The 265,203-nt window shown below is 39.7% G+C and overlaps 5 protein-coding genes across 11 annotated transcripts; 2 read left to right on the top strand and 3 right to left on the bottom strand.

Annotated features, from left to right (window-relative positions):
• Positions 1-81,484: 81,484 nt before the first annotated feature.
• Positions 81,485-150,444, top strand: Topaz1 (testis and ovary specific TOPAZ 1). Its single transcript, XM_076869526.1, is given in 21 exon segments — positions 81,485-81,815; positions 82,235-82,720; positions 82,823-84,743; positions 91,927-91,988; positions 92,617-92,741; positions 97,690-97,754; positions 101,070-101,206; positions 102,609-102,694; positions 103,351-103,476; positions 105,117-105,180; positions 109,592-109,743; positions 109,931-110,023; positions 111,925-112,040; positions 121,181-121,247; positions 124,387-124,561; positions 125,178-125,278; positions 127,290-127,455; positions 141,869-142,033; positions 143,752-143,955; positions 147,124-147,307; positions 150,225-150,444. Coding segments are annotated over 21 exon segments (5,046 nt in total).
• Positions 150,445-151,284: 840 nt separating this feature from the next.
• Tcaim (T cell activation inhibitor, mitochondrial) lies at positions 151,285-182,593 on the top strand. 4 transcript variants are annotated; one of them, XM_076844355.2, is made up of 11 exons: positions 151,285-151,429; positions 154,506-154,578; positions 156,855-156,990; positions 160,177-160,330; positions 165,151-165,403; positions 171,920-172,042; positions 173,934-174,031; positions 174,286-174,377; positions 177,065-177,297; positions 177,815-177,946; positions 180,597-182,593. In XM_076844355.2, the coding sequence occupies exons 2-11, from the start codon at positions 154,550-154,552 to the stop codon at positions 180,835-180,837; spliced, it is 1,491 nt and encodes a 496-aa protein (XP_076700470.1). In that variant the 5' UTR covers positions 151,285-151,429; positions 154,506-154,549; the 3' UTR covers positions 180,838-182,593. The 4 variants fall into 4 exon arrangements, with proteins under 4 accessions (XP_076700470.1, XP_076700478.1, XP_076700486.1 ...); XM_076844363.2 differs by having other exon boundaries at positions 154,509-154,578; XM_076844371.2 differs by lacking the exon at positions 151,285-151,429 and adding an exon at positions 152,184-152,217 and having other exon boundaries at positions 154,509-154,578.
• A 7,244-nt stretch (positions 182,594-189,837) lies between these two features.
• Positions 189,838-190,417, bottom strand: LOC143399705 (uncharacterized protein C3orf86-like). The gene is made up of 2 exons (XM_076856586.2): positions 190,011-190,417; positions 189,838-189,910 (listed from the first exon to the last, which is right to left on the bottom strand). The coding sequence occupies exons 1-2, from the start codon at positions 190,415-190,417 to the stop codon at positions 189,838-189,840; spliced, it is 480 nt and encodes a 159-aa protein (XP_076712701.1).
• A 7,016-nt stretch (positions 190,418-197,433) lies between these two features.
• Positions 197,434-218,055, bottom strand: Znf445 (zinc finger protein 445). Of its 4 annotated transcripts, none has more exons than XM_076844410.2 (8): positions 217,770-218,027; positions 212,828-212,925; positions 208,194-208,737; positions 206,156-206,324; positions 205,724-205,827; positions 205,322-205,448; positions 204,612-204,722; positions 197,434-203,937 (listed from the first exon to the last, which is right to left on the bottom strand). In XM_076844410.2, the coding sequence occupies exons 3-8, from the start codon at positions 208,620-208,622 to the stop codon at positions 201,746-201,748; spliced, it is 3,132 nt and encodes a 1,043-aa protein (XP_076700525.1). In that variant the 5' UTR covers positions 208,623-208,737; positions 212,828-212,925; positions 217,770-218,027; the 3' UTR covers positions 197,434-201,745. The 4 variants fall into 4 exon arrangements, with proteins under 4 accessions (XP_076700525.1, XP_076700513.1, XP_076700505.1 ...); XM_076844398.2 differs by having other exon boundaries at positions 208,194-208,755; XM_076844390.2 differs by lacking the exon at positions 212,828-212,925 and having other exon boundaries at positions 208,194-208,976; positions 218,011-218,055.
• Positions 218,056-233,857: 15,802 nt separating this feature from the next.
• Positions 233,858-240,387, bottom strand: LOC143409359 (uncharacterized). The gene is made up of 3 exons (XM_076869539.2): positions 240,371-240,387; positions 234,589-234,778; positions 233,858-234,504 (listed from the first exon to the last, which is right to left on the bottom strand). The coding sequence occupies exons 1-3, from the start codon at positions 240,385-240,387 to the stop codon at positions 233,866-233,868; spliced, it is 846 nt and encodes a 281-aa protein (XP_076725654.1). The 3' UTR covers positions 233,858-233,865.
• Positions 240,388-265,203: the final 24,816 nt, after the last annotated feature.

Raw genomic sequence — 265,203 nt, forward strand, 5'->3', positions numbered from 1 at the left:
TAAGGTTCATTAGTTCTCTGTATTACATTAGATAGCTGACCTTGTAAATCTCCATGTCCTTGTAAAGTCTTCCATGCCCTAACTGCGTCTGCAGCAATTTGTGCATATATAGCAGGATCATATTCAATTTGTTGCCGTTGACCCTCATAAGGTCCTTTTCCTAACAACATATCTAGGTTTCTTTGAGGGTAACCGGTTGCTGCATTTCGCCTGTCTCTGTGCAAAATTCCTCATTGGCAACCTTCCATAACAAATATTGTCCTCCATTTAGTACAGATTTACACATGCTAGCCCAATCTGCTGGCGTCATATCCAAGTTGGTAATGGATTCGACCATGCTTACCGTGAAGGGTGCTTGGGGACCATAGGTTGTTACAGCCTCCTTTAACTGCTTCACTGTTTTGAAATCTAAAGCACAGTGAATTCGCTGCCCTCCTACCTGTTCAAGTACAGGGCATGCTAATCTTTGAGGTCCTGTCTCAGGATCCCATCTATCAACTACGGGGGTTGAGGGCCACTCAGCTATCTCCATAGGTGGAGCTGTTGGTTGAATTATGCCCTCTGGTGATAAAACGAAGTTAGTAGCTGCCTCCTGTTGTAGCCTTTTTCCTAATAGCCCCTTTTCCTTTAAATTTTCTTCCTCTGTCTGACTAGCTCCAGAGACCTTCTCTTTTGCTTGATCTAAAATGTCTTTCTCCATGGTCTGAACCTCTAACAATTTACTTAACACTCTTTCGGTTTGTTTTTTACTAATTTCTAATCTACTATAAAGATAACCCAACCCAATAAGATAACACAAAACAAAACCAAAACTGAATGAAACAAAAACGGAATAAAAAGTCATTGTATCAATTTTCTCTTCCTCAGGGCCGACAAACTTCAGACCTTGAGCCAACCATTTTTCCCAGTTTGCCTGAGAAATTTCTAGGGATAGGCAGCTTGAAACAAAAACAAAATAAATCAAAACAAGAACACATTGTTTTTTGAAATGGTCACCCATTCTCTCGCCTTCCCTCGGGGACGAGCAATTTCACTTACCTCCAAGCTTCAGACGTTCCCCGCACGGACCACCAAATGCAACAGTCTGGCTGGGCACAAAATCACAAACCACTCACAGCCTTGTAGATTCCAACAGCAACTCTTTATTCTCAAACTCTCACCGGCACTCTACACGCACGTTCTAGGAAAATCTACACCTCCACCAGGCTCTGCATCCCAAATACTCTGAATCCCACGAGAACTCAAGGAGTGGGCGGGCGCCAAAGAGCGAGCAGGCGCCTGAGGCAGCAGGATACGCCCTATTCCCAGCAGGGTCCACCTTAAACCTGGAACCGCCCTAAACCCAAGGAGTGGGCGCCTGAGGCAGGATACTCCCTATTCCCAGCAGGATACACCCTAAACCTGGACCCACCCTAATCCAGCAGGATCCTCCCTAAACCCGGATCCACCCTGGTCCTTGAGCAGGGTCACCTTTCTCAAACATTCATGCAATGTCACTGCAAATGACCTGGGTCCAAGGCAAGCCCATTTCCACAATGGAGAGTCCTCCCTCTAAGCAACATTGGGTAGGCTGACAAAGAAATTGTCATGCGTCATTCCTACTTGGCTATGGCTCTCAGCACTGGGGACAGTACATGCAGTACAGGTCAGGCCCAAGTTGTTGCAATCACAGCCAGGGAGCTACAGAATTTACACCCTACACTCACATCATTAGTGAAGCTATGCCCCCAGAAGAACATAAATCCCTGGGGCCTTCCAGACATCCAAGGACACCAGCAGAGCAGGGTCCAGTAGCCTGCAGCAACCCTCCAACAGAAAAACCCAGCGCCGACTATTTGGAAGGAAAGGACTCTGGGAGCCCACATGCACAAAACTGGTGACTGGGGGCTGGTGTTGTGGCTCTGTGGTGGAGTGGTTGCCTAGCATTCATGAGGCACTAGGTTCGATCCCCAGCACCACATTTAGGAAAAAAAAAACCTAAACAATAAAGGTATTGTGTTCATCTACAACTAAAAATAGTACCAAAAAAAAGTGAATCAAGGGGATGTAGATGAAGGTCTCATCACCTGCTGACAGAGGTCCTTTCTGAAATTTTTGCTTGGAGGTCCATGGCATTTTTCTTGTGACTCTGCATAGAGAACAATTTTGTCTCTCACTTTCACCTGGAACTTTCTATTGGTTGTAGCTTATGTTTTCAACCATTGGCATTCTTGGGGCAACTATGTGATAGACAATTACATTTCAGGGGTCTCTGTTAAGTCCTAAGAGAAATAACAAATTCTTTTTAGGAGTTACTGATTTCATAAGAGTTCTTTGCTCCTTGCTCAGATATTTTTAAAAAATCCAACATGGAAATTATCTACCTTGTTTCTGAATACAGAATGACCTGACTGCCAAATGTATTCCATCGCTACTTAACAAGCACAGTCGTTTCATAATATAAAAAGACATTCGAGGATATAGCCCAAGATGGATTCATGCAAATGCAAATAAACTAGGCTTGGATATTGATTGTTGTGCCTACACATAGTCTTTTTTAAACACTCACTTAACATTTACACCTATTACACTGGGGCAGGGGGTGGGGAAGTAATAAAGGACAACAAATGCCAGGCAGGTGAGCGAGGGTAATGGAGCACAGGTATTCTTAGGTGCTTCTCATGGGAGAGTAAATTATTGCAATCCTCCTAAAGGTCAAAATGAAAATATGCTTCAAAAGACTTAAATATGTGCATATATTTTGACACCCCCCAAAGTCCATGTTTAGAAAATTTTGGGGGGTGAATAATTCAATGACTTTTAATATCATGTATAGATTAATATAATCAAACACTACACGGATATACCAAAACACTGTTCTGTGCTTTTTTAAAAAAAAAAAAAAAACAGTTACCTTCTCTCCCATTCCCAAGCCCCTGGCAACCACTGATTTATTCTTCTCTAGTTTTGCGTTTTCAAAAATATCATCTAAATTAAAGGGTATGTAACTTGCATTCAGCTTAATGTGTTGAGAGATTCACCTAAGTTATTGTACTTTTAAATTAGTCATTGAGAATTGTATAGATTTCCTACAGTTTATCCATTTACTAATTGAATGAATTTGGGGGTTATTTATTATTTGGGGCAATTATGAACAGAGCTGCTATTCACATATGTTTTGTGCAAATATAAATCTTTTGTGTAACTATCACTGGGGTAGAAAAACAGGCATAGGATTGCTGGATTGTAAAATACAGTCAACCATCCATATTTGTGGATGTTGAATCCATAGTTTCACAAATCTTGGTTGGAAAATGTTTGAAAAATCCCCCATGCTCAATATGTACAGGTTTTATTATTCCCTAAACATTATAATAATTATTTATATAGAATTTACATGTTAGATGGTATAAATAATCTGGGTATAATTTAAAGCATTCAGGAAAGTGTACTTAGGGTATATATGCAGATACTGTGCCATTGTATAAGGGACTTGAGCAGATTTTGGTATATGCTGGAATTGGGTGGGGGGTCCCTGTAATCCCTGCAGACAGCGAGAACTTTTTTTTCTTCCTCCTTGGTACCAGGGATTGAACCCAGAGGTACTCAATCACTGAGCCACATCCCCAGCCTCCTTTATTTTCTATTTTGAGATAGTGAGACCCTAAGTGGCTCAGAGTCTCACCAAGTTGCTGATGCTGGCCTGGAACCTGCGATTCTCCTGCCTCAGCCAGCCAAGTCACTGGAATAACAGGTATGCTTCACCATACTCCACCTATGTTGAAATTTTATAAGCTGTATTACAAATAGCCAAGCTGTTTTCAAGATCTATATTCCCACCAACAAGGGAAGGGTGCCATTTGCTCCATATCTTCATCAACTGTATCAACATCATCAACTGTCAATATTCTATTCCTCATTTTTGCCATTCTAATAAGCATAGAGCTGATAGTTCGTCATGGTATCAATTTGCATCTCTCTCAGGGTCAGTGATGTTGAACACATCTTCAGTGCTTATTTCCTACCTGTCAGTGATGAGATCTTTTCAGGGTGTTTGCCCATTTGTTTTAATTTTGTTGGTTGGTTTTCTCATTAGAGCTTGAGAGTTCTTCGAATATTTTGGATTCAAGTCCTTTGTCAGAGAAGTCTCTTAACAGTGTTCTTTACAGATCAGGAGTTCTACATTAAGTCCAACTCACCATGTTTTATGGCTCATGCTTTTGGTGTCATACCGAAGGACGCTTCACCTAACTTCAAGTCAGAAAGATTTTTTCCTATGTTCTGAGTTTTATTGTCTAGTTTCATAGCCTTATCTATGATCACTTTCAGTTAATTTTTTAAGAAAGAGAATTTTTTTAATATTTATTTTTTAGTTTGACAGACACAACATCTTTGTTTGTATGTGGTGCTGAGGATTGAACACAGGCCACACGCATGTCAGGCAAGCGCGCTACCGCTTGAGCCACATCCCCAGCCCTCAGTTAACTTTTGTATAAGGTATGACATTAAGGTCTAATTTTTACTATTTTTATTTTTGACTATGGATATCCAATTGTTCCAGCACCATTTATTGAAAAGGCTACCCCCCCCCGCCCCCATGGACCCGATACTTTGTCAAAAATAAATTGTGCATATTTGTGTGTATGTATTTTTCCACTCTCCAATCTACATTCCATTGTTATGTCTATCACTTTATCATACTTTCAATTCCTAAAAGTCTTAGTATAATTCCTCCATCTATATTATGCTTCTTCCAAATTGTTTTAACTATTCCATTTTTTTCCCATAGTTAGCTTTTTCTTTATCTACTATAAACACTGCTGGTATTTTGATTGATATTGTAATAAGTTTACTGATCAATTTGAGCAAAATTGACATTTTTATCATGTTGAGTCTTTTAACCATGAACAAGCCCTCTCCATTACCTAGGCTATCTTTGATCTCTTTCATTAATATTTTGTGGTTTTTGGCACACCAGCCCATTACATTTTTTTTTTCAGTTGCACACAAAAGTACTTTACTTGGGGAAAAGCTATTGAAAATTATTTAAATTTTGAACACTGCTAGTATGTAGAAATGAAGCCGATTTTTGTATGATGCCCTTATATCCTGAAAACTTGCTTAACTCATGATTTTTTTTGTTTTGTTTTGTTTGTTGTTTTTTTTTTTTTTTGAGATTCCTTAGGATTTTTTATATAGAAAAAAAAAAAATCAAGTGGTCTGTGAAAGGAGATTATTTTTTCTTTCGAAATCTATATGGTTTTGTCTTGTAGTTTTGGTTTGTTACTTTCTTCTCCCCCCCCACCCCATCATACTAGCTAAGTCCTCCAGTGATGAGACTGGACATTCTTGCTTTATTTCCAATATTAGGAAAAATCATTCAGTCTTACAAGTATGTTATTAGGTAGAGTTTGGGTTTTTTTGTTTTGGTTTGGTTTTGGTTTTGTGGGTGTGTGTGGTGCTGGGGGTTGAACCCAGGGTCTTGTGCATCCTAGGCAAATACTATATGTTATGATTTAGAGGTAATGACCCCCAAAGGTTTACATGTGAGACAATGCAAGAAGGTTTGGAAGAAAGATGATTGTGTTTTAAGAGTCTTAACCCATCAATGAATTAATCCCCTAAAACTGAGTGCTTGGGTATGACACTACCACCCTAAAGTAGAAGGGTGTGGCTGGAGGAGGTAGGAATTGGGGCATGGCTTCTTTGGGGTATATATTTGTATCTGGCAAGGGGAGATCCCTCTCTGCTTCCCAATCATTGTGTTCTTTCTATAATTGCCCTTCTGCATGCAAGTTAAAATTTTTGTGACTCTTAATATGTTGAATAATTCTGGATTGTACCCTAGACACCTTAAATATTATGAGACTTGTTTAAATTCTTCATAGAATTTAAACAAAAATATTTTTTGTTTCAGCAGACAATGGACCTGATTGGGTTCAGGTGGGTTCAACATTAATTCAGTCATCAAAACTTTAGCAATGTTTTCATATCTGTCATGAATGTATACCACTCACTCTAGAACCCATGGGATAATCTATCCATTATTTTAGTTCTCAGCATCTTTGGTATACCAACTGTAATCAGATGCACACATCATGTCTCAGGAGTGGGACTTGGGAGCTCAGACAACTGTTCACAATTTAGCTCTCTCACAGTCACTTTCCTGAGTTCTTTATAGTCTCCCTGATATTTTCTGGGTTTCTTAGGTCTCCCCATTTCAGTCTTCTAGGCAGAAGCTTGAGAGTGTAGTTGTCCCACTCTGCCTCACACTTCCATAGTTGATTATCTATTTGGGTTAAGTGGTAGGAAGACAGATTAGAAAAAGCAACAACAGGGGCTGGGGTTGTGGCTCAGTGGTAAAGCACTTGCCTAGCACATGTGAGGCCCTGGGTTCAATCCTCAGCACCACCTAAAAATAAAATAAAGGTTATTGTGTCCACCTACAACTAAAATATTTTTTTTTTAAAAAAAGCAACAACTAGCCATACCCTCTTAGTACAGAAGATCCACCCACCACTGCCCCTGTACTATAGGATCACCTTGGGACTGGGGTATGAGAGAATAAAAATTAAATCCAGGAGGGTTTCTACACACAGTCTCAAACATTCTCCAATTCCTCAGTCCAAAAGAACTGAAGGATTTCTCCTAGAGCAATTCTGAGCTCATTTTTTTTTTTTTTTTAAGTTTCTAGCAGCAGTAAATTCCACTGAGAAACTGGAGGGGAAAAATTGGTCAAGTGTAAGGTTGGTGGTACTTCAATCTACCCATTGCTATTTACTTTCAAAAGTCCTAAAATAGCTTCTCCGTGCACATTCCATCTATTCAATGGGAGTGGGAGTGATGGACAGAGTGTTTACTCCATTTTACTCTGCCGCTGTCTGGCTGGGCACAAATAACTGAGCCGCCACAAAGCCTTGTAGGTTCAAACAGCAACTCTTTATTCCCCAACTCTCACCGGCACTGCACACATACTACTGGGGAACACACTCCTTCCACCGAGCTCCAAGCACCCAATCTCTCCGAACCTCCAAGAGAACTCCACGGGAACTCCAAAGTAGCAGGGCCCCAGGCAGATTCCCGGAACAGGGTCCATATACAACTCAATCAATCCAGCATCATAGCAATTATATACAGCTTAACTCAAATCATTATCTCAATGCTTCGCTGGCGTCACCTTTCAACATTCCCTCTGGCAATATACCAGGCGTCATTCTGACTGGCTGTGGCTCTCAACATTACTCAGAACTTAAAATCCAGCTTTAAGAATTTATCATAAAGTTTTGGGCTGGGGATGTGGCTCAAGTGGTAGCGTGCTCTCCTGGCATTGGCCGGACGCTGGGTTCGATCCTCAGCACCACATAAAAATAAAATAAAGATGTTGTGTCCACCAAAAACTAAAAAATAAATTTAAAAAAGAATTTCATAAAATTTTAATTATATTTTTATGAATTAAAATTAAAATTAAATTTTAAGAATTAATTTGATTTTAAGATTAAAAGGTGTGTGTGTGCTGAGAAAATCCTTTGTGTAACTATATAGGTTGTTATTCTTTGGAGGGAACAAAATCTGGTTATTTAACTTTAATCAGGCTGATTTAAGTTTTTAAAAGAATATTGATTATAGAATGTCAAGGAGGGTTAGAATCTAACCTGAGAAACTATATGCATGAACAATGCCCAAATTCATGTTCTACATTTGACTTAGTGGCTACTTAATAGCACTATTGTTTAGTTGTGGGCTCTAGGAATTGTAGTGGACTCCAATTATCACTAATCAAATTGTTATCATTGCCACCGCCAAAAAATTGACCTTTCTGCCTCTGACACTACCTACCACCAAGGTCAATTCTGTTGTTCCCACTTGTTTGCACCCTTCTGACACATTCACATTATCTCTTCTCTGTTACCCTCCTGTGAAGCTACTGAAGACTTACATTTTTAAATTTCTTCTAACATTAACTCTAAGCACTAAATTATGTACTGCCACAGTCTGGCTGGGCACAATTCAGGAACCACTTGTCAAAAGAAACTAACTTTATTTTTAGAACCACACATGCCAAACAAAACAGCTCCTCAGGAAAAAGCCCTCAGAGCCCAACTGCCACCACCGGCTTCCCACCAGCCACCAGCCTCCACACCTCCCACAATCCTCTTCCTCTTGAGGCCTATTGGCTGGGTCACATGGGCGGAGCCAAAAAGTCCCCCAATGAGCAGCTCCGTGGCCTGAAAGGGCAGGGAAACAGCCCAATGAGCTTCATCGCAGAGGAGCCAATCAGCTAGATATTGCTGGGGCCCGCTGTGAGCCAATCATCAGCTGGCAGTCTGAAAGTTTGCTGGGGCCCCTTCGGCTATGGCTCTCAACAATGTACCAAAGTTTAAAAAGGCAGAAGAATTTTCGAGAAGGAGGACACTATTGAGAAAACGCTCTCGAGACAGATCATAGTAGAAAGACAGCTGAGTTGTGAACTCACTAAAAGGGCTGTATCAGTCAGCTATTGCTGCACAACTGAGGTACAAGTCACCCCTGGATATTTCTCACTCATGGATTTGGGACCAACTGAGGCAGCTGTATTTCTGATTTTAATATTGTCGTTCCCAAAGCTTCTGTGGCTTATGTCCTCTTATCTCCCAAAGCTTTCAACTGACAGTGTAGGTTGTCCCATGTTTGTGCAGTCCATATCTGACCTCACCAGTTCCCACTAGAATCTACTCACTTCAAGTAGTTTGTGATTGAACCACACTGCACCAGGGATTTCAGGGGTCATGCACAAGGTCACATCTTAGAACATGGCCTTCTGCCATCTTGCTGGTTATTCCCTCTTTCTCCCTCAGCCTCTTCCATACTGTCAGATCAGGCTGGGCAGGCAGCAACCAAAGTTGGCAGATTTAAAAGGGCCGCTGAACAGGCTTTATTGAGATATCACTCCCAGGCTGAACTCCATCAGACCCACAGAGGGGACAGGGGAAGGGTCTGAGGAGAAACCGCGGGGAAGCTCGACCAGACTGGACTTTTATGGGGCTTACAGCAGGAAGGGAAGGGCTTGGGACAGGAAAATGTGTCTCTAGGGTCCCTTGCCCCCTTGGAGTTGGTCAGGGGAGTTGGCTGAACTCCAGGATTGGCCAAGGGGTCCTGCTGATTGACAGGCGTTTCCACCGGCATCTGATTGATGTTCAAAGCAGCACAGGCTGCTTTGTTCTAAGTTGCCACTAAGTCGCCACCAAGTCGCTGCCACCGACTTACACATACCTATTCACTCCCTGCTTCTCCAAAACTCAAATCCATCTGCACACACTCTCCCTCTTCTTTCACAGACTATTCTATTCTCATTCATGTTCCCCCCAGTTTCACCTGCTTCTTAACAGCTTAACAAAGCATTTCTTTCAAACTCATCAAGTGCTCCTGTGAAAAAATATCTGACAAATAATGCATTCTCTCAAAGTAACCATCCTTATTTTTTCTTCTTATGCCCGCTACCGGTTATTTAACTTATTCTTATTCATGGACTAGACAAGCAACAAGCAAATTATCTGTGGAAGATTTAACCTACTTAAAAGGGGCAGAAATGAGATGTGGCTACCTGTGTGTTATCCCTTGAAGAATCTTATAAAAGTATAACCCCAGTAGTCAGGACGCACTGAGGAGAACCCCATTGGGGAGAACAATGGCTAAAAATAGAACTTGACCCTGGGCATCTGAAAGGAAAATGATGAAAATGTTGACCAAAGAGTTTAAAGTGTCTTTGAAGAAAAAAGAAAAATAAAAGTACACCCAACTTTTTTAAACTGCACGGAAGTCACCTTCTGCACTTTCTGGAAGGGAAAAAGTGTTCAGTCAAGGTGTGGTCTTTCAGGCATGACTTCCAACAGGCAAGGGGCAGCCACTCTGTGTATCAAGTGGATGGTGGAGGTGACAGAGTGGCAAAGGAGATGCCCCCAAACATTGGAGAGAACACAAAAGGAAACAGCTAGATCAGGAAGCAGAGCCATTACCATAGGGTCCAAAGCTTCTTTCACTGTCAAAGATTCAGTTCAGATGGGCTGCAGGCTCTGGGATGGATGCCACTCATGGGAACTGAATGCTTCCATGAAGGAATAGGGGAGGAACAATCTGATTCTAGCATCTTACTATAAATGTGTTCATGGTGCCAGCACTCTAACCCCTTTGCAATGAGATTCTTCTCCAGTGAGAAGAAATGGAAGGTTCTGGGGGTAGGAGGGGCCTCCCTTGATTCTCACACTCCCAAGTGCTGTCTTGCTGTGACCTTCCTCTTGAACCTCCCTTAAATAAGTGTTAAGGCTTCACCCCAAGCCAGGAGCTCAGAAGAATTCAGATATGAGAGAGGGGCCATGTTTGTGCCCTTAGAAGTGTGGAGTCTCCCAGGAAGAAGTGGCTTAAGCAGTGTTCCCAAGGTTGGATAGGTTGGAATGGGCTGGAAAGAAGGGTCATTGGTGGGACAAGAATATATGTATATGCTAAGCACCAGTGTTTTCCTTGGGTTATTTTAGTTAAACTTCTTAAAAAAAAAAATTGAGTGATACTGGATGTCAGATTCCAGGAATTCAATATGAACAGAGGAGTCGCTTTCCTCATGGAATTTCACATCTGATAGCATGATAGACAGATATGTTCTTATCTGAATCCACAGAAGTTGTAAGCATGTTCTGTTACATGGCAAAGGAGAATTAAGGTGAATTTCAGCTGATCTTGAAACAGGGAGATTATCCTGGACAATGTAATCATGACAATCCCTAAATGTGGAAGAAGGAGACAGAAAAGTGTCACAGTGATGGATGAGAGAAAGACTTGACCAGCCATTGTTGACCTGGAAGATGGAAGGGAGTTATGAGCCAGGAACCCTGACAGTTTCTAGAAAAGGCAAGAATGTGGATTGAGTCCCTGCCCCAGAGTCTTGAAAAAAAGAACATTCTGCTGAGGCCTGGATTTTAGCCCAGTGACATCCATTTCAGAGTTCTGACCTCCACAACTGTAAAATAATAGATCTCTGTTGTTTAAAGCCACTTAAACCCTGCAGCCTTGCAGAAATGACAAAAATGTTATGTTTTTACCTGGCAAGGAGTGAGCTTCAGGGACTGCTCAAGTTGTGTAGCAGTAACAGATAGGGGGGGTCAGGGTCTCGCCTGACTCTGCCATTAATTCATGGATTTACTCATTCAGTTGGAACAATGTGCTGGGCAAAGTACTAGATGCTAGAGTACCACCAAAAATAAGCTCCTTAAGAGTCAAGTCTTACAGTCTAGATGATCAGGTAAGATGTAAACAAGCAATAACCCAAGGCTGGTAGTGTAGCTCAGTGGTAGAGAACATGCTTAGCATATGAGAGGCTAGAGTTCACTCCCCAGCATCAAAACAAGGAAGAAATGATGATAATGAGCACTATAAATGAAATTAATATCATGGTGCATGAGAAATAGCATAGTCAGGGAAGGTATCTCTGAGGAGGTGACATTTAAGTTACAATATTGAAAGGGATATAACCATGTGAAGGAAGCATGCAAAGAGGGGAGGAAAAGTCAAGTTCTTGAGGCTGGAAGAGTGTATTGGTATGGACTAGGATTTGACACATGGCCTAAGGGACAGAATAGTGAGCAAGGGGAGAGATGGGGTAGGGGGCAGATCACAAAGGCCTTGTAATTTGTAATGAGAAATTATTCTTGATAGCAATGAAAAAATATTGAAAGATTATAAGAAAAAAATCTATTTCAAATTGTTAATCTGATTACTTCAAAATAAAGTCATCATGAAGCTGAAAAAATATACAGCAACCTTCACTCAGTTTCCCCTAACCCTAATGGAAACATCTGGCATAACTATAGCATAATATCTAAACCAGGAAACTGACATTGTGAGATCTGCAGGACTTTTTTTTTCCAGTTTTACATGTACTTGTGTATGCAACATATATAGTTCTATCTTGATTTTTATCACAGATTCATATATAACCACCAAATTGTGATACAGAACTGTTCTATTACCACAGAGTTCCCTTGGACTTACTCTTTTATAGCCACATGCATCCCCTTTCCCACATATCCTTCGGCAACCTATAACCTGTTTTCCATCATAATATTATTTCAAGATTGTTATATAAAAGGAACCACATGGTATGCAACTATTTGATACTGGCTTCTTTTGCTCAGCATAATGCCTTTGTAAGCCATCAAGTTGTGGCAAATATCAATAATATGGCCCTTTTAATTGTCAAATATTACATGATATAAATGTACTCTAATTTTATTAGCTATTCACTTACTGAAGAACACTTGGGTCATTCCTCCTTTTTAACTATCACAAGTAAAGTTACATTTAAATAAACTTGTATACAAATGTTCATAGTAAGTTCTCATTTCTCTGAGACAACATTTTACCAAGAGTGCAATGGCTGGGCCATATGGTAGTTGCACATTTTCCGAGTTCCCTAGTCTGTCAGTCAATCTTTGTGTCTAATGCCCTATAATACAACATTAGCTTGATTACTATATTCATACAATAAGTTTTGAAGTTGGGTGGATGGATTCTCCCAACTTTATTCTTTTCATAATTTTTCTAGCTATTCTCTTTTGTCTTCTAAGTTTTTAGGTTAAGTTCATGTATTGCTATAAAAAACAAACAAAAGGGGCACACACCTGTAATCCCAGTGGCTCGGGAGGCTGAGGCAGGAGGATTGTGAGTTTAAAGCCAGCCTCAGCAATTTAGCAAGGCTCTAAGTAACTCAAGAAGACCCTGTGTCTCTAAATAAAATATAAAAAGGGCTGGGGGTGTGGCTCAGTGATTAAGTACCCCTGGTTTTAATCCCCAGTATCCAAAAACAAAGCCTTGTTGTGGCTTTGGTAGAACCTGCATTAAACCTATAGATCAGTTTAGACAGAACTGACATCTCTACAATGCTAAGTCCATGAATACATTATGCTTTCCATTTACTTCGGTGTTCAGTTTCTTGCTCCAGCACTGTGTAATTTTCAGTATACAGTTTCTGCACATGTTCTGTCAGATTTATACCCAAGTATTTCATTTTGTTTGGCATTATTGTAAATGGTATTATGTTTTTAATTTTAGTTTCCACATGTTTGTTGTTAGTATTTAGAAATGCAATTGATTTTGGAGGTTATATATACCCTTATACCCTGCAGCCTTGCTGAAACCACTTATTAGTTCCAGAATGTTTTTGTAGACACCTTGGGATTTCACACACACACACCCCCATAGAAAAACATGTCATCTGTAAATAGGGGTAGTTTCATTTCTTCATATCCAAACTGATTGACTTTAAGTTTTTTTAAAAAAGGTTTTCTGTTTCTTAATAAATGGATTACAGGTCAACCGTTTCTGGATGTAGATAATGGAGTAAGAATGGAGCCATTTGTTGATATTGCAAAGACTAGAGAAGGAGAAAAATCAGTTTTACCTGTGGGACTTCTAAGTGGAAATTTTGAGCGGGTAATTGGAGGTTTGAGGCCAAGGTCTCAGAAAAGTCAAAGGCAGAGATAAAATTCAGGAAGAGTCAACAATTAGACAGTCCAGGGAAGAATGAAAATGTTGGCCAGGAGAGAAACCAGAATTGAATCCTGAGGACCACAGGTATTTAGAGGTTGGCTCAAGCCAGGGACTTAAGGAATAAACAGGTTTTTTTTCCTCTAAACAATTGAGTTTACCACTGAAAAGATGGGAGTTTGGGTAAGAGCACAGAGTTCTTAGCTCTTCAGCAGAATATTCTTCAGATTGGGGGCTCCCATCAGCAAAGTACCAAGTGGAAGAGGATCAGATGCCAGGGCATTCCCTCATTGACTCATTTTGTGGGAATGGGAGAGATAAGATTTCCTTGGAAAGACGACATCTATCATGAGGTAAGAAGACAACCATCCACCACCTCTTTTGCCAGGCTTTCTTGCCATTATAAATAAGTGAATCTAAGACAATGCCAAGCCTTCTTCATTCATCATAGTTTAGGTCTTCGATGCTCCCAAAGGCCCATGTGTTGAAGCCTAGGTCCCAGCCTGTAGTACAGTTGGGAAGAAGTAGAAACGTTAGGAGGTGGGGCCTAGTGGGAGAAGTTAGGTCATTGGGGGTGAACCCTCAAAAGGGATGATGGGACCTTGATCTCTCACATAATTTCTTTGTTTCATAGCCACCATAAAGTGAGCAGCTTTCTCCACCATACACTCCTACCATGATATATTGTAGTGCCACAGGCCTAAAACAACAGGGCCAAGCTACCATGGACTGAAATCCCTGAAATTGTGAACTAAAACAAATCTTTTCTGGCTGGTAATGTAGTTCACTGATCAAGTGCTTACCTAGCATATACTAGGCCTTGGGTTTAATCCCCAATACTGAAAAAAAAATTCAAATTTAAAAGCATAAAAGGAGGAGGAGGAGGAAAAGGAAGAGAAGAGGGAGGAGAAGGAGGAGGAAGAACATTAAGTAAAACATGCTTTTGTTTAAAATAAATAAACAAATAAAACTTTCCTCCTTACAAGTTGTCTATCTCAGGTTTTGTAACAGTGATGGAGTGCTGACAGTCACATAAATCATAAATCAGAAATATCTCAATGCTCTGTGAGCCCAACCACATCCAAAAACCATACCACTGCTCAGATGCTGGCAGGAGAGATCTCTAGTTGGGAGGCCTAGGTAGCTCCCCACAAACTTCCCCAATGTTCTCTGGATCACTCTTTTAGCAAGAGATGAGACTCCTGGTAACTACCATTAGCCTTGTGATCCCAGGAACTGAGGTGCTGGAATTTGCAATGGTCCCAGAAGAGAAACTCAAGCCCTCAGATGACCAGGGCCTTGCTGTATCACTCTATCAGTGCTATCAGACACAACGCAAGTGACTTTTCCAGGCAACCCTTGCCCCTCCCCATGTTCCACACGTTCACACCTCTGAGCACAACACCTGGATTTGCTGTGATAACAAAATCTTTGCAGCCTCTCGGTAACTCAAAACAAAACTTCTTATTTATGCTGCATGTACACTGGGTCAGCAGGGAGGTTCTAGTTTGGCACTGTAGTTCAGGATTTTAGGAGGATCAAAGACCTATGTCAAAAAAAGGTTTCCAAGATCATCAAAGCAGGAAAGAGAATGGAGGCTACACACACACTGGCTCCTAAGGCATCTACCTAATGGGGGAAAAAAATCCCTTTCACCCACAATCCCTCTGCCAAAGCAGTCATGAGCTCACTCCAGATTTCAAAAGGAACAAGGAATTATCCTAATCCTGTCATAGCAAATAATGTTGGCACCCCACCCAGATGTCCTTATGTTCCTTTGGCTGGCATCCCATCCTCTGCCACCACATGTCCTTCAGTTCTTGACTGACCCTGCCTGTCTTCTGCAGAACTGATCATCCCTGGGCAATTGCACGTATCTTGCCACAAGTGTGTAGAGCTACACTGACATATCCCAGGGGACCCATAGGTAGTGGCTGAGGCAGGCTAGAATAAATCCGTCTGCTTGCCTCAGGTCAAACAGATTCTGTGGTGCAATTAACGCTCCAGAGCTCACCACAGGATCACTTTGAAACTAGATTTCACCCAAAAATGTTTTTGCATTTTTCCTTTATCTTTTCCTTGTGCTATATCCCTGACTCCATTCCTGGTTTCTGTAGAAACTCTAATAAACTACATGCACACAAATCTCCACCTCAGGGACTAAGGGAACCTGACAAATCATTTGGCATGGAAGAAGAAATAAAATATTTGGGGTCAGTCCTTATGGCTATTTTATACCAGTATGAATTAACCCTTTCTGAAGATTAACATGACTGGAACATCTTGCCCTGAGCTCCTCCGAAGCAAGACTTGAGACAAAATCTTAGAGAGTTTATTTGGGAAGTGATGAGGAAGCAGGAGTGACAGAGAGGGAAGTGAAGCCTAGAAGAAGGGATGGTGTTATGGTATGATGAGGTGTCCCCTAAAGGCTCATGTGTGAGACAATGCAAGAAGTTTCAGAGGAGAACTAATTGGATTCTGAGCCTTAACCCAAACAGTGAATGAATCCCCTGATGGGATTAACTGGGTGGTAAATGAAGTGTGGCTGGAGGAGGTGGGCACTGAAGGCATGCCTTTGGGGTATATATTTTGTATCTGGCGAGTGGAGTCTCTCTGCTTCCTGATCATATGAGCCACTTTGCCATATTCTTCCGCCATGATGTTCTGCCTCACCTCAAGCCCAGGGGAATGGAGCCAGATGTCTATGGACAGAGACTTCAGAAACCATGAGCCCTCAGATAAACTTTTCCTCCTCCTCCTCTAAAATTGTTCTTGTCAGGTCTTTAAGTCATAGCAGCAGAGAACTGACTAAAACAGACAGCACCAGGATTTACTATTGTCAACCAGGGTTCAATTCCAAAACAACTTCTGAGGAATCCATCCCAATCCACCAAGGAGAGAAAAATCGCAGGAATCCATCCCTAGCTCCTCTACCCATTGGCCACATGGGCATTCACTCCTTCATATTTCCTGGTTCCTATGTATTCCCCTCAGGTGCTTCACATCAATATCAGAGAAGTGCTAGGGAAAGAAATAAGGGGTATACTGAATGGCCATGGCAAGTGGAAGGCTGTTGTTGAAGGTTGCCCATCACAGTTGCTATAGCAGTGGTAGAATAAGAGGTAGGACCGGATGGATTTGGAGAGTTTATATAAAATATCCCACATAGTCAGATAGTGTGGTTCTTCCACTTGAAACACCTTGCCACAGGCCCCCTGGATTACTGATAGAGTGCTATGATAACAAGTAATTTTGTTTTGTAGACTTTTTGTTCTTTACCCATAACATGAAAAAATTGTGCAACCAGAAAACCCAAATTACCAATACATGGGGAGTGCTTAGAAAATAATATTTTCTAAGAACTAAAGTATTTTTTAGGACCATGAGTGTTATGGTTTAGATAGATACAAGGTATCCCCCAAAAGCTCATGTGTGAGACAAGAAAGTTTAGAGGTGCAATAATTGGATTATGAGAACTTTAATCTACTGATAAATCTATTCTGTTAGGAATTAACTGGGTGGAGGAGATAGGTCAGTGAACCTTTGGGGTTTATATTTTGTCCCTGGGGAGTGGAGCTCTGCTTCCTGATTGCCATATCCTGAGCTTTCGTCCACCATGATGTTCTCCCTCACCTTGGGCCCAGAGCTATAGAGTCGGCCATCTATGGGCCGAGATCTCTCAAACCATAAGCTAAATAAACTTTTTCTCTTCTATGTTATTCTTGATAGATCTTTTGGTCACAGCAACCCCAAAAACAAAACTAAAACCATGAGAGACGGCACCACTAAACTGACCTGAAAGGTCCCAAGAAGGCATTTTGGTGGCGAGCTCTGGAATGAGGGAAGAACCAGATACCATTAAGAACGGACTCATTTGTTCCAGGAGTATTTTTTGGCTGAATTTGACCCTCTTCATTTTAAACTTTTGAAGTTTTTCCCCCAAAGTCCATCTAAAACACCAGGAATTCCCTCATCCACCATCACAGGTACAACACCTCCACCCACAGGCAACAGAAAACTCAAGTGGCTTTAACTGCAAGAAACTCTTCTTACATAAAAGAAGCCCAAAGGGAGCAGGGCAGCTCCAAGATAGATCACAACCCATCACTACAGCCTACCTTTTCCAAAGGCTACAACGTGATTAAGACAACTCTAACTCTGCAGTTGCAAAAGCCATTCAGCACCACCATGCAGGCAAGGCAAGAGGCAGAAGGGGGTCCACCTGAAGGATATGAAAAATAACATTCCCCAGGAACAGGGGAATGACAGCCCCCAGGGAAGAGGTAGAATAAGGGGTCCCAGGAGAGAGAAAGTAAACATTAGGCCCTGGGCTCCATCTTTCATCCTTTCCCAGTAAGCATGAGTCCTGGAGGGGAAGGCAAATAAATGAGCTCTGGGCTCTACACGTTTTTTTTTTCCTTCATTGTACACAATTGCAGCACAACTTTTCGTTTCATTGTACAACCACACCTGTAGCATCACATCATGTGTAGGTATATGTGTACCTAGGGTAATGATGTCCATCATTCCACCATCTTTCCTCTCCCTGTGCTCCCTCCCCTCCCCTTTGCCCCAAAGTTCCTCCATGTTTCCCATGCCCCCCCCCCTCACCCACCACCACATTATGAATCAGCATCCACTCAGAGAACATTTGGCCTTTGATTTGGGGGAATTGGCTTATTTTGCTTAGCATGATATTCTCCAACTCCATCCATGCAAGTCTTTAGGTCTTTTGTCCTAGTAAAGAATGAGTTTCAAGTTTTTACAGACTTTTCCTGAGTTAGATGTTTAACCTGAACAACTAGTTTCCCAACTGCCCAGTTATGTCCCAAGTCTCAGATGATTAAGTCACACTACACATTCTGCTAAGATTAACTCTCATTAAGACTCATTAAAAAACAGACCCCCCTCTTATAACTAGTCACCATTTTCTCCCTGAAAAAGTGCCATTCCACCACTGCTAAACAAAAAAACGGTGTGCCAGGATCTGCTCCCCTTTTATAGTTATTTTTGCTTATAGTGCCTCTTTTGCAATTTAAAGAATGAGGATGCCTTTCAGGAAAGGCTGCATAATTGCCTATTCCTCCCATTCACTGTATCTTCTGGCATGTAGCTTTCCTGAATACACTAATCAAACTCACCCCTCAGGACAAGGTGAATCGGCCACCCTTGAAATGTAGATTTATGAAAATTAGGTTGGGAGAACACAGGAAGATTGTGTGGGAGGTGACAGGGATGGATGTCAGGCTGGCAGCCAGCAGCATGTCTGTAGGTGCCGGGCTTTCCCAACTGATCACCAGGTGTTATGGTTTGGATATGAGGTGTCCCCACAAAGAAGTTCCTGTAAAGGCAGCAATCTTCAGAGGTGAAATTGAAGTGGGAGGAAAGAGGCTGGACACCTGAGGAATTTTCAGAAAACAAATTTATTGACTGCAAGATTCAGAGGTGGCTCTTGCCTAAGAATTCTTCCTCTGAATAATGAGTATAAAAATTCTTTGTACTTTATACCCACTGGGGGTGGGGGGCTAGGGGGTTCATATGATAAGCGCATCTCATTTCATCCTCTAGAGAGGGGTTTCATAAACTTTTTTCTGCAAACCTGGCATTTACAAACAAAGAGGAAGCTATAAACCACAATGCTTTCTATAGATTTTTGCTGCTGATAGCTGATGTCCTGGGCAAAAAGCTGTCTGATAAGAGGAACTTACATGCCACATGTGTAAGTGTGTTGGGGCGGGGGTTCTCCTTAATTATGGTAAGGGTCTTCTGAGGGGGGGGGTCTCTGGCCTGCTTCAGAGGAAGCAGCAAGCAGGCTCTCCCTGGCTTAGTCTTTGAGGCTTTCCCAGATATTCATTCCAACTCCTTCAAAGCACACTGGGAAACAAGATTCACACTATGGAAGACTTGCGTCTCTGTCCAATGATGTCTGGTTAGCCTCCTTTCCCAATTCATACAATATGTTTTAGTTAAGTTATGGATTGTCAAGTTTGTCCTTTGTTCAAAGTTAAACCACAGCACTATCTGCCCAGAAATCAAAACCTGTCTCTCTACTCTGATAGGCAGAAGTATCCCTACCTCAAAAGTGTACCACAATCAAGGACCTAGAAATCAGACCAGAGACCCTGTGCCTAACAGGGGAAAAAATAGGCCCAAATCTCCATCACATTCGTTTAGGCCTGAATTTCCTTAAAAGACCCCTAAAGCACAAGAAATAAAATAAAAAATTAAGAAATGGGATGGACCCCAACTAAAAAAGCTTCTTTCTCAGCAAAAGAAACAGTCAATGAGGTTAACAGAGAGCCTACAGTTGGGGAGCAAATTTTTGCCACATATCAGAGCACTAATCTCCAGGATATATGAAGAACTCAAAAAACTTAACACCAAAACAAACAATCCAATCAATAAATGGGCTAAGGAGCTGAACAGAGATTTCTCAGAAGATATACATTCAATCAACAAATATGAAGAAATTTTCAATATCTCTAGTAATTAGAGAAATGCTAATCAACACTACCGATTTCATCTCATGCCAGTCAGAATGGCAGTTATCAAGAATACAGACAACAATGAATGTTGGCAAGGATGTGGGGGGGAAATTGCTGGACTGCAAATTGGTGCAACTAATCTGGAAAGCAGTATTTCTTGCGCTTTGGGAGTCTTGTTAAAGAAATTGGGGCCTAAACGAATTCGATGAAGATTTGGGCCTACTTTTTCCTCGATTAGGCACAGGGTCTCTGGTCCGATTCCTAGGTCCTTCTAAGATTCCTTAGAAGGAACCACCATGTGACTCACCTATCCCATTCCTCAGTTTATACCCAAAGGACTTAAAATCAGCATACTATAGTAACACAGCCACATCAATGTTTATAGCAGCTCAATTCATAATAGCTAAACTGTGGAAGCAACCTAGATGCCCTTCAATAGATGAATGGATAAAGAAACTGGTAATATACAATGGAATATTACTTAGCATTGAGAGAGAATAAAATTATGGTATTTTCAGGTAAGTGGATGAAGTTGGAAAATATCATGCTAAGTGAAGTAAGCCAATCCCAAAAATCCAAATGTCGAATGTTCTGTTCAGTGGATGCTGATCTAAAATTGGAGGGGACATGGGAAAAATGGAGGAACTTTGATGGGGCAAAGGGGTGAGAGGGGAGGGGACCTGGGGGTAAGAAACATGGTGAAATGAGATGGACATCATTACCCTAGGTATATGTATGACTGCACATATGGTGCAACACTACATTGTGTACAACCATAGAAGTGTAAAGTTGTGTTGCCATTGTGCACATCAAATCAAAATGCATTCTGCTGTCATATATCTAAAATATAAAATAAATAAATAAGTGTATCACAGTGAGGCAGCACAGGTGTGGAGTCAAAGACCTGGTTTGGAATTCTGCCTTTGATAGTTAATTGCTGGGTGGTTTTTAGGCAACATATTTAACCTCTCAGAAATGATTGCCTCATCACAAAATGGAAATACTACTACCCATTCAGGGGGTCATTTTTCTTCTAATAAATGAATACAATCTTCTCTCTCCATTTTCCTGGAGGATTCTGCATAGTGAATAATCAGAACATATTCATGTCAACTAGTATATAGACCAAGCTTTCTCTTTGCAGTTTTCAAGATTGGATTAAATTCCATTTGGACTGAACCAGAACACCAAAAAACAAGTGGATTGAATTTGAGTAATTATACTGTGGTGAATGGGGCTTCACTACACACATGGCTGGAGTCAAAGAAAATCTGTAATTCAAAGAAGCAATAAAATGCTTCCTTGGCATTTTGATTTTCCTGTGTATGAGAAGCCATAACTTTTTTCAATATATTTTGGATACTGCCACCTCCCAACCTGAAGATGTCCCATCTGTTGGGGAGGGTTCCTTGCATGCAAGTACTGTAGACCTGCCAGGGGAGAGAGCGAGAGCAAGAGACGGCAAGAGAGACTTCTTTCCACTCCAAACAGGCTGGGAGACATCTGTTAACACAGTCGGGACACTTGATCAAATTTGGTCGGAGACTCAGGAAGCAGTGAAGCTGCCAATTGTGATATTGTGTGTGAGAGACACACAGAGACCTTCACTAATCAATGAGCGGATCAGGTTGGTGGTTGACATTGGCACTTGGCTCACTGCCCTTTAAATGCCTCCTCCCCTCACCCCCATAACATGCCCTTATCCAGTGGCTTTGTTCAACCGGGTCCCTGTTCAGTGTGATGGCACTGCTCTCCCATTTCCTACTTTGTCTGCCTCAGTCTGTTAACTAAATCCACATCTACAAAGGAGAAACTGATTGGCTCTGCTGATCCTTTCAAATCTGGCCACTTAGGCCTTTGACTAGTGTAGAGTTGGACTTCACAAAGTCCAGACAACAATGGCCAGAGATGTGGGGTCAGAAAGAACATGACAGGTGCCCAACTGCCCCCTGCAGGTGATTGATAGCAGCCTTCCCCTTAACAGGAAGCAGAGAGAGAGAGCAGAGAGAGAGAGAGCAAGGAGGGAGGGAGGGGGAGAGGGGGGGAGAGAGAGAGAGAGAGAGAGAGAGAGAGAGAGAGAGAGAGAGAGACACCCAAAACCCAACCTGGACACAAATCTCACTGCACATACTCAGCACACGCCCTAAAGAAAGGACAGATCAGCTTGGTTCATTTTTACGGGCAGGTTATAAACTCCAGGTTCAGGGTAATGAAAAATAATTTACTTGCTTCCATCTTAAAAGTGAATGCTTTTTACACATTTTCTCTTTTTGAAGGGATGCCAATGTGATGTGAAAGGTGTGTGGTGCTGAAATGACCTTCGGTATCCAAGAGTGATCAAGTCACCTTTACTAGCTCACAATTAAATCAAAGGTAGAGCCAGGATTGAACCTGCAGACACCTGAACCCACAACTCCAAGTATCAACCAAAATATCCCAAACCTTGGCCAACAACTACTCTAATCAAACCAAGAAAACCTTCGCTGCTTTGCTCCTCCACAAACTACATGTCGCATCCCTATTTTAAACTCCCCGCCCCCCCAAGTAATTGTGAGCATCTCTCAAGGAACACGAAATGAAAAACGAACTATACAGGAACATTTTGAAGATAAAGAGAATCCACACCATCTCACCAGAAACCTGGTTCTCTCTCTGCTCAGTCACCCTATGTGTTGGGGGCCTTTCTGATTTAATGTATTTCCTCAGGCTTGCCCATCAATAAATACTTCCCAAGGGACCCCAGCCATCCAATGCTTGGCTAGATTCTCTGTGGCCTCTTTATCCAGCCCTTCCCCATGCTCTATCCATGTTTGACCAATGAGTTAGCAAAACACCCAAAATGGAACCAGGCACCATGAAAGATGCAGGGGAGCCCACCACACTCAATAAGGGCAGCTTCCAAAGAAATTAAATCTTTCTGTCACTAGGGAAGATCTGTCAGTTTCCCTCTAGAGATCCATCCTGTAGCTATCACCCCCATAGGCTTCATCTGCCCATGCTTCCTAAACAACCACCAGTCTTCTCTCTGTAAACTCTGGACATTTCACAGGATGGAATCCCACAATATTTGGTCTTTGGTGACTGGCTTCTTTCTCTTAGCATCATGTTTACAAAGTTCATCCAGGCTACCATATGCATCAGAACTTTCTAAGCTAAATAACATTCCAGTGTTATATACCATGGTGGTATGACTATACCATCTTTTGTTCACCTGCTCATCTATCAATAGACATATGGGTTATTTCCACCTTTTGGCTATTATAAATACTACTGCTCTAACATACAATAACAACACTTGTACGTTATTTGTGTACAACTTTGTGTGGACTCTTGCTTTCATTTTCTCTTCAATTGATGAAACTACTAGTGGAACTGCTGGGTCAAATGGTCACTCCGTTTAATACATTACTGCTATATAATCGTCTTAAGTTTTGTTTTTGTTTTTTTTTTTTTTTTAACACCAGTACTTATCCCCACACACCTCTTTCCCATTTTTCATTGAATTAAATCTCCCTAGTTCCCATTTTTTTCCTTCTACTAGTTAGAAAGCTACACATTCTACGTTTGTTCTTTTAATGATTTGAACAAAAAATATTGTTTTTAACTCAAACATTCAAAAATGTTTTTTTTGAATACTGGGGATTGAACCCAGAGCTGCTTAACCACTGAACCACATCACCAGCCCTTTTTATTTTAGAGACAGGGTCTTAATAAGTTGCTTAGGGCCTCCCTAAGTTGCTGAAGCTGGCCTTAAACTCTCAATCCTCCTGCCTCAGCCTCCTGAGCTGCAGGAATTACAGGTGTGCATCACCATGCCCAGCTGACTCTTAAATTTTTAACCTTTAAATTTTATTATTTGAATGCTTAGGCCGCCTGCATTTTGGGGGAGGTGGTTGTCAATGGACTTTTATTTTCATTTATTTATATGTGGTGCTGAGAATCGAACCCAGTGCCTCACACATGCTAGGCAAGCGCTCTACCTCTGAGCCACAACCCCAGCCCCTGCATTTTTCTAATAAGATCTCAATATATCTTCCGAGTCAAGAAGCATAATGCCCCTCTACTCCCCCCGGCACCAGCTGCCTGACCACCATACTGAAATTCTAATTCCAGTTTGTTCTTTAAAATTTGTTCTTAGATATTTAAACAACTCCAGATTTTATTCACCATTGGATCTACTTCCTCCTGTACTCATTTTTCTTCTGGCTGAACTACAGCCTTTAGTATTTTTTTTCCCCCTCTTCCCAGAAAGAATCTGAGAGTGCTTAAAATCCTCACATATAAAAAATAGTAACTTTAAACCACTTATTCAAATATCCCTCCTTTAACATCATGAGAGGTGAAATGGATCATCTTCCCACCCAGGTCCACTTAACTCTCATCGCACTCTGACCATAACTTCTACTGGCAGCTCATTGGCTTTGCTGACCCTCTAGTATGGGCAATGACACTTCATGCCTTTGTTCTCCCTCTTTTCTCTGGAACACCGCATCTCACCCTAATCATTGGCCAACTCCCTCACCTGGTTCCGCTCAATCGACACCTTCCCTGTAAGGTCTCCCCTAACTTTCCTATCCCCCCTCTACCCTACCATCTCCAGTTCCCTTTACTTGGTTCCTTTCCATAGTACTAACCACTTTCTAATGTTCTATATTATTCATGGATGGTTGGCCTCAGATCCATATGCCTCCTTCCCTTGCCTTATTCTGTAGCACAGGGAACTATAATTTCCAGGCTGTCTTCCCTTTGACTTCTGGGAGGTTCCACCAAGGAGAGGCATTGGCAGGAGATTGAAAGGTGGTATCAAGGAAAAGCAAAGGCCGGGGACTTTCTCAGCTTCCTGTGGTACCTCCCAAAGAACGTCTCCCTATGGCTCCATCTCCCCCACTTCCTGTGGGGTCCCCACCGAGTCCCCTCCAATGACCTCAACTGTTAAGAGGCAGGCTTACCAGACCCTTAGTCTCTCTAGCCCTTTAGGTAGAAGTTTCCTGTCATTGCTAACTCTGGGTACATACCTCCTATTCCAGTGAGCTGTCCCACTTTCCAACACTGATATTGATTCCCTATATAAAACTCCTTCTATTTGAAAAATTCTAAATGGATTTTATTTCTTGGCCAGACACTGATTGACACTCAACCGTATAATTTACTTATTTGTGAAAAGTGCTGCTGGCAGACATATCCCAGCTCCCAGCCTTCCCAGAAATTGAACTTGGCTAAAGGGAGCTCTTCCTGGAGCATCCAGTGACTAGTCCACAGGGGAGTACAAACACCCAGTCCTCCCTGCAGGGTGGAGCAGCTCACCTCAGGGCTCCACTTGGTGGCAGAAGCCCTTGCTAGGATTCCACTGTAGCCCAACTTTTCCTTTTATATAGTCCTGCTGCCTTCCCTTCCTCCAAGGGGGCCAATTCCCATAAACTCCCATTTGCTAATCTTGATGTCTGTTTCCTTACAATCCCTGAACAGTTTTATTGGGTATAAAAGCTCTGGGTTAAAGTTCTTATCCTTCACCACTTTGAAGCAGTCGTTCTATTATCATATTCTAGAAAAACTGACCAGAATTTTAATGAAATCTGATTCTCCTTTATAGGTGTGACATACATATAGATGTGACCTCTTCCTCCCACTCGTGGATGATACAACCAGATTATTCAGGTTTCCGTCAGCCAGTGTTTTTCTCTCTTCTCTCTAGCCCTGGGAGTGCCCATGTGAACTACTGGTAGCCATTGCTTCCCATCAAGGCCACACCGAACAGGCTTCTAAATGTGCCACCTTCTAAAGGCTTCCATTTATCCTGATAAGGATAACTAGCCTGGGAGGCTCCAGACACACCATGTCCCCCAGGTTTGACCAAAAGGATCAAACTCTCGAACTATAGTCATTTCAAATACTGGCCTGCCAAGCTGAGACTCTTGGTCAAGTCCAGAATTTCATCATGCTAACCCCCAACTCCCTTGTCAGAATTACTTTTGGTGCAAAATAGTTGCCTTTTCTAGCCTTTAGTCATTGTTTTGAGAATTGATGATACTTGTGGTTTGACCATCTTGTGACTGAGGTGATAGTCTAGGAACAAAATTCAAATACTCTTGGGGAGACAAAGACAAATATTCTAGATATCTGATGACACCGAGTCACTCAACACCAGAATCTTCCTACCTCAGGACTTATGTGTAAAGAGATTTCTTCATTCTTTATGTCGAGTTCTCTGTTCAGACCAAAAAGCACCTTCTCTGATACAGATGATTTTGCTTATTTCTAGGAGTGCTCTGTGGGTGTTGTTTTGGTTTTTGTTTTAATAGGATAGAAATAGAAATCATTGGCTAGGACTTTCGGCAGAACAATTTTTTGCCCTTTTCTTGCGCTTCAGGAAGCGAAGAATGTGCATACTTTGTGTGGTGCTCTTGCAGCCTAGGTAATATGAGGAAAGGCCAAGTGAATGCAACACCTCAGCCCTGAACCCATGCCAGCAACTTCCTCCCTTTGCACCTATTATGAAAGCAAACAAACCCTCAAGTCTTGAGGCCACCACAGGTATCTGTCACCAACAAACACTGATTCAATGTCTTTGCTTATTTTCCAGAAGATTGTCTATTGTCAGTTTTTGAGCTTTTTATATATTACAGAGATTTCTCTATCTCATTGCAAATATTTTAAGCTATTAACTATGTATTTGGGCACATAAATGTTTAAGTTTTTTCATACAAATTTTCCTTTTGTTGTTTCCTAGATTCTCCTCTTGGTCCGCAATGATGAGACCAAGCATTTATCACTTTCTAGTGTTCTGTGGGTCAGATGCCTTAAATATACAGTTGGAAAACTCTGCATCTTAAACACTTATTTAAATGTCCCTCCTTCAATTAAGACCATGTGATCTCTCTGATCTTACTCAGTAAAAGTTGAACTCAAAGTGCCTTAAATCTACACATTTGAAGTGTACCCACAATTCTTTCAGACCCCTCCCCATCAGGAGGTGAAGCTTAATTCCTCTCCCCATACCTGAACTTAGTAATTTGTTTATAATGAATATGGCAAAAATAATGAGATGTTACAATTATGTTTTTGGATGTGGTTGTTTATGTTCATATGCTGAAGGCTTGTTCCTCAGTGCAGAAGTAGAGCCTGCAGAAACATCTGTAGATTACTGGGGATGTACCTACCCTAGGAAGGGATTATGGGACCTTACATAGCCATTCTCAAGCTAGTCTCTCTAGCTTCCCGATTTGAGATGTGACCTCTTCCTCCTACCATTGCTATCCTTCATGAGATGATGGTCAAGGGAAGGAAGGCTTTGCGGGAAACTGCATAATCTTATTTGTATTTTCAACCTCCAAAACTGGGAGGTAAATAAACCTATTTTCTTTATAAAGTTGGCCTGCCTCAGGTATTTCATTATAGTAATGAAAAAAAACAAACCAATATAGTTTAGGATTAGAAAAAGACTGAGGCGTCCATCTTGGGTACATTCTCATTTTGTTCTCCTTCCAAGTTTACTTTCTCCTTCTCACCCTACCCACCTTCTCAGATCTGTCACTGAGGGAAGCAAGCTGCCATGATGTGAGCAGACTTGTAGAGAGGCCCACATGCTGAGAAATGGAAGCTTCCTGCTAGTAGCCAGTGAAGAACTGAAAATTTCCAAGAACCACAGAGCAGGCCCTTCTAGCCCCAGCTGATCCTTTTGATGACTCCAGTCTTACCCCACAACTTGCTGCAACCTTATGAAAGACTAAACCAGAGTCTGCTAGCTTAAGCTGTTCCCAGATTTCTAATTCTTAGAAATTGAGATCATTGGGTTTGATACTTTAAGCTGTTAATTCTCAACAGTTATTATAGAGTAATATGTAAGTAATATAGTTACAAACCAATCCCATTATTCCAGATTGCATCTGTACTACCCCCCATTTTAAAGTTTAAACTTAAATTAAAAAATGCAGCATAGACAAACCAGGACAACAGAAAAAAAAAAAAACATACATTTCAAAGATGGTAATTGAGGGAGAGCTCTGGAAATCAGCAAAGAAGTGATCGATCTAGAGAAGAAAGCAAATTGCAGCTTTAAGAGGTGAGGGTACAGTCCCAAATTGCAAGAGGTAAGCAGGAAAATTTCAGCAACCCCAATTACAGCAACAAACCAGAAGTCCAACTGCAAGAGAATCCCACGTTCCTTAACCAGCTTTAAACCCAGTTTGGGGAGCTGCCCGACTTAAGAGTGCTCTACTCCAAAGATGGAGCTCACCTTGAGCCTCCCCCTAACCCCCAAAACTCAAGTTACAACCACAGCCAGTTGCTAGATGCCATCTTGACTTAGGGGATGGTAGGCAGCACCCTGACACTGCCAGAAGCCTTGGACCAGCCCCTCAGAGTCCTGCAGCTTTAGGACCAATGGCTGCCACAGCCACAAGCCCGAGTCCCACATGCACTTGCAGAACAGGAATTTGGAGGGGTCTCTCCCCCAGTCCACAGTGCTGGCAGTGTAACGACTGGCACCAAGTACAGCCTTCACCCACACCTATCATGAGGAGCTGGGAAAGATTCCAGCTACCACCCACAGCTCTAGGAATGTGACTAGAAGTGGCCTCAATCCCCACCCTCACTTGCACTCCCCCAGCAGGCACTTGAGAAGGTCTCCTGGCCAACCCACAACCTCGGGTTTAGCCCGCAACCAGTACCGGCTTCATGAATGAAGGTTCGTGAGAAATCTCTAGGGAGTTTTGATTTAAAGAGGCAAGACTCTAATTACCTTTAAACCAGCTCCAGGATGGCTCCTCCTAGCTCCAGGCTCCAGCCACCTATTATGGTAGCGAGGTTTACTGAAAAGGCTAGCGAGAGAGAGAACACGCCACAGAGTGGACTTTTTTGGGGAACAAAAATTTCTGGGGAAAACCTCATCTGATGAAGATTAAGGGAGGCAGCATCCCAAGGTCAGATTGGGTCTTCAGGGTAGTGGCCAGACACGCCTCCACACAGACAAGCCCTCAGATCCAAGAAGGGTGGGGGAAAGTTCTGGACACAGTATGTGCCTAACTAAGTGCCTCTTGCCCAGCCAGGGAGGTAACTCAAATCACGTGTGAGGATGGCCTCCCACACTTGGGACTATAGGTGCAAAAATCTCAGCTTCACCTGCATCTATCCACAGGAGCTGGGGAAGGTCCCAACCACTTCCAAGAACTTCAGCAGCCCTAAGTCCCAGCTTTGCCTGCACTCATCCAGCTGAGACTAGGTAAGGTTTCCCTCTTAGCCAATGATCTGGACCTGCAGCTGCTGGTGCCAAAAGACTCACCCACTCTTATCCCTGGGCAACAGGAAAGGGTCTCAGTGTCCTGTAGCTCCAGAATTGTGGCTACCATTGCCACAAAATATACCCCATGTGACCTAGGGATATCCTCTGCAACTCCAGGACCATAGATACTAAAGCCACAAGCCCTATCACCAACTGTGCTCAACTAGTGGGATCTACACATCCTATACCTCTAGAAGCATGTACACCAGTACCACAAGTCAACATGTTACCTTCACATGCCCCAGAGGACCTAGGGAAGTTCTCCACAGCCCATGGACTTGAGACCTTAGCTGCTAGATCCAAATAACCTTGGATAGCTTGTGCTTGGCCTTTAGGACCTGGAGAAGGTATCATCTGGGTCCCACAGTGGGAAGGTGGCAAAGAGCACTACAAGCCCCAGCACCAACCACAGTCGCCCCCATGGAATCTAGAGAATGTCCCCTTCGTGTTCCACAACATCAATCCATGATTACTGGTGCCACAGACCCTAGGATTGCCTGTGATTATCATACAGGACCTGGGGAAAGTCTTCCTCACATCCCCTGGTTCAAGAATCATAGTTGTCAGTGTAGGCATTGGCGTCACCTGTGTTTGCCCTGAAGAAATCAGGTATAATCCTCGTCAGATCCCACACTATCAAGAAGGTGGCAGCTGCCACTCCAAGCCACAATATCAGTGCTCAATTTCATGGATCCTCAGGACACACATCTTTAGAATTTTATGTCTACTCTTTAGAATCCTATATCCTTTATGAACTGCTACAGTCTAGACTACTTGGGCACTCTTAGTACTGACAAAGTAAAAGAAATTACACAAACTACTTTTGAGCTCCCCTAAAACCAAACCCAAAGCACTTATCCAATGGAAATCTCATCCAAATGAGAAATTTTCCTGCAATATCTACTTCATCAAATTGATAGGAAAATGTTACGCCAGATGTGCAGACATCAATATAGAGACACAAGAAACAGGATACCTCCAAAAGGAGAACAATACTTCTCCAGATATAGATCCCAATTTGAAGTAGATCTATGAAATGTTTAAAGAATTCAAAATAATGACCTTAAGGAAACTCAGATGCAATACAAATAAACGATACAAAGAAATAAGAAAAAAAACAATTCATAATAAGAAATGTATCAGAAATTCATATTGTTTACATATGAAGTATCCCCCAAAAGCTTATGTGTGAGACAATGCAAGAATGTTCAGTGGTGAAAGGATTAGGTTATGAGAACTGTAACCTAATCAGTGGACTAATCCACTTGTATGGATTAGCTGGGTGGTAAATATAAGGGTAGGCTGTGAATGGAGGAAGTAGGTCACTGGTGGTATGACTTTGGCTTTATACTTTATCCCTGGCCACTACTCCGGTTGAGTTCTGCTCCCTCAAATGTTGAGGTTTGAACATTAGAGAAGCACACCGAGACAAGCATATAAAGCAGGGTTTATTTTAAGAAGGGTAACATACTTCTCCCAGGAGGAAAAAGGAGGCTATAGCTGGTATCCTGGTATCCCCAGAAGCAAGGTGCTCCCCCTTTTTATATGTCCTAAGATTCCTTTGTTCTGCCCTCCTCCCCTTACCTCTCCCTTCCTACCTATGTGACTAGGCCCAGGAATGCTCGGTGGGATGGCCAAAAGGTGGGAAACAGGTGGGCTGAAGGGGGAAGGGCAGGATGGTGCAGCCAAGGACACATTAAAAACCTTATAGCTCCCTGTAGGGAGGGGCAATTCCTGGGACAGATTACCTTGGCAACAGGTTGGAGCAGGGGCAGGTTCTTGATAAGGGTGGAAGAAGGGCTCTGAAGGAATTAACATTTCAATCTTTCCAAATCTTCAATAAAAAAATATACATCCAGACGAGAGAAACTCAAAGGGCCTCAACTAGATTTAGCCAAAATAGATTTCCACCAAAGCATAGCATAGTCAAAAGTACAAGAGAATCCTCAAAGCATCAAGAGAGAAAAGCATCAGGTCACATCTCAGGGAATACTCATGAGATTTATAGCAGATTTCTTAGAAGAAATCTTACAAGCCAGAAGACAATGCTATTCTATATTTAAATTACTTTTTAAAAAGTTATCAACCAAGAGTATTTTATCCAGCAGAATTATCCTTTGAAAGTGTAGAAATAAAGCCTTTAACAGAGAAGCAGAAACAAATTCATCATCACCAGACAAGCCCCTAAGAAATACTTAAGGGAGTCCTCTCATAGAAACCCAAGGGTAACTAACATCATGAAAACACGTGACAAAACTCAATAGAAGAACAGATACACAGGGGCTGGGGTTGTAGCTTAGTGGTAGAGCGCTCACCTAGCACTTGCAAGGCCCTAGGTTTAATCCTCAGCACCACATAGAAATAAATAAAAGGTATAAAAAATTTAAAAATCAGATATACAGAAGAATCAAACCTTATGCCCTGAGCACAGCAGCCTCTGTCCTCATGAACTTGAGTTGAGCATCCTCTTGACATGTGGATACATTCACCAACCTGGAAAACTCATCAAACCCTGTCATTTAGGGGCTTTAGGAAGATCATCTTACACAGACATGACTGATGAAATCACTGGACCCAAGTCTCTGCGATGGGGCAGAGTTCTAACCCTCTAATCATGTGGTTGGTCTCTCTGGTACCTAGCACTCATCCTGAAGCTATCTAAAAAGCCACTAGGCAAAGTGTTGTCTCATTAGCATACCAGAGACACTTATCACTTAGGGCAATGCCACCAGATTTTGGTCTTGTGTTCCTGGTACACAGCTGCTAAGTACATATTTTTGGGAACAAAGACAAAAATACATTTATTCCCACCACCATGATTTTTGTTAAATGACAAGATTAGGGAGAAAGTTTCAGGATGCTATTTGCAGACATTTCTCTACAAATAACACATTACAGATGTGGATAGTATTTATTTCCAATAAAAAGAAAGCCAATTTGGAGTAATTTTTCACCATATTTTCTCTTTAGCACTGGTTGCTTTAGAGAGAAATGTTGATCTGCTGTATAAAGATCTTGATCAGATAAATGCAACTTCTGAATCCAAAAGTGTCTCGAAGCTAACTTGAGAAATTGCCATTTCTTACATACATTTCAACAGCAATATTTCTTGTACGAACTACTTTCCACCAGTGCTTCATTATGGCTATGAATTAAACACCGTGACTAAGAATAAATAATGTTAAGATAATGGCAATAACACTATGCTTTACAAGCCACATCGATTTGAGTTCAGGTAGACAAACTCATGAAACACAATAGACCTCTCCCAGGACCAAATTTTTGCTAAAGGACAGAGGACAGTAAATATCCTAGCACACCACTGTAATGGCAAAGCAGAGATCCTGCGACTCCCAGCACAGCTTCTAGAGTCCTAGACATCCTGAATTTGGAAAACATGTGCTCACTAGAGACAGAACGAGTGAGTCCATATAACTTCAGCTCGGGTAAGCCATCACCCCTAGTACCCTACAGCTTTATGCCAAGTAGCCTCTCAAGTATATATAACCAACCTGATTCTGCAGGGTGCCTGCACACCATTGCCAATTCTCATTACTTAATCACCAGTTTTGGATGACATGCATGTATAGAACAGCGTATAATCCTCATTGGCCAGGCACAACAGGACAATATATCCATCCCAGCTAAAAGGAAAGGGCTTCAAAAAAGGAACCACTGTTTACAATAAAAAATAAAATAAAATAAAATAAAATAATGATAATCCAGCCTATTATTCAAATTGTTCAAAGAGGTACTGATGGGTGGTAACTTTTTATATTCTCTCTTTTTTCCTCCCAAAAATCAACCTGGTAGAATTTTATTCTGGTTTCAGCTCAAGTCTCTTTATAAAGAGAAAGCAGATCCAGGGGTTTCTCTCAGCATCTGCCATGGCACCACATTTATCTAAGCATTCTTCTCTTGCTCCAAGATGCTATCTTGAGAAAACAGGGACATTATATCCTTCCCAGTATTGCTGTCCATTTGTGTGCTCCACTCCCATTTGTCACAATTTCTCCTTTGTCCCTTCATTATCTCAAACCAGACAATAAACCTGAATCTCTGGATTTGGCCATCCTGGCCCCCCATAGTTCGGATCTGCCTCACCCATCTTCCCCTTTGTGCATTCTCTGGGAGGAGGAAGAGGAATACTAGCCAAAGAAGGGGAATCCATACAAAGGGGCCGCTGGGCAGCATTCAGTCAGTTTAGACCCATAAGGTGAGTCACTATCCAGCAAGTGTCGCCTTTGAGGGAGGAAAAAGTATATTTAAATTCCAAGTAACTGAAATAGCACCCCGAGTGATAATTTCTGCAAAGTCTTGGCCTAAGTTATTCCAACCCCAAATTTAAACTGATTGAACCTTGCATTTTAGCCAAGTTAATTAACTATCTTCTGATCATGTACACTATTGGAAGTTCATTCTTCCTTATTTCTTCTGATGAAGGTCATCAGAATGTCAATGTGGAAAAAAAAAATTACTTTTGATGGTACTCAAATCCAAATCTCTTCTCACAGGTTAGGAGCAGATATTGGAGAATTCAGGCACCCTTGGCAAAAAGCAGCAAATGCATACTACATTCCTTTCTGTCAGAAAAGGAATTGTGTCTGGCTTCCTTTCAAAATTCATATAGGAAAGCAAGCTAATGCTTTCTCAGTCTGTTGGACTTCCTAAATAGTTTCCCTGTGTCTAGCTTGGTGAGAAGCCATGGACAGCCAACATCTCCAGGAGCCACCCACTTTACACATAAGCCAAATAGGAACTTTATCAGAATTTATCACTCCTGCTTCTCCCATTTATCTCACTAAAGCTAAAATTTCTTAATGCAGTGCTGCTTAATGCTCAGTTGAAAGTGAGTACTGAGGGAAAGGGGGGAGGGGGAAACTATGGTACATTAGGAATTGCCAGATCTGTTCAATAGTGATGTGTTCAATGAGCAACCAAGCACATTTGATCCCCTAGGAGGTGGAAGTAGATAGTATCGATAATGAAGGTTGAGATGTTATCCTACTTGCAAGCTAATAAATTAACCTGCCACTCTTTCTTGGGCAAAGAAATAAGACCCTAGATCAAAGAACTTTCTCATGGAACAAGAAACATGAACTTCACATCTGCCTGGCTGCTGACACCAGGTGGACACTGTGCTGCAAGCATCCAGTCCCAAGGTGGGAGAAGAGTTAGCATGTGTAACAGCAGGAAGAATACAAGTGTGTCTAGAGTCAGGCATCAAGGGAGATGTAGAAAGAAGAGATCGGCAAGGTAGCAGGGCCTTGGATCATAAGGTGTCCTGAGTTTTATGCTAGAAGGTCCAAGAAAGCCATTGAGACTCTTCAGAGGTCAGAAATGCCATAACTGACTTGGGCCTAAATATGCAACATGGCTGTACTGTGAAGAAGAGATAGATGTCAAGTAAAATGTTTAGTTAATGAGAAATGAAGACCAATTGACTAGGAGATGGGAAAAATGGAAAGATGTAGATAGATTTAGGACAATGTGAAGATTAAATATGTACTACTATCAATTCAATGGTGATGAGAGGCTCTGTTCTGGGAGAAAGAAAGAACAAGGGTGATGTACGATTCCGGCTTAAAAGAAAAGCAAATGTAGGGGAGGAGAATAGATAGAAAAGGAGGTTGGGGCAGCCAGAAGGACACCGTTAACAGCTTCTCTTGCAAAAGCTATTTGAAATGTGCATAAATTTTAGAGTGTTAGCACTTACAATGTTAAAGTCATGAGACAAGAAGACCCAAGACTACAGAGAAAAGATCAGACCAATTCCATGCATGTGGGCAAAGATTTAGCTACAAGAATGGACATCATGTTTTTTTTTTTTAATTTGTTCTAATTAGTTACATATGACAGTGGAATGCATTTTGACATATTGTATGCAAATCGAGTACAACTTCTCATTCCTCTGGCTGTTCAAGGTACAGGGTCACTCCAGTAGTGTAGTCATTCATGTATATGGGATAATGATGTCGGTTCAATGTACCGTCCTTCCCATCCCCACAGTCCTACCCCTCCCTCCACTCCCTTCCATCATGGTGTTTACCATAACAAAAAAACGGTAGCCCAAAAATCCATTGATAGACTGATTAAACAAAACCATTGATTAAAGTTATGTCATATAGCATACTCACAAAAAGGGATTTGTGATATTAAAAGTATTACTATGTATAGTTGATTCCATTTTTACTTAATTTGTCCATGTACATTAAAATAAAAAGAAATATACATTAAAACCTACACCAAAATAGAAAAATCTACAGCCACTCAGAATTGGGTTACTATCTCCAAAATCATCTTCGATAAACTTCTATCATTTGTATAATAGAAAAAAAGCCAAGAAAAAATAATTTGATGCCTCACTACTCATCTCTGGGACCAAATCCCACTTCTAGAGACATGCAGGTAAGGCATCAAGCTGACCTCTGTTGATCAGAACAGTCAAACTTTTAGCATCACTTCCATATATATGGCTAATGGCTCTGAACCTTGGCTGCATGTTAGAATCTGCTGGGTAACTTGCCTTCCTCAGCCAGGGCGTTGCCCCTAGAAATTGAGTTAAGTGGTCTGGGAACTGCTCCAGCCCCTTATGTGCCCTGGATGATTCAGCTGGGCAGGAGGAACTGGAAACCACCGTTAAAGCCCTAGTTCGGTCTGCAAATTCTGAAAATTTAGAGGAAAAGAAGCTAGAGCAGGGGGAGGAATTGTGGAAGGAACCTAGAAATAAAGGCTTAAAGAGAAATTAATCAAGACACAAAACTCAAAAGAGGAAAGGTTGAGAACTCCTCCCACCTCAAAATAGCTTTGATTTCACACCAGGCACTAGTTAGCTGCAAAAAAATCTGATCCCAGCACAGAAGTTGACAATAAGAGGCCGTTCTGGAGCTGCTGGAGCAGGTGTTTCCTCCCGAAAGGGGGCGGGCCAGAACTGTAAATCTCATTTTGGAAGTTTCGAGCCCTGGGGATACTATTCTGTGGCGCTGCCACTCTCGCTGCCATCTGGACCGAATCTCAGCTCCCGTTTCTGGGGCAGCCCTCCATCCAACTGGCAGCCACGCGGTTTGCATTCTTGCACAGCGTGTGAATGGAGGGGGAGAGCCTTTGGCGAGGCAGCCCTGGGGTCTCCTTCCCTCAAAAGATTCGCCAGTGATCCTTGCCCTGCTGGCTTCCTCTCTAATTGGCCCACGCTGTGGGGAGCAATTGAGATTAAATGGCCTCTTGCTGGGTGGCTGGGAGGAAAGGCCCGCGATGCTGGGCATGTGTGGCTCTATTTGGAGCATGTGTTGTATCCTGGGATTGAATGAAGCAACTGCTGCTGTTGAAGCTCGCTCACGGGTGTTCCTTTCAGCCATGTCAAAGCAGGCTCTTCATTTTGGTTTGCAAAACAGCCTCCCAAAGTCAAACCGGCTCAGACTGGAGCCATTCTAGACAGAGGGATGTCACAAACAGAAGCCAGAAGGCACAGAAAGAACAGGGTAGGAGGAAATTGAGGGCTGTGAATCAAGAAAATGGGTTACTAGACCATTGCCAGGTCGCTCTGAGTAACCAGGGGGATGGGGAAAGAGCCCCCTCCACTGGATAAGTCCCAGAACTCTTGCATCTTCCTGAGGGTGCTGGGCACAAAGGCCATCCCAATTCTGCACTGTGGGTGTCAAGGCCTACACCTGGGTTTTGCTAACGGAATGACAGGTAAGCAGGTAGTTTCCATGTTCCCCTGGGAATGTTCTTAAAGTAAACTTCCAGAGCCTCTATACCACTCCATCGTACAGAATGGATAGAGGAACCTCATTCAGACAGGGCCCAGGCAGATGCCAATCCCGTGGCAAATTCAGAATATAACCACTTTCTGTCACCTGCACGATCACCCCTCTCTTAATGAGCACATCGACCTCATCTCCTGCTACTTTCTCCCTCCTCTACTCTTGCCCCAGTACCTTTGCACTTGCTTCCCTTATCAGATCCATACTGGAGAGTACAGTGAACTTCTAATGGAAGCTTTCCACCTCATGCAAACAAGTTACAATATGTACGTATCAAGACAAATAAGGAAAAGTATTGCTTGTGATTAGCTATAAGCCAGTGATAAATTGAACATTTTCCATCACACAGACTTGCTTACTTATCCCTTGGATTCTGGATGAAACTTGCTGACTATTACAATTTTCCATATGTAGGTGACAGTTTTCATTTTCTTCTTTTCTATCCACTTCAGCCCACTGGGCTAAGCAATCATTAAATTGAAAAGAAGGGCATGCAGGGCAATTGGGCTTTGAGAGATGAGTTAACTACACAGGAAACTAGAGCAGGAGTCACACACAGGTCTAGCACGTGATGAAGAGCAAAGCAGGCAGAGGCAGGACCCATTAAAGAGGGCAGCTGGTGCTCAGCACCAGCCAGTTCCTGTTCCAAAGGGATATAGGTCTGCGATGACCAGATTCAAATTTTTCAGTACAAACCAGAAGTGATGTTTTATGTGAAGTTACCATTTTTTTTAATTGACACCTAATATAGGTGGGAAAAAAGGACATGAATTCTATCTTTAGGCAAATTCAACAAACAAGCCAGCAATCTGTGACCTCTAAGTTGACACTGAGCAATTTAGAGACCAAGGGAGCGCTGTAAAGTGCATAATGAGGAATTGTAGCCTCCCAAGCCTGAGGTCAGGAAAGGGATCAGAAAAGATGGGTCTTAAGACAATGCATAAGATGAGACTCAGTTATAGGTAGGTGTGTGTTCACCTGCCAGACGTGGGGACAGCAAAACAAATTCACGAAGTGGGTCAACAGGCAGCTTGGAGTCAAGTCAGCTAGATCACAGGAAGCATGCTGGTGTGACAGGATGCTTCATCTGCTTTTTTTGCTTCATTTATGTTCACCTTTCAGGAATACAGGCACTAGGCATGGGGGTGCACACCTATAAACCCAGCAGCTTGGGAGGCCGAGACAGGAGGCATGTGAGTTCAAAGCCAGCCTCAGCAAAAGCCAGGGACTAGGCAACTCAGTGAGACCCTGTGTCTAAATAAAATACAAAATAAGGCTGGGGATGTGGCTCAATGGTTTAGTGCCCCTAAGTTCAATCCCCAATACCAAAAAAAAAAAAAGAAAAGAAAAAGAAAGAAATACAGGCAACCCTGTGCTCCTTGCTCTGAAGTTGAAGTCACAAGAAACCTGGGACTCCGCAGGGCTTGAGCCTTAACTCTAAACCCATGAAGATAAGGGTAGAATCCTCAAGAAAGGTATTCTGGTCAAAAAATTGGAGTCCCTAGCCAGACATGGTGGTGCACACCTATAATCCCAGCGGCTCAGGAGGCTGAAGCAGGGGGATCATGAGTACAAAGCCAGTCTCAGCAACTTAGCAAGGCCAGTAAGCAACTCTGAGACACTGTCTTTAATTAAAACAAAAAACAAAACAAAAAAAAACCCTAGGAATATGTTCAGTGGTTAAGCACCCCTGGGTTCATCCTGGTACAAAAAAAAAAAAGCAGGGGATGGGGGTCCCCCAAGAAAGCATGAAACTCAAGTTTCCTAAAACTCAGTAGAATGGAGACTCAAAATGAAAGTTTATTTTTCATACACTTGGGTTTATGGACTGAGGTTGAATCTGGCTTTTCTAGAGATGCTGAAGGTGAAGATGAATAGCAATTCAAAAGCAATAACTGAGACTACCCTAGGAAGAGCTTTTTCCAGACGATGAAAGTAAAACAATCATAAAAGTCTGAAGGCCCAAGGCAGGAGAAACTTGCTCCTTATATCCTCACAGGAAGAGCAACCTAGAAAGTAGCCCAATCCCAGAGAGGACCCATCTGCCATGGTGCATCCAAGCACTTGAGATTCTCTATGGCTGCCCAGATACTTCCCCACTGCAGCCTGGAAGCAGAGGCCACAGGATGCCATAGTGGGAAAATGAGGAAGACAAGTTCTTCAAACTCGGGGACATCCTTCCCAATACCTTAGCTCCCCAAGAAAGTGTAAATTTCCTAAGACTCAGAAGAATGGAGGCTCAAAATAAATTATTTTTCATGAACCTGGGTGGACTGAGGTTGAACCTGGATTCTCTAGAGAAGGATTAAAGATGAAGATCTGAGCCTAACTCCTCTTGAATGGTCACTATGATAGGCAGTCCCTAAGACAATTCTCCCCTTCCTGGTATTTGTGCCCTAGTGTAGACACTCCACAGTGTAACAGTATTGGTCGCTGTGTGTGACCAATATCATGGCAAAAGTGATGCCAGTTACTTTTAGGACCAGGTTATTAAAACACACACACACAAAAAAAAAAAAAAAAAAACCCAACCCACAGCTCTTTGATAGCTCACTCTGGGAGAAGCCAGTCTCCATGTGTGAACAATTTTTAGCAGCGACAGAGACCCCAGCAGTGAGGTAGTAAAGGTTCCTGACAACCATCAGCACACGGCTGAGACCCTCAGACCAACAACCACATGGGTGATCGTGGAAACAGATTCTTCATCCTCCATAGAGGCTTGAGATAGGTCTAGGTGACAGCTTGAATGCAATCTCAAGGGGAATTCTGAACCACAGCCCGTAAGCCACTCCCAGGTTCCTGGCCCTTAGAAACGAAGATAAAAAGTGAAGTTTCAAACTGTTGCATTTTGGGTAATTTGTAACAGTAACAGAAAACCAATTCACACCCCACATCAACAGATGAAGTAGATGCTGAACCTGGCAAATTAGGAAATACATGACTGGCCAACAGCAAAGTACACAAGTACTGTCCTCTTTCTGCCAAGTGATGTTGCCAGCCCTCTGCTGGAAGAGCTGCCTCAGGAAAGAAGAGTCAGGTGGGCAGTTGACTATAGACACTGAGCCACACTCTGTACTAGGCACAAATCCTATATAGAAGTGATCCATCAGTAGGGGGACGTTTGCCACCATGGCTTACAGCAGTCGGGAAGCTAAGCATTTTCTCAGGTGTCCAGGCAGCTTCAAGCCAAAGCCCCACAGGCTGGGCAGCACAGGAATCAAGTTGGGTGATTTAAGGTAAAAACCAAATTTTCAAGAGCAGCAAATCTTTGCAAGTCACTTCTCCATCCTCCTACTCTTTTTAAACACAGAAGGGGAACATTTGCTGTTTTTTTAGTGCCTAGAGCCTTAGCATCTGCCCCCTTGTCATTTGGGAACTGAGTATTATGCTGCGTGCCGATTTTCAAAGTAGCCATTAATCAGTTCTATAACTCACTCTGATGACAAGCTGGAAGTCATTACATGCCGGAGCACTGAAGTGGGTTCACCCAGCACTTCACCCCGACATGCCTAACATTGTCCCCGATTGCCTATGCAGCTAGCGAGTTCAACCCAGAGCCCTAGAAGATAGAAGCTGGAGTGGAAAAACCTGTCATTCAGGCCTCCTGGGAGAGATCTTCAATGGTCTTTAGTACCTAAGTTCTTGTCCCCACCTACCCTTCTGTCCTGGGAGCATCCCATGGGGATTACTTCCTGACCCAACTGTCTTCTACCAAACCATGGGTTCCAGGTAGCCCCATCACTGTTCTCTATTTCCATTTTTAAAGTTTTCAGTCCTAAACAAGTTCACTTTGAATCCTGAGACTTCAAAGAATTCTAAATTAGCACAGGGCTTCCTCTCAAGAATTCACATCACCTCTACTCTGATGACTCTTCATGTTAAGCTTGCGAAAAAGCATCTTTCACAAAGGACTAAGTTTGATTTTTTTAATTTTTTTTTTTTTTTTTTTTTTAAGTTTTCAGTGGACACAACATCTTTGTATGTGGTGCTGAGGATTGAACCCAGGTCGCACGCATGCTAGGTGAGAGCACTACCGCTTGTGCCACATTCCCAGCCCCCTAAGTTTGATTTTGATCTCTTATCTGGAAGCTGGAAAGCATTGATGTGGGCTTGTGGTATCAGGAGAAGGTCACCTTGTGATGAGTGACCTCTGTCAAGTGTTAACAAAGGGTCAAAGTGAAGAACCTTCTGCATCTTTGGTCTTTCTTTGCACCTAAAGGATACAGATAGAGGGGATTTGCTTCCTAAATGAAAGGAAAGGAAGATTTTTAGGAAGGCAAAGGATAACGCAGAGAAAGCAGACCAAGGTAAGGACTGGGAATGGTGTGGAGACAGCTCTTACTGGCTCCGTCAACTGGTCTAAGCATCTGTGGGTAAGGCCAGAAGATCTACTTCAATGAAAGTAGGTCATTGCTAGAGCTCAAATAATGGTGTGGTGGGACATGGCTACTGGAGAAACCTTTCTAACAGAATCGACATAGTTCCGCATCCCTCAGGAAGGTGAATTCTTGAAACCGTTTAAATCTACAACTCAGTCTGTTCCCCTATAGAATCCAGCCTACCACTGTGCACCTTGGGCTTGTTGGAGCCTTGACCTGCTCAGATTTAGAATCATTGCAAGAAATCAAAAAACCTTTGTTTATCTGACCATCAAGAACAAATGCAAAGTCTCCACATCACTAGGCCTAGGGCCATAAAGTTTTGGAAGTTTGAGACTCTAAAATAGCTCATCTATTACCTTTAGTCCTCTTGTGTGGCATTTGGAACCATTTGTTTAGAGCTACTATGGGGACAAGGGAGAAGGCACCAGGTTAGCATCAAAGCTTGGCCATGCTGTCAGAGATCATGGCTGCTCCAGATCTTAGTTTTGGTAATGTACCAGGGGCCTCTTCCTGCCATGATTGGGCCACACATGGACAAATGGGAGTCTGTTAGTAGGTACCAATTCCATGGTCTCAACACTTGACGATGCTTATTTCCATAAGGCAAAGGTTTCTAAACTTATCCTAAAAGGGAAATTACAAAATCATCATTGTATAGAACAGATAAAAGTGGAACTTTTGATTAAGTGAGGGGATATGACATCTGGAGTCCCACAGAACCTAGTCAGGATTCACATGGAAACGCTAAATGGTGTTTCTGAATGTGGCCAAAGAGGTCTCTTGTTTGCTGCCCATGCCAATGCCCGTTTTATATTTGTGGAACGATTGTCCACTCTAGGGGTTCTGTGGCCCAGGGAGGCGATTTCTCTGGGAGCAGCCAAAATACCATGGAAATGCCAGCAGGGACCTGGCAGTTGTATTCTATGGCTAATGACAGCTGCAGTAGGCTAAATGACTGCAAAACCCAGATCTGGCACAACAGTTGGGACACGTGGCCACTTCCTTTAGGACAACTAGTTCTATGATGTCATTTGGAATATTGTTTCTACCTGGATAGCCATCAGACCCGTCTTCATCTGTCCTGCACTTTTTGTTATTGTTGTTGTTTTTAAGTCCTACTTAATGTAGCCAGAGTCAGCACTTGCAACCCAAAAATCTGACTTTCACCAGCCTCCAGGGACAGATAAAAGTTATTTCACAAAGGGGGGGTGGTACTTAAATGTCTCCCAAAACAGAATTACACCCCTCATTCCATGCATCCTTTGCCCATTTGGTACCCTCCATTTGTGGTGGCCTTGAATACATGTTTGAAGTATTGTTCCTCCACCATGGGCCATGATAACTCTCTCAAGGATGTGGCCTATGCCTGGAAGTATCCTTTGGCAGGTATGGAAGGTAGAGAGTGAGCCACCATCTCTGATTAATAACAAAGAACACACAAAATAGCCACTTTCCCAGCCAGAAACACATGCTTCTCTACTTTAGATATTTCAGATGACCCCCTACTTGAGTTTATCCCTCTGAAAGCAGTACTTATCTATACACAGTTGACTGGACAAGGCCTCCCAGGGATCAGAGTGAGAGAAAGGAGAGTGTGATATGGGCGAGAGGGAAAGCCATCATAAGTGTTATGGTTTGGATGTGTGGCATCCCCCAAAAGCTCACCTGTGAGACATACAAGAAGGTTTGGAGGATAGATGATTGTATTATGGGAGCCTTAACCCACTCAGTGAATTAATCACTGGATAGGATTGAGTGGTGATGGAAACATGTAGGGTGTAGCTGGAAGAGGTGGAGCATTGAGCTGTGGTTTGGGGGTATATATTTATATTTGGCAAGTGGAGATCTCCCTCTCTTTTTCCTGATCATTATCTGAGCTGCTTCCCTCCGCCTCACTCTTCTGCTGGGATGTTCTGCATCACCTCAAACCCCGAGGAATGGAGCCAGCGGTCAATGGATTGAGACCTCTGTAACCATGGGCCCCTAAATAAGCTTTTCCTCCTCTATAATTGTTCTTGTCAAGCCTTTGTTGTTACAGCAGCAAAAAAGCCGACTAAAACAAAGATACATTATTTTCATCAGGTTAGTCATCAGCATGAGCATGAGGATCAGCCCTACTTGGACCTAGAAAAATCAGGTGAACTGCACCCCAGAATCATGTGCTTAAGAAACAAAAGGGAGAAGCATTAACAATGGGCTTCTATTGTCCACCGGCTGAGTGGCCTGCATTCTCTACATCCAGGTTGCACATGAACCCTGTGAAGCAAGTTCCCACAGACACCCCTGGGAGGCAAGAGCAGCCCCTGGGCAGGCATGGTGCTCTAGGCAGGAAGTGCCAGCACCTGCAAACTGCACACTAGAGCTGTGCCTGGAGTGAGGGGGAGGCCAGAGGGATTTCATGATATCGTTCCTGGTACTGCTTTCAAAGCACTTCAAGCATCTCAGAAGGTTAGTATTATGGAATGCAGGATAGTCATTAAAATTAGAAATTATTGCCCAAGCTTGATCACTTTCAAGTTATTTCTAAAACATGCATCACACCCCCAGGGGATGCTAGACCCAGATCCCACCAGCTCTTGGTCTCTTCCTATATATAACACAATGTCATTGTTTGGAATTAGTTACCCTGAGGTTGGGCAGAGAAAATGGAGCCTTGAGATTTGTGTTTGGGGCAAGAAGAGGCTTTATTTAAGGTTTGACCCTTTTATGCCTCATGGTCCAGTCGGACCTTTTCAGACTTTGTATTGGGGGGCTGGAGAGTGTATGTTACAGACTCAATTGAAGTGGCATGCCATTGTCCCTCATCCTGCGATTCCTTGAGTGTAGGGCTCCCTCAAGAACCTCCCAGGAGAGGTGTGATGGAGCCATGATATGATGCAGGGTCCCTCACCTTATCATATCTAGGGAGCATGTGCCAGGTATAAGGGGGCCTCTGAAAGGACACTTGCAGAGTCCACGCAAAGTCCAAGGACCACATCACACACCAGAATCCCACTCGAGAGATTTATCATCAGAGCAGGGAGCAAACTGACCAGGCTGTCCCTCCGAAGAGGGCAGCAGCCTGTGGGCACTCACAGGGCAGCTTTAGAACCCGCAAGAGGAATTTCACAAGCACGCTTAGGGGTTATGTCATGGGCTGGGGTGGGGTCGACCCTTTGGCAGGCACAGGTTCTTGTGGGAGACCAAGCAGCATTGCCTCAGGATCTCTAGATAAAATGGCTCCTAAATCAGAACTTAGGAGTCCCTAGATAAGATGGCCCCCGACCTAAAATGGCAGATCTGATGCCAATAACCTCCACACAGGCACTGACAAATCATTTTGTTAATTCAAGAAACAGCTCAATCCAGTGCTTGAATCAAAGCTGTCCATCATGGTCACCCTGAATGAGAGATTTTTAAGCAGCCACGCTATGATCCATCAGAGCATCTTGCCTCCAACTTCAGCTTTGATGCGAGTATTAGGAAACACCCTAAACATCCCTCATCTCTGTGCCAGGTTCTGTTTGCAATGCTTAAAATCTGGTCAGAATAAAATTTAGTGTGTGTCGGGGGGAGGCAGTTAAATTGAACCCATGACAGAATTTAAAGGACACAAGCACACTCTACATCATCATCCAAACACGTGACATAAAAGTACCATGGGAAACACAGGTGGACCAGTGGACATGGCAGCTGTCAGGGAAGAAGCTATGGGTGTGTATTAATATTTTTGTCACAAGTGGTCGCCTCTCTCCTTTTGGAAAGTTGCTCCCCTACCCTCTCCAGCCATGTAGTTCTAATCTACTTGCCAATCACAGAAACTTTTTGCATGTACAAGTGATGCCCCTAACTATTGTAGAAAGCTTTGAGTGCCAAATTAAGGCATGTGAACTTTATTTGATTGGCAGGAAGAAGCCACTGCCTTTTTTTTTTAAGGCATAAGTTACATGCAATGTAGTGAAATATACACAATAAATTCTTGCACAAAACACTGACATAACCAAATCTTCCCAACACACTACTCTCAGTATCAGAACGGTTTCAAATTTCATTGGATAGGCTTAAAATCCAATTTGAAGTGAAAAACCTTGAGGAAAAATATCAAAATGTCTAAAACAGGTGTAATTGGGGGTCCCACAAAGAGGTGGGATAGAGAAAGCACAAAATATTTGAAGAAATAACCTAAGCTTTCCAAATGTGGTAAAGAAATGCAGATTTGCAGACCAAAGAAGTTTAGTGAGTCCTAGGCAAGATAAATACAAGTGAACTACAACTAGGCATATCAGCAGCAGCTACTAAAAACCCAAGATAAATAGACAAAAACAACCTTTACATTTTAGGAAAGAAAGTCTAGGAATTATTGTTGGCTTATCAAAAAACAGTGGAAGCAAGAAGTTAGTGTAATAACAACTTTGAGGTACTGGAGAGAGAAAACAACCCAAAATTATATAGGCTATGTTGTATATGTGTATACACACAGAGCTACCCCATAAGTATGGGGTAGGAATCAAAATAGGTGGCTGTAAAATACATTTCAGGTGAGAAAGTATGTTTATTCAAAGTTGACTATAAAAACACTAAAGCTATATTTTGTAGTCTCCAGAGCAACCCCTACAACAAAAAGCCAGCAAATAAACTAAAATGGAATTCAAAATATTTAACACAAAGGAGAGGAACAATTAAGAAAAATAGTGCAAATAGCAGAACAGTGGACCTAAATCCAAGTTAAACAATCCAAATGAAATGTACAAATTTAGTTCAAAATACAACTTACTGAAATTATAACAAGGGGAAATAAATTTAGAATAAAACCTATATAAGAGTGTTTTCAAAATGCTTCCCATAATAAGAACTAGGCCCAGATAGTTTCATTAGTATATAATATCAAACTTTGGAAGAATTTGTATAACAATTTTCAAGAAAATTTATGACACTGACTTATTGTAAGGCCAGCATTTCCCTAATCAACACCAAACAATGACATTACCTTAACTGACAGTGACCTTCCCATGGGATCAGATAAACAGGTGCAGCTGATGAATACCTTACAGCTTATTACCATAGTTAAATGCCATGAATAAAGCTGAAGCAAGCACTGAATGGAAAGAATAAAAGTCATGATGTGGAAACGCCTATCAAATTGGAACACAATCCACGATACATTGAAGACATCATACATATATATCCCAAGGACCCCTTATTAAATGTATTGGAATAGCTGTGGTTGAATGGGACTAGGGTTTAGGGGCAAGAAAGACATGGGATCATGAGATGATCCTCAACTCAGTGATCACAGATGACAACAGGTTGAAATATGGGAGTTTGAATGTAGATGCCATTCTGAGTGTAAGTGTAACCAGCATACCGTGCCAATGTTAAGGATTCTAGACATTGCTTTAGTAGGAAGTCCAATGGCCTGTTTGCTTCTCAGAAATAGCAAGTAAAAGTGTATGTAGTTACGGAAAGCACTTTGCTATTCATCATGGTATTTGCAAAATTGGTTGGCACATGTTTTCTGGTAGATGCAAAATGTAAGTCATAGTAGTGCTTATTACATGTTTCAATAGGAAAGAATAGCTGGAAAGAGTCATCTGATTACCTGGGCACTATGAATAAGCACCTCAAAGTAGGAACATACAGATTCATTAGAATTGAGATTGCTTTTTGACTCCAAACTCTGTAAAGGAATGGTAGTGAGCCCTGAACATACATCGAAAGGAATGATTCACACCTGGCCTTTCCTTCTCTTCTGGAAGCAAGCAGCTCAGGACTAGAGAATGTTTCCCTTAGGCATAATGAGAAGGAAGAGAATCTGATCACTCAACCTTTTTACATTTTAAATTCCTATGAAAGAGGCACAGTTCCAGTTTAGCCACTTAGTATGTGAATTATATATGGTTTCATAGATGCTCTTTAGATAAGAGACTCATCTTTGTAAGTACTGGAAAGGGTGCAATAAAAATACATTTGAAGCCCTACAGAAATAGCAACAGCCATTAAAGTAGTACTACTGATTAAAGAAAAACTAAGTTGAGTGAAAGAACTTTGGTCTCATTGTAGTACAATAGTTCCCCTTATCTCTGAGGGGTTACATTCCAAGATGCCTCCTGGATGTCAGAAACCTCAAGTAACACCAGGCTCTACAGATGGTATGCTTTTTCCTACATACTATGATAAAATTTCATTTATAAATTAGGCAAAAAAATAGGAAAAAATAAAGACAATAATATTCAGTAATAAAAGTTATTTAAACCTTATGATTTCTGAAATTTTCCATCTCATGGTCAACTGCAAGTAACTAAAATCATGGAAAACAAGTTGTGCATAAGAGTGAACTACTATTGGGCAGGGGATGTGGCTCAAGCAGTAGTGTGCTCACCTGGCATGCGAGCGGCCCGGGTTCAATCTTCAACACCACATACAAATAAAGATGTTGTGTCCGCCGAAAACTAAGAAATAAATATTAAAAAAGATTCTCTCTCCCCCTCTCCTCTTAAAAAGTGAACTACTATAATCCCAGCAGCTCAGGAGGCTGAAACGGGAGGTTCAATCCTCAGCACCACATAAAAATATGTTGCATCCACCTATAACTAAAAAATATTTTTTAAAAAAGACAAAGTATTTAATAGAGCAAAAAGACAAGTAATAACGTTCTTAACTCCTGATTTCACTAATAAAATGTTTCTATGCCTGCTTGTGAACTCTGCACTCTCGAGATTTCAATGCAATAGAATCTGAGGGTCACAGAAAAACTTTATAAAAAGACATTGTTAGGGTGAAATGGCTTACCTTCACTGCAAAACGGTAACACAGCACACTGAGGATGCAGTTATCTCATCTTTGCAGATGCTCTGCAAATGAAAACCCAGAATTACTTCAGGGCATAGGAGCAGGTAGTGTGCTTCATTTAAGAGATTCACTAACAAAAAAAGAAAAAAAAAAAAAAACGAAACATTTAGTTTGAATCATTATGGGGCAACATGGAGTGGGAAGGGGGGTTAGTTGAGGGAGATTCTCAGCTCAATCCTAGAACTCTTCTTCCAAACTTAGGCAAAAGTTTTACACTGCAAGCAAACCTAAGGTGCAGTCCTTGGCTGGCAGCATCCTGGAAGGAAATAGCCTTTGGTACACCGCCATCTAGTGGTGTCTCGGGAGAACCAAAAAGCTCCCTCCTTTTTTTTTTTTTTCGACCCCTTGGAGAGAAGGGACAGCTTGTGCATTCTAGAATCTGGGCACTTCTCACCCCCTCAGGTGAGGAGAACATCATCTATCCCTAAAGATAATTCACATTCACAAGACTGCTCTATCTAGTGCAGAGGTAGAACTTGGGCATCTATGCCAATCAAGTGCCTCCATTTAAAAACCTCACTTGCACCAGGCAGGTGGGTACACAGTTGTAATCCCAGCGGCTCAGGAGGCAGAGGTAGGAGGATCTCGAATTCCAACCCAGCCTCAGCAAAAGGAAGGCACTAAGCAACATGGTAAGACCTTATCTCTAAATACAAAATAGGGCTGGGGATGTGGTTCAGGGGTTCAGTGCCACCGAGTTCAATCCCTGGTACTATTCTCACCAAAATAAAAAATAATAAAACTTCACTCACCCTTGCCAGGGTTAAGCCACCCCACCTAGGCTTTCAAGGTGGCTCTCCACAAGGACCCCCAAATACACATGGCTGAAAGCCTGGGCAGAGAAAGCAGTACTTCCATTGAGCAAGGGCAAGAGTCAATGAAGTTAAAGACTTCCATTCTCTCCTTCCACGTTTAAAGCCATTAGAACACAGAATTGTAGTTTTAACCATTTGGGGTTCACCTACATCCCTAGGAATCTGATAGAACATATGAGCCCAACAGAGGAGTGCACACAAAATCTTGCTTCCGATTTGGAGACAGTCCACCAACCCCACGGTTCACATGGTCTCCTATAGAGGCTGAGGAGCCTCTGGAGACAGGTGAGCAGGGACTTTCCTTCCAGCCTGGGGAAGCGTGGTGGGCGAGTGCTGGGTCTACTCACGCTCTCGTTCTCATCTTTGTCCTAGGGCACGTGCTCTTGCTTGGAATCATTCAGTGTTTCAGGAGCAACCATAAAGAAAAGCATCTTGTGCAACAAGTGTCCAAAGATCTGACAGGGAAGACCCCAATGCAGACCATTTTGTTTTGTTTATGAGAATCCCAGATTTTCTAAGGAAGACACCTAGAGTTCATAAATGGTGGAGAGGTGTGTTCACACTTGAGCTGCAAACTGACCTGCTTAGCAAACCTTTGGTTTGCCCTGGTGCAGTCACAGTAATTGTAGTTTACCCTTAGAGGGGGACAGGGGCCCTTAGGTGGAATTTTTTTTTTTTTGGTGCTGTTTTACTTTTCTTTCTAGATGGTTTTTCAAGCTTTTCTGCCTCCCTCCTCCTAGTGGGCAGGTGGCTAGGAGGGTAGGTGGGGAGTGAGCTGGGGGCGGGGCTAGCCTTGGGCAGTATGACAGCTATAAGCTGAGATTGAAAGGCCTGTGAAATACAGACCCCGCCCCCCCCCCAAAAAAAAAGTCACCACGGCATTTGACAGGCGATTTAAGATTTTAAACAAAAAGTTATCCAGTATTGCCAGCAAGCTTGGCTACCCATATTAAAAAAAAAAAAAAAAAAAACACAAATTCACCCAGGTACCCCAGTTAGGAGGTGACCTAACTTCACTGGAAAACTAGGTTTCTCCCAACCCTATTTCCAATTACTCTTGAATCAACACTTGGCTTGCAGGATCCTGATACACATTCTCCAAACTCAGAAGTTATACATGGTTCACTGTGATTTTTATTTTTTTTTAATTAATTTTTATTGTAGGTTGTTCAAAACATTACATAGTTCTTGATATATCATATTTCACACTTTGATTCAAGTGGGATATGAACTCCCATTTTTACCCCGTATACAGATTGCAGAATCACATCAGTTGCACAACCATTGATTTACATATTGCCATTCTGGTGTCTGTTGTATTCTGCTGCCTTTCCTATCCTCTATTATTCACTGTGATTTTTAAAGTATCACTTAATATATTTTATAGGTCAGTAATTTTAAAGACTGGATCTGGGTAAAGAAATGATCATCAGAAATGCTGTCCATCCAACATCAAATATCATATACCCATATGGAAGGGTGGGAAAAAATTGCTATAATAGAGGTATTTCAGTATACTCTAAGAGAAGTTTCATGTTATAATTTTGGTTTCAATTTCTCTAAATTCAGTGCAAGCCAATCAGCACCTCTATGGGTTGTCATACCACACAAAGCCTTTTATTAGCCACAGTTCCCACCTTTCCCTTCTGTCTCTCAGACATTAGGGCCATGTTCCACGTCTTGAGGAATTCTTTTACGCTTGCTTTACTTCTGTTCCTTTATCTGAACTTGTGCCTCACCAGCTCATTCTTCTGTTGCGTCTGCTACTTTGTTTTGTTCTCATTTCTACTTGTTTTTATATTTTATGTATTTTTTTTGAGGGGGGTGGGCTCTTGCTCCATGATGCAAACACATTTTTGGTGGGAAGCAGGTATAGTGCTGGAAATTGAACCCAGGACAAACTACCACTGAGCTATACCCCTAGCCCACACGCCATTTTTTATCTCATTTATTGATCATCCCTATTTAAGTCCTTGATCCATCTTTCCCACCGGTTCTTTTTCAGAGTGTTTGTTGTTCATGGAACTGCGCTCTTCAAGCATCTAGTTGAGCCTCCTCCCACGGTGGCCACTTATTCCCATAGACTTTGCTCCAGATGGCAAGGCACAGCTGGTGAGTGAAAGGCCTCAGTGAGAATTTAGAACAGGGACCATTATTTGCTAAAGGCAATGAAAGTAAGATTTTTTAGTCTAGAAAAAAATGAGACCTATGCCATCCCACCACAACCCAAGCAAGTCAGCCTCCTAGAATTAGGGACCAAAGGAGACTAGAGACAGGGATGCTCATTTCTAATCCACATTTCTTCACGCTGGAGACATTGAAGGTCTCCACAGGCAACATGTGCAGAAAACAAATAAATATGTTTACTTGAAGAGGCCATTCATATTTGGACTTAATATCAAAAAGATCCAAAAAAAATCTCATATGTGGGAATAATCTGTGTAAAATAAAGGTCAATAGATGCTTAGACACCTTTTGGATTCTCCTGACATTTAACCTCATTTTTCAAAATTCTGATTAAATGTAAGGGACTCACCGGAAACAAGCTGGTAAAATAACTGATTGCTAGGAGAGCGACTTCTTGTCAGTTGGCGTCAGCTTCTGGCTCTCGTGGAGGGCAACCAGTAAGCACTAGCATTTGAACACACCTGCATAGCAAATGTCCTTATCCTGGAGGCTTTCTGTGATACCAAAGGTGTGGTGTGGGTGCTACTGACAGAGGGGAAAAGGGACAGAGAGAACCAATCTACTTCTGGAGTGCGGTTGGTTACAAGTTCGTCTTCCTTCAGACCATGAGCATCTCAGGAGCAAGATGGTCAAAATTTTCTTGCTGTAGGCCGTAACAAAATATGTGCTCAGTAAATAAGCCAGCCAGGGCTTAAGGGATTGGATAAGTAACTCAACAGTTCACTGCAAGACCTATAGTCTCTGCTCCCTAGATGGAGCATTCTCATTTTGACAAAGTCAACAAAGCTCAAAGTTCACTCAACCTACAATTTTGACCTAAATGGAACACGGTCCCTGAAATGCCTTCTCAGGACCAACATAGTCATGGCAAGCATTTAAGCCTACTTCTTGGTAGACAGATGTCCAATAATCTAAAACTAGTAATGCCAATAATGTACCTCTTGAGCAACAGATGAATGCAAAAAAAAATTGGTTACCATTTTACATGCTATAATAATCATCTAACACTTCCTATCATTTTTAGAACTACAGTAATTTGTATACAAATATAGTGATCACTATATTTGTGATGCAATAAAAAAATAACTGGATAATTCAAACCTCCCCGTGTCTTTTTTGTGAAGGCCCTTCAGACACTTTGTAAGGATTGAAGAAAACGTGTTCAGCAGAGACCTAGCAGAGCAGGAAGTCAACAAAGAGCTCCTTTCCACAACCTGCCACAGAGGCTGGTCATAACCGCTACCCAGAAAAGAAAAAAGAACTACCAAGGAGTCAACTCAGTAGTAGAGGGAAGGTTAGAAACCCCTATTGTTAGCAGTTCCCTGTCACAGAAAAAGCAGGTGGAGAAAAAGCATACATCTCACACATAGTGATCCACCATCTTCAAGAATGCATAATTCATAAGGTTATAATTAAGAGGTGACAGAGGTAAGACTGAAGCTCCCCATAGAGGTGCCACTCAAAAGCTTTAAGTGTGCCAACTGGTTCTTAAGGGGACCAACGCCAGCCAAGAACATGGTCTAGTGTTTTCTGCCAAGAGCAATAATTCAACGATTGTGGAAGAGTGGACCAACCTGGTCTCTTCCACCATTAAAGGGTCCATTAGGGTTTTCTGAACCTGTGCCAGGTGTCGACAAGTAAGGTAGATGGAGGCACAGCTGGAGGGTGGCCAGAAGGAAACGACTACCTCTGAAAGAGGAAAGGACGTGGCGAAATCCACCAGCCAGTGGGGCCCTTACCATCTAACTCTGCAGGAGTTGTCCGATTGTTAACACAGGAGCATCTACACCAAGAACTGCAAGTCCAAATCCAGAGAGGACCACGGCTCCTACAGCGCAAGTTCACAACCTTATGAAGGAAGGTGTGCAGTAGATTGCCAGACCAGGGCCATGACCTTGCCACAGAGGAGTGGAGGAGATAGAATATGCAATATGATCAGATAAGTACCCCATGGCAGCCTGTCATTAATTATGGAAAGTTCTGACATCAATTGAAGCATGTATTAGGAAAAATTTACTTATTTTGTGGGGAAAATAGGGTTATCACTAAACCTCTTTTATCTCAGTTTCTCTGGCCTTTCAAGCACTTATCTTGGGCTCAACTCAAGTTTTAGGTAATATTTTTCTCAGTAAAGGATTTTTTTTGAGAGAGAGTTTTTTAATATTTTCTAGTTTTTGGACACAACATCTTTATTTGTATGTGGTGCTGAGGATCGAACCGGGGCCGCACGCATGCCAGGCGAGCGCGCTACCGCTTGAGCCACATCCCCAGCCCCAGTAAAGGATTCTTAAGCATATTTTGATTTCTTTTCAACCAATCACACATGGTCTACATATTTGCTGTGGTATCCAGAGATGAGAGTTCTGTCAAGAGTACCTGGAATTTTCTGAACACCTCCAAATACCAGAATCTTTTCTTTTTTCCCCTTTGCACTGGAGCTTAAACCAGGCTCCGTGCATGCAAGGCACATGTCTCCCACTGAGCTACGCCACCCCCAGCATCTCATTCCTCACCAATACTTGCCAAGTACCTACTTCAACACTGAACTTCAAGGTAACACACTCCAATCATGGGAACCGAGGCCTGCTCCTTAAAGTCACAGTGAGAATCCACTGTGGCTCAGAAACTAGTTAAAAATAAAATCCTTTGTAAAGGTCAGACTTGGCATTAAAGAGTTCAGACCCACCTTCCAAGGACAGAGGAAAACCTATGCAGAATTCATTTCATTCCCTGGGTTGGGTACTGTCTCACAAGCCACCTGACACTGGGCAAGAAGCCCAGGACGTCTCCAGTTAGATGTCAAGGTGGGGTTTTCATGAAACATTTCCTTCAGAGCAGTAGAGACCTCCCATGAAAGGGAGGGGAAAGAGCCAGTGAACTTTTGCCGTGTACATAGCTGGCCAGGTAGACTTGGAGAAGCACAGGGCTGTTGTGGCTTTGGCAGGCTGCATGGACAGCTAAGGTGGAGAGGGGTATTCCATGCTAATAAGTTTTCTTGAAAAAAGAGTTAACCAACCAGACCAGGTACCTGAAGCAGCATGATCTTTGTTGGAATACTCAAAATTTGGCAGGACCCAATCCTGGCTGCCCCCAGATAATTTATAGCCATGAGACAGAGTCAAGACCCAACACCTGAACTGAAAACAAACCTTCGAGAATATTACCAACTAAAATAGCTTCCATCTGCCCTCTTCATAGGACACAACTAAAATTTAAGTGACTAGGTGACGTTGCCATAGTGATTCAATTGCCGATGAGCCGGTCCTTGGAGGAGGGCAACGAGGGTAGTCCCTGAGAGCCCTACATGTTCCACATATTTTGTTTTTTGGTGTCAGACTGAACCCAGCAGCACTGAGCCACATCCCCAGCCTTTTTTTGTTTTACTTTCAGACAGTCTTGCTAACTTGCTTAGGCCAATTTTCAACGTGGCAACCCCTGCCTCAGCCTCCTGAACCACTGGGTTTACAGGTATGTCCCACCACACTCAGCACTGTATTCCATTTTTCAATGACTGTTAGTTCAAATTTCTGTATCTAAACCCAAAACAAGCATCCGTAAAATATGTTAACAGCCCAGTCTCCTTTCAAGTGCCATTATCCTGGGCAGGCTACATAGGTCAAGTTGTCCCAGGCCCTACAGCTTTCCAGAAACGGCCTCATGTTAGATATGAGGGTTTATCTCACTTAGAGGTGGAAAACAACATAACAGTAGTTTTAGAACAGCCCAGAAGCTAAATGTAGAATAGCTTGAAACCAAAAGTTACTCCACTGAGGCAGCTGCAGAATTACTGGTCCCCAAGGTGTGGCTCCTCAGACACCCCCACCAACCTACATTAATTGACTCAGAACCCTGCTGTCTCCCCTGCTACATAGGAGACCGTGGTTCTTCAGCACAGTGTGGATTGGCAGCACAGTAGCTTAGAGAATTTACTTTCAGGAGAGCAAGCCAAAGACACAGGGGACTCAGCTGTCGACAAAGACAGACACACAGCTGACCTTAGCTCTTCTGTCCTTGAGACCTAGCTTTTCCTACAGGCCTAACGGTCCACCGTGAGCTCAATTCCCAGACTCCTAAAGCTCTCCTCTCAGCTCCCCAAGCAGCAGGCTTGCACAGAGGTCCCCCAAAACAGGCAGCTTCCCCACGGTCTAACGGAGCAGAGGCTCCTGGTCCAGGGCTTTTTTTTTTTTTTTTTTTTTTTGAAAGAGTGAGAGAGAGTGAGAAAGAGGGGGAGAGAGAGAGAATTTTTTAATATTTATTCTTTTTTAGTATTTGGCGGACACAACATCTTTGTCTGTATGTGGTGCTGAGGATCGAACCCCGGCCGCACGCATGCCAGGCGAGCGCGCTACCGCTTGAGCCACATCCCCAGCCCTGGTCCAGGGCTTTTGAAGCCTTGACCACGCAGCCTGATCAGCTGAAACCTGCAATTCCCCTCAGCTGCCGCACACGAGGGAGGCTTCAGGTGACAGCAGTGCATCGTCTTCCAACCAGCAATTAGTACTTATGACCACCAAGAATATGTAAAGGGGGGTCGTCAGAAAACTTAGGACGGTTGTATTTTTCTGGAAGTACAGAGCCATTCTCCACAGTCTGATAGGCCCCTGGGTAAAGCTTCTGCCCAAACGGTAGTAGAATTTCGAAGCGAGGGTTAGGCATTAGAGGAAAGGGAGTGGGAGAGATGGAAAGGAGGGAAGAAGAAATACTGGGGACTGAAATGGAGCAAATTACATTCCATGCATGCATGATTATGCCAAGCAAACCATACTATTATGGATGACTATAATGCACTAATAACATTTAAAAAAAAAAAAAGTAAGGCTTAGGTACGTGGTCTTTTTATGCTATAGGAGTCTCACCTGAGAAATTATAAGGGCGCTAATTCTGGGCCTACCCACCAAGAAGCCGAGATTTGTTTATGAATCTATTAACACCAGCTGGTAAGAATGTAAGTGTCCCGGGCCCCATACCAGGGGAGCATCACATAAACCCTCAATCCATATAACTGTGTGTTATTCATCTTATTTCCCCAGCAGAGCCTTCCACGGAGTAGATGCTCCATCGTGAGTTGTTAAAATTAGTTACTGCAACTGCACATCCCTCAAAGATGGCCCTCATGCCCTTAGACAAGTCTGAGATCCCGTGAAGCCCAAGTCGAACCTCACATCTCCAGGAGTATGTCCTGTGACCAGACAGCAGGCTGACTCCTGTACGATTTCTCTTGGATGCCACTGTATACCCAAACTGACTCCAGGCCAGTGTCTGTGCTGCGAACCTGGTGATTCCAGAGCCACAGGGACCAGGAGGGTACTACTTGAGCTTAGATCATGTGTTCATTGGGGACACCTGGGGAAGAAGGTGATGCTGATTGTTCAGCAAAGGATCCTGACTTTATCATTGAAATGGAAGTCAGCCCACAAAGATGGCTGAATTATACACTAAGGTGTCAGTATGTCCATCTTGCCTCCAAAGCCCATTGAGGACAAGGACTGTGTGTTATTCATCTCCATGCCCCCAGCAGAACCTTTCATGCAGTAGATGCTCAATCGTGAGTTGTTAAAATTAATTACTGCAATTGCACATCCCTCAAAGATGACCCCTTAGACAAGTGCAGTGACTTGCACTTTAAAAGGTGCACTACAAGTATCTAAAGATCTGATCTAGGCCAGGCACAGTGACACATACCTATAATCCCAGTGGCTTGGGAGGCTGAGGCAGGAGGATCATGAATTCAAAGCCAGCCTCAGCAATTTAGCAAGGCACTGAGCAACTCAGTGAGACCCTGTCTCTTAATAAAATACAAAATAGGGCTGGGGATATAGCTCCAGGCCATCAGTTTGAGTGCCTGTGAGTTCAAACCCTGGTACCCCCATCCAAATAAAAAGATTCAATTTGATACTAAGTTCTCCTAAGGCATACAGGGTGTCACAGAATGTGCACTGCACAGAGATATAACATGAAGAGGTTGTCATTCACACTGCAATCATCTAACAGCTAAGAGTAAGGGCTAAAACCATGAAACTCTTGGAAGAAGACAGGTGTAAGTCGTTATGATGTGGATTGAAGCAATGATCTCTTAGATATGCCTCCCAAAGTACAAATGACACAAGAAAAAATAGAAATTTTTGACTTATTCAAAGTTTAAAACTCTTGGGCTTCAAAGAATACCATCAGAAACTTAAAAGACAACCCACAGAATGGAAGAAAATTTGTGCAAATCTTATATATGATAAGAGACATATCTAGAATATGTAAAGAGCTTCTAGATCAACAGTAAAGAGACAGATAACCCAATTTTTTTTTTAATGGGCAAAGTGTCTGAGTGGACATTTCTCCAAGGGAGATATATTTGCAAATAGACTATACACCCACAAAGACACCCAACATGATTCATCACTAGGGAAATAAAATCAAAACTAGGATTAGCCAGGCATGGTGATACATGCCTGTAATCCCAGCAGCTTTGGAATCTGAGGCAGGAGGATCTTGAGTTCAAAGCTAGCCTCAGCAACTTAGTGAGGCCCTAAGCAACTCAGAAAAACTACAATATATATATTCAGAGTGGTACAACCATCTCCACAATCAATTCTAGAATATTTCATCATACCTAAAAGAAACCCTTACTCTTGGCAATTACTCCCCACTTCCCCCAACCACCCAGCTGAAGGTAACCCCCAATCTACTTTGTATGGATTTGCCTATTCTGGACATTTTAATATACATTAAAATCCATTGACTATACATTTTAAATGAGTTAGTGGTACTGTATATGAATTATCTTAAAGCCATTATTTTTAATGATGCAATAAAACTGACAAAAGGCCAAGGGAGCAAAGTTGTTCTGTATTTTGAAGATTTTTTTTTTTTTTGGTGGATTTGTTTCATAATTAGATCTACTCAATAAGGAATTCTTTCAAGTGCATTTCATACAAGCGGGGCCACCATGTATAGTTGGTCATGTTGTACATTCAACAATGTACTCAGCAATACATAGCAGCCCCGCCCAATGAGAACTGCATCTCAGATCCAGTGTTGTCCAGCCTGGGAAGGAGAGATGAGCCATGCTCTTGACCCTTCCTTGGGTCAAAAACATCAAATGCAGTTGTCTTTCATTTCCCCACTTTGAGTCCCTGAAGCCCCTCGATAATTCCTTTGAAATGCACAGCACATGGAGGGCCAGAGCCAGGAGCACGTGTGGCCATGGATATGGAGCGCTGGCTCTCCTCCCCGTTGGGTTGGAAGCATTTCTATTTACTTCCTGAGCTTGTCCTGACCATCTGGGGGCTCCATATGTTCCCTCCCAAGCCCTGCAACCCTGGATTTCGATGCTTGCTAACAGTTGACTACCGTGACTCCTTTTTGGAGTTTCATCTCAAGAGCTGAGGTATTCTTAGTTGTCTCCTAATGGTCTAAAATAGAAAACATACCTTTGTGCTCAAGGAAATTGAGCCCTGACATACTGAACAGTTTGCTGTACTATTAAGAATAAAATGAGATGATATGTGAGTGGAAAAAAAAAACTTTGAATCTTTATAGGGAACAAATGGTTTGGTGGTTAGGAGTAATTACTGAGTCACTAGTAAGCAATTTAAGCTGTGTATCCTTAAACTAATTACTCCACTTCTCTGGGCTCAGTTTATCCATTTGTAAAGCAAGGATAATGGTGGTTCCTTTTATATATACTTGTTGTGAGGATTAGAAGAACTTGTGTTAAGATCTTTAAAACAATATCTAGTTTAGGAGCTGGGGTTGTGGCTCAGTGGTAGAGTGCTCGCCTAGCATGCATGAGGCACTGAGTTCAATCCTCAGCACCACATAAAAATAAAATGAAGATATTGTGTTTACCTAAAACTAAAAAAATTCTAGTTCATATTTTGTGTTACGGTCATTTCATAATACAGTCCAGATTTTACTTTGGACTGATTTCATAGGGATTCACTCTAATATCTTGGCCATCACCGTATAGGCCTCCTCTTATTCTGACGAAAGTCAGACTCCAATGCTTCTAAATAAATAGCAGTTGCACAGCACAATTTAGTGGTTATAAACCTGGTTGTGGCACTGATCATCTAGATCTCAAACCTGGTCTGTTACCCTATAGTCTCTCTGTACTTCAGTACCAACCTTCAAGGGCTTTCTTGAGAACTAAATGAGTTCTTGCATGTAAAGACTTAGTGACAGCAGATGCTTATGCAGCACTTTCTGTATCCTAAGTTCTGCTCTAAGTTAGATTTACAATGTTATCCCTAGTTTTATGATTAAAATTCTTTACCCCTCTGGCTTTGCTCCAAAGAAAAACAAAAATTGAGCTCCAGTGGAAAGTAATAATCAGGTACAAAACAGGCCCACTCTCCCACACCAAGGTAAACCTGGCTGCTGGAGAACAAGTCCCAGGTGTATCTCCCAAGGTCCAAGACCAGCATTTGTAGCAGGCCCAATGCTGAGACGAGCAATAAAGGAAAACAACAGAAACCTTTCGATGAACAAAGGAAAAGAAGACAATCTGTGTCCTCCTGGCAGTAAGGTTGTTGGGAATGTGTAGGCAGGGCTACAGTTGATGATAAAATCAATCATGGCTTTAGAAGAGCTCAGTGACTACTGATTTGTGGTTAAGGTAAACATCATTAAGAAGCCAGGTCATAAGGACCAGAGATGTGAACTCAGTACTATCAAGCTATCCTGAACCAGAGTGCCCTATCAATAAATCAGGGCTCAGCCAGGCACAGTGACACACGCCTGTAATCCCAGCAGCTCTGGAGGCTGAGGCAGGAGGATCTAGAATTCAAAGCCAGCCTCAGCAACAGCAAGGTGCTAAGCAACTCAGTGAGACCCTGTCTCTAAATAAAATACAAAATAGGGCTGAGGATGTGGCTCTGTGGTTGAGTGCCCCTGAGTTCAATTCCCGATATCAAAAAAAAAAAAAAAAAAAAAAAGTCAGGGCTCAATTTCCTTTAGCATGAAGGTATGTTTTCTACTTTAGATCATTAGACAACAACTAAGTATACCTGAGCACTTGAGATGACATGTAAACCTTTCTGTGGAAATAAAGTCAGGGTAGTCAACTGTAAATAAGAACCACAATCAAGTACCTTTGGGCTATTCTAAACTGAAATATACTTGACAGCAGACTCTTTTTAAAAACCTTGGTGGTGCTGGGCACATGCCTGTAATCCCAGCAGCTCTAGAGACTGAAGCAGAAGGATCAAGAGTTCAAAGTTACCCTCAGCAATTTAGCAAGTCCCTAAGCAACTCAGTAAGACCCTGTCTCTAAAATACAAAAAAAAAAAAAAAAAAAAAATGGGGCTGGGGATGTGACTCAGTAGTTGAATGCCCCTGAGTTCAATCCCCATTACCAAAAAAAAAAAAAAAAAAAAATTCGTCTGTTACCCTACCCTATAATCTCTCTGCACCTAAGTTTCACCAGCTATTAAATGGGATAATGTTGGAGTTGTAACGTTGACAGGTCCTGAGAACAATGATTTCTGCCTGTAAAAACTGAATGACAAGAGTCCAAATCAAAGACAAAGCTAATGTAGCCCCCCCCACACTGCTACTGGAATGTGGTCATGAATCCTAAAAATAGGTTGTATTAATCACAATGATTAATTAGTTTGGTTAAATTGGAAGTTGAAGGAGTAGAAGGAATTTGATAGAATATACTCCCTTAAGGCGTCACTTTTTAAAAAGATCTGATTCAGATTTAAATTATTAAACTATCTAAAAATTCAGCAAATCACAAAAGCATGTGATGCATGCTAAACTCAATCGATAAAAAAATGCACATGGAAACAAACATACAAAATATTAACCTTGACATGTTATGCTTCTGTTCTATATGTGAGAGTTTGGGCTTCAAAATTAAAATAAGAGAAAGATTAACCTCCAACCTACTTGTCTCTTTATTAGCTATGAAATTATTATCTCTTAGAAAGGAGATCTTGTTCCTTCTTGTAGAATAGAGGTTTTTATTTAACCCAAATGTGGAAAAGGAAACAGAACAAAATAAATATCCAAGTTCTTTATTTCATGAATAATATCATAGGCAGAATTAAAGGACATGCTTCCTATGGGAGAAAATAGTAGTAATATGTATATTCAGGAAGACAGAAATCATAATATGGACATAGTACTTAGGCACCCATAGAAAAAAGACAAAACGACCTCAAAATTGGCAAAGGCTATGAACACAAATTCACTAAAGAAGAAATAATATATAAAAAATCCTGAACCTCAGTAATATCCAACAAATTACAAGTTGGGTCTAAAGTATGCCATTTTTGCCTCTCAGAAGATTTTTTTTAAACTAAAATAAGCAACACACTAAGAATATAGTTTTATGATTTTCATCTCCATTAAAGTTTTAAAAGAATATAGTTTTATGATTTTCATCTCCAACAAAATTTTTAAAACTTGAGGGCCAGGGATGTAGCATGCACAAAGCCTTGGGTTCAATTTGGCCCCACGGAAGAAAAAGAAAATTCAATATTAAACTGTGGAAGACAATTTAACTTAGGGCATTAATATTGAGGGAAGGAGTAGGAGACAGGGGAGCTCAGCGTTCATCTAGCTGATTGCTGATTGGGAACACGTGGCTGCTCACTCAGCTGAACCGATTTGGCTAACCAGCTGGAATGTGATATAAGAGGAGGACTCAGCAGACGCCTGCGAGTCCTAAGGTGTTTAGGTGTGTTGGGGAGAGCTGCTAGAGAGACGTTCTTTGAACAGATTCTAGAGGGAACTTAGGTCTGGGGAGCGGGGATGTTGAAGCTCGAGTACATAAAATTACAGAAAGATTGGGGTGTATGGGAGGCAAAGGGGCTGCAACCTTCCAAGGGCTTTTAACGTGGTGGATGAGGTGGAATCTATTAAGCTGTGTATCAAGGCTGCTTACGTGCTGGGAGTTTGGGTACGGCAGCACCACCCTGTTCTCTTAATTCTTGGTCACTCTAATCAAAGCTGACAATGTTCACCTGTTGTCTCGGTTGGGCTACTCTAATTCAACACTTTTTTTCTTCAATGGACTTTTGCTCTTTGAGGTATTCTCAGATTTCTCTCACTCCTTAAAGGGTGGTCGGTTACCAATAGAAAGGGCATGAAAAAGCCTGGAAAGTGGTTAAAAGTAAGTGAATTCCAACTTTTTTGGTGGGAGTGGGTGGGGGTGGGGGTGGAGGTGGGGGGGTGCTGGAGATTGAGCCCTGGACCTCACACAAGCTAAGTGCATGATCTACCACTGAACGGCGTCCCCATCCCAGTCAATCCCAGTTTAACCTGAGCATTGGCAACCTAATCTGTTTAAGATCATACTTATTCCCTAGGCGCTAAGGAGAATCGTCTCTCTATCCTGACTTTTTGGTCCTAACTTTTTCCTCTTGCTCTACCTGGGCAGATTCTTTCCTCTGACTTAAGGATTCCCAGCTTCCTTCAAAGGGGTGCCTGACCAGTGACAGGTGAAGAGTCTCATTACCCTACTACACCCACCACCTTCCAGTTGGTGCCTCTCTTTAATGGGGATTTGAGGTGGGTGTGGTCCATCTCAAAAGTAGTGTAAGATTTGAGAGCCTCATCAGATTTTTGGATAGTTAAGAATTTTTCCCAGTTTATAAAAATCATGTCATCCAGTATTTTGTTGAAAGCCATATTTCTAAGAAGTTCTCCTTCCCGAAATCTTGCTCAAAATGGCCAGAGGGCAAAATTCTTATTTTCCTTTTTCTGGGAAGGATAAAGCAAGTTTTAAGAGAAATCTGTCTTGAAGATTTCCACCAACTCTGAGCTCTCCTGAATTAAAGGTTAAGGAATGTAACACTTAGGGATGTGGAGGCAAGAGGCGAAGATGATGAGGCAGAATTAACAGGTGGGAGCAGTGAATTAGAAATTTTCCTCCTTAAACAACTGGTAGTGTCTCCAGCAACACGATATGTGACCTAGCCCAGCACACCAAAGGGCAAAATCCAGCAAAGAGCTGAGTGCAGTGGGGCATGCCTGTAAACTCAGTGACTCAGGAGGCTGCTGCAGGAGGATCACAAGTTCAAATCTAGCCTCAGCAATTTAGCAAGACCCTCTAAGTAAAACATTAAAAACAGATGGGGAGGTAGCTCAATAGTTGAGTGCCCCTAGGTTCAATCCCTGGTACAAAAATAAAATCTGGCAAAAAAGAAACCCCTCCTCGGGTAATGAAGGGGGTGGGTGGTGTTGTAGGTCAGTGGCAGAGCATTTGCCTAACGTGTGAGGCACTGGATTTGATTCTTAGCACTGCATATAAATGAAAGTCCACCTATGACCAAAAAACTTTTTTTCTTAAATGAAGAGCAAATGTCAAGTGAACACTGCAAATTCATTCCCACTTGAACCCGAGCCCTCATTCTTTAGAGGATGTTAATCATAAGGAAAGACTCGGGTGGAGGAAATAGAGATAGGTGAGGAAGCTTCACACAATAGGTTTATTCCAACAAACCTGCAGATGGGGGTCCAGTGGAAACTGGAACCTGTCTTCTGCTCACAGCCTAAGAAAGTTTTGGGGAAATGAAGGAATTTTTGCAGTTTGGCTGGTGCTAGGGGGTTGAAAGGGTTTTTGTGGTCGTCACCATCCTTTATGAAGATCACTGTTCCACATCAAAGTGTTTCTCAATATTTCAGTCCCAGGTAACAATTCTCTTTACAAGTTACTGTCGGGATTAGGTCCCTGACTGTTGTTCTGGGTCAGTGACTGAGGTGACAGTAGTTCAAGATGGAGGATATGTTTCAAAATTGCGTTGCCTAGGTCACGTTGTTAGAGTTGGGGCCCTGCAAGAAATTGAGGCAGTGTGAAGACCTGCCTTTCAACCCCTGATTCTTGTGATCAAAGATTCCAGATCTGTTGCTCCAAATAACAGGCATGAGTTTATTGAAGGGAAGGGGGATGGGAAAAGTGTACACATCTAAGAGGTAAAAATGGGTCCTCAGAGGAGGGGGACAGTATGACTCTCCTGCACTCCAGGTTTATTGGGGATCCCAGAGGAGTTTCCAGAGTCCTGCCCAGATCCACCTCTCAATTTTTGACAGCAAAATGACAGAATTTCAAGTCCCCACTGCAGGATAATGCAAAGTCACCTTGGCCCTTGCTGACTGGTTCTAATTTGTACTGGTTTTTTTTTGGGGGGGGGGGCAGTTAACCACTGAGCCACATTCCAGCCTTCTGTATTTTGAGATAGGGGTCTCACTGAGTTGCTTAGTGCCTCGCTAAATTGCTGAGGCTGGCTTTGAACTCACAATCTTCCGGCCTCAGCCTCCTGAGCCACTGGGATTATAGTCATGAACACCACACCCAGCTGTAATTTGGATTCTTAACTATGAATTTTTAAGACTTTTGTTAAAATGAACTATTCTCAACTGAATGTCAGGATCTGTCACCAAAGTCTACTGGGTTCCTCCCATCAACATTATCTTGGGCCTGTATTTCTCCTGCAGTTAAGTTTGCCAAGGAATGTGATCTATCCTGTCTACTTGGGCCAGGCAGGGCTGCGGGTAAATTTCTTAGAAAAGAAAGCATGTAGGGGTCAACAGAGTGGGTCCACTTCATAGAATTCTCTCAACCTCATGTTCCCACCATCCTCTTCTGTCCCCTAACAAGGTTCTCCCCAATACTAATGAAGAGTGAGGAGAGGGTGAGTGTAGGCTGGGAAGCTGGGGTATTGAAAGGTTGGCCTTAGCCTAAGCAACTCCATTTTAAAACTCTACCTTAAACCTGCAGTCTCGCCAAGCAAGCCACAGAGCCCTCCAATATGTTATCTGACATAGCCTGATAAAACAAGTCACTTTCTACAACCCTGATAACAAGTTAGGTGAAGTCACATGTCATTTGCCCACCCTGAAAAAAGAGGGTACTATCAGGATGGAAATCACCAGACCATATGTCCTCTCTAAGATGTAAAATGTCACTAAGAAACCTGGTAACAGCTGATAGGGACCAAAGGGGTGTGCAGAAGCCCAAAAATTTAGTATAAAGAATGGAACAAATGAATAGACATTCAAGCCAGCCAATACTAATGCACACATGCCTGAGGGCCTGATGAGGACCTAGACTGACATCTCAGCTCTTCTCATCTGCCTGACATCTCAGCTCTTCTCATCTGCCTGATCCTCTGCATCGTCCTCACTGCTCTCAAACTCTACAGCAGCCTCTTGATCCTGGTGAGAAAGGCAACTTCTCCTTATGACCCAGTCTCTTCAGCCAGCTGTCAACTCCACACCTGGAGAAGCTGATAGGAACCATCCGTTCCTGACCAGATTGCTGTGGTCTGAGTGAGTGTGCATCTGCTGAACTTAAGATCTTAGACTTAAGATTTTAAACCTAGCACTTAAGCTTAGCATGCAGAGGGAATGTCTTTAATAGGTCTGCCATGATTAAGAGTGTTTGCAGTGCTTAGAAGTTAACTTAGAATTGTTTGCTTTGAATTGATTACATCTATTGCAGTGTCCAGCATTAAGGATTGTCATTTTCTTAAGAACCTATAGAGTGAAATTGTATTGAGTGATTTTTTTTTTTTTATTTTGAATGAATAAAGCATTGAAAAGGGTATAATTGTGGACATTATTTATTTCTCCCCTCAACTGCAGATGTCGCACATTTGCCCATTACAACAGGTACAGAAGTAGATGTGTTCATGTCATTAATCATCCCTGTTGACGGTGCATCTCTGCTCACCAATAAACGTTTACCTTTCTCTTTTGGTAAGATAAAGGTCAATAAGTCATCTCAACCTAACTCCTTAGGAATTACAGGAGATTGGGAGGAAAGTGCGTGTGTTACGTTGAACCCTTTAGAGTAGCTTTCCTGCTGCCGAGTCTGCTTCCTACCCAAAGAGTAGTCGGAGAATGTGCAGCTGGTGAGCTCAGACAGTACCTAATGTACTTCAAGGGGCTTGAAGAAGAATTGGAACAGATGTCCCATGCTGCTTTCTCAAATTTAGAAAGCTTCCTTTTCTCGCTACTGGTAAACGGATTACTTGGACATATTATTCTGGGTCCTTTGGAGGAAGCTGCATCAGATGACAAAGTCACTGAGGGATGTGACTGGTTGCAGTGGCTGTAAGAAAACTGGGCTAGGAGGGCTCTCCTACCCCTGTGGATGAGCTAAGGAGAGTAGAACCTACTAAATGACTTAGGATTTCACAGTTGTGCTGCAGCTGACTTTAAGGTAAATCATAGGGCAGAAAGTGGCAGTGACTAGGATCCAAGCCAATCTGGGGAAAGGAAAAAAACCCACAGACCTACAAATAACTTATCCCAATGCAGTTGATTTAAAACTGGATTCTGCTCAGAGGTGAGCTAAATGCTTCTGAAATATTTTATGGCAACATCACAAAGAATATTTAATCTCATGAAGCAGGCAGGCAGTGCTTTGTCACTTAGATCTCACACTCTCACACTTGAGCTTGCCTCAGAATCCCTGTTACAAAACCCTCTGCTGGCCCCACACCCACTTCTCATTTAAGAGGTCTGGGGCCAAAGTCCCCAAATTGGTATTTCTAAACAAGTTCTCTTGTTGAAGTGGCACCCGCTTTCTCCACAGAAAAGCCCTCTTCACCATGGCTGACTTTAGGACTGACAGCAAAAGAGTCCATTGTAGATAAACTTCCTATTTTTGTGTCACCCTGTTTACTTGGCCACTGGCCGAGAAGATCCTAGCACTCCAGGTGCTGGACACCCCCTTACTAGTTTTCACAAAGTATCCAGTATAGTACTTTGAAGAAATGTGCAAACAAGGACTCTGGCCTTGAACTGGACTTCACAGAGATGTCTACATTTTTAAGATAAATTACAAATGGGCCCATGGTAACAGCTGGCAGGGGGAGGAAAGAAAGGGGAGATGAAGCTCTCCCCTTCTCAGGTGTTGACCTTGAAGAGTTAACTTGCCCAGAACAGTGAAAGCAAAAGCTGCTTTTATGTGAACTTCTGCAGACTGAGAACTTCTGAGCCCCTCCCCTTACACACTGGGTATAAAACTCTAAAACTCCCTGAACTCGGGGTTCAGGGGATTGATTGATTACAGCAAAGGCTGTACCCTCTGAACCTGGCTGCAGCCAAATAAAACTGTTTCCTGCTATCTTCGGTGCCTTGCCTCGTTTGTCCCTACAACATTATTAGGGATGTTTCTCACTGAAAATGGTGTACATAGGAAGGGGGACAGTAGTTTAGGGACCTAGGTAAGGCTGCAAGCAGAGATAATCAATTTTTAGTGCCTATAATAATCCAAAAAATTTTCTGAATCCACTGACTTCACAATAAGTGGGTGACTTGGGATTTACTAAAAACCTAGTTCTCTGGGACAAACCATTGTGTTGTAACCTCACTGTGAATGCATCAAATGAAAGATGGGGTTGCCTGTCAATACTTGCTGAGCTTTTAGATAAACAGTTGTCTGGGACAATGGAAGCATATACCTAAGAGACTTTAGCTAGTGTTTAAAAACTAGAATCTGGACGGCATTAAAGCAGATTATGCTAAGTGAAGTTAGCCAATCCCTAAAAAATAAATGCCGAATGTCTTCTCTGATATAAGGGGGGTGACTCAAAATGGGATAGGGAGGAAGAGCATGAGAAGATTACCACTAAATAGGGAAGAGAGGTGGGAGGGAAAAGGAGGGAGAAGGGAAATTGCACGGAAGATGGAAGGAGACCCTCATCGTTATACAGAATACATGTATGATGTTGTGAGGAGAAAAAAAAGTCACATTAGATTGGGTAGAGAGAAATGATGGGAGGGGAGGGGAGGGGTAGTGGGGATAGAAGGGCAGCAGAATAAAATAGACATTATTATTACTGTATGTAGATACATGGCCATATAACCAATGTGATTCTGCAACCTGTACAATCATAAAAGTGAAATTATACCTTTTGATTCAAAAGTATGAAATGTCAAGATCATTGTACTGTCATGTGTAACTAATTAAAAATAAACTTTAAAAAAAGAAATAAAACTAGAACCACCACGCTGAGACTTGCTTTGTCTCATTAGCATGTTAATGAAGCACCTGTATAGGCACCACATACCTGAATACATCTTAGATAAAGATATTTGCATAAATTCCCTTCTTCAGCCTGATTACCTGTTTTTCTGCCACTTACACCTGCATGGTCAAGTATATTGTGGGGAAATTGCTGCTTTGCTTTTCTATAGGTAGTTTGCATTTAATGGCCACATTGTATACCTTACAATATCAATGATGGGCTGACAGCTTTAACTTACGAGATATTACTATGTGGTTTTATTTTTTTTCAAATTTAGTTGCATTTTTATGACTAAGTATAGCTTTTTCTTTATCCCAAGTAACTTCAAGGATGTTGAAAGTTCTGGCAGAACGATGTGATTCTGCAATCTGTATAAGGAGCAAAAATAGGAGTTCATAACCCACTTGAATCAAATGTATGAAATATGATATGTCAAGAGCTTTGTAATGTTTTGAACAACCAATAAAAAAAAATAAAATAAAACACTCACAGGTTAAAAATTAGGAAATAAAAAAAAAAGTTCTGGTAGAAGTTACAAAAAAGTAACTATCAGAACTGGAGTTTTCATTGACCATGCAGAATTCCAACTTCTCAAAGTCCCTCTGGGTGAAATGAATTTCAATTTTTAAAAGGTGGTTTTAAAAAGTGTTTCTAATACCTGTAATCCCAGCAGCTCCTGAGGCTGAGGCAGGAGGATCACAAGTTCAAAGCCAGCCTCAGCAAGGGCGAGACACTAAGCAACTCAGTGAGACCCTGTCTATAAAACATTAAATAGGGGAGGGGACATGGCTCAGTTGTCAAGTGCCTGAGTTCAATCCCCAGTACCACCCTCCCAAAAAAAGTGTTTCTAAACTGACATTGAATTTTTAACAAAGCGCACATTTTTTTTTCCCCCCAGAAAGGGATACTAATCAAAGTCTTAAAAATAATAGTCTGCATTCCCAAGAACTCCTTTGTAATTCCCAACTCCAAAAGCCTTCTCCGTGTTATTTCTATGACTAGTTTCCTGGAAACAGCCACGACTGTTAAAAGGACTGGGCCAGATGCAAACTTCACAGACCAACAAAAGCCTTTATTCAGGAACAGAGTCATGCCTGTGATGGACCCACTTTCCTGGTGGAAAACGAGCCCCTGGCCAAAGCGGGAGTCTGTGCTTATATAGGTTACACTGAGAGGAGACTTAAGCAATGAGTGTCACTTTAGGCACTCGGGAATCTGGGGTCTGAGGTCAGCAGTCAGTATCTGGAAAAGGATTTGTTTGGGGAAGGATCAGTGCTTTGGCCTCTTCCCAGAGAATGTCATTGCAGACTTGATGGATATCTCCTCCCCCGGGGCCTGTCTTGTCGATTGGAAAGAATGTATTGGGAAAGGATCAATGTATTGCCTTCTCCCTCATTCCATCTCCCCAGGCCATACTATGTTGGGGTTTGTCATTTTCCATATCCAATAACTGTGACCTTACTTTCTCATTCTTCATACTAATAAATCATCTTGATTGCTAGAATTGAGTAACACAAGATATCCAGCAAAAAGAAAGGTTTTCAAATGAAGATTCACACGTTACTTTAGTTGAGCATATCTTAATTTGAAATCTGCACTTCTAAATACGTAAAGATGCATTGGACATAAGAGATGCTGAAGTATCAGCTAAGTATCTTTGCTCCTGCCTCAGAAATCAGGATTGTAAGGGATCTGTAAGGAGAAGGTTCATCTGCTATTTCTGGAGCTGTAAATAAAGATGAAAGTTGTGAGTTCATAAAGAATTAATTGCAAAGTGGGACAAGGTTTGTATAATGAGAGATTTGAGCAAAGAATAAAAAAGGTTTGGTGGTAGGGAACCTTAGACCACTTGCCATTCTGCAATAAGTAATTTTTTAAATCTTGGAGAATTTCCTGATCAAAGTCCCATACTTGGGCCATTGGTGCCAATTATTTGTCTTGTGGCCAAATTTGAATGCTGAGCTTTTAATGAGCATTTGATTTTTTTTTTTTTTTATGTCATTTTGGGAGTTAAGAGTCTTAAAATTCCCAACAAGATAACCCAAAGGGGAGTTCCATGGAATTGACTGACTCCCGTATTGCGGGGGCAAGACTGGGGTGTTGGTTTGAGACAAGTGTCCCCTGAACTCTTGACACCTGACTGGATAGTCCCACTGGAAAATGGGAGAATGTCTTCACCCCAATTTCAATGGTGGGAGGATCCGCAGGGTCTTGGGGAAGGGTACCTATCTGCTAGAGACTTCTCTAGAGAATTTTAAGGCTGGTGTTGAATGCAGGAACAAAATGGCAAAGAGATCTCTGATCTGGAGGTCTCTGCAGGGGGTTGTAAAGGTGTAGGGATTGGGGAGGGGGCCAAAAAAAGGATGCCTCCAGCATCAATAAAGGACTTAATACAAATCCTTACTCTTTCCACATAGCATAGGCCGTAGAAACCTAGCCTAGGATTGGGGTCAGTTACAAGTCAAGTACCAGCAGCCATTCAGCCAAATGGACTCAGAGTGTGGAGGGTCTCTTTCTGTGGTGGGGTGCACAGTCAGTTTGGGGATTCAGCCTATAGCATGAGCAGTAGCTGGGGAGTACCCCCAACTTCAGAGGACCACGGGGGTGCCAGACTCTCAATGGTCACTCCCCAGGCCTCATCAGCCATTTAATGTAACTGGTGTGAAAGGGAATGGGTTTTGGGGGAGATGGGAAGGGCAAATATTACCATACATCCACTTCTGGGTCAGGGAACCAAAATGTAAGTGCAAAATGACAGATGCAGACCTGAACAGATTCAGTGAAGCCATTTACTCATTCTCAGACTCACTATAAGGGCTCATTTTCTGGATGCAAAAATGGCTGTCAGTTATAGAGGATTTTAGTTCTATAGGGTACAATGAGGGTGGTTTAACCACTGGAAACCATGGACATGCCAGATCAGATCGGACGGTCAGAGAAGTAGTTTTGTAGGTTAAAACTAGTTATAGAAAGTTTGAAACTATTGTTACCAGGAGAGAGAGGAGCTCGGAGGGAATGAATACTCAAATTCCACCCATTGCTTTTTTTACACTGGAATTCATTGTTTCCCTCAGAGTTTTGCTGTTTACAGCGCCTCCATTTGGGACTAATTTGCCACAGGGGAGGATGAAAGTCCAGAGCCCAGCATTCAGTATCCACCCCCTTCCTTGAGGGCCCATTGTTTTGGGAAAAGGATTTATTGGGAGAGGTTTAAAGTTTGGCTAATTTCTCCTCCTTCCTCCAAGCCACACCATCTTTCTATTCTCCATGTCCCCCACCCTTGTATTTTTCCATAACCCTTTTAAGAATAAATGTTTGCTTTCATCTCTTCATCTCTCATCTCTTGAAGAATGGTCACTTGGAAACACAGTTGCCTCAACAGAAACCAAGAGGAAATGCTTAGAAAATGGTTGATTCACAGCACTTTTAAACTACTTAGCTTCTCTTGCCTCTCGGTGGTAGTCTAAATTAGTCTAGATTATTTCTAAGGTTCTGCTCTCACAAATTCCAATTGTGTTCCATCTTGGACTTATTACGTTGAGTTACTGACTATTTCCAACTCAATGACAGGCCAGGAGAGGCTCTTAAGATTAAAAAGTCTGCAGTGCCTGGAGCCTGAGCCATTGTTAGCTGGTTTCTCTGGATCTGGGGCCCTCTAGTGGACAGAAATAGATTTCCAAATCTGGATTTAAATAATCTGAAGTAAAATATTTGGGATAAATAATAGACCCAACCTGATCTTTTCTTAAAATTGGGAGCCATCTTGCCACAAAGCCATGAAAAGATAATTTTGGCTTTATATAAATTACTGCAAATTCTGAACCTGCTTGGAATGCCTGCCCGTGCCTTGAACTCACCCATGCCTGGCTCTCTGACCAGATAGCAGCCCTCTCTGAAACTTTAGACACGCCTCACAAATCTTGGCCTTCCCTGGCCAGATAACAACCCTCTCTGAGACTCTAATGACCTTCATAAATTCTGATGTCGGGGCCAACAAAAATGTAAACTACCATTAGTGTTATGCTCCTCAGAGTTTTGTTATCTGTAACCTCCACTTTGTGTAACTTTCTGGGCTATAAAGCTGGGCTGCAGGAAAGCTGTGGCTGCTGTCTTGTTCCCGTGGTTTTGGGTGGGAGTGGCAGCCCGGCCGGTCGAAATAATAAGCTTGCTTTAATTTGATTTTAATTGGAGTCAGTGGCCTTTCCTTGCGTTCTGGTCTAACATAAATGGCAGGTTTTGAAAAACTTTTTAGGTTTTTTTCCCCCAAGATTTTAACATGCCAATAACATTATTGTATTAGTTCATCTATTTTTTTTTTCTAGAGAATTTTTTAATATTTATTTTTTTAGTTCTCGGCGGACACAACATCTTTCTTTGTATGTGGTGCTGAGAATCGAACCCGGGCCGCACGCATGCCAGGCGAGCGCGCTACCACTTGAGCCACATCCCCAGCCCCAGTTCATCTATTTCTAATAACTCAGTATCACAGACTAAATAAAGACCTGGAGAAAACAGTGGAAAGAATCAGGAGAAAATATGAATTAGCCATGTCTTCAACAGCAAACTTGTGATTGTGTCATATAAACACTAACTTCAAGGTGGGTATAAGAACCTCTATTGCCACTCTAGACAAATTTTTCCTTTCATTCCCTTTGATCCTTTTAACCTCAATTTATATTAGAGGGAGTTATTTTCTTGTTAGGGAACAGACAGACAGATGGTGGGAACATGAAGTTAAGAGAATAATTCTACAAAAGGGTCCACAGTGCTAACCCCACATGCCTTCTCTAAGAAGCAATTTTTACCTGCAACCTTGCCTTGCCTGAACAGGATGTGTCACATTCCTAAGCAAATCATCTTTTAATGGCAAGAGAAACACAGGCCCAAGATAATATCAATGGGAAGAACCCGGGAGACACTTTGACTAGATCCTAAATCTCTTGGGGATGATAGTTCCTCCTAATCATGAATTCTGTAAGAATGTATGATTTAAGAATCTAGTTAGAACAAGGTGACCTAGAGTTGCCATGACAGTCTTGAAAGTCTGATGTCACCCTGCTGTCAGTCAAAAAGTCAAGAGATGGACCTGGGTGGGACTCTGGAAACTTCTCTGGGATCTCCAATAAAACTGGAGTATAGAAGGAAGTACATTGTGCCTCGCCCCTGAGAGGACCCACTCTCTCCCCTGGAGAGTGTCCTATCCCTTCAATTAACTCATTCCTCTGAGCAACACATCTGAAATTTTTGACTTCACAAGAATCGGGGTTTGAAGAGGGGGTCTTTGCACTGCCTCAGTTGCTTGGAAGGCTCCAGCTCTAACACTGCCATTGGCTAAGTCTCACCCAAAGCCAGTTGACTAAGGAGCTTAGAAAAATACAAATTGCAGAGACTGGCCCCTGTACTTCAGTGTGGAGAAAGGGTAGAGGATTGGCTCTCTGCCAGCTGGCCAAGGACTGGCACAATGAGGAATAAAAGTTATGATGCTATGATTGATTAAAAATATCAGCAATGAAGTTTAGTCTCGTAGATATTTATAGAACATGGATCTACAGGGCCCATTTCATGGGCACAAGGCATGTGTCTTTACACAGGGCCCTTGTACATGGTCTCATGTTCTGTCACTATCTTGACATTCTTTTTAATATATAGTAGTTGGACACAATACCTTTATTTACTTATTTTTGTGGTGCTGAAGATCAAACCCAGGGTCTTGCACGTGCAAGGCAAGTGCTCTACTGCTGAGCCCCAGCCCCTTGACATTCTTAATTTTGGAACAGGGGGCCTGGAATTTTCATTTTTACTGGACCCCCCCAACTATATAGTCAATCCTTTGGATCAATAATATACAGCTTGGGGTTATGGAATGCAGAGAATATGGCTGTGCTGTTCCCTTTCCATGAAAGGAGACAGGTTACGCACAGAAACGGGATGAACTTGAAGTTTACTCAAGGGCTGAGTAGTAGTGTCGGTCAGGATCCAGAGGCAAGGGCAGAAGGGGAGAAAAGAAGAGGAAAGGGATTCGAAGAGAAAGGACACCTGTGCATGCATATAAGGTCAGCAACCCACTCAGTATGGGAAAATAATCTCCAGCTTGCTGGACATGGTGGCAAATATTGCAGTGACTCCAGAGGCTAAGGCAGGAGGATCACAAGTTCAAAGCCAGCCTTGGCAATTTAGGAAGACTATCTCAAAAAACATAAAGGACTGGGAATGTAGCTCAGTGGTAATGCCCCTGGGTTCAATCCTCAGTACCAGCAAAAATAAAGAAATCTATCTTCTGGATTCCCAAGTATGAGTTCTGACACTAAAAATCCTGAGTCTATAGCAGAATTGAAAGTTGCTTTTGCAAAAAATCATTGTTCACAGCAATGAAAAGCCGATTAACAGAATATTTGACATAAACAACCGAAAGGAGAAAAATGCTTTTATCCCCTCCCCGTACCACATGAGTCTTCAATAGTCCATGGTCTATGGCTCTGTTGCTGTGGGCGTGAGGGGAGTCAAATACCATGATTAAAGGACATGGCAAAGGAAGGCTGTTCAGCTTATGGCAGCCACGAAGCAGATGAAGAGTAAGGAGGTGGGGGCAAGTTATAGTCCCCAAGGACATACCACAAGAACCCATGCCCTCCAATTAGATTCCACTTTCTATAGGTTCCACCATCTCCCAGTCGCCCATTCAGAGTATCACTTCATCAGATATAAACACATTATCCATTTGTGTCTAGAGAGGCCTGGTGGGTAACTAAAGGCTGGGTGAAATTTGAAATGTCTACCTTTTTAATACCTTGAACTTTTAGTCACCCAGCTCTGCATTATAGGCATGGTAATTCAAGGGTTATTGGCCCTAAAATTACCTTCAAGACTGAAGACACCAAGAGAAGAGTAAGGTATTTTCAAGACTTTCAGGGACATTAAACTACAAGCTTTTACAGCCCTCTTTATAGAGACCATAAATGGCACCTAGAAGTCTCCCATCATTGCCTTTACCTTCCAGAAACCAGTGGAATCTTGCAGAAAGATCACCTCCTGATGAGACTATACTCCCTAAGCAACAGCAATCATCTCATGAAAACTGAATTGTTCCCTTTAAAATCACAGGCTAATACACATTCTAAATAGCTAGTGGAGATACCCCCCCACACACACACACACACAATAAAAGGGACTTCTCCAGAGCCACCTTGCAACCCCAGAACTGAAATAATCAACCAGATCTCAACTTGACCAATGAAGAGATTAACTGTGCATACCTCTCATCCTCTGCCCCAATTCTTCCTCTTCAATCCTAAAGCTCTCTTCAGTACCCCAGAAGATGGGGCTGAGTCACTTGATCTCAGTCATCTTCCAATATGGCCATATTGATTAAAGTTTCTTTCCTGCTTTTAATTGTCGTTTTTCCATTTGTTTTTTGGGGGGGTGAGTTGGCCAAACCTGATTTGTTGAATCCCCAGAAAAGGGGACTTTCAGTAACAAGTTTTTCTAGTAGACGAGGATCCCAGCCTTTTCCAGACATTGCCATGCATAATACATGACAATCCTTTCACAGAGAACAGAAGATGAGGGAAAACTTCTATAACCCTACCTCACTTCAAGTTTTCTGTGAAAAGTAGTCACACATAAGGACTTCTAAATAAGAAAAAAAAATCTATTACAGCTTTTGAACACTCGGTATGCTTTTTTTTTTTCTTCAATTTCCTGTGCCACTTACCTCTACAAATTCCTGTTTTATGAGCCATAACTGTTGAGCAATACATAAAAGCTTCTAGGTTATTGGGCCTATAGCTGACTTTAAGACCATCTGTTCTTATTGAGACCAAAGAAGATGGACTCTCAAATTTTACTTGTACTGAAATCTTAGCAACCATGTTTATTTTGAAGGTAGTAAATATCAGAATTATATCTTTGATATAATCAACACTTATTTAACAAATGTAATGTTACCATCTGCTAGTGTCACAGTGGTCTGTACTTGGAATATGGCTCTTGCCACTCTGCCACTGAGGCTTATCTTAAAAGGGACATGTTTTCTCCTCCCTCTCTTAAATTAACAAATCACAATCCCCTTACAGAGAACATAGCCTGTGAATAGCTTTTTTAAAAGCCCTCTGTTCTCCCTGATGGACAGAATTACAGCCTCTGAAATGGGAATCCTCTGTGCTTACCCTTTGCTAGTAAAGCAAAGGAAACCTATTTTTTTCTTTTTTTTCAAAAACCATGTCATCGGGCTGGGGTTGTGGCTCAGAGGTAGAGCACTTGACTAGCATGCGTGAAGCACTGGGTTCGATCCTCAGCACCACATTAAAAAAAAAGATTGTGTCCACCTATAAATAAAAAATACATATTAAAAAAAGTCATTGTTATTGAATTGGCATCAGGGACAAGTACAGACGTTTAGGTAACACTACAGACCTTTAGGTAACAATAATGATATTGTTCTAACTTACTGATAAAAGTTCTGAGATGTCCTAAATTTAATCCCTCTCATCTTTCTTCCCATCTTCTAACTGGTGATTAATCAGTTAACAAGTTAAGGGAAAAGACGATTTCATATTCCTGAATGTATGCTGAAACCTTAACTTTTATCTCCTCATGGCTGACCATCAGGGTCACAATGCCCTGTTTATTTATAAACTTTCCAGACTGTTAATTCTGACCAATTTAGAAGCAATAAGTACTTCTTGCCGCCTTCCCTCCTCTCACTTGTTAGAAGTACCAAGGTGCCGCAAGAAATCAAACACATGCTCAGGAGTGGGTTGATAAGGCAAATTTGTACTCCTGCTGAAGGGTTCTGCCATACAAAACCTGGATAATCTGTTCTGCCCCATGAGGCTTCTTAAACTTCTGGTGATATTATACCTACCATTCTTTAAGCAGAGCCCACAGTGCTTTCTGGGTGTTTAAAGAGGGTTATGATGAATTCAAATACAAAGATTAACTGAAAAATATCTGTCCTGAAGAAGATACAAAATGGTTAAACTTTATCAGGAAGGAACATCTGACTCCAAGTGCAAGGAAAAGGTGGCTTTGGGATCTGAAATGTGCCATCCAAAAGGCTCATGTTTTGAAGATTTGGTCACCAGTGCAATAATGTTCAGAGATGGGGATTTGAGAAAGTGACTAGAGTATGAGGGCTCTGACCTTATCAATGGATTAATCCATTGGGGGAGTCATAATTTACTGGGAATGTTGTAGGGACAAACCAGGCAAGGCACCAAAGATAGCAGGAAACTGTTTTATTTGGCTGCAGCCAGGTTCAGAGGGCACAGCTTTTGCTATAATCAATCAATCTCCTGAAACCCGAGTTCAGGGAGTTTCAGCATGTAAGGGGAGGGGCTCAGAAGTTCAGTCTGCAGAAGTTCACATAAAAGAGGCTTTTTCTTTCATATTTTGGGCAAGTTAACGCCTCAAGGACAACACCTGATAAGGGGAGAGCTCCTTCTCCCCTTTCTTTACCCCACTGCCAGCTGTTACCATGGAGTCCAGTTGGTAATTTATCTTAAAAATGTAGACATCTTTGTGAAGCCCAGCTCAAGGCCAGAGGCCTTGTTTGCACATTTCTACAAACTACTATACTGGATATGTTTGTGAAAAATTAGTAGGGGGTGTCCAGCACCAGGAGTGCTGATATCTTCCTGGCCAGTGGCCAAGTAAAACAGGGTGACACAAAAATAGGAAGTTTATCTACATTGAACACTTTTGCAGAGACTCTTTTGCTGACAGTCCCAAAATCAGCCATGGTAAATATTTCTGGAGAAGCCCAGTTAAGACTTTCCTGTGAGAAAGGGGGTGTCACTTCAGGAGGTGATGTAAATTATAGGAAGCAGGGCCTAACTGGTACAAGTAGGTCACTAGGGGCATGCCCTGGAAGGGTATGGCTCGTCTCCAGCCCATTTTTTGGCCTCTCTGCTTCCCAAGCACAATGAAGTGAATAGCTCGGCTCAATCACACCCTCTTTGCCATGATGTTCTGCCTTACTGAGATAGGAATTTGGGAAGAAAGGGAGAGATGCTGAGTCTCAAAAGCGCTCTTGATTCATGTGTTACCATCTATGACTGCCAGGTTTATTGTCTCTGTTCAGCAAATGATTGAACAGGACACAGCAAGCAAGCAGCAGACAGAGGCAAACAACACCACTCAAAGCAGACTTCCCCAGAGAGAAGGGACCCCAGAGTCAGGAATCCAGTGGGGTACTCTTGACTTGGTATGGTTTTGTTTTTGTCTTGTTTTGCTTTTAGGGTCTCTGGAATTTCCTTATCTCCTATGTCCTTACTCTCCACACTATTAATTGGGCCTCCTTTGTCCATGCATCTGTTTCAGTTTTACTATTGGATCCCCCACTTAGGAGCTTGAGTCCAGAACTGTCTGTCTGGATCTTCTGCTTCTGTCCACTAGCATTTTTATCAAGCAGGAAGTTAACCTCATTAGAAGACCCTCTTCATGCTTTGTTCTAGCCCTGCCTGCAACCTCCTCACTCACGGTCTTGCCCTGACTGCCTAGGCTCTTCTATATCTCCCTCACATGCCCTTGTAACATGAGAGCAATTTGCAAGCCCAGGGAAAACTGAGGCAAAATTGTATAACTCTGCCCCAGTTCAACCTCTAGTTCAGTTCCTAGCAACAGTCCCTATATAAACCCTAACATCCCACACCAGCGGGTTGCTGTGTCTCCTCTGGTGATACCTCACATTTTCTCCCTAGAATCTGTATTCCTTGCTTTACCTCAAAGCCATCCGTCTTCAGACATCCCCTGATTCTTCCCTGAATATGTATCTACTTTCCCAAATAAACCTGTCTATGCCTTTGCATTCTGAAATTCCTTTCCATCATATGCTAAGAATCCTGCTGGTCTTGAGTCAAGTTCCCCCTTTTCTCTAGGAATTCCTCAGACTCTTCTCCAGTGACACTACTACAGGCTCACAGCAATATAACCAGTCAACTATGAAATGACTTCTGAAACTAACCCCCAAATCTTAAGTTTTTCCTCAGGTATTTTTGTCAGTGACACAAAAGCTAACCACAGATGGGTTAACAGAAGCTTTCTCAAGGGGGTGTCCTTTGCATGAGTATGGAAGGAGGGAATATATACACAGAAAGAATTTTCAGGACTAGCATGTAGAAATGCTCATGCATGATGGAACGTGAAATCTGGGGAATTCAAGTAGTCCAATGTGGCCTAAGTTTGGGTATATTGTGAAAATTACATTCAGCAAGAAATCAAGCACCATAGAAGGATTAGGGAACTCGGGTTTATTACACCAGTGGACCCAGATGAGCTAGTTCTCCGAAATTCTGGGCCCTGAACAGTGGGGTTACAGGGCTTTAACAGGGCAGTGCAGGAGATAAGGTTCCAAGGGCAGCACTGATTGTTCATAGGTGGGTTTGAAATTTGGGGTTCCACAAGGTGGAATAGAGGTTAGGACAGGGTGGGAAGCTTGTGGAGGGAATTCTTTCTATAAACAATTTACCAAAGGGGAACAAAGGCAGAGAAACATCTGCAAGTGATATCAAGAAGTGGCTTTTGTCAAGGCAGCAATTTTTCGAGATAACTGCAAACTTACTCCTAAGAGCTATAATTCAAACCTAGCATAGAAACCTTACAATTTAAAGGGGTATTTAAACAACACTCTTACAGAGACCATTAATTAACACTCTTACAAAGACCAAAGATATAAAGTAATATTTTCCTCTAACGTGGTGTTAAAAAGATTTCAGAAAAGATTAAATCATGGCTTTCATAGATGTATAATTAAAATGTGCTCAAGATCCTATTTCTCTCATCAGGCAGGTTCAGTCCAAAGACTAAACAAGCTTATATACCAAAATTTTGGAATGTGGAAATGAGGTCAAAATATAGAATCTAGGGGTGGGAGGGAAAGGGAAGAGGCAGGGAATTAGCAAGGATGGTGGAATGTGATGGACATCATTATCCAAAGTACATATATGAAGACACAAATTGGGTGTCAACCTATTTTATATACAAACAGATATGAAAAATTGTGGTATATATGTGTAGTAAGAATTGTAATGCAAAAAAAGCACATGTATTGGGGCTGGGGTTGTGGCTCAGAGGTAGAGTGCTCGCCTAGCATGCATGAGGCACTGGGTTCAATCCTCAGCACCCCATAAATGTAAAATAAAGATATTGTGTCCACCTAAAACTTAAGAATAAATACTTCTTAAAAAGTACATGTATAAAGACATGAATTGGCATGAACATACTTTATATTCAAAGATACAAAAAACTGTGCTCTATATGTGTAATAAGAATTGTAATGCATTCCACTGTGGTGTATTTTTTAAAAAATCAATTCAATAAAAAAAATGGAACTTAAATGAATGTGGAAATTGAGGCTTCTGCCACAGTGAAGTAAGTCAATTAAACATCTATTGGACCAAATTAGCATTCAAAATAATGCTCTATAGACATTCAAACACTTACCTACTACCTATAGTTTGTTCAAGTTACTCTCCAAGAATCATTGAAAAGCGTGACTTCTCTGCATAATTTTCCATCCAAATACAAAATTTCCCCTATGTCAGTAAGACAAACCTGGTAAAATTACCTAGGGGGCCACATCAGATAGGATCACAAATAACACTAAGGAGTCTGTACTTCGGTTAGCCCCAGTCTTTGAGCAAAAGGTCTTTGAGCTTGACAAATTGTCAAGCTGGGGAAATGTCATGTTTTCCTCTCATTTGGAGAGGCATGGTTCCTGGCTTAAACGTGGAGCAGCTGGTGGGTACTCACACAAGGAACAACCTCGAGTGGAAAGACAAGTTGTTTTCACATTTGAGTAGGAGGTGCCTCTAGAACATCCAGGTGTATTTATGAAAAGGAGGTTGAAAAGGTCCCAAAGGACAAGGCGTACAGTTCATGTGTTTCTGAAACCAGCCAAGGCACGAGAAGCAGCCTATGAGCCTAGAACTGTCCCAGCTGTCCTGATCCCGTGAAGATTTGGAGCGGCTGGTGGGAGTCCACACAGCCTCCAACGCAGGAACGCCACTGACAAGGCCACAGCCACTCTTCGGCGCCGCGAGGAGTCCCCCTAATAAGAGCTTCTTAAGCAGGATTAGCGCGAGGAAGCCAGTTGAACCTACCCCGTAGGCCAGCTCGGCCCCAGATGCTACTTCCGCTTCCGGCCACAGACCTTTTGGTGCTGCTTCCGCTTCCGACGCGCGGGACAGTGCAGGGAGGCGAGCGGCGAAAGCGACCCTCGCGTGGCGGGTGGGCTCCTGCTAGCGCAGCCGGCCAGCAAGGCCCCGGGCGTGCGGATGCGGCGGCCCCCGCCCCGAGGCTCCACGACGGCCCCAGGACGCGAAGGCGAAGCACGAGGCCTGAGAAAACGAGGCCGTGGGCTCGGCGAGGCAGGAGGCTACGGCCTTGAGACCAGGGGGCGCGAGGAGAGCAGGCAGAGGAGGAGAATGGTGGCCCGGGCCTCTGAGAGAGCAGAGGCGGAAAATGACCAGACGGGGGAGGCTTCCAGGGCTGGTAAGGCCGGGAGGCGGCGAGGAGAGGGACCGCGGTGCCCCGTGGGCCCGTCGGACGGTCAGGACATCGAAGCAGTGAAGGAGGCGGAGCTCCCCTTGCAGTCTGAAAGACCTGGTAAGAAAGTTCTCTGAGGTCACTCTCTCCATCCTGTGTATCTGGGCCTGCTCCATCTTTATTACTAGTCTTCATTTTTCATCCGCGTGGTGTTTTCCAATGCACATGGTTGACCAAGAAGGGTGGTGGGAAAGATTTTTTTTTTTCCTTAAAGACGTTTGCCCTCGATTTAGAATTACTGCTCTGCTAGTGGTCCATTTTTGACTAATGTGAAATGATAGGGGTTTTTCCAACTGCCTTAGAATTATATGTAAATCCTTAACAGAAATTAGGTCTTTTTCATTTTTAAGAGTATATTTCCATATACTATTCATGGAAATAAAAAATGGACGGCTTCACAATTATTTAGGTAAAGTTGTATTACTCTTTCCTCCTCATTATAAAATGTTTTCTGGTATGTTTTTTGTTGTTTTGATCAGCCAAGGAAAAAAGAAAAGTTACCGAAGCCTCAAGTGATGATTCACAGCCAGGGATTGACCTGGTAAGAAAGGAATCATTAACCAGTTCGGAATCTTTCCAAACAGTGGAATGCAGTGAATTTCAAAATATGGCTTTGTTGCAGTCTTTGGCTAAGGAAGGTTTGGTAGAAAGTATTAAAAGAAGAATTCAAATTAAGAAACATAAAAGTTTAGAAAGCCCACCTCTCAAAATAACAGAAAATGAGGCTACACAAAATATTAAGGTTGAATTCCAAGATGAACTGTACAAAAGTACTTCAGAATATTCTTGTAACAGCTTGTCACCTGGAGTAGAAAATAATCTTATTTTAAAATTACATGAGTGCAATTGTTTTCCCCATTCCAAGGATTGTTATAGTGAAAACAACTTTGCACTTAAACCTGATGGTGGATGTATACATGGAGCAGAAAATTCTTCGAAGAAAGAGAACCTTAATTCCAGGGATTGTTGTAGTGAAAACAACTTTGCATGTAAACCTGATGATGGATGTATACATGTAGCAGAAAATTCCTCGAAGTTAAAGAAAGAAAACCTTAGGAATCCTTCAGGAAAAAGTGATGCAAATAGTATTCCTACTCTCTTACAAACTGAAGAAAACTTAATGGGAGTAAATAACTTACTGCTTGAAGAAAGTGATTTATACCAAAGTAAAAATAATGGTTTTCAAAGTGAAAAAAATAAATATTTGTCAGAGGAGAGCAATGGTGGCAGAAAACCCAGAAAAAAGATGAAGTTGTTTGATAAAGAAGAACCAGTTAGTGAGATGGATTTCTCTAATATGTCTAACAAGTCTGAGTTGATATTGCAAGAAAACCAAATGAGAACAGATGGGAAAGAAGCAGAGACATTAGAGGCAAGCAAAAGTCCTTTAAAAGGACTTAATATACTCTCTCCAATGGATCATTTATTAAGTCTGCCAGAAACTGCAGGAAGAAAACCAAGTCCTGGACATCATGTAAATGCTATGTTTCAGAAAACTCTTGAACCATTTTTGAAAGAAGAAACAATGCCTACCTTAGAGACCTTAAATTATAAAAACATGGAACCCAAAGAGTATTTTAAATCAATGACAGGCTCTCTAGTGATATTGCCTAGTGATGGCCATGATACCGAAAAGAGATCTCGGGAAGATTTGAGAGACGAAGGTGAAGAATCAAAGGTAAGCTGTCGCAGAACAACACCAATGACTGGTAAAAGAATTTGGCCTTATTATTCATGTGCTAGAATATCTGCCCAGTATTGGAAAAAGGCTTCCTTGCCAGACTCAAATTACTTATTTCCTGGGTCTCAGGAAAATTTGGAGCAAGGTGATTTTCTTAAACACCAAACAACAAACCAAACTCACTTAACTGACTCCAAATTTTTGTTACAAAATTCCTTACCAGAAAAAAAAATTGAATCCTCAACTAAAGAAAAACTGGATTCTAATTTAAATTGTTTGTCTTCAGTTTTAGAACCTACTTTGGTTATAAAGGAACCTATAATCAAGAATGATAAAAGGATAAAGTCAGAGGAACTGAGCAGAAATGGGTCAGAGGTAGTTTCTAATACTACTGAAGATACTCAGTTAACTAATGTGATTCAGAGCTTAACAGGAAATAAAAAAAGAGGAAATTTAACAAAACCTAATTTGACAATGGCTTCCCAGGATGGCCAGGAAGTAAATAACTCTGTAAGCAAAACTATCCATCGCAGAGCCTGCATTACTAAGCAAACACTTGTGGTTCCAGACTTGGTTAAAATATTAAACACAGGACGGCTGACTAATTTTAAAATTCCTTTACTTAAGAATAAGACAGAAAAAAGAAAAATAAATGCCAAGTCTTCAGAGAGAGAAGCTTACAGTCCCCTAAAAGTTCTTGACAATTTATCTGACTCAGAGGTAAAACAAAATAGGAATAAAAATGTCTCCACAGCAACATCAGAACGTCAGTCTTTGGGTATACAAAATGGTGTGACTCCAGGGCAAGCTAATTCTGACTCATTCTACAATAAGAATCCCTGTAGTATTTCTCCAAGCTTTACGAAGCAAGGTGATGATGATAAACCATCCAATTATATTTCTGAACTAGGCAATATTGTTTCCAATAAGGAACCTGTTTCTTTCATGATTGAAAATAATACTTTTTCTTGTGGTCCTGGGTTTATAGAGGAAAGTTCCTTCTGCTCTAAGGAACAAGAAGTATTTGAACCAATTTCCTCTGAAATTAGTGGTAGAAAAATGACTAAGAGCATTTCAAAAATCAAAGTGGAGTTTCCAGATATTCTTAAGGCTTATGAAGATGATGTTCTCTTAATTGATGTAATTCAAGATGACCCAGACCTCTTTGGAGTCTCCAATGAAGGGGAGCTCTCATCTGCCTCAGAGATCCCTAAGATAAGCCAGGAGCCCAATGTTGCAGAAGAGCACCACTCAGCAGACTCCAAGCACATGGAACTTCCAGAAAAAAACGAATTGGGTGATTTGAGGTATGCATGTTCACATGTGCCTTTTGGTGCAGATCATTGAGGGTTTCAGAGGCGCACTCTGCTTAGATGGCACTGATATTCAGTGATCATTGAATAAATAACAGTTATTAAATAAATGTAATATATCACTGCTGACACCTGGAAATGCCATGTGCTAAAATTTGAGTTCAAGTAATGGATGGTATATTATATATCTTGGAAAACATGGAGCAGATCAGCTTTTAAAATCTAAAATGATGGTTTTTATAAAGTGGCTTTTGAAATTAGAGAGTCTTAAAACATCAGTAGTTTTTGGTTTTGCTCGTCTTTTTGTGGCTGGAGGACTGGACCCATGATGCTCTACCACTGAGCTATGTCCCCAGCCCTTTTTTTTTTTTTTTCAACACAGGGTCTTACTAAGATGTCCATGCTAGCCTCAAACTTGTAATCCTGCTTCAGCCTCCTGAGCAGCTGGGATTACAGGCGTGCCATGCCAGGCTCGTATATTCTTTAAAATTAAAATTTTATCTGCACGTTTTTAATAATCAAATTACTTAAGATTGGTGCTGTGTATCTTAACCCATTATCTTAACCCATTTTCTGTGACTTCCTTGTTAGATTAACAAATTCATTTTTCCAAAGAACAGATGCTGTAGAAATTTGAGGCAATTAGATATTGAAAGTAGAATCAAATTTAATTTTTAGAACATAATTTTTTTTCATGGTTTTACTTTTAAAGTGATAGTTTTAAGTTATCATTTTGCCCCCAAATAGGACAAGTTTGCCTAGGGCAACTTGAATTAAGTAGTAACCTTCATGCTTAAGAACTTAAGTTTTGGCCAACAAAAATAGATAATATAATTTCATTTTACTAATCTATTACCATTGTTCAAGCTCTTATTTATATCTGTATTTTATAGTGCTTGAATATTGGAATGTTTTATGAACAGATTCAGAAGGAAATGAGAACATTTCACTAAAATTTAATGCCACATGACTTAAATTTCTAATTTTTATAAAATTTTAGTTACATTGGAGAAATTGTTCTCAGAACTTGTAGGAGTTGTAACTTAGAGCTGGGATATGACTCGGTGGACCAATGGTAGAGTGCTTGCATAGCATGTACGAAGCCCTGGGTTCAGTCTCCAACAACACACACACACACACACACACACACACACACACACACACACACACACACCTCCAAACAGAATATTTTCTGTGTGCCAAATAGAAGACCGAAAGCTTTGTTTTAAACTGTGAAGTGAAATTGGGATGTAATCTTGCCTACTTTAAAGATTAGGACTTCATTTTTCTAGAGTCACACTGCTAGTAGTAAAACAATCTGGATTTGAGCCAGTGCTTCAGTCTAAAACTAGTGGTTAGGACCTTTACCTTCATAATCTAAGGATTTTAAGTCTTTCCATGCTACAGAAATAGCTATGTTAAGCAAATTACTTAACCTTATCATTTAAAAGAAAATATTTCCCTTAGAGTTTTGAGGATTAAATCGAAGAATGAATGAAAAAGATTTTAACATAGCTTTAAGCAATAAGAGCATAAAGTGTTGTTGTTTTTCCTCATTTGCTTTTTACCTACTAAAGTTTTCATCCTTTGAAGAACTAAAATTCTGCACTTAGGAGCAGGCATCTCTGTCAGCAAAATGCTGACAGAAAACTACATACAGCCAAAGGTAGAGATAATTGTGAACTTCAGTGCAGAAAGTTTCTTTTTTGCTGGGAATGGAACCCAGGACATTGTGAATGCTAGACAAGTAAGTGCCCTCTACTCCTGAGTTTTACCCCCAGCCCTCAATTTTTATTTCAGATAATTTTTTTAAATTTCACTTCCCTTCACTTAAAATACTAATAACAAAAGGAAGAGAGCAAATAATATATCTGCTTCTGAAGATTGTGTTTGTTTTTTTTTAATATTTTGGTTCTGCACAAAAATACCAGTTTTGGTGTCATTCATGGTACTAAAAGCTAAACCTTTAAAGGGAAAGAAGGGCATGATAATCAGAGTATCTGCCAATAGTTGCACAGAAGGTTAACAATTCAAAACTGACACTTAAAATATATCAAATTTCAGCTCTGACCCTCTTACTAGTTACTAGTTCATATTCTCTACTGTGCCCAAACAGAGGTTGAAGGCTTCTAAATAGTTCTTATTTTACAGAAATAAAAACAAATACTTGGAAGCTCTGGGCTGCCTCTTATTGGTTAAAAACAAGTGGACAAACATAAGCTAAGTTGTTGGGGAAAGCATTATCAGACCTAGTTAGAATTCATAAGGTGTTTAGATCATGATAGGATGCTTATACATTGTAACCCTCCACAGTGAGGAATGTTCATGTTAAAATCAAAGCATTAGAAGCACATTAGAACTCGTTCACTAAAACTTTTTAACTGTTGAGCTTGCAAATGAATAATGGTTAAGATTAACAAATCTAGTGACTGCCTTTATCGTTGGAAATGATCAGAGAATGTTCATAGTAGTGCATGGAACAGGTAGTATGTACTAGAATGTGTATTATATGCTGAAATATCAGTTGAATGATACTATAAAGTAGATTTTTTTTTCCTAAGAACCTGCCAAAATTTTGGAGGGAATTACTTTATAGCTGGAGTGGAGTTAATGTGTTTGGAACAAAAAATATATAAACTGAAGTACCAAGAATAGTAGGAATTTGGAAAAGGGGGGGATGAAAAGGCAGTTGGTAAAGCAAAAGTTATATTGATTCTCAAAGTTTGGTTTGATTGAGAATAACAAAGGGAAAGAAGGAAAGAAGTTTGAGAAGAAATAATGAAGAATTCATAGGCAGAAAAAATTTAGATATGAATACAATTTTACAGGGATGGTTATGAAGGCTTTCCTAACTCCTTCAGGCAGAGTAGAAGCCCTTATGTGTTCCTGTAGTACTCATGCTACCTCAGTTATTCTGATTTTCATGATTTTTGTGTATCTAACTTGATAAAACACTTTTCCTACACTCAAGAATTCTAAGTTTCTCTGCAAGTCCAGTTCCTCATATACTGACAGAAAATAATTGATATTTTAAGAACAGTGGTAAACAAGATTTAGAGAAGTAGGTAGCATGGTGCCAAATTAAGGAGATTGGAAATTCGGGGTATAAAAACTTGAACTCTAGTATAGAATCAGTGTGGTAGTGAGTAGGCATATGAATTGTACCACTTTTACAATTTAAGTCCAAGGAACCATTGTAGATTCTAGAGCTGGTAAATAGACTTCAAGAAAGGGAAATGCCTGATGCCATTGCATAGAAAATACAAGCCTACCATTTTTTGCCCAGGTCTTGAGTTCCCTTAGACCCGTCCATCTCCAGCATGGATCCATCCTGGGCAAATTATTTGTCTCAAGTAATCAATCCCACTTTTCATAATTTAATATAATCCCAGTTTAGTCCCTGGGAGATTGGCTTTGTAAAATAGATTACTTTTACCAAACCAGATGGGAAAAAGTTACACCAGAAATAAAGGTCATTTTTTGTTTTTTTTGTATTGAGTCTCCTTGCCTCTATTGTTTCCTTCCGCTCAATAGCTGACGTGTTCTAATACAGATTTTTAGACTTAATTTTAAGAGCTAATGTTTAGTGTCCACCATGTCATATACATATATAGTGGAACGATTCTGAGGTTGAAATTCACCTATTTTTGTAATTGAATCAAAATGGTTAACTTCCCAAACGACACACTTCTAAGGGTCTGAGCTATTATTCCACAAACTTCCACAGAACAATATTTTACTTTTGATCCCTTTTCTCTAATCTTTTTCTCTTAAAAATAGTAGGTAGGATAGTCCAAAGCATTATTCTGGTTTGTTTGTTTGTTTTTTTTTTTCCATTTTTTTCTTTTAGGCCACATAGACCATACTTTGTCTTTGCTGAATAAACTGAATAGTACTTAATAAAGTATTGTTTATGAAATCGGGACACCTATAATTGCACAGCATGGCATCAAGCTAGGGAACCTCTGGTTCAATAAATTGAATACTGTAATATTTCTCTATTTATGACCACTGCTCTCTGCAAAATATTGTTATAATTTGTATCCATCCTACCTAGAAACAGAATATATGAATAGATGAACCCTGATTACAGTTAGCATCTCAAAAAAGAGGCAATGATCTTCTTAGTTTTTTTTTCCTTGGGCAATAGTTTCCAAACTTTTTCGGCTAGTAATCATGCTAAAGCAGTCATCTTCAAACCTGTTTGTCAGTTACCCAGAGTAATTATATATTTTATATTAAATTCAGTACACACTTACAAATATGTGAAATAGTAAGTTTATAAAAAGTTAGTACAAATGACATAATTTCATTGTATTTTTGTTTACTTAAAAATCCGAAAATTACTGAATTTGAATAATGCTATGGTAGAAGATGAATTTGTTACCTGTAGAGATCTTCAAAGTTGATTTAAGCCTCATTCTCTTTTTTTTTTTTTTTTTTTCTTTGCTTGGGTCTTTTACTTCTCTATTTCTATAGCCTCATCCAAGTCTGTTTTCTTTCCTTTTCTGCTTCTACTCTTCCCTTTCCCATTCCACCAATACAAGACTTCTTTTCGCTCCTCTGCTGATGCAGAAGTGTAAAATATTTCTGCATACTACAGTTTTGCTCAGTTTTCAAATTTAGGTGAATCTAACTTTTTGTTTCAGATTCAAAATAGAACTACTTCTTAAGAATGCCATATGTAATTTTTATCTTCAGTATAACTTAGCTATACGTGGTCAAGTTTCTCATACTTATTTAAATGTACGTAACAATATTATTATAAATAGTATCTTAATACAAAATTAAAGCAGTATCCTTGCTATACCTACTTATAAATGGAACTTTCAGGATAATTGGAAACTACCAAAGCATCTCTTAGTTCTGTTTTATGGAGTAACATAATTTTCTTCATTCTATTACTTTATTTTTTTTAATATTTTTTAGTTGCCAATGGATTTTTCACTTTGTTTATATGTGTGGTGCTGAGGATTGAACCCAGGGCCTCACTGTTACTATCTTAATTATCTTTAGATTATTGTAACCTCCTAATCTTCCTAAACTCTTTTAAATTTCATCTGCCATAGTCGCATTCTGAAATTTGTTTGGAGTGCCTCACAGACTTTCAGCCACCTGAAGATAGTCTAAATTGTTTGGCTCTTTTTTTTTTTTCTTTTTTTTTTTTGACAACTCTAATATTGGAGAGAAGGAAGAAGTTGAGGTTTATGAGAAAGACGGCAAGCAGCTCAATGTTTCCACAGTGTGCTATCTATTTATGTACTTTGATCCTTTTGCATGTTTATTTGAAAGTCTTTTAATCTCCAACTAGCCATCAAATCACATCTGAGATGTTATTCCAGGGTTTTGTTCCAATTATTATGTCTGCTTACATGTGAACCTCACTCTATTAGGAATTGCTACAAGGGAAAGGGGTATCTTCATTTGTGTCTCATATCTGGCATTGCCAGGAATGTTAGATGCTGCCTGTACAGAGTGTATAGTATAGATATATAGGGTCTTGCCCTCATAGAGCTTTTAGTCTGTCAAGGGAGGCAAGTATTTAAGTACAATAAAATATAGGAGAACAAGATTTCAAAAAGAGGCAATGCCTTCTTTAGTGACTTAGGTTGAGTGCCAAAAGTAGGAATTAGCTAACTGGTGAAGAAAAGTGAGAAACTGAAAAAATGTCCCATGGTAAGTGTTAGATGTCAAGAAATGTTACAGGATTAATAAACAGTTATGAAGGGCTTTAAAAAGTAAAATGACTATAGACTATCTCTTAATTTCAACTTTTGAGAGGCAAATGGGGAGCTATTAGTATGTCAGGACAACAAGCATGAATGGACCAACCTCGGCGAACTAGAATTTAGGCCAAGTTTGAACTTTAAGTATATAGAAATTCATTGACGGACTTGAGAGAGAGGTTGATCATTTTACACTGGAAGAAAAAAAAAAAAAAAAAAAAACCCATATCCCTGGTATCAATAATAATTGTCAAGGAATTGTTTGTTACCAAGTCCTTTTTTGTCTAATTATTTTAACTTCAAAGTTTAAATGGATTTGAGAGGTTTAATAAGTGAAGACTGATAATCAGGTGGGTGTGAGGCAGAAAAGGAGATAAAGATGATACCTGGCTTTTCTCAGAAAGGCCTCAATCTTTCTGATGCAGAGGGTCAGAATTGGGGAGATTGGATTTAGACGTTTTTAGTCGGGCCTTTGTGATACCTGTCTACTAGAATGATTTCGTTTAATTCGAAGTCTGGAGAGGCCTGAGTTAAAGAGATTTATATGTGTGGTGTTCTGTTTGTATTTTCCCATCCTTTAAACTGTACTTCTGTTTCTAGGATTTATGTTGGGGGGAGAAAACATGTCTTCCAAAGACTTCAAAGAACCATAAATACAGATTGTTTTCAGTTTTTCTTTCCTGGATAAGAAACAATCCTGAACCAGTGAGCTGTATAGACCTGCAGGCTATATTTAACTAAAATTCATCTATTAAATAAACAAATTATGGGTATTTATATTTTATTATTTGTATTTTCATTAATGTAAGTTTTTGTCTTTTTTTAAAAAAACAGAATAGTATTTACTGGTGTTCTGTTTGTAGTTTTTATTTGTTGAGCCCATTAAAACATTTCTCATTTAGTCCTCACAGTAACCCTATAGATAGGTGTTAGTCTCATTTTATAGATATGTTTAGACTCAAAAGAAGTTTAGTACTTTGGGCACAGTTTACACAGAAATGACAGAAGAGTATTGGAACCAGGTTGGTCTATGATTTCTATACCCTTAATTTTTAGGTTGGAAGTTGTCTATAAGAGATAACAACAACAAAAAAACTCAAACTGTCTTCTTTTACACTAGTAATGACATATATGCTTGAGGGTAGAAGTTGAGCATTCTTTCATGGATGTAATAATTTTAAAAATTTTTTTTAAATGCTTGTTTGTCTTATCTGATTCTTAGAAAGTGCTGCTGTCCAACTGTGTTACTAACAATTGAGATGCATGTGGGTAAAGTTCCAAGTGAGGAATCTGTGTAAATGTGCTGGGTCCTGAGTACCAGTATATTATTCTGTCCTGAGAACTTGATGGGTTTCACCAATTGCTAACACTAGTATTATATAGTTTTTAGAGAAGTGGAAAGTTCTGTTTAAAATATGTTCCAATGTTTAAGCTCTGTTTGCTTATAATAGAGAACTACCTGTACTGGACCTTGGAATGACAAAGTCAGAGATCTGTTCTTCCCTGTTGGCAGGTAAAATTTTATCCCCCCCCCCAAAAAAAATAAGCAATATTGAAGTATCTGTATCTCCATTCAGGCCAAATCAAAATGAATTCATTAGAATAGGAAGCTTTTCATTTTAAAATCTGCTAATCATATGTCTTATAGTTCATTGGTTTTTCTCAGTTTAAATTGACTAGTTGGCAGGTTAAATTTTGAGATTTGATTCAGTACATAACTTTGCTATGCTTTATCTACAAAAGATAGGTAATTACCTCATCAATTTTGTAGTCTTATTTTGGAATTATATATTTCATATTACAATGTACATTATAAATCCAAGCCATTAAAAATCTAGCAGCTGATCATAAGTTTAAATACCTGAGTCTTTGCAGAATTATAACTTGATGCAAAAGTTACTTTTACTTTGACTTTCAAGTCTTAAAAATATTTTTGAATAGGTGGACACAATCTTAAATCTCTTACTGTCAGTTCTTTTCTTACCATGCTGTAGAGTTATTTTGGTACAAGAAGGGAATTACATATTTGCTGAAAACTCCATTTTTGTCATTAGACTTTAAGAGCCTCCAAATTCTGTTATTTTTTAGAATGCTGTTTGACTTATTTAAAGTTTCTATAGTTGAATACCATTTCTTTTCAGCAAATGAGATCGAACATGATTCCAAAGGTGCAAGCATTTCCTTAGAAGTTACTAACGAGACCTCCGAAAACAAAAAACTGGAAGATCTCGGTGAACAAATAAAAGTTTCAGACTTGGATGAAAAGGTACTAGGGAATTTTTTGCCTTTTCTTATTTCTTGATCTTAAATACTAATGCAGAATTCATATCAACAGTGCTGTATAACTACTTTTGAGTAAGAGACTTATCATTCTGACAATGGTATATATCCCTTAATGCTTTTTGTAAAACAGCATAGACAGGGTTTCCCTTATCTGGGAAAAACAAGATGTCCTATTAAATTACATATTAAGCTTTTTAGTATGCTGAAGTTCATCACAAACCTATGACTTTGTAAATGTTCTGTATTTTCCTACCTTGTTAAACATAAACTACTGAACATAAAATTTTTCTTAATTTTTGAATATAATAGTTCCTGAAGGCCATGAATGTTGTACAACCACAGATGTAGAAGGCATAAAAATTAGAGCTGAGTCTGTCTTAATGCCATACTACTGATGTATGAAAATTTTGGTATCAAGTTTTCAAATTTTCTGCCAGGGGCTGGGATTGTAGCTCAGTGGTAGAGTGCTCACCTAACATGCATGAGGCGCTGGGTTCCATCCTCAGAATCACATAAATGTAAAATAAAGAGATTGTGTCCATCTAAAACTAAAAAAATGTAAAAAATTTTCTGCCAGATAATGTGTAATTATTTGATCCTCTCTTAATTTAATTGACTCCTAAACAACTGTTTCATACTTTCTTCTTTCCCCTTAAATCTTCATTTTATCCTTATTCATCCTCACTAATAACCTTGTTTTATACTTCACCAAGAAAACTGAATTGGAAAAGAATATCCTAAGTTGTTACTAGTACATTAAATTGCCTACCTGCATTTGCTCCCAGATGCTAGCTTTTCTTAACAGATGAACTAGTCAATTAATTTCCTTCATCTTTACTGCATTCCATTTCTTCCCTAGCTTAAAATACTACTCCAGATTCTTCCTTCACTGCTGAATCATTCTCAACAAATAAACATGCTTCTCTCCCATCTTTTTAATAAAATGAAACAAAACACCCCTTTAATGGTCCATTGCCCCTTTTAACAGTCTCAGAAGGCTTGTCTATGCCCATTATCTTGTTTCTGTACACCAGTTTCCTTGAAAGAACTTACCTGGACTACCCTTCTTAACCTTTCCAGGGACATCCTTGTTACTGAATCTGATGGGCATTTCTCAAGTCTTACTCTTAACCTACCACCAGTATTTGACACAATTGACTACTTTCGTTGAATCTTTTTTTTTCACTTGGTTTCAAGAATAAACACATTTGCCCAGTTTGCTTTCTACTTTGTCTGCCATTTCTCAGTTAGCTTTGCTGGTTATTCCTGATTTCCCTGACATCTGCATGTTGGAGTGACTCAGATCCCAAACCATAAATCTGTTCTTTTTTCTATCTAGATTTACTTCCTAGGTGGCCTCATACATTTTTATTGCATTAAATACTTTCTATGTGCTAAGACTTTTTATAGCCTAAACTTGTAAACTGCAAACCTTTGTTTAGTTGCCTACTTGCTTTTACCACTTGGATATCTAGTTAGGCATTTTACCTTAACACATGAAAAACTGAACTTGGCTTCTCCTGTAACGACCTTCTCTGTTTACAGCATCTCCATTCATAATTGCCCACATCCCAAACCTTGGGTATCCTTACTTTCATTAGTTCTCACTCCATATGCAGAGTATATGGTTTTATATTCTGGTTTTATACTCGCACAGTGTCTAGAAACTGTTCATGTTTTCTTACTCCATCAACACTACACAGATCCAGATCAGATTCTTCTCTTGCCTGAATTATTGCAGTAGCTTCCTAATAGATCTCCTGCTTCTAATCTTGCCCTCTGGTAGTTTATTCTCAGTATAACATGTTTGATCATTTCATTATTATGCTTCAAACCCTCCAAAGGCTTCTATGCCATTGATAGTCAAAATCTTTTCTGTGACCTACAATGCCCTGTATTTGCACTCAGAACTTCTTTCTGACCTTGTCACTTCTCCAGTTTCTTGCTCTCCTTTTATGGCAATACAGCCATAAAAACAAGACACTTATCCACTATCCTTCTTGTTCTTGAAACATTACCAGGCCTCCTCTTACTTCAAGGCCTTTCTCCTTGCCATTTAATCTGCCTGGCATGCTCTTCCCCATAAAATAGTATGGCTGACTATTTTATTCTTTTGGGTCTTTTCTCAGACTTCATAGTCTTAAGGAAACCTTCCCTGGCCATCTAACCTAAAATTCTAATGCTCTACCTTCTTCCGACATTTCATATCCCCCTTTCTTAAATTTATCTTGATCTAACATGCTCGGGCAGAGGTGTTTTCAGATTTCAGAGTTTTTCTGATTAGAATATTTTCATAGACTCTACCAGTTGAGCATGCCTACTTCAGAAATCCAAAATCTGAAATGCACCGAAATCCAAAAGTGGTTTTTTGTTTTGTTTTGTTTTTTTCATATCATATGGGTGCTCAAAGTTTAAATTTCAGGGCATTTTGAATTTTAGATTTTTAAGACCAGGTATGCCCAACTTTGACAAATATTGCGAAATATGGACAGTAAAAAATTTAAGATACAGAACATCTCTATTGGCCAAAAGGATTCCTCATGTTGTCCTTTTTTTAGCCACACCTATTTCCTTCCCTTCTGTCCCCTCTCCCAGCCCCTTGACAATCACTAATCTGTTCTCTATTTCTACTACTGTCATTTCTAGAATGCTGTATAAATGGTATCATACAGTATGTTTACATCCTCAATTTTTTTCAACCAGGGGATTATTCATTCAGGATATTTGCACGTATCAATAGTTTCTTACTACTTAGTACTACACCTATACGACTTTGAGCTATTCTATTCATTGAAGGACATCTAGGTTGTAGCTACTTTGTGTCTATTCCAAATAAAGTTGCTATCTACAAATACTCATTAGTTTTGGTACATAACCAAAGTTTTAATTTCTCTGGGATAAATGGGCTATAATTACTCTATGGTAGTTGCATGCTTAGGTTTTAATTTGGGTGAATTGAACCTGATACTGCCTGTGGTTTGGGGCATTTGAAATCTTTAATTCTTTTAGTCTTAGCTGGGTTCTTTGGAATCTGTATAGCTATAATTTGGGGACCAGCCAGAATGGATCTGTTTATAATTAGATTTGGGGGCTTCATCTTTTAGGCTCTCATATTTTCAGGATTTCCATCCTCACTTTTCAGTTTGTTACTTTGTCCTTAATTCTGTCTCCTGAAATTATTTATTTTTTTGGTCAGTAGGGCTGACCCTACTTAATCTCCTAAAATGGTCCCAATTAGGGCCTGCCTTTGGGAATACAGCCATAAAAACAAGACACTTATCCAGTATACTCCTCTCTTTGAGTATGAACTTTCCTCTAGATTCTGCTTTTCATTTCTTCAGGGTTTTCAGGTATGCTTTAAGATATGTTCTCCATAGATCATAGTTTACTGTAGAATGGTTAATCCAGTAGGAGATACTCTGCCATTTCTCAGTCGATCTGTTGTTCATTCTTTTAAACTTTATGCAGATGCTAGCATATCATTTTTTCTTAATATAAAAATGGAATTTTTTTCCTTTCAATGTAGTGATGCCATGTTTTTCTAGTTACATAACTATCTACTACTTTGTACTCAGAGAAGTCCACCATTGATGGACATTTGGTTTACCTTTTTTTCTATCTAACATATTACACATCCTTAAACATAAGAGTTCTGCATAGTGCAAGCATTTTTAGATTAATTGCTAGAAGTAGAATTGTCAAACTGCCCTACAAAGAGATTGCATTGACTTATACTTCCAACAACATTGAGAATGTCACTTTTCTCCCCTACAACTTACCACCTTATGTATTGGTTGGTTGGTTTTTGTGGTACAGGGTATTGAACCCAGAACCTTAAGCACTGAGCTACATCCGCAGACCTTTCTATTTTAAGACAGTCTTGCTAGGTTGGACCACCATCAAATTGGTGGTTCTCCTACATCAGCTTCCCAAGTAGCTAGAATTACAGGTTTGTACAACCACGAGGGCTTCACAACTCATTGAATTGGTTTTTGTCCACCTTTGTTTTTACAAATGGCCTTGTTTTAATTTTAATATACATTTCTCTTATGAGTCTAGTTAAGTACCTTTTAGGGTATTTAAAAGCCATCTCACTTTTCTGTGAATTTCCTATTTTTTGCTAGCTTTTCTTCTGGAATTTCAATCTTTTTATTTATAGGAACTCTTCATGTGTTGAACTCTTTACCTAGTATTTTCATCCAGGAATGTTGTGTATCTTTTCATTTGTTGTTTTTTCTTTGTTTTTAATCTTGGGTAGTGCTGGGGATCAAACCCTGGGCCTTGTGCATGCTAAACAAGTGCTATATCACTAAGCTACACTCTTGGCCCCTAGCATGTATGACTTTATTATAATTAGAAATTATGTTCTCAAAATATTTCACAAGTAGTTTTTTGTTTTTTTTAAGTATAGCTGTTGAGAATGTCACAGGAGTGGTAGCTCATGCCTATAATCCTAGCAACTGGAGTGGCTAAGACAGGAGGACCACAAGTTCAAGGACGGTCTCAACAACAGAATGAGACCCAAAGCACCTTAGCAGGACTACCTCAAAATAAAAAGGGTTGTAGTACAGTGGTAAAGCACTCCTGGGTTTAATCCTTAGTATCACCAAAAGTTTCAAGAAGCTTTTAAATATTTCTAATGAAAAATTGTTTATAGATGCCACCTGAAAAGTCACTCGAAACTTAATTTGGGGCAGGGAGGCGGGGGAAGGGGAAGAAGCACAACTTTCAATGTTCATAATAACTTGAAATAATGACATATATTTTTCTCTTTGATAGTAGAAATTAAGTAAATATTCAGTAATTCTGTAGAATTGTTTTTATGGTCAGCCATAATCTAATTGTTTAACCTATAATACATTCTAATATGGTAAACATCATAGTTTAATATATAGATACTCACTTCTTGTCTAACCATAATCTCTTCATAGTGTAGAGTTTCAGATAAGGCGACTAACAAAGAAGAAAAAGAAAGTACTTACGAAGCTTGTAAAAGGTCTGTAACAATTCTTTGTTGTTGTTTTTTAATGGTTTCTGGTCCTGGGGATTGAACCCAGGGGTGCTTAACCACTGAGCCACATCCCTAGCTCTTTTTTATATTTTTATTTAGAGACAGTCTTGCTGAGTTGCCCGGGGCCTCGGTAAGTTGCTAAGGCTGGCTTTGAACTCATTATCTTCCTGCCTCGGCCTCCCCAGCCACTGGAATTATAAGCATGTGCCAGCATGCCCGGCTTTACCATTTCTAATATAACTTTAAAATGGTCACCCATCTAATTGGTATTTTGAGTATTTTTATTCTGTTATATATACTTGAGCAATTGTGCCATAAACCATACATAGGTATGATTTAATTAATGAATCTGATGTACCCAGATATAAAGGATGTTGAAAGTTACTTTAAAACTGTCAGTAAATTGTTTTGGGTCATTAAAATATTTTTGAGAAAGATAAGTGTGGTAAAATAAAAGAAGAAAGGATGTATATATGACTTCCATGAACTTAAGAATGGCTGAAATCAAAAGAACATTGTATTTTGCAAATATTTTTATCTGGGTGCAGGGATTAGTACTGAGTTAAAAGCACGCTGACTGGAACACATAAAACTACCAAATTTAGAGTTGGAGGACCCCTCACTTAGCAATCATTTAATCCATTCTGCACCCTCATTTGCTGCTGAGGTAAGGCCCTTCCATGTCAGGATGAACGTATTCAACTCCTTTTATGTTCAGGCAGTGGTTTTCAAAGTGATTCTTGGCGCAGCAGCATCTTGTGGGAACTTGTCAGAAATGGAATTATTGGGATCCACACAAAACAATAAACCAGAAAGAAACTCTAAGGATGGGACCCAACAATCTGTATGCAATAGGCACTCATCTAATGTATGTGTAAGTTTGAGAACTACTGTGTTAAGGGCAAGGGTAGGTAATAATTAGGTGTGTGTTGAAGTCCAACATGGTTTGTGACCATTTGGAAATCTTAAAGGGGAAAAGTAAGAAGGCTAACTTTATTTTCCTGATGGAAGGATTTTGCTTACTAGGTGGTATTATAATCTATAAAGGTTTATCATAAATTTGGCTCTACCATAGTGTTCAGCAGTGTGAGTAACATTGGACAAATCGCATCACCCTGGACTTCAGTTACCCAATCAAAAATAAAAGGGTTTTCTAGATCTCTTCCATGTATAATATTTCATAATTTGTTGTATGTCACCACTTTTTGTTTGGGGTTGGGGAATGTTGATTAACTTATTATTGACATCTGAAGTTCGGGAGAGAAGTGAATCTTTGTTTTGTGAGAAATTTTTAAACTGTCAGTGCTACTACATTTCAAACAAGGATAAACTAGCCTCACTTCTCTTTTTTACACCTCTGTCCCAGAAAATCTCTGCTGTTAAAGCTTATTATAATTGTTTTTAAGGTTAAAATACTATTGTATCTAAATGTTGATGTCTTTCTCCTAAAAAGCTAATTGATCTGTATCTACTAGTCCTCCTAACCTAATTTTATAGATAAGTAGCCTCCAGATTAGTTTTTTTTTAAATATTTTTTTAATTGTAGATGAACACTCAGTATCTTTATTTTTTATGTGGTGCTGAGGAACAAACCCAGTGCCTCACACAGGCGAGGCAGGAGTTTTACTTTTACCTCTGAGCTACAGCCTTAGTCCCCAGATTAAATTTTTTTATAAAATTGGTTGTATAGAATGTCATTCATTAAAGTACATTTAAAGCTTTTAAATTAGCAAACCTGGAACAATAACATCTTTAATGCCTCTTCAGAAGAAGCCCTCAGATGTATCTAGATTTATTATACATACTTATCTTAAAAAATAATTTAGTGCTCACCTCACACGTTCGAGACCCTGGTTTCGATCCTCAGCACCATATAAAAATAAATAAGTGAAATGTATTGTGTCCAACTATAATTAAAAAATAAATACTATTTAAAAAAATAATTTAGAGCAGTCGCCTCAAATAATTTACAGTAGTCCTCCACCTTTGTCCATGGGGATATATTTCAAGACCCCAAACTGCGGTATTACTAAGCCCTTGTATGTAGCATACTTTTTCCTGTAGATACCTATGATAAAGTTTAATTTTAAATTGGGCACAGGAAGAGATTAACAGTAACTAATGATATACCAAGAGTTAAAAGCATGCTATAAATAATAGCAATATATTATTAATAGCAATATTATATAGATAATAGCAATATATTATAAAAAGTGCATGAATGAATATAGCTGCTACACTGTACTTCCCCTTCTTATGATGTGAGATTATACAATGTCTCTAAAGAGATCAAAGGTGAATGGTGGTGGTGTTGTGATACAAATGGCATTAGGTTACTGTGTAAAGGGTACTTGATTACAAGCAGTATTGCCATGGTTGTTCTGATACAAGATGTGACTACTGAGTGACCAATGGGTGAGTAGCATAAGCTCTTTGGACACACTGAACAAAGGGATGAGTTAAATATCAGGCAAGACAGAAAGGGACAGGGCAAGATTTTGTCACACTTGGGAACAGTGTGCAATATAAAATGTGAATTTTTTTTCTGGAATTTTTCATTTAATGTTTTCAGACTGCAGTTGACAGGCAGACGCTTTACCATTGGTGGAGGACTACTGTAAATGTTTTCAGACCACAGTTGACCACAGACAACTGAAACCATGGAGAGCAAAACCTTGAGTACTCAAGCGAGAACTTCTACAGCTCATTTCATTGCATTATCAGTAGAATAATTGGATGGCCTTTCTGGATTAGAGTGCTAACCTAGTTCCTCCTCAAACCTTTTGTCTGGCATGATCAAAAATATTTTGAGCCAACCACAAAGTGATATAGTCCCAGTTAGGAGACTGAAATAAGAGCAACATAGCAAAATTCCCTCTCAAAATTTTTTCCTCTGGTTTTAACCATACCACCCCATTTCTACACCTGCCTCAACAATTTAATAAGTATTGGTTTTCTGTTAGGTCAGAAACATTATATTGAAAATATTGAGGGCTGGGATTGTGGCTCAGAGGTAGAGCGCTTGCATACCATGCAAGAGGCACTGGGTTCAATACTCAGTACCATATAAAAATAAAATAAAGATGTTGTGTCCACCTAGAAAATAAATATTTAAAAAGAAAATATTGAAAATGGCACAAGGCCCTGGTTCAAGCCCTAGCACCACAAAAAAAGGAAAATATTGAAAAATAATATGTAGTGTATATATGCAGCATAATATATAGCATGTACATAGCACAAGGTGTTTGTTTACTGAATTCTCTTTATTTTCAAAATTTTCCGATCTTTCTGCTTATACAGCATAGAGTCTAGAAATGCAGAGATAATGACTGCTGAATGTCAATTAGCAGCACTGGGCACCAAACCTCTGTGCTTATCATTGCCTCCTTTGAATCTGGGTGGTCAAGAAGACATAATACCGAAGCCCTGGATGAACGGTAATATTTATTTTTTAAATAAAATCCGGTTGGCTTTTGATAATAGGAGACATTTCCACTGAAAATAGACATAAAGAGAAAAATAGGAACAAGTATGGAATATGTTAAGATTGAACTTAGGTACCTTTTATTTAGTATTTTGATAAGACAGTTTCTGAAATGTCTGTATTTGATACTGTAGTAAGAGTAAATTCACGAAATACCTAAAATATTCATATTTTAATTGTTAGCATCTGTCAAGTTTTTTTTTCCTGACAATTCATAATGCTAGGAACAAGCTTCCCTGAAGAATGAAACTAGAAACTATAAAATTACTTTGTAGCCCACACCCAACTCTTCTAGACTTTCCCAGTGCTTCCTTCATGCTGCCTAGTTATAGTGGGCTATATAGCATAAAGCTTGCAGCAGTCATGTGTTTTATTTCAAAATCTTTCAGTTTTCATAATACAAATTACTGCAAAACTATGCAGCAAAACTTCATCTCGTTCCAGATTATATCTGGATGCTATTGAAAGTTTTTATTTTATCCTTAGAAAAGAATGTTTTAAAATGTCCTATTTTCCACTTTAAAATACCTCCATTATGGCATATGATGTCTGATATAATGGTCAGCTTGGGAACACCGTAACAAAATACCAGAATGGTAGCTTAAACAATTGAAATGTATTTCTTATAATTCTGGAAGACTGGAAGTCCAAAAGTAGGGTTCTAGCAGGTTCTATACAGAATGATTTAGATCTTGAGTTCTCTTAAGTTTCTAGACTCATATTAAAAACTATAGACTTACTATATGCTGCAGATAAGTTTCTTAAAAGCCTTTATAAATCTTTTTAAAGGAAGAATATTGTCAAACCAGGTGCTGGTTTACTTTCTGATAGAACTTTCTGGTTTGCAGAAGGTTGCTTTCTTGCTAAGACCACATATCCTTCTCTGAGTGTGTGCAAGGAGAGAAAGTGAGAGCTCTTTGTTCTTACAAGGACCCCCACTCTTCTACCTCATGATTTAATTAACTTTAATGGCTTCTATAGAGGCCCTATCTCCAAATGTCTCATGGAAATTAGGGCTTTATAGTATGAAATTTGGCATGGAACCCAGTTGAGCCCACAGCACCTGGTTTGACAGTATTCTCCTTTAGAAAGACTTATAAAGGCTTTTAAGAAACTTATCTGCAGTATATAGTAAGTCTATAATTTAAAATATTGGTCTAGAAATGCTTAAGGGAACTAAGATCTAAATCATTCTGTATTTCATAGTGATACACCTGGCAGCACAGTCTGTAAATTGTACATGAATATTCCAAAGTGAAACTTTAAAGCAAATAGCAGTGGTGATCTACCCCACTGTTATAAAGGGAACTCATAGTAACAAATTAGTGTGTGATGACATTCTAAATCATTTCTAGATTTCAGATTTCCAGGAAAACATTCTGTCCTAAGGCTGCAGAATCCTGACACTTGTGAAATATTTAAAAGGGATAAAAATGCAGGGGTAAGTCTTCCACTTTTGAAAAAACAGTAATTTTCTAAGTTATAACCCATACTTTGAACCTGTCTTTTTTTTTTTTCCCTCCCCCTTTTTTTGAGGAGGGTGTGGAGTGGGAGGAAACTGGGGATTGAACTCGGGGAGGGGGTGGGGATCAACCACAAAGCCACATCCTCAGCCCTATTTTATATCTTAGAAATTAGGTCTCACTGAGTTGCTTAGGCCCTTGCCATTGCTGAGACTGCCTTTATACTCGCAATCCTCCTGTCTCAGCCTCTCGAGCCTCTTCGATACAGGTGTGTGCCACCATGCCTGGTTCCCCTATCATTTTATTTATTTATTTGAGTATTGTACACTAAGAGAAATTGATTTCAATTCATATATAACTCTTAAATTGGTTTTTCAGTGTTCTTAAGAATATAAATTGTTTAGAGTTCTATATTTCCTTAGCAAATTAGCAAACAGCTCATCTTGATACTGTTGTGTGGGGTATATAATATTTCTGTTTTAGGAACTGGGAGTATAAGCTCAGGGTAGCATGTATGAGGGCTTTTGTTCAAGCCCTAGCACACAAAATGTGTGTATTTTTGTTACTTCAAATACTTTTTTACTTTACTTTGTTTTACAGTTAATACAGAAAGGGAATTTTTCTAATTTTCTAGGTGTTCCAGAAGCCCTTAGGGTTGATGATACCCCATAGATATTGCAAGTTTCATTTTAATACATTACGTGGCTGTGAGAGATTGCAATGCAAGTTTGCTCATGTGCCTGAACAAGGGAATGAAAAGGTAATGCATAAAGTCTTTGAAGTAGAAATTGTGTTACTAACTAATGTGTCATATATTTTAGTTTATAGATTTTTATTCTCTTATAGCATAGGTGAGTTTTGCCTATTTTGTTTTTTTTATATAAATAAAACTTGATTTATATTCTTTTGTCTGGCTTTGGTTTTAAAATCTTTTTTGAAGAGATGGGGTCTTGCTATTTTGCCCAGGTATTGACCTTGGAACTCCTGGGCTCAAGCAATTCTGCCTCTGCTTTCTGAGTACTTTGGGTTTACAAGTGTGCACCACTGTGCCTGGATTGCGTCCTTTTGCTTTAAGTTTTTGAGATACCTCTATATTTTTAGTTAACTGTAGGGGTTTCTTTTTCTTTACTATATAGTAAATATTTCGTTGTGTGAACATCAGTTTTGTGGATAGATATCAATGTTGATCGGCAATTGGGTGGTTTCCAGATTTGGGTATTATAGTAGTGATGCTATCAATATTCTGCATGGTTTTTGGTGAACTTATATATACACTGATGGGTTATACGTAAAACTGAAACTGCTGAGTCATAGGTCTTCACATGTTCAGTCTTAGCTGCTGAACAGGTTTCTAAAGTGGTTGTACTAAATTACTGTCACCAGCAATATCAGTTCTGGTTGTATCATATTTTTTCAGTTCTTAGTATGATCAACCTTTAAATCTTAGCCATCTTGGTGAATGGGTAATGACTGATGCCCTCCCTGATGATCAATGAAGTGAGCATCTTTCAAAATGTTTTTGGACATTGGGATATACTCTTTGGAAGTACCCAAATATTTTGCCTATATCCTCTGAAGTTTGTTTCTTATCAATCTACAAGAACTCTGGATATAGGTTCTTTTGTCAAATTGCAGATATCTTTAGTCTAATTTGTCAGTTATTTTCTTTCATAGTGTTAACTTCTTATACCTGTTGAAGACATCTTTGCCAAGATCATAAAGATGTGCTCCTAGCTGGGCGCTGTGGCACTCAACTATAATCCCAGTGTCTTGGGAGGCTGAGGAAGGAGGATTGAGAGTTCAAAGCCAACCTCAGAAACTTAATGAGGCTCTAAGCAACTTGGCAAGACCCTGTCTCTAAATAAAATACAAAAAAAGGGCTGGGGATGTGGCTCAGTGGTTAAGTACCCCAGTAACCCCCCCCCCCAAAAAAAGTGTTCTTACATTGTTGTATTTTTGTTGTTGTTTTTTGTTTTCTTTTTTGTTTTTTGGTTTTTTTTTTTTAACCTTTTGCATTTTTGTTTGGTATAGGAGTTGAGATACTTTTCCCAGGTGCATTTTCAGGTGACGTGGTACCAATTATTAAAGACTGTCCTTTCTCTACTGTACTCCAGTGTTGCCATGTCATAAGTCAGCTGATGATGTATGTATGAATGGGTCTCTTTCTAGGCTTTTTGTTCTAACAATCAGTCACTATATTTATCCTTACACCTGTAAATGGTTATTTTTTACATACTAAATAAGGATTTACATTTCAAACTGTAAGTTGACCAAATAGCACCTTCTTTATTTCAGTGCTTTAAGCTCACTTAAAAATGTTGAAATAAGCAAACAGAATTGAAATTTTATAGTTCTTATGAAATATAGAAAGGTAATTTTACATTTTTGTAACATTTACAGGTTTGCATGGACGTATTTAGGAAATATATAAGTATCAATGAGCTGTGTTTGCTACAACGTGCAGGTAGGAGTCAGATGAAATTTATTAATATGGTCAGAAATTTATTAATATGGGTGTTTCACACATTGTGCTGTTGTATCTTATAGTTTGAAAATAAACTTTTAATACTAAGGTAAAGTATCCAGTTTTCATACTAAGAGTGGCTCTACTGGCCTTATTAGAAAGGATTAAAAGTAAATATGGTATTTTGATTTAAAAAATTATAATCCACCTAACACTAACTCCCCTTATCTACTAATATTTGTTTTCAGTAGTACTGGGGATCGAACCCAGGAGAATTTTACCACTGAGCTACATCTCAAGCTCTTCTTTTTTGTCTTTGGGCAGCATCTTGCTAAGTTGTCCAGGCTGACCTCAAATTTGCGATCCACCTGCTTTAGTGTCCCATGTCACTGGGATTACAGGCATGTGCCACCATGCCCAGATTGTACTAATATTTTCATAACTTTTACTTACAGATGTAAGGTAGAAAAAAAGGTTTAAAGGCTAATTAACAATACCAGTCTAAAGGGATTATTCAGAACCTGAATCTTCCCTCTTTATCCTTCTCTTTTTACACTTCCCTTTCTTATCAGTTCACTATCCCTAGTGAACTTTGTGCAGTTTTCTAAGCATGACAGGCTGTGTTAGAGCAGTGGCAGCACTGAATTACATCTGCTAAGGATGCCTCTCCTTCTATACCCTTTCCCCATGGCAAAGACCTAGTTAGTTAGCTTTCAAACTTAGTCATAATAAATAGGATTACTTCCCCTATTAAGCCCTTGTCTGATTCCACAGTCCCATCCCACCTTGGGCCTCCATCTCCCTGTACTAAACCGTGAGCTCCAAGAGGACAGGGACCATACTCTATTTATATTTGTCACCTGACACAGCAACTAAAGCCACATAGTATGGTGATAATAGTATACTACAGCTTCATATTCATCTACTTGAAATTTCCTACAGCTGAAACAGTCTGATAAGCTTATTTTATTTTGCTGCCATTATCATTTCTCCAGGGTTAGAGAAAGCATTTAACAGACATAGGTAACAAAGACATACATAAAACTCTGTATGAGAATGTAGTCATTATGGGAATATACTTGTCATCTGAGGGATGTAATAGCCAAAGACAAGCTACAAGGGGTTAGATGTGGATGAATTCTGAAATTTCAGAAATAATTCTATGAGAAAGGGAAGAAAAGAGGGTGACATGAAAAAGATGTAAAACTCCCCAAAATGAAGTTTTGTATGAAGATTCACTATGGCCACAGGAGAAATATCTGAAATTAGTTTTAGAACAGTGAATTCAGAAAACTATAAGGGCCTATATAGCAAAGACTAAATTAATATAGGAAGTTGTCAAGAACCTGTGGAGATTCTTTATTATAAGAAGCTTAGATCAATGGAGTAGATAGCTTAGACCTGATGTTATATATAAAGGGGAGAGTTTACTATATAGAAAGACCATAGGATTTCGGAAAAGAATTATTTAATAAATGATAAGATACCTGGATAGCAGCCTAGAAAGAGAAACTCTGAATACTATTCATGTAAGTCATTGACCTAGCTGCTCAGGCTCTCAAGCAAGGCCTCAGAGACCATTTTGATATATAAAGGGAAATAATTTAGTGATGGAACTTCCTCCCGTCATTGAACTATGGGTCCTTGTTTATCAGTTTTGTTTGCATTTCCACACAGAATTCTTCCAGAAATTATTTTTAAATCTTTCAATTTTTATTTAATTTCAAATTTATAGTTACAAAAATAAAAACAGAACAAAGAATATTCATATGAACTTACTTTGTCATTGTACTTGTTCTGTCCCCCAGCCGTGTGTGTGTGTGTGTGTGTGTGTGTGTGTGTGTGTGTGTGATATATAACCCACCATTTGAAGGTAAGTTGCATTTATCGTGGCACTTTACCACTAAGTACTTCAATGCATATTGCCTAAAAATACAATATTCTTTCATATAACCTTGGTACACTTGTCCATGTCCGTAAACTTAACATGGGCACTATAGTTTTATCTAATCTGTTTGACATTTGACTCAACGTCCTTTTTAGCATTTTTTTCCCCAGTCTAGGACACAGAGTTTAGGATGGGTATTCATTTAGTTGTCACATCGTTTTAGCCTTTTAATCTGCAGTATTTTCAGTCTTTGGGTGAGTGTGTGCTTACTCATGGAGAGGGGGGGATGTAGCAGGGCGGGGGATGTAGCAGGGCTGGGGATGTAGCTCAGTGGTAAAGCTTTTGCCTAGCATGCACAAGACCCTGGGTTCCATCCCAGTGCCAAAAACAAATACAAAAATAACAAGCATTTTAAGTATATAGTTACAAGCATTAAGTACATTCACAATGTTGTATAACCTTTACTACTATCAATTTCCAGAACTTTTTCATCATTCCAAACAGAAACTACCTATTAAATAGTAATTTTCTGTTGCTTCTACCCACTGCAATCCCTAGCAACCTCTACTCTGCTTTGTTTCTGTGAATTTACCTATTCTAGGTACTTCATATAAGTGGAGTCATACAATATTCTTTTGTGACTGGCTTATTTCACTTAATGTCTTTAGGGTTCATCCATGTTATACATAACATGTTTCAAATTTTCTTTTAAGGCTGAATATTATTCCACTGTATGAATATCTGCTGCTTATCTGTTCATCTGTTGATGGACACTTGAATTGTTTCTATCTTTTGGCTATGCAGAGTAATGTTGCTATGAGCCTGGATGTACAAATATCTGTTTGAGTCTCTGCTTTTAGTTCTTTGGAGTATTATATACCTAGGAGTGGAGTTAAAGGTTCTCTTTTATGCTTTAAATTTGAATTTCTATATAAAACTTTCTATCCAAAAGTTTTGGACTAAAAACATTTGGAAGATTACAGTTGTTTAGCATAAGCCAAAATGAATCAACATAATAGTAATTAGAAAAATTAAGTTATTTTGATCCATCTTGGGTAATCTCTGTGATTTATAGTAGTCAAAGGAAGTACAAAAGATTCACTTTATCATAAATTTAAACTGAAACTAGATTTATCAATAATATGCAAAAGTATTCTGATTAGAATGAAATTTCAGTCAGCTGTTTACAAAGGCATAAACTCTTTTCTCTTGTGAGGAAACAGCTTTGGAAAGGAATATCCAGTAGTTACTGATTCTATAAATTGTACCCTCAATCAAAAAAGGAGTATAAGTACCCAGTTCTGATAGATCATTGATCAAATAATATACTGAATTGACTAAACATTTTTAAAAGCATTGTAGAAGTTCATATCAAAAGCCATAAAATGTCCAACTTTTCTACCCAATAGTTTCACGGGGATGATCATTTTAAAAGGAGAAATTCTATTAAAACTTCTTTTAAAAAAAAAAAAAAAAGAAATTCTTAATTCAAAACAAAATTCTTGCCAAAAAGGTTAAATGGCAATTAGCAGACAATATAAACACTGTCTAATCTAGATTCTTTCCAATGATACTTTTTTAAAACATCTACAATACCAGTTTATAATTAATGAAATATAGTTAACACTCTGAATTTCCCATATTATCAGTTGATCTATTTTTATAAATGGCAAGAATTTATCTTATATGTGCCCAGGAAAAACAAATGTATGTAAAGCACCTTTAAAACAAAGTTGAGTATTATTGCACATATTAATGGGTTGTTAAAAATTATCTGTGCTACTGAATTTTGTCATTAGCTATACTTTGTAATTCAGCTAATATTATTTCTGCTAGGAATAACACAAATATAAAGCCAAAAGTAATTTTTACTAAAGCACTAATTAACATATACAAATTTTGACCTGGAAATTTTGGAATGGAGGGAAAAGTGAACAATGCAGTCATCCCAGTTAATTTTAGTAAAATTAATGGGAACAAATTAGAAATAGTTTGCATTGTATAGAAAATAGATTATAGAATTGGATGAATGTAAAGGGACTAATTTCTCAAAAGAAATTAATGATTATGATTATGGGCAGTTTACTAAAACTGACAATAAGCTGGAATCAGAAACATCACCAGGGTTAATATTATTGGGATTGAAACAACCAGAATGGGTATGTGTCAAAATAGTCTTCACCCATCACCAAATTATACAATTTCTTATCCAGGCCACATAAAAGCCTTAAGACTCCCTGGAAGCTCAACTCCCCGGGAGTTTATAGTGACACCATGATATATTTGGCAGTTCAGACTTACTTGTGAATAATACATGAGTTAGTGCTCAATCTAATGCTGAACATGCTTGGTTGCCTTCATTACTGAACATGCCATTTTAACTTAATTTTTGTCAGATGTTTCTGATACTAAAACTATGCTTTTCAAAGAAATTGACATACTACTTTAAGTATAGAGATTATCTGATTTAGGAAAACTGGATATCTTAAAAGCAATAGATGACTATATTTTTCTCGCTTTCAGTAAATATATTTATGGAATACTACAGAAAGTTTCCTCCAGGTATACATTTTGATTTACAAGTGCTGAATGATCTTCTAATTTCTTTACTCAAACATTGTTTACTAAAAGAAGTGTTTCAGGTAGTGAACCTCAGCATAATGATTAAAATGCTGGTAAGTAACTTGAAACTATATATTTTAATATTCTAATTGCTTTGTTGTTTGAAATTAGAAGTTAAATGTTTTTTTTAATATTCCCTACAAAAAAAAACTTGTGTTTTTTAGCATAAACGAATTTGAGAAACTGAAGGTGTGCTGAAAGACAATATAAAAATGAGTGTAATTTTTTGTTTTTATCCAGCCTGCTCTGAAAATATTACTAAAAATATTTGAGCATGTGGCAACTATGAAATTAAGGACTGCTGTACCTGCTTTAATTGATATCTTTTGCAAGGTATGATTTTTATTTTCTTTTATTCTCTAATAGTGAATAACCAAGAAAATGCTTACTTCCACACGTACCCTTGATCTGCCTCTTATTCATTTTCTGGATGACAAAGAATTCTGCTTTCAGAAATGTTCTTTTTCTCCTAAAATAGTTTATAAACAGACTCCAGCGGGTGACAAGGGTTCCCCTCAAATATTTCAAGCACACTGAGTGATTGCTGATTTATAAAATCTTCGTTTCTACTCTTTAAGTATAGTTAAAGAAAATTCTTTCTCTGAAACATTTGAGGTCATTTATAACTAAATTGGTATGTAAAATAAAACATTGTGACCAAAATAGAAACACAGTAGCTAAGAATTAAATCTGGCCCTAAACAAAAAGTGAAATAGGAATTTTTATGGTTCTCATAAAAATATAAAAATTTTAACTTTTGACTACGTCCTAACAGTTTTTAGTGCTACTTATCCATCCACTTCAGAATAACTAATAAATATTTGAGTGAATACTTTTTTTTATAAAGACTGGTTGTTGAGTAAATACCTTTTATACCCCATTACAAAATTTGAAAGAATTACTTGAGTAGAGATTTTTCAAATCAAAAATTGCTTATCCTCTATAGTAATTATAGAAAACCTCATTAAGGACCTCACAAACTCTGATACTGAATAACTTGGCTTTCTGCAAAATGTATCCCCATTACTGTCCAAATAAAATTGGCTTTACTGAAAGTATTTAACAAGGACAATGACATTCCATTTTTGCATGTTTAACATGGAGCTATCATTTCTAAAAGTTGTCTAATGCTAGTTCCAACTTCCCTGTTGAGACTTTTGGGGTTCAGTGATAAAGCCATATAATTAATGGAAGAGATGCTTTTCCACGTTATCACTCTAGCAGTGCACAATACCCCTATCTCATTAACATGACTACCATGGAGAAGAGAGAAATGAAGAGCTTTTTTGGTACTGCTTTGGGTTCCTGACTTACCAAGAAACAATTTATGAGCTGGGGTTGTGGTTCAGTGGTAGAACGGTCACCTAGCATATGAGAGGCCCTGGGTTCGATCCTCAGCGCCACATAAAAATAAATAAATAAAGGTACTGGTTCAAACATAACTAAAAAGTAAATGTTTTTTTAAAAAAAAAAATTTATATTCCCACCCTGGTTTTAGAGCAGTATTTTTTTTTTTAAAGTGTATTGATAAGGGCATATTTTTTAAAGTGTATTGGTAACCAGGTAACCAATTTGTTCTTTGCCAGGCTTGTTTGTAATTGGCCCTGTCCATCTTATCAAAAGGTGCTGCATCATCAGTAAACACAGACAGACCATCAGGAGTTCTCCTTTCAGTTCAGTCCATGAGAGCCTGGGGTACATGAGGAAGATGGGAGATGAAGCATATGTGAAAGAAAAAAAATGTTTAAAAAATTTTTTTTAGTCAAATACTATATTACATGTTCCCTGAGTTTTCACCTGATCTTTTTTACTGTTATGTCACCTGAACATTGGAGTCTCGTGGGTTATTTTTATTTTCCTCCTGTGGCTGAGGCCCTAAATGAGGTTCGGGAAGAATATTTCTCAAGAAGGTACAGCTAGGAATGATGTATGAACACCAGTGCTACACTAAAGGATCAAGTAGCAAATAAGAGGTAGAGGTTGATAAATGGCTGAAATGACTTGGAGAACAGGAAGAAAATTCATTTTTTATATTCTCACTTTTGCTTTAAATTCTTAGGGTATCCTTCTGTGGTTCTGAAATGTTTGAAGAAAACCTTTCAGGTTTTTTAAATGACTTTTAATTCCACTTGTCTCCACATTTCACTTCTTCTGTTAGTCTCTTCATTGTTTCACTCATATTGGCTTCCCAGTTCTTTCACAATCTTATGACTACTTCTTTTCCTCTTCTACAGCTTGTTGAAGCTGGAATGATGCTTGACCCAGAGCACTTTAACTATATTGTTAAGCTTTTATATCAAGTTCAGGCTTCCAAACAAGAAATAACTGCAGTTCTGGAAATCAAATCCAGGTGAGAAAAATCATAATTAAAGCTAATACATCTATTTTGGTGGAGACCTATAAAGGATGTAGGCAAAGCACTTCTGACTGTTCATGTGCCTTGATATCTGGATTGTTGCCCATCATAAGCCTTTCTTCCATGTCTTGACCAGTCCTATCTGTCAGTCTGCTTCTGCTCAGCCTTGCCAAATCTTTCTCAGATCCTCATCTTGTTTTATCATTTAATTTTGCTTCATATAGCTCATATAGATTTTCTTAATTTTTTTATTCCTTGTCATATTTAATAAAATGGCTTAATGCCTCTTTATTTTCTTTTTCTATTCAGTTTGAGTTTCCAAAAGGCCTTGTTCTAAAAAAAAACAAATTTCTGATACTTATGAGTAGTACCATGTACCTGATTTGAGAAAAAGGAAAGCTGTGACTTTTCATACTCTTTTCAAATAAAGTATAACATACATAGAAAACATACAAATTACAAGTATTTAAATGAACCATAACTTCAAAGATGAATTTAGCTTTGATATAAGAGCAAATGGCATCAGCCCCTGCGGTTATTCAGAATTCTCAGAAATTGCCAATAGATTCCATGGCTATTTCTGTCTCCATTCTCCTCTAATGCAGAGATTCCCAGATTTTCTGGGTTCACAGCATCTCATGGCCAAAAGAAATGCATTAGTGGTGCCATTTATTAAATAGTTAGGCCCAAAGAAGTTAACAGCATTTGTGCAAAGTCTGACAAAATGTCACTTGAAAATGTCAAAGAGCGTGTGGTACCCCTATGAGTTTTCTGTAGTGCCATCTGTGCCTTGGCGCAATTAGAGAAGTACAGCTCAAAGTAATACTACTTCTCTTCAAGGACCAGTATTGAAGTTAATTTGAGTTCTTTGAATTCTTTAGCTACTGATAGTTGTTACAATTTTCACAGAAACAAATAGTATTAAACACTATTTTGGTTAAATAGATTTTTAGGGATTTTCATGAGGAAAATTACTGTTCGTTTAGCATATACTTCTGGCATACAATTATTTATAAACTGGGTACCTTGATATAGTAACATTAAGGATGTTCTTTCTAAAAACTTTATCCATTTTGGGGCAGCAGTTACTATGGTAAAGAGATCAGGTGGCTAGCAAATTTTAGTCTACCACTAGATTAGCTGCTGGTGTAGGGAAAATGTACACACCAGGGCTCAAGAGTGGCACTATCCTTGTGCCCTGGGCAGCTGCAGAACTCTTTACAAGTAATTGAGAGTAGGATCTGTTGGTATAGGAAGACTCCAGAACAAACCAGCTTTTAACTTTCAAAATAATACAATCATGCAGTTACTCTTACAGTTTCTTTTACATCCTTTTCTTGTTTTCCCACTTTGAAGAGTTATTAACATTGGTAAACTGGGGAGTTCTGAGAAAGCAGAGAAATAATTGTATGCAGTTAAGGGATGTGGAATGTGGTTAGGCCTATGGCCCCAACACAAAGGGAAAAATTATATATTATATATTATACTTGAATTTCCTAATTCTTTTTGAAATGCTTTCTTTCCTGGCTTGGGAAATGACTTTTAATGGAAATTCATTCTTTGTATTTTAATTACAGTTCATTTTAAAGGGTTTCACAGCCTATATGGCTGTCACAAAGAATTTTGGCATTTATATTCAGATTATTAGAATGTAAGTTTGCCTATAATCTAGGAAATTATTATATATATTCAGTGATTTATTTTAAAACACTTAAAGTTAATATTGATTCGATAGATTTATATCTGCCATTTTACAGTTTTGTTTGTTCTTTCTCTTTCCTTCCTATAGGAATCACCTGAGCAATCTTCAGAATTTTATTATTACCTATACTGTTTTTTAAGTCTTTTTATGTAGGTTTTTATTAGTGATTCTAGTGCCCTTACCTTTTGACCCAGTGATCCCAAATCTAGAAACGAACCCTGAAAATTTCAGTATAAAAATAAATACACCAAAGATTATTCATTGCAGCTTTACTTACAATTTCATGATAGTGGGGACATGAGTTAAATAATCTAGATATCCGCACAGTGGAGTATTCTTGGAACTGAATCGGTAATACCCAGGGAATACTGTTGGTGAAAATGTTCTAAATTTGACAGTTATTGGCAGGATGTATATAAAAACATGGCTACATTTCCTCTAAGAAATTCCTTTTCAGTGTAAGGACATAAAGGATGGAAAACAACATGCCATACAAACATTAGTTTTAAAGAGTAAGAGTCACTATATTATCAGACCTTAGAGCAAAGAAAACCACTAGGGACAAAAGGAACACTACATAATTTTAAAATGGCCAGTACACCAAGAAAACATTGATGTGTGCACATACAGGACTCCTAACAGTTTCAAAGTACATGAGGTGAGGTGAGGTGAGGTGATAGAAATGGAGAAATAGGGCTGGGGATGTTGCTCAAGCGGTAGCGCGCTCGCCTGGCATGCGTGCGGCCCAGGTTCAATCCTCAGCACCACGTACAAACAAAGATGTTGTGTCTGCCGAAAACTAAAAAATAAATATTAAAAATTCTCTCTCTCTCTCTCTCTCTCTCTCTCTCTTTAAAAAAAAAAAAAAAAAAAAAGAAATGGAGAAATAGACAAAAGTACCCAACTATAATTATAGTTCATCAATACCTGAGAAAGGGATGTCAAAGTACTAAGAATCGGCAAGGGTCTAAAATAATACCAACAATCAATGATCTATTAGGCATTTATAGACCATTGTACTCCAAAGCAACAGAATGCATATTCTCTTTTTTTTTAAGTACCCTTGGAATATTCACCAAAGTGATTCATATCCTGAATAATAAATCTTAAATTTCTTAGGGTGTATGATCTGTACTTCCAGATTTTTTTTCACCATAATGAAATCAAGTTAGAAATCAAAATGGAAAAATTAACAGGAAAATCTCCCAACAGAAATAACATACTTCTATATAGTCCATAGGTGAAAAGGAAGTCTTAAAACTGAGCTAAATAAAAAATAAAGTATCACAGTTTGGGGGATACAGTTAAAGCAGCACTGAGAGGAAAATCTATAGCAGTAAATATTCTAAGCTCATGGGACGTACTCAAACTGTTTTTTTTTCTCAGCAAGAGAAACAATAAGAGAGGTAAATAGGGAGCCTACATCCTGGGAACAAATTTTTACCCCTCACACTTCAGATAGAGCCCTAATCTCCAGAGTATACAAAGAACTCAAAAAATCAAACAGTAAGAAAACAAATAACCCAATCAACAAATGGGCCAAGGATCTGAACAGACACTTCTCAGAGAAGGATACACAGTCAATCAACAAATACACGAAAAAATGCTCACCATCTCTAGCAATCAGAGAAATGCAAATTAAAACCACTCTAAGATACCATCTCACTCCAGTAAGATTGGTAGCCATTATGAAGTCAAACAACAAATGCTGGTGAGGATGTGGGGAAAAGGGTACACTTGTACATTGCTGGTGGGTCTGCAAATTGGTGTGACCAATTTTGGAAAGCAGTATGTAGATTCCTTGGAAAGCTGGGAATGGAACCACCATTCGACCCAGCTATTCCCCTTCTCGGACTATTCCCAAAAGACCTAAAAAGAGCATACTACAAGGATACAGCTACATCAGTGTTCATAGCAGCACAATTCACAATAGTTAGACTGTGGAACTAACCTAGATGCCCTTAAATAGATGAATGAATTTTAAAAATGTGGCATTTATACACAATGGAATATTACTTAGCACTAAAAAAATAACAAAATCATGGCATTTGCAGGGAAATGGATGGTATTAGAGCAGATTATGCTAAGTGAAGTTAGCCAGTCCCTAAAAAAACAAATGCAGAATGTCGTCTTTGCTATAAGGGGGGGCGACTCAAAACAGAGCAGGAAGGAAGAGCATGAGAATATTACCATTAAATGGGGACGAGAGGTGGGAGGGAATGGGAGGGAGAAGGGGAATTGCTCAGAAGATGGAAGGAGATCCTCATTGTTATACAAAATTACATATAAGAGGATGTGAGGGGGAAGGGAAAAAAAAGAGAAATGAGTTACAGTAGATGAGGTAGAGAGAGATGATGGGAGGGGAGGGGGAATAGGAAAGGGCAGCAGAATACAACAGACACTAGTATGGCAGTATGTATAAATGTGACTAACCAATGTGATCCTGTAATCTGTACATGTGGGAAAAATAAGAATTCATACCCCATTTGAATCAAATGTATGATATATGATATATCAAGATCATTGTAATGTTTTGAGCAACTAACAAAAAAATAAAAGCAAAATAAACTTAAAACATAAGCAAGGACAAAATCTGGAATTGAATCTGAAAGTGATAAAATCAATGAAACAAAGCTGTTTCTTTGAAGATTAAAGAAATTGGTAAACCTCTAACAAGACTAAAAATAGACATTATCAGCATCAGAAATCAGCCTTCCCTTTGTCAGTACAGATCCTGCAGCCATTAAAAGGATGGTATAGGATTGCTTTGAAAACTTCTACATAATAAACGGCAACGTAGATATGTGGAGCAATTTTTCAAAAACCACATGATATTGAAATGTACCCCATCTGAGCTAGATCATCAAGGTAGTTTTATAACTACTGAAGAAATTTATATTTTAAAAGCTGCTGGAGAAGATATCCAAAGAGCCAGAGAATTCTATCAGTTATTTAAAGAAGAATCAACATGAATTTATAACAAAAAAAATACCAGCATATTTTTGAAGCCAGTGTTACCCAGATAACACATCAAGAGTATGAAGGAGAGAGTGAAATGAATCTCTCTCATGAGCTTACATGCAAAAATTCTCAGAAAAAAAATAACATCAAATGCAGAAATACATAAGAATTATACAGTATGATCAAGTAGGTATTCTAACACTGCAAAGATAGTTTAATATATCAACAGCAGCATGAAAAAAGTCATGTTAATACAGAAAAGCATTTGACAAAATTCATCTGTGCTTGACCAAAAATATTAAGCAAAATTAGGAATAAAGGAATTTCTTGATAAAGGACATCTGAAGAGATCTGAAGCAGACATAACTTAGTTGAAAGATTGGATGCTTTTCTTCTAAGACTGGGAACAAGACAAGGATGCCTGCTCATACCACTCTTGCATAGTAAAGCACAAGTTGGAACAAAAGGCATACTGATTGGAAGTGAAGAAATAAAGCTTCATATTTGTAGTTGGCATTATAGTTTCTATATATATATGCCAAGAACTCTTCAAAAACAGTCCTGAGACTTAACAAGGACAGCAAGATTGCAAAATAAAGATCAACTCACAAAATCAGACATGTTACTATATAATAGCAATAAATTGGGGAAATAAAAACTTAAAATGGCATCATTTATTGATGGCTCCTAAAAATGAAATATCTGAAGGTAAGAATCTAATAGAACACATACTGGACTTCTATGCTGGAAATTAGAAAACGTTGATGAAAGAGACCAGAAGAGATTAAACAGACATACTATGCTTATGAAGTGTAAGACTGAACATAATAAAAATGTCATTTTTACAAAATTTGTTTAATGCAATTCCTTTTGGAATCATAGCAGAATTTTTCTAAAGTGTATATGCAAAGCTAAAAGAACTAGAGTAGCTGGAACAACTTTTGGAAGAGAATTCTGAAGTGAGTATTCACTCGACCCGAATAAAAGTTACTGTATGGCTACAATAATGAACACAGTGTGGTGTGAGTAGAATTAGTTTGAAATTTTTCTGTTTATAACTTTGAAGACCATTTTTACACATTTTGTGTGATTTGCCTGCCCTCCCTCCCTTTTTATTGGGTCATTCCTTAAAGAATTTAACGTAAATATTAGGCCCTTGTCTATAGCATACATCGCCATTTTTTTTCCTCCAGTTTGTCAGTTGTCTTTTGACTTTGGTGGTTTTTGCCATGCCATGCAGAAACTTCTATTTGTATACAACCAAATGTATCCTTTTTAAAAATTGCCCCAGTTTTAAGTCAAGATAATTTTTGTTGCTTCTGTATATCAAGTCATAATTTCCCTACCCCAGGGTTTTAGAGGAACTCAACCATGTTTTTTTCTATTGTGATGTCATTTTTAAAGTTAGATTTCTTATCTATTTAGAGTTTGTGTATTTCGAGATACCTTATTTTATCATTTCTAAATGGTCATTCAACTTTTCCAGTAATGTTTATTTTTTAAAAAAATTTTTATTTCCAGTAACTTGGGGTACCACTTTTATCATATGCTAAATTGAACATGTATTTGGGTCTGTTTTTATACTTTATTATATTCCACTGGACTGTTTCTCCATGCCCTAGTAATACACTACTTTAATTACAGAGGATTTAATAGTTTTAGTAGGAATAATTCTTTTATTATTTTACTTTTCCAGTGTTTTCCTGGCTCTTCCTATATTTATATTTTTCTATGTATTTATTTCCTACTTCCTGACTTATAGTAGCTTATTGGTATTTTTATCCTAATTGTATTAAATTTATGAATGAACTTGGGAAAACTAACATCTGTGCAATTATATCATATTCAAGAATAGGGATTGTTTTCAGAACGTTAGTCAGCTTTGCATTACTGTGACAAATACCTGAGAAAAATATTTTAAAGAAGGAAATATTAGTTTGGGCTCATGGTATCAGAGGTTTTCATTTGTGGTCTGCCAGCTCCATTGCTTTGCGTCTAAGGTGAGGCAGAACATTATAGTGGAAGGGAATGGTAAAGGGAAGATGCTCAGTTCATGACATCTGGGAAGAAGAGGGTGGGGGAGGGACTGGATAAAATATAAACCCTTCTAGTGACTGACTTCCTCCAACTCAGTCCATTAGTCTATTCAGCTATGAATGGACTGATCCACTGATGAAGTCAGAGCCCTGATGACCCAGTTACTTATTGAAAGCCCCACCTCTGAACACATGAGCCTTTGGGAAACATTCCAAATCCAAACCATAACATCCAAATTTTGTATCTTTCAGGAGTACTTTATAATTTTCCTCATGTATGTATTTTAATATTTTTTGGTGCTATAAGTGAAGTTTTCTGTAAATCCTTTTTTTTTTTTTTTTTTGGTGGAAAAGGTACTCATTTTTGTTTGCAAATTTTATATTCTGTTTTACTCTGAGGTTAGAGTTGGTTTTATTCTGGAATCTGAGATTTACCAGGTATACAATCGTATCATCTGCAAATAGAGATAATTTGACTTGTTAACCATTAAGCCTTTAAGTGATTCATTTGATTGCATTGGCTCATCCCTTTAGTACAGATTGAATAATAGTGGATAGAGTTGATATCCTTGCATTGTTTCTGATTTTGGTGGAAATGCCTCTAGAATTCTTATTAAATGTGACACTGGCTTCCGGACTAAGGTACATATATTTAATTTTTTTTTTTTTAAGTACCAGAGATTGAACCCAGCTGCACAGCCACTGAGCCACATCCCCAGCCCATTTTTATTTTTTTGAGACAGGGTCTTGATAAGTTGCTGAGGCTGGGTTTGAAATTGTAATTCTCCTGCCTCAGCCTCCAGAGCTGCTGAGATTGTAGGCATACGCCACCATGCCCTGCTATGTTTAATGATTTTGAAGAAGCATTCCTCAATTTCCTGCATTCTTAAGTGTTTTTGTCATAAATTGTCTAATCTTTTTAAAGGCTTTTTCAGTACTTATTGAGTTAATCATGATTTTTCTTTTAGTCTTTTACTATTGTATATGATACTTATGGATTTTCTAAGGTTGCATTTAGAAAATTCCCTTCTTAGTGTATTATTTTCTTAATGTGGGCTTGAAATCTCATCAACATTTTATTTCCTCTCTTATGATCTTTTTTTGTTTTGTTTTGGTATTGGTAATGAACCCAGGAACATTCTAACATTGAACTATATCACTAGCTGTTCTTATTTTACATTTTGAAATAGGGTCTTGCCAAATTCCTGAGTCTACTCTCAAAACTTGTTATCCTCTTGCCTCAGCCTCTCAAGTCACTAAGATTACAGGTGTATGCTTCCATGCTTGGCTATGATTGATACTGTTTTTTAGAATTGTTTGTTTTTCTGTCTGTTGAATTGGTTGACCTTTATTTATTTATTTTAATAAATAAAATATTTATTTATTATATTATACTGAGGATCAAACCCAGTGCCTCACACATGCTAGGCAAGCGCTCTACCACTGAGCCACAACCCCAGCCTTTATCTGTTGAATTTGGATATAAGTGTTATACTTGCTTCCTAACTGGGAAGTTGTTCCTTTTTAACACTCTGGAATAATTCATAGAGCATTAGGACTAATTATGAAAATAAACCCCAAAGTTGAGTATTCTACAGAACTCCTCTTTCTTCTTTTCAGTTGCCAAAGGTTGCTTATTTTTCTTTCCCAAAAACTATGCATTTCAAAAGTTGCTTTCTTTAAGATCACACAGAATTTTAGGTTCTTTCCCTGTGGTCTGTGTTCTCATCTACTCGGGTGCTTTTGTTTTGTTTTCATTTGCATGACTTAGTATGGATTTAGTCTTGGCCTTCATTTTTGGTGGAGGGGGTTGTATCAGTACAGGGAGCACTTTACCACTGAGCTACATCCTCAGCCCTTTGATTGTTGAGATAGGATCACACGAAGTTGCTTAGGGCCTCACTAAATTGCCTATGCTGGCCTCAAACTTGCAATCCTCCTGCCTCAGCCTCCCAAGTCCCTGGGATTACAGGCATGTGCCACTATGATGCTGGTATTTCTTAATCAATATCAAGACCTTCTAGTACATCTTTTCTCATTTCTTCCTCCAGGTTTTGTTTGCTTCCTTTGTTTTTCCTTTGATCTGTCTTTGCTTGCCACAGATCCTTATTGAGCAGTGAGGGCAAGGTAGGAGCAAAAGAGATCATGTGCTGGGAGTTGGTCTTTTTTTTTTTTTTCTTTTCTGTTTTTATTCAGTTATTTTGAATGTGGGCATTCTGGTAGGCTAAAAATACAGTTTCACACGAAATTTATTTTTTCCTTCGTATTGTTGCCTATGGTTTAAGGAGTTGTCCTTTTATTCAACTCTAAATATTTTTATGACAAACTTTATGCATTCATTTTTCTCATCTATCTTAGGCATAAACTATGAATAATTAGCAATAGTGACTTTTTGGGGGGTGAATGTAAGTATAATTAACCTTTTTCTATTAAAGGTTACAGAAGAGGCAATTTAAAAAGAACTGGAAGTATGATTTAGATTCAGCCTTGAATGAAATAGAGGTATGACATTTTTATATCTTCATTTATTTTACTTTTTTTTTTTTTTTTTCAGTACTGGGATTGAACCCAGGGCCTCGCACATGCTAGGCAAATACTGTACCACTGAGCTGCATCCCCACCCCTGTAACATTTATTTTTAAAATAAATTGCTGGGATCTCTGAAAATCAGTAACAACAAGAAATGTTGGAATAAACCCCACTTTAGGAAGTTTTAGAAATGTGGCTATTGGAGAAAATCTTCAAGGAAGAGAACTTTGATTTTGTTTACACAAGTTAATATTTTGAAATTGCAGACATTCTAATTTATTGAGTTGTGAACTATTCTAAAAATATTCAGTTGCAAAATTATGTTAAGGTAAAATAATAATCCAAGTTTAGTCTTTAATTTTTGTGGCTAAGCAGACTCATGCTGTCACAGATGGCTATAGTATACGAAATGACAAGAGCAATTTAGGATCATACTGAGCTCTCCAAGAGTGTGGAAAATAAAAAGTAGAGGACTTTCAGGATGATCTTATAGTTTTCTGTTCCTCTAATAATTATTAGTATACTCTTCATTAGTATCTTTACATCCATAAAGCAACTTTTTTGATTTGGAAAATTATTTCTTATTTTATAACAATAGTAGGAATATAGTAAATTTACTAAAACTTGATTTGTAACCCCTTTTGTAGAATTATATCCCAAAATGATATGTAGGCCCCAAGTTATAAATGGCTAAGTAATAGTAAAATGCAGTCTCCAAAAGTAATAAAATTGCATATTACTGTGGAGATGACTTACATCATGCTAGTCACCATATGCTTTATATAAAATTCATCTCTCCACTGCCCAGTTTAGGTTTGGGAATAATATTATTAAGTTCCTTAAGAACTAGGTGATTAAAACATGCATGGGGCTGGAGATGTGGCTCAAGCAGTAGCACGCTCGCCAGGCATGCGTGCGGCCTGGGTTCGATCCTCGGCACCACATACAAACAAAGATGTTGTGTCTGCCGAATACTAAAAAATAAAAAAATAAAATTCTCTCTCTCCCTCTCTCTCATTCTCTTTTTAAAAAAAAAAAAATATGTATGTTGCTATCTGGAAGGCATGGAGGCTTTTCAGTAGTCAGAAAAGTAAAGGTATGATCAGTTACATTAGAATCTCTGGGGGTGACATCTGGGCATTAGGTTTTGTTTTGTTTTTGTTTTTAATTTGTCCAGATGATATTGATGAGAATTGAAAGTGCCCCTGTAAAGCAAGCACTCAGTAGATAATTTGATAACTGATAGCATAAGACCCTTACTTTTTCTCCATTTCTAAAATGTATGTTTTGGACAGCTTGGAGAATGAGATAGGAAATCGTTAAGATGAAAAACTATGAAGGCTTTTCTCAAAGCTAAAACCATTTCAAGATTTAAACATACTCTAGGCTATGGTCTCCTCAGAATCTAACCCTCCCTCTAAATATCTGGTTTTTTGGAAAAATAATTCTTTGTTGCTATTTGAATTATATTTTCTCAAAAGTCATAAGAAAAAAATGGCTTGACTCTGGATGTATGTTTTTCAAGGAATAGAAATATCCCTTATATAGAAATATCCCTTGATGTGGATTTTGCTCCTATATGAGATTAGATTGATGATTTCTTCAATACCAGGGTGTGTCAAGTCTCCTCAGAGAATAGCCTTTCTCAAAAAAAGGAGTCTAAATGGCCATGCAGATTCGTATTGATTGTTAGATTTCAGTTCTCTTAAAGCCATGTCTCCCTTCAGATGCGTTCTCTGTCACACACCTGCTAGCTTTATCTGTTGTTCCCTTGTTAGTTCTCTCCCCCCTGAATGACTACATCTTTTCTGAGATGTTTTTATCAGGAAGGATCTCTCCCTGGGGACTCTGGCAGTATTAGGCTAACATTCTCCTTAGAGCTAGTCACCAGTCATCATGGCCATTGGATGGAATGCTCTGATTACTTAGGTCTGGATCATGAATCTACCCTAGATGAGAATAGTCAATACATTCAAATCATGGGGATTAAGACCTGCTTGAGGGGAGAGTAATTGAGATATTGTGCTCAAGGAAAGAAACATGTAGAGTAGGTAAAAACAAAAGAGATGAGTAAAATCTCGGAGATTTTCCCCTTTCATTTTCCATTTCCACAAACCTCATCAAGGTCATAATCTTTAGGAATGATTCATGGATTGCTCCTTTTCCCTACTCTCCACATACAGATATGTGCAGAGGCAGAGCTGGGCAGCTTGAGGAAGCCTTGGAGGTTACAAGGGGGTGGAGGTCAAACCTAAAATAAAGGTATATTTGTGCCATTCCTAGCAGGCAGGACCATCTACCTTGTTTCTCATCCCGGTGTGCTCTATTTCTTTCCTTTATTTTACTGACTTTGATAAATAAATAAATGTATGAATAATTGAACATGTGTCTGGGACCACATTATTTATTCCCTACATATTCCATGTAGCCTTCCTCCTCTAAGGAGCAAATTTTTTAAATATAAGAGCTAAAGAACTGAGAACTATCAGCTCAAGATCCCAGAGAAAACAAAACAGAGGTTTTGAAAAATGTGCTTAATGAGTTAATTTACAAAAGCCTGAAACAGTTTTAAAATACTCATTTGAAAAAGTGAAGTTTTGATAGTTCACTCGGGAAGTCATGTAACACTCCTGATCAAGTTTTTGGCAGAGGTTTTATTCACAGGGCTATTCATAACAGCAGAAAATTGTAAATAGCTTAAATTTAAGCCCAACATTGAAGAACAATTAAATAACATGTAAACCTGCTCAAAAGTATATTCTGTACCATTGAAAATAATGTTAACAATAAATTTGTGATATAGAAAACATCAATGTAAATGAAAAGAAAGATGGAACATGAACTTCGGGCATGTAGAAAGTAAATGTTCTTGCTGGAAGAAAAAGAAAAAAAGAAAACCTTATATTTTAAAAGATGGAAAGGATCATTCCAGAATGTGGTTTTTAAAAAGTTAACACAGTTTTATTGATGTGACATTCATTATTAAGTTTATAACATTTGCAGAGATTGTTTTAAATCTTTGTATAAAATCTAATGCCTACGTGTGCCTGGCCCATAATGTTTGCATAGTTTTCATTTTGTTCTTCTGTTTTGTTTTTAATAATTTTGATAGAATTGTAAAGAAAAAGGTGACTGGACCAAATTGGGAAATTTGTACATTAGCATAAAAATGGGCTGTGAAAAATTTTCAGATTTCCAGAAATTTTGTACTTGTATTGCTGAAACACTCACAAAAGACTGTAAAGAAGAAAGACCAGGTGTTCCTTTTTGTGAATTTGCTGAAACAGGTAAAATGTCTCTGTATTGTTCTGAACATTATGAGAAAGGTGCAGTGATATGAGGATAGAGCTTTTTTAATATTTTCCATGTTAAGGATAAATTAATGTTGCAGGTTTCATATAAATTTTTCTATCTGCTTGTTAAGTTATATTATAATGGTATAAAGGCAAGAACTGATGTTTTAGTATCAGATTTTTTTAAATTCTGCTTAGTTGTATCAGATGTTTTATATTCTTATTTTTCTTTAAAGTGGCTAAATTATTGCTAGAAAATCTCACTGGAGCACCTGAATTTTTGAAACACTGAAGTAGTTACCATCTTTACTATTGTAAGGCAACAAAAGTCATAACTGAATTTTGTTCATTTGCGTGTTTGTTTTTTTAGTGTGAACACTTTGCTACTACAGTTTTTATCTGGGGTTAGTAAACTTTGTAAAAGGCCAGAACATAAAGTTTTAGGCTTTTCACACACCATGTATGATATCATACAGTTCTTTTTACTTTTTAAAATAAAAACTATTGTTAGCGCACAAGCTTCAGTAGTATCAGTTTCATGTTAATTTGCCTTTTCCATCATTTTAAATAATTGTTTCATTTTCTTCCATATGCTTACCTTGTATTTCAGTTAGCAAAGATCCACAAAATAGTGAAGTAGATAAAACTTTGCTGGGAAGAATTGGAATCAGTGCTATGTACTTCTATCACAAGCTGTTGCAGTGGTCCAAGGTACTTCATTAAATGTTTGTTTTCATTCTGAATAGTATTAGTTTTAAAAATATGAATAGAATAAAGGTTAACCTTGAAATTAAGAATTCGCTAATAGTCATTACAGGCGACAGAATGGAACCCACCCTAATAAGTTAATTGTTTAATGATAACACTAAGTAAATGTGAAAAGGGGGTGACATGAGACTGAATACTATGTGGAATTTCATTTTATGTAAGACTTAAGAGGCTGTGCTAAATCATTTATATGAAGCAATCTTCTGTTATAATTTTTTTGGCCAACTCAGTGTCAGTAGCATTGTAATTCTGGAAGAGTTCAAGGTACCTTTGTTAACAAAAATTCCTTTAAAATTAACAAAATTCCTTTAAAAAACGCCTCTTAAAATGCTCTAGAACACTGTATACCCTATATCTTGGTGTCGTAACTTTTCAAGGCTTAGCTTACCATGTAAATGGACTAGTGATCAAGACCATATTGTATTTCTCCTCTTTAGATTTCCCTGAGGTGGTGAGCAGAGTTATAGACTCAATAAAGTCCAAGTAGTGGGCAAGAAAATTCAAAATAGAAAGTGCTAAGGAATGGAGTTGATAAAGTAATTGAAAGTGTGGTAACTATTGAATTAATTAACTTTTGTCACCTGTTACTTTTTTAAAAGAGGTCATTTTATAATTGAATATTTGTTCAATAATATTTAAGTATATTGTCACTTGTATACACAAAAAAATTCATGAATTTAGAAAAAATTTAACTCAAAATGGTGGTACAGAATATCTCCAGGAGATTGAACACATATGTGCTAGGCCTAGGGTGGGCAGGATGTACCCTTTCCCTGCTTTCTCAAACTGTCATAGCTTTCACTTAGACCAGAAGAACTACTAAAGAAGACACTTTCTGAAAACTGTTTTTGCCGAAAATTCAAGAGTATATTTTTATTTCTTGGGTTATTATTTCTGAAGACATCAAGATGTCAGTGAATTTTTGTTAATTAAAAATGTTTACCTTATTTAGAAAAATTATCACCTGATTTAGTATGAAGCCTATTTCTTTTAATGAAGCTTATTCCTTTTTTAACATAAAGCAATAAATGGCCTGGAGATGTCACTTAGTGTCAGAGTATACATTTAGTATGCTCAAGGCCCCTTTTCAGTTCCCAGTACCACAGGAAAAATGTTGAAATTAAACTAAAGTTATCATGAAAAAATGTATTAATTTATTCTGTCAAATTGAAGGTACATTGACATCATTAGTAACATCTGAATATAAAAACAAGTATTGCAAAATTGTACCTGCAGCCTACTTTCATGGAGCCCCCAAGCTAAGAATGTTTTTTTTTCATTTTTAAAAGTTAAAAACAACCATCAAAAAGAATGTACAATAGACCAAATGTGTTCTGCAAAGCCTAATGTATTTACTTTGTAGCTGTTTACAGGAAAGTTTTCTAGCTGCTGGTATAAAATAATAATGTGTGTCCACTTCCTGATATCCAAAATGAAGACAGTTTTATTGTAAAATATGTGAATTTTTTATTGAATTGAGGACTTTTTTCTGCTAACAGTTTTATCCTTTTTCCTCCACTATCACTCTTTTTCTAAATTTGATAACAAAATATCTTCCTTTATATTCTCTCTCCCTGTCAGACTGGTCAACAAAACAGAAGTAAAACCGTATAATCAGTAGTTTTCCGAGGAAAGCATGAAATCCTTTCAAATGAGATTTTGAAAGGAAGCGTATATAAAACAGTAGAAAGGAAAACCGCTGATAAAGGGGGGTGCCCAGTGGTAGTAAGAGGGTAGGTAATATATGACAAAGGCCTGCTTATTCCACTTCCCTTTCCATCTTTAGGGCTCAGCAGGAAGGGGCTTCCAGAATTAGTCTCGGAGCAGTTTGGCAACCATCAGTCTAGGATGATAAATCAAAATGGATAACTGCCTTCTGCATGATTACCATTGACTTTGTATCTCTCTAATGCTATAATTGATACTCAATTAGTGTTCTTTATTTTCACTCTAGGGAAGGAAGGTCTTAGATAAACTATATGAATTAAAAATACATTTTACAAGCTTAAAAGGACTTACAGGGCCTGAGAAGTTAGCACCAAGATGTCAGATTGTGAATATTGCAGCAGAAATTTTTCTAAAAAGTGGAAGCCTAGATGGTGCCATTTGGGTATTAAGGGGTAAGTTCTCATATGCCACAAACATAAAATAATTGTTAAATTTGTTAAATTCTTATCTGTCATTGCTTTAAGTTGATACTGAACTTTGGGTGATAGTTTAGTCCAGATACTAGTGAACATATGTATAGAAAAAGAGTGGTTGTGGTACACACTGAAAGGAGAAAGTGGACTTGGTTGTCAAGAGGAAATTTTATGAGCCTTAGTTGATTTACAAGCTAGTACTGGCTGTAGCCTAAGCACCATACTAAATATTTATGTGGATTATCTCAGTTAATCTTCATAGAGTTTAGAACTATTACAGTTTGTATTCTATACATTTAAAATGTTAGCAGAGATATTAAGCAGCTGACCCAAAATGACATAACAAGGAAGGAACAGACAGAAATTCAAACCCAGACAGTCTAGCTTCAGAGTCCAGGCTTCAGCTGCTATGTGAAATGCTGACTGCAGTCAATGTAAACTCTGTCTTCACATGTATAAGCAAAGGTGACTATAAACGAAGATGCTTTTTCCCTAAAAGGCAGTCCACTTAGCAGAAATTACAATTAAATTAAGCCAGCAAAAGCAACTAAAGTTACTTTGGTGTAAGATAAATAAAAATTCAGAGAGCACAATAGTGTCCCTACATGGTAGGCAGTAATGGCTCTGGCTAATTGGACCAACAGGCAGATTTGATAAAGTAGGGTAAAAATAAAGACAATATAAGAGTCTGTTTAGATAGGAAGATAGAATGGATATAAATAAAGCAAATAGATTACTAATATATGCTAACAAACACATATGCTAGCACCCATGCCTAGTATGCTAGTACACACGCACACATGATTTTTTGTATTTGTTCAGTACTGAGAGTTTATAGAATATAGAGGTTGTAAATAGACTACATGATCAGAAGCTTATTGGAAAAGGTTTTCTCCAACTTAACAAACAGCCAGAAAGGTTTCCTAAGTGGGAATAACTGAGATATAGAAACAGAATTAGTGGGCTGGGGATGTGGCTCAAGCGGTAGCGCGCTCACCTGGCATGCGTGCGGCCCGGGTTCGATCCTCAGCACCACATACCAACAAAGATGTTGTGTCTGCCGATAACTAAAAATAAATAAATATTTAAAAAAAAAAAAGAAACAGAATTAGTGAAATGCAAGTCTGCACACAGGTTCTGTATTTCTCTTCATTGATTTGATAATGTGAATATTCACTGTGTATCTAGCATTGTGCTGTCACTGTCATTTAATCAACACTACCTCCTTAAGATAGATAGTGGTATCCCAAGATGAGGACACAGGTTCAGATTAATATCACACAGCAAGTAAGTTTGGAGTAGGAATTCCAGTTCGCTGCCCTACATCTCTTCTTATGATGACATTTTTGCTTACCTCACATGTGTCCCATACCTTTTCAGATTACTGCACCCCCCTCCCCCGTTAATTAACCACTGTTATAAATGTTACCACTTTCATTTTTTTAAGTTATTTAAATTTGTGAGTCTTCCACCTGTGGCAGAACTTGACACAGAATAAATATTTAGTAAACATTAGTTGAGGTGGGTGCATGGATTTTTCTTAAGTATCTTTGCACCTTTCTAAGGAGGAAATAGCTGGAGGTTTTGAAAGTGCATATGTACGTGTTTTTGCTTTTTTTGTTGTTTTTTAGAAGTGTAACTATTTTTTACTACAGAATTTAACATAAAGGTTTGCTCAAATACTTAGACTAGTTACTTTATGACTCCAGTACTAATATAAGCATATAAACATTTCTAATATTTATTAAGAAAAATGTGTTTTCTTCATTTTTAATCTCTGAATGGATCTCTTGGCACAAATCTTGTTAGGCTAAGCCAACTTCAGTCTGTTTTAATACAACGGTCTCTTTTATTTCTCCTGTATTTACTTATTAGACCTACTACCTTCTTTGTACTTTTCTGGTTGGTTGGTTTGTTTATTGGTACTGGGGATTGAACCCAGACGCACTTCACCACACTGAACTACCACATCCCCGGTCCTTTCTTTCTTTCTTATTTATTTATTTATTTATTTTTATACTGGGGATTGAACCCAGGGATGCTGAGACACATCCCCAGACCTTTTTTTATATTTTATTGGAGACGAGGTCTCGCTGAGTTGCTGAGACTAGCATTCAACTTGGAATCCTCCTGCCTCAGCCTCCCAAGTCACTAGGATTATAGGCATGCACCACTGTACCAGCAGCTTTATAAATTATAATACACATAATATTAGTTCTGATAACATGGATAATATGTATGTCATACTTAAGAAATATCATGCTGCATAGTAATGCCCTTTTATATTGCAGTAGCTTACATATTAAAGATATTAGACCTTGATCTGTTTGGTATTTATGCTTTTCTCAGCTTTTTATTTCCCTCCATGAAAACATTTGCTTTTTGCATATTTATTTTCTTTTTTTACCCAGTTTACATTTTTTTATACTTAACAAATTATCTTTTAAATTTTAATTTAAAATTTTGTTCTGTATAATGCTTTGGGCAGTTCTTATTTGTCTGAGAATTCATTCACCCATATGTTCTTCAAAATTTGGGAATTCTCTGTTGGTTTTAAATTTTGAGGTGAGGTAGGAACCTAATTTTGTTTATTTCCCTACAGTGTTGTCCCAGTTCATCCTTTACTCACTTCTTTAAAGTACCACTTTTATCATATTAAAATATGATAAAAATTATTATCCATATTAAAATCTTGGATCTGCTTGGGTCTGTTTCTGTACTTTTCTCCCAGGGATCTTCATTTCTATACTAGCACTGTACACTTATTTATTTATTTATTATTTTTTGACTTTTTGAAATTTTAAACTTTTATTTATCTATTCTAACTTGTTATACAAGACAGAATGCATTTCAATTCATAGTACAAATATAGAGCACAATTTTTCATGTCTCTGTTCACAAAGTAGAGTCATACCATTCGTGTTTTTATACATGTACTTAGGATAATAATGTCCATCTTATTCCACCATCTTTCCTCCCCCATTTCTCCTCTCTTCCCCTCTCCTTTACCCTGTCTTAAGTTCTTCCATTCTTCCTATGCTTCCCCCACACACACCCCCATTATGGATCTGCATCCACATCAGAGAAAACATTCAGCCTTTGGTTTGGGGGGGATTGGCTTCCTTCACTTAGCATAATGTTCTCCAGCTTCATCCATTTACCTACACATGCCATGATTTTATTCTCGTAATGCTCAGTAATATTCCACTGTGTATACAGAACAGTTTCTTTATCCATTCATCTTCTGAAGGGCATCTAGGTTGGTTCCACAATTTAGCTATTGTGAATTGTTCTGCTGTAAACATTGATGTGGCTGCATCCCTATAGTATGCTGTTTTTAAGTCCTTTGGGTATAAACTAAAGAGTGGGATAGCTGGGTCAAATGGTGGTTCCATTCCCAGTTTTCCAAGGAATCTCCATACTGCTTTCCATATTGGCTGCACCACCAGCAATGTATGAGTGTGCCTTTTCCCCATATCTTCGCCAACACCTATTGTTGTTTGTATTCTTAATAGGTGCCATTCTGACTGAAGTGAGATGAAATCTTAGAGTAGTTTTGATTTGCATTTCTCTAATTGCTAGAGATGTTGAACATTTTTTTGTGTATTTGTTGGTTGATAGTATATCATCTTCTGAGAAGTCTGTTCAGTTTCTTAGCCCATTTATTGATTGGGTTATTTGGGGTTTGGGGGTGTTAAGTTTTTTGAGCTCTTATAATATCCTAGAGACTAGTGCTCTATCAGATGTGCGGGTGGTAAAAATTTGCTCCCATTCTGTAGGAGCAATTCTCTTCACCTCACTTGATTGTTTCTTTTGCTTAGAAGAAGCTTTTCAGTTTGAATTTATCCCACTTATTTATTCTTGGTTTTATTTCTTGCACTATAGGAGTCTCGATAGGGAAGTCGGGGCCTAATCTGATAGAATGAAGATTTGGGCCTACTTTTTCTTCTATTAAGCACAGGGTCTCTGGTCTAATTCCTAGGTCCTTGATCCACGTTGAGTTGAGTTTTATGCATGGTGAAAGATAGGGGCTTAATTTCATTTTGCTGCATATGGATTTCCAGTTTTCCCAGCACCATTGTTGAAAAGGCTATCCTTTCTCCAATATATTGAGATGATCATATGATTCTTATCTATAAGCCTATTAATGTGATGAATTACATTTATTGATTTCCATATGTTGAACCAACTTTGCATCCCTGGGATGAACCCCACTTGATTGTAGTGCACCATCTTTTTGATATGTTTTTGTATTCAATTTGCCAGAATTTTATTGAGAAATTTTGCATCTATGTTCATTACAGAGATTGGTCTTAAGTTTTCTTTGATGTGTCTTTGTCTGGTTTTGGAATTGGGGTGATATTGGCCTCATAGAATGAGTCTAGAAGTGTTCCCTCTTCTTCAATTTCATGAAATAATTTGAGGAGTATTGGTAATGGTTCTTATTTGAAGGTCTTATAGAAGTATCCATCTGATCCTGGGCTTTTCTTAATTGGTAGGCTTCTGATGGCATATTCTATTTCATTGCTTGAAAATGATCTGTTTAACTTGTGTATATATATATCATCCTGATTCTGTTTTGGCAAATCATATAATGCTAGAAATTTGTAGGTGCCTTCAATATTTTCTGTTTTATTGGTGTAAAATTTTCAAAATAATTTCTAATTATCTTCTGTATTTCTGTAGTGTCTGTTGTGATTTTTTCTTTTTCATCACGGATGTTAGTAATTTGAAATTTCTCTCTCCTTCTCTTTGTTAGCATGAATAAGGGTTTATCATTTTTATTTTTTCAAAGAACCAACTTTTTGTAAGTTGTTTCTTTTGTTTGAATTTCATTGATTTCAGCTGACTTTAATTATTTACATCATCTACTGCTTTTGGTGTTGATTTGTTCTTTTTCTAGGGCTTTGAGATGTAATGTTAGATCATTTATTTGTGACTTTCTTCTTTTTATGGAATGAGCTCCCATGCACTAAATTTTCCTCTCTTAGCACTACCCTCATAGTATCCCAGAGATTTCAATATGTTGTATCAGTGTTCTCATTTATCTCTAAGAATTTTTTAATCTCCTCTTTAATGTCTTCTGTGATCCATTTGTTCATTCAATAGCATATTATTTAGTCTCCAGGTATTGGAGTAGTTTCCATTTTTTACTTTATCATTTATTTTTAATTTCATTCCATTATGATCTGATAGAATGCAGGGTAATATCTCTGCTTTTTTGTATTTGCTAAGAGATGCTTTGTGGCATAATAGTCTATTTTAGAGAAGGATCCGTGTGCTGCTGAAAAAGTGTATTCACTCATTGATGGGTGAAATATTCTATATGTCTGTTAAGTCTAAGTTGTTGATTGTATTATTGTTCTATAGTTTATTTAGCTTTTGTTTGGAAGATCTATCCAGTGGTTAAAGAGGTGTGTTAAAGTCACCCAGAATTATTGTGTTGTGGTCTATTTGACTCTTGAAATTGAGAGGAGTTTGTTTGAATGTAGATGCTCCATTGTTTGGGGGCACATATTGTTATGTCTTGTTGATGTATGTTTCCCTTGAGCAGTATGAAATGTCCTTTATCCTTTTTGATTAACTTTGGCTTGAAGTCTACCTTATTTGATATGAAGATGGAAACCTCTGCTTGTTTCTGCAGATCACATGAGTGGTATGATTTTTCCCAACTTTTCACCTTCAGTCTGTGGATGTCTTTTCCTGAATGAGATTAGTCTGTTGAAGGCAGCATATTGTTAGGTCCTTTTTTTTTTTTTTTAATTAATTTTTATTGTAGGTTATTCAAAACATTACATAGTTCTTGATATATCATATTTCACACTTTGATTCAAGTGGGATATGCGCTCCCATTTTTACCCCACATACAGATTGCAGAATCACATCAGTTGCACAACCATTGATTTACATATTGCCATTCTGGTGTCTGTTGTATTCTGCTGCCTTTCCTATCCTCTACTATCCCCCCTCCCCTCTCCCCTCCCCTCTTCTCTCTCTACCCCCTCTACTGTAATTCATTTCTCCCCCTTATATTTTTCCTCCTTTCCCCTCACTTCCTCTTGTATGTAATTTTGTATACCCCTGAGGGTCTCCTTCCATTTACATGCAATTTCCCTTCTCTCTCCCTTTCCCTCCCACCTCTCATCCCTGTTTAATGTTAATCTTCTTCTCATGCTCTTTGTCCCTACTCTGTTCTTAGCTACTCTCCTTATATCAAAGAAGACATTTGGCATTTGTTTTTAAGGGATTGGCTAGCTTCACTTAGCATAATCTGCTCTAATGCCATCCATTTCCCTCCAAATTCTATGATTTTGTCATTTCTTAATGCAGAGTAATACTCCATTGTGTATAAATGCCACATTTTTTTTATCCATTCGTCTATTGAAGGGCATCTAGGTTGGTTCCACAGTCTTGCTATTGTGAATTGTGCTGCTATGAACATGGATGTAGCAGTGTCCCTATAGTGTGCTCTTTTTAGGTCTTTAGGGAATAGACCGAGTAGGGGAATAGCTGGATCAAATGGTGGTTCCATTCCGAGCTTTCCAAGAAATCTCCATACTGCTTTCCAAATTGGCCGCACCAATTTGCAGTCCCACCAGCAATGTACAAGAGTACCCTTTTCCCCACATCCTCGCCAGCACTTGTTGCTGTTTGACTTCCTAATGGCTGCCAATCTTACTGGAGTGAGATGGTATCTTAGGGTGGTTTTGATTTGCATTTCTCTGACTGCTAGAGATGGTGAGCATTTTTTCATATACTTGTTGATTGATTGTATGTCCTCCTCTGAGAAATTTCTGTTCAGGTCCTTGGCCCATTTGTTGATTGGGTTATTCATTATCTCATTGTCTAATTTTTTTAGTTCTTTGTATATTCTGGATATTAGGGCTCTGTCTGAAGTGTGAGGAGTAAAGATTTGTTCCCAGGACGTAGGCTCCCTATTTACCTCTCTTATTGTTTCTTTTGCTGAGAAAAAACTTTTTAGTTTGAGTAAGTCCCATTTGTTGATTCTAGTTATTAACTGTTGTGCTATGGGTGTCCTATTGAGGAATTTGGAGCCCGACCCCACAGTATGTAGATCATAGCCAACTTTTTCTTCTATCAGACGCCATGTCTCTGATTTGATATCAAGTTCCTTGATCCACTTTGAGTTAACTTTTGTGCATGGCGAGAGAAAGGGATTCAGTTTCATTTTGTTGCAAATGGATTTCCAGTTTTCCCAACACCATTTGTTGAAGATGCTATCCTTCTTCCATTGCATGCTTTTAGCCCCTTTATCGAATATAAGATAGTTGTAGTTTTGTGGATTGGTTTCTGTGTCCTCTATTCTGTACCATTGGTCCACCCGCCCGTTTTGGTACCAGTACCATGCTGTTTTTGTTACTATTGCTCTGTAGTATAGTTTGAAGTCTGGTATAGCTATACCGCCTGATTCACACTTCCTGCTTAGCATTGTTTTTGCTATTCTGGGTCTTTTATTTTTCCATATGAATTTCATGATTGCTTTCTCTATTTCTACAAGAAATGCCGTTGGGATTTTGATTGGCATTGCATTAAACCTATAGAGAACTTTTGGTAATATCGCCATTTTGATGATGTTACTTCTACCTATCCATGAACAGGGTATATTTTTCCATCTTCTAAGATCTTCTTCTATTTCTCTCTTTAGGGTTCTGTAGTTTTCATTGTATAAGTCTTTCACCTCTTTTGTTAGGTTGATTCCCAAGTATTTTATTTTTTTTGAGGATATTGTGAATGGGGTGGTTGTCCTCATTTCCATTTCAGAGGATTTGTCGCTGATATACAGGAATGCCTTTGATTTATGCGTGTTGATTTTATAGCCTGCCACTTTGCTGAATTCATTTATTAGCTCTAATAGTTTCTTTGTAGACCCTTTTGGGTCTGCTAGGTATAGAATCATGTCATCTGCAAATAGTGATAATTTGAGTTCTTCTTTTCCTATTTTTATGCCTTTAATTTCTTTCGTCTGTCTAATTGCTCTGGCCAGTGATTCGAGAACTATGTTGAACAGAAGTGGTGAGAGAGGGCATCCCTGTCTTGTTCCAGATTTTAGAGGGAATGCCTTCAGTTTTTCTCCATTCAGAATGATGCTAGCCTGAGGCTTAGCATAGATTGCTTTTACAATATTGAGGTATGATCCTGTTATCCCTATTTTTTCTAGAGTTTTGAACATAAAGGGATGCTGTACTTTGTCGAATGCTTTTTCCGCATCTATCGAGATGATCATATGGTTCTTATTTTTAAGCCTATTGATGTGGTGAATAACATTTATTGATTTCCGTATATTGAACCAGCCTTGCATCCCAGGGATAAATCCTACCTGATCATGGTGCACAATTTTTTTGATATGTTTTTGTATCCGGTTCGCCAGAAGTTTATTGAGGATTTTTGCATCTAGGTTCATTAGAGATATTGGTCTGTAGTTTTCTTTCTTTGAAGTGTCTTTGTCTGGTTTAGGAATCAGGGTGATGTTGGCCTCATAGAATGAATTTGGAAGTTCTCCCTCTTTTTCTATTTCCTGAAATAGCTTGAAAAGTATTGGTATTAGTTCCTCTTTAAAGGTTTTGTAAAACTCTGCTGTATACCCATCCGGTCCTGGGCTTTTCTTAGTTGGTAATCTTTTGATGGTATCTTCTATTTCCTCAATTGATATTGGTCTGTTTAGGTTGTCAATATCCTCCTGACTCAATCTGGGCAAATCATATGACTTAAGAAATTTATCGATGCCTTCACTATCTTCTATTTTATTGGAGTATAAGGATTCAAAATAGTTTCTGATAATCTTCTGTATTTCTGAAGTGTCTGTTGTGATATTGCCTTTTTCATCCCGTATGCTGGTAATTTGAGTTCTCTCTCTTCTTCTCTTCGTTAGCGTGGCTAAGGGTCTGTCGATTTTATTTATTTTTTCAAAGAACCAACTTTTAGTTTTGTCAATTTTTTCAATTGTTTCTTTCGTTTTGATTTCATTAATTTCAGCTCTGATTTTAATTATTTCTTGTCTTCTACTTCTTTTGCTGTTGTTTTGCTCTTCTTTTTCTAGGATTTTGAGTTGAAGTATTAGATCATTTATTTGTTGGTTTTTTCTTTTTCTAAGGAATGAACTCCAAGCAATAAATTTTCCTCTTAGAACTGCTTTCAACGTGTCCCATAGATTCCGATATGTTGTGTCTGTGTTTTCATTTATCTCTAAGAATTTTTTAATTTCCTCCTTGATGTCTTCTATAACCCATTGATCATTCAGTAACCTATTGTTCATTCTCCAAGTGATGCATGATTTTTCCTTACTTCTTTTATCGTTAATTTTCAATTTCATTCCATTATGGTCAGATAAGATACATGGTATTATCTCTACTCCTTTGTATTGTCTAAGAGTTGCCCTGTGACATAATATATGATCTATTTTTGAGAAGGATCCATGTGCTGCTGAGAAAAAAGTGTAACTGCTTGATGTTGATTAGTCTGTTGAAGGCAGCATATTGTTAGGTCCTTTTTTTAAAAAAAAAAAAAACTTCCAGTTATGTCTTTTGATTGAGTTTAGGCCATTAACATTCAGGGTTATTATTGAGACATGATTTGTATTCCTAGTCATTTTTGTTTATTTTGGTATTTAACTTGATTTGGTTTCTCCTTGACTGGTTTTTTCTTTAGTGTAATACCTCCCTTTGATGATTTTCATTGTTGTTTTCATTTCCTCCTCATGGAATATTTTGCCAAGGGTGTTCTGTAGTGCAGGATTTCTAGTTGTAAATTCTTATCATGGAAGGTTTTCATTTTGTCATCAAATCTAAAGCTTAATTTTGCTGGAAATAAGATTCTGGGTTGGCATTCATTTTCTTTCAGAGCTTGGTATATGTTAATTCCAGGATCTTCTAGCTTTCAGGGTCTGGGTTGAGAAATCTGCAGAGATCCTAATTGGTTTCCTCATATATAACCTGATTCCTTTCTCTTGTGGCTTTTAAAATTCTCTCATTATTCTAAATACTAGGCAATTTCATTATAATGTGCCTTGGTGTGGATCTGTTGTGATTTTGTACATCTGGTATCCTGTAAGCCTCTTGTATTTGGTTTCCTAATTCATTCTTCATGTTTGGAAAATTTTCTGCTAATATTGAATAGACTGTTCATTTCTTTGGTTTGGAATTTTGTGCCTTCCTATCCCAATAACTCTTAAATTTGGTCTTTTTATGTTATCCCATATTTCTTGAATGTTCTTCTCATGGTCTCTTACCAGTTTGACTGTGTAAGCTACATTCTTTTCAGTATTATATATTTTGTATTCATTGTCTGAAGTCCTATCTTCCAGTGGTCTAATCTGTTGGTGATGCCTTCTATTGAGCTTTTAATTTGGTTTATTATTTCTTTCATTTTGAGGATTTCTGATCTCCTTATTAAAGTTATCTTTTGCTTCCTGTTTGCTTATGTAACTCTTCATCAAAATGATCTTTTGTTGCCTGTATTTGCTCTCTTATATCATCCTTTAACTCACAGAACATTTTAATTATTTACATCGTGAACTACTTCTCTGTCATTTCTTCTGCTGCGCTGGCTATGTATTCTAATAATGTAGTGTCTTTGTTTGGGGCACTTTCTTCCCTTGTTTTTTCATGTTCATGTGTCTTACCTTCTAGCACTACAGATCCAAGGTATTAGTTTTTACCCTATAGGCTTATAGTATCCCTTCAGGATTCCAGTATCTCTGGGGGAGAACAATATTAGTAGATCCCAATACAAATAATATACAGCCTTAAACCACATAGCTGCTATTAAGATGTTTACAGTTTTGTCACAATACACAGAAATGGTAAGTTCAATTATTATCTACAATATAGACAGTAGGTTTTCAAAAGGGTCTGCAGTTTCTGATGGTGGACAAAGAGAACCTGGGGTAAGGTGAGGGATGAGGTGTTAAGGGAGTAGGAGGTGAGGATATAGAGTTATTAGATCTTGGGAAGCTTGAAAGAGTAATCTAAAGATGTTGGTTAGTAGCAAGAGAAAGAGAAAGTGATTTGGGGGAGAAAACTGGGAAGACTATAATAGAGTACAAAAAAACAAACAGAAATATTAAGAAAAATAAAAAATAGGAGCTAAAAGAATATACAACACAACTGTAATATACTACTCAGACATTCTAGTCCTCAGAATGTCTCATGAAAAGTAGTTGGTTTCACAAATGTTGGGGATGTGAGGGCGAGAGAAAAGGCGGGGTGGGGGGGAATCTCAAAGGAAAATACAAGGATTGTTTCTGTTGGAGTTCAGTATCTTTCCTGTTTTCCTTATCCAAGTGGAGTTGTCTATTGTTTGATGTTATCTATCTCCACCCTCAGGATGGGTAGAAGAGTTGGTCTTGGGGGCAGAGTGCCTGGAGCTGGAGTATAGCACTTGCCGGTTCCCTGTGAGAGACTGCACTCCAAGAATCTCCTTTGGGGCCTGCTTGTGTGATGTGGGCGCCTAGTCTTATCTCCTTATATTGCCTATAAACCTCACAATTCCTGGTCTCTAATTTAGTCTCCAAACTGTATCTCACTCACCCCCCCCTTTCTACTTCCCAATCAGGAATCTCGATCTGTAGGTCTTGTGGGCTGTGCTCTATGGGCTGTGCACCTGCCGGGGAGAGCTGTTTTGTATTAGGCGGTTCAAGACAAAGCTTTGTGAGCTAGGGACCGGCTGTGTAGCCACAAGCACTGTGCCTGGGAGGGGTGGGCGGGAGGGGAGTTGGGGACAACAGATACCTTGCTGTTCCTTCTAGGCCCTAGCCAGTATCCCAAGATGGGAGTTGCCCCAACTAAAGATGGCCACAAGGGTGTCCCAAGATGGAGGCAGATGCTTTCAGAGATTTGAGGGGGAGGGTGTCAGGTCAGGTTGGGCCAGTTGGTGGCACTGGGCAGTGTGTTCAGAGATGCAGCTCTGTGGTATGCAGTGTTGTGGCTGGCAGCTGTCCCCAGACCCTGTCCAGTGTCCCCAGGTGCAGGCCACTGCATGTAGGGGACTGTGGCAGTAGTTGCAGTATCCCAAGATGGAGGCAACTGGGGGAGCCCCACATTGCTTGATGGGGGTCCACATGGGAATAGTAGTTGGGATTCCTATGCGGGTGGGCGACCAGGGGTCCTGCGTGGGAGCAGCTATTGTGGGGTCCTCTAGCAACTCACAGAGAAATAGTATTCCCACTACTTAAATCCCAGGTCATGGAGTGCAACAGAATGCAGCTTCCCTCTAACCTGCCATCTTGGATTCCCCTAGTATGATATGCAATTAGAATATGTAACATCTATCTTTTTAGGCAAGACCACCCTCCTTTTTTAAACTATTCTTTATTATCCTCAAGGTTTATTCTTCTTAATTAATTTCAGAATTGCTGGATCAGGTTTTAATATAGTTCTATAGGAAATTTGATTAGGACTATAGTAAGTGTACACATTAAGGTGAGAACAGATATCTTAGATATTCCCTCATCACAGTATTTACCATGGTAAAAGATGGTTATTTGATCACACTGACTAGCCTGGAAATTCATTTAGGGCAGAAATCATCTTAATAGTCTTTTTATATTCCCAGTGCCAGTATTCAAATGTATAAGTAATGACTGAATATGTATATATTGGAAGGTAAGAGGATAAAGAGTGACTATTATAAAAAAAAAAAAATTGAACGCCTTTCACTCTGATTTGCATGTGTGTGTGTTGTTGGGAATCACACAAGATTGCAAATTTCCCAACTGTAGAATAAAGAAAAAACATGAAGATGAATTCAATAAAAACTATTATTGCTATAAAAATATTAAGCATATTAGTGAACTTTTTATTGGGAGTTCTCATAAATGTATCTACAGTGGTAGAGTGATAAACTAGGTGGATTAGTTAAATTAAAAGCTATTAATTTCCTAATTACTTCCAAATTACCAGTTGGTTGGTAGATTCAATATATGAAATAACTACCTTATTTAGAATTTCTAATATAACTATAGAATTTGCTAAGGTTTTAAAATGAACCTAGTAAGATATATTTTCAAACAATGTAACCATTATTATCTTGATAAAGAATAAGTACTAAAGAAAAACATTGCAATTTTAATATTTTTTAGTTGCCGTTGCACACACAACCTTTATTTATATGTGGTGCTGAGGATCGAACCCAGAGCCTCACACGTGCTAGGCGAGCGCTCTACCACTGAGCCACAACTCCAGCCCCAACATTGCAATTTTTTACATACATAGACTACTTTTTTATAAGTGGGATATATCTACCTGATATATGACTAACAAAAACAATTGAACTTGATCAAAATAAATTGTTTTATTTAGCAGTTTTACTTTTAATGGGAATTATGTTTACAGATGATTTATACAGTCTTTGAAGATACCAAGTTCATCTTAATTTTTCTATTAAGTTTATTTAGTTTCTAGCATATTTTGGAGTAAATGGAGATATCTGAATTAATATTCATAAAATATTTAGAATATTATCTATCACAGTATCAGCCTGTTAAGTAAATCAGTAGTCAAAGGGTCTGTAGTATGTTTAAAACAGGCTCCTGTTTGAAAGCTTATGTATGGTGTGTGTGTGTGTGTGTGCGTGCATGCATGCGTTTGTGCGTGCGTGCAGATAGATAGGTAGAGCTTTGTAGAGCTTTCTTTTGGCATTATGTATCAAATATTTCTTCATTCACCTTTTGTAGTCACTGTTCTGGGAAGGCAATGAGTGGGGAGGGGGAAACAGAAAAATGTTACTTACATGTTATGCCCTGTTGCCTCATCATTGAGTCTTTGTAAAACTGAGTGAATTAGGTAAATTATAGCAAATTGTTTTTATCAATCTAAGAATTAGAGCAGAAATTAAGGAACTGTAACATAAGGTAATTTTTTTCATTTTGTAAGCTGTGTGATGGATACATGAGCTCATTAAGCTTTTATATCGTGTTAGATATTCTTTCATATCAAATATTTCACAGTAGAAATTGTTTTAAAAAATAAATCGAGGGAGATGAGCTATTCCAAAAGGATCAAAAACTAATTGAATTAAGTATTCTTTATTGTAAAATTGTTAAACTTGGCCACACAAATGTTGTTAAACCAAATATTCATTATAAATTTAACATTATAAAATAAACATTAACTTAGAATTTATCACTCCCTAATACACTTAGATGAAGTATTAATTTTAAAATAAGCATAACAGAGTGACTTAGTTTGCATACTATTAGGCTGATGACCTCACTTATAACTTGTTTCTAAAATTTGAGCTATATTTATCTTTTCTCAGTATTTATGTCTCAGGTTTTGCCACTTTCTCCAAAAGATACTTTAAAACATTACTTGTGATTAAACTAAGGGTAATTTCCATGGTGTTAAAATATTCTTTTTTTTTTTTCTTTTGGAAGAATCAGAATGGGTAATCAACACACCTCTTTGGCCTTGTGATAGACTGGATGTGCTTAATCGACATAATTTGCTTTGTACAATTGCACATGAAATCTTAGCCAAGAGCCTTTACAGACAGACATTTGAAGTTTTGCAGAATCTACCAGGTTTTCAAAATTCTCAAGGTATGTTTTTGCAAAGTCTGCCTTAATTATTTTTTGCCCATCTGGTGTTTAACTGTTAATAAGAAACAATTCTACACCTGTTTTGGTTGAATTTTTATATTCCAGCATATTTTTTTAATGAAGTTGTTTTCCATAAAAATGTATTCTCTGCAAACTGAATATGCTTTCCTGATGGTCTCAGAAAATCGGAGATGCTTATCTTTGGGTTGTCAGCAGTTCCTAACATAAACATTTTCATCACTCCCTTTTCCCTGCCTCTTGTCATCTGTAAACAGTTTGCTTAAGTACTCCCAGCAAGCCTTGTATCTTAAAAAATTCATGGCAGTGGAATAATGAAGAATACTTTTTCCTTTGACTTTATAAATATAAAGTTTAGTTTACATCACCTTGGAACATAGATAAATTTGAAATGAATGGAGGAAATGAAGCAGATGGCAGGTTTGAAGAAGGAATACCAATGCTGGCAATGGTAGTACTTTTTGTCTTTTTTTTCCCCCCTGCCATTTTAGGGCTTGAACCTAGAGATGCTCTACCACTGAGCTATATCCCATCCCTTTTTATTTATTTTGAAACAGGGTCTTACTAAGTTGCCCCCATGGCCTCAGATGATCCTCCTGCCTCAGCCTCCCAGATACCAGGGATTATAGGCATGTACCACTGCACCTGTCTAGATAGTTCTCTTAAAGGTTAAAGCTCAAGTCATAGATGGATAGGAACGGGGAGTTCATGAGAAATCACTTTTGAGCCATGAGATGGGTTTATAGGATGAGGAAAACATTAATTTAAGGACTCTCCTCAGTGCTTTTAACATATTCTCTTTGAATCTTCATTTTCCCATGCATTCCTCAGAGATCCTATATTACAATTAGCATTCCTATCTGTTGCTCCTTCTAGATAGTGAGCTCCTTCAAGAACCTTTATCTTGGTATCCCTACTAATAGACCTTTAACATGTAGTTGGGTCAGTAATGAAACAAAGTAACCATAAGGAGTTACAGATAGTTGTGCCAGATTTTTAGTAAACCCTAAATGGCAAGCTACAGGAGCTTCCATCTCTGGATAAGGGGTCACTGGAGGTTGAGGTTTAAGAAAGATGTAAAAAAGTTGGTGTTAGGAAAATTCCTGTGGGAGGAATATTTAAGAAGAGGCTAAAGGAAAAGAGATTAATTTTCTGATAAATCCTGGACCACTAAAAATTCATTAAGTGATAAAGACAAAATCTAGCTCTTAGACCCAATAGAAGGGGGAAAATGTTGGGAAGTCTCCACAATGATTTCTCTTTCCTCTATGAATAACTGAAGGAATAGAAATACTAAAGGATTTTTTAAATTTAAGAGTGAATATTTTCTAGTTAATTTTGTGGTTTTAGTCATGGGAGGTACAAGGCTGAGCTATAGTTTATGCAGAGGAATGAAGTCTTTTGAGTCACTGCAGATACACATTCTCCTGTGGGGACCAAATACAGAGATGTTAATGCAACCTCTGAAACCTGTGTGCAACTTCCTTTCATATTCTCCATTACAAAGGAAATGAAGCTTTGTTTCATCAAATGCTTTTTTATTTAAGAGAATATGTAACATTGCATTTTAGTGACTGTGACTTCTGTAGTGGGTAAGAAAGGATCAAGGGGAGTCTGCGGGGGTGGGAGGGGGAAGAAGGGAGTAAGTTTGAGAGACTGAGATAGTTAAATTTCATTGTATCAATTTATTTTTATTTCAGAAAATATGGAGGTCTCACAGTATAGCCTTCTTTTTAATAAACTTCTAGATGCCTGTATAGAAAGCAACAGTCTTGGCATGTCATCCTCTGTAGCAGAATTCATGATTTCAAAGAATATCCCTATTGATTTTTCCTTTCTTAGAAGATTGATTACTTCTTTGGGAAGGAGTTGTTTATGGCTTAAGGCCAGAACCCACTACAAAAGTAAGTTCCATTTAAAAAAAAAAAATTAATTTGATATATTGGTTTTGAATTTTACTTTTTAACAAAGTTCCATCTATAATATTCAATGCTAGACATTTAAATATATTCAAAGATAGTAGTCTGAACAGATGAGTGCTGTCTTTCAAAACCTGTAACTTCTCCTGTTTCCAGTTAACTTCTCCTGTTCCAATTTGTACATTGGCAAGTCCACTAGAGGGTGAGCAAAGGAAATGAATGACAAAATGTGAAATTAGGTTGACATATCTTATAAATAATGTAGGAGTAAAACAATATAGGGTAGAGTGAAAAAATTAAAGAATATCTTCATGGTTTACTTATGCCTGACATATCCCTGGTCGTTATAACTTGGAATGTCCCATAGAAGGTCATATAGGAAGTAAAGAAGCTGCCATGTCAATGGAACATGTTACATAAGTTTTTTATGTGACTTCTAGTAATAAGACTTTGTTAGTCTATTTATAGCTGTTTCTCTCTAATAGGTTAGCCTAGAAAACTAGTACTTTCTCTAGTCTCAGTCACCTCAAAGGTATTTTTACTAGAAAGTAATTTCATTTATGATCTAAATCTGAAATTTTTCCTGCCTTCATGAAGTAATTTGTCTTAAATTTCTATCTCTACCACTGTCATGTGTATGACATTTGTATAATATATATAATCATTTGTGTACCCATGATTTGTCTTCCTGTGCCAGATGTACCAAACATTCTAGCCACACTATCTGGGAATTGGAACTGTTTTTCATTCTACCACTTATGATCATTTTAGCACATGGTAACTTTTTTCTCCAGAGAAATGGTAAAGAAAATATTAGGTGCATTTCAGGTAGTATGATTTTTACTTCAGTTACATACATACACATATGTGTGCTGAGCCATTTTGTAGTATGGCTACAAAAAGTTTGAAAACAGTATATTTTAAAAGGTGATCAGAAATTTAGAGGAGAACTAGAATTGTTTGTTCATAAAATTTCATTGTAATTTTGTGGTCATGTTTCAGCTCTTTATACTGTTTCCTTGAAGATTGCTAGAACCCCACTCCCCTCACACACACATACACATGTACTATAAGCAAAACTTCGTGATTTTAGTTTTTAGAATTGAAGTTACTGGGGTAATTTATTTTTAAATAACTAATTCTGAAACTTGGGAAATGCTGTCAGAAGGTATTTATATGCCATAGAACCAAAATATAAATCTGGAATCATTTAAATGTGACTCCTATAAATCTGTTTTTAGTTGGAAATAAAATTTTGTATTAAAGCAATTAAGCTTGGGCTGGGGATGTGGCTTAAGTGGTAGCGCGCCTGGCTGGCATGCATGCAGCCCGGGTTCAATCCTCAGCACCACATACAAACAAAGATGTTGTGTCTGCCGAAAAATAGAGAATTTTTTTAATATTTATTTTTTATCTCTTAAAAAAAAACAATTGAGGCTGGGGATGTGGCTAAAGTGGTAGCGCGCTCGCCTGGCATGCGTGCGGCCGGGGTTCGATTCTCAGCACCACATACAAACAAAGATGTTGTGTCCGCCGAAAAAACTAAAAAATAAATATTAAAAAATTCTCTCTCTCTCTCTCTCTCTCCATCTCTCACTCTCTCTTTAAAAATAAATAAATAAAAAATAAAAATAAAATAAAATAAAATCGAGTCCTGTTTAAAAAAAAAAAAACAATTAAGCTTAATTATTCTTAAATGTTATTAATAGCTTTATTGAGGTATTATTCAATTAGCATGCAATATACCACTTAAGTATACAATTCAGTGGTTTTTTTAGTGTGGAGCTGTACAACAAATATCACAACCAAGTTTAGAATATTTTCATCACTCCAAAAACAAACTCCATATCCATTAGCAGTTATTCCTTATTCCCCTGCCCTCTGTACTTTCATCCATAATAAGAATTACTTGTAAAGTTTTTTTAGTCATATGTTAAAGCAGTTAGTGTCTATGTATAATTCAATACCTTTCTTATTAGCACTTTTATTTTACCTAATTACACCTATGCCTTATTTCATATGCAGTGTAATTTCCGAGACTTTGGAAGAAAGGTGAGGAAGTATAGAATCTTTTTGGCTTTTCAAAAATATACTTGAAAACCAAGTAAGTAATTTATAGGCATCAATTAGTCCTCCAGACACTTCAGTGTTGATATATTAAACACAATGGGATTATCCTTTGGATTTACCTTCAGACATAGCTTAACATTTGCAAAAAAAAAAAAAAATTTAATGACTTACAGTCATATCAATAAATGGGAGTAATTGTACCTCATGTCAAAGGTAGTAAATTGGCAGATTAAAATGAAACAACACCTATGTATTTAACACAGGTAACAGGCACATGGTAGTTTCACAAAGTTTAGTAATCATCATCCATATTAGCTTGAAAAACTTAAAGCATAAACAACTTTTAATTATTTAAAATTTAATTGTTTAAATTTTAATTTGAATGGATTTTGGTAAAATATAACAATATTGCCTATATAGAGTTTGGAAGTCCTAGGAGTTTTAAAGGGATTTTCCCCCTACTTAACACTTCTAATAAGCCTCTAAAATAAGTTTCAAAGTTCAATCTCCTTGAAAAGTTATTTTAGAACATGAATTGATGAATATAGTAATATCACACCTAGTGCTATAAAATGAAAATATATTTTAATCTAGTGCTTAGCACAATGTAAGACATAGTAAGAAATAGTAATGTATAAACTGTAATGGCTCTGTAAGTTAATTAAAAATATTTGATAGCAAGCAAAAACTTCATGTTATAATTCATGTTTTAGATTCATAATTCAAAATAGGCAATAATTATAAATACATTAAAACCAGATGTCATTGGGAAAAAAATCCTAAGGAGCTATTCTGTTTTTTTTTTTTTTTAATTACGTTGTAATTGGCTTAAAATGATACCTGCCACAAAAATGTCATTTTTCAGTTAGTCTTATATTTCCCACTTTATATCTAATGTTTCAAAAGTATTTTATAAAGAATAATGTCAAGTGTACTAAGAAACTCACTACCAAATAACTTGTGTAGTAAATCTAATGTGAAGAATTATTCTATCATAATGTAATTGTCACCTATGGATATTTCAGATGTCTAGGTCTTTACTTATGGGAGCTTTAGTAAAGTTTGACCTGTTTGATTTTTCAGGTGCTGTTTCATTAGGTTGCTATCCACCACTGGAGGGAAATTTATACCGAAAACTTCTATTGATTCCTTCTTATTTATCTGAGATTGAAATGCTTTTAGCTATTGAAATCTTCCTGGTATCTAATGCTAGTAGTATTCAGAGTCCTGGAACGTCCACACAGATGTTACAGATAGTTTTGAAAAGGTTGGTTGATAAAACTAACTACATTCTGAAAGCACATTATGGTTTCCCATTCGTGTCCTACATTACAAATGTTTTTTGTCCTTGTATTTTTTATATTTACATATACTCTGTAGATAGATTATATAAACATATGTGTATTACAAAATTTGCTAATATTTAAGAAAGCATAGGATTTATTTGAGACTTAAAACTAAACAAGTTAAGGGACTGGGCATGTAACTCAGCAGTAGAGTACATGTTAAGATGCTCAAAGCCCTGGTTTCAATCCCCAGCACCACCAAAATAAAAGTTAGTAGCATTCGAACACTTCAAGTGACTTCGAAGCTATTAGATTTGAAAAAGATAAGATCTTCAGATACCCACTTTTCCTATAATTGTACCTATTTGTTTAGAAATTGTAATTGTTTAGAGATTGGTACCTAAAAGTTCTTGGTAACCCAAAAGATGTAAAAACCAGGTCTAAGCCAGGTGCAATGGCACACACCTATAATCCAGCCCCAGGAACTAAGGACCTTGCTAAGTTATTTATGGCCTTACTATCTCAAAATAAAAAGTTTTAAAAAGGGTTGGGGATGTTGCTCAGTGGTTAAGGCACCCTGGATTCAATCCTGGTACCAAAGGGGAGTGGGGGAACCCAAGGTCTAAAAGGGAAATATGTGATATTTTACTTGGTTCAGTCAAGAATACTACTGAAAATGAAGCCATCAGCCTAGTTTCCATATTTTAAAATGTTTTTATATATGCATAGATATTATAATGTAGGTGTTAGACTAGAGTGACACTTTAACGTCCCCTGAATTTAGACTTATACCACTGATTTCTTGCTAGCCTAACCCAGGAAACCTGAAACATAAGGATCTCACAGGACTCCTATTTTAGAGTTTCTTGACAAGAATTTTGCTTCAGTTTATTGATGTAACGAATCAGATCCTCAGATTGAATACTATTGCATAGTTTTCTATTGCGTAACAAATAACCTAAAATCTAGTACCTAAAATAGCAAATATTATCTTTGTTTTTGTGGGTCAGAAATTTCAGAACAGTTTAGCTGGATGGTTCAAGCTCAGCATCTTTTACGAGACTCAGAATTTTTCATGTAATTGGAGTCAGAATGTCAGGAGCTGTAGTCTTCTACATGATGCCTTGACTGCATCTGGACATTGCCTTTCCTAGTTGAATCTCTTGATTGCCTATTGGAGACAAGAGTACTTTATTAGTTGTGGTGCAGGGAACAGCCTGACTATCTGCATATTTATATTATTCATTCTCATTCCTAAATCCACAAATGGAACCTTTGTGTATTACCTGCAGATGCACTGGATTCTGTTACAGGAGAAGAGTCCCAAGCTTAAGAGAATCCAAATCTTTTATAATGGGAAATAGAATGCCTACTTTTTGTTCTGCAGGGAGATACTATCTCCATCTTCTAAGGCTGTAAATAAACCTGCCTTTTTCTCCTGAAGGAGAAATTATCCTGGCTTTCAATATTGTTCCAAATTTCAAGGATGTTTATATATAATGAACAAAGGATAGTTGGTGCCTTTCAAAAAAAAAACTTCCCAAATTTCAGGATACCATGGAAAATTGTCATCCCAACAACCTAGTAACCAAAGTGACAGTGAACAACTTTGGATTTCTTCTGTTAATTATAGAAGTCATTTAGTCTAGCTCACTAGAAAGAAAAAATTTCAGCTCCACCTTTTTTTTAAAACTCACTAAAATTAGCACCCCCTCACACACACTTTTTTTTTTAATAGCTTTGTTTTCTGAGGATTTCCTTTTTACCACTGTGAACTATAGTGGCCTGAGGCAACTGGGCTTCCCATCATCTTAATGAGGGGTTGATTTTTTTTCTGGTAGACTTCCATTCCTCACACATGCCGGCTATTTACTCACTGTTGGATTTGGGGGGTATTTGTGGCCCTAGAGCATAACTAGTGACATCCATAGAACTTGATTTCTTTTTTACCCAAGCTGAGTATGTTTTCTCTTATTATTATCATGCTGAGCTCTGCCTTATAATATTAACCTTTCTGAGAGAAAATATTACTCATCTTTAGATTTTCAAAACACTACACATATTTGGCATATGCTCAGTCTACCAGAGCACCACTTGCTAAGCTAGAAGCACTTAGCCACTTTTTCCTCTCTTTGACCATTGGCTCCTGTTTCAAGTGCTAATATAACACCTACATCTCCATTTTAAATACTTCCCATCCTATATCCCAGAGGAAAAAGTGCCTTAAAGAATGAATTTTACACAAGCACACACAGTCACAACTGATAGCAGAGAGCTGGTAGAAAATGTATTTATTAGAAAAGTAAATTCTAGCACTTACTTTCTTCAGTCCTGACTTGTTACTTCATTAAGTTAAGATATACAGCAATACAGTTCGATACCAAATATTAGCCACTATTATTTGCTTTCAACTAACAATAGTCAATATCAAGATAAAATTAACATGCAGTTGTCAGTAATGCAAAACTTCATTCCATTTAATATTCTTTCATGCATTATAGTGAATAATTATACAGTCATTAATTTTGCAAATACAAAGTGATAGGTAATTATGTTTTAGATCAGTATTTTACAAGTCATCAGTTACTGCCTAGTTTGTGATGCAATCATTTTTGGGTGTTGCCACCATCGTTAAAATTGAAAGACAGTATAAAGTTACATCATCATCACCAGAGTAACTATTTTATGAGACTTCTCGTTATTTATGAAATTTTTATATTACTGGGTCAAAATTTACAATACCTTTCTTCCCATGCATGGGTCATTGTCTGAAAGATACTTCTAAAACAATAAAGTGAAAGGAGTGTCATGGCTTAGTACCAATATAAATGAAGCTTTTCAAGAAACCATATTGTTGCTTTTTAGAATTTCTGACTTTGTGAGATGTTCACTTTATAGATGTGAAGACAGCAAGCCTCGGAGCAAGGATGATTATCAAGCTGCAGTGGAAAGGTTAATTATGGCTGCTCGAATATCAGATCCAAAGCTTTTCATTAAGCACATGACTGTCAATGTTAATAAGGAACAGGTTTATAGTTTGGAACATTGTTCTGCCCTGAAATGGTTGAAAGAGAATATGAAATGGGCTGGAAAGGTTTGGCTTTTCAGTAACCATTAGTTAATAAAGGTTTTTGTTTTTTGTTTTTGTTTTTGTTTAAGTTCAAGTAATCATTGTTGAAAATAAAAAGCAATAAAAATAAAGTTTTCACTTTTGAGTTTTTGCACTTTTTTAAAATTATAGCAAGTTAACTGTTTTCAAGCAATAAAAGTTTGTATTGATATATGTAATTTGTAATAGTTTTATCCACACTGAAAGGGACCTCTCAGATTAATTTAGAAGAACTTCGGTGTGGTAAATCCCCATTTACTGCAAAATCCAAACAGTGAAAAAAGTCACTGAATACTGTGCACCATTTAATAAAAAGGAACATTGCAAGCAGGTAACAAGTGTTCAGTTTCGGGATTAGTGTGTTCTCGGTTCAGTCTAAGCTAACCTACAACTAATCTTTGCAAATGGTAAAATAATATTAAAGCGACTTGAACACAACTTTCAAAGTACCTTCTGAATTTAAAGGCATGCTTCCTGAAGTTTTCCTTTGGTGCATCTTAGAATACTGCTTTTTGAATATTTGTATTTTGTTACATTAGGAACAAATACAACTATCCAAACCACTTTGGAAGTTAAAACTTCTTTTCTGAAGACAGCTTCAAAATCTGCAGCGTATTCGCCAATATAATAGTCCTCATTTTTAATTTGGTGCTTAAAACCATAAATTCATATCATTTAGAGAGAAAATAATTAAAGAACACGATGTGACCGTGACGCGGGCTGGAGCGCGAAGCCTTCAGGGAGTCCCCAGAGTGCGTTGACTGCGGCATCCCTCGCCAGGCTCCGGGGCGGGGCATAGCGGCGCTGCGCATGCGTGCCCCGCCCCCCAGCGCGCGCCCAGTTTGCCCTTCGTGGTTCCCCGCCCTCCCGCCGGCCCTCCGGCCAGACCGCCTCCGGCCGGCTAGCCACCCGTCTCCCTGCAGCCTAGTCCCGCACATTCCGGAGCGCTCTTCAGCGCCTCCTAAAGCTCTCAGCGGAGCCCCCCGGGCGGCCGGTAAGAAGGCAGGGAAGCAACGGGCTGTGGCGCCGACGTCAGCGTGGCGGGGAGCCCCGAGGCTCGGCCCGCGCGCAGGCGCGTTGGCGTAAGGCTGCTTGACCTGCACCCGGCCGCGTGCGGGCGCTCGGGGATACGGCGGCGCGCGGCCTATCGGTTCCTTGGTTGGCGGGGGCGGTGGCTCCCCACGAGCGCGCGCTCGCCTAACTCGGCCTCCTGGAACGCCCATGCTGTGAGGAGCGCGGGCCGAGTCCCTGATCGTAGGAGAAAGCGGAGGCAGAGCTCGAACCACCTCAGCTTGGGCTTTGAACTTTTAAAGCTCGTCCGGGGCGCGGGTATCTATATGTGCTTCATCTTTCCTTGAAAGGAGACTTTAGGCTTCATTGTTTCCGACTTAAGATTTCCCAAAATGTTTGTCTTACTGCAAATTGTCACGACTTAAATTTCATAGCAAGGGATTTAGAAAAGAGCCAGATGGAGCAACCTGCTTTCAAAAAAAAAAAAACCTTACAAGATGGTTTCTAAGGGAAGTCACAGTTTAAATGAGAGTAACCTAAGGTTAACTGTTAAATAAGTTACTTTAAAATGAAAATTGTCCCAAGAGGTCAAAGCTCAGTCCTGGGACCTCCACTTGGCAAACACTGTTAATTGTTGTTTCTGTATCTGGCGAAAGTAATCTAAGAGTTTTTCTTACACTGCCCCATAATTTGGATTTTTCACCAATTATCTTTCCATGTGAGGCCCTGGCAAATGCTCCAGTGCCAGCATTGCTGCTGAAACCCAAAGAGGTAACTGCTTGGGGGTGGGGCTTCACTTTTTTTCTAAGAACTCTGCCTGTCCACAAAAGCTTTCTTTTTAGTGGAGGAAATCCCCCATGATTTCATAAACTGAGATATCACTCAAGACAGTTAAACCCAGATTGCATTGTTACCATCACAGGCCTAAATGCATCTTTTGAATTGTTCAGTAATTTGGGCTTTTCAAGCAAATTTGGTTCACAGCAGAATTAAGCAGAAAGTAAACAGAATTCCCACTTATCTCCTGTCCCAAGACACGCGTAACCTCCTGCACTGCCCAAGTCCCACATTTGTTATAATCAGTGAACCTACACTGACACATGGTTATTACCCTAAGTCCATACTATCGGGTTCTCTTTTGGTGGTGCACATATTAAGAATTTTGACAAATGTGATGAGTTTTTACCATTGTAGTATCATACAGAAGAGGTTCACAACCCTAAAAGGCCTCTAGGTCTTGTCTATTCATTCCTCCCTAATTCTAGCTCCTGGCAAATCACTGGTCTATTATCTCCATACTTTTGCCTTTTCTGGAATGTCATATATTTTGAACTGTAGCCTTTCTAATTTGGGCCTTTTTTTTTAACTTACATATGCAGTTAGTTAAGTTTCTTCCATGTCTTTACATGGCTCAATACCCTCTTTCTTTTTAGCCTGAATAACATTCCATTGTCTGAAAATACCATAGTTTACCCATTTGCCTATATAAAGGACATATTTGTTGCTTCCAAACATTGGATAAAACTATTATCAACATCTGTGTGGGATTTTGTATAGATATGAGTTTCAGTTCATTTGGATAAATACTAAGGAATGCAATTGTTGGGTGAGATGGTAAGAGTATTTTTAGTTTGTAAGAAACTGTCAAGCTGTACTACTTTGCATTCCCATCAACAGTGAGTGTGCAGCTGTGAATGAGAGCTCCTGTGGCTCAACGTCCCTGCCTGCACTGTTGTAGGTGCAGTACACTGTTGTCAGTGTAGTCAGTGTTGTAGATATAGGTCATTCTAATAGGTATGTGGTAATATCTCATTATTGCTTTAATTTCCAGTTCCCTGATGACGTGTTAAACTTTTTTTCATATGATTTGCCATTGGCAAATCCTCTTGGTAAGGTGTCTGTTCAAGTTTTCGTCCATTTTTTAATTGGGTAGTTTACTTTCTTATTGTTGAGTTTTAAGAGGTTTTTTTGTGTGTGTATTTTGGATACAGTCCAGTATCAGATACATTTTTTATATGTGATACTTTGAATATATGGCTGTCGTCATCTTCTCTTTTCTTTTATATTTATTTTTTAGTTTTCGATGGGCACAACATCTTTATTTTATTTTTATGTGGTGCTGAGGATCGAACCCAGCACCCCGCGCATGCCAGGCAAGCGCGCTACCGCTTGAGCCACATCCCCAGCCTTCGTCATCTTCTCTTGACTTTCATGGAGCAGAAGTTTTCCATTTTAATGATGTCTACCTTGTCAGTTATACTTTCTTTCATGGGTGATGCCTTTGGTAGTCTATCTAAAAAATCATCTTCTTACTCAAGGTCATCTAGATTTCCTCCTGTGTTATCTTCTGGGAATTTCATAGTTTTGCATTTTATATTTGGGTCCATGATATATTTTGAGTTAATTTTTATCAGGGGTATAAGTTCTGTGTCTAGTTTACTTTTTTTTTTTTTTGCATGTGGATATCCAATTGTTCCAATGTCTTTTATTTAAAAGACTATCTTTGCTCCATTGTATTGCCTTTTTTCCTTTGAGAAATCAGTTGACTATATTTACATAGACCTATTTTGGGGTTCTCTTTTCTGTCCAAGGATCAGTTTGTTCTTTTGCCAGTACCACACTGTCTTGATTATTGTACCTTTAGAGTAAGTCTTGAAGTCGAGTAGTGTCAGTCTTTCCGACTGTATTCTCCTTCAACGTTGAGTTGGCTATTCTGAATCTTTTGCTCTTCACATAAACTTTAGGTTCCATTTCTCTATATCCATAAGATAATTGTGATATATTGATTGGGATTTCACTGAATCTATAGACAAAATTGAAAAGAATTGATATCTTGACAATATTGAGTCCTCTTATTCATAAACCTGGGATGTCTCTCCATTTACTTATATCTTTGATTTTTTTTTCAGAGTTTTATAGTTTTATAGTATAATTTTGTCCATATTTTATTAGACTAACCTAAATATTTCCTTTTGGGGGGGGTTGGTAACATAACTGGCAATGTGGTTTTAATTGCAAATTCTACTTGTTCATTTGTGGCTTCTGCTTAACTTTTTAAGCAGTTGATGGATGCCTGGAAGTTGACATACATATATATTCAGAAATGTTCTGCCACCTGAGACCTTGGAGGAGGTAAGCTTCATGGTCCAATTTATAGTTAACATTGGGGAAGAGGGGGGAATCTGTTATGCATTTGGTTAATTTCAAATTCTAAGGCTATTTTATGTTATAGTGGAAGGCAGGAACAAAAAAGGAAAACAAAGTTCACATGAACAGCCAAGTCCTCCAAGAGTCCACTCAGAGCAGAAAGTGAAAAAGAATACTGTCTTTCAGAATATTACTGGGTGTAAAATTTTTTAAGAGAAAAAAAAAGATCACCTTTCCCTTTAGCACAGTCACTTCATGATATTATATTTCAAATATGCAGAACATAGTGTTTTTTTTCTTATTTTAGAGTTTAGAAGAGGAAATTCCTATTTATTTTTTGGTAATGGGAATTGACCCCAGGGCTGCCCTACCACTGAGCTACATCCTGAGCCCTTTTAATTTTTTATTTTGAGACAGGGTAAAAAGTTGCCTAGGCTGGCCTCAAACTTGCAATCCTCCTGCCTCCCAAGTAGCTAGGATCAGAGACATGTACCCTGAAGAAATGACTATTTGTAATGAGAATATAAAAGGGAAGGTTCTAGGGGGAATGGGTACCATACCTCCTGGTACACAGTAGTATGTGGTAATTGTTAAATAAGCAAATACAACTTGGAAAGGTGAAAGTGGGTGGCAGGTAAGATTATTAGGGCTCTATGATCATGTAGAAGAAAGGGGAAAAAAATGAGGAAGATCACTGGGGACCTGACAGGGGGTTTCTGTAAGAATTGGAGATCACATTGGAAAGATAGATTGGACAGCTTCAAATACCGGACTAAGTAGTAGATTTTATTCTACAGAAATTGTGGGAGCCATCACAGGTGTTTGTGTCAGGACTACAGTGAGTGGGTTTTAGGAAAGTTAACCTATTGGTGGCAGGCAGTGTGGTTAGGGAAAGAAACAGGAAAGTAGACTAATTGTGGTACTGTACAGTCTGTTTCTGTGGTGATGCTAATTGGCCAGAGAAAGTGGAAAGAAGAAATGATTTCAAGGAACTATAAAGTGACAAGTTTCAAAGTAATTGAACATGGGTACGAGCAATGAGGTAGCTTGGATTTTAGGCTTTGACAACATTAGGAAAGGAAAAAATAACTCCTCCTTATTTAGATATGTAAAATTTAAGAGATTGGCAGAACCAAGTGTCTGTCATATACTTGGAAATGAGAACTACAGCTCAGAGGGGGAATAAGAAGAGTTGTCACTGTCGTCTACTTAGACAAACTTTTCCTTTACTTACTGTTCAAAGGCCTGTTGAAATACTTAATGTGGAACTTATACATTGACTTTATGAAAGGTTCAAATACATGCAAAAAACAGAAGGTAATCTGAAAATATATTGGTAGTCTCCAGATTGTTGAAAAATCTCCAGAAAAGATTCTTTTCTTATTAAATAAGAATTTTAATAATTATTATACATTAAAATAATGTCTTATTTTAAAAAGTAAAACCTTAAAAAAAAAAAAAGATATAAAACCTTTCCAAAGACTCAGCACACCTACCATATCAGAAAGAATGTGTGCATAAAAGCTAGATCTTCTTTTTAGAACTTTTGGAATAGTAAAGGTAAATTATAACATTTAAAAATAGGTGTAACAAGCTAATCAGGAGGCTAAGGCAAAGGATCATTTGAGCTCAGCAATTGAAGGCCAGCCTGAGCAACATAGCAAGACCATGTCTCAAAAATGTTAACTAAAAACAAAACAGGTTTCCTGGCATGCTTTCCAAAATTGCAGATAATTTCATTTGGACTTAAAAACTATACTATTCTTTTAGTTGGGGAAAAACTATTGTAAAAACATTCCAGGTGGATTATGCCAAGATTTCACAATTAGAATATTATCCAGCTAAAATAATGTTATTAACATACTAGTAATTTTAAAATAAAAAGACGTCTTCCATCTCTTTATAAACATCGTAATTATCAAACTATTTTCATTATGGAGAAATTACACTATTGAATATTGAAATTTTTTTTTCTTCTGAGGAAGAAAATTTACAAAGAAAATTATCATTTGCCATGAAACCAGTTAATATTTCAAAATGGACTAGGGAAGGGAAATTTTATTATTATTTAGTATTTCTCATATTGAATCAGAGGAATTTATTATAACCACTATTTCAGAACCCTAATAGATTTCAGAAAACCACAGGTTTCTATCTTGGTTCTCTGATATTTCCCATGTATAGTACTAACTTGACTATAACTGCACATGTTGGGGATATGAGTCTGTGCTCAGAGTAATCAGGCCACGTCTCTTTGAAAGGTTCTGTCTAGAAAAGATTCTCCCTCACTGGTTCCACTACTCAAGAGCTTTATCAGGAGCAGAAGCAGTCAATGCCTTGAGGCCTTTCTATTTTGCAGTCCACCCAGATTTCTTTGGACAGCATCCCCGAGAAAGGGTAAATCTTTATTTATTTTTTAACCTGTTGTCTCTATTTGTTTACCTCTGACATTATATAATATAGAGAGTTCTGTAAATTTGGATTATTCTGTCATGGTGATATAATTAGTGCTTTGATCAAATTTGAAATATAGAAACTTGAAAATTAGTAAATTTTCAAATAAAATTAATAAAAAGTAAATACTGGAAATTGAAATATAATGATTGTTTTTTATGAAAATTGTCATTGTTCTTATACAGGCCATAAAGTTTCCATGTAAACTTTGGAGTATTAGTAGTCATATTTTCTTTTTTAAAATTTTTATTTATTTATTTTATTTTATTATTATTATTAGTAGTAGTAGTAGTACCAAGGATTGAACTCAGAGGCACTAGACCCCTGAGCCACATCCTCAGCTCTAAATATTTTATTTAGAGACAGGGTCTCACTGAGTTGCTTACAGCCTTGCTTTTGCTGAGGCTGGCTTTGAACTCATGATCCTCCTGCCTCAGCCTCCCAAGCCACAGGGATTACAGGCATGCGCCACCACGCCGGCATAGTAGTCATATTTTCTGTACCAGTTCTTGGATTAAAATTGAGGATCTGAAATTAAACTTAAACCTCTATCATCATAGTCAGTCCTGTTTTTAAGGATGTTTCAAGGGATATTTTGCAGTGCGCTAGTAATTTTGCTTTAGGATTGCCTTCTTACAATTTCAGTTACCGTGTACAAATGGATAAGGAAAAAAACATGATAAACTTAGGACAGTCAATATTTTTAACATTAGATAATAATAGAATTACAAACCAAATGCTTTGGAATTATTTTATTGGTTCCTTTCATCTTCATCAATATCAGTACCTGATTTAACTTGAAAAGGAACTTAAACTCTTGAAAATTAGTACTTTTTTTTTTTGTCCTTTGCTATCTACAGTCAAAAATATACCAATATTACTTATTTGCTCTAGGAAGATAATCCTTATTGATATTTCCAACATATGTTGACTACACAAAGTCACAATCTTTCAAAGTAATTATTAAATTGATTCAATAGAAAGTTATCTGTTACCTTGGGGAATTGTTAATAATTTAAAGTTTTTACCTGGAAGAAAAAAAATGAACCTATTAATGTTTGAGTGTTTTCCCTTACCTACAATGTCTTTAAATCACAGCCTCTGTGTGCTGTAAAGGATTAACTAGGTGAACTTGGGTTGCTTAAGCCCTGCACACTGCAAAGACCTGGCTTCAGTGCTGGGAGATGAACCTTGAGCCTTTGGAATGTCCTGCCTGATGAGAATGAACTATAGGATAAGACCATGTAACAGGAACTGTCAGCCATGCCACATAGTTTATGCTAACAGTGTGATTCATGGTAAATACATCTTTTCCTCATTATCAATTTGAGGAAAAGATGTATTTACCTTGGGTCACATTATCAATTTGACCGCTGGGGTCTGCTAAAGACTGAAAAACTAAAGTTAGTAACATGGATACTACATAACTATATGACTGGCCCCCAGTTAAACCCTGGATACCAAGGCTTGAATGAGATTCCCTAATGCGCAGCACTCTCATTTTTCCTGTGCATCACTGCTGGGGGACTTAGCATTGTTCGTAAATCTCCACTGAGAAAAAACATCTGGGAACTTGTCCTTGGTCTCTCCTGGACTATGCTCTATGTGCCTTTTCCCTGGCTGATTTTAATTTGCCATCCTTCTGCTGTAATAACCGTAGTTGTGAACATAACTGCTAGAACTTCTGAGTTCTGCAAATCCTTCTAGCAAATCACTGAATCTCAGTCTGATCTAGGGTACCCTGACAATGTGCCTGGAGTTTAATTGCTTTTCTGACTTTACATTCTTACTCTTTTGCCTTGTATTTTTGAGTGCCTTCCCTGTGCAATCCTTTGCATAAGCTGCTCCCTCTGCCTGGGACATCCTTCCCCAGGGTATCCCTGATATGCTTGCCCTCTACGTTCTCACTGAAACATCACCTTTCAGTAAGGCTCTCCCAGACTATTTAAAATTGCTACCCCACATTGCCTCCTGCAGTCCTTTTCCTCCTTACACTGCAGTGCTTTTTCTGTTTCTAATTTTTTCTTTTCTAGGTATCCTATGTCCTTATTTATGAAGTTTATTATTGTTGTTTTTTTTTTCCCCTACCCTTACTGAAATGCAGGCTTGATGCAGGAACTTGTTCTTACACACTCACCCAGTCTTCCCTTTTACAGGAAGCAGTCCCAAGTCCCATTTTGTCATAGCATCAGGCTCAAGGTCCAGGATCTCACACTGATGCAGAGTTGTTGTTTTAAATCCTCGTTAACTAATCTTAAAATATGTAAAACATTTATAAATTTGAAAGGTCAAAATTAAATATAAAGCTCACTGAGAAGTCTCGTTTCCATTCTTATCTACTTTATTCCATTTCTCTTCACTTCCTATAGATAATCATTTTTGTTAATTTTAGTGTTATTCTTCCTTTGTTTCTTTTTTTAATATCTTTTAGTTGTTGATAGACTTTTATTTTATTTATTTATATGTGGTGCTGAGAATTGAACCTAGTGCCTCACACATGCCAAGCAAGTGCGCTACCACTGAGCCACAGCCCCAGCCCCTATTCTTCCTTTGTTTCTTGACAAAAATAGAAACATGTATCAAAAATAATTTGGAAGATTTCATTACACTAGCAAAAAATGTACCTGACTTATGGATTCTCATAGTTAAGAAACATCATATTATAATAAATTCAACATATGAAAATAAACAATGATTTCTTCTAATTTCCAATCACACTGTGTGCCTGAGAAGAAGCTTAGAGTAAGAAGAAGCATGATTATTGATGTCATTCTTCTATAGAGCTGTTCCTTCACTAAAGTGCATTTTTTCTTTTCACATGACAGTATATGCTGGAAATCACTCCATAGCAGTTCATTGATATCTTCTACATCAATTTTGTCTTGTCTTGATTCCCTAGGACTTCATTGATAAGAGCTCTATAGAGCTGGGAATGTGTCTTAGTGGTAGAGCACTTGCCCAGCATGTTCAAGTGTCTGGGTTCAATCCCCATTGCACGAAGAAAAAGGAAAATCCCAATTTTTTAAACTAGATTATTAAATACCCTCAATAGTGTTTAAAAGGTTAGATACAGTTTCTCTTGTGTCCTTTTTCTATTTTGTCTTAAATGCTATTCATACTTTTTTCCAGGAAGTCAATGAAAATTCTCTTAAGAGATTAAGTGTCTATTTAGAAAACCTCCAGAAACCAGGCTTCAAGTCTTTGAAACCAACTCCACTTACATTTTATGTAAGAGAAACAGACCAGAACCCCTCTGATGGCCAGGAACCCTTTAGTTCTCCCGGTACGTGGTCTTATTTCTAGTGTGTCCCTTGCAAACTGCATGCTACATATATTCATTAATTTTGACCTTGCTAAGGAATACCTTTGGATTGAAGCCTTGGTCATTGAAAAAATAGTATTACTTAATTCATTGTTTTTCTAGAGTTAGATTCTGTTCCTAACTGCATGTCTTTGGATAAGCCATTTTTTGTGTGTGTTTTGTTTTTTTTTTTAACTGTCTTGTCTGTAAAACTGAAGTACCTGTTTGTCTCCTTATTTCAGTGTTTTCTTAAGTGTTAAGCATGTCTATAACAATTTATACTTCTAAAAACTATAGTTTGCATTCTCTCATTTAGTGCCAACAGTACCTAAGAGGTTGATAGTATTTGCCCAGTTGTAACAGTAATGTTCAGTGACTTTCCCAAGACCCTAGAGATAGACTGTGACCTTGAATCCAGGTCTCTGAACTCCCACCTCATGCTGTTTTGAAAATCTAACCAACTGTAACACAGCCTTTTTCCCAGTACTTTTTGTCAAGGTTTTAGTTATAATCAGTAATTCTTCATTGGGGACAAATGTTTTGGTAGGTAAAAAGCTTTGAAGGACTATCTTTTATCCGTGTGTGTGTGTGTGTGTGTGTGTGTGTGTGTGTGGAGAGAGAGAGAGAGAGAGAGAGAGAGAGAGAGATATCAATCTCCTTTGGCAATCCTTGAGGGAATAACCTTATTTTTAGAATAAACTTAAAACCATTTGAAGATTTACTAAGAGCTTTTTGTGAGTAAAGGCTAAAACAATTAGAAAATGCATTATAATTTTTTAAACAAACTATTATTTGTTTTGGGAACAGAATTTGGGAAGTCTTTTGAGACCTAGAATCTGTGTCTAACTCTACCAGTGATGAGCTGTGTGACTTTAACTTAACTTTGGGGTCTTCATTGATCAAGGTGAAGATCTCAGAGTGCTGTGTAGAGACCACTGGAGATCCCTCACTTCTGCCTAATGTTCAGGAGGCGCTCAGGACCTAGGGTGTAAAGGGAAGGGCTCCATCTAAAGATTGCCTGAGGAGAGTCTCAATGCTGATGATGGCTTCACACCTGGCCTTTTCAGGGACCAGAATTTCATGCTATATTTTCTCCAGTCTTTTCCTCTCCTATGGGAGATCAAGAATCACAAATTCCTTTTCTTGACAGTTCTCCATCTACCTCTGATTTAGAGTTTTACTTAAAATCACCCCTTGTTTGTCATTATCCAGAGAGAAAAAGTCAACTCATAGCCCTTTTTTAAAGAAACAGCTGTGTTGAAGAATGCTGTAAATAATAATAAATAGTAACTGTGTCATTTTAAGTGATACAATTCTGTTTGAAAGTGTAAATAATCATTATTTGTTTAAACCATTGTAAATATGCCCTTCTCTCATAGCTGAGAGTCACGTGAGACATATTGTTTGCTAGTTTCAGACCAAGTATTCATAGTGTTACTTAATGGATAGTGTTTCTATTATTAAACTTCAAGATTCGTCTGGGAATTTTCCAGGCTCAATAGCACAAACCTTTAATCCCAGCTGCTTGGGAGGCTGAGGCAGGAGAATCAACAGTGTGAGGCAAGCCTCAGCAACTTAGCAATACCCTATTTCAAAATGAAAAAAAAGGGCTGAGGTATAACTCAGCAGTAGATCACCCTAGGTTCAGTCCCCAGTACCTAAAAAAAAAGGCTAGGAATTGAAGAAACATCATACTAATAACATCAGTATTCTTAGGTTTCTCCAAGAAAACAGATGAAATTAATAGAGGCAAATTATACCTTTTACAGTTCTTAAAATAGTATCTCCAGTCTATTTGTATGTATCTAGGAGAGTCACTCTGAGGTCTACAACTACTACTTGCCACTACCACCACTAGCTTAAATATTGAATATATATGTAGTTAAAGAATAAGCTGAATTTGAAAGCTTAGAATGAAACTTAGCTCCACACAGCAAATTAAGGGCAAAGCTGATACTAGAGCTAATGTTCCCTTATTCCTAGCCCAGTGGTTTGATTTATAAACCATACTTGCCGCAGTCTCTGGCTGGGCACAAATCACGAGCCACTCACAGCTTTGTAGATTCAAAAAGCAATTCTTTATTCCTGATCTTGCACCGGCCTTCTACAAACACGTTCTGGGGAAATCCACGTTCTCTGCCCAAATCCATCACTCCACTGGGCTTCTGTCTCCCAAAATATACTCTCTGACCCTAAGAACTCTAGAGGAACTCGGGCAGCAGGATATGCCCTATTCTAAACGGGGAACACCCTAATCTCATATTATGCTAAACCGGGAACACCCTAAACACGGATCCGCCCTGGTCCTTGAGCAAGGTCACCTTACATGCAATGTAGCTGCAAAATGTCCTATTTCCATGAGTCCTTCCACTAAAGAAACATGGGGGTACGCTGGCAAGGAAATTGTCATACCTACTTGGCTGATGGCTCCCAGCACATACTGTCTATTGATGATTCTTTAAAATATTGCTAGTACTCATTTTTTGCCTTTGCCTTTATGACACAGATTGGCACTTTAACAAAGCCTTTAAACACATTTTTCTTTAACATTTTTATCCAATTGTAAAATTAAAATCAATTTTTTTTCTTAGATTACTAAAAATCATTAATCAGCCTTTCATTGGTAATTAAGATGTTAGTAAGATAAAACATTTACTCTTGTTTTTTATCACAGAAATTTTAAGAACCATTTTATATTATTAAGACATTGAAATTTTTAAAGGCCTAGTCATTTCTTAAGTTTCATATTTTCTTGACTGCCCATGAGAAAATAAGGTTTATTGTTAAAATAAGTTTTATTTTAAGAACTTTCTGTGAATTAATGCTAAAACAAATCACTGTGGCCAGCTCTGACTATATAAAGATAAAAAATCTTCTACTTTCAGATAAAGGTTGTTTTCAACTATTTATTAAACAAAACTAAGTTATTGAAAAACATTAAGAATGAGAGAAAACATAACATACATGACCAAAAGACAAAGTTAATATATAAAAAGAGTTCTTACAAATCAAAAAGAGAACACAGCAGATCATCATTAAAAAAAAAAAAAAAAAAAATGGGCAAAGTCAATGAAGAACAGCTCAGGAAATAATCCATATATGTAGACAATAAAAATGGTTAGCCTCCCATGTACATATACTATAAAGAACAGATAAAAATTTTAAAAATGCTTAGCCTCAGTATTCAGGTACAAATTGAAATAATTAGGTACTATTTGCTACACAAAGACATGTGCACTCTGATATAGGCAATCCTCAGTATATAGCAGTCCTTTCATTGGGTTAAATAATAAATTGATAAATTAAGAGAGAAACAAATTTCTTCCTTGACTTAGCTATTTTAAGGAAAAACTATTTCTTCCTCACCTACAATGCAGGGTATGGATTTTCTTATCCTCCTTCACTAACTGGAGAAACTCTCTTTCCTGTAGCATTCACTTCATCATCAAATGAATCAGGTTAAAAATCTCTCAGTTTGCATATTCTGTATTTTATAAGTCTGTGGCAAACAGAAGATGTATCTCTGAGAATGATTTCAATTTTGGTATCATCAGTTGCAAAGACAAGAAAACACATTTCAGTCTAGTATGGAATGGTGAAAAACTGAAATCAACTTATAAGTCCATCACTATTGGAAATCATTAAATAAATTATACTATAGTCATGAAGTGGACTAGTATGTAGCTGCTAAAAAGAATGAAGCTGATTTATACATACAGATGTAAAAGAGTCACCAACATTAAGTGGCAAAGGCAATTTCAAAATAACATCCAGATTGACACCATTTATATATTAAAAAATGAACTATGCAAACCATGTAAGCACATGTGCATATGTGTGTGTGTGTATGTGTGTGTAATACACAAGCACATAGAAAAGGTTTAGACCAACACTGTCCAAGAAAACTCTGCAATGAGGGAAATAATCTGTGTAGCTCTTGAGCACTTCCGAGGTAGCGAGTTTTGATCAAGGAAGAAAACAGAGCAATGGATTTCCTGTTGACGATTTAACAATTTAGGTTTCCAAACTTTGCCCAACATCAAAATCAGACTGTAGAAGCACTAATTGTTTTTTAAAATATATTTATTTATTAGGTGTAGATGGACACAACATAATGCCTTTATTTTTATGTGGTGCTGAGGATTGAACCCGGGTCCCACCCAAAGCACTAACTTTTAAGCAATTAGATCTTTTTTTTTTTTTTTTTTTTTTTTCTGCAATACTGGGGCTGGAACCCAGGGCTTTGCACATGGTTAGGCAAATGCTGTATAACTAAACTGCATACCTAGCCCAACAATTAGGTAATTTTTAATCACTACTAAAAGTATTATGTTACTAGCTAGTTGGGTGGGCAAGTAAATGGACAAGAAAATTCAAAATGGGTTTCTGTAACCACAGACTAAGACAACCTACCCTCCTCATCTGAGCCACTGTAACACTGCAGGAGCTCACATGCTCACTCTCTGTACTGGACTTTGGGGAGACCTGCTCATAGAGCAGCTTTCCTATCTGTTCAGAGACCACATTCATGGGCAGCATTGACAATAATTTGAACCCCTTCTTGGGTGGGAATGGGGTTAGTCACTGAACTAGGACGCAGCTGATGTTAAAGCAATTCGTGAAGGTAAAAATAGCATTGTATAGTTTTGGAGAGAGGCAGCAATTTCCCATTTACAGATGAATTTTAATCAGTAATGGAATGTTTTGAAAGATTTTGATTTTATAAATGTTGCATGAAAAGATTTTTAAGCTACAGCAAATAATCATCTGTATTAATTGTTTGGGGGAATTATATTCTCTAGGATTTCGAGCAGTCAAATTTACTTTGCACACCAGAGATCTTCTAAGCACAGTATTATATATTCTCAACTCCTGCAGTTTATCTGTTGAACATATCCAAAGCATGAACACTAATGTGCATTCCCAGCCTCTCAAAGAAACTAAAAGGATGTCTGACAGGCCCATCAAATGGGACAAGTCTTACTACTCCTTTACTGGATTCAAGGACCCTGATGAAGACCTTGAACAAGTCTCGAGAATAGAAACAACCCTAACGTATGTAAAAGTTTGTATTTAACTAAACTGCATTTGTAGTTCATGTTTAAAATTCAAGTCTAATTTTCCAGGAAAACTAATCCTATCAATATCATTACTCCAGTAACCCATTATGAAAAAGATATATTTATTTCTTAACATTGCCAAAATATTTCCAACTGTTTGTTTTTTTAAGTCTTTTGATTCTAAATGTATGTAAGAGATTATTTTAAGTTTTTGAAATTCTGTTCCAAGTTGCACCTAGTATATGGAATAGGACTATATCTAAGACTGTGGAAGATTTTCAAGCTTCTTTACATATTGAGCAGCATTTCTTTTTTCTTTTTCTTTTTTTTTTTTTTTTTTTTTTTTTTGAGAGTTCACTAGTAGTGTACTTTAGTATAATAATCCATAACACTGAAAAAATACAGGGAGGGGCCAAGGTTGTGGCTTAGTGGTAGAGCGCTTACTTAGCATACATGAAGCACTGGGTTCGATCCCTGGCACCACATAAAAATAAAAACAAATAAAATAAAGTATTGTGTCCATCTACAACTAAGAAGTATATTAAAAAAATACAGTGAAGCATTATAAAATGTCATCTTGAATAGATTACTTGCCAAACTAATGTTTTTAATTATGAAAATCAGATACAAAATATTTCTCTGTCTTTTGGCATGTCTTGTTTGCTAAACCACCATTGATGTTTTTTGAGAAAGTCATTTTTAGACTCCATAAGGACCCATCACATTCCTTTTTTATGGCTGTATCTAAAGCATCCAGTCCTTTACCAAGGGATTCTGACTTGCTGCAGTTTAGGAAATGAGCCTTAACTATCCAGTGGCTTATTATCTGCTTCATGGGAATTATCTATACTAACTCTAGAACTCCTCACTTGTTCTCTATCTAGATTCCAAAATCCTGTCCAGAAAGGGGGAAAAATGTGCATCTGAGGGCACATGTTTATGTACCTGTGTAAGAGTCCAGCCATGGTATTTGTTCATATGTGTAACTAATGGATAAATCACCTCCCTAAACCTAGAGTTTTTAAAATATAATTTTTTTTGTTATAGATAAACACAATACCTTTATTTATTTTATGTGGTGCTGAGGATCAAACCCTGTACCTCAAACATTTGAGGCAAGTGCTCTACCACAACTCCAGCCCTAAACCTAGATTTTAATTGTTCAAATTCTATTCTGTAAACAAAACCGAAATGAAAACATGAGATTGGGGATGATAATTTTAGTCCAGAATTAATGAGATAGTAAGAAGGGTAAAAGTGAAGAGCATCAGGGTGGGATAAAAGTTGATATACTGGAAATTTGATTTGGAAAAACAGAGGGAAGGATAAAGGGCAGCTGCCCTAGAGACTGTATTGGGAATTGAAATGATTGCCATGAGCAGGGGATGACAGGGATCTGCTTAGCCTTGGATGCCTGAGATACAAGTCCAACTTCTTAGACTCTGAGGATGTTGCTCTGGTTACCTATGTGCTGAGCCAAAAAAAAGGGAGGGGGGGCGCCTGGGAAATGTCTGGCCTAAAGGGTATAGAAAGGAAATGAGATTGGATAAGACACAAATGACAGTTGAAGGGGCTTAAGGAAAAAGTGTAAAAGAACTTCAAAGAAGCAGTTAGTCTGTGGCTCAGTTGAGTGAGCTAGATATTATGCAGCCATTATGAAAAGACTGTCCCCAAGTGCCCAGAACCAAGAGCTAGTCAGCTGGCAAAACATTGGAGAAAAAGATTAAAATGGAAGTTCAACAAGATAAGTGGCATTCATCAGACTTTTTTGTCTACTCAGAGTCTTTATCATTTCTCTTTTTAAACATTCCTGTAATAAAAATCTTCAGTCTTCAATAAATGCAGTAGACTTTGTTTTATTATACTGATAGGCTCTTAAGAGTAATGTTTTCAGGCTGGGGTTATGGCTCAGTGGTAGAGCGCTCGCCTCACATGTGCAAGGCCCTGGGTTCGATCCTCAGCACCACATAAAAATAAATAAAATAAAGTTATCGTGTACAATTACAAAAATATATATATTTTTTTTTTAAAAAAGAGTAAGAAACATGTTTTAATCATCTCTTTGTGTACTTATTTACTCATACATCCATAGTACCCACCCAGTAGTTTTATTGACCTGCATTAAAGAATTTAAAGAGCCAGGTGTGGTGGTGTACTCCTGTAATCCCAGCAGCTCAGGAGGCTGAGACTAGGAGGATCAAGAGTTCAAAGCCAGCCTTAGCAACAGCAAGGCACTAACAACTCAGTGAGACCCTGTCTCTAAATAAAATACAAAATAAGGCTGGGGATGTGGCTTAGTGTTTCAGTGTCCCTGAGTTCAATTCCTGGTACCAACAAAAAAAAGAACTTAAAGAATTAATATGAATGTGTTGGAGGACTCACAGTTTAATAATATGGAAACATAAAGTAGCTTAATAAAGATGGGAGCAATGGAAGCATCTTATTAATGAATGTACATGGTCATTTTTCTTATAGTGCCCTGTTAATTTCATTAATATTCACTAAAAGATAACTGCTGATTTTAGCAAGAGATAGGTGTCATAGGTCTGAGTTTAGGTGAATTAGTTGTGATACTGTGATCTCCTCCAAGGTATACTTGGTTTTAAATTCAAGGTCTTATTTTGGCAATTATCAACACAGACTCAAAAAATTCATTTTTGTCTCCTCATCTACCCTTAAAAAGGACAGCAACATTGTTTTAGAAATTAGCCAGGGAAAATTTAACTCTTCAATTTATTGATCATTATTTTTCAATCCAGTTGTCAATAGCTGATTATCTTGACAGACATTGATGTAAATATATTATTAGCCAGATAGAATCTTTGTTTTCTTAGCTTCAAAAGTGAAATTAATAATGACATAGAATTATAATGGATAGTTGTATTCAGTTTTTAATGCTTATTTTAGGGGCCTTAGATTATATTTCTTGAGCATTATTATTTTTGTAACCTGAACTAGATCATCACACCTCACGTGGTTTGAATTTAGCTTTTAAAAAGTGTAATTTTAGAGTAGAATATCCTAGCAGGGTACAATGAGAGAGAACAGAACTGTGCGGAACAAAGGCAAGAAAAGGAATTCTCTCTTGGGGCCCTCAAAGTGAACTGTAGTGTAGAATTAAATGCCTTCACCATCATGCCTTAGAGTGCTGATGGTGAAGTTACACCTGTATTAATTTTAAGGATTTCATATCTCTTATTTCCCTAACTCTGTTAGTTATGTTTGCATCACTATGACAAAATACCTGAGATAAACAACGTATAAGGAGGAAAGGTTTATTTTGGGTCATAGTGTCAGAGATTTTGGTACACGGCTGATTGGCCCTCTTGCTTTAGGCCTGTGGCAGCCCAGTATGTCATGAAGGAACATGTAATAAGGAGGTCTGGTTCACCTTCTCGCAACCAGAAGCCAAAGAATAGAAAAGGAAGGGACTGGCATACCAATGTCCCCTTCAAGGGCACATCCCCAATGATTTAACTTCTTCCTAGTTGGCTTTACCTCCAGAAAGTTTCATTACCTCCTGATAGCACCATAGGCTGGACACCAAGCCTTCAACATGTGAGCAGTTGGGGGCATTCAAGATCCAAAGTACAACACCCATTTTTTTTCCACAGAAAAGTTATTGTTTTCCCCTTTAATTAGGTTTTTTTGTTTGTTTGTTTGTTTGTTTTTTGAGGAGATACTTAGGACTATGTAAATATCCTTTTATTTATCAGATATTTATTTACCCCCTAACTCTAATTCACCGACGATTCTTGCCTGAATCACATTGCTTTCCTGGTTGCCAAATGTTTCCTTTTAACTGATTCCTGTGTTCCCAGCATTCCTTGAGTACTCCATTTCATTCCAGTTCATCAAGATGTTCCAAGCTCATCTGAACTGTCTCTGCCCCACTGTTTGGTTCAGCCATTTTTCTAAGAAGCTTTGGTTCTTTTTAGTAGGGAGTGTTTATTAGAAACCAGCATCTGTGTGCTCCACATACTTAATTGCTATTGACCTTCTGTGGCCAGAGCTAGGAAACACATATCTTCATCTTTGTGAATTAAAAAACATATTTATCTCCAAAATAGTTAAAATTTGTTAATAAAAATTGTTAACTAGACCAGTTAATTTTTATATATTAATAGTAAAAAGTCTAGAGTCATGAATGCATAATTAAAAGATTATATTTCAATATACTTTTTTTTTTTTTTTTTTTTTTTTGGCGGAACTGGGGATGGAACCCAGGGCCTCGTGCATACTAGGTGAGCGCTCTTCCAATGAGCTACACCCCCAGCCCTTCAACCTACATTTTAAGACATTTTGATCCCCAAACCAAACATGGTATGTCATTTGATACTTCATTCATTATGCTTTCTCTTACATGATTTAAAGTAAACTGAATAACATGTATTAATAAGTGAAGAAAGGTTGAAAAATGTAATGCAATACCTAATAATAGTGATATAAATTAAGATATTTTTATTAAATTTCTTATATATCACATACCATTCAAAAGTAACAAAATGTTTGCTAATATTCTTAAAGGAATGATCATTGACTGCTGTTCCAAATTCATGAATCAATTTTAAACACCTTTTCCTAGAGGATGAGGTCCCAGTTCTTAATCCTGGCATGCAAGAGCCTCTGTGGTCTGCTTCCTCCTGCCCTACCTCTTCAGTCTCATCTCCTGACCCTATTCAGGTGTCGTATAATCTGAGCACATTGATTTATCTTATAGGTCCTATGTACTTGCATGATTGGCATGCCCTCCCCTCTTAGTTATCTACCTAGGAAAATCAAGATACATCTCTTAGGTTCCAGATCACACATCACCTGTTCTACAGAACCTTTCAGGGAGAATTAATTGTTGCTTCCTCTCTTCTGATAGTATTCTATTTTCTCCTATTCTTTTTGTTTGTTTGTTTGTTTCTCTCTTTTTCCTTATTAGGTATGCCTTTCTTTACAGCAGGGACTTTATTTCTTTTTATCCACAACTCAATGCAATATATATATTGAGAATAAATGTTTGATGAATACATAATGATTTGTTTGATTCTAAACTGAATACTTTTCTAAATGATTTAGATCACAACATCTTAAACCTTTAAAGTGACTATGAAGGAAAGTTTAAAGGTTTTTGCCCGTGTTTTTGAGATGGACATGTGAATTCTGCAACATGATTTTATTATGTGACCTTCACTGACATATTCCACAAGGGTTTCAGGTGCCCCCTTGATGATGAGCTCCATGACACGTCTGTTTGTTCTTTAGATATATTTCCCCCCACTCTTCTGGAGTTTTCTCTTGCACACCTATGCCTAGATCCCAACCCACCACTATATCTAGGACTCTGAAACCTTCCTTGAGCATGTAGTCACCTTGCCATTCTACCCCCGCCCACACATCTGTAGCAGCTCCTCAGCCCATAGGGCTCTACCCAGGTCTTTTCATTTCTCCAGACTTCCCTTGGGGAGCCAGAGTTCCTGAGCACCAACAAAAACACCCATGTCATGATGCTCAGAGCACCCAGTAAGAGACAGTCTCCATTAGGCAGTGCTGCTTTCTGGAAAGCCACATAGCCTCCCTTTCCACTCCTTTCTGAAAGCTGTCCCCTGCTAATCCTTAAAGTATTTTTTTATATTTTTTTTCTTATAAGACTATCGAGGGAAATATTCTAAGAAATAAGAATTGGAGAACATCTTTCTACTGAGCCTATTGTATTATATAGCTGATGTAGTTGAAATGAGACTTAGTTGGATGAAAAGAAATGGAGGTGCAAATGAGCACCAGGTTAGTGAAGAGACCCACCTGGAATGAGCAGGTATTTTGGGAAAACTTGTGGCCAAAGAACTAAATCTGTAAGGCTGACCAGTGGAAGGATTTGGATAGAGGGATAAGGGAAGATGCACTGAGAACTTGGAGTACTGAAATCCAAACTTAAAATAAAGGGAGAAATTGAATTCTACAAAGCTACAGTTCACAAACAATTATTTTCAAGTTCCTTCCTCAAGGTGCGGCCACTTCTTAATGTCATTGGTGTCGAACTCTTTGGGTTTGATTTTAGCAGCTTATGAGCCCTACTATAATATTATTTGCTCACTTGCTGTATAATTATTAGTTCTGCTCTCATGTGTGTGTAGCTGATATAAATGAGGATCTGATATAATACAGTCTCTTGAATCCTGCAGCAAACCTAAATGAAAGATTTAGAATTGTCTTTACTTTCTTAAAAATTATCCCATCTCCAGAAATCTAGTGACAGTTTTGGTATGAATTAAATTTATTTTTTATGATCTATAAAGGAAATTGTCATAACTAGAATGTTACTTGGCAGGTGCTGGCAGTCCTCCAGACAGCCTCTCTTAAAAGTAGATATTTCTTTAGAAGAATAGACTTGTTAGAAGTAAAGGTTTGACTGAAAACTCGGTGTAACATTGGAGCTGCTTTAAGATAACACATATGTCTTTTAACATTATAGTTAGCATTGCAAAGTGTATGACTCTTTTTTTCTTTCTTTCTTTCTTTCTAGATCCTGGTTAGATAACAATGGGAAAAGTGCTGTTAAAAAGCTGAAGAATAGTTTGCCCCTTAGAAAAGAACTGGATCGTTTAAAAGAGGAGCTGTCCCATCTCTTACAACTCTCAGATATTAGGTAATAAAAAAGAGAACCTAATTTAGAGGTTAAAATACACACAAATCACCTACTAGTAAGACTTCCCAGCTGCTAAAATTTGCATCTTTAACTTTAATTATTCTGATAATTAAGTATTCTTCAGTTGACTTCTTAAGAACATAATCAATTATTCATGAATATAAGAAAACTATTATTAATTTCTTAAAGTATTGTTTAATTTCTGACATGTTTAGAATAATGTTTTAAGTTTTTTACATGATGAGTTTGTGGGGAAAAAAATGCCCTTTTCCATATACATGTAATATATAATAAAATATATATATATATGCAATTTTTATCATGTATAATTGGTATTTGAGACTTTAAAAAATGGGCAAAAGAGGAAATGATGGGGCTGGGGTTGTGGCTCAGAGGAAGAGCACTTGCCTAGCATGTGTGAGGCACTAGGTTAGATCCTCAGCACCCCATAAAAATAAAATAAGGGTATTATATACACCTACAACTATAAAATAAATGTTTTTTAAAAAGAGGAAGTGGATGTTGTATTCTTAATTTCATGTCATATATAGCACAACTATTTAAGTTTTCATAAACTTGGAAATCATATATAGTAGAAATTTATTATGAAACCAGACTTAACAGCTGTTAGTAAGGAAGGGGCCAGATGATTTTGTCCTGGGACTTCCATTACTAGAGCCCTGGAAGTGTCACTCACTCTCATGTTCAAACAGTTTATTGTTTTCAACCCTCATCTTCAGTATTTTTGTCTTTTATTGAACCCAGTGACTATTTGGATACCATGATGTCACCTTTTTTTGTAGCTTATAAGAAAATTCAAAGCAAAGCTGTTAGACTCACAACATGTGGGATGTTTGAGTGTGTGTTTATAGCTGCTCTTTTATCGATCCATCCTGATATGGGGATTGTTCTGACTCCATATTCTGTGTATTAGTTTTCTGTCACCATAACAAACACCTGAGATAAATCAGTTTACAAAGAGAAAAGGGTTGTTTTCACTCACAGTTTTGAAGTTTCCAGTCCATGATTGGTTGGTCTGTTGCTTTTTGACCTGTGGCAAAGCAACACACCATGATGGGGAGTGTATAGCAGAGCAGAAGTTCTCGCTTCATGGCCAAGAAGCAAAAAGAGAAAGGAAGATGCAGGAGCAGGTTCCACTATCCATCTTAGTGGCCTCAGAGACCTGAAGACCTCCCACTCGGCCCCACTTCTTAAAGATTCCAACACCTGCCGGGCATAATACACATGCCTATGATCCCAGCAATTTGGGAGGCTGAGGCAGAAGGATTGCAAGTTCAAGACCAGCTTCAGCAACTTAGTGAGGCCCTTAGCAACTTAGTGAGACCCTGTCTCAAAGTAAAATATCAAAAGGACTGGGGATATGGCTCAGTGGTTAAGCACCCCGGGGTTCAATCCCTGGTACCAAAAAAAAAAAAAAAAGATTCTACCACCTCCCTATAGTGCCACAGCTGAGGACTAAGCCTTTAACACATGGGCCTTTTGGGGACATTTAAGTTCAAAACTATAGCAGTCTAGTAACATAGACTTTTTTTCTTAACTTGCACACATTGAGTACATGCTCTATCACAGAGCTCTGCCCTCAGCCCCACCCTGTTATTTTAATACAGAAACAACATAGTGCATTTGCTTATTTTAAATTTATGGATACCTGAAAATGGTTGTAATATTTTTACCTTCTGGCAAACAGTTCATTTTCCATTTGACCACTTCTTTAAAGATCATCTCATTTGGAAATGTGAGATCAATTATAACTTTATCCCTACTTCAGAAAGAAATTCATGAGCTTTCTCAGGATTGAGTCATTTGGGGTGAGAGTTTGCTCTCCTCAGGGGTTCCAGCTGCTAATGCACCTGTGTCCCTGTTGGCCTAGGTGGCAGAGGAGCTGGGGCATTGCCCACCGCTGCAGCCAGCTGCATAGTTTAGGCCGCCTAGCTCAGCAGAACTTGGAAACGCTGCAGAAAGCAAAAGGTAAACATTTTCTACTTTCTTTTATAGTATAGCTTAACTGCTATACTATAGGTTATAGTGGAAACTAAGTGACTTTATCAGAGCTGAATTTTAATATCTGATCCTTTGAATAAAGCAGAGACCTAAAATTAGTCTTTAGGCTGTTCCTGAATTTTACCCCTAGTTTACAACTAAATTTAAGTAATTATTTGCATAGTGCTAAAAGAATGAAGCATCTCTAGACCATTACCAAAAGATTTGTGTTTTGTCATCAGGATGTACAGTCATATTTACAGACCGTTCTGGCATGAGTGCAGTGGGCCATGTGATGCTGGGAACCATGGATGTCCATCACCATTGGACAAAAGTAAGAAAGAGCTGAAAAGTAAAAAAATCATCACTGGGTTGTCATTCCTGTACTTGCGATTCAAGCAGTACTGTTACATGAATTAACAGAATTTTATTCGTTTTGTCTGTGTTTTTGAAACAGGTTTCATTGTATTGCCCAGGGTGGTCTTGATCTCCTGGGCACAAGTGATCCTCCCACCTTGGTCTCCCAGGTAGCTGGGACTACAGGTGCACACCTCTGCTCTGAACTAACAAAACCTTAAACCATGGCACTAGCTATTTTCCAATGAGATGTTCAGTATTCTGTAGTTCACATACTTAGGAGGATTTTCTGATTTTCAAGGTAGTTTGTGTCTGGTAATATTAAGTGGTCTTTTCTGAAGCCCAGCCCACAAGCCTACATTCTGTTGTTTTATTTTGTTTGTTTTTAACAGATTTATTGAGGTATAACTGACATTCAATAAATTACACATTTAAAGTATATAAGTGGGGCTGGGGTTGTAGCTCAGCAGTAGAGTGCTCGCCTTGCGCACGAGAACCTGGGTTCAATCCTCAGCACCACATAAAAATAAATAAGTGAAATAAAGGTGTTGTGTCCAACTACAACTAAAAATAAATATTAAAAATAAAAAAAATAAAGTATATAAGTGGGCAAGTTTGACAGGTATATATGAGACCAACACCACAAACAAGATGGCCAATGCATCCATTACCTGCAAAGGATGTTTGTTGCCCTCTGTAAACCCTCCCCTCCATCCCACCACTTCCTCCCCATTCAACCATTGAGCTGCCTTCTCTCCTAGAGTTTATATAAGTGCAGAGTACTTTTTCCTCTGATTTCCTTTGCTTACTTATTTTGAGATTCTTCCCCATATTGTCACAAATATTTAGAGCTACTCTTTTTCATTTCTGTGTGCTGTGCCATACTGTAACTGTATCACTATTTGAATCCATTCACCTGTTGCTGGACTTTGGGTTTGGTCTGTTTGGGATTTTACAAATAAAGCTATTATAAGTATAGTGTACAAATATGAGGATATATATATATTTTTTTCTCTTGGGTAAATACCTAGAATGGAATGGCTGGATCATCTCATTAAGTACTTTATTTTTTTAAGAAAATGCCTAAAGATATTCATCTTTTTCATTTTATTTTAAATTTTGAATTTAAATATTCTAATGGAATGTGTTTCTACTTATGAATTTGTTTTGCCTTTCTCTAATGACAAGTGATGGTGAGCATTTTTCATGTGTTTATTTGCCATCTGCATATGTTTTTTGCCCAAGCAGCTGTTCAAACTACATATCTGATAAAACTTTGTATCTAAAATACATAAAGAACTTTCAACACCCAGCAGTAAAAACAAGAAACAGCTTGTTTTTACTAAAGAAATGAAAAGACCAAAAGGATATACAGATGACAAGCACATAGAAGATGTTCATTGTTAGCCATTAGGGAAATACGATCAAAACTTACAGTGATGGGGGGCTGGGGTTGTGGCTCAGTGGTCGAGCACCCACCTATCATGAGTGAGGCACTGGGTTCCATCCTCAGCACCACATAAAAATAAAGGTATTGTGTTCTCCTACAACTAAAAAAATATACATTAAATATATATATATATATATATATATATATATATATATATATATATATACACACACACACACACACACATATATATACATATATACACATATATACATTTAAAAAAAAAAACTTACAGTGAGGATGAGGATGCAGCTCAGTGCAGTGCTAGAGCACTTGCCAGCATGTGGGAGGGTCTGGGTTCAGTCCCCAGCACCACAAAAAAAGCAAAACAAAAACTGCAGTGAGATATCATTGCACACTAGAGTGGCCAAAATGAAAAATAGCATCACCACCAAATGCTAGTGAAGATGTAGAAACCTGGATCATTTAGCCCTGCTGTTGGGAATGCAAAATGATGCAGGCACTCTGGGAAAAGGACATGGCATTTTCTTATGAAAGTAAATGTGCTCAGCATTTGACCTGGTAATTTTACTCTTGGGCAATTATATAAGAGAAAGGAAAAACTATGTTCACAGAAAAACCACATTCATCCACTTTTCCTAAATCCGATTTACCTTTTCAGATTGGTCAAATTAGACTTCCTTGGAAACCATTGCTTGAATGCCTATCAACATGCCCTGATGTGGCACTTAGTTCACTAAATTTGAATCTTTCTTTTGTTTCCTTGCACCCCAATTTTGAGGCCCTGGCAAACGAGCAAACTCATAATCATATGCTGAAAGTGCCCATTCCACTACTTAACACAGTAGATGTTCAATAATATTTATTGCTTTTAATTTAATTTAGTTAAGAGTAAACTTTAAAGAAAGAGGTGTGGAGTTGAAATACATACATATACTTTATTTCTAAAAGCCTTCTTTAGTCACCTAAACTAGTTTAAGATTCCTACCAAGAATGTTTTTATTTGGAACTTATTTCTTTTATTTTTTTTTCCTGCATTCTCTTCAACTCCTATCTAAAATCTCTAGACTTACTTGTTTTTAATATAAATATTTCCAGAATTCCGTTAAATTTTTTTCTTCTACTTGACTTTTCTTTTTTAGAAAAATAATTTTCTTCTTAAACATTCTCAATGCCATTTTTTGGGATGCTGAGGTCGAGTTATTATGGTAACCTAAAACTAAATATATCTTTCCTTTTCCTTAATCCTATAGCTTTTTGAAAGGTTGCCAAGTTATTTTGACCTACAGAGGAAGCTGATGCTTTTAGAAGATCAAATCAGCTGTCTGCTAGGTGGCATACAGGTCATTTATATCGAAGAATTACAGCCAGTGTTGACACTTGAAGAATATTACTCCCTTCTCAACGTGTTCTATAGTAGACTGTTGAAAAGCCGAGCACCTTTCCACCCTCGGAGTCTCCGTGGCTTACAAATGATCCTGAACAGGTAAATTCCTGAACCAGGCCAAATGATTGATTATTTTTTTTAGGTGGATTGTGTATATAAAGACTTTAGATTATTTTGTATTTCAGAGTGTGGATCTTAGTAATTAAAGAAAAGAATGTCACTACTATGTTAGCAACCCTCTTCTGCACACGACACAAGCCAATGTGAGAGTATTGAAGTATTTGGATCTCTAGGACATTCTTTGAATATATCGCCTCATACTGGGGACAGTCAAACTTCATAGGATTAAATCAGTAGCCCACACTGCACATGTGCTCTGCCTGCCCTGCATTGTATACTTAAATGCATTCTTTCTCCATCTCGCACTCTCCATGAGGCAGTTGCTACTGCTGTTTTACAGAGGACAGACCCAGGGCTCAGTAGTACATGATTAGTCATTGGAGGTTTAAGTCAGTGTTTTTTGTTTTTAAGGTAGATTTTCTTGATGATTCCTTTTCGGTTCTTGGCAGGGGGTGGAAGAGTCTGTAATTTTCCCTGTATATATGTTTCATTGCAGTGACAGATATGCTCCAAGTTTGCATGAACTCGGCCATTTTAACATCCCAGTACTCTCTGATCCAGCAAATCTCCAGTGGTTTATTCACACCAGAGTGCAGCAGGCAAGAGAGAACATGAAAAGAAAGGAGGAGTAAGTACTACTAGCTGTCTGTGAAGTCATGGAGTTCCATCTAACTTTTAAAGAATCAGATGTTTGGAATTCACAAATATGGAACATTAGAACTGTACTAAGGGCCTGGGCTCAGTAATAGAGCACTTGCCTAGTGTGTGTGAGGCCCTGTGTTCAATCCCCAATACTGAAAAAAAAAAAAAAAAAGACAGAATTGAACATCAGAAATTAACTAATCTGTGGGTATTCCATATTTTTTATTCCACACACACCTGCAAGAGATTGGATGTGGACTGTTTTATAAGCATAGTAACCTAAATTATATAATACATTTTGAGAAGTAGGGTTACACCTGTAATCCCAGTGGTCATGAGGGTGAGGCAGGAAGATCAAAAGTACAAGACCCTATCTCAAAATAAATTTTTTTAAAAAGGGCTGAGGATATAGCTCAGTGGTAAAGCACCCCTAGGTTCAATCCCCAGTGCCAAAAAAAAAAAAAAAAAAAACGTTTAAAGCTAGCAACAGAATAACAAGAATATCAAATAGAGATTCTACAAAGGGAAAAGGTGGCAACAAAGGGAGAAAGTAGCCATTACTTAACAGGAATCTTTATTGTTCAAAATTTTTTAAACTACCTGATATAAAGAGAAATTTATCTGCATTTTAGTTAAAGTCAGAAGAAATTTTACAATAAAAATTGTTCTAGTTCATAAGCAGGCCTTTTTCTATAGCCAGGAGTTTCCTAATTGAGTGGTAAGATATTGCCCAGTAATGTGTTATGTGTCTGCTGTGAAGAGGTCTGACATTCAAAAGACAGTTGTTTTAAAGTGCTCCCCGAGGAAGTTTGCCAAGTATTTTATTCGTTCAATCATTCAGCCATCATTTATTGTGACTGTTGTGTGCCTGGAACTGACAGGTGCCATGATCAGATGAAGACCTGTCCTTTGTCCTCCCAGAATTCATTTTCTGCAGGAGATTTAACAGCTGAAATATGGAGTGGGAGCCAGACCACAGGGTTGAGCTGAGCAGGAAGAGCCAAAGCTAAGGCTCTAGCAGATGAGAATGAGGCAGAGAGCAGGCAGGAGACTGAGGAGGCCAACTGTGCACATGTTTGGGAGGGGCGGCTCCAGGAGAGACCAGGAGGACAGAGATATGGACCCTGGCAGGGAGAGGAGCAGTGGTGGTTATCTGACGGTGCGGAGGAGAAGCCTTCACACACTCAGTCCCCACAGGATGCCTCTGTCCAAAGCTAGGCTCATGAGATAAAGAGAAAGGATGGCAGCTAAGAACATGAAACTGTCCCTTTAACGGGAGATAAGGGACTCATTTTATGAATAAAATAAATGAAGAAACTGCATCTCTGTTTTGTTTGTGGGATTGGTGACAACTCACTCAGATCTTACATGAATATCCTGCTTCCCAAGTGGTATCGAGCGTTTGTGTTTGTGGTACTGCTCTGCTGAACTGCCCCTCTGCTCAAACGCTGGGAAGCAGGTCTAGCCAGCCTTCCCCAACCACCCATCTTTGTGTTTGCTCCTGAACTGCCAGTTGCTCAGGCAAATGAAAGCCTGGGAGTCCTCAGGCGGAGATTCCTCCCCATCCCTAACTTCCCAGCCCCACTTCAGAGTATATCCGGATTCCTACCAAGTCTCACTCCTTCATCCCACACCTGGACCAGGGCTGCATTATTGTATGGTGACCTCCTACCCAGTCATCAAGCTTCCACATTCTCCTCTCCCACCCCAGTCCATTCTTTTCCTCTAAGTGAACCTGGGGAACAGTCCTCCTGGACTGGTGCCTGCAGCCAAGCTCAGCTCCTAGGACTCTGCCTCACTAATTTCTTATCAGCCCTAGCCTCATTAGCCCTGTCTTCTTCCCTCGCCTTCCCCGGCTCCCCAGGCGCTTCCCTCCCTGGCCCTTGGCCATTCCCAGGAGTCTTCGCCTCCCTCTGCCCCTGCTCACATTCACTTTCTTGGGAGGCCTTTCCTAAGGTCTGCCATACCTTGTCAGGTGGGCTTCCCAAGTGACACATGTATCAGTCTAGGTGTAGCCCGAATGGTGTAGCAAGGTGGAGGTCTCAGCCCCCCAGCGTGGGGGGTGCAGCCCACATGAGCACCAGGTCCCTACGTGTCTGCCACCTTAGGAAAGGACGCCAGTTCTGCTCTGGAGTTGTTTCCTTCCTAGGCTTTACCTGAAGCCCCAACAGAGCCAGAAGGGGGATGGTACAACCTCAGACAAAGGGGAGGCAACCAAAAGGGCTGAGGGAGGTGGGAGGAGAATGAAGAGCACTGGTTCTTGGACTATTGATTTTGTTGTGAGCTAGCCAGTGGCTCCTAAAGTTAGGAATTTTATATTCTTCACTTTCTACTTTCTTCAGTCACTAGCAGCCACTAGGTGAGGAAGAATAAGACCTCTTTAAATTATGCATTAATTTTACCCCATTACTGCTAAAAAGATGAAACAAATATTTTGAGAGATACCTGTGGAAATAATGAGTGCTACATGATAACTGTTGTCATATCTTCTAAATATATAATTTGACATTTATGGATGTCATTTTCAGTGTTGAGTAGAAAGTTACAGCCCCAATATATAAGAATATATTTACATTTTATGTTCTTTCATATAATTATAACTTATGGTCTTATTACTTTTATTTTCAATATAATAGGTTAAAGGTTATTGAAAATGAATTGATACAGGCTTCAACAAAGAAATTTTCTCTGGAGAAGTTATATAAGGAGCCCAGCATTTCTAGTATACAAATGGTGGATTGTTGTAAGAGACTTCTAGAACAGTCACTGCCTTATCTACATGGGATGCACCTCTGCGTTTCACATTTTTACTCTGTTATGCAAGATGGAGACCTTTGTATTCCTTGGAATTGGAAGAATGGAGAAACCATAAAGTAACAGCAATATTTTTTTAAAGAGATAAGAAACTGTTAAACTTAATTTAAATCCATAGTTTGATATGACACTATCACTTATGTATTACAAGAACAAAGTCCCTAACTGCTGCTTTAAAAGTACACTTTTAAAAATTAATTTCTTCAGGGCTGGGGTTGTGGCTCAGTGGTAGCGTGCTCACCTAGCATGCATGAGGCACTGGGTTCGATCCTCAGCACCACATAAAAATAAAGACAATAAAGTCCATCAACAACTAAAAAAATTTTTTTTAATTTTTTAATTAATTTCTTCAAGGAAACCTGTTTTAAAAAGATTTTGTCCCCCATTCTATGATGTTGATTGACAAGACTAGGTAAAATGATATTAGAGTGAAAGAAAATATTTTTAGTGATATATAATGAAGAATTCTCTGAGTCATATATTTTTATATGAGTGAATATTGGTTTGGGGCTAAACAAGTATGTATGTAAGTATAAACAGGTCTCATACCCAGTACATCTCTGAAGTATTGAAACCATTACATTAGCCCAACACTCATCCTCATAGTTCATCTCATGGATATATACACACGTATTTTCTAGTAACAGCCGGTTGCTGTCCAAAATAGATGACTGGTAGGTAGCAGAAATTGGATAACCAAATTTTGCCTAAGATAAAGAATAGAAGGGAAAAAAACAAATACATAGTATTGACATTGTTCTTAAGAGTCTGATATCAGTTTATTAAAAATCTTCATTGACAGAGTTTAGTTGAAACCTAAATTTATCCTACTCATTAAAATGTCATAAACCTTGGAGCTGAGATTATATAGCTCAGCAAGAGAGAATGTGCTTAGCATGCATGAGTCCCTAGGTCCAATCCCCAGAAAAAATGAAATGAATAAAATATTGTAACTCTTGGTAACATGAAACCAAAAAACAATATTTTTGAATGATTTAATAAGGTTCTAACTAGATTTCATGGGCAAAGACTATCCAGGAAAATCCTTGCCAGCTTCCCAGAGGGTTCAAGGAAGCAGTGTCAAGTATAAAGTAGTTCAGACCTTCCAGGTTTTCTCTCAACCCCACCTTTCTGTTCCTGCAGGTGTTGGAAATCCCCTCTTTAGCTCTGGCTGGGTTAAAGCCTCTCTGAGTCACCTCTCATTCTTAGAAATATAGCTTAATTCCAAAGAGGTATGAGTTATGGTGTCTTCAGCAAAGAGACCAGTTCTAGATTCTGTACCCCTCTCTCTGCAGATTTCTCCTGAGATCCCTTAACCAAATCCAAAACCTCTCAGCTCATTTCTCAAGAGAACAAGGTGAATCCTGGTTTGGGATTTATGACCATTTTTATGACTCTTCTGCTGTAGAAATCAGAAGAAATTTATTTTCCATCGTGCATTAGAACAAAAAGATGTTAAAATCAGTTCTTGAAGTATGTTTTAAATTTACATAAAACATCAAATATGGAAGCAGCTTCACATTGCAAATATGTGTTCAAAAGAAGAGTTGGTTTGTAATTACTCATTTGTGCATATCATCCCTTTTAACTTGTGCCTAACAACTTATATTCAGATTTTGTTTTCTAGTAAAGTAAGTGGTGTTGTCTGTAAACATTTTCCAGAGCCAAATAATGGGAGTGAAAAATTCCTCAAAGATTATATAAGATTTATTGGAAAATTAGGATTCAATTGTGCCATTGCTAAAATTAACTAATATAGAATCTTAATATTAATGTTTTGAATTGGATTTTGTCTCAGAACTCATTATTACATAATAAACAATACCTGCATCAACCAGAGAACTGATTTTTCAATTATTAGTAGTTTCAATACTGTCCAATTAGTAGTTTTACAACTTTGGCAGTGTAAGAAATTACGAGAAATTGGTGACCTAACACCAAAGGGAAAACTGTCCTACCACTGAGAAGGGGCACCCAGCCTCTGTCTTTATAAAGCCTCGAGGGAGAAATGATCTCCGGCAGGACCTCGCTCCAGATCACAGCTCAGGCTGTCCTGAGGGAGAGCTGGGTCCTGCCCTCTAGGGGAGCTGCACCCTCTGGCCTGCTGCATCTCCAGGAATCTTCCTCCTCCTCCTCCCTCCGACAAACACTGCTACCTCCAGGCAGCCTCCTTGAGCTACTAAGAGGGTGGCAGGCTTTGTTGAGTGGACAGGCAGGATAAGAAGTTTCAGGGCCAGCTCTCCTTTGAAATTTCTAAAGATTAGTGTCCTTGGGGGTAAACCCATCCAGCTCAGGTCGCTGCAGTGCCCCCACTTCTTCCATACTAACTGCCTGTGTCATGGAGGCTGCCACTTCACCCCCAGCTGCCCCGGGCAGTTCTGACTAGGCTTCCCTTGAGCAAATCAACAGATCAAATCAGTCCAGTAGAGACTGATGGGACCTCAAGGCTCCTCTGTGGACCATGGAAACCTCCCACCCACAGGCCAGGGATGCCAAAGATGTATCAGTGAGGATTAGCTGACCATCCAAAGCTTGGCCTATGTCACCTAACATCAGATGCAATGCAGATCCCAACCTGATCCCCTCTGACACAGTTGGTCACTGCAGGTGACCATCCCATGGCCCAACCCTAGGAGACCCAAAGTTCTAGTCCTAGTAGCTCCACATGCTAGGTGGCCTTGGCAAAGTCCCTCTACTCTTGGCCATCTATAAAAGGAGAGGCAGAGCATGTTCTTGGAGGTTCTGTCCACCCTGAGCAAGTCTATCCCCGGAAGCCCGAATCCTGCCATGGGTGGTCCTTGGCCACCAGTCCATGGATCCCTCCCTCTTAGCAATTGTGAGAACAGAAAAGGAGGTGGAACAGCCTGTGCTCTGGACAGATGAGACAGCTCAGTAGAGTGCCCCCTCTTCCTCCCCTCAAGCCTCTGTAGCCACAGCCTGTTTCCATTGGCCACTCAAAACCCTTGCCCTGCAGTGAGCTTCCTACAATGGAGCGTTTTAGGGATTTTCCCCCAGAGCTGACAGAGGTTAACAAGTGGAAAAACTAAAACCCAAAATAAGGAAAAGGTTTGTCCAAACCCTTCAGACTGTAGCAGGCAGAGTTGGCATTGGAGCCCAGGTGTCCTGTGGCCAGGGAGGGATTTGAGCAAGAGTAACACCCCAGCTCTGGGCAAGCCTGCCCCACCAGGTGTTTGATCTGGAGCCCATCAGTTCTGCACCCTCCAGCTCCAACAGAAGCTGGGCAGCACCCTTGTCCCTCACCTTTTCATTCTGCCCTTGTTCCAACCAGGGCATGGGGTATGCTGCTCAGTACGAAATGTGGTGCAAGCTGGAGGGGCCATCAGATTTTCACCATCCAATCTTCAAGACGTACAGAATTTTGCATTTTCTCTTTTATCGCTACCACAGGCACTGGCCTAGATCTGGTATCTGTGTGCATGAGCCAGAGACTTGGAGGTCAGCAGGACAAGCAGCTAGGCCTTAGAAAGGACAGTGTGACCACAGGAGTAGAGACCAACCCTAGTGCCTCACTTTTATTTTCACTCCAGAACTCGGGATTTTTAAATTTGGAAGTAAAATCATTAATTTTTTTCTTTCCTCCTAGATTCCTAACAAACAGGGAGATCCTAGGCACTGGTGACATGGCAGGGACCAATCAGAAAGCTGTTGTGAGGAGCTGACACTGGAGGACTGAGCATCATTTAGCTTTTTCTTGGTGCATTAGTAGCTGAAATAAATTACAAACTAGCTGGCTTATACAGCAGGAATCAGGTGTTGAAAGGACTGCTGTCCCAGAAAGAGTCCTTCCTTTGCCTCTGCCAACCTCTGTTGGCTATGGGCACTCCTTGACTTGTAGCCCAATCACTCTAATGTCTGCCTGTCATCACAGTACCTGCTCCTCTTCTCTGCGTCCTCTGTGCATCAGTTCAAAACTATCTCTGCCTCTCATAAGAAAACACGTAGGGCACACCAGATAATCCAGGATAGGTCCCTCTTCTCAAGAGTCTTAACTTTGCCATATAATCATAAACCTTGCCATATAAGGTAATGTTACCAGTTCCAGAGATGAGGACATGGGCGTATCATTTTGCAGGCCACCATTCAAGCCCCCCCATACCTGGTAACTTGGGATCACCATTAAAAAACCTTACTTTGTTGTATTCTGCTCTTGCAGGACTTTGCAGAGAGAACCCACTATCATGGGCATCATGAAGTCCATCTTAGATCCCAGCAGGATGCAAACTCCCATAAGTGCCAGCCTCCACTGAGCCAGTCCAATTCTTTGGTTTAGCTCTAGCCTTTTACCTGCCACCCCTGTGGCACTGCATGTAGCAGCTATGGAAACCTTCTCTGACTCTACTGAGCCCCATATTCCTCCCTCCCTTTAAAATATTCAAATCATTATGAGGCTCAGATCTTTGCCTGTTAGACATTTTTAAGTAACTTCCTCTTTTCTAACTGTTGTATATTTTGCATAACATGGGGTCCTGTGAAGCGCCTTAAAATCTAACCTAAGGATGACCCTAAACTGGACAGAACTTAAAAGTCTTAGATTCAGGAATGGGAGCTACATGAATTGCAATCAAGGGCAGGGATACTAATCATGAAATTATAACATATGACTCAAATAGCAAAAACCTTAGTAAAGCTGAAGTTCTCTAAAAAGCTGCCTCCATATTCAAGGTCTTGCAGGCTGTTTGATCTCAGCTGAGTAGAACATTGATATTGTGGAGCGATGGAATGGTGCATGTCTAGAACCCAAATTATCACCAGGCATGGTGGCACATGCCTGTAACCCCAACGACTCAGGAGGCAGAGGCAGGAGGATCTCAACTTTGAGGCCTAAGCAGCTTAGCAAGACCCTGTCTCAAAATAAAAAATAAAAAGGGCTGGAGATGTGGCTCAGCAGTTAAGTGCCCCTGGGTTCAATCCCCAGTACTACCACCACCACCACTACCACCCCCAAAAATAGAGCCAAAATTATCTTGGACTGTCATAGTAACTTTAGGAAAATAGCCATTTGCTTTTAACCTTTGTGTCTGGTTTATGACTAACAGGTAAATATCTCCAAAGGTATTATTAAGCTTAGTTAATGTTTGTTATTTGGTCCCATGAAAATGACACCATTAGCCTCCACCAACCCCAAAAGGTAACAATGCTGTAAGATAATGTCTGAACCCTATAGAAAAGATTTCCCTGCCTCGCTATAACTGCTTACCTAACACAGCCACCAATGAATTTTTTGAATGTTGATAACTTTTTTTGTTCTTTGACTATAAAAGTTGATGTAACCTCTTCCTCTTCGGAGCTCATCATTCAGAGTAACTTGAATCTGTTCTTGGGTTTTAGGCACTCACATTTGGCTCAAACAAACTATTTCTTTTTTCCTTGAAAGCAGAATTTATGGGGCTGGGGATGTGGCTCAAGTGGTAGCACACTCGCCTGGCATGTGCAGGGTGCTGGGTTCGATCCTCAGAGCCACGTAAAAATAAAATAAAGATGTTGTGCCCACTGAAAATTAAAAATATATATATAAAAAAGAAATCAGAATTTATATTTTTCATTAACATTTTGAAAGACACAGAAGCATCCAATCAAGACCCAAGACATCACCAGTCCCTTCAACTTCAAAAAGTCCTCAAAACCCCTCTTCAATGGCCAATGGGAGATGGATTTGAGCATGCCTCCTGTCTCCTTATCAGTTAACCTTCAATAAAATGTTTTCTTTTTGCAAAAACCAGCATGCCACAGTATTTGGCTTATATGCACATGGGGCAGCAAGCCCTTGCTCGGTACCAATTGGCCCCAGATGGATAATACTGACTTATCAGTGTCCCCATTCCTGTGGCCTGGCCCCTGAGCCTTGCTAGCATATTACTCATTTATCAAAAAACAAAACAAATCTTATTGAATATCTACATCCTTGACACCAAGATATAGCAGCCTTGCTCCTGATGACCTGATATTAGCAGCCCACCCCTTCCTCAAAGCAAGGTGCATGGGCTTTGTGATTGACTTGTCTCCACCCAGGGTAGCCCGGATGTGTTCTGGAGGGAAGAACTGTGGTCTAGTGGACAGACCTAGGGATGAGCAGGCACAGAGGCATGCTTAAGATCCCAGGCTGCATAAAGGGGGGGCTTCCCTAGTGTGCAGGTGAGGAGCATGGAGCCCATGGGCTTATAGGATCCAGGTCCTGTACATTCACTACATTGGCCCACTGTCCCTGGAGTGGCCTGTTCTGGTTGTGTATCCCAGTGAGAAACAGCACACGGGCCTCCTCTCAGCCCAGGTGCAGCCTATTTGGCCAGCCCCCAACCCCTACCACATGGAATCTAGGAGAAAAGCCTATATCATATGTGGAGACTGTGTCTTACTAGGCCCCTTGTCTCCACCAGCCAAAATCCAAGATGAGTCCAAGAAGATAAGCTGGCTCCTCGTCCTTTGTGGGCCTATAGCAGGTGATAACACAGACTGGGTCCCAGGGAGGAACTGTCCCTATCCTGTAGTCTCCTTGGGTCATGAAGTGGCACACAGGCTGGGAGCCCGTATCTATAAGGGTCAGAACAGGACCCATTCCCTCCACCTGAAAAGCTCTCTGGCAGAAGGACAGCCAGGGGGATTTGAGGGCTGGACTCAAGGCGCCTCCAGGAAGCATCTTGCCTATCCCCACACTGAGCCTATGAGTCTCAGCAGCTGAGCTAGCGGGGAGTGGCAGGCCCTCTTATACAGGTTTCGCAGTGCAGAAGGACTGTACGGAACAATCCCCCAGCTCTCAGAATCTACCTCCCTCCTCAGCCAGGGCTGGGCTTCCATTGTGTTCATCACACCCCAGAGAGTGCTTGCTGCAACCTCCCTGGTGACCTGGAGCAGGCCCCCTTTCTCACCCCCATTTTGTAGGTAGATGTTGCTTAGCTTGCTAGGAGGTGAAGGAGCTGGGCTTCAAACCCAGACCCGAAGACCCCAGAACTCTATTGACTGATGCTCTGCTCACTGTGGCTGGGTATAGCCCCCCATGGCCCTCAGCAGCAACGTCACACTTCTCACCACAGGAGAGAGGTAAAGCTAGTTCAGGAACATCTGTAGCCACATGTTCATAGACACCAAGCAGAGAAGCCTTTGTACCAGACCAGCAAGTACCATGGGCACTGGGCCACATCAGGATTATAAATGAACTGTGCCAGGGGGTCATAGTACCCAGGAGTCAACCCAGGCCCCTCCCACTGCCTCCATCTGCAAGGCCAGCTGACCAGGTCTGGAGCTCACTGGGGCCCCCTGCTCTGGGTTATCACCCTCAATATCACCTTCTGTTCTGACCAAAAATACTTCCTCAGGTGAAGGGAATGGATGCAGCAGAGAATGTGGGTAACCACGGGACCATTCCCCTGCTCACAGCCTGAGGTTAGCATGTTCTTTGTCCTGGCTGATTAACCAGTTAGCTATCCTGGGACTGGCATTAAGTCAAAGGAGGTGAGGTAATGGTGAGACAGAAGGAAGAATTCTCTAGCCATCAGAGGCCTCGCCAGTGTCAGGATATGGTATGCCCATCATTGGGACGCAAATAGACTACTATAGACCTCCACGGCCATCCAGCTGAGGGCACCAGGTGTCCCTGACCTTACATTTCCTACATATTAACAGGTGTTCAATAAACACACAGACTCAGTTGTTCCAACAGAAGGTGAAAGGCTCCTGAGGTCTACCTGCCCACATCCACAAAACCAGTATCCCAAAAACCTAGGTTCAAAGTTTCCCTTCATCTAACCCTAGAACTTCTACTCATGCAGGTCACCCTTAGGGATGCACAGGCCCAAGGGACACATGGCAGTGGCCTGCCCCGGTATAGGCAGGAATAGGAAAGAGGGCACACCTTCCTGGGGGAGTCATGTACTCAGAAGGCCTTGAAATCCTTGGCTGAGGGTTTCCCATGCTTCCTCTGGGCCAGGCGCTGGACTCCGGCCAACAGGTATTGGAAGCTGCACTGGTGAAGGGTCACAGGGGTGGTCCTGTGTAGCCGGGATCCCCGACATGGAGAGTGGTGCATGGAGAGATACTGCCTGGAGAAGAAGACGCAATTCCAAGCTGAGGGTGCGTCTGCAGCCCTTAGTGGTTCCCACAGGCCTCATGCCCCTCCACGGCCACCTTCTGTGTCCATCCCTGGCCCCACCTGAACAACAACACCCACCTGCCTGCCCTTCACTCCCCTCAGAGCCACACTCCCTACTCCAAGGCCCTCTGTGGTCCTCAGGATTAAAGGAGCTGCTGCATCTCCCCGAAGTCCTCCCCTCCCAGCCTTACCTCCTCCCCAGCTGTGCCCCAACCTGCTCCAGGACCCAGTTTACCTTCCCATCTCCTTATTTTTTTCTAAGGCTGTTCCTTCCTACCAGGATGCCTTCCTCCCTGCTGTATGAGTACACAGGACCCATGTGGCTTGCCCATGCCCCCCCTAGACCCTCACCGAGTCTGTCCACATGAACTCTGGCAGTCCTGCATGGAATTCTGACCTGGAAACTTGTCCTAGGCTCCGAGCTTGAGGAGCAGAGCAGGAGGGAGCGTTTCCCATGAGCAGATGAATGGAGCTGAGGAAAAAGCTAACCTGAGAGCAACAGGGCTCTAGCCCCCTTCCGACCCGAGTGCTGCCTGCAAAAGCCAGGGCAGTCCAGGCTGTGCCCCAGGGACAATAGGCCTATGGGTTCCACTTATCCAGACCTGCTCTCATCCTCATCCAGAGGGTCTCCTTCTGACCCTGGATGGAAACTAAACACATTGCTTTGATTCCAACATCAGAACTGAGCTACTGAACTGCAAAGAGTTCAGAGTAAAATACCAAGACAGCTCAGGAACTAAAGAAAGTTCCAGAAGACATTGGGTGTCAAAATCTAAGTCAAAATTTATATTCAGTTGAAAGCATGTGGCAGATTGCTCAGAGCCCTGGGAGATTCCTGTACTTCCGGAGCAGGTGGTAGATGGGGCCCTCACCGAGGTGAGGTCTAGGAAGGTGGTTACTTTGGCTCTGATGCTCAGAAAGGTACTTAAAGGGTGTAGCCAGACAAATGCTCTCAAGGTTCAAAAGGTAAATGGGTTATTCCCAGTAAGGACATTTTTCAGCTTGCCGGTGAAGGCCAAGGTGGGAGAAGGGCTGGGAGAAAATTTGGCCAGTAGGAGCCGAGGAGCTGGTCCAAGGGGGCCGCGGACTAGCAGAGTCCCCCCTGGGGGTGACATGGTGACAGGGATTGCACGTGGCAGGTAAGGGTAGAGGGGCTGGTCCAAGGGGACCCTGTGCTGGCAGAGCCCCTCCTGGGGGTGAGATGGTGACAGGGATTGCTGCAAACGGCGGGGGGCTCCTTGCTCCAGCTTTGGTCTGGCTGAAGGCTGGCGGAGGTCGGAGGAAGTTTGTAGAGTCCGGGTCTTTCAGCGAAGCATCAAGAGTGGGGGGTGGGGCAGGCCTTTGTGCTGTGGCTGGGCCCAGGGGCCTCTGAACGGCCGCCTGAGTGCCCCCATGCTGGGCGACGGTCCTCTCCTGTTTCTCAGCAGCTGCAGGTGTGTCAGGGTTCTCTGGGGGGTAGGTGATTTCTCCAGTTATCTCATTTACCCAGAAAAATATATCTAGAGGTTTCTTCCCCTGTCCAAACTGACTCCTAGACATATCTAAAAGGGAGAAAAAAGATGCAACACAGGTGCGCCGTTGGAGTGGCAGGTCAGAGGCAGCAGGAGGCACCTGGGCATCCACAAACGCACACCTGCACTAAGGCCTACCTGTCCTGAGGCCTGCTCTTCACCGTGCTCCAGAAATCTTCCCAGGACCAGGAACAGGCCCAGATGGAGGCTCCAGATTTTTTTTTTAAATCATCTCTTCAAAAATTAAAAAGTTAATTTTAAAGTTAAAAATTTAAAGTTAAATTTTAACAATTTTAAAGTACAGTTAGCCCTCCAAATCCTTATCACAGATTCAATCCACCACAGATCGACAATATTCAAAGGAAAAAAAAGTTGGATCTGTATGAACATGCACAGATTTATTTTTCTGTCATTATTCCCTAAATAATATAATGCCTACTTATATAGCACTTACTTCGTGTTAGTAATTTAAAGATGATTTAAAGTATAGGGGAAGATGTGCATAGGCTATATGCAAATATCACATATACCATTTTATCTAAGGAACTTGAGCCTCCTTGAATTGTGTTATCTACTGTGGGTCCTGGTACCAATCCTGTGGAGATACTTAGGGAGGAGTATGTACCAAGGGTACTTTACATTCTGACCTAGTTCAGATATTGTCAGGAGCTGCCCTGGATGCAGGCGCCTTTAAGTCCTGATGCACCGGGGTTCTGAACAATCATTGCCTTCCGTCTGGCAGGGTAGTGCTAGGTCACAGTCACTTGGGCGTTACCCCAGCTCAGATAGCAAGGCATGGCTCCAGGAGTAGGCCTCATGTGCTAGGGATGAGTTACACTCACCTATTCCTTTGTAATCTTACCCCTTTGCCCTTTTTGGGATAGAATGTTCCATGGAACTTCCCCTTGTGGGTCCCCTATATAAGAATAAAGAATTCCAGCGGCCCTCTTTCCTTCCATGGACCCTTAAGGTTGGAGAGCCATTATAGATTTTGAAAAGGTATTTCTGTGTGTTTGTGTGATTTCTTTGCCATTTTCTTAAGTTATTGGAATAGTTAAACTTTGTGAACCCAGTATTAGCTCGCCAGCTAGGATAGATGGCAATAAGACATATGCGAGTGTGTACACTTCACAATTTCATGAGAATTCAGATGGTGAAAGGCACTGATATCTTCTACATGATTAAAGTCTATATTCCTTATGAAAATGCTGGTTGCCACTTCTTGAACTCAGAAAGAAAGCAACAATGAAAAGCTTGAAAACACTTGAAAAACACGTCTTATATCAACAATAGAAAATGCTGGACCATTCACAAAAGAAAACAAAAAATCATCCTTACAATTTTATAAAATCATGACCGTGTGTGGTCAGCAGAATGGTTCTCCCAAAGATAGCTATGCAGTAATCCTGGGAACCTGTGAATATGTTTCATTACATGGTGTTACAGTTTGGGAACTGGGATGTCCCCCAAGGGCTCATAGGTAGAGGCTTGGTGCCCAGCTGGTGGTGTTATTGGGAGGTGGTGGACACTCCAGGGAGTGGGGCCTAGCCTGAGGAAGTGTGTCACTGGAGGTGTGTCCTTGGGGGGTATATTTTGTCCCAACCCTTCTCTTTTGCTTCCTGGCTATGAGAGCGCCTTTGCTCTAACACCACCTACTATGGGCTAACTACCACGGCAGGGGCTAAGTAGGAACCAGGAGACGGAAACCACCAACAAAATGAATAAGCTTGGAAGTGGATTTTCCCCAGAGGCCCTGATAAAAACCCAGGGGAGCCAGATGAAATGGCACTTGCCTGTAATCCCTGCAACCTGGGACGTTGAGGCAGGAGGATCAGGAGACCCAGGACAGCCTGGGTAACTTAGTAAGACTGTCTTAAAGTAAATGGAAAGGGCTGGGGGGGTGAGGTGCAGTGGTAGCTTGCCCAGCATATGCAAGGCCCTGGGTTCAATCCCCAGTACACTTCCCCACTCCACACCCACCCCACTCCCTTGCCCCCCATCAAAATAAAAAAGGGGCTGTTGGTATCGTTCAGTGGTAAAGGACTTGCCCACCATTTCTGAGGCCCTGGGTTCAATCAGGGGAAAGAAATAAAACAAAAACAACAACAACAACAACAACAAAAAAAAGCCAAAATTTTGATGTGGGTTTTGCAAAACCCTAGGCAGTATACCAAGCCAGCTTGCTGGACTCAGGATCAGCAGCACTGTGAGAAAATCAGCTACATCCCAAGCAGCTACGCCTGTGATCATTTGTTACAGCAGCCATAGGAAATTCAGGTGTTCTGGAATGCTGTCCCAGGCAAAGAGTGTTTGCCCATCATCCCCCGGAGGTCCACAGGCCACAGGAATGTCAGCACGTTCTGAGGTAATCCCAGAATCAGGATGGCTGGACCAGGGCAGGAGTTAAACAGGTAAAAAAGGGTTTGAGTCTCACCTGTCAGAAGATTCTGGGGTGGAGGAGTCTATGAAGGGAGCTTCAGAATAGTAAGGTGGCACTAGAAGGCTGGGGGCTCCTAGCAACCTGACCTTTATTATGTAAAGCATCCCACCGTATCCCAGTCTGGATTCCACTGGAGGATCACAGCCCACTCCAGAATGGCCACACACAGAGACACGCACCTCACCCTTGCTCAGTCCTGTCTGTCTGTCATGGTGCCTGATGTTCCCAGCCTGGGGGGTGTCCCCAACATTCTCCTTCCCTTCCTGAAGTTCTTGCCCTTCCTTTCCCACAGTTCTCTGACAGTTCCATCACATGGCCCCACAAATAGCATCAGGGTTGTTGTTGTTGTTTTTCCAGAACATTAATTTATAGAAGTGAGAATATGCTCCTCTGCAGGTTTATGTTCATTATAGAGGAAGCCAAGTGTTTCTTGGAATTTCAGACCAACTCCCTGGATTTCACTCACCCAAGACCTCACACCCTCTTTATGCCCTTGTCTCTCTAAAAATTAGATCTTGTCCCTATGTTGCCAGTGGCTGAGACCCTGCCCCAGCTCAGGCCCATCTTAAACCCTCAGCAAGCTGCCTCTGCTGGAGCATCTCACTCTGCAGACCCAGGGGCTGTCTAGGAAGCTGGTCGATGGGCAGTGCACAGGTGGTAAGAAGAATTCACTAAGACAAAGGGAAGCAATTGAGAGTTTATCAAAGGAAGATTCACAGTAAGGATGCAGCAGAGGCATGCCTGGATATCCCCCCAGGACTGAGATTATCTGTGGATAATCTGGGCTTGTCTGTGCTTTCAGTTCTTTGCCTTTGATGAGAGTTCTGTTAAGCAAGAGGTGATTGACAGATTCCTGTGCCTTGTCCATTATGCTTACTACACATGTGCCAAATGCCCATTCCCAAGTTTGAAATCAGATGCATGGCATACAAGTAATATATGTGAGGTCTTAAATGACATTCCCTTCTTAGGTTACTTTAGGTCAAACTTGGAGGCCTCTGCCCATGTTCCTTGGGATGGTTGGGCAATCTTGAAAAACAGGATCTTGCTATCTATACTTACAGGAAGTTAGCTCTTTGATAACCATAACAGAGCTGGATGAAAGGAGGAATCCTTAGGCTTACATCAGCTCTGCTGATGGAGGTGGGGTGGGGTCTGGATGAGGGTCCCTAAGTGGCTATGTGTCATGATGATGGCCCATCTCACTGGCAGGAGATGGGATGACCATTCTCTTGGACTGGCTGGCCCCCGGTCATCCAACCTGGCTTTTCTCCTCATCAGCCTGGTGGTGCCCACTTGATGTGGGGCAGTCCATGAGCACTCTGGATCTAAGTGGTAGATTAATCTCCTCTATGTCCCCACATGTTCACGACTAGCCAGCCTGCCATGGGCAACTTTCCCCTGTGGTGTCAGCAGCTTTGAGCCTTCCCAGGGACTACTGTGGGCCTATCCCTAAAATGAGGCCATTGCTAAAATGAGGGAGAAGCCCTCTGTCCCCTCCTCCCTCCCCGACTCAATTCATCCCCTCCAACCACCACACTTGGAGGGACCTGGTAAGCCACTTGCCTTCTTACTGCTCCATCCCTGTCCACACAGGACAGGTCTTCCAGGAAATATTAACTCCTCCCATCACCACATCCCCCCAGATCTTGAAAAGGTAGCTTGTTTTGAGTATTACCAGGCTTCAATTTTACTTGTTCCCATCAATTTCCTATGCTTGATAAGTATGCTCTGAGAACTTTGTCTTCCAAGCATTTAAAAACTTCTCTTGGTGAGTGCTGGTCTTTAACAGGTTTTCTTATGCAAATGTACATACACATCAGTCTGTACACATGCTACAGTCCCCGTGGAGTCTTTTCCATCTGAAACTCTGGCACTTCCATGTCACATACCTGCTCCTTTTATGTTTTCTTACTATAGTGCAAATGCATATATTTCTGACTGGCACAAATACACCAAAAATAACTTGGAATTAGAGTGACCACTTTGGGAGAACTGTGATATGGATAAAATGGTTCAACTGCAAGTTGCCCTAAAATAAAAAAACAAAAAGCAAAGGTCTGAGTGCCCAATGGTCTGCTGTGTGAGGATGCTTCCAAATACAACTTGAACAGAACATATGCCTCCCTAAAATATTCTTTAGCCACAGGTCACATAAAATACAAGCATCTTATCCTTCATCAGCACCAATGGACAGTGTTCAGGATTCAGGATTAGCTTTAGATGTTGACACGTCTGGTGCCATTTCCATATCATGCTGATGATTTAAGTCATAGAACATTAGGTAAACAACAATGTTGGCTAGCAATTCATTTCACTGCATAAATGTCAAGATTGGCAAAACATTTTAAGTATACTCTAGTTACCAAAAAGGAGAAAACCCTCATGAGGCTGTATAATTTTTTGTCATTTTTTTGGTGGTGGTACGAGGGATTGGACCCAGGACCCTGCACATGCTAGGCCAGTGCTCCACCACTGAGCTGCATCCCCAGCCCTCATGAGGCTTTATCAGCAACAGTCACTTTATTTCACATGGAAGGTATAATTTTCTTCCTTCCCACAAATAAATTGAGCTTTAAATTTCTCATGGCTTTAGAATAGTCTCCACTATAGTCAGTTTGCTCTCCATTTTTTCCTGCCTGGCTTCCTCTTTTTTTTCCTTCTTTTGAAAACTTGACTTACTCAACAGAGTTCAGTTATAAGGTAAGACCCTGTCTCAAAAATAAAATAAAAAGGCCTGGGAATATAGTTCAGTGGTAGAACATCCATGGGGTCAACTCCCAGTACTACAGAGAGAGAAAGATATATTCTCACTCACCACCAAATACAGTAAGTTTAAGAGTTTTGGTTATGGAAATTCTGTTGAAGAAAGAAAGTCTCAGAGAACTGTTTCCAGAACCCCTATTAGGACATTCCTGAGCCTTCCCTACTGTCCTTCTCTGGGCAGGAATTACATGATAAAGACACTCATTTTTTCCAATTTCCCTAAGCATTGGTACCAATAAAGTTCTGGCATGTCAACTTATTTAGTGTAGGTTAGGTTTGGATCTGAATTTCAACCAACCAATATACAGAGCTATTCTCAGTTTCTCAGAAATGATGAACCCAAGTCTCTGCCTAATGGATCCAAGTCAATAAATTTGGCCTGATCTGATTTCATATTCCTTGTACCATGTTTACACTCTTCACATCCATTCCTACATATACCCAAGGTTTCTCTCGGTAAAAACTAGCAATATCATGCAGATTGGGGAGCATATTGTTATATCCCCAGTTACACTGGCTCTTCACCCTTTGAAGCCTACTGCAACATAAGTCTGGTTGTAGGTTTAAAAGCAAAAAAAGGTAGTGGAAGAAGGCCCTGAGGGGTCAGCCATGTTTTGGAAGGCACATACCTCATTACATGTTCTTCATGCAGAAAGGGGCTAATCAACATTTGCAGTTCAGTCTCATGGTGACCTTCCCTAGACTCCAGTGACAGTGGCTGGTACCATGCCCCAGAAGCAGGTCCAGCCACCAGGGGATCCCCCTCCTGAGCTCTGACACTACCATCACCCACCCACACAGCAGCATTCTCTCCACATGGTTCCACTTTAGCTCCACAGGCCTCTCTGCCAACCTCCAACCATTCTAAGCACTTGTTTGTTCCTGCTTTGGTGGTCTGCCCCTACAAAGGTGGGATTCAAACACTGCCATCCCCCAAATTGGCTCAGATGTTGAGAACAATGACACTGCACACATGGGATCATGAAAAACTTGACCATTCATAACTGAGGCTTTCTGGGCAGAAGCAGGGCAGGCACCTTTCTCTTGGGGGTAGAGAGTGGCTCTGGTTACTGTAGTCACAGGATAGGTCTCAGTGAACTGCCAAAACCCAGGTTTGCATGGTTTGACACTCTGGCATTGAGGGGACGTGCTTGGCCTCAGCCTGCGCCAATGTGGGGCAACATGAGGGGAGTGCTTAAAAATTGTCAGCAGCCACACATCAAAGATGGGGGCAGACTATAGCAGACTCTGCCTCCATGACACTGTGGCATTCTTTTTGCCTCTTTATTTTAAAATACCTAGGCAACAATTCTTAAGTTCTCTTTAAGTAATTGGCATGGTTTCTGACTCCTGAGTAGAACCTGACAGAAAATCCTGCCATTCTATTAGAGTTAGCATTAATTTCAAAGGTGCAGGAGTTGGCATGTGAACATTTATTTACTCTTTCCCTTGTTTCTTTAATAGAGTAGAATGGCTGACAAAGCTGACAATTCCATCCCCAGGGTCCCATTCCTCATCAGAACCATGAGTCGACAGCTTCTGGCTTCACTTCCTATTTTCCAGCAAGGAGAAGAAAATGGAACGTACGATTTCCCATAAGCTGTTTGTCTTAGAGACCATATATCAATACACACAGAACTCCCTCATTTTTCAAATCTGTTGCAAGGTATTTCCCCAGAGGCACAATTGTTTAACCATCTGTCACTGCCATTTGCATTGCTTTCAACTTTGGGAGGTGAGGTCTCTGAAGCCGCCTTAAGAGATTAAGTGACTTACTTACTCTAAGTAACATCATGGAAATGACAGAGCTGATTTCTACACCATCACAACAGAACCCATGCTTTAAAATGTTTTATTTTGACATATTTTAACTAACAGTCAAAAAGAAGCCACCGCGTTATCCCGTTAAATCTTAGCATCCTGATGCATCTGCATCAGTTTTTAGAAAGAACACACAAGTGAAGTCCCCAAGTGCTCTCCTTGATTCCATCAGCATCTCCTGCCCTGGAAAGGCAGGGCAGTGACATGCATCCATCATTACAATTCATGATTTTACACTCTTATTTCATATCATTTGAATCCACAGAAAAGTGGATTGTGCAAAATAATACTATTACATATCAAGAATGTGTACATGCCAGACAACATTTTAAGCATTTTACATGCATTATTTCATTAATTGCCCCCCATCCCAACCATTCTGTGAGGTTGGCACTACTATCCACATCACAGAAAAACACAAACCAATAAAAGTGTGTGCCCATGAACACACAGTGTGACTTTACACAAATGGTACACAGTACATAGCTTCTGCAATTCTTAGCATTTTGTGTACATGTGTGTATGGTACAGGGGATTGTACCCAGGGGCGATCTGCCACTGAGCTATATCCCCAGCCCTTTTTAGGTTCTGAGACAGGGTCTTGCTAAGTTGTCCAGGTTTGGCCTTGAACTTGCGATCTTCCTGCCTCAGCCTCCCAAGTAGCTGGGATTACAGACGTGCACCATCACGCCCAGCTTCAGCCTGGTTTTTATCTGGGTTGAAAGATATAATTGTCTTTTATATTCACTTTCTAAAGTACCAAAAAGCAACCTATTTGTTTACCTGTTCTTCTGTTGATGGCATGCAGGGTTCTGCCAATCCTCTTTCCTAAATAGCTCTGCAACGAAGAGCATAACATTCCTTTCTTCACATGGCACTCTTCTTGGATATATCCAGGAGGGCCACTGCAGTACTCACCACTTTACAAGACTCTGTAAATCATCTGGCACCATAGTTGTCACCAAAAGCAATATGAACTTCAGTTGTAACACACACTTGCCCATATTTTGGCTTTCAATTTGTAATATTTTATATTTCTTGTGCTTTCTTCTTTGCACACACTTGTCTGTCTCAAAGTCTCTGTCATTGAGGGTAAGGCTAACCACCAAACAGTGGCCAAAGGAACTTCTGGCACCCACTCTTCTCTGTGATGGACCCAGCCCATCTGGCTTTCTCCAACCCCAGCTTTAGTTCTTCATGAGGGTAGAGAAGGTGGGCTAGGCTGGAGGAAGCCTGAATGCTGTCCAAGCCAGGCTGTGGCTGAAACCATCAGAAACTGTCAGCTGGAGTCCTGTGGCTCAGAACCATCCACAGCTGGGCTCCTTATCAAGTGCAGAAGTGCACCTGAGCAGTGGCTTCCTGTCAACATTTCACTCAGGGGCCACTTCAAAAGACTGCACCCCTGAGTTGGCTGAACCTGTCAGCTCTAGATTCCTTCAGAGGGACAATTTTGTGGAAAAGTTCCTCTGTGTGGTAAACAAATAAGCATCCAACCCTATCCTCCAGAGTACTTGGCTAGGCTGCAGTGACAGACTGGAAACCAGATGACACCCAACAGAGCAAGACTTGAGCTGCAAGAGTGGCGGGGCTGGGGAGCAGGCCTAAAAAGGATGAGGGCCCCAAAAGCTGAAGATATGAACCAGCATAGAGAAATGTGGCACTCTGGGTAAAGGGAGAAACACAAAGCTGGAGAGACCAGGGTGTGCAGGGAGGGGCACTAGTCAAATCCAACACTGATTATCAAAATGTTTAGTAGTTAGTTCTAAGGAGTCAAGATTTTATTAATATTTCTATAATAATTGATTATTGAAGAATTAAGAAAATTTGCAAGTCCAGGCTACTGAACACACTGCACCAATACAATCCCCAAACAGTAACAGCATACTTGATTATAGAAGGATTCCCGTTAATTTTTTACTTCATCACTTGTATGTTTTAGATTTTGATCAGAATGTTTAAAAATAAGTACATCTCATTCTATAAAAACAGCAGTGGAAACACCTATTGGAATAAGAACTCCAGGTAATACAGAAAAAAACGGGTCTTCCCATGGTTGTACCACCAAGTGACATTTGAGTTGAACCTCCGTGAGGTCTCTAGTCCCAGATTTCAATCACCTATCCAGAGCCTCAGCAACCCAAGCCAGGCCCAGGAAGCAACCCACACAAGCCAAATACCACAAGGGTACACAGGGAAACTGACACTGAGGTACACTTGCCTGCCCAAGATCATCCTGCCAGCAGAAGGTACATGAAGCCTGGCATCTGGAACCCAGGTTTGATGATTCCAAGGCCCTTCCCATGAACTGGCCCCTGCCCAGCCACATCTAGCGCCAGTCTTAGCACCCCATCTGTGCCAGAGGGGCAACACCTGATTTCAGGCCATGGGAAACTGCTGCTGTAGAGGGCCAAGATGGCAACACCGAGTTCCCACCAGAAAACTGAGTGATGCCCTACCTGCCTCTACCCACACACTACCACACAATTTTATTCTTCATTTTCTCCTGGCGACGGCAATCCAGAAGATAGGAAGACTCAGTACTCTAACATAAACAAAAGACATGTACCAGGCTGGTTTCTTCTCATTATGAGAAATGGCCTGCCCAGTCTGTGCCCCAACTCACAGCAGTAAAAGGAGACATCACTGCATAATTGAGACATTTTATCCTCACATTTGTAATCTGAGCTCTTCAATAATTCAAAGAAATTACTTAAATACACTTCAGAAATGTCACTCCTTCACATTTGTGTCATTTAGATGATTCTTGCTTATTGCTTCAACATCAGCGGCTGGGCAAGTGAGGGGGTGCTTCCCCCATCATGCCCCTTTGTCTCCTGAGGGCAACAGGTGCATGCCCAGTTACTCTAGTGTTGCGCCTGATACCAGCAAGGAGCGCACACACAGCGGGCTGTGGAGTGACAACTACCATGCACAGAGGCTGGAGATATAAGCACAGGGGCTTAAGCTTTCATGTGTGCTCAGGACTCAGGTCTTAACAGAAGTCAGAGATGGGTAAAAAGTCCCATCCTGGGAACTGTCAGCAGAAACAACTGCATAAAAACCTTTCAGCTACACTTTACTGAGTCCTCCGATCTGTGGTTAACACTTGCAGAACGCAATTCACATTCAGACCACACTCCATTCCAAACTACCCCAGGCACTCCACCTCCCTGAGGCGGCCCCAGCCCGAAATGACCTGTGAAGCCCACACAGCCTGACCCATCACTCCTCTGGACACTCATCCTCTCCCCCAGCTGGCTCATTCTACTCTGCTCCTGGGGCCTCCCTGCTATCCTCTGAGGACATGGGTCAAGATCCTACCACCTCTGCCGGGAACTCTATCTAGAGATCCACCTGGCTTGCTCTCTGCCTCCTTCGAGAACTCGGATTTCCCTTTCTCTGTAGAGGCCCTCCCTGACCAACCTGTTTCAAATCACAGCCCTCCTCCCAATCTAGCATTTACTTTCACTCTTCTCTGATTTACTTTGTCCTTAACACACACCACCATCCAGGATGCTACATATGTCATTTGTTTATCATCTGTAAAGATCCAAGACAGTAGGATTTTTATCTGTTCCAATCACTGCTGGGTGACTTTTGTCTGTTCTGTCACTGCCTGGCAATAGGGAGGTGCTCAGGACATTTCTGCTGAACTGACGGACGGCTGCTGCTTGCGTAGACCTGTGGGGTGGAGATGGTGATGAGGCACTGGCGGAGCTCCCTTATCCAAGCAATTGAGCCCGCCACCCTGCTCTCGTCTACCTGCTGCTGAGACAATTCTAGGCCCTAGTGGATATCCAGAAACCCAGCTATGAAGCTGAAGTCCCAGCCTGAACTCAGGAGGCAGCTCAGGAGACCAGGAGTTCTCGACGCTGTTGCTTTTAAAGTCAACAGAACAGGCACAGTCACGGGCCAAACCTAAGGAAAGACTGAGGATCCAACTGGCTCCTTCTAGCAGCACAAAGCCCCCCAGGTCACAGCCATGTTGTCCAAACCCAAAGGGCAATGGTCTATCTAGAGTTGTCAAAGGAGATGTGGCTTGGGGAGCCTCAGGCTATTGTGAAAAAGATGGTTAGTAGGGGCCTAGGACTCCAGAAAGGCCCCAAAGAACATGGTGATGCTATTCCCTATAGTATCACTTCCCAGCAGGGATACTGGGGACTCTCTGAGCTTTGAAATCTTCAGGATTCCCTGCCAGTAGCTTCCAAAATAGATAGGGCTGGGCCCTTTGTGAAGGTTTCCCCCTCAATGCCTATAATCAGGGGTGCTCTAGCAGGGTAGTCAGGAACCATTCCCTACCCCACTGTTATTGACAGCCCCAAGCTAATCTCAAATATGGTTTTTCATATGCCGAGCCAAATTTGAAGACCACCTGAAGGTCTTCCCACACACTCTGCATTTGAAGGGCCTCTCCCGGGTATGAAACCTCTTATGGCTAACAAGATGTGAACTCTTGTTAAACGTTTTCCCACATATGCTACACTTGTGGCACTTCTTCTCAGTGGGCACACTGTGGAGTCCAGTGAGTGTGACATTCGGGTCACAAGGCTCCTTACCATCCTTAAGGGGCTTCTCTTCCCTTGGTTCTAATTCCTGTACATTCAGCCCCATGTCCTGATAGGAAGACAAACCCGGTTGGCTGCATTCAGACTGTGGCACCGCGGCATGTTTTCTCTGATGGACAGAAAGGGTGTGCTTCCCGATGAAATCCTTCCCACACCACTCACATTTAAAAGGTCTCTCTGTGGTGTGGACCCTCTGATGATTAACGAGACGATAATTCCTATCGTAAGATTTCCCACACAAATTGCATTTATAGCGCTTCTCTCCACTATGGATTCCCTTGTGATCTAAAAGACTTCTTTTACGTGTAAAGCTCTTTCCACATTCTTGACACCAGAAAGGCTTCTGACCAGGGAGGACTTTGGGCTGCAGATCAGGGAGGACTTTGGGCTGAAGATCAGGGGTCTCTTTACTTTTAGGACTCTCATACTTCTGGTGCAAAGAGTGCTGCCTCTGGTGTCGGTAGAGATTGGAGCTCCATCTGAAGGCTTTTCCACACTCCCTGCACTTATAAGGCTTCTCTCTGGTGTGAATTCGTTGATGGATGAGAAGGAATGAGTGATTGCGGAAGTCTTTGCCACACTGACCACATTTGTAGGGCTCCTCTGTAGTGTGGCTGCTCTGAGGAGTTTGGAGCACTGTGTCCTGACTAACAGATGGCCCTGCCTCAGGCTTTCTTTTAATGGCATGTTGCTTCTTATGAACAATGAAGGCTGACCTATAGGTGAATCCTTTTGCACATTCACTGCATTGATATGGTTTCTCACCTGTGTGAATTCTTTGGTGCTCACTGAGAGTTTTCTTTTGAGTGAAAGTTTTCCCACACTGCTGACATGAAAAAGTTTTCTCCACGGTGGGGGCAACAGTAGTCAGTGGGAGCGGACTACAATTTTGTCTGAAGTCTTCTCGATGTTTCTCTTGTTCACAGAACTCTTCCTCCTGGTGTAACCTCACATGACGAGTAAAGTTTGACCTCCACCGAAAGGTTTTCCTACATTTGGTACATTTATAAGGTTTCTCCTGCGTGTGAATCCTTTGATGTTCAAGCACATAGGACTTACAGTGAAAGGATTTCCTACACTGGCTGCAGTCAAAGGGTTTCTCCCCACGCTGGTCTCTGAAATGGTGACCAAGACCTGAGTTGTAGGTGAGAGCTTCTTCATACTGATTCAATTCAAATTTCTGCTTAGTGTGGGTTTCCTGGTGCAGACGGTAGGCTGACACACGTTGGAAAGCTTTCTCACATAAATTGCATTTGTAAGGTTTTACTCCAGTATGGATTTTCTCATGTCGCACACAGTTTGAGCTCCACCTAAATGGTTTCTCACACACCCTACATTTAAACGGCTTCTCTTGAGTGTGAAGTCTCTGATGATACGCAAGATGGGAGCTGCGATTGAAGGTCCTCTCACAGTAATGGCATCTGTACAATGGCCCCACCAGGTAAAGGCTCTGTTCATGCTGATGATGAGCACTGAGGCTGAAGCCCTTTTCACCTGTGTCCTTCTCGCTCCCTTTCAGGCCAGTATGAATTCTCTGATGGAGGCTAAACCCCCCAATAGTGTGTCTGAGTCCCTTCCCATATTTCTTGTAGTCAAAATGGTGTGAACCTTTTCTGAAGTGTCTGCCACAGCCATGTTTAAGGGATCGCTTTCTCTTGGAAACTCTCAAATATGTAACGTGTTTTAGGTCAAAACTATTACTTCTTCCCAGTACTTCGAATTCTTTTCCCACTTTATGACTGAGATCAATCTCTTCCTTCTTATTTTTCACTTGTGTGGGGCTTTCACAGTACTTCTTTCCACAGGGCCTGCTCTTCTGTTCAAAAGATATTCTGAGTCCTATTCCTTCAGAAGCACTAGTCACAGGGCAGCCTGATGGCACAGTGAACGTTTCTGCATCTTCCAATGGAGCCTGTTTTAAGATGAGCTTGTTTGTCTCAATCTGGAGCTTACCTCCTGACAAAAATTAAGAATGAGAGAATGTACTCTTTTCCCATACTTGGAACTAGAGAAAGCAATAAGGGCCCATGTAATGCCATGACGTGGGTGGTGAGGCTCTTGCCCGACTGCCAGTCAGGAATAAGGCAAAACATGGAAGAGTGCCCCAGATAACAGGGAAGGGAGGAGGAGAAGCAAGATGAGCATAGCAGTCACAGACATGCAGAAATCCTATCCAGCAGGAAAAGAATAAGGGTTGAGAAAAGAGTATTAAACAGCAAGAAAGGGGAGAAGAATCATGGGACTAGGACAGGGGCACTGTAGAAAGATACCCAAAAGTTAAGAGGTAGGTTTTGGTTGAAAGGACTAGAGAGATCAAACCTGTCAAAGAATAATCAAAGGAACAGCCCCAGCAACTCAGGAGGCTGAGTGGAAAAGGGAAGAACAGTAAATCCTTCTATGGGCAAGAACTGTTAGAAAGAGGGCCACTGGGGGAAGGGACAAGGCTAGAAATAAATAGCTTATCATAGGCCAGCCAGGAGGAAAAAGGCCTAGGGGCCCATCACCCCTTAATGACACTTAAAGATATTCCTTCTAGCAAACAATGATCACTAGTCCCTAGTGGGGTACTTGACCTTAAGAGAGAGCAGCAGATGTAAGAGGGAAGGGTCTAATAGATTCTATGAACTTACCTCTAGGGGAAGCACCTGGATCCCTTTTAGGCTTGGCTGCCTGAATATTCAGGCCCCACGGCTCCCTTGCTTCCAACCAGGAGATCAGAGCAGGTTTAGAGAATGGGCCCACTGCAGAAAAGGAGGGAAAGGGTGGAAAGGTGGATGGATCACACAGAACTACTCTCTAAGACCCTCTCAGTCTGAGATCCTGAGGGAGAAAGGAAGGCCAGGAAGGCAGGTGGAGGAAGTGAGGGCAGGAGAACTAGAAAGCCATTTCTGATAGCCATGAGCAAAGGACTGCTAAGATTCTCCTGAGGTGGGAACCACACAATTACTCAACTGGTTAATCAGTCAACAGTTTTGTTTTGTTTTTTTTTATTTTTTAGTTGTAGGTGGACACAATACCTTAATTTTTATGTGGTGCTGAGGATTGAACTCAGTGCTTCATGTGTGCTAGGTGAGCGCTGTACCACTGAGCCCCAACCCCAGCCCCAATAGTTTCTGAATACCTAAATAGATTGAAACATCTTCAATCTTTATAATCATCCAGCATGATAGGCATTATTATCCCATTTTTCAAAAGAGGATAATGAGGTGATAGATTAAGTTGACCTGGTTAGTAGTTACAGGATCTAAACCCAGGTCAGGTCCCTTTCTATGCACAACAACAAAAACCAAGAAGACAAAAGTAAAGGTTGATAGAAGCATGGGGAATGTCGGTGACTTACCCAGAGAAGCCACGTTCCCATAATTCTCCAGCATCACATCCCTATAGAGATTCCTCTGAGCTGAGTCCAGCCATCCCCACTCATCCAGGGAGAAGGTTACCTCCACATCCTTGAAAGTCATAGCCTCCTGAAAATAACACTGTGCTCTAGAGCTGGTCCACAGCTCTCAGCTTTCAGGAGGGGCTGGAGGAATGTGGTTGGCTGAGAGTAACCCCAGATGGATCTGCAAAGGTGAAAGACTATCACCCAGCAGAAGAGCTCTGGGCTCAAGGGGAATAATTGGGTCTCTAGGACATGGGTCCCTGGACATGAGGTCACTGGACAGAGAAACCCAGGAGGAGAGAAGGTGCACTTCACCATTAGGCAGCAATGCTGAGACATAAGGAAGGGCAGAAGACTCACCTGGGACTCAGCCGTCAGGGACCTGGTGGCCCTTACCCCATCTCCTGGGCTTCCTGGGATCCCTTCACTCTGGGAAATGGCATGCACCTGGGCAGCAGGAGGAGCTGAGGGAGAAGAAAGAGCCATGAGAGAGCTGTCCAGCTCTGGCCACCCACTGAGAAACCCATTCTTCCCACTCTTAGAGGGCTCCTGGACCAAAAGCAGGTACTGACTGTTGTTAAAACACCCATACAATGTGACCTCAGTGTCTCACAGGGACTGGGAAAGGGGCAGGGGATGTGTGCTGGGAAGAGGAGCTAGTGAGACACAGCGGGGTTTGAGAGAACACAGAAGTAAGGGACAGAGAGAGAGGACAGACAGTAACAAAACAACACTATGGGAAATTAGGGGACATGGCATGAGGCTAGGGTCTTAGAGCTAGGCAGAGAGTACCGGATTGCTCAGCCAGGAAGTCACGCACTCCTATTGCATAGGGAAGCTCCAGGTGGTCTCCCAAAGCAGAGCCGCTCCTGAGAGGTGAAGCAGGGGGCCATGTCTGTGCAGACTGCAGGGGTCCTGTACCCATCCAATGCACATCTGGGCTCTGGGCAGGGCCTGGATCCTAGCAAGAAGATGACGTTGTGAGAGGAACCCCCCATGGGAATCAGAAATCAAACTCAGGAAAGAGGCCACATGGCCAATCTCTAAAGGGCACAGGGAAAAGGATGAGCAAATGAACTCTATTACCTCCAGTCAGAGAAAAACCCAGGTAGGCCCCTCTCACCCTTTGGCCTTAGTCCAAGGACACACTTGGCCATCAGTAATAGCACTACTGACAGTCCTCAGATGCCACAATGACACCTCCAACTACCTCTCAGCCCCTACCCTTGCCTAGAATTGAGAAATCGGAGAGAAAGAATTAGTCCCTGAAAAGTACATGGATAATGGTTCTGGGCAAACATGCAGCCAAGCAATATCTTCCTTCAAGCACTGTCCTAGGACTGAAATGCAAAGTGACTTCATCAAGCTAGCTCAGATTATTTAAATCTAAATGAAACAGTAACACTGGAGAGAGGCGATGCTAACTAGAGGGTCAGCCAGAGAGCCATGGAAGAAAAAGTTTCTAAGGAAAGAGATCCTTGCCCTGGTACTTCAAATAGCTTTGGTCTCTGAGGCAAGGCTGTCCTTGATGCAGAAATGAGCTATGCCAATGAACTTCGGGGCTCTATGCCAATGAACTTCACGTTTTCCTGACCCTGTGGTGAAGATATTCTCTAGGGTGATATGGACAAATATTAGCCTGAGGCCAATGAACATCTGATAGAGAAAAAGGCTGCAGAGGATGAATTGTTTATTATCTCCTGTATCTCTCAAACCATAATAAAGGGAGAAAAATGGAATAATAAGAATAAGGGAGCAAAGCCAAACCAGTTTAAAGATAGACAAACTTTCCCAGGCCCTGTTTTTTCATGCTATGGTAATTATTTAATGGGCCACAGGATGATTCTGCAGTTTCATATGCATCTTAAAATATTTCTGTTCATTTTTCAGAATTTGGCGGGTATCTCCCAGCCAAATTTCTAGCTAGTTTTCAACTAGCTAGTAAGGCTCTTTCTGCTCATTTGGCAATGTTTCCATGGATTTAAAAACCTAACTTCTAGCCCTAAGTGAATTAAATACAACCAAGCCATAATTTTGTGACTGCTGTGTAACTTATTTCATTTTATACAATATTATTAGGTTCTTCTGAACATCTCCTTGTTTTGATAAAATGATAAAAATAATAAATCTCTTTACTGGCTTCCTGTGTGCAGCAGAAGGAGCAGGAAGGATCTGCTGGGTGATGTACCTCCACTCTACCGCCCCGCCAGGCATAGGACAGCCAGCTCTCTCCCAGCACCAAGGCCAGGGTCAGACACATAACAGGCACTCAAATATTTACTCAAAAAATTCTCATAATCAGATCATTTCTGCATTTTCTTCTCAATAAACGGAGACTCTGAAAGGTACAATAACATGGCCAAGGACACCAAGGCTGTAGAATTTTGGAATAAAGTTTAAGACCTGAGGCCTTCCAATTTCCCAGCTCAGGGCTGCCCCCCATCACTTGTGTCCACCCGCCTACCACCACTCAGATCCTCAGACACTCACTGAGGAGGAAGCAACTTGGTACATGTAGACTGCTCTTTCTCGTAGTCTCCCATTCAGAAGCCAGGAGTCCTGATCCTAAGGTCCCTCTCCTGCCTTACCTCTTTACAGGTCTGGGGTCAGACTCAAGACAAATTAGATAACGTGTACAGATGGACTTTGTATACTTTAAGCCATTCTGCACAAAAACTGTGATGGCTCAGGATTCACCTCAGCTGCTCAGGTGCCACCACAATGAGAAGAGAAGGCCTCCCCTGAACTGCTCAAGCTAACTTCAGAGGGCCACGTTCACCCCTAGACAGGAAGGTAGAGTTCACCAGGTACCACACACTTGTTCACTCACCCTCTGTGGTGTCCCATCAAGGTCTTTCTGTAGCTCCTCCAGCAAAGCCACAGCTTCCTCACCACTCTCAGGGTGATGGAGCTGCACCCAGGTCCGGAGCTCCCCGGGCAGGATGCTCAGGAACTGCTCCAGCACCAGCAGCTCCAGGATCTGAGGCTTGGAGAGAACATCAGGCCTCAGCCACCAGCGGCAGAGCTCCCGGAGCCGGCTCAGAGTTTCTAGGGGCCCAGAAGACTCATGATAGCGAAGTTGCCTAAAGAGCTGACGGAACAGCTCCTGGCCAGGACGGTTAAGTGTCTGAGGCCTGGCAGTCTGCACTGAAGTATAGCCTTCATCTTCTTCTTCCTTCTTTACCATTTGAAGGCGCCCTCGATCCCTTGAAGCCTGGGCCTGAGCTGGATGGACAGCATACCACCTGCCCGGAGGCATCACTGTTGTTCAGGATCGACCCAGCTAAGTGCACACAGAGTCTGCTACTGGGTCCTCAGGAGTATCTTCTGAGCAACAAAGTACTCAATGTCATTTGCTGGGACATCAGAAGTCACTGAAATAACCAACATTCCTGTTCAGAAGTGGACAGATAGGAAAATGATGTCCATTTCAAATGATGCACTTAGATGCAGTTGGTTGAGATCATCTTTGGATGTATGAGAAGAGGGCACACGTAATGCACAAATGTACTTGTATTAAGCATAGCAGGGCTAGATTGTCACTTACTGAGGTAAGCCAATAAAACATCCCAGAATAAAGTAAAACACGTATACAGCTAAAATACAAAAATATCTGATGAAAAAAATCAAAGAAGATGTAAATAAGCTGACAGACATACCATATTCAAGTATCAGAAGACATGACACTATGAAGTTATCAATTCTTCCCAAGTTGATCTATAGGTTTAATGTAATACCTTCAAAATTTCAGTAAGAATTTTTGAGGGTTATGAGTGATATGGCTTAGTAATAAAGTGCTTGTCTAGCATGCATGAGGCCCTGGATTCAATACCCAGCACTACAAAAAATAATAATATTTAAAATTTTAAATTAAAAAAATATGCAACAATTTACATGGGAAGGCAAAGGAATTAGAATAGGCCAAATAATTTTGAAAGAATAAAGTGAAAGAAATCAGCCTGTATAATTTTAAGACTTATAGCCACAGTAATCCAGACTGTGTGATATTAGTAGGTAACAGTTATTAGTAGGTAATAGAACAGATCAAGGAAACAGAACAGAAAAAACAGAAACAGACCCACACAAATTTGATCAACTTGTTTTTTAAAACATCAAATAGGATTTTACTAATATTATATATGGTATTTCAAAAACAAAATGCTGATTGGAAAATCCTTGATTTTATGGCCCATCATGATTAAGACCAATCATTGAATGTGTGAAAATCACTAATCCAGCTTTTCACTGATTTCCTGCATTTCCTTTCACATCTCCTCATAACAAAGGTTAATCCAAGAGGTCAAGCTACTTTCAGGAGACAACAGAGCTTCAAAAGCAAAGAAAGTAAACCAAGCCAAATCCAGCTCCCCACTTATTAGCTGTATGACCACATAATCTTACCTTGTTATATAATAACATTTAAATAAGAAGCTACCTAGGGCACATTGTGGGCTCTCACAGTGTTTGTCTGTTTCTTCACATCTAGGAAAGGAGCTTGTGCCCAGGGGCTTGTGCTTCAGATCACATCACCATGTAGAGGAGTCCACCCCTGAGATGTGCCCAAATGACTTTCCATAAAAAAGCAAAAGCAATTCCAAGAGGAAAGATAGTTTTCTCAACATATACTACTGGGGCAATCAGACAGCCACAGGCAAAATAACAAAAGTTGACCTTGATCTCATTCCCTGTACAAAAATCAATTCAAAATGGATCACAGACTTAAATGTCAAACATTAAACTGTGCAACTTGGAGGGGGGAGAAAACAACCAAAGGAGAAAACCTTCAGGATTCAGCAATATGTAAAAAGAATGATACACCACAAACAAGTGGAATGTATCCTAGCAAGGCTGATTAACATATCAGCAGAATAAAAAATAAAAAACAAAAATCACACATTCCCAATCAATAGCTGATATGTGGAAGCTAAACCACAATAAAGCAGGGGAGGGGAAGAAGAGTAGTTCAGGGGCTGGAGTTGTGGCTCAGAGGTAGAGCATTTGCCTGGTACGTGTGAGGCACTGGGTTCGATTCCCAGCACCACATATAAATAAGCAAATAAAAAAAGGTCCATCAACAACTAAAAAAAAATATTAAAAAAAAAAGAAGAGTAGTTCAGTATATTAAACAAAGGGGAATAAAAGAAAGGTGGGGTAGGAATACTAAAGACAGTATAATAAACCTAACATTTTTCCTATGCACACATATGAAAACATCTAAGTGAATCCCACCATGGTGCCCACTCCCAAGAATGGCATCCTAATCAGAACAGGATCTATTCCATGCATGTACAATTTTACCAAAATGGATTTTAATGTCAAGTATAACATGTACAAGAAGAACCCATTAAAAAAAAATACATGTTCCTGTCAACAGACGCAGAAAAAGTTTTAACAAAATCAAACATCCTGTCATAACAAAAAAACTTAATGAATAGAAACTGCTCAGTTTGATAAAAAGCCATCTACAAAAACCCACAGCTAACATCATACATGGTGAAAGCTGGATGTGGATGATGATACCCCCTCAAAAGCATGAACAAGACAAGAATATTCACTCTCACCTCTTCTACAAAACACTGAATGGGAGGTTCTGGCCATGCCAGTTGAAGAAAGGATGGAAAAATAACTACTATGTCGCAGGCACTAAGGTCCCAGAAATGAATAAAACAGACAAAAAGCACTGCTTTAAGGAGCTTATTAAGGGAAGACATATGTAAGTACCTGCCAGACAGTGATGGGGCTATGTAGTAAAATAAAACAAGGGAGACGTTTAAGACCTAGAATGAAAAAATAAGGTCATAAATTCAATCTTGCAGAAAGCAAAGGAATTCTCACAAGACCTCTTTTATATTGTTTCTAGGACAAAACATTGAAGACTACAAATTACAGCAAGTTATGCATTACTGTACTATATTATCTTTTTAGTCTCAAGCAACTGACATCATAGAATGTTTATTATGCATTAATATTTCTGGACACCACAAGCCACAGAAAACTTACTGGTGAAACAGTTAGCAATTTTCATGCTTTTGTCAGCTTTCCTTTTAAATGCATACTGGAGTTAATCTTCAAAACATTCCCATCTTTCAGCCTACCATAAGAAGGGATGGATTTATTTATGTAATTTTTTGCAGCCAAAGTTTATCTGCCTTTCTTTGGCATTACAAAAAAATACTAGAGCAGCCTAATTCTTCAGTCCCTAAATATGCTGACTACTGGCATCAGATCAATATTGGCATCAGATTCACCATTTTAGGCCGGGAACCATTTTACCTAGAGGCTCCAAAGTTTCAATTCTGAGGCAATACTGCTTAACTTCCTGTAAGAACACGTATCTACTAAACGATTAACCCCACCACAGCTTATGATGCAACTCCTAAGCAGCCTATGAAATTCCTCTTGCAACCTATAAAGCTGCTCTGTGAGTGCCAACTCGATGCTGCTCTCCTCGGAGGGACAGCCTTGTTGGTTTGCCTTGTGTTACCAACAATAAACCTCTTGTGTGAGATTCCAGTGTGTGACGTGGTCTTTGGACTTTGCGTGGACTCTGCAAGTGTCCTTCACTGGTGCAGTGACTTGGATTAGGCTCTCCCATCAACTTGCTCTCCCTTGGGGGAGCTGAGCTGCTTTGGGATCCTATGCTTGGTCCTAGGCCGCCCTCATCACAAACTCACCTTCCATTTCACCGGCTGATTTGAGTAAGTTCCCCTGCCTTCGGTCAACTCAGACGATCTGCCAGTCTCAGGAAGTGACAGCTGAACGTCCGGCACTCCCAGGGTTCCCATTGGGTCAGGAGCACCCCAACCACGGCTTTCAGAGCTACGGTTGGTCCCTACTGTCAGCAGAGTCCATAAGCTCAGAAGGCCTCAACCCTGGCAAAAGATCTTTCTCTTTCTGGGTCTTGGTTACTCTTTCAGCTCAAAAGCCCTGGTGCCAGGCACCAAGAACCCCTACAGGCCTTAGCCCCAGCTACTGTCCTGAGGCAGTGACTGTTGTGTGTGAACTGATAAATACAACCAATAAGAGTGTAAGTTATAGGTTACAGATTAGTAAAAAATATAGATTATAGATATAAGATTTTGATAAGTGAGATAAGACAATTATAAAGCAAGAACTGTCACAGACAGGCCTAAGACTCCATTTTGCTGCCTTCTATAAAACACTGTTACAAGAGCTGTTTCTGAGAAACTGAAATGAAAGCTGTTTTCTTATAAAAAAAAATTGTCTTTCTGTACTTTGTACCCCACCCAATTGTACTTTACTCAGGATGCAGCAGTGGTCACCGTGAGTTACATCCTGGGTTTGAATGCTGTTAGGATGGCCTTAGGCCTGAGCCTAAGCAACTCCAGTTTGAAACCAGCAGTTTCACCAGGCACACCCACAGAGCCCTCCAGTAAGACCACAAACAAGTTACTTCCCCTCACCCAGATAAATAGAGTAAAGCCCCTGGCAGGGTGTCCTTACCTGATAAGAAGAAAAGGCTAGAAGATCAGGGTGGAGACCACCAGACCAGATGTTTCTGACCCCAGGGTAAATGATGTCACTGAGAAATCCGGGGATAGCTGATAAGGATTGAAAGGGGGGTCAAAAGCCCTAAAATTTAGTATAAATAATAGAGCAAATGAACAGTGATTCAGCCAGCCGAAACAAGGATGCACTTGAGTTGGAGAGCCTGATGAGGACCTGACATCCCATCACTTGTCATCATTCTGAGCCTCTGCATGATCCTCACCGCTCTCAAACTCTACCACCTCTTCTGGACCTTGGTGAGAGCAGCAACTTCTCCCTATGACCTTCTCCTCAACTGGTAATCCACTCCACGCCAGGAAAAGCCTGCCTTGGATCTGGACCTGATACTGTGTTTGAGTGAGTGTGCATTTGCTGGACACAAAGCCTAAGGCTTCAGACTTTTGAACTTAGCCTGCAGAGGGAATATCTGTCACTAGCCTGTCATGATTAAGTGTGTTTTGCAGTGTTTAGAATTAATCTAGAATTGTTTGCAGTGCCTAGCATTAAGGATTGTCGTTTTCCTGTTTAAGAACCTACAGAGTAAAACTGTATTAGGTAATTTGAGTGAATAAAGCATTGAAAGGAGCAGAAGAGCATGGAGATTCTTTATTTCTCCCCTCGAATGCATATGTCACAATTTTGCCCACTCGCAACAAATGCCCTTGTGGGTCTACATGACTTTGAAATAGACTCTCACCCCCGAAGACTCCCGCCCAAATTCAGGCTGCAATAGCACCTGCTTGAACCCAGGGCTGTCGTCAACTGAATTACAAAGCTAATGCTTTTTTTTTTTTTTTTTTAATTGCTTCTGTTTATTGCTTGCTTGCTGACTGGAAAATTCCAGTTCTGCCTAGAGCCCACAGGTCCCACTTATTAATATTTTAATTTCTATGACTGGCTAGCTTACATTACAATAAACAAGTCACTGAGTTGTGTTTTTTGTGTTTATATTCTCTTTGGATGGACCAGGAAGCTGCTGTCCTCCCACAGAGACTCTGCGGTGGGTGACAGACCCTGGCCAAGTAAATAAAGCTCTCTTTTGATCTGAAATTTGGACTTAGAGTGCTTTCTATGGCATCTCCCCATAACAGTGACAACTCCCAGAGCAGTTAGCTCTTCCTCATTCGGTATAAGAGAACACAGAGGGATGCCTCTGTTTCTCCCTACCGACTCTCTCTCTCTTGCCATGGGGTGCAGCCAAGTCTGCCATCCCCTCAGACACCCCTTTGGGTTTCCTTTTAGCAAATTTAAATTCACTCCACCTTACCTCTGACTTAAGGTTCGAAAACTAATTCATCTTTGCAACTAAATTTGGCCCTTCTATACCTTAGACAATGATTTCAAATGGCCACTTAAGGGCATTCTAGATTCCCAACATTTTGAGGGACATTGTTAACTTTTGTGAGCACTCAGGGAAATGGAAAGAGAGCTCCTATGTTCAGGCTTTCTCTTTCCTTTGTTCCGAACCATCCCTCTGCTCTTCCTATTCTCCGGCCCAGGTTCTGCTCACTCTTGAAACCCTCTCCTCGACCTCAGCGCCTTCCTGAAATCCCAGACTTCGGCCCCCCTGACAAACCCCCTCACCACTGTTCTCCACCTTCTACTCCGAATCCTCTGGGACCTCCCTCAGCTACTTTCAATCTACCCGTTACTCATTTTCACTCTCGCATGGACCCCTCTACCCAGGCCACACCTCTGCTTCCCCTTCGTGAAGTAGCAGGGTCGGAGGGAGTTGTTCAGGTACCTGTCTCTTTCTCCCTTAGTGACCTCTCTCAAATCGAAATGTACCTCCAATCCTTCAGGGTACATTACAGAATTCCAATACCTAACCCAGTCACATGATCTAACTTTCCATGACATTCATATGATCCTATCCAACACCCTCCTACCTGAGGAATATAGGTGAGTTTGGGAGCAGGCCAGAAACTATGCCCACAAGGTTCAAATTCCTCCACTCTCCCAATTGGCACTGAGGCAGTCACTGATCGTGACCACAACTAGGATTACAATTCGGATGGATGGATCACTAGTAGGAACCTATTTATTACCTGCCTCATGGCTGGACTAAGAAAATCGGCCCATAAGCCTATTAATTATGAGAAACTCCAAGAGATTATTCAGGATAAAAATGAAAACTCCTCAATGTTCTTGGACTGCCTTACAAAGGCCCTTTTACAGAGCACCAATATAGCCCCTGAAACCCCAGATGGGAGACAACTACTAATGACCTATTTCTTCTCCCAGAGCTTCCCCAACATTAAGGCTAAATTCAAACACCTAGAGAGGGGACCCCTAACTCCTCAAGCAGAAGTTCTTCTAGTGGCTTATAAGGTGTATAATGGGAGAGATGAGAAGGTCCGTAAACAAAAATACCAGATGCTGGCCAAAGCCTTTCAACCTGCCCCAACCATGGGCATTTGGGTATCCCCGCTTCCTAGGAAGCACCCAGGGGGACCCCTGGCCCCTGCTTCAAATGTGGTCACACAGGTCATAGGGCCAGAGCATAAATGAATCCCCAGAAGCCTCCTAGTGCATGTCCCAAATGCCATCAAGAAGGATACTGGGCAGTCAACTGTCCTCAAACACCAAGAGGTACAAGGCCATCTGCTCTGATACCTTTCAAGCGGATCTTCTAGGTCTGGCAACAGATGACCAAGGAGGCCTGGATCCCCTCACCTGACTTCTCAGGAGCCCAGAGTAACCACTGTGGTAGCAGGTAGGCCCATCTCTTTCTTCTTAGACACTGGAGCCACATACTCAGTCCTAAAGGAGTTTTGGGGACCTACTTCTCTTTCTCGTTCCTCTATTGTCAGGGTAGAAGGAACACAGAGCAGCCCCTACAAACCCCTTTGCTTCACTGCATATTCCAGGGCATTACCCTTTCCCACTCCGTCCTGGTGATTCCCTGCTACCCAGTTCCTCTCTTAGCCAGGGATCTCCTAGCCAAAGTTGGAGCTTCCATTCCCTTTGCTCCTGAGTCTCGCCTCAACCCCAGCTCGCCTTCAGTACCTCTGCTGTTAGTACTCCAGACAAATTCCAAGGACTCTCCTTACCCCTTACCTCTTACCTGCATCAAAGGTTGATCCCTTGATCTGGAACCTCCAAAACCCTTCCATAGCTGCCCACCACCCTCCCTTGATAATATATCTCAAAGACCCCACCTATTTCCCAGCACAATCCCAATATCCACTTTCTCTCGAGAGCCTCAGAGGTCTCAAACCTTTAATCTCTGATATTCTCCGAAAACACCTAGTATGCCAAACAAACTTCCCTTTTAACACACCGATCTTAGCAGTCAAGAAACCAAACAGATCCTACAGACTACAGGATCTTCACCTCATCAATAGGACCATAATTCTCCATCCACCCAGCAGTTCTGAACCTGTATACCCTACTCTCCACCATTCCCTCACACACCACTCATCTTTTGGTTTTGGACTTAAAAGATGCCTTCTTCTCCATTCCCTTACACCCCCAATTCCAGGACATTTTTGCCTTCACCTCAACAGAACTAGACACTCATACCTCCACCCAGTTAACTTGGACTGTCTTACTTCAAGGATTTAGAGATAGTCCCCGTCTATTTGGCAACGCCTTTTCTAGGGATCTATCTTCCCTCTCACTCCCCCAATCTAAAGTTATCCAATATGTAAATGACCTCCTCCTTTGCAGCCTCTCTTTACAGACCAGTCTGACTTAAAACATATTGGGTCTCCCCATCAAAGGTTCAGCTATCTACCCCCCCAAATCACTTACCTGGGTCTTCTCATTACACCAAGCCACAAGGCAATCATCACTGATAGAATATAATTTCTTCCCTACCATCTCCCACTATGAAAGAGGAAGTTCTCTCCTTTTTGGAGATGGCGGGATTCCTCCGCTCTTGGATTCCCAACTATTCCCTTTTGGCCCACCCTCTCTATGAAGCTGCACATGGCCCCTTCTCAGAACCACTTTTGAATCCCATCACACCACATTTCCACAGGCTTCAACAAGCCCTCCTTCGAGCCCTTGCCCTCCGTCTTCCTGAACTTATCTGCCATTCTCTTTGTACTCCCTCCACAGCCAAACTCAAGGGCATTCCACACTGGATTCACAACTCCCATCTCAAAATGTTCACACCATCTCACTATATGGCAACCCCCACAGGACCTCTGTCTTTGCACATCTCCAAAACTTCGACTTTTAACCCTCCAAAGCTCCCTGTGGATTCCTAAAAAAGACTCTTCTTGGTAGAAGAGGCTACTACAAAGACTACCAGCCCCTGATGCCCAAGACCATTGACTCATGATCAACTCTTCTGACTCCAGAGACTCTGCCCCCACCTAAAACACTCCCTGACCTCCTTCACAGGAATGATGTACTATGGGAAATAAACTACAAGCACAATGTCTTAATTATCCTGGGGGTGGGGGAGGGGGAAATGCAGTCATGGTGTCATCATGCCAGCACCAACTGTAACCAAAATATGAACATATGGGGCTAGGGATGCAGGTCTGTGGTAGAATGCTTGCCTAGCATGCATAAGACCCAGGGTTCCATACACAGTATTAAAAAAAAAAAAAAAAAAGCAAACAAAAAAGAACAAATGCATCCAGCAAACTTAGAAATTATAATATTTAGGGAGTACTGTGAATGTACTTAATGCCCTACATGGTTTAAAAGGTAAGTTTGTAAATATTGCATATCCAATATTATGTGTACTTTATCGCATTTTTATCCTAGTATTACGCACAAGTTTTTAGAAAGCAACAGCATGACCTCATTTCATAATCAAAAGATGTGTGCGCGTGTATGGGTGTGCATGTGTACGAGTGTGCACACCTACCGTGCAGAAAGCGAAGCAGCCAGAAAGCGAAGATTGCGACACTGCAGTTTCCACTTTCCCTCCACTTACCCAGTCTCCAGTGACCACGCCCTCGCGCATACTAGTGTGGGGAGAGAACGCCTGAAGAAACAGCACTCTGGATCCTCCGCACTCCAGGCCCGCCCCTGAGGCCCTAGGGAGCTTTCCAGGGGCTGGAAGGGATCGCGGCTCCGTCCTGCCCAGTCCGAGGACTGCCGCCCTCGGGGAGACACCTCCGCACCGCGACCCAGGGCCCACAGCCGCCACCGTCACAGTCACCACTAGAGCTCACCGTCTCGTCAGCGCCGACAAGCTGCCCCCGCCGCGCCCACATCTCCGCCGGGTGACGCACGCGCGTCGCCGCTTGGGCCACCGCGCCTCTCTAGGACGCCAGGAGGGCCAACGACTCGCCTCCTCCCGGCCCGAATACTGCGCTGTGGGTCCAGCGCGAAGGAGTTCCTGCCCCTAAGCGGCCACAGCAGGAATTGCTTCCGCCGCCCAGGTCCTTCAGGCCCCAGGGCTCTGTCAGCTTTGACTTGTTTTCCCACACATTCCTCCCAGTACGTCTGCGGGACTTCCCTGTAGGCCTCTCTCCCCCGAGGGAAGAAAGGGAGGTGAGAGGTCGAAGCAGGAACAATGACTAAATGACTGCTCATTCCTCCCTCCTTCCCGGTGTACTAAATGTAAAATAAGAATTAAAAATAAAGAAAGGGGGTTTGCAAACTCCTGTTGAAAGAGAAAGCTAGACCTCCTGTAGGCAGATAGGAAAAAAAGGTCCCAAAGGAAGGAAGGAAACCATGACATCCTGAGATACCTGGCCTGCAGAGCATACTGTTGCTGCCAGGGATGGCTTCAACCACAACTTCCTTAGCTGCCACTAGCAACGGCCAACCACAAAATCTACCCCCTACCCAAACACTGCCTCTGTTGAGTGCCAAACCCCAGGACTGAATGAATTCTCTCAATTTTGTAAATAAGGGATTAAATTTATGAACTTCTAATTGGTCTATTAAAATCAGCGCTTGTCCCATGCTAGCATCGGGCTCTACCAATCACCTCCGCTGGACCATCAGCCATGCCTTACAAAATTCCTAGACAAAAAACAACAGTTAGCGGTAACCTCCCCTATTGCGGGAGCCTTTTCCTGCTTTAAATAAATCTTGCTAGTCTACTGCCATGGTCAGTGAATTTCATTCTTCGGATTCGCAAAACAACTCCCTTGACGCCAGTCTCCTCTGTTACACTATTAGACCTGGAGGTCAAGATATGTGGAGCAGTCCTGTCCTCGTGGATTCCAAAATCTCATAATCTTGTTAATTTTAACTTTTAACCAGTTCAACTTGTTTCCTGGTAGAGGTACTGATGTCATTAGGTAATACTTTGTAGAATACCTATTCCTGCTTGCCGTTTTAGCTTTCTTATGACGTTTAAACAGTGACTAATCAACAACCTGGGGCAATCAACTATAACAACCAAGGTTTTTTTCCCCTAGATTTTGGTGTTTTTTTTTTTTCTTTTCTTTTTTCTTTCTTTCTTTTCTTTCTTTTTTTTTTTTTTTTTTTTTTTTTAGTATCCTCTTTTTCTTTTTATTTACAAAACCAGACCCCTCAAACCTATTTTCAGAGCACTTATTCTGGAGGAGAATACATGTTTCCCCAAGTGGCTGTCCTCTTAGCTCAAATAAACACTTTTTCAAACACTTATATGAGATTCTGGGTTCTTGGTTCATGGTAACCTTGAAAGAGAAGAACCAGATTTCATGGGAGACTAGTTACCAGGACTCCTTCCTCATTGCCATCACCTCCACACCCAGGGGAACACAAAATCTTAGCTTCCCAGGGTCTCCACCTATTATCTTCTTTGGGTAAACTGTAACTAGGCTTACCTGATAAGTGAAGAATGGTGCTACTGATCAGTACCTGGAATCTTGGAGGACTTGGCTGGTAGGTAGAGAAGCTGCCTGAAGATGGGCTGGAGCAATGTGGGGAGACTGCCATTTCCCCTAGGAGTAAATGACATCTCTTGCCAGTACCAGAGAACTTAGGATACAGATCCTAAGCCATAAGACCATCTGCATCACTGTTGGACATGCTGCAAAGCTGCTGTGTCCATGGCCAGGTAGCTGTCCTTGTACTCTCCTGGTATGTGCTTCATAGTGGCCAGCCTCAGCAGTCAGTTCTCTCTTTCTGTTTCCATTGATGATGTCCATTTGTGCCTTAGAGCTTTACATTACTCATCTTTTCTTTTCTTTCTTTCTTTTTCTTTTTCTTTTTGTACCAGGGTTTGAACTCAGGGGCACTCAATCACTGAGCCACATCCCCAGCCTTATCTTGAATTTTATTTAGAGACAGGGTCTCACTGAGTTGCTTAGCATCTCACTTTTGCTGAGGCTGGCTTTGAACTTGGAATCCTCCTGCCTCCGCTTCCAGACTGCACCCAGCTGCTTCACTCATCTTTACTACTCCAGTCACCAAGAAGGAAAACAGAAATGTTTCCCAAACACCAGAGAGAGGGTGATGTTAAAGAAGGAAAATACATGACACAGTCAAACAGAGTAACTGAGGAGAATTCAAGTGGCAATTTCCAAAAGGTGGTGGACAAAGTTAAGACAATGTGTTACAGCTGTCAGTATTTGGAAGCTATGTTCACCCCTTGGAGGAAGGTACCTGACAAAACTGTGGACTTCAAGTGAGGAACACAGCCAACCCATGTTCCAGCACAGAGGAAATTGGTGTAATAAGTAACCTGAAACTTATCTTCTGATCTCCTGCCAGGGCCTCCTATTATCCCAAAAGGAAGGCAGGGCAGTTCAAGAAAGTCAGTCTCCCAAGTCTCACATCAGGGTTGAGAGGGACAAACAATACATATGGAGGGGCAATTGGAAAATATTAAAACACATGCAAAACGGAAAGTGGGAACTGATCATTACTGTCTAATTTGTTTAATAATTTCCATTTTAAATAATGTTCTTGGATAATTGGTTTGAAGGGTGGGGAGAGATTCATAATGATCCATAACCGGAAAAAAAAGAGTTTGGGAGTTTTGAGAACAAAATTTCCCCATCATAGAGGGTCTTTTGTAGGTTCTCTGTGTTTGGGGCATGCTTACTGGATGTTTTTCATCTTGGTAGGTGCTTATATAGATAGCACCAACATTTGATGTGGTCAAACAGATCAATAAAGATTAGCTTCACTAGCACTTGCAAAGCTCTAGGGCCAGCCTTTGGGACTCTATTTTTTTTAATATTTGTTTTTTAGTTTTAGATGGACACAATATCTTTATTTTTTTACATTTATGTGATGCTGAGGATCGAACTTTTAACCAGTTCAACTTGTTTCCTGGTAGAGGTAGTGGTACTCGTGCATGCTAGGTGAGCACTCTATCACTGAGCCACAACCTCAGCCAGGGCCTCTATTTTTGTGCAACTAGCATCTTGAAGCTCAAAGAAGTTCTGCTAATTATTTAGGTGATTTCTCTGAATGCCCAGAGCACTTGAACCTGTAACAATGAGTTTTCTTCATTTCTCTGGCAATTCTTACTAGCAATGATTCGTGTAACTCCAATAGACCTCCAGGAGCAAGCTTAAGCCTGGACTCACAACAGTTTCCAATGCATCAGTCCCGAGGTGTGAGTCCCAATTCTTTGTTCAGTGAGATTTTATAAGTTTGGGAGGGATACTCTATGCGTCACAACATCACAAGGCAAATCATTCACACCTCGGGGAAAGTCAAACAACAACTCTTAACGTTGATTAGCACATTCACTGGTGAGTGATTGGTTAGTACAAGAGGGGATTCGTTTGAACTGATTGGTTTAATCCGTGAGGGGTGTATGTGCTAAACTACATGGTTTCCCAACATGTTATCAACCACCATAAACTACTGGGGGGGGGTCATCTAGCATCCCAGGTATTTTCCCTGTCTCATGCTGATTGGTGTTGCTAGGGGGTTGCTAAGGGTCCTCACCTAGACTTAACTGAATCAGGAACACTAGGAGCCACAGATCTCTCCTGTTATTTGCAGACAAACAACTCAGCAGGGTGGGTATGTGCCTGGAAGGCTCTGTGGGTTTTCCCAAGGACAAGAGTCACGCCCCCTTCCTTGGACAGGCTTTGCTCTGAGGTAGAGGCTGGTTTCTCAAAAATGGAGTCACATCAGTTTCTCAGTAATATTTTCTGAATGCTTAATATTCTCTCAAATTGGAGCTGTTTGCTTGGTAAGAGCCCTAGGTCTTCTGAACTTTAGTGTGCATTAAGGTAAATCACTTGGGGGATCTGGTTAAACTACAGATTTGAATTCAGAAAGTTTAGAGAGAAGCCAAAGAGTATTTCTAACAAACTCCCAGGTGCACCTAAGATGATCAGGGACTCTCATGGTGGGACAAAGACTGAGACAATGAAATTAACCCCTGAGTGCAATAAACAATTTCTATTTGTAGCATGGCATGTTGCTTCTCTACCTTTGTGTTTTCTTTTTCTGTTACTAGGGTGATTTACCACTCAGGTATGTCCCCAGCACCACCAACACCCCCTTTTTCTTTCTTAAGATAGGGTCCTCTGACTTAGCCTTCCTAATGGCTGGGATGATAGGCATGCACCACCACACCTGGCTCTTTTCAACAAGATTTGTCATGAGGCCCTAATAAAACCACAGAAGCAGAATGTTTACACAAGATGAAATTGTTACTGGGGGAAAGCCCTAAATAAACTCTCTAACTTCACTTAGTCAACGTAAAAATCACTAATTTTGGAGATCACACAGCTAGGCAATCCATTATTAGTTTCCCACCAGTTTTGTTGTATATAATACCTCTGACACGTGGGTTATAATATAATGATAACAGTTGCCTAAGTTACTTTTCAGGTCACTTTTGCTAAAGAACACTGATTCTTCCCTTGAGCCTGCAGATGTCTGATGGGTGCCTGGGATAGGATCTCTGCCTTCAATAGTATGACTGTTCCCTTTACCACCTTAACTTTTGGGTCAGATTAAAAGTTCTGCATTACTTTTTGGAGCGGGTATGTGTTTTCTTCTACCCAACCTTCCTGTCTGATCCTCAGCTATACCAACAGCTCAAGTACCCAAAGTCCTTCAGTCCTATCACTAGGCCCAGAATGAGCCAAAAAGCCAGGGCATTTACACAGGATGATGGTACATGATACAAAAGTTCAAGGTGACCATGACCACCTGGTGGGCTGATTCTTATACAAGAAGAAACATCTTTTGGAACAGTGCCATTTCCAGTGGAACATACCAATGGAAGGTATTAGACTATAGCCCGCTCCAGCAAATCAATAAAAACTTGCATCTCCCTTTGTTAGAGAACAGCTTTGTCCCTCTTCTTGATCAGTGTCATCTCCCTTTAGCAGAAGTCCCAATAAAAGCCTTGCCTCTACAGTCACACTCACTTGACTCAATTTCATTTCTACCATCACTTGGTCAAAAGTTCTGACTCCAGTATCACATTCATGCTGCAGTTCCAGACAACTCTTGGAGCAGCAAAGAACTGTGAAGATAAATCATTGGTTATCAACTTAGCTGCATGTTAAAATCCTCCTTAGATTTCTAAAAATATCCATATCCCATATCAATTAATTGAAATCTTGTGGGTAGGACTCTGGTATGCCTAGATTTTAAAATCTATAGGTAATTCCAAAGTTTGAGAATCTAAGAGTAGCTTCTTCCTTTAGCCTGATTCCTTGCTGCATGCCAAACAATACACGTCAAGGGTTTTGTTTGTTTGTTTTAGAATTTAAAACAAACATCCTGGCATCAGGAAGCCAGGCATAGTGGTGTATGCTTATAATCCTAGTGGGTCAAGAGGCTGAGGAAGGAGGATCATAAGTTCAAAGCTAGTCTCAGCAACTTAGAGAGGCCCTAAGCAACTTAGCAAGACCCTGAAATAAAAATAAAAATAAAAAAGCTGGTGATATGGCTCAGTGGTTAAATCCCTCTGGGTTCAATCCCTGGTACCCCAAAAGAAAGTAAAATAAATAAAATGCATCAAAATTCTGCCTTTCAAAAAGAAGGAGTAGGGGCTGAGGCTGTAGCTCAGTGGTAGAGCACTTGCCTAGCACATTTGAGGCACTAGATTCAATCCTCAGCACTACATAAAAATAAATAAATAAAATAAAGGTATTGTGTTTATCTACAACTAAAAAAAATATTTAAAAAAAAAGAAAGGGGAGAGTTGGAGATGTAGCTCAGTGGTAGAGCATTTGCTTAGCACAAACAAAATTAATCCCAATACCACCAAATAAAAGGTCTGTGTGTGTGTGGGGGGGGCGGGGGTCCTCCTTAATTTTTTCTCTCATTTTGAAATAGGGAAGTGTGGGAAGCCACCCGTGAAATGCATGAGGACCTTTTCAACATTGAAGCCAGTGAGGGGGTAAATCTGGTAATTGGGAACTTACAGCAGCAATCCCTGCTATCAAGATCACCCTTTGCAAGTGAACTCCCCCTCTGCTCTGCCAAAAATTCCTGAGTAGCACTGGAGATGCATGTGACCCATTAGGACCAGAGCAGCCTACCTGCCCCCCACTTCTACCCTGTTTTGGTGAAGAACTTTCTATAGAAACTCTTGGATATATATATTCTAATATAAATAAAGCAAGAGCAGGCTTCTTCTTTGTTAGAAGCTGGACCCAACTGGTCAGTTTGACATGTTGCTGTCCCTGCTCTGAAACTACTTTTCTGTGTCCTGGGGTTATTTTGTAGTACTATTCTTAGCTTTTATTTCTCAGCCAGACCATCCCTCTGGAGGGGAACCCATTCCCTTGCCCATGCGGACATGGGCAATAGGGAATACAGAAATTGGGGCACTGGGGGTAGGGATGGGGTCTGGACAGTAACTTGAAAAAATAGAAAAGATTAAAATTGATTATCAGCTGTGGGCAAGTGATAAAAAAACAAATTGTTGTGGTGGGATTTTCACCCCTTTCCTGGCCTTGTTTCAGGAAAACCCAGTTTATGAGAACCAGTTGCAAAAAGTAGAGGATGGAAGAAAGAGGCAAACTAATCCAGGATTGAAAGAATGCAAATTATGAGGGACATACAGAAAGATATGTCTTGAATGGTTTGAGGAGGATCACCACACCAAAGCAAGAAGAAAGAGTGTTTATGTTAAGCTAGACAAAAGTGAGCCATTGCTAACCAGAACGTACCTGGGCCTTCTCAGAGAATGTTAACATGCCAAGTGTCACTTTAGAGATGGTCCAGGGCTGGGGGTGTAGCTCAGTTGGTAGAGTGCTTGCTTCAAATAACATAGGCCTGGATTCAATCCCCAGCACAACACACACACACACACACACACACACACAAAGAGATGATCCAGGCAACAGTGCCCAGCCCAACATGCTGGGATAACTGTCTTAAAAACTTTGTTTATCCCATAGGTTTGGAATGTGTGCCAGGTTCACCAGGCAGTCAAGAGGACAGTTACAGCCAAGATGGCTGTAGTTATGTCAGGTTAGATCCCTATAGGTTCCAAACTCAACCCCATCCCTGAGAAGAAAAATAGGAAATTAACACAAATAAATTACTTTTAAAATTATTTGTCATATGTGTGTGTATTCATATATATCAAAGAAACACTGATGCAGTACTAAAAAGGACTTAAATTTAAAAACTGAATTCAAGTCCCCTTCCCCATCTTCTTCTGCAGAGGGTATTCCTTGCCTCTGGAACCAATGGTAGATAAGTGTTTCAGGAAGCCAGAAACTTGGAGAGCTTAAACTTTATTGGTAATAAGCAGGAGATCTGTCTATCAGGCCATAGTCATGGGGAAGAGAAATTGTGGAATCTTCATATTTTTCTCATTACTGTATCTCAAAAACTGGTATACAGCAGGTGCTCAATAAATATTTGTTGAATACATAATGAATAATCTCTATATTTAGCCTAGTTGTTAGAACTTTTCTATTGTGATAATAACCAAATCCCTGTAGGCCATATTTAGCCACCATGGTAAGAAGTCCCCTCAGCCTTAACCTTTACAAGGAAAGTAACCTGAAGTAACCTGGTGCAAACTAATCTGCTTTTTTCCCCCTTATTTCTTCTCTTTTCAGCCCTTTTCTGCCTATAAAGCTAATATCTGCTCAGCTTGTTGGAGTCTATTCTATTTTTTAGAATGAGATGTAGCCCAATTCTAGAATTACCAATCAAAGCCAACTGGATCTTTAAATTGAACTGTTATAATTTTGTCTTTTGACAACTGTTTCTATCCTGCCTTTTTCATTTGCCATTCTAATAGCAAGTGGGTTTTTTTTTAATTTTTTTAGTTGTTGATGGACCTTATTTATTTATTTATTTTGTTGTAAATAAACACAATACCTTTATTTTATTTATTTTTTATGTGGTGCTGAGGATCAAACACAGTGCCTCACATATGCTAGGCAAGCACTCTACCACTGAGCCACAAACCCAACCCTTAACGGCAAGTATTTTCTTTTTTATCACATTGATAATATGCAAGTTTTGATTTTTCCTCAGGGCCTTGATCCTCCTCCTACTAACTGACATCATTGCCCTGAGTGTGTGTATTTGTCTGTGTGTGTCTGTGTGTTGGAAAGAGAGGAAGGATGCTGAACTTATGAGAATGGGAATGTAAGGGAAAAAAACCCATCAGGTTAATGTTTGATTTCTGAGTCTGCATAAGAGACAAAAACTCAAGCAGAAAGCTTTGGTTTCACAGGATCCTGTGTAGGAGCAAAGCTCTCTCAGAACAATCTGGAGGTAAGAGTTCCAAGGCATGAGACAACAAACAGAAATCAGTTAATTTCAGAATGTGTTCTTTCCAGTATCACCGACTACTCACTCATCACAATTGCCCCAAGCAAACCTGCTTCTTTATCCAAACAAAGAACAAGGAAGTGCCACCCTGGGCTTTGGAAGCCAGATCTGCCTATACTCCTTCATTCCTTCATTCACAAGGATTTTGCTGAGAGTGGGCTAGGTACTTTTCCAAACTGAAGGTATGTCAGTCTCTGAATGTCAATCAGTAGACACCTGTTCCCACCTCCAGGAGAGGAGTCCCACCATGTGGAGGATAGCCAAGAGCATAATTGTACCTAACACCTGGAGCAGCCGTCCTGGGATGTCAACCCACTGCATGGTTTACAGGAAGAAAAGGAAGAAAAGACACAGACACTGGATGGAACAACACTTAAGTTACACAAAGAAGAGACAAAGTAAGATTACCTGCAATTGTGAACGTTGGTCCCCATGGTTGGTGGCTCTTTCTGCACAGCCATGCATCTTCTGTGTTGCTAGCCAAGAATTTGTTCCCTCCCCACAGAGAACAGATATAGCAGCAAGGATGAGTGGATGTCATATGATATGTACACACTTAAACAGAACAAAGAAGTACACATCAAATCTGGAACAGGGAAAGACAGTAACAAACAAGGCAACGAGCCCAGCACCCAGCACGGGCTATGGAATCTTTTTATCTCCATGTAAAGAAATATTTCAGGCCTGAGGCACATTCTTTTGAAACTATGTGAGGGTCACATAGTTGTGCACAACTGTTATGCACAACTGCCGTCTACCTGCTATCCCAGGCTGCTAAAATAGCAGATTGAGCCCTTCAAATCTAGTGAACCATCTGCTATGAATTTGGAAGCAGATCTGGGTTTGATGGGGTCAACCCCTGTGAATGAAGTTTGTCACAGAATCTTTCTGTTGTTTTCTTTTAAATAACCTTTATTTTTGAGTCCTTTTAAATTCATAGCAAAATTGAACAGAAAGTACAGAGTTCTCATATACTCCCTGTCCACACACATCCATAATCTTACCCACTATAGGTGTCTCCAACCAAAAAGGTACCTTTATTACAGTTGATGACAAATTACCAGTCCTCAAAATTCACATGATATTAGGTATTGTATATCCTGTGGTTTTTGACAAATGTTTCCATCCTTGTAGTATCATGGAATAATTTTACTACCCTAAAAGTCCACTGTGTTCACCCTATTCATTCCACTTTCTTCTCTATCCCATGGTAACCACTGATCTTTTTACTATCCCCGTAGTTTTGTCTTTTCCAGAATGTCATGTAGTTGGGATCATACTGCATGTATCTTTGCCAAGTTGGCTTCTTTCACTTAGTGGTCTTCATTTAAGTTTCCTCCATGTTTTCTCAGGGCTTGATAATTCATTTCCTATTGTCTGGATTACCACAGTTTATTTGACTATTCACCTATTGAAGGATATCTTGGTTGGCTCTAAGTTGGGGAAAATACAAATAAAGCTACTGTAAACACTTATGGGCAGATTTTTGTGTGGACTTGAGTTTTTGATTCATTTAGGTAAAGACTGAGGAGTACAATTGCTGGATGGCATGGAAACAGTGTTGTTTAAGAAACTACCAAACTGTCTATACTATTTTGCATTCCAACTCCCAAATTGCTATCCTATTTTGTATTCCCACCAATAGTGAACGAGAGCTCTTGTTGCTTATATCCTTATCAATATTGGGAGTTATCACCTGTGCACAGTGGCTGGGGAGGCTAAGGCAGGAGGATTGTGAGTTCAAAGCAGCCTCATCATCTTAATGAGGTCCTAAGCAACTCAGCAAGACCGTGTTTCTAAATAAAGTATAGAAAAGGGCTGGGGGCTGGGGTTGTGGCTCAGTGGTGGAGCGCTTGCCTTGTACGTGTGAGGCACTGGGTTTGATCCTCAGCACCACATAAAATAAATCAAGGTATTGTGTTTATCTATAACTGAAAAAATGTATTTAAAGAAAGGTGTTGGGGATGTGGCTCAGTGGTTAAACATTCTGGGTTCAATCCCTAGTACCCCCCCCCCAAAAATGGTGTTGTCATTGTTCGGGACTTTAGTCATTCAAATGACATAGGATGGTAACTCATTTTGTTGTTTAATAATTCTCTAACAACTTATGATGTTGAACATCTTTTCATATGCTTACTGGCCATCATTATATCTTCTTTGGAGAGGTGCCCATTCAGGTCTTTTGTTCATTTTTTAAATAAAGTTTATTCATTTCTTATCATTAGTTAGAAGTGTTCTTTGTATCTTTTCAATAACAGTTCTTTATGAGATATGGTTTTTGCAAATATTATCTCCCAATTTGGCACTTGTCTTCTCATTCTTTTGACCATGTCTTTTACAGAGCAGAAGTTTTTCCTTTTTGCAAATCCAGCTTATTTCAATCCATGAAATTATTTCTTTCATGGATTATGTCTTTCTTGTTGTATCTGAAAAGTCATCACCACACCCAAGGTCACCTTGATAGTCTGCTATGAGATCTTCTAGTAGTTTGATAGTTTGGCATATTACATTCAGTTGTAGGATCCATTTTGATTTATTTTTTGTGAAGAGTGTAAGATCTGTGTGTAGATTGTTATTATTATTAGCATGTGGATGTGCAGGTGTTTCAGCATCATTTATTGCAGACTACTTAGCTCCACTGTATTGCCTTTGTTCCTTTGTCATACATCAGTTGGCTATATTCATGTACACCTATTTCTGGGCTCTCCATTCTGTTCCATGGATTTAGTTGTCTGTTCTTTATCCAGTATCACAATGGCCTTGATTACTGTAGCTTCATACTGATTCTGCATTTGTCAGTCCTCTTTGTTCTTCTACTTTGATACTGAGTCATCTACTAAGGGTTTCTTGCATCTCAAAATAAACTTTAGAATCAGTTTGCCAATATCCACAACACAACTTGCTGGGATCTTGATAAATATTGCACAGAATCTGTAGATCAACTTATGAAGAAGTGACTTCTTTTTTTACATATTTTGTTTTTTTATTTGTAGTTGGACACAATACCCTTATTTTATTTTTATGTTGTGCTGAGGATTGAACCCAGAACCCCGCATGTGCTAGGCAAGCACTATACCACTGAGCCACAACCCCAGCCCCAAGAAGTGACATCTTAATAATGTTGAATCTTCTACTATTATTTATTTAAATATATGGTACAGGGATTGAACCCTTGGCCTTGCACATGATAAGCAAGCACCCTATCACTGAGTGACATCCCCAGCTCATTTCATTGGAATTATAGACATGGGCCACCATGCCCAGCAACAATGTTGAATCTTCTAATTTGTGAACACCTAAATCTTAATCTCTGCATTTATTTAGTTATCTTATTTTTCATCAGTTTTATAGTTTTCTTCATGTAGACCTTGTACATATTTTTGTTAGATTTATACCTAAGTATTTCATTTTGGGGGGAGGTGCTAATGTTAATGATAGTATGTTTTTATTTATTTTTAAGTTTTCTTTGTGTATGTGTGTGTGTGGTATTGGGATTGAACACAGGGTTACTCTATCACTGAGCTACAATCCCATCCCTTTTTAATTAATTAATTTTAACTTCGTTTTTTAGATATATATGACAGTAGATTGTATTTGACATATTATACATACATGAAGTGTAACTTCCCATTCTTGTGGTTGTACTTGATGTGGAGTTACACTTGTACACTGGTTGTGCATTCACATATGAATATAGGAAAGTTATATCTGATTAATTCTACTGGCTTTCTTACTCCTACTCCCCCTCCCTTCCCTTTATTCCACTTAGTCTAATCTAATGAACTTCTATTCTTCCCACAACCCCTTACTGTGTATTAGCATCCACATATCAGAGAAAACATTCAGCCTTTGGTTTGGGGGGATTGGCTTATTTCACTTTAGCATGATGGTCTCTAGTTCTATACATTTACTGACAAATGCCATAATTTCATTCTTCTTTATGGCCAAGTAATATTCCATTGTGTATATATACCATAGTTTACTTATACATTCATTTGTTGAAGGGCATCTAGATTGCTTCCATGGCTTAGCTATTGTGAATTGAGCTGCTCTAAACATTGATGTGGCCATGCCACTATAGTATACTGTTTGGATTTAAGACAGTAGAGCAGACACTGAAATAAGACTTTAGGGGATGTTAGGATAGAACAATTGTATTGTACATGAAAGGACATGAATGTTGGGGGCAAAGTGGAATGTTATGAATGTGTTTGTTGAAGCCCTAATACCAAAATGTGATACATTTGGAGGTAGGACCTTACTGGGTTTAGATCATGAGGATTTGGCCCTCATGATGGGATTAATGTCCTTAAGAGAAGTGAAAGAAAAATCTGTATTCTTATTATTCTCACATGTAAGGACACAGCAAGAAGTTGGCCATTTGCAAACCAGGAAGAGACCTCACCAACACTCAATCCGCTGGCACATTGATGCTGGACTTTCAAGCTCACAGAATGTCCTTGAGAAGTAATTGTCTGCTATTAACCATGCAGTCTGCATTATTTTACCATGGAAGTTTCACTGGACTAAAAACCATTGCTAAGATATATCCAACCTCCACCCACGTTGAAGAACATTTAGGCCCAGGTTATTTCTAACAATGTTTCAATCCTTGTTATACAAATTTTAAGTGATTAAAAAACCCCCACAAATCTTCCGAATTCATTTTGCAAAAGCTAGCAAAACATCACCAGGTTTGATCTAGTTCTGTACTTGATAAAAAAGAAAAAAAATTCACTATGAACAAATCTTTTTTATTCAAGAAGTATGGGGAGATTTCAATTATTTGGAAACTTGTCAACAAAATGAATTTAAAAGGACATAGACCATAAAATTACAATTTAAAAAACTTCATAAAATTTAGCAACCAAGTAATTGCTACAGTACATACCATGTATCAAGCACTATTTCAAATACCTTATACATATTAACTTATTTAATCTCTACAACCTGTGAGGTAGCTCCATTTTATAGATGGAAGAACTGAAATACAAAAAAGCTAAGTGACTTGCCCAGGGTCAATGCATAAAAGTCTGGTGGAGTAAGGTGAATAAGGATGCTGGGTACAAAATTTATGCACTTAACCACTACACTGCTTCTTCCAAAGGCAGGAAGAAATGAAAACTTCCTAAGTACAACAGAATATTTATCAGAACCCAATAATGAACACCATATAAAACAAAATACTAAGAATATCCCCCACCCGAGTTTGAAAAAAGACAAGCAATATCTGCTACATATTTAAAAACTTCTTGCTGATGTAAACATAAGTGGCATAAGATTGGAAGCTGATATAAACAAATCATTATTTATTATATAACTACCTAGAAACCGAAAAACCACTAAAACTAAAAATAATTTCGCAAGGTAACTGGATCCTGATAAAATTTTTTAAAAAATGATACTTGGGGGGCTAGGGTTGTGGCTCAGCAGTAGAGTGCTCGCCTAGCGCGAGCGAAGCTCTGGGTTCGATCCTCAGTACCACATAAAAATAAATGAGTAAAATAAAGGTATTGTGTCCAACTGTAACAATAACAATAAATAAATAAATAATACTTAGCACTGGGCATGGTGGCACATTTCTGTAATCCCAGCAACTGGGGAGGGAGGCTGAGGGAGGAGGATAGAAAGTTTCCAGCCTCAGCAACTTAGTGAGACCCTGTCTCAAAATAAAAAGTAAAAGGTTTAGGGATGCAGCTGAATGATAGAGCACTGCTAGGTTCAATTCCCAGTACCACAAAATAATAATGATGACAATAATAATAATAAGGGGCTGGAGCTAGGGCTTAGTGGTATAGCACTCACCTGGCTCGCATGCATGGATTTAATCCTCAGCACCACATAAAAATAAAATAAAGGTACTGTGTCCACCTACAACTAAAAATATATATATATATAAAATAATAATATTAGTAATGGTAAAGTTATACTAACAATGACCAAAGAAATGAAGTATGGCTTTAAAGTCACAGCTATTTTCCCTCCATCCAAACGCCTGGGCTCTCTCAGGAATACAAGGGACTCATTTCTGCTGGACTATACACCCAAATGGTGATGTGGGAAAATACAGTTATAAATAATGTTGGCTCCCACTGCCAGAGATTTAGTGTAGTAGAGAATGCACAGACAAGAACTAAGGAGGTAAAATTATAATATTAAACAGGCAGATAGTTCTACTGAAGAAGTGACCAGAAACATCTAACTCAGGGTGAAGGGCTAGATCCATGAGCTCATATAGCGCCTGGTTGTTCCTTGGGATCAGGGAGCTCATTTCTCAGCTGCCCCACCAAAAAAAAAAAAAAAAGTCCTATCATTTAAAGGAAAATAGAACAAATAAAAAAATAAATACATATAATAAATGACATAGTCCCAATTTTGTTTTGAGCTCAGTAATTTTTTTAGATCCTGAAATGGATACTTTTTTGTTATTGTATTCTGGGGAGTGTACTCAGGGCCTCATGCATGAGCACTTCCATTTTTAAATATCTCAGTCCAGTGTATGTAAGGAAGGGAGAGACTGCACCCACATTAAGGAAGGTTAGATTTGGGAGTTGGGTTTAAAATATTTTTAAGAACTAGTGCTCAACATAGTATGTTTTTGCAGAAAGCAATAGATACCATACCCAATCTCAAAAACCTGCAAAGTTGGTAAGGAGTATACGCATATATTTTGAGAGCAATTTGCAAGGTAACTTAACAACAGTTGTACATTGCAGCATCAGTTAATTTAAAAGAATTGTGATCTAATTATAAGTTTAAAAGTAATCCAGAAGCATTTGAAGAAAAAAGTCTTTCAGAGATGAGATGGACTTTGAACAATAAATACAAGGAAAAAAGATTACCAAATAGAAAGAAAAGGGTTCTACGTAGAAAACACAAGAGATGAGTGAATATATATTATAATATAAAACATAGATGTGGAGGGCCATAGCAAGAACTAGGAAAGAACAAACTGATAGAATGACTTATAAATGACTATAAAAATGCTCTGTGGAACAATATTGTGGAATGACTTTATGTAGTGAAATTGAGTAGCTGCAATAAAATACAGAAGATATAATCATTCCTGTTAACACACAATTTGATTATGAGATACATATTAACAAATGAGATAAATTTTAAAATAGGAAAAAGGAAGGAAGAAAAAAGCCAATCTATAAGTAAATTAAATGCCTAGACCTTACTTTCTTAATGTAGGGAAGAATCACACTAAGTTTCTTCCACCTTAGTGACCAACTGGAAAACAATAGACAATGGTCTGCTTTGCTTAATGGTTCTAACAGGAGATCAGGGTGAACATCCTTTTTAAAGAAACCTTCATGCAAAGTCCCTTGTTCTCTGTCTCAGAAAACCATGCCTTATGATGCTGAGTGAGAGAGACCTGAGGGTTTCTCACCAGTGTGAGTTCGCTGGTGGTGATTAAAAGTGGAACGCTGACTAAAAGCTTTCCCACACTCAATACATTCATAAGGTTTCTCTCCAGTGTGAACTCTCTGGTGCACAATAAGCTGTGAACTGTCACTAAAAGCTTTCCCACAATCATTGCATTTGTAGGGCTTTTCCCCAGTATGGGTTCTCTGATGTACCATAAGGCTGGAATTGTAACTGAACACCTTCCCACACTCATGACATTCATAGGGCTTCTCACCAGTGTGGATTCTCTGGTGTATAATGAGGTATGAATTTTGATTGAAGGATTTTCCACACTCATTGCATTTATAGGGTTTTTCACCTGTGTGAAGCCTCTGGTGCCGAATAAGGCACTTACTCAGACTGAAAGCCTTACCACACTCACTACATTCAAAGGGCTTTTCTCCAGTATGAATTCGTTCATGGTCAACAAGCTGACAAATCTGACTGAAGGCTTTCCCACATTCACTGCATTTGTGTGGTTTCTCCCCAGTGTGGAGGCTCTGATGTCGAATAAGACATTTACTCCGACTAAAGGCCTTGCCACATTCATTACATTCATAAGGCTTCTCTCCAGTGTGGATCCTCTGATGGTCAATAAGACTTCTGTTGGAACAGAAAGCTTTCCCACATTCAGTACACTTGTAAGGTTTCTTACCAGTGTGAAGAACCTGATGTCGGACAAGATTTTTACTCCGACTAAAAGCTGCCCCACATTCCTTGCATTCATAAGGTTTCTCCCCAGTATGGGTTCTCTGGTGATCAAATAGTTTGGAACTCTGAGTGAAAGCTTTTGCACATTCATTACATTTATAGGGTTTCTCCCCATTATGAAGTCTCTGGTGTTGAAGGAGATGGGAGCTGTGCCGATAGGTCTTCCCACACTCACTGCATTCATAGGGTTTTTCCCCAGTGTGAGTTCTGAGGTGAACAATTAGCTGGGAAGTCTGCCTGAAGGTCTTACCACACTCATTACACTCATAGGGTTTCTCACCAGTGTGGATTCTCTGGTGACCAATGAGGTGTGAACTCCAATTGAACACTTTGCCACATTCGTCACACTGAAAGAATTTCTGTCCCTTTGGAACTCCTTGATATTCCTCAGAACTGGGGGACAGATTTGGATGTTCCCCTACTTCTTTATAATCCTCACATCTGTCTTTTGTGGAGTTCTTCTTATCCTCATCTGTTATTTCAAAAAAATTGATTTCCAAACTGTTCCCCTCTTCATCTGAGGGCTGCCCTTCCAGCTTTCTCAAAGTATCTTCACAGACATCTTCAACTTCTGGTCCCATAGAAGTCACCCCAAAGAGTCCCCCTGGTGACCTATCAGATGACTCTGATCCTTTAGAAATGGTCTGATTTGGAGCGAATTCAGAGCTCTCCATCCTGTTCTCACCTGCTACCAAAAGAAAGAAGAAAACAACCTTTACTCACTTCATGTCCTGTTCTGGAAACAGAACCAAGAGCCTAATATATCATAAGGTTAAGGACTAAAAGAACACATTGAGAAGGGGAGAGAAAATAGGAAATATATCCGTTTTTTTCTTCAGGATAGAAAAACAAAGAGAAAGAAGATGGTCAGTGGAGGAGGTAGAAAAGGAGATACCAGGACAGAAAGATGTTGAGCCAGAACAGATAATTACACAATCAGAAAGTAGGGGCCCAGGTGGGCAAAGCATGATGCAATCTTCTAGAAGTCACACCATCTCAATATTAAAATGATGAACTCTATTATGTTCCTTTCTAAACATGACATTGTATGGTTCCATGCTTCTCAGAAAAGATGTTGGGAGAAAGAAAGCTGGCAAACACCTCATTTTAAATACAAGAAAGAGAAAGAGCAAAGATGGGAGTGTGTTGATGAGAGATTATATTGTAAGGATATGACTAGGAAAATGTTTAAAAAGGAGAGATCTTGTATGACAGAAAAGTGACAAGATGTGAACATACTTTCAGAAATTCTGGGGAAAAGTGTTGAAAAGAATAGCAGAGCTAAAAAAGTGGGAATTCCATAGGTACCCAGGGCATTGCACTAGTAGGAGTCAGTTATTTACTCCTCTAAAAACCTAGGGATATAGCTCAGTGGAAGCTCACCTGCCTTGCATGTGTGAGAAGGCCCTGAGTTCAATCCCTGGCATTAGAAAAAGAAATAATGAGAGCATCAATTATTTGAAATCTGAATTAGATATGTTTGGGGATTTTTTTGTACCAGGGACACTGAACCACTGAACCACATCCCCAGCCCTAATTTGTATTTTATATAGAGACAGGGTGTCACTGAGTTGCTTAATGCCTCATTGTTGCTGAGGCTGGCTTTGAACTCATGATTCTCCTATCTCAGCCTCCCGAGCTACTGGGATTAGAGGTGTGAGCCACTACTCCTTGAATGGAATCTTGATTCTCTAGAATAAGAAAGAAACTAGACAGATAAGTATTTCCCTGGAATTTTTAATTCTGGAATACAAAATCTGTACAGTAAAAAGTAGAGTAGTCCGTTATCACTAAAAACTACAACACTGGTTACTTTCAATCGTGTCTTAACCAAGGCCAGGGAATCACACCATTTACAATATGGAAAGTTAAAAGTTAAAAGCTCAATGACTCTCATGTCCACCCTTTGTCAAGATGGCCACTGTTGTAAGTTTGTCAATCTCAGAACCTGCCCTTTCCCAGTCTTTGCAGACAGGGAAGCCCAAACAGCCACACTTTGAGTCAGGTGACCCTGAGCATCACATGAGGTGATTGGAGGAGAGCTAGGCACTAGACCCAACCGTAATTTGTCTTTAGGTTAGTCATTAGCTTCTGCTGTGGCCTCAGCAGGACACTACCAAAATACAGATGATATTTAATAACTATAGCAATTAGAACCCTTCTCTAAGTAAATTCTGACCTGAAAACTCGGCAAAACTATAGCAATTATGAGTGAGACCTAAAGCTGAAATGAAACATGGAACCAAGTCAAACCATTTGAAGCCACAATAAGAAGAATGTATGAGTGGGATGCAAGGCTGGTTCAATATACGGAAATCAATAAACGTTATTCACCACATCAATAGACTTAAAGATAAGAACCATATGATCATCTCGGTGGACGCAGAAAAAGCATTCGACAAAGTACAGCATCCCTTTATGTTCAAAACATTAGAAAAACTAGGGATAACAGGAACTTACCTCAAAATTATAAAAGCTATATATGCTAAGCCTCAGGCTAGCATCATTCTAAATGGAAAAAAACTGAAGGCATTCCCTCTAAAATCTGGAACAAGACAGGGATGCCCTCTCTCACCACTTCTATTCAATATAGTTCTCGAAACACTGGCCAGAGCAATTAGACAGACGAAAGAAATTAAAGCCATAAAAATAGGAAAAGAAGAACTTAAATTATCACTGTTTGCGGATGATATGATCCTATACCTAGAAGACACAAAAGGGTCTACAAAGAAACTACTAGAGCTAATAAATGAATTCAGCAAAGTGGCTGGATATAAAATCAACACGCATAAATCAAAGGCATTCCTGTATATCAGCGACAAATCTTCTGAACTGGAAATGAGGACATCTACCCCATTCACAATATCCTCAAAAAAAATAAAATACTTGGGAATCAACCTAACAAAAGAGGTGAAAGATTTATACAATGAAAACTACAGAACCCTAAAGAGAGAAATAGAAGAAGATCTCAGAAGATGGAAAAATATACCCTGTTCATGGATAGGCAGAACTAACATCATCAAAATGGCAATATTACCAAAAATTCTCTATAGGTTCAATGCAATGCCAATCAAAATCCCAACGGCATTTCTTGTAGAAATAGATAAAGCAATCATGAAATTCATATGGAAAAATAAAAGACCCAGAATAGCAAAAGCAATTCTAAGCAGGAAGTGTGAATCAGGAGGTGTAGCGATACCAGATTTCAAACTGTACTACAGAGCAATAGTAACAAAAACAGCATGGTACTGGTACCAAAACAGGCGGGTGGACCAATGGTATAGAATAGAGGACACAGAAACCAATCCACAAAATTACAACTATCTTATATTCGATAAAGGGGCTAAAAGCATGCAATGGAGGAAGGATAGCATCTTCAACAAATGGTGCTGGGAAAACTGGAAATCCATATGCAATAAAATGAAACTGAATCCCCTCCTCTCGCCATGCACAAAAGTTAACTCAAAATGGATCAAGGACCTTGATATCAAATCAGAGACTATGCGTCTGATAGATGAAAAGGTTGGCTCCGATCTACATATTGTGGGGTCGGGCTCCAAATTCCTTAATAGGACACCCATAGCACAAGAGTTAAAAACAAGAATCAACAAATGGGACTTACTTAAACTAAAAAGTTTTTTCTCAGCAAGAGAAACAATAAGAGAGGTAAATAGGGAGCCTACATCATGGGAACAAATTTTTACTCCTCACACTTCAGATAGAGCCCTAATATCCAGAGTATACAAAGAACTCAAAAAATTAAACAATAAGAAAACAAATAACCCAATCAACAAATGGGCCAAAGACCTGAACAGACACTTCTCAGAGGAGGACATACAATCAATCAACAAGTACATGAAAAAATGCTCACCATCTCTAGCAGTCAGAGAAATGCAAATCAAAACCACCCTAAGATACCATCTCACTCCAGTAAGATTGGCAGCCATTATGAAGTCGAACAATAACAAGTGCTGGCGAGGATGTGGGGAAAAGGGTACTCTTATACATTGCTGGTGGGACTGCAAAATGGTGAGGCCAATATGGAAAGCAGTATGGAGATTCCTGGGAAAGCTGGGAATGGAACCACCATTTGACCCAGCTATTGCCCTTCTCGGACTATTCCCTGAAGACCTCAAAAGAGCGTACTACAGGGATACTGCCACATCGATGTTCATAGCAGCACAATTCACAATAGCTAGACTGTGGAACCAACCCCGATGCCCCTCAATAGATGAATGGATAAAAAAAATGTGGCATTTATACACAATGGAGTACTACGCAGCACTAAGAAATGACAAAATCATGGAATTTGCAGGGAAATGGATGGCACTAGAGCAGATTATGCTAAGTGAAGCTAGCCAATCCCTAAAAAACAAATGCCAAATGTCTTCTTTGATATAATGAGAGCAACCAAGAACAGAGCAGGGAGGAAGAGCAGGAGGAAAAGATTAACATTAAGCAGAGTCATGAAGTGGGAGGGAAAGGGAGAGAAAAGGGAAATTGCTTGGAAATGGAAGGAGACCCTCATTGTTATCAAAATTACATATAAGAGTTTGTGAGGGGAATGGGAAAAAAATAAGAAGAGAAATGAATTACAGTAGATGGGGTAGAGAGAGAAGATGGGAGGGGAGGGGAGGGGGGATAGTAGAGGATAGGAAAGGTAGCAGAATACAACAGTTACTATTATGGTATTATGTAAAAATGTGGATGTGTAACCGATGTGATTCTGAAATCTTTGTAATGTTTTGAATAAAAAAAAATAAATAAATAAATTAATTAATTAATTAAAAAAAAAAGAATGTATGAGGAAAACCAAAAACAGAATTGAGAAGGAACTATGATGGAGATACAAGTTTCAGAGTAAAGAAAGGGTAACAGTTGGAACAGGGAGCAGCTGTGTTACAGTCACACTAGAATACTGGCATAAAATTCATTTGCTTGTGGTACTGAGGCTTCTGGGCTGTCCTGGTTGTGGCTCATTCTCTTTGAGGCTCTGTTTCCTAGTCTGGTCTAGCTGATTGGTTTGTTCTGGGTTCCTGTTACTGTAGCCTTAAAACACATAGTTCCTTACTACCATAGACTAAGTGATTCTCAATTCCTTACAATCTAGAAAACTCAAACTAGGTACTATATGTCCCATCAATCATGAAGTAAAGGCAATGCTCATCATTGTTAAAGCTGGGTATGGGTGCAGAGAGGTTCAGTATATACTGTTCTACTTTGGAAAATTTTATAATAAAAAGTGGGGGGAAACATAGTGGAAAAAATATACAGAATGAACTCTAAGAGAATCATTACCCAATGAGACCATGCTATAATAACTTTCTATCATCATATTCTGGTACAGGGCTCTCTGCCTAAGGGCAGAGCCTTTCCACTTTTTCCGAACATAGTCTACAGACAGGTCCTCACGCATTTAGTCTCCTGAAATGACAAGTTTCTACCACTCAAGAACAGTCCCAGCCTGAAGGGCAGAGTCACAAAGGGTGCAGAGGGCACAGGGTACAGTCTCTTGATAACTGTAAAGGATAAGTCTATGGTAAAGCACTTGCCTAGCAAGCATGAGGCCCTGGGATCAATCCCTGGTACTGCAAAACATGGGTTAAAAAAAATAAATGAAAAATCCAGGACAAAATAGATCCATTAACTGTGAATAGGGACCCAGATTTAGGGGAAGCATTTAGGCATGAGCCTCAGGAGCTGCCTCAGGGCAGAGACCCATAGGTAAGCTCCAGTCACATTTGAGTCATAGACATGGGAACTCGGGGGAAAATAAAAAAGAAAAGAAAAGAAAAGAAAAGTCCATGCTCATCTGGGGCCTCACTATTATTACTGGGATCTTATTTCCCCAAAAAGTTCATGTGTTGAAGGCTTGGCCCCCCATGCATCAGTGTTCAGAGGTGGGGCCTTTGGGAGGTAATTAGATCATAAGGGCTCTACATGAATAGATTCATGTACTTATGGATTCATTGTTTAATGGGCAATTGCAAAATACTACAAACTTTAGGAGATATGGACCTATTTGGAAAAGGGATGTCACTAAGGGCACACACTTGAAGAATATATTTTATTTATTCTCGGCCCCTTCTTATTTTTGCTGCTTCTGGGCCACCATGAAATGATCACCTTTATTCCACCACATGCTTCCCGCCATGATATTCTTTCTGCCTCATCACATTCCCGTGAACAACATAGCCAAGTGACCATGCACTGAAACCTTTGATACTGTGAGCCTTTAAGTCTTTCTTCCTTTAATTTCATTTCTTCAGTTACAGAAATGGAAAGCTGACTAATATACTGATCATCTGAAGCACAGGGGCTGCTGCTTGGTTTCTTGAGTTCCCCATGTGGGAAAGGGCACAACTGTAGATGTAAGCTGAGTTGAGAAAGGGAAGAAAGTAGGCCAAGCCCAGCCCTGGGCTCCCATAAGGATTATATTACCAAGGAGAAGATTCAAGAGAACACAGGCAGCTCTATACACTGATTCTGGGCCCTCTTCCTAGGAGCTTTATCTCACATGTGCTGTGACTGTTCCTTAAAGGGCATAATGGGAGGTCCCTGATCAAACTGAGAACTGGGTGTTCCTCTTAGCCTGCACTCTCTTCAACCTTCCTGAAAGAAACTATGTTTCTGACTATGTTCTCTCTGCCATGGCTTCCCTATCACCAGCGGAGCCTGATTTTCCCTCAGGTCTCTGATCCCTTAAGTTCAGGTCTCTTCCTGTTCCTGCCATGTCATGGACACTCTTGGAAGTCTAGCCTAGTGCTTCCTTCTTTTCTGTCAACGAACTCAGTGGTTCTCATGGCTTTCATACTTCTAGCTTCTCTCACTTGCTACCATGCAAAAGGCCCTGGATTCTATCCCCAGCACTGCAAAAAAAAAAAAAAAAAAAAAAAGTATGAATGTACTTAATGCCACAAGTGGTTAAAAAGGGTAAATTTGTAGATACTGTATGGCAAATGTCATATATGTTTTATTTTATCAAATACTTCATCAACAATACTACTCACAAATTTTTAGAAAGCAGAAGCATGACCCTATTCCATAATCAAAATACATATGTACCAAAAGTAAAATATATATATGTACCATGCATGAGTGTACATGCTCCTGCACATGTATTTAACCCATTAAGTCACAGGTTTTCAATTCTATGAACGATTTCAACGAAATTGACAAGGGTACATTAAAATAGGTTGGAAATGATAACATGTAGCTTAAATATATATGTACATATGTGTGTCTTAAATGTGTATATATGTATTATATGAATTATATAATATTATGTATTACATTATATAACTTATATAATTATATTAATTGATGTTACCTTTAAATGTAATAAGGTTACTATATATTTATATTATACATTATTTACTGTATTTTGGGGCTAGGGTAGTAGCTCAGTGGCAGAACGCTGGCCTAGCACGTGTGAGACCCTGGGTTTGATCCTCAGCACCACATAAAAAGTAAATGAATACAGTAAAAGGTATTGTGTCCACCTACAACTAAGAAAATATTTAAAAAAAGAAAAAAAGAAAGAAAGAAAAAGAAAAGAAAGTTCTTGGGACTGGAGCTGTAGCTCAGTGGCAGAGCAGAGCACCTGCCTTGCACGAATGAGGCCCTGGGTTCTTATGGATGTTCCACATCAGGCTCAATGGTGCCGAAAGGATTAATGTCAAGCTGTCTGGAGACTAAGACCGCGACGCCGCAGGTCTCCACTTCCCTTCACCTACCCACCCGCGCTCTCTCACCGTTTCCATAGACCACGCCCTCGCGCACACTTGTGTGGGAGCGAACGTCTGGAGAGACCCGACTCCAGATCCTCCACACCCGGAGGCCGACCCCAGAGGCTCCACAGAGCGGCCCCTCCCGGAGCAGCTAAAGACCGCAGCCCTCGGGAGTCCAACCTATACAGCCGAACTGCCAGGTGAAGGCGGTCGGGGTCCGGGTTTTTGGCTACTGCGCCGCCGCGTCGCGCACGCGTGTCGCCGCTAGGGCCGTCGCGCCTCTCTAGGACACCGGGAGAGTAGATGTCTCGGCTCCTCCCGGGCTGGGCGCCGCCAAGCTGGGGGCCTGCGTGCTGCAGAACACCTTGCCCCTCCTGGCTTTCTATTGCTGCTCATTCGCATTCTCCTCCCAGGAAAGTTAGGGAGCCCAAAGTAGGGGGTCAAAGTAGGAATTGCAAGCCCAGGAAAGCCTCCACCGCCCCGCCCCAGGGAAATTCCCCAACAAGGCTGTCCTAGTAAGGATGAGTTCCAAGCCCTAGCAGGCAGCTCTTCAGCAGTGCTCAGGCAGCATGTGGCTGTTTTCCCAGCACTGACACCCAATCACCTACTACAGAAACTTCACCTCCGTGGGAAAAACAGATAAGTAAGAAATGACACATGGAAATTGCAAATAGTTACAAATACTATATTGAAAATTAATAGGGTTATTTGAGTGACTGATTTTAATACGTATTATTATTATTATTATTATTATTATTATTTTGGATGCCTTTTTCTGAGTTCTTAGCACCCTGCCTGCCACACACTGGTTTGGGTGGCCCAAGGAAATAGGGTCAATAAACTGGATAGTCATTGAGGCCATATCCTTTGGTCTACCCCTATAACACCCCATAAAATCCTTCCTGTCCTATTTCCCTGTGGAGGAAGAATGGGGGTTGGCATGTCTCTTAGCTGAGATCAGAGAAGCTGCGGGGTAGGGATGTAGGCAGGGTAATAAGGAAGACTAGATAGGTTAAAGGGCAAGTTTCCACAGAAAACTAAAATCTTTGTCCAGGAATCAAAGCAAAGAGTATATTCAAAGTACTAGATAGAACGAGGGTCCAAGGTAAACTGGAAAATCAGAACAGGCTGTTTTCCTGGGTTATGACCTGGAAAGGCTCTGTGTGGCATTTTGAATTGTAGAACAAAGTACAAAGCAATAAAATGTTCAGTTTGTACATATGGTTACAACCTTTCTGATTCTTGCCATTTTTTAAAGTGTTCATGTACAGGTTGGTAAAGAGCAGCTGCCCAGCTCCATAGGGGCTCCCCTGGACTCCAAGCTGCTTTAATCATTCTCATGTTCCAACAGCTGTCAAAAGCTAACATTATAACAAATGTAGTTAAAAATCTAATTGGCGGGCCTGGGGATGTGGCTCAAGCGGTAGCTCGCTCGCCTGGCATGCGTGCAGCCCCGGTTGGATCCTCAGCACCACATACAAACAAAGATGTTGTATCCACCGAAAACTAAAAATAAATAAATAAATAAATACTAAAATTCTCTCTCTCTCTCCCTCTCTCTCTCTCTCTCCCTCTCTCTCTCTCCCTCTCTCTCTCTCTCAAAAAAAAAAAAAAAATCTAATTGACTTTGCTTGGAATTGATGAATCAGGACAGGGTCCTGTACTACAAAACAGATAAACAGCTCCCATGGGACATGACAAAACAATGCGTTTTGTAAGGTAGGAACAAGGAAACAGAACAACAGAAAAAGGAGATGGGTTAAAATCCAATTACTTCAAGTTACTTGAAAGAGTTAAATCAAGGGATTTGCTTAGGTCTTGGTGTTAGTGTTTCCAGATTCAAATGTTCATGCTATCCACCACTCAGAGTGATCTAAATTCAGGATATGGAGGCTGATGGAATAAATCAGGTTTATGACTGGGCATGGTGGCAAATGCCTATAATCCCAGTGACTCAGGAACCTGAGGCAGGAAGATTGCAAGTTCAAGGCCAGCCTCAGCAATCTAAGGAGACAGACCCTAAGCAACTTAGCAAAACCCTGTCTCAAAAATTTAAAAGTGCTGGAGATGTATAGCTCAGTAATAAATGCCCCTGAGTTCAATTCCCAGTGACCATAAATAAATGAATGAATGTAAGGAAGAAAGAAAGAAAAATCAGGTTTATTCAAAGTAAGCCCTGAATAGGATGGAGTGAGTTTAACCTCAGAGCTCTATTTTTAGAGGGATTAGGCTTTTATGGGGACAAAAAAGGAAATATAGTGCATAGGAAGATTGTGTGCTGGGTGGAATCTTCATCTTCTGGGGTTGTGTCTCCTTTCTTGTCTCTGGCAAGACTTTGCAATGGACCTGGACCTTCTGCAGCTAGTTACAGCTAGTTAAACAAAACCTAAAGAAGGGCTTCTCTTCAGTAAAATGTATTAGAGAGGGATAAAGGAGTGGGGAGCAAAGGACAGTTTAAAAAAGGGACCCTGTTATAATTACCCCCTTGTTCTTTCCTCAACTTGAGAGATTGGGGATAATGATTGATTTGGCTATTTCCTGCTGAATTAGTTTATAAATCTGGTTAGAGAAATGAAACCATTTAGCACTTGCCTGGACATGAGAGGGGAACAATCTGGGTATGTCCTGGTTGTTGGTCTAATCTGGTCTCACATCAGGGAGGAAGTGATACATGACTAAAAGTCAGTATGGAAACCCTTTTATATTATTATTATTTTTATTAATTTCCTTGGAACTGTCAGAGCTCCTAGAGATGGAGCAGGAATTGTAAGTAAAAGGCTTCTCAGACTCTAAGGCACACACAGATCACCTGGAGACCTTATTAAAAAGAGTATTATGGTTCCATGGGACAAGGATGGGCCAAGAGCCACATTTCTAATAAGCTCCCAGGTGATGGAGAGCTGCTGGTCTAAGTGTTATACTTGGAGAAACAAAGACCAATCTCTTCTTTTCCCACCAACATTAAGAATTGTTAGGAACCAGGAGATCCATAAAAAGTTCAGGCCCTATAAAGGTGGCCCAAGGTAGAGAAAGTGATCACTGCTCTCCACTAAGTGAGTGCCTTAATTGAGCAGGGATGACCAAGAGGCATGATTAATGATTCCAATAGGAACATGCTGAAAAGATCTCACTTCATTTGCATAAGCTTGCCCTGAGAACAAGTTTGCCCCGAGAGAATGAGAATGGGAGGCAGAAAATAGAGTGTGGACCAGAGTAGGGAGAGACTTTGGTGTTATATTTGAGAGTTCTGAAATTCCTGTCTATGACAGAGAAATGTGAATGAGTTTAATGCTTGGAGTGGGCAAACTATTTTTTTAATTATTTTAGGATTCAAGGTAGCTTAGTGGTACTGTTTGCCTAGTATACCTGAGACACTGGGTTGATCCCCAATACCATAATAATAATAATAATAATAATTATTATTATTATTATTATTATATAATATTGATATAACATATAATATTATCATATCCATGGTCATCTCTCAGCTGTGTGCTGTCTTTGGATCTTCACGCTTTTTAATAGGTAGCTTTTAAACAATGTCTGGGCAAAGGATAAACCTACATTTCAGTCAGTTTTTTCCCTGCTGTGATTAAAGGACCCGACCAGAACAATTGTAAAGGAGGAAAGGTTTATTTAGGGCCTTGAGGTTTACGAGGTTTTAGTCCATACAAGGCCAGATTTCATTCCTTGGGGCTCAAGGTGAGGCAGGACATCATGGTGGAAGAGTGTTGCCAAGGGAAGCAGCTCACATAATGATCAGAAAGCAGAAAGAGAGAGAGTCCACTTACCAGATACAAATATACACCCCCAAATCCACGCCCCAATTCCCACCTCCTCCAGCCACACCCTACCACTTTAATTACCACTCAGTTAGTCCCTATTGGGGGTTTAATTCACTGATTGGGTTAAAACTCTTATAATCCAATCATTTCTCCTCTGAACCTGTTGCAGTAATTCACTTGCAGGTCAGCATGAAAAAGAAAGAAGAAGCAGAGCAAGCAAAGCAGCAGCAGAAAAAAAAAGTGCTTTATTGTATACAAACAATCTTTTTATAGTATTGTGAACAAAGAAGGCAGCCTTCCAACATCAATAAATCAGGTCCTTCAGCTAATTAAACATAGCATAAAGAAGTTTTACTTTCTAATCAGAAGTGACCCGCTTCTCATGGTTAATCTAGTCTCGGCCTGGAGCATGCCGAGCTCTGCTCTTGTTAAGAACAGATAATAAAATTTTTTCTTAGCGACCTCCTAGCCCACTTGGCAGAACATCCCTTTTGCAGGCAAGTCCTCCCAAGGACAGCAGACACCTCGTTTTCAAGCATGTCCGCTGTTACCTATCTATACCTTGACAGAATATCCTGTTTGCAGGCAGACTTCATCAAGGACAGTAATAGTAACACAGTCACATCTGATTCGCTACATCTCCCTCCTTTTGTTTTTGTAAATGAGCCATAGCAGAAGTGATAAGAGAGGTTTCACGTTTCAGTTGCCTTCGCTTTTTCCAGCATTGGAAGACTATATACAAAACAAAACACAAAACAAAAATTATTACAGTGTTACCTAAAGAAGTTGACAACAAGGTAGAGAAATGACTTAAAGGATTTAAATTAGCAATACTTGAAGACAATTTTTGTAAAATGTCAGATCCTGTTAGTTCAGGTAATGTCTTACTAAAGGTGTCCATAATATTTTTTTTCAAATTCATAACTTCTAAAGTTAAATTTTGATGTCCATTTAACCGTCTTTTAACAGTTTCCCAGGAATCACTGGTATTATATGGCACAGGAGTCACACAAATATGAGAAGAATTCCAGTCACACTTCAGAACACTTCTGGTAGCCAAGATAGTCACTTGATCGCCAAGCCAGGAAACAGTATGTTGTAAATTGATCACATCTGTAGCCAATTGAGAGTCTAAATCCTTTTATTGTTGCCATAATAAATGAGCATCTTGATGCCAGGTTCTCAGGAAATCCGCAGTTTGAATGCCTTGATGTAAAGTAACGCCAGCTACTGCAGCAGTGGCAGTTACAGAAGCAACTGCAAGGAATGAAGCTATAACTATTCCTATTAATCGTTGAGAGCGATGTAACAAAACTTGAACAGCACTGTACAAATGAGTAACAGACAATGAATCAGACCAAGGACGAGTCAAATTAACAGGCACCAAGTGAAGCTAGCCAATCCCTTAAAAACAAATGCCAAATGTCTTCTTTGATGTAAGGAGAGTAACTAAGAACAGAGTAGGGACAAAGAGCATGAGAAGAAGATTAACATTAAACAGGGATGAGAGGTGGGAGGGAAAGGGAGAGAGAAGGGAAATTGCATGTAAATGGAAGGAGACCCTCAGGGGTATACAAAATTACATACAAGAGGAAGTGAGGGGAAAGGGGGAAAAATATAAGGGGGAGAAATGAATTACAGTAGAGGGGGTAGAGAGAGAAGAGGGGAGGGGAGGGGGGAGGAGGGATAGTAGAGGATAGGAAAGGCAGCAGAATACAACAGACACCAGAATGGCAATATGTAAATCAATGGTTGTGCAACTGATGTGATTCTGCAATCTGTATACGGGGTAAAAATGGGAGTTCATATCCCACTTGAATCAAAGTGTGAAATATGATATATCAAGAACTATGTAATGTTTTGAACAACCTACAATAAAAATTAATTTAAAAAAAACAAATTAACAGGCACCCACAATTCTGTGTGAGCTTTAACAATAACTAAAGAATAATTATTAATTTCTATTAATTTCCAATTCTATTTACACATTGAGTAAGATAACAGTCTATACATGATATTGTTCCCCAAGTTTCATTCCATTCCCAGTTTCCAATCATAAGAGAATAAGGGAATTTAACACACGCAGAAGCAAAATAAGTCAGATTATTATGTAGATGTACTTCAAAAGGAGAGGAATGGGATACATCTAACGTGAAATTTCCAGTCCATACAGTGAGTTTCCCAGATACTGCCCATAATATCCATATATCCCCTTGAATATAGGAAAACTTTATATGCTGTAACATTGGAGGGACCAAAGCATAATGTTGCATTTTAATTGTCTCATTACCCCAAGCATTTATTGTCCCATTATGTCAATGCCATCTTAAAGTATGATTTGACCAACTTTCTATAAATTTAGAATGATCAGGACTCCAATCAACTGTAGTGATATTTTGATATCTGACTACTGTTTTAGGGTGATGATTACGACATTTTTCCTACTCTAAATGAGTTTAAAAGGGTTTCAAAATATTTAGCTGAACATAAAGGAAGATGAGTTCTGACAAAACATTCTTCAGATGATAGCGATGATTGATTAACATACATACTAGAGGTATTAAATCCTCAGGAAGATATCATGACAGTAAAAACAGCAGTAGAATAACTATGATAATTAATTCCCCAAGTATTATAGGAATGAGAGTTGTTATGTGCTATAAGAGGCAAACAGAAAGAACGAGCCCCTATACACAATGGGACTCCTTCAACAGCTACAGTTATATTAGAAATATTATACAGATTTTTATGGAATGGAATATCTTCAATTCCCCCACACACAGGAGGGGGGAAAATTAGTATTATAGTACACACATGAACTTCAGGTTCTCCCCAGGAAACACTGTGCACCAAAGGAGGGTTAGGAACATAGGCCCAATAAGCAAAAGAATGGGCAGAAAATATACTTACCTGACAATTAATAACTGAAAGCATAGCTAATAAAAGATTAACAGGATTTAAAGGCTGATTTGCCTTTTGAAGGGTTTTTTCAGCTTCTTGAGTCAACTTTTTCATCTGTCCCCATGTTGGGGGGTCTGTTGTTCTTGTTGCCATTGTAGAAGTTCTCTGCATTGCCAGCTCCTGAAATTGCCTGACAAATGGGTTGCTCATTCTGCAATTTGATAAGTCTTGAAGGTACCCAGAAAGGTGTTTTACCTGTAGAAATAAGAGTAAACCCCCTTCCCATGTGGTGCAACAACATAGAAATCCATTCTTTATTTTCATCCCTGTACCATATAGGTATTTCCGATTTTAGAAATAATGGCTGAGATTTAAATGTAGAGAAATGTTGCTGGGCTGCAGGAAACTTGGAAGCTGACCAGACATTTAAAAAATTTAAAGTTAGTAAAGTTTTATGAAGTATATTTTGAGGTGTATAAGCCATAGCCATATCCCCCTTTTTATTTTTAATATATATTTTCTTAACGTATGATTTGTGCTTTTTATAATAGCTTGACCCTGACTATTATAAGGTATGCCAAATGTATGTGTAATGTCATATTTTTGTAAAAATGAATGTAATTTTTGTGAGGTATATGCAGGTGCATTGTTATTTTTAAGTTCTCTAGGAATTCCCATGATAGCAAAACAAGATAATAAATGAGAAATGACTGCATCAGCTTTTTCTGAAGATAATGTTGTGGCTCATTGAAAATGAGTATGAGTGTCAATAGTATGATGTACATATCTTAGTCATCCAAATGACTGAATTATAATAACATCCATTTGTTAAAGGGCATTAGGATGGATTCCCCTTGGATTAACACTAGGAGGACAGTAAGGAATATTAAAAGGAGCACATGATGAACAATTAGCTATAATTTCATGTGTTTGTTTTTGGTTATTTTGTATTTTTCATAAAGTCCTTTAGTGTTTGTATGATGTAAAGCATGTTTTATATGAGTCTTTTGTAAGGGAAATAATAGTTGATCAGTATTTTGATTTTTCTTTTTTAGTTAATGGTCCTGGTAGTGTAGAATGTGCTCTAATATGAGTAAAATATATTGAAATTTGGCCTACTATTTTTGTAGTTATTTTTACATATAGTGAGGACATAGAGTCTTATCTTATGTAAGCAGGGCTCTTTATAAATCTTAATTAAAGTGCTGTAGTTTTAAAGTTTATTATTGTTTTTTAAATATTATATTATAAATTTTATATAAATAATTGTTTAAGTTTATTTAAGTATTAACTAACACAATATGATAACACATCTAAAACATGAAATAAAGAAAGGCTGAAAGCTTTTAGCTTTTTGTAGAAAAATAGAAAAATGTTTTTGTGTTTTATAATATTAACCTTTATGTAGATTAGGCTCTCATTAACTTAAAAAATACATTTAAATTGTACCTCAGTGTAAAAAGTAACATAAAACTTTATATATCTTATTGATAATAGGCCCAGTTATAGAACATTAAATTATATAAATAAATCTCCAATATGTTATTTTTATAAGCCTAAAATTACCATGCAACCTTTTGGAGAACATCAGCCTGATATAATTTTTTTAAAGCTTTTATCTTAATGACTTATACACCTGGAAAATATGAATATATTTAATATACAAAGAAGAGTAATAGTACCATAATTACTATAGATGTTTTTATATTAATTAAGTTTAGCTCTTAAAGAATTAACATATTAGAATATTGCAAAATAACAGTTGTTGTTTAACCATAGTTGTATAATCCTTAATTTTTTCAAGATTATTTGCTCAAAAAACTTACATTATAGCCAACGTACACAGACCTTTTTTATCACTTACTTAAACCTATCACTTGCTTAAACTCTTTTATTTACTCACTTTCAGAAACACATTTCTTTTTCTATTAAATCCATACCTGGAACCTTTTAAATTTTTGTTGTTGTTGTTGTTAACCCCTTCTTTATTTACACTTTGAAATAATTATTGTAAATTTTTGAATTTAGGCAAATTATTCCATTTTAATAAGAGATATTTTGTTATTTGTAGTACACATCTGTTTACCATATTATGAAAATATAGTGTCTAAATATTAGGGATGACAAAGCAACATTTATTTATTTATTTACCAACTTAAAAAATTATCAGTAATGTTATCTAATGTAATTTAAGGAGTTAAAAGCATTTAATGGTATATTTAACATTTAGAATATTAACCTTGTAAATCAATCAGATATTTAACAAAAGTACTCATAAAGGAGTAATCTTATGTCTAATTAATTTACTGATTTTATCAAAACATTAGACAAGTATAATGAACAGTGTTAGCCATTTTTTTGTTGTTGTTGTTGAAGAAAAGTCCTAGAACCAAAGCACATCAGACATTAACATGTTAAAGACATCTTATTTTTTATCTGTTTACCCAATTTAAATTGAACCTTTTAAATCAGTGAATTAAAAATATTTGGATCTATTTTTTTAATTTTTACAAGCACTCTTTACATATATATCAATCTTTATATCATGTACATGATATATGGACATACGCACAAACAGACATACAACACATAATACAAGTGTGCACACATAACATAATAAAGGCCTTGTAGCTATTTTAGGTGAAATTTCCATTGTAATGTTTAAATACTCCACAGTTGATCAAAAATAGAACTGATCAGAAAAACATTAACTTAGGTCTGTAGGATCAAAATTATGAACTCAAAAAATACAGAATCTAAGAAAAAGCAAGAGTCCTAGAAAAAATGACCAGCCGGTAATTAGAAAGTACCATAAAATTTACAATCCCTTTTAAAGTGACCTGCTTTTCCACAATTGAAACAAGTTCCTGATTTATTGGGTTTAAGGGCTCCAGCCATGGCTGCAGCAAAAACAGAAGCTTGATGCTCAATTCCTTCCACTCCAGCACAAGCTCTCACATATTCACTCAATGAGGCGTTTTGCCCTTTTAATGGCCCCAAAATACGCTTACATTCAGGATTTGCATTTTCAAATGCTAATGTTTCCAATAATACCTTTGCTATTTGATCTTGACCCACTGCCCTCATTACAACAGTACTCGGTCTTGCAAGAAAATGAGTATAAGGTTCAGTAGCCCCTTGTACAGTTTTAGTAAAGGAAGATTGTGCTTGACCAGTGGGTATCACATGTCTCCAAGCTCTTAAGAAAACCTGTCGAACTTGTTGAAGATCTAGATCTGTATATTGAGCCTGCTCTCTAAAGGCACGGTAATTACCCTCCCCCATTAACTTATCTTCCATAGGTCCTGGGGGATTTTGAGCCTCATTCTCTCGAGCTTGTTTTCATGCCTCATCTTCCCACCAACTTCTCAATAGTAACCACTGAGATCCCTCCAAAACTGTTTTGGCTAATGCCTCCCAATCCAAAGGAATAAGTAATTTAGAAGTTCCCAAATTTTCTAACATAGCTAACACAAAAAGAGACTGAGGGCCATATTGAGAGACTGCAGCTTTTAAATCCTTTATAAACTTGTATTCCACTGCAGTATAGTGAACATCAATCATTGGGGGATTTTGAAGGTTTTGTTATCTAGTTATAGGAAACAAATGTGGTGAATCAACAAAACAACCAGGAGGAGCTGCAAGATCATCATCATCATGTATCATAGTAAGAGGCAATGAAAAACGTTGTTGTTCTCTACCCACATCAACTCTATACTCTGTCATTGGAAAGAGAGAAGCATTAGAAGGAATAGTAGGCTTAAGAGAGGACCTTTGCTTTTTTAATTTCATTTTATCCACAAAGGCCTCCATAATTTCTTTCATACTGGAGTCACTGTCTGAGCTTTCTGAATCTTCCTCATCACCCAGATCTGATTTAGGAGAATCATCTATAGTATCACAGATATCTTCCTTGGGCTCCGTTTTGTTAACCTTATTATCAGATTTGATGTATCAACCTGGCTTTCACAAAGAGAACCCTTTTCATTATTGCTTTCTAATAATTGTAATGCTTGAGTAATAGCACTACACAATGTCCAAATCTTCAAAGAAATAACATTCCCAGCCTGATGCTGCTTACGGAGCTTTTTGAACCAATTTCCATTCCCCTAAATAACTCCTTGAGTCTCTTATGAGATGTTTTCACACCTATGGCATACAATAATCCTTGTAGTAACTCCACATATTGTTCCTTTAAGGACTGGGAGTTTCCCATGTTAGTTCTGAAAGTCCCCCTAAAGTCTCTTTCAACCCTGGGCGATACCCTTTCGATATTTTGTTAGTTCCGAAAGTCACCCTTTCATTTTCTTAACCCGGGGTGCTTACCCTTTTGGTGCTGGATCCTGCCGACTACGCCAAATGTTGCAGTAATTCACTTGCATGAGAAAGAAAGAAGAAGCAGAGCAAGCAAAGCAGCAGCAGAAAAAAAGTGCTTTATTGTATACAAGCAATCTTTTTATAGTATTGTGAACAAAGAAGGCAGCCTTCCAACATCAATAAATTAAGTCTTTCAGCTAATTAAACATAGCACATAGAAGTTTTACTTTCTAATCAGAAGTGACCCGCTTCTCATGGCTAATCTAGTCTCGGCCTGGAGTATGCCAAGCTCTGCTCTTGTTAAGAACAGATAATAAATTTTTTTCTTAGAGCCCTCCTAGCCCACTTGGCAGGCAAGTCCTCCCAAGGACAGCAGACACCTCGTTTTCAAGCATGTCCGCTGTTACCTATCTATACCTTGACAGAATATCCTGTTTGCAGGCAGACTCCATCAAGGACAGTAATAGTAACGCAGTCACATCGGATTCTCTACAGAACCTTCTTGAATTGCCTCTCATGTGAGCTTTTGGGGGGCACCACATCTAAACCATAACAAGCTACATGATCTTTATGTGATTTTCCTCCAACCAAAATAACTACCAATTTTTAAAGGGAAGATACCACATACCCTTTCAGCACAAAAGAAGGAAAACCCCTAAAAGCACAGTTTGGGCAAGTTCCTGTGAAGGCCTTTCTGGTCAGATTTCAGGCAAACCCTCCTAGAAATTTCTCTTGCAGCAGAGAAGTTCTGGTGCTTGCTGATACTTCATGAACTTTGGCAATGGCTTATCTCTCCTGAGGCATAGGGAAATCCATACCACACAGAAGCCCCATATATCTGAGAAGTGTGAGAAAGCTTCTCTCAGTTCCATGCTTACAACCCACCAACCTGTCACTCAGGGGAGAAGGGATGTGTTGGTTCCATCAATAGGAAATCCTTTGGGCAGATTTCAGGCCTTAGGAAACACCAGAAACTATACACAGGAGTGAAATTCTATGTGTGTACTTGTTATGGTTTAGATATTAGGTGTGCCCAAGCTCATGTGTGAGACAACGCAAGGAAGTTTAGAGGGGAAATGGTTGGGTTATGAAAATTAATCCCCTCTTATAGATTAACTGGGTGGTAATTATAGACAGTTAGGGTGTGACTGGAGGAGGTGGGTCATTGGGGAAGTGTCTTTGGGGTTTGTAATTTGTCCCTGGTGTTTGAGAACTCACTTTCTGATTCCTGGTGGCTATGTCTGAACCACTTTCCTCCACTACACCCTTCCACCATGATGTTCTGCCTCACCTTGGGCCCAGAGCAGTGGAGTCAGCTGTTTATGGACTAAGACCTCTGAAACTGAGCCCCCCAAGAAACTTTTCTTCCTCTAAAATTGTTGTTGTTAGTTCTTTTGGTCACAATAGAAAAAAAAAGCTGACTAAAACAGTGCTCTTGTTGCCTACCAGAATATCCTCTTAGACAGAAGCCACTAAAGCAGTGGGCATGGGAAAGACTTCCTCTGGGTCATGTTTCACATATCATGTCACAGAAGCCACAACAGGAAGGAGCACACAGGGATGATGGTCAAGCAGTGACTCACTGATTCCTTAGGTCTTCTCCCAGCATGGGTTCTCTGGTGCCTTATCAGGTTTCTGCTCTGGCTGAGGCTTTCCCATACACCTTTTGTCCTCAGTACTTCTCCCCACCACAGCTCGCTGGTGCAGGCACAGCCTTTGGCCCTCACTGCAGTTTTTCACTCTTACCACACTCAAGGGTCTTCTCCAAAGTGGCCCTGCTTTTCCACAATTACCTTAGAGAACTTCTTCATGTTGTGGACTCTGGTGGGCAACAATGGCTGGGCTCAAGGTAAAACGTTACATATGTAGAACTTTCCTTTTACAGTATGTGGTTGTTGATGTTGCCTAAGATCTGAAATTCTAGCCAAAAGATTTGGCACAGTTGTGTCATTTGGAAATAAGGGATGCTCACAAAAAAAAAACAGAGTCTTGCAGAGGATGAGAAACAATCACCCAAGAGGGTGCTATTTCACTGTATCCTAAACCAGGGTCCTCAGTAGAAGAGGGTTGACACAGGACAGGGAAAGGAAATGCTAGAAATGCCCAGAATATCTAGCCCACACACCTCCCTGTTTCTGCTTTGCTCATTTGATTTTTCACTGCATCAAAGAGCAGGAAAGGAGGCACACAGGAGGGAATGAAAGGGGTATAAGAGACACTAATATAATACCACAAAGTTCATGTTCACTAGTTAATCACAATGTATGTAAATACATTATGTTTCCTTATTAAGAGGCACAGAAAGAGAGAGATGTTTTGCAAGTAACTCACCTAAAACTAAACAATAGAAAAGGTTGAAAAGGGAGGGAGAAAAATATGCCAAACAAATTCTAAGAACAACAAAACTGGGTAGAAATAGTAAAGTGAGATGACACAGATTCCAAGAATAAGCATTTAAAATGTTTAAAAACAGAACATTTTGTATTGATTTTAAAAATGAACAATCTCCAAGTCATCAGGAAACCTATAAGTCACCCTTATTCTCCATCCTCCCACCTCTAAAACATCAGCAATTCCAGTTCACTCTTCTTCCAAAATACCTTGTAAATCCATTCATGTCTTTCCATTCTCCACAGTGTCCAAATCTGGCCACCATCCTCTCTCAAAGTCAATCTTATAATACTGACCTAATTGGACCCATAATCAGTTTCCTCCATGCAACCTCAAATTCCTTAACCTGGTCCACATGTCCTGGGAAAGCAGGCCCCTACCTACTCAATAGCATCTCTGATGCTGTCACTCCTATCCAGGTACAGTCGTCTCTCTTCCATTACCTGTCAGCTAACAGGTCATTCTTCAAGGTGTTTGCAACAACCGTTCCCTCTGCCTGACATTTTTGTGTGGTTGCTTTGTTTTGTGGTTCTGGAGATTAAACCCAGAGCCTCATGCATGCTATGCAAACACTCTACCACTGAGCTATACCTCCAGTTGGTCACTCTGCCTGGTGTGCTTCTCTCCCATGTTTTCAAGGGCACAGAAACATGTTTTCATTCCATGTTCAATTTAAATGGCACCTCCTAAGACAAGAATATGATTTTTTTTCAGTACTGGGGATTGACTGGGAATTGACCGCTGAGCAACATCCCCTAGAATGCGTGTCTATGTGTGTGTGTGTACACACACACACACACACCCCACACACATATATACATATATATGTATACATATATTCATATATACATACATACACACATATTTTATTGAGACAAGTTCTAAGTTTCTGAGGCTAGCCTCAAATTTTCAATCCTCCTGTGTCAGCCTCCCAAGCTGCTGGGATTATGGATGTGTGCCATCATGACCAGCAAGAGGATGAATTTTTAAAAAATGATTTCTGTAGATATAAAAGCCTAAGAATACTGTAATTTTCTTCCAATTTATTACCTTTATAAACAAACTTACAAATGTGTGGACTACTATTAGTCTGTTAAATATTGAACTATGATGAAAACAGAATACTTGAGGATTCTCCTTCAAATAGTTCTATTATTTCTCAGCACAGCATTTATTTCCTATGATTTGGTTTTTTTTCTCCACTAGGAGGCGCCTCTATCCTATCTGTGACTGTGTTCTCAGGACCGTGGACAGTGCCTGCTACAAAGTAAATGCTCCATAGCTATGTATTGAAGAGTCGTAGTGAACTCACATGTACTTCTGCATTTATCAGTAGACCTTTAAATTATATAAGGTAAATATTAATGAAGATACAAAAATAAACAATCAGAGTGGGATACCAATCTATTTCCCTTAGAAACATCCTAAGCAAACAATAAAAACAAAGATACTATGTAATCAAAGGTAGATAAATAAGTACTGTTACTATACCTTTCTGGATTATTTTTTCAGAATTGCCATGCATTATTTTTATAAATGGGATCAAATGTCACTTTTTAACACACACACACCTAAAGAGGTAAACAAACCCACTCAAGGGTGCAAAGTTCATACCAAGATAGAAGGTGACAGGAAGGTGCATAGCTTAGCACCTTTAGGATTTAGGGTTATTCAAGATATATAACTGCTTGAGTTTTTTTAAAAATGTTTAATATATAACTAACAACACCTTCTGCAGCAGAGACAAACTGCCAGCCCCCTTCTTTCACCTAGAATCATCAGAACTGTGTTGTTCTGTGTTGAAGGTCTGCATGTCCTCACCAGCATGGGGTAACACACCAATAATTCTAAAGAATTACAGGGACTGGCCTAAGAAATTAAAGCAGATTGTTATCTCAAGGATATCCCAATAGAATAGGAAAGAAAACAGAGGCCCTGAATGATGAAGACCCTGCTCATCACCTAGCCTTTCTGCCCATTGTCCCTGCACCTTCTTTCTTCTCCATTAAAGTCCTTTTCTGTACCTGAGTTCCCTAAGTTGGTATTTTGAGGATGATAGCTCACTCCACCTTTTCAGAAACAGTGCTTGAATAATTCTGATTTCCTCCCCACAGGATTCCTTGGGTATCTAGCTCACAGAGAGTAGACTGTGGGACTTCTCAGCCATTATAGGAACCCAATTTACTATAATAAATTCACTATATAGATAGATTATATATAAACATGTTATAAATAAAATATATTTAGAAACCATGTGAAATTTAATATAAATGACTGTATATGACAAGATCAGTTGTGGGGGTGTTGTTACAGCTCAGTGGCAAAGCACTTGCTAGCATTGTGAGGCACTGAGTTTGATCCTCAGCACCACACAAAAATAAATGTATCTAAAACTAAAAAAAATTTAAATGGTCAATTGTGTATCTCAATTTGGCTCTAGTTTAAAAATAGTAGTTGTAGGATATATCCATGATATCTGGAGAACACTAATACGTGTGTGTGACTGTGTGTGTGTGTGTGGTTTGTACACAATGATAGGCTAAACCAAATGAAGGTGACAGTTCAGAAATTGCTTGGTATAATGTAAATTAGAGGAAGGAGTCTAAACACATAAATGGAAGCCAGCTATAACAAGTTAGTTTTCCCAAGTTATATTTCCAGAAATTTTTAGAAGTTGGCTTTTGCTATGAATTTTGAAACTGTAGGAACAGAGAATTGTTCAGAACAGGGGTGAGTGATTAGGATTAATAAGATGAAACAAAATTCTAGCAAGAGGTCTAGAAAAGTTTCATGAAAAAAGATACATGAAATGATCAAGAGTGTTTCTTTTAGAGAAGAGTTGTAGCATTTATCCTAGTCCAAAAATTAAGAGGAAATAAACCAAATTGCTAAACAATTGGCCCTTTCACATATAGTAGCTCCTACTATAGCTTTACTCTCCAAATTTATGCATGTTTGAAAAGTATGTTTCTTCTAATCCTATGAACTACTTCAGCAGGTATCATATGATCATTCCCTTCCCAGGTTTCATCAGCTTCTGAGCAGTGGAAAGCAGAAACAACAGGGAACCTGGATAAAAAAAGGGAACAGGCTCATTTTTTCCAAGTGTGTGATTCCTGGGGACACTTTTCTCAGACATTACTTAGGAAAAAGGGAGAGAGGAAATAATACTCCTGACCATCTGCAACCTGAGAACCAGCTTGGCTCTCCAGAACACATTGAGAGAGGAGTGTTAGGTTGACTTTGGGAGTTAGACACATTTAATCTGGAGAAATATTAGTGTGTAGAACATTGGTGTTATCAGGGCACAGAATGTTCTTCCAGATACTCATAGAAGATATGAGCTTATTCTGGCAGAGCTCTAATAGCAGATGGAAGTATACTGGAGATCTTGTATGTAAAGGGAATTTAGAAATTCCCTGGACTGTCAAGTCTTATTCTCATTGGATCTCTGCCTGTTTTTCAATTAAGAAATAAGGATTGTAACCTGGCATGGTAGCATATGCCTGTAGTCCCAAGTCCAGCCTAGGCAACATAGAAAGACCCTGTTTTTAAAAAAGGGCAGGGGGAGACAGGAAGAGGAGGAAAGAAAGGAAAGAGAAAAAAGAATCTATCATCTTCTATCTCTAGACTGGTAGAAGAACAGAATCATCAGGTGACATTAGAGTTGCTTAAAGGGACAATTTTTATACATCCAAACACATTTGCTGTTATTCAAAATTCCCTACAGACTACAATAGGAAATAACTTGAACTGAAATAATGAACCTTCCCAAGCAATGACTCTCTCTTGACATTTGATCAAGTTGTTCCCTCTTATCAAGAATGCTCCTCCGGGGCTGAGGATGTGGCTCAAGCAGTAGCGCGCTTGCCTGGAATGCGTGCGGCCGGGGTTCGATCCTCAGCACCACATACAAACAAAGATGTTGTGCCTGCCGATAACTAAAAAATAAATATTAAAATTCTCTCTCTCTCTCTCTTCTCTCACTCTCTTTAAAAAAAAAAAAACAAAAAAAAAAGAATGCTCCTCCCTCTCTCCAGATTCCTATCCAAGACCCAACTCAATGCTTTTCCTTTTGAATCTCATCTAATCTCTTTCAGGATCAATACTTCCTTTGGCTCTCTTAACTTCTCTTATGTTGCCTTTTGTTAAAGTCATCAGTATCCATCCACTCCTGGTTCTTAATATTTCTGAGGTGCAGATCTTCCTTGTTTCCCACCTATTTTCTTCCATAGATGTTGTCTGTAAATTATGATGTATAGTGCTTGATAGGATATGTCAAAGCTCACCTTTTACCTTACTTAATCCTCCAAACTATGTGGGGGAAAGCAAGCATGGATTGCTTTTTGTTGTTCCATTTCTCAATTAAGGAATTTAAATTTTAGGGGGTGATGGGCATAGCTAGGTTTTGCCATATCTATATGCTGGAAAGTATTTCCAGCCCGTTTTGAGACACTTCAGGAAGAATTTGTTTTTCAAATATGAGGCTCAAGAGTACCCAGAAACTGATAAATTACAACTAATAACGTCAAGTTTATTATTTCCAAGACCAAAGCTATGCTTTAGGAAAATCAAGCTCACTGAAAACAGGCTCACAAAGAGACAAGGTTGCTAATAGTGGGAGGCAGGAAACCTGGGTTCCTTTTTCTCAGTGGGTCTATTTCTCCACCGGCAAGAAAGGAAGGGGTAACAACTCAGCTGGTTGAGAGCTATGGTTAGGGCGGTCAGAAAATGTTCCTTCCCGTCACAGATTTGTATCTCAAAGACCGGTGGAGAGCGTGGGGGACTGGACGACAGGCCCCAGAGGGTGATTTGGCCAGAACAGGGCCAAATGAGATCTGCTTCAGATCTGTCCCCAACCCCAGAAGACCACTGGGACAGAACCCACAGGGAAGCTCAGAGTGCTTGCGGTACTCAGTTGGAAGGAAGAAGCCTAAGTTCCCGCGCCAAACGCCCTCGCTGATCCCCAGCAGGTCTCCATCTCTCGCTGCATCTGCAGCCCCATCTGTATCAAGAAGGAGTCGGTACCAGCACCAGCAGCGGATATGGGGAGGAGGAGGTAGCCCCAGGCCGGGAACTCCAGCAGTACGTCCACCAACTCCCCACCCCGACCTCCCAGCCCCCAGCCGCAGCGGCCAGGGAAGTTCTGAACAAAAGATCACCGGAAGTGAATCCTTCCGCGGTTTTCGCTTGCTTTGAGAAACTTCCGGTTTCGTCTAGGAAGTCGGAGGTCTGCGCATCTCGTTGATCTTTAGACCTGGCCTTGGGTCTCTGCGGGGTTCCTAGAGGCCAGTGGATAAAGAAAACACACCCCCCCCACCCCTGTTTCCCTTGAGACAACGTTTTGTGACATCGTTAATCCTCCCTGCGGAAGAAATCTGAAAGGAATTAAAAAACAGGAATGAAAAAGTCAGAGCAATGGGAGAAGAGGGCAGGTCTAAAGACCTCAATTCAAGGGCTTCCTTAACATTTTCAGCCAGCAAAATATTGCCAAGCCTCCAGATCCTCGCCTGAAAACTAATGATGCTGTCTTACACAGGCTCTGGGAGTGCACAGCAGATATACAGATGTGAGAGCTGTTCCTGTCTCTTTCTCTCCAAACCCTCAAGGTAGCTGGATATCACAGGTAACTTATCAGTTTCCTTCTCAGCCTTGAAGCTTTAATCAAGGACACATTTTTTTTGGAGGCTAAATTAGGCTCTTTGCTGGATATCAGGGAAACAAAGGTGGCCTGGCTGTATAGAGTTCTCCTCCTAAACAAAACAAAACAAGACATCCAACAAAGCATGCAGTTAGCAGCTGGTATTGGCATTTTTATCTAGGGACTCCTAAGTTTCAATTTAGGAGCCATTTTATTTAGAGATCCTAAGGCAATGCTGCTTAGCCTGTGCCTGCTAAAGGGTCAATGCCATCCCAGCCCATGACCCCTAAAGAATGCTTGAGAAATTCCTCTTGAGGGCTATAAAGCTGCATTGTGAGTGCCCACCTGCTGCTGCTCTCCTCAGAGGGACAGCCTTGTTAGTTTGATCTGACAATAAATCTGGAGTGGAATTCTGGTGTGTGGTGTGGTCTTTGGACTTTGCGTGGACTCTGTGAGTGTCCTTTCACCTGGGGACTTGATTGTGAATTAAAGACACTTGCTCACATGGGGCTTACAGTAAGGGAGTTGTAGTAGGAAGTCAGTGTTAATACAGTATGACAAGAAAGGTCCATGACAAGAATATGGGAGGTTACTGCAGAGGCACAAAAGAAGAGGTACCTAATTTAGGTTGGGAATGTGTACAAAGAAGATTTTCCCAGAGGAGGGGCTTCTCAGTTAAGTCTTAAAGGATGAGTAAGAGTTTTTGAGATAAAAGCAGGGTCTTTGTACTCTCTTTGCTGAGCTTGGGCCCCGTCTACTCCCACTGAAGCAAGGTAGCTGAGATTTTCTTCCTGTATCAGCAAACCTCCTTTGGGGTGTCTAAGACCCCAACTTTTTTTAGGGTATACATGAATGTTCTGACTGTTGTTGAAAAGGGATGTCCACCCAGATGATGTCAGAAGGTCTGAGCAGTTTGCAGGCAGCAAATCCACTGACCTGACTGTGCTCCTTTCTTTGTGGTCTTCTTAAATATAAATGTTCCCTAAGGGAACACTTTTCAAAGCTTCCCCTACCCCAGGGAAGAGGAAATAATAGTGACGTAGAGCAGCATAGTAAGTGGTATAGGTATCTTAATAGAATACACCAAGACTGTGTTTTTCCAAAATAGATGGCATCATGGGTAGAGCTTCAGGGTTTGGGTTAGACAGTGTATTTTGCATTAGAAAAGTAGAACTTGGGTTCCTTGTGTGGTAGCTCTCATACCAAACTTTTTGTGATGGTTTCCAATAAAAATCAGGATAGGTTACAGAATTACTGCAGGCATTCTCAAGGTCATTTTTGGCCAAAATGTAGGTCTCCCAAAGTGTTATATGGGAAGCATAGTGAGGCATGTCTTGCCTATTTTGACCCAGCTCATCTGTGGTAGATAAGGCCCACAATGCCAAACATAGATGAGCTTTTTCTGAAGTCCAGAAACGCTGCTTGGATGACTCCAGCCATCACAGACAATGAAAGCCAACTAGCTGAGCATGAAATACCTCTGAGAAATTAAAAAAAAAAAAAGAAACCTTGGGCTGGGGATGTGGCTCAAGTGGTAGCGTGCTTGCCTGGCATGCGTACGGTCCAGGTTCGATCCTCAGCACCACATACAAACAAAGATGTTGTGTCCGCCGAAAACTAAAAAATAAATATTAAAATAAAAATAAAAATAAACCCCTCTATTATTGCCTGTGCATTGCCTAATGTAGGAACCTCCTACATTAGGCAGCCAGAACTGCAGGACAGCACTTGGTCAGAGAAACTTGGAGATAAGAACTGATAGCTTTTGGGGCTGGGGTTGTGTCAGAACCCGCAGACAATCTGTAATTCCTGGTACAGCAGAGATGCTTAAGAAAGACACACGCACACACATGCATTCAGTAGAAAATGAGCACTGTCTTTACTTTTTTCTCTCCTTCTTTTATACAGCATTGTTAATTAAAACAAGGGAAAAGAAAAAACATCCTTTTGGCAGCTTAATCCTTACAACCATGGATAAACATTCTCAGGAAAATTTTGTTTACGGTCACAGTGCTCTGTATTTCTTATCAATTAACTTGTGGTTAGTTATTCCCAGGCAAACACACACACACACACACACACACACACACACACACACATATAAATTTTACACTTGGCAGAACATTCTTTTATCTTCTTAAGACAGCAACAAGGACACAGTTCAAAGAGTTCATACTTTCTCACAGAACTCCTTGTTTTGCTAAACACAGCAAAACTTAACTGTTTGTGTGCGTGAGCATACAGGGTTGTGGCTTAGTGATAGGGCACTTGCTTAGCACGGGTGAGGCACTGGGTTGAATCCTCAGCATCACATAAAAATAAATAAAGTCATTGTGTTCATCTATAACTAAAAAAAAATATTTAAAATAAAAGAACTGACGGTTTTTGACCTGTCCTTAAGAGAATTCCTGCCAGGCATGGTGGCACATGCTATTAACCCCAGCAGCTTGGAGGCTGGAAGATCAAAAGTTCAAAACCAACCTCAGCAACTTAGTGAGACCCTAAGTAATTCAGCAAGACCCAGTCTCTAAATAAAATAATAAAAATGGCTGGGGATGTGGCTCAGTGGTTAAGCACCCCTGAGTTCAATCCCCAGTACCAAAAATAATTCCTGCTCAAGAACCCTAGGCCTTGTTCTTTTTCAACATTCTTTTTCAACATGTGAGTAAGGCATCCAAGCTCTCCAAGACTCAAGTTGACTGCAAATCCATCCCTGGTGTTCTTACCATTGTTAACCAGACTCAGAAAGAAAAACCTCAGAAAATTCTACAAGGGCATGCAGTACAAGCCCCTGGACCTGTGGCCCAAGAAGATGTGAGCTACATGCCACTGATTCAACAAGCACAAGGACGATTTGAGGTCCAAGAAGTAGCAGCAGAAAGAAGAGCTGTATCCTTTACAAAACTAGGCAGTAAAGGCCTGAGTGCCATGATGCAATAAAACTGGCAAAAAAAAAAAAAAAAAAAAAAAAGCAAATCCATGGACCTCTAAGGTTTTGATGGACCAATAGGCTATATCCAGCCGCAATGCCATGCATATAGGCCCAGACTGCCTTGACCTCCTCAGATAAGAATTGGGGGAATAAAGAGAAAGATACTGAGTTTCAAAGGAAATTCCCATAAACCATGGAAATGCAGAAAGCACACAGACAAACAATTGCAATTCCTGAGGGACATGCCCTTGGCTCAGGCCTTTGACCCATGTCCTTAATAAATGTTAACATCCCACATCAATGGGTTGCTATCTTTTTTGAGATTGTCCCCATTCTCCCTTGAATATGTATCTATTTTCCTAAATTAACATCTATCTATGCCTTTAGTGAGTAATGAAAATTTTTTTCTATCTAATGCCAAGAATCCTCTGGTCCTGAGTTGAGAGTTCCCCCTTTTCTCCAGGAATTTCTCAGACACTTCTTCAAAGATATCTCTTCTCCCAAGACACTGCCTGAGAAATTTCCAAATATAGGGGTGACTTTGATGTCAGAAGGTCACAGTTAGGCTCAGAGGACAAAGACTGTTCTGAAAGGTCTCTTCCTGTGAAAACTCTGAGGTAGGACTTCCCCTGCCTTTGTCTCTATTATTGCCTTCACACACACACACACACACACACACACACACATATATATATATGAGGGACAGATGTCAGAGCCTGAGGTAGGCCCAGGACTCCTCCCGATATTGCTAATCCCTGGACAGCCCAGGAGACTATTTACTTTGGATCCCATAAAGAACCTACTTACTGGGCTATGGGGAGATACATAAAAATATATAGTCTATTCCATCTGGAAGTGGTCCATCTTATCTTCTG

Source organism: Callospermophilus lateralis, chromosome 1 (genome assembly GCF_048772815.1).
Source record: "Callospermophilus lateralis isolate mCalLat2 chromosome 1, mCalLat2.hap1, whole genome shotgun sequence".
NCBI lineage: Eukaryota > Metazoa > Chordata > Mammalia > Rodentia > Sciuridae > Callospermophilus > Callospermophilus lateralis.

Bases quoted from the DNA above. Each gene is read 5' to 3' on its own strand.
- Tcaim (XM_076844355.2), top strand. From the start codon at position 154,550: ATGTTCTGCCACCTGAGACCTTGGAGGAG. The intron at 174,378-177,064 runs GTAAGAAAGAGC...TTAATCCTATAG, and splicing joins TCCATCACCATTGGACAAAA to CTTTTTGAAAGGTTGCCAAG. The intron at 177,298-177,814 runs GTAAATTCCTGA...GTTTCATTGCAG, and splicing joins TTACAAATGATCCTGAACAG to TGACAGATATGCTCCAAGTT.
- LOC143399705 (XM_076856586.2), bottom strand. From the start codon at position 190,417: ATGTCTAGGAGTCAGTTTGGACAGGGGAAGAAACCTCTAGATATATTT. The intron at 189,911-190,010 runs GTGCAATCCCTG...ATTTTCTCCCAG, and splicing joins CCTCTACCCTTACCTGCCAC to CCCTTCTCCCACCTTGGCCT.
- Znf445 (XM_076844390.2), bottom strand. From the start codon at position 208,622: ATGCCTCCGGGCAGGTGGTATGCTGTCCATCCAGCTCAGGCCCAGGCT. The intron at 205,828-206,155 runs GTACTCTCTGCC...CTTCTCCCTCAG, and splicing joins CTTCCTGGCTGAGCAATCCG to CTCCTCCTGCTGCCCAGGTG. The intron at 204,723-205,321 runs GTAAGTCACCGA...CCTTTTCTGCAG, and splicing joins TGGGAACGTGGCTTCTCTGG to TGGGCCCATTCTCTAAACCT.
- LOC143409359 (XM_076869539.2), bottom strand. The intron at 234,505-234,588 runs GTTCTTCACACT...ATTGACCATCAG, and splicing joins AAAATCTTGTCCGACATCAG to AGGATCCACACTGGAGAGAA.